Source organism: Copadichromis virginalis, linkage group LG18 (assembly GCF_057382275.1).
Source record: "Copadichromis virginalis isolate Kocher_CV1m ecotype Utaka linkage group LG18, C_Virginalis_male_GT1.1, whole genome shotgun sequence".
NCBI lineage: Eukaryota > Metazoa > Chordata > Actinopteri > Cichliformes > Cichlidae > Copadichromis > Copadichromis virginalis.
In genome coordinates, this window is record NC_140635.1 from 17,642,131 (window position 1) to 17,901,138 (window position 259,008).

At 40.8% G+C, this 259,008-nt stretch overlaps 9 protein-coding genes and 1 long non-coding RNA gene across 24 annotated transcripts in view; 5 read left to right on the forward strand and 5 right to left on the reverse strand.

Moving 5' to 3' along the window:
• The first annotated feature begins 3,133 nt into the window (after positions 1–3,133).
• On the forward strand, positions 3,134–5,357 carry snai2 (snail family zinc finger 2). The gene is made up of 3 exons (XM_085438695.1): positions 3,134–3,352; positions 3,591–4,112; positions 4,404–5,357. Exons 1-3 carry the CDS (start codon positions 3,274–3,276, stop codon positions 4,583–4,585), a joined length of 783 nt encoding a protein of 260 aa, XP_085294821.1. The 5' UTR covers positions 3,134–3,273; the 3' UTR covers positions 4,586–5,357.
• An 83,424-nt stretch (positions 5,358–88,781) lies between these two features.
• ube2v2 (ubiquitin-conjugating enzyme E2 variant 2) lies at positions 88,782–94,826 on the reverse strand. Its single transcript, XM_085439214.1, has 4 exons — positions 94,744–94,826; positions 89,575–89,723; positions 89,360–89,485; positions 88,782–89,171 (listed from the first exon to the last, which is right to left on the reverse strand). Exons 1-4 carry the CDS (start codon positions 94,757–94,759, stop codon positions 89,025–89,027), a joined length of 438 nt encoding a protein of 145 aa, XP_085295340.1. The 5' UTR covers positions 94,760–94,826; the 3' UTR covers positions 88,782–89,024.
• Positions 94,827–97,520: 2,694 nt separating this feature from the next.
• mcm4 (minichromosome maintenance complex component 4) lies at positions 97,521–104,667 on the reverse strand. 2 transcript variants are annotated; one of them, XM_085439518.1, is made up of 17 exons: positions 104,588–104,667; positions 103,763–103,831; positions 103,509–103,667; positions 103,261–103,424; positions 103,076–103,177; positions 102,888–102,983; positions 102,621–102,716; positions 101,983–102,121; positions 101,671–101,891; positions 101,432–101,552; positions 100,908–101,167; positions 100,306–100,671; positions 100,085–100,212; positions 99,785–99,992; positions 99,457–99,685; positions 99,069–99,202; positions 97,521–98,796 (listed from the first exon to the last, which is right to left on the reverse strand). In XM_085439518.1, exons 2-17 carry the CDS (start codon positions 103,824–103,826, stop codon positions 98,701–98,703), a joined length of 2,583 nt encoding a protein of 860 aa, XP_085295644.1. In that variant the 5' UTR covers positions 103,827–103,831; positions 104,588–104,667; the 3' UTR covers positions 97,521–98,700. The 2 variants fall into 2 exon arrangements, with proteins under 2 accessions (XP_085295644.1, XP_085295643.1); XM_085439517.1 differs by having other exon boundaries at positions 103,763–103,828; positions 104,588–104,643.
• A 5,782-nt stretch (positions 104,668–110,449) lies between these two features.
• Positions 110,450–111,914, forward strand: cebpd (CCAAT enhancer binding protein delta). Its single transcript, XM_085438717.1, has one exon. The coding sequence runs from the start codon at positions 110,697–110,699 to the stop codon at positions 111,576–111,578; it is 882 nt and encodes a 293-aa protein (XP_085294843.1). The 5' UTR covers positions 110,450–110,696; the 3' UTR covers positions 111,579–111,914.
• On the reverse strand, positions 111,725–154,815 carry spidr (scaffold protein involved in DNA repair). 3 transcript variants are annotated; one of them, XM_085438711.1, is made up of 20 exons: positions 154,647–154,809; positions 154,160–154,321; positions 154,000–154,063; positions 152,718–152,924; positions 150,518–150,657; positions 146,613–146,848; positions 145,863–145,972; positions 143,330–143,549; positions 137,274–137,478; positions 135,410–135,639; positions 125,390–125,548; positions 122,185–122,272; positions 120,847–120,987; positions 120,695–120,754; positions 119,954–120,152; positions 117,432–117,617; positions 116,233–116,326; positions 116,036–116,150; positions 112,969–113,025; positions 111,725–112,501 (listed from the first exon to the last, which is right to left on the reverse strand). In XM_085438711.1, the coding sequence occupies exons 1-20, from the start codon at positions 154,659–154,661 to the stop codon at positions 112,382–112,384; spliced, it is 2,808 nt and encodes a 935-aa protein (XP_085294837.1). In that variant the 5' UTR covers positions 154,662–154,809; the 3' UTR covers positions 111,725–112,381. The 3 variants fall into 3 exon arrangements, with proteins under 3 accessions (XP_085294837.1, XP_085294838.1, XP_085294839.1); XM_085438712.1 differs by lacking the exons at positions 116,036–116,150; positions 116,233–116,326 and having other exon boundaries at positions 112,462–112,501; positions 154,647–154,813; XM_085438713.1 differs by lacking the exons at positions 111,725–112,501; positions 112,969–113,025; positions 116,036–116,150; positions 116,233–116,326; positions 117,432–117,617 and adding an exon at positions 117,711–117,781 and having other exon boundaries at positions 154,647–154,815.
• LOC146687624 (uncharacterized) lies at positions 125,564–137,016 on the forward strand. Its single transcript, XR_014916340.1, has 2 exons — positions 125,564–129,577; positions 135,432–137,016. It is a non-coding gene; the product is annotated as an uncharacterized LOC146687624 (long non-coding RNA).
• A 4,594-nt stretch (positions 154,816–159,409) lies between the features above and the next one.
• mapre2 (microtubule-associated protein, RP/EB family, member 2) lies at positions 159,410–181,405 on the reverse strand. 3 transcript variants are annotated; one of them, XM_085438716.1, is made up of 8 exons: positions 181,322–181,383; positions 177,361–177,388; positions 166,100–166,227; positions 164,630–164,775; positions 164,297–164,513; positions 163,913–164,058; positions 160,969–161,127; positions 159,410–160,838 (listed from the first exon to the last, which is right to left on the reverse strand). In XM_085438716.1, exons 3-8 carry the CDS (start codon positions 166,218–166,220, stop codon positions 160,740–160,742), a joined length of 888 nt encoding a protein of 295 aa, XP_085294842.1. In that variant the 5' UTR covers positions 166,221–166,227; positions 177,361–177,388; positions 181,322–181,383; the 3' UTR covers positions 159,410–160,739. The 3 variants fall into 3 exon arrangements, with proteins under 3 accessions (XP_085294842.1, XP_085294841.1, XP_085294840.1); XM_085438715.1 differs by lacking the exon at positions 177,361–177,388 and having other exon boundaries at positions 181,322–181,405; XM_085438714.1 differs by lacking the exons at positions 177,361–177,388; positions 181,322–181,383 and adding an exon at positions 170,489–170,791.
• Positions 181,406–184,250: 2,845 nt separating this feature from the next.
• Positions 184,251–209,812, reverse strand: dtna (dystrobrevin, alpha). 8 transcript variants are annotated; one of them, XM_085438224.1, is made up of 23 exons: positions 207,960–208,129; positions 205,558–205,625; positions 203,518–203,598; positions 203,216–203,429; positions 202,828–202,913; positions 202,207–202,361; positions 201,996–202,101; positions 201,409–201,575; positions 201,067–201,191; positions 199,189–199,272; positions 198,905–198,973; positions 196,673–196,768; positions 195,679–195,760; positions 194,202–194,296; positions 193,002–193,115; positions 192,710–192,806; positions 191,547–191,570; positions 190,477–190,636; positions 190,291–190,380; positions 190,108–190,204; positions 187,816–187,933; positions 187,650–187,688; positions 184,251–185,507 (listed from the first exon to the last, which is right to left on the reverse strand). In XM_085438224.1, exons 1-22 carry the CDS (start codon positions 207,974–207,976, stop codon positions 187,671–187,673), a joined length of 2,163 nt encoding a protein of 720 aa, XP_085294350.1. In that variant the 5' UTR covers positions 207,977–208,129; the 3' UTR covers positions 184,251–185,507; positions 187,650–187,670. The 8 variants fall into 8 exon arrangements, with proteins under 8 accessions (XP_085294350.1, XP_085294349.1, XP_085294351.1 ...); XM_085438223.1 differs by having other exon boundaries at positions 191,547–191,573; positions 207,960–208,128; XM_085438225.1 differs by lacking the exons at positions 187,650–187,688; positions 207,960–208,129 and adding an exon at positions 209,543–209,812 and having other exon boundaries at positions 191,547–191,573.
• A 1,231-nt stretch (positions 209,813–211,043) lies between these two features.
• Positions 211,044–231,813, forward strand: ccdc178 (coiled-coil domain containing 178). Its single transcript, XM_085440474.1, is given in 21 exon segments — positions 211,044–211,211; positions 211,524–211,648; positions 214,815–214,951; positions 215,061–215,104; positions 215,194–215,273; positions 215,369–215,572; positions 215,702–215,922; positions 218,427–218,569; positions 219,076–219,229; positions 219,326–219,421; positions 220,111–220,247; positions 220,355–220,538; positions 220,628–220,690; positions 220,826–220,954; positions 221,038–221,151; positions 221,313–221,458; positions 221,638–221,797; positions 224,167–224,316; positions 228,688–228,822; positions 231,141–231,221; positions 231,224–231,813. Coding segments are annotated over 20 exon segments (2,484 nt in total). The 5' UTR covers positions 211,044–211,211; positions 211,524–211,590; the 3' UTR covers positions 231,272–231,813.
• A 3,493-nt stretch (positions 231,814–235,306) lies between these two features.
• Positions 235,307–259,008, forward strand: part of klhl14 (kelch-like family member 14) — a 27,347-nt gene continuing 3,645 nt past the window's right edge. The window contains exons 1-9 of one of the 3 annotated variants that reach the window (XM_085440476.1): positions 235,439–235,494; positions 240,469–240,890; positions 240,975–241,369; positions 243,306–243,427; positions 248,097–248,186; positions 248,938–249,016; positions 249,711–249,901; positions 250,689–250,847; positions 253,743–253,900. In XM_085440476.1, coding sequence (XP_085296602.1) covers positions 240,492–240,890; positions 240,975–241,369; positions 243,306–243,427; positions 248,097–248,186; positions 248,938–249,016; positions 249,711–249,901; positions 250,689–250,847; positions 253,743–253,900 — 1,593 coding nt within the window. In that variant the 5' untranslated portion in view covers positions 235,439–235,494; positions 240,469–240,491. Of the gene's footprint in view, positions 235,495–239,553; positions 239,598–240,468; positions 241,370–243,305; positions 243,428–248,096; positions 248,187–248,937; positions 249,017–249,710; positions 249,902–250,688; positions 250,848–253,742; positions 253,901–259,008 lie in introns of those variants that run through there. The other 2 variants (XM_085440477.1, XM_085440475.1) reach the window with 2 other exon arrangements.

Below are 259,008 nucleotides of genomic sequence, written 5' to 3' on the forward strand. Positions count from 1 at the left end.
TACCAAGCTATGCCCTGGTGCAGATGACCAAAAGAAAAACATAATTTCATGTCTGCTTACATGTTTAGACCATTCTTAAAAATGATTGGCGCACGTGAGTTACAATGCTCTGAGCTGAATGGTTTATAAAAGGGAAAAAAGGCATGGGTGGATTTTCTCAGTCTTGCACAGTCAGACACTGACTCAGTTTTTGCTGTCAGTGAGCACATGCACATACACACGCACTGTATATGCATTCAGTCACTTGGTAGTATTTGGATTCTCTCCCTCAGGCCCTCTCGTGAGCAGCTGCGCAGGCTGACCAGGTGCTCCTTATTTTCCATGCTGTCATCATGCCAGCTGAAAGATCCCGCTGTTTCCCCACATGAAGCAAGTTGACTCCTCTGACGTTTCAAGCTGCCTTCTCGGGCAGCACTTACTCATAAACTGTGCAGCACTTGTACCACATTCCAGTCTGAAGTCCACATATACCGGATTTCCAGCCTGTTAATTAAGGCTTGTTAATTAAGGGTCAAAACCTGCTGCACTGGACGGCACAGTACTGCTGCAGCAACCTGCAGCTGCTCTCTTGGTTCTCTATGCCAAGGGGAGACGTGTGATTGGGAGATAATAAATGGAAGTGCTCACTGACTTCACACTTCACTATACAACAGCAGCCTCTATAGGTGTCTTCAGCAGTAAGGCTGTCCTCCTCAAAAGCTCAACTGTGATCCATTATCACCAAAGCTAATTCACACCTTTACTAATGTTGTTATATATTCCTCAGGTAGGTCCCAACAGAAGCCTTGGAGATATTTTGACCTCATTACAACTTTAATCTATTTGACTTACAGTTTCTTTGGCTATGTCATTAAAAATTCAGACTTTCCACCATCACTTGCAGTAATTCTGTCATAACTATTATGGCAGCTGACTCAGCTTTACTGCTTTAGCAGGCAGGCCATACAAGTTATTTCAATGTATGCCACTCCCTAAAGACTTTAAAATCAAGAAAAATTGGCCGCTGTGTCAGATTAATCTGCATTTTAGGTACACCATCAAAAACTGGACTGTAAAAAAACAACAACAACAACAAAGGTGGAGCAATGGATCTATACCCATTTTCTTAATCAGCTTCTTACTATGAGCGATGAGGGTCTGCACGAACAGACAGTTATGTGCCAAAACGAGGACAGCTGCAGTTATTTCACATGAGAGGTTTCTGTGCGTGCGTACGTGTTCTCGTCTGTGCTCTCCTCATTGGTCCAAAGTGGGAAAGGCTCATTAGGAAAATGGTGATAACATATTCATGCATTGGTTGGAAATTGAATTTGAATTCAAATGTGATGAGAGTCATTGATCGTTTCCTATTTGCTGGGGAAAATTCTTTGGTTGTGATATGAAAACGTGACACTGGGAAAACAGTTTGAACCTGCACTGTCCTGATGGATCGCACTCAACTGCAATGAAAAACATGACTGTGTGGCAGAAAACACCTGTGCTTGACCACACGGTCCTGTTCACATTTTAACCGAGCACATTTAATTATTTATTTATTTTGCTGGCGTTACACTGTCCTGATTTGACATAATGTAGGGCCAAGGATTCAAGGCTTCCTCTCCGTTAATTAATTTTAGAGCTCATGAAGTACAGCCTCTGCTTTTCAGAATTAGCGATATGATTTCAGTTGAGCCCCGAGCTTCTGCCCACCCTCCTTCATTACTGTCAGTAGAACAGCATCCTCATGCTCTGAATGCAGAGAACATAACTGAAGCATGAAAACTGCAAGGAGACATTTTTCACCTAAGCATGCACGCAGTGCTTCACTTGCTTGCTGGGTAATATTGATTTCAAAGCATTACCTTCTACAGTGCACAATGTTTTCTGCTGGATCACCACCAAACACCACCATTTCTCACCCATCCTACGTGCCTACAGAGTGCTGAATGTGTGACAGTAGCCGGGAGTTATTATGCACAGATAACCTTCCCTTCCCTTTATAATCCAAGCAGGCACAAAGGGAAACTATTCATGATCTGCAATTATGTTTTCTAGATAAGATAAGCAGTTCACAATTAACTTAAGGCTTGCCCCAGACATAAGGAGCTTTTCATATCTGCTGACCCAGCCAATCAAAGTGCTCCAGGAGCTGCTTTTCAATATCACCATAGCTAAGCCTTTGCCTTTGTGGCTTTCTTTTTTTTCCTGCCCTGTTAGTTTAGATGTAAGACTCACACCCTGTCTCTTAGAACTGACTCCAACACAAGGGGGCGTACACTGCTAAGTTTGCCTCTCCCTCTCCAGTTCAGCAGCAGCAGGGATAAATTTGATTATGGTATGATGCTGACCTTGAGAGGGAACTACACTTAAATTTACATTTAAAGGATGAATGCCTTATTGCATTATTGGCAAGGAAATGTGTGGCTTTCCCCGCAGAAAACTGCATTAGAAAGGGACCACTCTTTGCCTTAGCCAGTGAATGAGAATGTGGATGGCAGCATGCAGTTTTGCCATTCGATGGTTTGCACTCTCCTGGAGTCACTTGCCTGGTTAATAAACATGTATATATAAATATGTGTGTGCACTATAAACCTCCCCTTTCCCTTCAAGCCATTTATTATCATCATCAACATTATTATGCATGCTGGTGTTGGTGGGAGCTTCCCCCAATTCAAGCATGCCACCCATAAAGGATAATCAAGTCCCCAGAGGTTTATAACACAACAATCATCAGTGACACTGTGCACACTCCGTGCAGTGATTGCATTAGCGATGGCATTTTAAGTAGCTAATCTATGTCACCCTGAAGTCCTAATTCCTTTTCTTTCGTTACTTCGATATTTAAAAAAAAATACTCTGCTCCTTTTCCTCATCTCACTGCACTTAACTAACCCACTTGCACGCTTGAATCACAACCAAGTTTTTGCACATCTATGCACAAAGCACCTGTCTTACTGGAATAAATGGCACTAGCCCAGCCCCTTAGGGGTGTGCAAGCACTACCATAGGCTACACGCGCATTTTGCAGTTCAGCGGTACACACGAAATGTAATTGGTTTGAGCTTCCAGTTTATGTAAATAGCAGTCGGTGGCTCCTCCCATGCACCTGATAGGCAGTATTTACAGCTCTTTACAGCTACACTGTTTCCAAGTGCGCAGCGACGCAGGATGACACTCCACTGGACTTAAGCAATAAGGATTTCCGTCTTCGCGCAGCAAACTGACACTCATCTCCTTTTTACTAAGAACTAAAAAAAAAAAAGTTTGCCAAAAGTTGACTTCTTGTTTTCCAAGATGCCACGCTCCTTTCTGGTCAAGAAACACATAAACTCCGCAAAGAAGCCAAATTATAGTGAGTTGGAAAGCCCAGCAGGTAAAGTTTCGTTTGATGTTTTTTTGTTTTTAGAAATAAAGCAGCAGTGTTCACTTTCTAAAAAGTTTAAAAAGTTGTGTTTCCCACAGGCAGACGCGTTTCATGTTTTTTTTGTTTTTTTTTTAACTTTGCAGAAGTTAGTTTCGTTTCAAACTCACTGGACTACCTGCTTTGAAATCTGTGCTTTTCACTGAAGTCATGACAGTCTCATAACCCTTGCTGTCTTTTTTTTTTCCAGTGTTCATCACACCGCACATCTACAAGGCTCTTCCCCTGTCAGTCATCCCCCAGCCAGAGATCCTGAGCCCGGCGGCGTACAGCCCCATCACAGTGTGGACTACCAGCAACTTGCCGCTATCTCCGCTCCCCAGTGACCTCTCTCCCATCTCTGGATACCCCTCATCGCTCTCCGACACCTCCTCTAAAGACCACAGCGGCTCCGAGAGCCCGAGGAGCGATGAAGACGAGCAGATGCTGCCCAAGCTAACAGACCCTCACGGAGTTGAGGCAGAGAAATTCCAGTGCAGTTTGTGTAGTAAATCCTACTCCACGTACTCTGGACTGCTCAAGCACAAGCAGCTGCACTGCGACGCCCAAACGAGGAAATCCTTTAGCTGTAAATACTGCGAGAAGGAGTACGTTAGCCTGGGGGCTCTCAAAATGCACATCAGGACTCACACCTTGCCTTGTGTTTGCAAAATATGCGGGAAAGCTTTCTCCAGACCGTGGCTGCTCCAGGGACACATCAGGACGCACACTGGTGAGTTGACTTGGTGATAAGAGTGGGGCCTGCTGTGTGAAGAAGCAGCTTTAGATTCATCAGGATCAACATGCTGATATATGATGTAGTGGTTCTAACAGCTCCCCACTGTGTTGTAGTGAGACTGAACTCTCAGACTGATATTCTTTTTTATTTTCTTTTTCTCCTTTTGAGTCATCAGCAGTGCTTGCCTTCTAAACTGTGTTGCAACCATTACAAAAATATATAGTCCACAATGTCTCTGTGTGTGCAATCACTGACAAACTTCTTCCCTCATTTCTACTCCAACAGGAGAGAAGCCCTTCTCCTGCCCTCACTGCAACAGGGCGTTTGCGGACAGGTCCAATCTCAGGGCTCACCTACAGACCCATTCGGATGTGAAAAAATACCAATGCAAGAACTGCTCCAAAACCTTCTCCAGGATGTCTCTTCTGCACAAACATGAGGAATCTGGTTGTTGTGTAGCACACTGAACTGGGATACCTTTTCCACCACCACCAAAAAAACAAACGAAAGAGAAAAAACACCCTCCTCTCTTTCTTCTTTATTGTTTTTTTTGCCCAAACCCAGGAGAACTGTCAGGGAATCACACCAAAGTGGGTTTGTTCACAAATTTACAGACTTTTTTTTTTTTCTTCTACTACCGGCCGATTTCATTTCAGAGTGCGAAATAGCTCAGTGCTCGCAAGCCTCTCGTTTCAAGCAGTGTTTCTGTGATTGCAATCAGTGTCGAGCTTTGTCAAACCATGTACTCACCTACCTGTGCTATTCATGCACTTTTCTGCATGTCTAGAAGTTTTATATGCCTTCACAATGTTATCTACAGTGTTTGTACCAATGTCTCTCTCAATGGCTGTTAAGCAGTTTATTATTGTTTTTTTTTAATACAAGCAATACCAAAAGGTGCATTTGGAATGAATGGCAGTATAACCAGAGGAATATGGAAGCCATTGCTAGATAGGGAACAAGTGCAAACTTAGACTTAGGGTGAATTTATTATAACTTTTGCACAGTCTTTAGAAACAGTTCGCCAGCACTCAGAAAGCAATAGAAGTGCCTCAGATTTACTCAGCAATAATATGCATTTTCCAGCGACAGGTTCCTTTTTCTATTTTTATATATTGAATGTAAGTGTGACTGAGATGATTGTATATTAACAGTGAAAACTGTGATGCTAAATGATTTTTGATATTTTCATATTATCATGACACTTTTGAAAATAAAGTTTCATGACATTTTGTATAATTCCTTTGGCATCGTGCATGAGTTGCTTTTTCCTCTGTCAAGCCTTCTTTGATTTACGAGCAGCTCCTTAGACTGATCGTCGCACGCTTCAAATGGAATAACGTCCACAAAAGTAAATGATATATAATCCGGCTTGCGCCATCCCGTGCTATGAAGATGTACAAAAAGGGAAAAAATGAGGAGAGAGGTGACTCAGCTCTGAATCAGGCCTGAACCTGTTTCCTGTGAACCTGTCCAGGCATCAAACAATCTTGAAATTTAACACATACTGGCTATATTGATCTGCACTCACTTGTTATACCCTCCGAGGGCCCGCGACACCCTCTTTGCCCGAGTTTGTGTAAGCTGTAACTGTGAGGGGAGTTGTTCTTATAGAAAGCCGTCCTCGCTTTTGAAACCCGTGCCATCAAAGTAGATAAACCAAAGCAAAGTTGTCTTTCTTTTATGTTCCTGCTCAATCACAACAATCACTGCAGGGTGCCAGGGCATACCGATCTCCAGGTTCTAATATGTTTTTGCAGAAAGATCAAATTTGCATCTGCTTTGACGACCTCCTTGAATTCTGGGATGCTTGCCATAAAGGATTAAATAGACTTCCCCGGGCTACGTTTTGTTGTCTTTTACCATATGCCGTCTTGAAGCAGATAGAGATTAGAGCCCGAAAAAAGAAAGTGCAATGCCTTCAGGTATACAGTCAAAGCTGAACTCTTTCTAACAAACCCCAGAGTGTGCTCCCATTTGCCCTAATGCCCCAAACTTGCGGACCAGAAAGATGTGATCTGACAAACAGACACTTGTTTTTCTAGCTGCGAGTGGCTGAACTCCCCTGTAGGTAGATTCTCCTCGCTCTGAGTCATCGTCAAGCTATTCCAGGTGCTCGCTGCAGCTCTTTGGACTGGGCCAGGTGGCTCCAGGGCTCTTCAACCTCGCTGAAAAGCAGGTGCAGCTAGAAGGACATTAAACTGCAGTCACCACAGGTCTGCTGATACTGTAGAAACCACAGCCATGACCTAATGTGCAAACGTTACAAGCGGCGGGCCCTGTTATTCAGATCATTTGCCTCATAAAAGGAAAGTGCCATCAAGAGGGCACTCTAAACTATCACAAACACCGCCTGTCCTCGCTTTTCTTTGGAGAACCTAATATCTTCTTTCCATAGGCAACACTTTATCATTCTGGTGTCAGCTAGGAGAGGGGAGGGGGGAAAAAAACGATGCTTGCATAATGACTATTAGCTTCATAATCTTGCAAGATTTTCCTTTTACAACAACAATTAACTGCATGACTGATTTCTCAGATAACAACAACGTGTTAAGCGCTTTCCCCTCCAACACGAATATTTGATTCAGCTGCTGTGATAGTAGTGGGTGGAGATGGGGAGGAGAACGAGCAGGAACTCATTTGTTCCAAAGCATATGGCTATTAGAAGATGTGCTAAAGGATGTGATATCAAGTATTTGTTAGGTGTGGAGACCGTTACTAGGCGCGCTAGTCTGTTTTAAGCTGCAAATCTACTGAGGATAAATGCAGGTAGATACCCTGTGGGTGTTTTTGCGGGTAGATTCAAAGGGAAATGAAAAAAATGTAATGTTTTGAAGGATAAACTAGAATAGTCATTTCTTCCCGGTCTGTTCTTCTTTAGCTTTCACTCAGTTTGGCCGTGTACTGCTTTCATTTGTTTCCCCAAAAAATCGAATAAAATGAAGAATTTAATTAGGCAATTTAGCACATTTAAAGCAACCTATTAGCCCCATTTAGTACAAATCAAGGCTGCAACTGGCAATTGCATCATGTTTTATTAATTAATCTGTTGCGTCTTTTATTAATGGATTTTTTTTTTTTTCAAAAAACCTAAAACTAAATAATTTTCCTTTAGCCCAAGGTGATGTATTCAAATGGTTTGCTTTCATGGACCAAAGCCTCAAATCAAAACGTATTTAATTACTTTGATAAAGGACAAAGAAAAGCATAAAATCCACATATTTGAGAAGCTGTCACCAGAAAATCTTTTTTCCTTGAGAAATGACTAAAATGATTAACTGGATATCAAAACATCTGTAGTAATGGATTCATCGGCTAATCCTAAAATAAGATTTTGCCACTCCTTTTCTTCAGATGTTATTTAATTATCACTTCCCGTCGTTTTCATCATTGACCACCTTTAAAGCCTGCATTCATAAGGCTGTTTATTTCATCGCAGGCATTAAATCACACATAAAATAAATGTCCTCACTCTGTGGATTTACGCACCCACAGCGACATATTAAAGAAGCCTCAGAGAACAGTTGTGCTGAATGCAAAGCGGGGCATGACTCCCCCCCCAAAAAAAAGTCTGCTGACTTTATGGTGAATCGGGGAGTGTGATTCCTTTATGACAATCAAGTGAGGGCGTCCTCTGAGCTCCAACTGCGTTGGCCGGAAAGTGATCCCCAGCCCTCCTCTCTAACCCCAGCACATCAGAAAGGAGATGATTGTGTATTCCCCTTCGCTCCGACTGCCTCAAGGAAGGTTTGCCTGCTTATTGAGCTCCCGCGTCTTGTTAAAGACTATTCTCTTTTATTTCCGTTGCCTCCTCAAGTGACTGGGTAGCTATTTAGAATGATTCTGCTTTCTTTTAGCGCATTCTCCAGATAATACCGTTTTCCTCTAATTGTATATTGTCCTTTGTGTTTGTTGATAAATTAGATTCATGTGGATCAAGCCAGCGTGATTTAATCAGCAGGGAAGATGAATTCTTTTGAATTTCTTTTTCGCTTTCTTTCAGTTTTATGTCTTTATCTCGTTAAAGTAAAATAATTAATTCAAACAGTTGTTTAAAGACTGAAGAAATTGGATTATAGTTCGATGGAATAAGGATCAGACTGCCTGTTTGATGTGCGCCAGGCTTGAGTCTTGCACCGAGGGATGGCAGCTGACCCTCCATGTAGGTCATAAATGATTTTTTTTCTTCGGTACGTCATTACGAGCAGTGAAGTGTAGAGTCCAGCAGAGACAAACGGCGCTCTGTTGTCTTAATCAATAGCTCTGTGGCCTCTTTTTGTTGCCTTCTTCTCGAGCAGAGGTCAGCTGTCAGAGAATCCTGTGATCATATTTACTTGATTGTGTTTCCTCCTTAATGTTTAGCACTAAACCCCATGACCACAGCTGTAAAAGAACATCACTGTAAACAACACGGCCCTTTGTGACCACAAAATGATCTGAAAGGCTTCAGGGTGCCCTTTTTTTCACTCTCTAACAGTTTTCGCAACTCACATGTTAAACTCTCAGATTCTCAGTTTCTTGCAGCATTTAAGCGGTAAACAAACCAGCAATAAATGATTTAAAAACACAGACGCATTGTAAGGCAGAGATAAGAGTTTATTCTTTGATCCATTAGAGACGATCCACAAAGTAGGGGAGCTCACTGTTTCGGTCCCTGCTTCACAGATTAATCTATTCTCTAAGTATTTTTAAGTAAACACATCTGGAGGGTAAATAAATCACAATAGACTGCAGCCTTGTTGTTGGAAAAGAAAACCAGCATCACCCATGACTCAAGAAGATGTCTTACCACCAGCTTATCGTGTCACTTAAGACCGTTACTGACGAAGTATTTCTGCATGTGATGTTTGCACTTTAACTGCAGCATAGAATTATTTTTCGAGTTAATTTTAAACAGATGGGTTTATAATTCTGTTATAAATCAGCATGCATGTTAGAACAACCATCAAAATCATGGTGTAAAGAATTCAAGTGTGCTAGAGCAAGTTAAGATTACTAGTTGTAAAATTATCATAGTATAAAGCCTGACAGTTAGCATTTTAGACTGGTATTAATACACTTTATACACTTACAGGCCTATACTTTCTGAGGAATGTAATTCCAGCAGTGATGGAGCCAGACAGTTTTATTGGAGTGGACAGGTTGAAGCCATTACTTACACTGGGGTGGCACGGGGAAAATTGGGACAGGTAAATGGCTCTGTAAAAGGTTCTGCTATAAAAATAGCAGTTATTGCATAAAACTTCTGTTTTAAGTTGGTGCACACCCTCCGAGCTCCTCCCCTAATGGGCTTTACTATTGGTCACCTGTGGTGGAGCATGACTAGCCTCTGACCACCTGTTTGCTTGACCCCTGAATACCAGCAAGGCTGTTTTTGTTCTGATTCTCGTGGCTTCTGGATGAACAAGATACAGTTTAATGCATTTCAAAATTAGATTCACTGTAGAGATTCACAGCAAAGTGCATAATTTTTACTAGAGTCAAAAACCGAGGGTAGTTATAAAGCTACATTGTGCTGAATTTAGCTGTGGCTTTGATCATGTTGTTGACTGTCTTGATGCTAGTGGAGAACCAAACAAAAATCATTAAAAATTATATTTTTTATTCATCAATAGAATATGGTTTAGAATTAAGCATTAGCTATCTGAGTAGCTCTGTTCTTTTAATGCCATGGGGGTTTTTCAAGCTCACAAGCTGAACAACTGCATCGCACGATCATACCTCAGCTCTGGGAAACTACCCTGACCGGCCACTTCACTAGTTACAAGTCGAGTACACTAGGTTGGAAACAAACATCCCTCATAGACTTTGTTCCATACTGACATGGCATCATCAGACATTGCTGCAGATTTGTTGGCTGCATGTCTGTGATATGAAGCTCTCCTTCCAGTACATCTCAAAGGTAATGCATTGGATTGATATGATTGTGGAGGCCATTTGACTGCAGTGAACTCACCATAATGTTCAAGAAACCAGTTTGAGATGATTTGTGCTTTGTGATCTGGTGCGTTATCCTGCAGAAGATACACTGTGGTCATAATGGGATGGACATGGTCAGCAGTGATACTCAGGTAGGCTGTGGTGTTTAAATGATCCTTGGCCTGAGCTCAGAGACTAAAAGTGTGCTAAGAAATATATCCCCCATACCATTACAGCATCAGCATTCTGAACCATTCATATAAAGCTAAATGAAATAAATGAGCTAAAATTGATCCATTATTTTATACATCAAATATTCTATTCAGTTTGTTGAATCCATCTGAATTATAGCCTCAGTTTCCTGCTCTTATCCGACAGGAGTGACACCCAGTATGGCCTTTTGCTTTAAAGTTTAATGTGCTGTCTGTTCAGAGATGCTCTTCTGCATACCTTGGTTATAAAAAGTGGTTATTTGAGTTACTGTTGCCTGACTATCAGCTCCAAGCAGACTGGTGGTTCTTCTCTGACCTTTGACCTCCCCCAGAGAACTGAGCCTGGTTCTCCTGGAGGTTTCTTCCTATTAAAAGGGAGCTTTTCCTTACCGCTGATGGGGTTTTCTCTGTATTATTGTAGGGTCTTTACCTTACAAAATAAAGTGCCTTCAAGTGCTATATAAATAAAATTCAATTGAATTGACCAAAACTCAAGTATTCATACCACCCTGCCTGTCACCAACAACCATGCCACTTTCAGCAGGTCATCTTGACCATGTCTACATGTCTAAATACACTGAGTTGCTGCCCTGTGTTTGGCTGTTTCAGAACTGGGTGTAGCTTTTTAGTTTAAGACACTGAGTAGGTTTGTTTATGAGTGTAGATGAATATCATTCAAGATTATTCTATTTTAACAGTGTAACAAATGAAACTGCTGGGTTAACAGTTAAGGATGTTTCAGAGGCTGCTAATGTAATTGATAAATAAACCCATGATCACAAATGCCTCTTTATCTCTGCAAAACTACATTACAGTGTGTTAATAACAACTGATTGAGTTTGCACACTTGTTAGCTTGAAAATAATGCTCTGCTGCAGTATTTTGTATGGCATCACTCCATTGTGAAGTCACTCTGAGAAACTACTTTTCTGTCATCTGTCGCTGCACCGACTCGACTTGTTAAACCTACAAAGAGCTTAAAAGCTTGTAGTGTTTTGGTGGCTAAATTACAGCCCTATACCTTTTAAATTCGGCAAGTTTTCAATACAGTTGTGCGAAATTCTCCACGACAACCTGTTCTTCATGCAGCTCAGTCCACTTCCTTTCCATCCTACAGGAATAGAGACCATCTAGGAGTCTCCTCTACTGAGTTTTAGGACGAAGTAATACTGGATGTCCGTCAGATGGAGAAAATTATAAACCCACAGATCCTCCTTGAATGGTTGTCAGTTTCACAATGTGGTGCAGGAGACTGGTGGTTTGACGTAAATCTGCTGTCACACTAAGTGGGGTGAGCCTGCTTTTAATTTGAATAATGATGATGACATTTTTTGAAAAGCGGATGCAGCAAATTGCTCATTTTTAATCCTTTTAGTACTCAGAGCTGCCTTTGACACCGTTGATCATCCAATTTAAATTTGAATGCCGTAAGCACTGGGTGGTATCACCTGTCCTGTGCTTGACTGATTCATCTCCCTATATAACAGAAACTTTTATATTACATATGGGAACTCGTCTTTCTCTTCAGTGAACATGATATTTGGAGTTCCTCGGGGCCTGTGCTCGGGCCAGCCCTCCTTTCATTCATGCTTTATTCAATTTGCAAACACAATGTTTGATTTTGTTTTCCACATGTTCTTTTAAAGCCTCCTAATCCAAATATTGGTGACATTTAAGTCCCATAACTGCATCTGGCAGCAGATCTGTGCAGATGTTTTAGCACCTCTGAGCTTCGAGGTCAGCAGAAGCCGAATTTTGCTTACTTTGTTGATCCATTAAATTTTTCCTCTAGCGCTACCATGAAGTTCATGTGAGATTAAGAGTGAAATGACTTGATAGCCTTTGGATGGATTCAATGGAATTTGCTTCAGAGATTGGTGCTCCCATCAGAGTGAATAATAAAAACTTGATTTCAGTTTTAAAAGTGTATAAAGATGGTGTCCTGAAGGCCAAAAGACCTGCTCTTGTAATTTGTCCAATACTACTTACACGTCACTTATAAGCAAAAACCTGCACAGCTCATGCCTTTTGGATCAGCCCCAATAGTTTGTGATTGATGCCAAATGAAAAAAATCTGTAAGCTAACTTATTAAAGTTTCATTAAACTCATTAAAGCAGTTTTTAACTGACATGCCATCCATCTGTATTTAAGGAGATTTTAAGCATGCTAGTATGCTAAAAAATATCACAGAACCATATATGTGGCCAGAGTCATTGTAAAACAAATATTAGACCTCATTCACAGAAGCCGTAAGACTGGTCGGCAACCATCCAGCACTCACTGGTCATGACAGAAAATCTGTATTCGCTGACTGGTTGGCGAGCGGTTGCTGAGGTGAAATCATCCACAAAGAAGACACTGCACAAAAATATTCCTTGTGATTGCTGTGGTTGCTCACAGTTTACATAAGAGACACCAACTTGACTGCAAGTTGCTAACTACTGGGTTAGTGGTAGTAAAACTTGAAAAATCATTCAGAAAAAGTTGTGTCTCACTGCTACAGCCGACACATTGCAACAAGTTTTCCATCTTTGATTTGCATCATATTTTTCATAGGTGGTTACCACTCAGAGCAACTGTAGGAATCTGCTAGTGACCAAAGCAATCACAAGGAAGTTTTTTGTCCAGCACTGTATACCTCTTTGCAACTGGTTTCAACTTGTGAGTGCCAGCAACCTCCAGCAACCACTGGTTTTCAGTGGGTTGCTGATCAGTCTATAGGCCTGTATGGCTGGGGCGTAATGGCTTAGTCACATTAGAATAAAAATAGGATGACAAGCCATTTGCAACTAGGAAAAGTTGGTGATTGTCCAAACTGAAGCTTTTCGTATTAGGCGAATGACTGAAAATAAGTTGCAGTGACCAACTTCGGCACAGGTCACCCATCGGGGGGCAATGCATATCCAACCAATCGCAGACAGATTCATAAACACAGAGAGATTACAAACACATTTCAATCAGTCTCAGCCAGTCTGTTGCGATGAGCATCACGTGTCTCTTTGCAGTAGGGGATCTGACTTAACTGGTTGCCAACTGCTTGTATTCCTGTTATATTCTATGTAAAACCAAGGTTGCTGATTTGCAGTTAAATCGCCAGCCTGCAACACTTACATAACTAAATTTATGTTTCAAATTTATGAGGTTCTGGCTGGACTCTAAATAAGCTTTCAAACAACCATTCAAAGGCAACAGAACATAAGTTTATTGCGCATGCTCGCAATATATTTGGTCATGCTGTGGTCTCCAACCACTGTTTTCTCCAGTGTAACTGCAGCATAATCAGGGCATAAAACAGACTGAAGGTTTGAGGAAGAAAACAATCACAAGCTGCATCATCAGTTTAATTGTATTGCATAGCATTTCATTTATCTTTTCTTGTTCGGCTGAGACCGGGATATTTATTGCTGACCTTTGAAACAAACGTTGACAAAAAGATCTCACCACAAGTTTCATGTAGCTGTTCGGGACCTTTTTGATTATCACTTCTCCTGTGAATGGAGCTGAATTTAGATTTAAAATAAATTGAAAAGTTCCTCTCATCTGCAGAAACAAAACAGTGCTGATTAAATGTCTTTTTAAAAAGCTGCGTAACTATAAAAGAGTTCACGTGATTGAGCCATCGGGAAAAAGGGATACACCAGAAGTTTTCTTTGCAAGGTGTATTTTTTAAAAAGTCTGGTTAATTCTCTCTGTTTACCATTTTTTAACTAAGATTTTCCCAGTCTATATATATTGTCACTATCTGTATGCCACTTGTTTCATTTCAACACTATAAATAGATCATGTGGAGGTGTTTTGCTTCGCATTCAAATCAAATCAAATCAAATCAAATCACTTTTTATTGTCACATCACATGTGCAGGCACACTGGCACAGCACATGCGAGTAGAGATGTGCAAACACAACAACACAAACGAGCAAAATACAAGAATGGCCAACCTGAAACTAATAAATATATGTACAATATATAATAGTGTATGCATTTCTGGATGTGTATACTAAATATTTTCCTACGTGTGTGTGTGTGTGTGTGTGTGTGTGTGTATACACATTTTTACAAATTAAATAGTAAAAAAATAAAATAAAATAATAATAATAATAATAATAATAATAAAATATATAAAATATACAGAGTTGAATATGTGCAAAACAAGTGGCATTTATATACAGTGTGGAGTGCATAATGTTGAAGTTCCAGTAGTGAAGCTGAGGTGTCTATGACGTGTTCAGCAGTCTGATGGCCTGATGGAAAAAGCTGTCTCTCAGTCTGCTGGTACGGGACCGGATGCTGCAGAACCTCCTTCCTGATGGAAGCAGTCTGAACAGTTTATGGCTGGGGTGACTGGAGTCCTTGATGATCCTCCCCGCTTTCCTCAGGCAGCGCTTCCTGTAGATGTCTTGGAGGGAGGGAAGCTCACCTCCAATTATCCGTTCAGAGCACCGCACTACTCGCTGGAGAGCTTTGCAGTTGTAGGCGGTGCTGTTGCCATACCAGGTGGTGATGCATCCAGTGAGGATGCTCTCAATGGCACAGTGATAGAAGGTCCTGAGGATGCGGGGGCTCATGCCGAATCTTTTCATCTTTTCATTCGCATCTCAAAGAAGGTTTTGATCGTTATTTTCAGCAACAGAATTCTCAAAAACATGAAATATTAATATTTTCTTCATTTACTAAGCCAAAGCAAAACTTGGCATGCCTCTTCCAGAGGATGTTTTGACAGCGATCGGAAGCTACAAGTAAAGTGATCCCACTGGAGCTTCACATACAGTCTGTTCACACAGAATGGTAGGTTCACAGTAATTGGTTATCACAATAAATTTCAAGCGCTGGCTGTTTTGTCTTCCACCAAACTCAAAAAAGCTTAAACACTAAAAGGTAGGAGACAGGTAATAACGAAGGTAGTTCAACGGTTAAATGACAAATCAGGAGAACAATAGCGTGGGTTTTATGAAAGAAAGAAAAAAGCTTCAGCTGTAAATAAGCTGGTAAATGTTTATTGTGAAAGCACATGTGGGTGTTTGCCCTTTGGGATCTTAACTCAATCCAGCTAGAAGAACCAAATCTTGGCTCTCCACTTTCAGACGTGATTATACAATTTTACAATCAACTCTGCTCTGAGCAACAAATTAACGGTGGGAAGGTCCGAGCCAGTTGCATATTTACCAGCTGTTTGTGTCCAATAGCAACTGGGGCTGCATTCATTCGCATCCAGATAAGGAGGAAAAATGAGAGAATAGAAACAGACGGACTTTAGAAGACAAATGGAAACAGGATGTCCTCTCTAATTGTACAGCTGTGTCCCGAGTCACTTATTGAAATTACTGTCCTCGCTGTTGTGGGCCACATGTTGCATGCCAGTGCGTTTATTTTTCAATCTATCTGTGAATAGATAGATAGAAAATCTCACAGGGCGCTTCTCATAAAATCCACTGATGAGGAGACACATAGTAAAAGCTATTATCCTACATTGATTCCAATCTCCAAATCCATAATAATCACACCGGAGAAGACTGAAACGCGGAGGACGAGATGGCGTCATAAGACAACAGTGGCACTAAATAGAGGGTTGCAGGTAAGAGGAAGATTACTGCGCATTCATTGTGTCTTATTTTTATCACTGATTATTTCTGAGCGCTGTAGACGGGGCACAGCGGTGTATGTGAGGGTATGAACGCGAGATGATCCCTGAGAGGCCAACAGACAGAGCCAGTGACCTAATTATGATGAATCAGGGCTGGGAGAAGCTGTCTAGCCACCAGCCGTGTCTAAGTGGTTGCGCACGCGACACCAAAGGGATGCACGGCCTCCACACACCAGCAAAACACAACAGAGATGTACTCAGCACCACAGAGGTGATCAGGGAAGTTTCATGACACTTACTGTTATTATTGAGCACAGGAAATGCAATGAAGGAGACGTGAGGTGATATTTTGGTGACACTTTTTTATAAGAGTAAGCGAGAAACAGAATTCCAATTTTGTGCAAATATGAAACAAGCAGTGGCTCATTTGCTTACTATAAAGCCTGGAAACAATTGCAAACAGCTAGCCAGACTGTGTGACAAAATCCACTTAGCAGCACCTGTAAAGTGCACCAAAGGCCCATGTTCAAGACTCCCTCTTGGCTGGGTGCAGTGATGTTCTCTGTTGTAGCCTGCAGTGGTCATCTGGCAAATTCATAGCAAGAACAAGACTCCAGAAAGCCACCGATCCCATTGGAAGATAGACATTGTTACCATGATGTCACCCACTGGTCTGTGAAGCTTCAGCAGTCTTAGGATTTTGGTCACTTCTATGTTTGTTTGTGTTTTTTAACAACAGAGTGGACCACATCTGGAGAGGGTGGAATGAGTGAAGTTTTCAGCTAATCCTAGAAAGCTTGTGTTTTGACTTTCAAACCTGTCGTGTCTGCAGTTTTTGTAATCAGAATCATGATCTAAATGCTGTTGTGCCAGAAGTATTCGCTTTGTCAAGACAAGCTCTCTAAACTCTTAATAGGCTCGTGTTATTAGTGTTTATCTTTTCTGTATTTATCTATTCATTTTTATTATTATTCATACGAGTAAACAGTCGACCCCGCCTATTCACGGTTCGGTATATATAGCATATCTAAAATATTCACTAATTGCTTCCAATAGGATGACAGTTTAAGGTATATTTAGTGTTTGAACTATTAAAATATGCAGCTATATCCGTTTTTAGAGAGAGTCTCAAGTATTTGTGGATATCAGCTAATCGCAGGCTGTTGTCATCACTAACCTCGACTGTATAGCAATGTCTAATATAGCAATGCCAGAGCAGCATTGCATGGGTGCAAAACAAAGCAAAATTATTATTTCACCCACCAAAACTGGAGCACACACTATGTGGACAGGCTGTAAGTATAGTTAAACATAATGCCATGTTACTTTGTAGTAATAAAGATGGCATCAACACCACAACAAGGCTGAAGCGGTCTAATTAAGTGAGTTGAGGTTAGCATCAAACTGTCATATAAAATGTATGTAGCTACCTTGACCGTTTAAAACAGTTTAAAACAAAATCCTTAGTGATTATTCTGAACTATTTCATATTTGCTTTGTAAAGCAAATATTTGCGTTTAGCCTTCTCATTTTGGAAAGGTGCAATACAAATATAAAATAACATAAAATGTTTGTATTATTGTATTCTTGTTTTATAATCATTGTCGTCTTATTTTTTAAATTGATTAATTCATTATTTTTATTTATTTGGTTTTGAGTCACCAGGATAAGCAACAGGGCTCATACCATGCCGTAAGCATGCCCAGCTAAAGAAGTGACTATCCTCTTATTTATTTAACTTTCAACTAAAAAGTAAAAAGTAAAGTTAAACTTTTCACTTTTACTCTTTATTTTTAACTATAAATGGTTGGACTTTACAAAATATAATTTAGTTTTAAATAAATCTCAAAAGTAGCAACTGAGACATTAAACTTCCCCCTGCTGGCCATTAAAAATAATGCAGTCTTACCCTTTACTCTACGTCCATCTTCCATATACAGTTAATGTCCTGACATGTGAACTTTTTAGACGTTTGCCTCTCTTTTCTGTCTTTTTGCTAACCTAAACAAACTGTAACTTCAAATTTAAGAAATACCTGAGTTGATCTTGTCATCAGACTTTTGACAACATGATAAATAAATGCATTTACAAAAACATCAAACTATTCCTTAAAGACAAAGAAAAGATCATATTGGTCCAAATACTGTGAGCTTGTGACTGGAATATACCTATGCCCATTGAGTCCTCGGTAGCAACATCAAAGAGCAGCTGTTCAGGGACACACACATTACCGCATGACCTCTCTTAACTTAGAAGTAAATAGTGAAACTGAATCTTCTTGGGGTCTTGAGAAAGGCCCTCTCTGTAGTTTGGCATGACATTGGGCCCCTGAGAGGTATTAAGAAAAAATCCACATGATATTTAGGCCTTGAAAGTGTTCTTTTGGATTTCTTAGCTGGATCTTTTAGCCCTAAAGCACGATGCAGTATGAAATCATACTATAATATCCACTATGACACATTCTGCAAAGAGCCAGTGGCAGCTAAGGCTTCTCTGGAGATGGTTTGGATTTTTTTTCCACTCTCCTTTTACTCGTTATCTGATCATCTGTGGAGGGAAAAGGTGAGTATGGAGTGTGAACAAAAGGTGCTTGAATAAACTAGCTCCCGGCCACATTATTCAGACTCCGGGTATTGTACTCGGCTGACAAGCCTCAACAAGACACGAACCTAAAGAGAAGCTTCTCTAGGGATGAGTGCGACTCCTTTGCTTGGAGATCTCAGTGGATTAAGAGGGAAAAAAGTGTGTAGATGATCTGTATCTTTAGTTCCACATAATCACAACTGTTGTAGTACATTAAAAAAAAATACCTCGAGGATGTTATACAACTTCACACAGCAGCCTTGAAGTAAATACTTTCCATTAAGCTGTTACTAACAAAGCTGCTGTGCGTTGACTTAGCGGTGTGTCAGTTTGGACGGTTGCCTTCGATTATGTATAGGTGTTACGCTTTAAACTACAACAATGTAATCAAAACAGATATAACTAATCTAGACATTTAAATGGGCCAGTAGCGCTTTGCAACCTTTTTGGTTGGAGTTAAAAGGAAGCCAACAGGTAAAATCAGCCAGGAAAGCACAGGTGAGTGTAAAACTGTAAGCAACTTTGTTCTGTGTCTGTGTTTTTCCTCTTTTTCTATCACCTTGTTATTCCTCAGATTTACTTTGCAACCCACTAATTGCAGCGACCCCTTGACCTTTCCTCATGCCTAGCTTCACATTTACACAAGCCAACGCCTCAAACGCACTGTAACACTTTCAGTTCCCAGCCAGGAAATTAATTTGGTGTTTGATGTCTGTTATTAGAGCGTTAATGAGTCGATGAGGCCTTTAATAGTCTGAACCTTGTTATCGCTTACAGAAAAGAGCCTCGTTGTTTTCAGTCTTCCTTTTTACTTCCTTTTGGTGTGTTTTTATGTACACGGCTGCGTGGAGCAGAATTTGCCCCTTTCTGATTTCTTTGTTTTTTGTCCCAATAACACGTTTGTGATCATCAAACAAATTTGAAACAATCTAAAACCTTCATTTTGTTCTTTTGAGCCATTCAGAGGTAGATCGCTGTGGTGCGGCACAACCCATGTTTTTAGTTTCTTTAGCTCGTGGCTCGATATGTTGAGATCTTTTAACTTGCTTCACTTTGTCAGACAGGTTCTGTTTAAGTGATTTCTTGATTCCACAGGTCTGGTAATAATCAGACCTGGATGTGGTTGGTGAAAGTGAACTCAGCTTTCCAAGAAGCGTGGTTAATCACAGTTAATTCATGATTTAAAAGGGGCAGCTTTTTTCCCTTAACAATGGCATTTTTTATTTACTCAGTTTGTATTTGTCTACTAGTGAAATTGGTTTGATGATCTGAAACAAGTGTGACAAATGTGTGAAAAATGTAATTAAAATAAATAGGAAATCAGGGAGGAGGCAAATGCTTTTTCACAGCGCTGTACAGATCATATTTTATTTTTTAAAGATTTATGGACTGAGCGCTTGTACTTCTCTGCCACGTTTAACAAAACTGTTGGTTACATAATCACAAAAAGACAACTTCAGTATGTGTTTTTTTTTCTTTTTAACACAGATCTCTCTGTGATCACTGGAACAGAATAGACATAACAATGTTTACAGCCGCATCCAATAAAACTGCCCACGGTGAACTGTAAACTCCTCAGGGACTGCCGGTTTTTATTTATGCTGAACAAAACTTGCTTTTGTTATTTTCCTCTTTTTTCAAGAGGGATCGGAAATATTTCAGCAGTCTAAGATTTCAAACACAACCCAGCAAGCAGCTGAATATTTGTATGGAGCGATGTTTTGCAATTATGAGTCTTATAAACACTGCATCAATATTACAATCCCCCTCCGAGAAACAGATTGTTTGTCTTTCCAAGCTAGTAGTCACAGCCTTCCCTGCCATAAATATCTTCTGTCTTTGGTGCATTCCTCTGCTCTCACCGCAGCCTTTGAGTATTTTCGGAGATTGTCTGGTCTGCACCAATGCTCTCATTCCAGTGGACTGATCACAAGAGACCAGATCCAGCTGTGTCATGAGCCGCAAAGAAAACCACAGCTGATAAGAGACAGAGAAGACGCGGAGTGATGTGGGATAAGGCGTGCCTTTAAAGGCAACGAGCATTTGGATTGCATTAGGAGATAGGGCTAATGACGTTCAGATTAAAACAAATTTAGGCCGGTGTGATTGAAGTAACACTAAATCAACCAATGGCTGGAGATCACTGATGATAGCGTCGACATGAGACATGCCGCTGAGCACAGGAATGGATATGGATCGAGGGCCTGCAGGGGCAGAAACGTCATCGTTGAACAACAGCAGCGCTGGTTGCCACAGACAGCTGGAATGTTCCACCGGGATGACAGAAGGTGTGTCCAATCACAAAAACATCCCCCCCAATCTCTCTCAACACCACCCTTTCCCATCAACATGCCTCCTGGTTGACCCACACCCCCAGGCTCTAATCCCTCAGTCTGAGGTAACTGGTCAGTCGAGACAAATGGCAAGAAGCTGCCTAGTAGTGAAGACGCAGCAGGTGCTGCGCTGTCAAAAAGCCACTTCACACTTCTTCTCTCTCTCTCTCACATCTTCACCACTATCAGCCCTCTGCAAGCCCTGGCCACCCTCACCACAGGAGGGAAGAGCAGGGCTCTCCAGGGTTTAGTTTGTTATCAGCGTACTCCAGCTTTGAAGTGAGCTGGGACAAAATCTGGACTGTGTTTACTTGAAGCCATCTCCCTTGTTGTGTGTGTCAGCCCGAGGTAATTACAGCTCAGCGAGTTGCCCTGACCGTGATGACACGGTGTGGTAGGTGTGGAGAAGTAGGCAGGGCTCAGTGTACATCAGCGTCTGGAGCTGCTCTTACTCACTAGGATGTGGTTTAGACAAGAAAGCTTCCAGAGGGGGGTGGACGATTTGTTAAAAAAGACGACCATGGCCAATATTGTCCTATAATTGTATTGTTATCATCGAGTGCAGGCCTGCTGTGATTTTTTTTTGACTCTGTAGGGTGTCACATCAAAGCAGTAAACTGGAAAGTGCCATTTTTGTTGCATAATTTAAAGGGGCACAGTGTTAAAGTGGTTGTTTTGGCATACTGATGTTTGGTAAAGCACTTTTAACTCATTCTATTTCACTGTTGGACTCTTACATTTTGAAATCTTATTAAGCTTCTTACTTGACTTCATACCAAGAGTAAGTTTGTCATGCAAAATACAAAACTGATGGGAAACAGACAGGTTTTGTGTACGCTGCGCGCTGTTTATGTGCAGTTTATGCATCCGAAACTTTTAAATAAACTACATTTTTCTAACAAACACTGAAATATCGGAAAGTCCAGTTGTTCTTGATTGCATCACTGCTTAGTTGTTCATGTGCGCAGCTGGGAGTCTCCGTCTGTGTCTTTTTGTGTGCTGAGTCACATATATGCTGAATATATTTTACATGTGTCTAATACTTGCTGATCTTTCAGCTCCAGGTCTAGAAAACACAGAAGCTTTAAAAGAGAGTCATAAAAATAGACAAGTGACACATTAAATAAAAATCCTGCATCTTTGACCTCTACAATGAGGTCACCATCTAGGGTTTGTCCTGGTTTGCGTGCACTTATTTCCCTTTGAGAGTGGAGGATCATTGCAAACAGCCATCGTGTTATGATGAAACACATTTCTATCCTGATAGGCGGGGTCTCGGCTAACATCCACGGAGCACAAAGGGTCACTGAGCGGTCTGAGTGTGAAAAATGGTCAAATCTCAACCCAACTTAACAGCCGTGTCAGATTTTGGACTGATAACTACGACTGTGCTCTACCAAACAAAAAAAAGCAAATCTAAACACGTTTAACATAATGAAAGAGCAGGTTTTAGAGTTTTTCTGACAGTAATTTAGGAGAAATACGTGGCAGTATAAGGGCTTCTAATTACGCAGGCAAAACTTGCTGGTTTTGCTCAATTAATAGGATTGTTGCAAAAAATACACCCGTTACTATTCTTCACTTGGAGCTTCAGCTGCATCACAAGCGTCCTGTGAGATTATTTTTGCATTTCAGCAGCTCTATTTCTAATAAAGGACTCAAAAAGACAAGCCAGATCTATCAGCGTTATTCCAAATACACTGGGCACACACTGCTCAGGCTCTCTAGTGAGTGTTATATGATAATGAGGTTTTCCTCCCTTCAGCCTGTTTAGTAGCCAAGACATGATCTTGGTAGCTCTCAGAATACCAATTAACTGCAGAAGCCTTCAGAGCTGTTGGGGGGCAAAAAAAAAGGAGAAAAAAGAAGAAGTGAATATGTATATTAGAGTAGTCAGGTTTAAATGTCACAGCATGCGCTACGATACAGGTTTTTATCATCGATTGTGCTGTACAATCTTGTTTCCCCGACTCCAAACATGCTGATGATGTCACTGTTAGCATGAAGTCAAAGGTCAGATTCCACATAATGCTGCTGAAGCCTCGCAGAAGGGCGGACTCGCAGACCCAGGCGCACGGACTCTGTAATCTGGAACTAAAGTGCTGCTGGAGCTTGGTGCATTGCAAAAGGCCAGATATCCCCCTGCAGTCCTAATGCAGTTGTCAGAGAAGATGTGTAAGCGCTCCATCACAGTAATACCACAGAAAATAAGTCTTGCATCATCTGTAATATCCTGTGAGGTAGATTCTTCTAACCTTGTGCATCATTTGAGCATATTACAGGGTGATATGTTATGAAATCCTGTCCTCTTTGTGCTGGCTGAAGATTTCACTTTATTTTGCTGGTGCACGTATAAAAAAGAAAAGAAAAATCTGAGCACAGTTAGGATATTTATCTTGTCACTCTCTTTCTTTTTTATCTTGCTACAATAAATTTTGATTGTTATCCCGATTTAATAGATTGTTCTCACATCTGAAAGACTAATCGTCCTTCTGCTCTGAACAGCGCTGCAGCACACGGCTAATTTGAAGAAAAACGTAAATGAAAATCTCTTTACCGAATAAAAGCTTTCATTTTAACGACGTGCGTGCACACAGGTGACGAATCGCACATGGCAGGTGATTTAATGTGACAGTGAAAGCTTTTCTCTTTTTTTTTTACTTTCAAAGTGAGTACACACACAGATTAGGGAGGATCTACAAAGTGTATCGCAATCTGATAAGACTTGTGGTGTTTTCATTGGTGAGTGTCCCTGCTTTTATCTCCCACAACTGCCGAGTTTCTCTTATCATGTGCAGCACAGTCTGGAATTCCAGCCTCTGATAATTGTCTTGTAATCTTTGGTCAGCCGAGCAGAGAGTTAAACTATTGAGGACTGTAAAACACTTCAAAAAAACAGATCAGTGAGTCACTAAATTTACCACGAGGGATCTCTCACTAATACAATCTTTGCATTTTGTTGTTTTCCCCAGACCCCTCAGCTAGATCTTCTGGTTATGATCAGCTGAGGAATGCAATTGAGTTTGGCTGTAAAGGAGCAGCAGAAGATAAAGATGCTGCAGAGGGAGGCTCTGCGTACGTACAGCCTGAGCTTTAAGGCTTGTTTCGGTTCGACGTGCTTCGCTGACTGCTTTTCTCTAAAGTGAAAGAACATTTTAGGGATAAACATCATTACATCTATTATAATAATCACAAGATCATAAGTAAATCCTTTCTGTGCTGGAAGAGGTGGCCAATCATATGCTGCGCCTTTTGAAGTCTGTTCATTGCTAGCAATTTTGATAATCAATTCTTTGAACTAAATTTATCAAATAAGAATATCAAACAGTTGCTATTTTCCAGTTTCCCTCACAAAAGGATTGATGCCACTCACGTACGCAGCTTAGTTTCCGATTAGCGCAGACTATGATAACTAATCTGCCTTCCAGCACCTCTAAAGCCTCCTAATGAACATGCTGCATGTATTTCATGGATTTATTTGATCCATATACAAAACTAAAATGTGAAGACAACATGTTCCGCTTCAGCTAACTCACCTGCTGCAGGCTCTAGCTACACAGAAAATACAGATATAAGAGAGCTATTGGTCTTCTCATCTAAGTGAATAACCTTGACCATGTCATTACAATGTTCTGCTAGGAAATCTTGGGTCTTGTCATTTCTGTGGATGTTACTTGACACATAACATCCACCTGAACATTATTGTAGACCAAGCACCCCCCCCCCCCCCCCCCCAACCCCACCCCACCCCTCCCAGTGGCAAAGGCACTCACCCGACAGAGGCTCTGTACCGCAGCAGGACAGTGTCCCCATCCACATCGCAAAAACTGATCAGAAACGACTCGAGGAACACGACAGAGCGCCCGAGGTGTTTGCTTAGTCTCCAAACTCCCCGGATCCCAATCCGATCAAGTGTCCCATGGATGCTTTCTGAAACAGCCAGAGCCACATGTGGCCCAAAGTCAAACACTACAGGAAGGCTCCAGTGGTCCCTGTCAGGTCAGAGCATACACAGTACCAGGCAGGTGGTTTTAATGTTGTGGCTGATCTACAGTGATTAAAGACTACAGTGATTTCATATGTTGTACTCCTTGTGATCTTTGAACCTGCTGCCAGTGTATTGTTATGTTTTGCCAATAAAAAAAAAGTCTCTAATAAGAGTTGGAAAATATGTATTTCATAAAGTGTTTTTTGCAACATGTTTTTAAGGCTGGTTAGATTTTCAATCTCCCGCTGCAAAATAAACCCGCTAACAAGAAGCCCGGAGGAATACAGCTTGAGCGTGAGGTAAAGCTCCTCTGCCTTGATGCCAAGAGAAAGCCGAGGCAATGGCTGACCTTGTCCTTCTTTGCTGTTGGTCTGTGGGTTTGGGCCAGGGACAGGAACTCCCTGTACAGACACTGTGTCTGCGATTGCTAAAACTACTCCACAGTAGAACGCTTTGTTCACTGCCACCAAGGAAAACCTAGACAACAAAAACACACACACTCTGGAAAAATGAGCACTTGAGAGGGGCCGTTTTCTCCCCAAAATGTCTTGCTTGGGTTTCAGTGGTCAATAGTATTCCCTTCAGAAGGGGAAAATTCATGCAGCTTTTTCTTTCTTTTTTTAAAGGAATACCTCAAGATAATGCATATAAGACCTGTTGTTATCAAACCATTAATCCATCTTTACAAGTGTTGAAGGGCTGTGATTGCATGTGTTAAAAAAGAGCGCATAACCGCACAAGACTCAAGTTGTTTAACTGCGGGGGGAGTGTGACTTGAGGGGAAACTTATAACTGATACGGTTTGGGGGTCATGTGGTTATTTGTATCACTTATCTTAGCGATCTTAGCGTGAGCCAGCCAAAGGAAATAACAGCATAGCAGTAGAGTTTATTAGATAATTAGATTGTATGCACAAATATAATCTAATACTGGCTCGGCAACTCTTGTGACAGTATATTTAAACACCAGATATTTGGCAACCGCACGCTAAAATAAATATTAATGTTACAGCAACAGTTGGTGCTGTGCGGGCATTCAGCATTTGTCATTCACTTCCAATCCAGCTGACCAAATATCGCTGGCAAATAGTGTCATTTCAATCACAGTGCCCTCAAAGCTGATAGGTTATCCAATTATGTGTGTTGATGCATTTCCTGTGAAGCTAGGACATTGCTCATGACCTTTTCTTGATAGAAATGAAATTTTCTCCCCCTCAGGCTAAGCAAAATCTCACAGCACTCCACCCTTTGAGTGAGTCATGCTGGGATAGTCAAACAAGCCTACACGATGATGAATCTGCAGACGTTACTCCTGGAGAAGAGCTGTTTAGAAATCAGCCACCGTGCTCTTCGATGTGTCGCATGGCTCTCTTTCCGCACTGGCGTGTCTCGGGGCGTTAGAGAGTTGTCGACTTTGGGGGGGTGGCGGCGGCAGCGAAGGTGGTGGTGGCGGAAAGTCCTTGCCACTCTTTGCTCAGCGTCTTAGAGCAGGTTATCTCTCCCTGCAGCAAGCCGCCACGCGCCTGTTGCACCTGATTGTCTCATCGGCACATTCCAGGTGAGGAGGCCTGACAAGCCAGGACAGAGCACCCAGACAGTGATACACTTGTTCAGCAGCCGCAGGTGTAGCTGTCCTCTTTTTCTCAGCTCTCCCAGAGGTGTTTGGCGTCGCGGAGGAGTGAGAGTAATTTGAAGCCAAGACAGGGAAAAACCAGTGACAAATTACTTTTTTTCTATGAAGCACAGTAAGAAAAGAGCAGCCATTTTTTATGTGGTCATCTTATTGACCCACATGCCCATCCATCACTCAAAGTAGAGTCTGGAGTAAAAAAAAATAGTAATAAAAAATACAATAATTGACTGAGTTCAGAAAACATCCGCTGCGAGAGGGAAATTTTCAATGTGCACATTCATTCTGCAACTGGGTCGAGCATTATGACATTGTTCAGTCAAGAATTTGAGTGCAGCAGACTATAGGGGCAAAATAATAGGAACACCTTATAACACGGTAAAATCCAAGCGGGAGTTAGCTTGAGCTCGCTGTTCTATATTTTTTTAGTCAAATTAATAAAATAGCTGTAATTTTCATGCACAAAAGCAGCCACCTCGGCTTACGAGACTTATTCAGATAATATAAGTGGGAACAAGAATTTGTGTCAACCACATCTACAAAAAAGAAAACCAATAAAATACCAGAAATCAACTCAGGATGGCCCTTTAACAGCACGCCAGTCCCCTTGTTCTGATGTTCTAAACCGTGACCGCTCAGTGATCACCAGTACTTCATGACATCAGCAGTCGTGAGTCAAACCACACATGTATTCACACTCAGCGTTCATCTGCAGCTCAGCTAACGACCTGTTTTGTGTCTGTGTCCTGCACATCTTTGACGCTGTGTTGTTTAAAATCTGTCGTAGACAAACACCTGCCAAGGTACTAAAAACCACCTTTTGTGGTTGTTCCCACTACAAAACATCATCATGACACACACACACACACATATATATTCACAAGCTGGAAACAATACCAGCCACGTTGCCATGGCTGCTAATTATTCAGGCCTCCCTGTTGACAGAAAACAACCGTAAATTATACATCGTATAATTGTATCATTAAAAACATCATAAGAAAAACTAATAACGAGCCCATCTTCTTTTACAGGTTTGTGAGAGAACAAAAAAGTAGGTTTCGATATTTACACTAGAATATTTCAGAGGTTTTGTAATTATTTTTTTATTTTTCCATACTTAGTGTGGCCTTTATATCATATATCTGTCTGCAGTGGAAGCTCTGTTTAATCTTCTTGTGGTTTGTTGTTTTTGTATTCTTCCAAAGTTGTGTTAAAACAATTACTTGTGACGTCAATAAGTAGGAAAAGCACCAGCAATTTTCATCGTGATTTCATTACCTTATTTATCAAGTAAAAATGTCCAACATTTGCTGTCTGCTTTAAAATTAATAGATCGAGTTATAATATTCATATCTGTAGGGTGTTGCATATTAAAGGTGATAGGTTTGTAATAAGCTAAAAAAGATTTATTAATGAAATCTGTGAACTTAATTCTCTAACAAAGCATCAACAAAAACATGAGCATATTATACACCCCTATTATCTTTTATATAACGGTAAGGTGTTCCTGTGGTACCACTCCTCTACTCCTGCACCTAAAATAGTTTCTGATTAGAAATTTTATTCCACCCCTCCGAAACCAAATAACGATCCTACGCTGTGTCCTCCCCCCCAACATTAATAACGTCTGTTCATCCCCACTGGTACGTGCACCTTCTAAATTTAGGACTTCATGGGTCTGTTCGGCCGTCGCTGAGGGGCGATCAGCCATTCAGGAGGAGGGAGGAAACAGGAACTGAAGCATTCTGATGATGTAATTGGCAGCAGATGTGGGGGAAGACAGAGATAAAGGAGAAGGAATTCAAAATAATATCTGTTTGGGCATGCATGAGGGAGTTATCATGAGCGCAGTGGGATCGTGTTTTGACTTTTGTTTCACTGATTCAGTGTTGCCCAAGTGCTTTCATTTTACAGTGGTCTGAGCTGTGGAAATTTGACATTTCAGTCCAGAAACAGCAGTGGAAAGATACCGAAAGAGCCCTTAATGAAAACATAGCTATACTTCACTGATCAGCGCGCACAGAGGGCCTGGAAGAAATAAAGTGTATATACTAATACTTGTTTTGAGCTGTCGGGGAGCTATAACATCAACTGAAAGGAGGATTTTAAAACCTGGCTTCCTAATGCAGGAAACAAGCAAAAAATAAGCTCGCATGTGAAAGTCACGGCAAAGACAGCGACTGAAGAGGGTCAAGTAGCCACTTTTTTCTGCCTTCCTTGTGGTCTGACAATGAGGCGGTGAGAACAACAAGACAGGACTGAGTAAGAGGATGCAGAGGGGGGCGGATGCAGGCTGGGACCTGCTTCGGCATTAAGTTATGCCTTTGTAAGGCAGAAGCACTTGCCTGTGGCAGGTGCAGGTAGCAGACGTGACGCTGCTGAGGTGTTTCTATTGAGAAGTACCCAACCTGCTGAGTTGTCGGGACAAGTTAGAGGACTCAGTCACCACCCTGCTAGAAAAAACTAACCAGATCCGCACACTATGACTTGCACTTCTAAAGATGCGACGGAGGAACTGGAAAATCCCAGGGCTTGAACGTTAAATTATAGGATTGTTGCGACGCTTGTCATGGAAGCTAATGTGGAAGATAATACATCATAACAGCAATTACAATCTCAGGGATTGTCTCTTTTATGTACCACCCAAAAAAAGCACTAAAGGCAGATTTAAATAAAGGCATATATCATCCACGAAGTGCACAGCAGTTATATTTAAAATTCGAAATGTTAGCTTTTATGGGAGTGGACTAATCCTAAAGCTTGGGTTTAGAGGGATACATAATAACCAGGGCACTTCTGAAGCTTTCCAGGAGAGGATTCACATTTTCCACTGAAGTCCCAGTCAGAAATGTTTCTTAATAAAAACCCATCCTTCCTGTTTATCGGGGCCCTCGCGGTTATTCGTCCTTCTGGCTCTGTGTGCGAGGATGATTAAAACTCAGCCTCCCCTGTATTCAAGCCACAGAGAGGCACCTGTAGCTGCCGTCATACACTGCAGCGGATCGCCAACAAATGGAAGCTTGCAAGCCTAGCCATGTCAGGTGGGATTCCTGTCATCGCGGCGCAACAGTAATCATCATCACAGAGGAGTCTGAGTGAGGGAAAAAACAGGAATGAAAAGGTTCAGTGTGTTAAAAAAATGCAAAGAAGAAGCTTCTGAAGAAGACGTGACTCACCATGTGCAGCACTTGCTCAAAACATTTTCTTGTTGTAGGAGTGGCAATGAAAAGCCCGACGCAATCGTTTCTCATCAAAGATGCTGCTTGCAAACTTGTTTCTGACATACTGCAGAGAGAGAGAGAGTGGGGGGGAGGGTTTCCTTGATGTGATGGTGTTTAGCTATAACTTATCAAAATTCCATATCAGGATGTTTGCAGTTGAATCTGAGCTCTGATATTTAAGATTCAGAGCCTGTTTCAGCCTGTGTTGAAAAAAAGAGAGAGAAATCCCCCCAGAGAGATGATGTGAAAGATTTTTAGCCCTCATGCTGGTTTAGAGAATCAAAGATCACGTCAATGCCCACCAACACAGAGTCACAGGAATTTAAATTTACCTCTTTAAGCCCTCTTTAAGCCCCACAGCCTTGAGCATTTTATCAGCAGGGAAGTTCAGTCTGGACTTAACACAATATGCTGGTATTTAAAAATTGTCTTAGTCCCTAGAACTAATGGGGCAAATGCGATGATATCCATCTAAAAGCACAAAGTTTAGGGGCAATTACTGTGGACACCTGAAGGAGTGGAGGGTTTTAACAATGAGAGCAAAGTAAGCAAAAGGATCCGCCTTTCCCTCCCCTGTTTGCTTTGCCTGAATGAATAGCAGATCCACCAGCATGGCAGTGTCAGAATAGATTAGCGCCATGGTCCATCTCCCTGCCTTCACAAAATAAAATCCTCTTAAAAGCAGAGGATGTCACTCAATCTCCCGAGACGCATTTGCTTGGTGGACTCGGAAGCTCTCGCTTCTGGGAAATATACCTGCACAAATAGAGGAAGTTTAAACTGAAAATGAGCTGCCAAAGAGGAATTTGCCAAAGTATAAATCTCCCACACTGACTGTATTTCCTCAGACAGGAATACACGCGCTATTAAAGTTACTAATTTTTAAGGCAGCCGTGTATACTCATGCATTATGGAAGTGCAAACAGTCATTAACTTCAACAAATGATGCCCACTTAATCTTTCGTTTTAAAGAGAATACATTTAGGTGGCCATCTTTAAAGGATCTATACGCTGCCTGCAGCTATCTTTTATTTTATAAACATAGCCCAGGGCTGCGAGTAAAAGGAGGATTTTCCAAACCGTTCTGTGTTTTCAGTGCGTGTAACTAAGAAAACAACAGGAAGTTCCTCTATGAGAGCCCAAAGGCAGAGGTTAAGAGTTCAGCACTCGCAAACCACTCTGCTGCTTTCCTTACAAAATAAAAGCCTTTATTTATTCAAAATAAGAAACTTGCAGGATAATGAATTTACAAAAAGCGAAGCATGAAGATGAAAAAAAAAACCACTTAACTAATAAAACACACAAGGTGATATAAAGAAAAAGTGCAATTCTAAATATGCCCACATTGTGAATTACGCAGAGTATAAGATGGAAAAATCTTAGGCTTAGGGTGATGGCATGCTTCTCCATAGTGATTTGCACAGTCTGAGACTAGGAGGAGGCACAAAGTCCTTGGGGCTTGCATTATGAAGGGCATCTAAAAGAAACAAATTTGTGGAGCTACCTTCTGTGGTGACCTCTTGTAAATAAGGGAGCAGCTGAAAGTGGCACACAGTCTGTTCATTCAGGAAATTTTTTACATTTTCCCTACAAGGGCACCTAAAAGCAGAATAGTACTATTGGCATGGTCCCGGCAGGCCTGCTCCTTTTGCTTCCCCTTGTCTCTCCCTCTCTCTGCTCTCAGGTGGAGTTGGGCAGGCCTTGGTGCCTTGCCCCCTTGGGTGGAGCATTTCTGCCTTTAGTCCAGCCAGCACACCTTTCTTCCATTAACTCATTATCTCCTGGGAATAAAAGGCTAACTGAAACCACGCTTTGCCCGATTGTCATCACCTTTATGGTGGTAATCAGCCTATAGGTGGGTTTAGGGGTTTTTTTTGTTTATACCTGACCCTGTTCTCTAGTCTTTAATCCTAGTTTCCTCCCTGTGTGTGTCTTGACTGGACTCAAGTAACTTGCAATCTGAAAGTCTCACTTACTGTTCACCCAAAAAGCAAGGATATACCTGCAAACCCAAAGCTAGCCACCTCTCATTATGACTTACCTAGAAACTTCACGTGCCTCCCCCACCTGTACATCCCAAAGGGAAAAAAAAGTCAAAGTTTCACTGGTTGTGGCAGCTTCAACACCAACCTGCCAACTCCTCTCTGGCACTTCCTTCTGCCCCCTTCCCCTGAGTTGGTGCACGCTCAGAAAGACCACTTACCTGAGATTAACTTACCAATGCCCTTGCTTTTAAATCCTGTTGACATAAAAACATTTAAAGCTTGCATTGATCTCAGTTGTTCTGCTTTTAAGTCAGTTTGTTCCTGTAACTGTGAAAAATATAATTTTAATCAAATTAAAACCAGTTTTAAAGTCATATTAGTCACAGTGTTAATTGATACTGTGCTTGTTCGTTTTTAAGGTTATGGTTCATGCAGTTTGAATGTATTATATTAACAAATGCATTTAAAATTAAATTAGGAATTGGCTTTTATAAAAAAAAGGGGGGGGGGGGGGGGGAAATATTCCACATATTACATATACACTCAACAAAAATATAAACGCAACACCTTTGTTACTGCTCCCATTCCCCATGGGATGGACGTAGAGACCTAAAATTCATTCCAGATACACAATATAACCATCCCTCCCAAACAGTGGTCACAAATCAGTCCAAATGTGTGGTAGTGGGCACATCTGCTATATTGAGATAATCCATCCCACCTCACAGGTGTGCCACATCAGGATGCTGATCTGACATCATGAGTAGTGCACAGGTGTACCTCAGACTGCCCACAACAAAAGGCCACCCTGGAATGTGCAGTTTTTTGCGCTATTGGGGGTCTGGGGACCCAGAACCGGTCAGTATCTGGTGTGACCACCATTTGCCTGATGCAGTGCAACACATCGTCGCATGGAGTCTATCAGATTGTCAATTGTGGCCTGTGGAATGTTGGTCCACTCCACTTCAATGGCTGTGCGAGGTTGTTGGATATTCGTGGGAACTGGTACACGCTGTCGTATAAGCCGGTCAAGCACATCCCGAACATGCTCAATGGGTGACATGTCCGGTGAGTATGCTGGCCATGCAAGAACTGGGACATTCTCAGCTGCCATCTGCCCTGAACAATGTGAACCATGATTCATCCGTGAACCGCACACCTCTCCAACGTGCCAGACGCCATCGAATGTGAGCATTTGCCCACACAAGTCTGTTACGGCGACGAGCTGGAGTCAGGTCAAGACCCCGATGAGGACGACGGGCATGCAGTTGAGCGTCCCTGAGACGGTTTCTGACAGTTTGTGCAGAAATTGTTTGGTTGTGCAAACCAATTGTTCCAGCAGCTGTCTGGGTGGCTGGTCTCAGACGATCTTGGAGGTGAACCTGCTGGATGTGGAGGTCCTGGGCTGGTGTGGTTACACGAGGTCTGCGGTTGTGAGGCCGGTTGGATGTGCTGCCATATTCTCTGAAACGCCTGTGGAGACGGCTTATGGTTGAGAAATGAACATTCAATGCACGGGCGACAGATCTGGTTGACATTCCTGCTGTCAGCATGCCAATTGCACGCTCCCTCATTGCTTGTGGCATCTGTGGCATTTTGCTGTGAGACAAAACTGCACATTCCAGGGTGGCCTTTTGTTGTGGGCAGTCTGAGGTACACCTGTGCACTACTCATGATGTCAGATCAGCATCCTGATGTGGCACACCTGTGAGGTGGGATGGATTATCTCAATATAGCAGATGTGCCCACTACCACACATTTGGACTGATTTGTGACCACTGTTTGGGAGGGATGGTTATATTGTGTATCTGGAATGAATTCTAGGTCTCTACGTCCATCCCATGGGGAATGGGAGCAGTAACAAAGGTGTTGCGTTTATATTTTTGTTGAGTGTATGTACATACTAAGCAATAAATAGGCCCAACACATGTTAGCTAAGAGCATCTAAAAAAAGAGTCGATGAAGGACTAATTAAGTTGGTGGGTGATATTTCCTTGATATTTCATATTTTTTAAATAATGTGAAAACTTTAAATAGACTGTGGGATAGACTGATAAATATGCAGAAACATACAGGGCTGAACACACTGATTCCACCACCTGTCGTAAAAACAAGAAAACACAAATATTTTCGCAATCTGTCAAAAACTTGTTTAAATTTGAGGCACACTGGACTTCAAAGAGAGTCCGAAATTAATCAGCTATAACATGCAAACACTCTTCAGCAAAGCAAGTAAATATGTTTAGCATCTTACAGAATGAAAAAATAATAATCTGCTTTTTTCAGCTTTTTTGTAAAACTGGATAACATTAATAACAACAATAATTCTGTTTTAGCATTAAAAATATTTTAAATAAGTTAAAGCACTTGCACATACTGTAGTGGTGGACTAACCAGGTGGTGGTCTATATGTTGAACTGCACATTATGTATTATTTATACTGTACTCAGACATAGTCCCGGTATAAGTATCTGATGTAATAGTTGCTATGCCACACAATTTTGAAATAACTCCTGTGTTTTGTGTTTTTGTTACCTACCCCAAAATTACAAAAAATCCAAAACAATAAAACAAACTTTTGTAAAATGTAGAACAAATATGAAATTAGTGCTGACTTTATCTTGGCTACAAACACTATGAATCCTGGGTAATATTTAACATTAATCTCCACTAGAAAATATTTATAAATAAAAGAGTTGTTCAGCTGTTATAAAGATTTAGATTTATATGTTTATTTTGAGTTTTTAGCCCCATGCCTGCTTCTTGCTTTGAACCCCACAGACCTGAAAGATTCATGCACTCCATACTTTCTATTCATCTTCATCTTCCAAGGCTTTTCTCTCCTGTAAAATACTTTCTAAGGTCCTCTGGCCAGAATTTTTTTTTTATCAAACAGATGATTGGGATAAGATACATGCACTCGAAGCTCTTTATTTGTTATCGTCATAATTTGACAGCACAGTGTGAGGAAATGATGATTCAGATGTTTTGACTACATGCACACACAAAAAACCCATCCTGCAATCCATTTTATACAAGTCACACACAGACACTATAAAGGGGAAGGTGTGCAGGAAAATGCAACAGCCGACTGGTTTTCTGTGCTTGATATGTACGATGTTACAACCTTTACTGTGTGTGTGTGTGTGTGTGTGTGTGTGTGTGTGTGTGTGTGTGTGTGTGTGTGTGTGTGTGTGTGTGTGTGTGTAGTTTAACACACTACAGAGTGTAAGGTGTGCAGGAATAGCAGGCAGGTTCTCAGTGCAATGTTATGTCGAGTGTCAGCCTGAAATGTTTTTTTCATTACAGTCAGCATCACTTTCAAACTAATGCACTGCAATTGGAAGAATGTTTTCTGCCTGCGCGATGTATGTTTTTGAAACTTCCCTGAGGGGGACGCGTCACACTGGCAACCAAGAAAAGGCAGCTTTAAGTTTTTTAAAGATTCCTGCAGTTTGATCACAACTATTACCAAATAGCTGAAGGCCTGTAATTAACCAAGCAGGTTTGATGCCTAAATCTCACCGATTGTTGCCCCTAAACTCAACCAAACAGCACGTGGAAACAAAAGTAAGCAACAAATGAAATGTAATCCAAGAGAAACTGTTAATAAATAAAAGCCTGCAGACTGTGGTGTGAGCGGGAATTCATTAAAAGGTAGAAACAATATCAGTACACAAAGGTTGGTGTTCATGTATACATGAACTGCCATGAGCATCTGTGTGTACGTGGTGCACAGAGGAGCTGGGAGGACTATTTTATTTTTGCCACATTTTATTGTTTTCATGTACAATCATTTCCACACTTATTTCTTATTATTGCATTTTACTCTCAGGTCCAGTGAACCTGACTGTGTAGGGAATATACAATCAGTTTCTTTCAGTGTTCTCAGTAAATATATTGGTGGTTTTTTTTACAAGTAAATTTATTAATTTTTCTTTTAATAAAGACTGAGAACACCACACAGGGTTGAATGGCTAATCTGCTGTATGAATCATTTTCTAACCAGATAATTCAATCAAACTACAGCGAGCTGGATCAAAATTAAAAGGAAAAAAACAAGCTTAATGAATTCGAAGAAATTCAGTGAGTCAATACTCTTCCTCTCAGTCTGCTGCTGTGCTGCTGTCAGAAATGTTGATCTGCTGTGTTGCACACTGCAAAAACATATTTATTTATTTATTTATTTATTTTATTTTATTTTTTGTGTCCCGTTTGGATCTTTAGCCATCAGAATTGTTGTCTTAAGGCCAAGAAAGATGCCAAGCGGATTTATTTTACCAAGTGGATCATCATGGCCTTGCCATATTGGTCCATTTGATTGACCTTTATTATAATTATATATTTATTTTATTTTCAGTTGCTACAAACGGGACAGACATGACACACCACATCTAACAATAGCCTTCACTGACTTCCTAGCTCACGTTACAGGATGTGATACAATGGTTAAGCTAGAAATCAGTTTTAAAATATACGTTCTGCACACAAGGCTGAGTAAAAATGTATTATTGTTGTTCTGGTAGAGACATGGCATTTCATTCAGTATATATTTCGCCATGTATTTCTGTGTAATGTTTGTTTAGATTTTATCAAACACAAACGTGTCTGCCAAGCACGATAGCAGCAAGTACAGAAAAATGTCTGCAGTGTAACTCTCAAGGAGCAAATTAAGCTAAAGCAGCAGCAAAAAGTGCAGTTCCTCTGGTGGCCACTTGAGGCTGGCTCCAAAAAAGAAAATTTGTCTCAATACAATCCGATGTTAAAATGCCTGAAGTTACTGCATTAAAAAAAGCGTGCTTAAGGCTACAGCTGTGTAACATCATATCCACAATAATACCTGTATACATTTTTAAGTATCATTATCATTGCTGTAATAACATCATGTGTTTCTGTTCCCTAGTACAAGAAAAAAATGAAACAAGTCTGGGCAACTCAGGGAGTGAAAGCAGCACATCAGCCTAAGATGACAATTTAGCACCTTAAAAGGTGCAACTTCCACAACCTCCAATAAGATACGACAGTACTTTGCTACAAGAAAACTCTTCCTGTCGAAGGCTACGATGGAGGAGATATTAGCAACTGGTGATGTGTGACCCAAATGTCAACAAATGACTCTACCAAGCCTTGCTGGAGCACTCCCTAGCTGCACTCCATATGACAGGAAGAGCAAACAGTGGATGGAAATTACTGATGTTGTTCCACAGTGGAAAAACAAGACTTTAAGCAGCTGGTTAAAAATCCAAACCCAAGTTATAACATCCCAAGTAGAAACTATTTTTCTGTCTTGTTATGCAACAGCATTGTGCATCTCCTGGCGAGTTACACGGTTACGTTACTTTACTTAAACTAAAGTGTTCCAGGGGAAACACTAGCTAGATAGGCTACTTTGGTGCTTACATTTAAATGACACTGCGTCACTACAACTGTGCTGCTGGTACACCTGTAAATAATGCTTCCTGCAAGCATCAATAAAACATTGTTCATTCTGTATTTTTGAAGCTATATAACCCACACCCCACTTTTAGCCTGTTGCAAAATATAATTTTTACCTCTGTGGAGAGTTAACCTGCATGGGCAGAATCTTTTGATTGGTGTCTGCTAGTCCTTATCCCCAACTTTGAGTCAATATACTGGACCTCTTCATTGTCTGCTGATATATCTGGTGCCTTCCTGTGAAGTAGACGCATGTGCTTCAGTTTTGGTGGAGCAAGGCAGAGCCAATGTTAATAACCATTATTTGGTGCTTAGCTTAGCCAGGTCAGTGCTCTGTTTATGACTTATTTACTTACTATGACATAGTCAGAAATATCAAACCATGGTTAAGCAGTTTTACTCATGTTCGCTGCTGCCATCCCAGTTGGCGAATCAGAGTTGGTGGAGCTCCAACTTTCTGGGTTGGAGATTAAACTTGAGAGCGGCTTTCTGTCTGAGAATTCCTGATTTCCAACTTTCCACTTCAAATGGGACACAGCATAAAGAGCTGATATGTCTGTATTTGCGTTGCATAGAGTTTGAGACAGATTGCCAACCAAACTAGCATTAGCTGGTTAATTAGCATTCCACCTTTTCATCCTAATACCATGTTGATTTTTGGGGGCTTCTGTCTCAAAAAAACACAACATGGTGGGCAAGACACTAATGCTGAAGCTTAAATGAAGATTCCAAAACGAGTAAGGAGCATCGCTACCATTTTTTTAACCGTCTCTGTCTCAGTATAGTGATTGAAATACCAAGTTAACATAAATCTATGCACAAACCTAGCTGATCTACTCCACTAAGTTAAATATACTACTAATAGTCATACCTTACTGTTTGTACAAAGCTGTTTTGTTAGCATTGTAGCTCTGTATACAAACTTGTTTAAGCACTAGCCTAGATCAGTTGACGACCATTTGGCAACCAACATTCACACAGGGTAAATATGTATATTCCACGAGTGGTAGGTTGCAGGCCATCAATGTGAAAATGACTGCAAACATCCCAGTCACGCAAGGGCTGGGGCATAATTAATATAACAGTTAGCATTATGAGCTTTATTTTAAAAAGACCATTTGAAACTCTGTTTGGTTATTTTTCGGCAATGAGGTTATTCACACGTAATTATGATTAATATAAATGGCCTGTATTTGTATAGCACTTTACTTAGTCCCTATGGACCCCAAAGGGCTTTACACTACATTCAGTCATCCACCCATTGGTGATGGCAAGCTACATTGTGGCCACAGCTGCCATGGGGGGCACTGACAGAGGTGAGGCTGTCCGACACTGGTGCCACTGGGCCCTCTGACCACCACCAGTAGGCAACGGGTGAAGTGCCTTGCCCAAGGACACAACGACCGAGACTGTCGGAGCCAGGGCTCGAACCGGCAACCTTCTGACTAGAAGACGAACTGCCAACTCTTGAGCCACGATTGCCCCACAATATAATAGAACAGATTTATTTTATAAGCTGTTGAAACTGTTATTAATGCAATACTGAATAAGGTAAGAAAAATGCTAGTTCTCTCACCTCATGATGCCACAGACTGCCCCCTGAGATATCCGGGGACAGTGACCTGTAAGGTGGATTATCTGCCTGGGAAGGAGACACACTGCTGGCCTGTCAACCTGATGCCTACAGCAACATCCAGAGTCTGTCAAAATGATCAAGTCACTGCAAACCCAGGCTCACAAATTATGTAGAAGCACACATCAGATCTACACACTCACAGTGTAAACATTTCATCACCGTCCACGGTTTTTGTTTGATGTGTGGAAAACGGTTTTGGTCTGCGGTTTAGCTCCTTCTCATGAGCTACGGAGAAGTCAGATTTATTTTTCCTTTTTTCTGAGCTTCTAAGTAGGATCAGCTGTCATTTGAGGCAAGGACGTAATAGTCTACATTTTCAGCAGAGCAGCGTTTCTCTCTTCAAATTGATTGGAATCACTTTCTGTACCGCAACAAGAATCCTCTCCCGTTCTCCTCCTTTTCATCTCTTAGTCTCACTGATCATTGGTGCTACTGAGATACAGAGTACAGGTGTGATCATCATCCTAATGCATCTTTGAGCATGCGTGCGTGTGTGTACGTGTGTGTGTGTGTGTTGCACAGATAACATTTCAATAGTGCGATCTGAAACTACAATAAATGAATGTTGACACAGCATCCGTAGTCATCCATAATTTATATCAGCTCAAAAAACTTTGCAGAGCTTTTTGAATGTTGATTTCCATCATCCCATTGAATATAATGTTGTAACAATTTGGTGCTCAAAAATAGGCTGAATCGTGCTGGAGGAAGTGGACAGCGCAGTACGTACACGTGTTTATGTGCTCCTGTGCCTGCATGCATATGTGTGTGTGTGTGTGTTTCAAACCTGGCATAATGATAGACTGACGCTGAGACCGACAGCACCACCCCAAGCAAGTAGAAAAGCCCTGCATTCCTGGGCTGCGAGCTGTGAAGCACATATTGCAAGTTAAAACATGCAGCCCGGAGCCACCTATGTTTTAGTAAATAGTTTTAGAGGTAGAGCTTAGAAATCATAGCTTCAGGTCAAGGCTGAGATTGATTGAATGTTTTGTGGTTGTCCACTTTTATGGAGAAGTGTAAAATAAAGGGCTGGATATTCAATGTTTTCTGATGCTTTGAAGTTGTACTGAATGTAGTTGTGTCAGGAAAAAAGGCACTTTCCTTTTTATACAGCAATCGGAAGATAAAATTTTTGTGATTTTCATGTGTGCGCTGTATGATGCTACACACAGCACCCTATTAGCGTGGTTTAGCAATAGAAACTGAAAGCAAGGAGAAACAGCCAACTTACTTCTGTCCAAACATGATCTGGCCTCCTCCTGAAGCTTCTTATTAAACTGGACGTGAATGTGACATCAACGCGCTCATCGAATTCTTCACTAAAATAAACATTTCAGAAAGTGGTGAAATACGCCGTGCTAAAATAAAGTGTAAAAGCAAGTTTGTCCTTTTTTAAAACATGTCTTTAACTCATACATGTGTGCAAGTGGCTTAGAAACTGGATGGGTGGAGTTTCATTGATAAGTGCTTTAAAGTGGCTCTGTTTGTATTCCAGCATGCTGTAATAAGAAATCCTGTTTTCATGGAGTGGCTCACTCTAGTCGCATTCATCTGCATAGATCACCACCTGTCACTCAAATCTGAAACACCTGTATTCTCCCAGCATCCACAACAGTTGGCTCTCTGCAGAAAAACCCTAAAATAGCCATAAAAAAATGACTGACTGAGCCCAGAAACAGAGCCTGATCATTTAAGCTCATAAATGTAGATAAGACTATCTCACAGCTCTTGCTTATCCCCCAATTTTCTAATATTTATTCCCTCTCTATGTGCTGTTTGTTCTTCTTTCATTCCAGCAGCCCGGGGGGTGCTTGAGCTATGAGAAGAACTTTCTGAGTTCCCTTCCAACATAATCAAATAGAAGACAGTCACAATAATAATACCCACTCATGGCATCTACTCCCTAACCTTTTCCCCTTTGTCTTTAATTGACACATTAATCAAACAGACACGTTAGTTAGATTGTGCCGCGTTCGATATTGCCAGACTATAACGAGGAGGAATGGTGATTGCACATCAGCGTGCTTTACAGTTAGGTGGCGGGAAGCTGATCAAGCTTCACGCTTGGAGGCCACATATAGGAAGGAGGATCCACTCCACCTGCAGGATTTCACTGGACACAACAGAGTTTATTTCCCTTCAGCTGTATTGGCTCATCCCAGCATGCTCTGCTGATTCCTTTCGACTTGACTTGATAACGAGTGTATTTGGCCTCCTGGTTCGTGTGTCTGCCTCGCTGATTTTCTCATTGTAATTCACTGCCGTTCTGCAGAATTCTGACCCGCTCTGTTGCATATGATTGTGTCTGATCCGTGGGGCTCCTTTGAACGCTTTTCACATCTTCGGGCCTCTTCCTTGACAATTTTCGAAGCTTCTTATCACCTAGTTTTCATTCTTTTGTCTGATCTCTGGTGGAAAAAGCAATGAGATACTTTCGTTCAGGAAAGAGAGCAAAAATTCAGTGCAGAAGTATTCTATTACTAGAAAAATGACAGTTATAAATACATTTAGTTATAATTAATAGAGGCTCAGGAGAGCTGATATCTTTAGTATGAATTGTGAGTATTAAAAGCAAATTTAATTAATATTATATTCAGTATAAATGTCACTCAGGCACAGTTTGCTGTTTTGTCTCTTTTCAAAAAAGATAAATATAGAAATACTCCAGCTTATAACATGTAAAGATGGACTACTACTGATCCAAAAGAAAAACACTTTGAAAATGTCCTTTATTGCTGTGAAAAAACTGTGAATGTCATCTCTAAATACTTTCAGTTAGAAAAAACTTTTACATTTTCATTTACTCCTTAGACTGATAAACTGCTTGTTAACCCAAATATTTAATCAGCCAGTCACATGAATCACATGACAAATAAATAAATATCTAGTAAAGAGCAGTTGAGACAACTCAAATAACCACAAGGCATGCAGAAAAGCATCTCTGCGTGCCCTATATTGACACTATATTGACACTATATTGACACTCACACTATACTGAACCTTGAATCAGTTGAGCTACAGCCACAGAAGACCACACCAGATGCCACTAATGTCAGCTGAGAACATTAAACTGAGGCTACAGTTCAACAAAATTAGACAATAGAAGTATATAAAAATGCTGCTTGGTCTGATGAGTCTTGATTTCTTCTGCGACATTCGGATGATAGGATCAGAATTTGGTGTAAACAACATGACAGCATGGATCCATCCTGCCTTGTGTTAACAGTTCATGCTGCTGTCATGATGTAATGGTGTAGGGGATATTTTCATGACTCACTTTAGGCCCCTTATGAGCATCATTTAAACTTTCTTGCTTGCTGCCAACCACGTCCATCCCTTAAAGACCACAGTAGTTCAGTGAACTCAAATGGCCTCCACAGTCACCAAATCTCAGTCCAACAGAAAACCTTTGGGATGCAATGAAATGGGAAAATTACATCATGGATGTGCAACTGAGGAGTCTGCTGTAACTCTGTGATGCTATCATGTCTATATGGACCAAACTTTCTGGCGAATCTTTCCAGCACTTTGTTGAATCTGTGATGGCAGGAAGGTGTTTAACGTGACACTAGTATGGTGTACCTAATGAAGAGGCTCTGTGTGTGTGTGCATGTGTGGTTGAGAAGATTTATTCATAATAAGAGAGAAATATATATTGTATATAAATACACCTTCCTACTTTACATTGTGTAAGACACACATTATATATAGTGAAAACAGGTTTATAGGATGCTATATGTGGCGTTTTGCTTTTTTATTGTTAGAGCGACTGTTATTTAATGAAAGAATTGATGGAATAAATCCCTCCAGCTTGAACAGTCAAAATCCTGCTTGCTGTTTGTCAGACAAAGCTGCTTCAGCTTGTCCAATTTGAATGACGCAAGCAGAGTGGAGGATTTCCAGAACCTGCTTCAAACTTGAACTCACTGGATGTTTTTCAGCCATTGTTTATAGATAGATGTCAATTTAGTCCAAGTCAAGTAGTGATGCATTCAGTCCTCAAAATTGCTGGTTAGAAACGGCTATTTTGTTGGGGGGAAAGGCAGTAAGTTTAACAGTTTAATGAAAAACAATGTCAGCATTAGCATTAATTTATCCCAATGTGAGCAGAATTGCTGTAATGAGGCTATTTAGCTCACCAAATGGAGGTTAAACAAATTAATTTAACTGATTATAGTATTTTTGTTCTCTTGGTAACTTTTTTCTATTTTTTAACTAAATGAGAAACACTTTGAGGCTATTAAAAAACACAAAGGGACATTTAACATTTAAATCGCTAAAGGTAGACTTATTGAGTTGGGATCGTGTGCTGTAGAGTAAAAAGAAATCCTCCCATTTTAACTGCAGTGTGTAGGAGTGTAAAGTGTTTGTTGTACCCGATGAAGTGAGGGCCTGTTGCCACCAGCTGGAGCAGAGCTGCAGTGCAGCATCACCTGCAGGGAACACCTGGATCCAAACAGACAGGTGTGTTCAGTCATCCTAATAAGCATGTGTTGTTTATACACACATAAGCATTTGTTTGGTCAGAGTGCCATGTTGATGAGAAAAGGTGAAATTAATGTGGGAAATTTGTCTGAATTCTAGAGAGGCTGCTTATTATAGGCAAAAAACAAGCTTTTTAATTAACAGCAATCTCCACACAACCGCGGCTGTGATGTGTTTAGCGCTCTGTGTGAAACTGATGAGCATGGCAGCTTACTGATAACATTTCACATGAAACCTGGCACACATTATTGCATGTCACTGAAAAATAGTTGAAAAGGTAGGGAGCAAGGCCTGCTGAGTGCCGTGAGCAATGATTCGCATGGTTTTTAGTGATGAAAAGGAGGAGGATTCGTTAGAAGTAGTGGTGGAAGAAGTATCCAGAATCTTTGCTTAAATGGAAGTGGCAATTATTTAGCATGCAAACGCTCAATTACAACTAAAAACTAATTCAAAGTATTCCCATAATTAGGTAAAGCATGTAAATGTTATCATAGAATGCTGATGCTTAAAGTGATGTATCAGCAATATCTTCAAACTGATATTTTTAATGGTACATCGATTATTGATACTGCGTGGGATTGTACAAAATATTTAAAAGAAGTCAGAAATATTCACGATGATCACAAACAATATCCGACATATGAGCAATACATTAGCGATGAGACCTACTGTCACTCCCAGCATGCCACAGAGTGATGCCTGGTTGGGATATTTGGAATCGCTGTAGTGTAATTTTTAACACACGGGCAGTTCCTTGGACTTTAAGGGTGTTTCTGTCACAGGCTGACATTTAAACCATAGTGTGAGCTCTTATTAGTTCTGAAGCCAAAAACGTACCGAACAATAACAGAAAAAGGAAAAGTCAAAAAAAGGAAGTGTAAAAATAGCATTCCTAGCAGCGAGCTGAACTCCTTTTTTCTAGGAAGAAACTGTGAGGTGTGATTATCCCACCGGCAGCCCACCAGCCACTCTATTCAGTTCAGTTCAGCTTTATTTATATAGCACCAAATCACAGCAGCAGTCATCTCAAGGCTCTTTATTTAGCAAGGTGGAATATTTGAGAGAAAACCAAATCAATGAGGGTATCCCCTACGAGCAAGCTCTTGGCAACAGTGGAAAGGAAGAACTCCAGTTTAATAAGAAAAGACCTCTGGCAGAATCAGGCTCAGGGAGGGGCCCCCAGACATGGGGTGATGGGGAAAAGAAGAGAAAGAGAGTGCACACAGAGACAAAGACAACAAACAAACCCTTGGAGGAAAGAGAAAACAAACGTTAATGACACACAGTAGCAGCATGTACAGTAAACGCATCAGGGGTCAAAAGAGGGGAGTGGAGAAGACAAGCTCAGTGCACCATGGGAAGTCTATTCCAGCATGGTTCAGGGTGACCTTATCCAACACCCAACTTTATAAGCTTTACAAAAAGAAACATTTTAAGCCTATTCATAAAAATAGAGAGGATGTCTGTCTCCCGAATCCAAACTGGGAGCTGGTTCCACAGGAGAGGACCTGATAGCTGAAGGTTCTGCCTCCCATTCTACCTTTAGAAACTCTGGGAACCACAAGCAAGCCTTCAGTCTGAGAAGCAATTGCTCTGCTGGGCTCTGTTGGCATTTTCCCCCATTCAGCAAAGTGTTATTCTGCAGCAGTTCCCTGCATGCTGTAAAATTACTCTAAAAGGGTACCTGGAGTGTTAAAATGGGACGAGAAGGGGTTGTGACCAAGCATCAGTACATTATTGACTTAGGAGTAGGAATGTGTTGATCAAACACACTTCATCTCCATTTCCTGACACTGTGCATCAGTCAGGCATGGATAAAGGTAAGCCCTGAGATGCAGTGAAACAGTAAATGCATGATTAAATTTCTCTTTCATTCAGGGTTCAGTGGAAATAAAGAAGAGTGAATATTTGCAGAAAGGAAGTGTGCATCCTAAGTACATCCATAAATGGGGTTTTACTTACTGATTAGATCTCTCCTTGGGAAAGCAAAGACATGTGCAAACTGCTCTTGACTGACATTACTTTTACCCTGTGATTGGTTTTGTTCTATCTGTTCTACACTGTCAAACTTACACCGGACAGTTTTAAAGATGTAATAAAAATCAATTCAGCAGAAGCGGACATATAAATCCCTAATCAAAATCTGGCTTCTGCATTACCCACAATAAAACTCAGCCTGTTATGATACCAACAGCTAATGGAGCCTTAAGACATGAGGAGCACATTTGAGTTAGGTCACCTCTTTCTACGATGATTTTTAAACCATTTACAAGCAGGTAATCTTTACAAAGTCCTCAATAGCTGTCAGCAGACGTGGCAATTTCAGCCACTCCCTTATTTACCAAAGGGTCGCCACAGCAGATAGATCCCCCTTATTTGATTTGACACATTTGCCTTTGCTGACACAACCTTCCCATTTACCCAGGTTTGGGACCCTCACAAGGAGTAATAATAACAATAATAATGGTAATAAAAACCTTTATTCATGTAGCACTTTTCTTTTCACCTTTTTGTCAAACTACTGTTAGCAGTGCTCTACGTAAACTACGCCTGACAACAACAGTAGATGTAAACATTAAAAAAAGTATTCAGTAACTATATCCTTCCAATAAATATATGTTTGTCTTTTACATGTAGATATATTTGCACACCTCCAAATAATGAATTAATGTCTTTGCCCATAAGTACAGTGTTGAGCAACTGCACTTGTTACTTCACGCCACTGGTGAGGAGGGCTGGACTGTCAATGGGAGCAAATCTCCAAAGATCAATGGCCAGTGAAACAATGGCATTGGGAGTGAATGCAGCAAGTGGCTCTGAATCAAATTCCCGTTTGCACAGGAAGCTGTAGAAAACCAGGAAAGACACTGCCCTCGCTCTTCCTTTGGTACGTCAAAAATACTCCAGCTCACGGCACCAGACGCTGCCCGATCAGGATCCTGTTTTCACTCTTTCGTTTTTGTTTTTTTTTTTCTTCTGTTCAGCATTTCTAGCTTCCAAACAGGAGAAGGGTCAAGATATCATTAGCTCTGTGCCATACATGTGACTCCTACTATAAGGGAAGTTATAATATCCTAGCAAGGCATCTAATTTTAGTGGATACATATGACCGAGTTGGCTGATATCTAACTGTACTGTAGTCTAAAGACATTGAAAGATTTGAAGAGTTTGTTCGGTTTGAGGAAGTGATTACTGCAGCACTGCAATGATTCACTGAGCTATTTCTAACTCATGAATACTAGTCACATTATTAAAGTGACAGTGATTCATAAGTCACTTGACATTATTAAAAACTGCTCGTGAAAACTCGAGCTTTTCTCTCTGACCTTTAAGATGTCAGATGTCCAGTGTTGGAGTTGTTGCTTATTTTCTCTCCAAAGAGGGTAACCTGGTAATAAGCACGACACATTACACAACATGGTCTAAGATGTTTGCAACACAACATAAATGGCTAGACTGCACTTCATTAGATATACTTTTCTAGTACCACGCCTTCAACAAGGTGCAGTTAGTCCAGATTTTATAATTGCACCACATCCCAAAAATACTCTATTGCCTGGAGACCTGCTGACTCTGGAGGCCATTTGAATACAGTGAGCTCATTGTCGTGTTCAAGAAACCAGTTTGAGATCAGTTGAGCTTTCAGACATGGTGTGTTATCTTGCTGAAAGCAGCCATCTGAAGATAGGTTCACTCTGCTCATAAACAGATGGTCAGCAACAATACTCCGGTAGGGTGTTGTGTTTAAATAATGTTTAGTCGGTACTAAGGAGCTCAAAGTGTGCCAAGCCTGAACTGTTGATGCAAGGTAGGATGGATCCATGCTTCCAGGTTGTTTACACCAAAGAAATCAAGAATAATAATCTTCTGTTTGGTAAGCCTGGTTGAATTGTAGAGTTTTCTGTTGTTAGCTGACAGAAGTAGCACCTGGTGGGGGCTTCTGCAAGATTTGACATGTTTTGCTTTTAAAGATGCTCTTCTGAATACCTCTACCTGTTGTGTCCGGTGGTTATTTGACTTACTGTTGCCTTCCTTGAAACAGACTGACCAGTCTCCAGTCACCCATCGACTCAGTGCTTCTGTCTGTCACACACACACTGAAATGAGGACTGAAGGAACTGGAACTGCACCACTAAGCTGCCTGCTAGCATACAGCACAAATCCTTACCTTTACAAGGATATACACAAGATGCTAAATCTCACACTCTAGTCGTTTCACACAGCAAATTAGAAGTACTGTGAACGCCAGAATTTAAATACGCTTGACACAAGATCTCGTAATTATGAGGTGCATATGTGCTCCTTGGTAAATCCTGTGCACTTTTGCATTGCTAAGCATTAGTGTTTTGTTTTTGCTTGTAGCTTCCTAAAGAAAGCTCTATACTGTAGTCTTACATCTCAGGAGTGTCAGAGTCACCAAAGACTTAAAATTTTTAAAAAAGCACCAAGTACAGTTTATTTTTTTAATGCTTTGAATGGGTCTGACCCTTCAAAGCATAAACAAGCTTCATCCATCGGTATTAAAAGTTATTTTCAGCAATAGTTTAGCATTTGATGCTTTGAGCACTTGTTATTGACAAATGTGCTACTTGCAATGAAATATTTCTACGTCTGAGTACCTTCTGCACCGCTGGAAGCACAGCAGCAGCTTGGCATACAACACAAGTAATGAAACAGAAATGGGAAAGTACCATGTAATGTAGTATCTGCATTCAATCTCCATCTCCTTCCTTGTTAAACTATAGCTGTGCTGCACTCCTGCTAAGCACAGAGGCTGAACTTCCAGCTGGAAATGTTCTATTGGGCTTTGGGCCCATTTCCTATAATCTTTGCTTATTAAAAGCAGCCCCTCCTGCTTTATTCACATGCTCTGTGCGACAGAATACTATAAATCCTTGTAAAAGACTGAATGTATGAGAGAGACCAAAAGACAGAGAGAGAAGGAGGGAGAACAAGAGAGTGAAAATGAAAGAGAAAGAGGAATGGGCAGAGCAATTATTCACCATCATTATTACCATCTTGATCCATTATCCTACTAATTACTGGCTCTCCAAAGCAGGACAGGGGACAATACTTTAGAGTGAACTCAGCATGCATGATTCTTCATTTGTTCCACTTCTTTTAATGACAGAATGTATTACCTTATGAATAATTTGCAAACTGCTGGACAAACACTACGACAAAAAGGTGATTCGTGCAAGTTTTTATTACCTGATGTATGGTTTTGATATTTGCCAGTGATGAATGCGAACAGGACATCTATAATCAGATCTCTGCATAATCAGGTTTTTGGGGCTTTTATGTTGGACTGAATGGAAAATGACAAATTAATAAGACCTTTCTAATAGGAAAAATATGCAGTTTTAATTAATCGTTTGGGGTATATTATTGATACCGATCATGCTTCACTGCACAGACATCAATTTGCAACACACTGAGGAAAACTTTTTTTCTTCTTCTTCTTCTTTTTGGAAAATTAGTTTCAGACTTTTAGTTTGTTTTAGGGTGCATAAATTTCGTTGCAAATCAATGCTAATAAAGTGAATCCATTTAATTAGAATTTAATCAAATGTTTGCATAAACTCCAGGGCTTGTTTTTCAAATTACCAGGCGCAATATCACATGTCAGGACAATCTTCTTACAGCGAGCTGGGAGGATCCAAGTGATACACATGTTCAGCCACGATCCGAAGGGACCTCCACGTCATTCCCAGCTCCTAAAATTAAAATCAAGATTCCTTTGAACTTCCAGGCTTCTCGAGCAGTTAGAGATTTTTTTTTAAAAGGTTATTTCTGGCGAAGAAGAAAACAAAGATTATCGAGCAAAAGATTTTTTTGATCTTTTCCTCTTATTGTTTTTTTTTAAAGGCATTTTCTAAATTTAGATTTTTTTTTTTTCATATGTTTCAGCTTCATGGGCATGAGTCAACATGCGGACAGGGGCTGTGGCAGCATGCTTCCTTAAAATAAAAACAGGGGTGCAAGTCACTCCATGAACAACACAAAGAGATCAATAAATTGCGTTTGTTTGTGCGTGTGGGTGGTTTTGTGTGTCCCTCTGTGTGTCGTGGGTGGGGAAAAGTCATAAATGCACACACACAAAAAAGAGACTGCGGATGAAAAGCTACATAATCCTGAAAGTGTAAGCGCACGCGTGTGTGTGGCGTTTTGTGTAGTACTGAGTTTGCATTTTCTCTAACAAGGGTCTGGCGTCCCCACAGCCGTCAGTGGGATCCACGCTGGGCCCTTTCGCAGTAATCAGCCAGACTGTCTTGCTCTAATTGTTTCCAGATTTGTGTGGGAGGTCAGAGCCCCAGAGTGCTGATCCTTGCCAAGTTTATAAACAGAGCAGTGTTTCCAGATGGCCACTGGCTCCAGACTGGCTAGCAGGTTGATTGGGACCAGAATAATAACAGGTGGAGAACAGACAATGAATTCCTTGACACTTTTTACCTCGCGCACACACACACAAACGCAGACACGCTCGCAGACGCACCGACACTGTCTCAAACGCACAGTAACACGCTTTCAGTACGGTGAGCAGGAGACGCTGCCTTTGTGGTTCGACCTCAGCCGAAAGAAGGTCTGAGAGAAATCCACAGCAGCCTATTTGAATATTTTATACACAAGAAAACGAAGAAAAACGAATGATTTTAACATTTTTAGCTCTGAATTTGAAGATTTAGTCCGTTTTAATCTTGCGCTGTTACAAGAAATGACTTCTTGAACTACATTCAAAAAATAAACCAGTTGCAGATTTGACTTCTCTTTTGTGTTGAGCGATGTGTGACGTGGTTTTTGTTTTTTTATTTCTTACAGTGTCATTTTCCGGACTTGGCCTTGTCTCAGCTTTATGAAACCTTTCCTTTTTGTGAGGAACAATGTCAGCCGTGAATTGCAAAAGACGAGATTACAAAATATCAGGTTCCTCCAGGAAACCATCTGCTTTCCTATGTTGTTACTGGATACCATGTCAGTTTGTGAAATGATTTCAAACCTGCAAAGCTTCCAGTCATTCATGTTTTTACATTGCAATCATATATATTTAAATATATTTATACACACACACACATACTGTAAAATCTATGTATAATTCAAATCTCTCCCTCAGTATTTTTCCCTTTATAGTTGCCACTTTTCAAAGTCTTCATGTTGCAAACTTTGTCAAAGCTGAAGGTTCACTGTGTTCATACACACACACACACACACACACGCAGTCACACTTTCAAAGTGGAGACTTCAGCAGATCACATCATTAGCTCCAGCATGTCTCTTAATGCTTCTCTCAAGTTTTTGTTTACAAAATCCAGTCCTTCCAAGGTCTTTATAATAGCTTGAGAGATCTGCACTCTGAAGAGAAGGGGGGGGTTGAGGATGTGTGTCTGTGTGTGCGGAGGGGCTGCCTTTCATCGGCTTTGCTCGGCTACACTTGTTTGGGCCAAGGTTGGCCCCTGTTTTTCAGTAAGCGTACTCCACTCCAGATGTGCGGCGGCTCCAGAGTGGCTGCCATGTACAGTAAATCGGCATCTGAGGGCTCGTCAATCTGTGGGGTAGAGCGCTGCGGTGTCGTCAGCCCCAGCCACTGGTATAAACGGAAATTTGTACTGCTGAGCTCCCACGAGGCCCCGGGGGAGGTGGAGGTGGTGGTGTTGCAGGGGAAAAGGAGAAAAGGGGGGTATTTGGAAGTGAGAAGACCAAACTGCAACTGATGAGTAGCGAGGGACGGGGATTGTTAACATGCACAAAAGATGCAGCAAATGTCTGAATATTCTCATCCAAAAGGGATAATGAGCTCAGCTGGCTCAGCCGCGGGTCGCTAAATGAGCAGAAGAGGATGACGTCGATGGGAGACTAAATGATGACTTTTGCAGAGAACTTTATCCACCGCTGAAATAGGAGACATGAGTGTGGAAGCAGGTCACAGTCGGGGTATTTCAGGGCGCTTTCAATCAAATCTTCCAGCTCCAAGTAGATAAAATGATACAAGTTCATAAAGCGAGGAAACAAGAGCGTTCAGCAAGCAAAACCAAATAAAACCTGATTGTGCAGGAGGATTTTACAGAGCTGCACTGTAGCTGTTCTTGTGAGTGGAAGTGTCTGAGCCAAGCGATAAATACAGAAAAATGGAGGTTATTAAACAATACAATATGACTGAGTTAATGTAAATACACAAGGCTTGAGTCATAGTCAGACTTGAGTGAGGACACAGAGCAGACTCTGGAGTGTCATCAGGGTAGACAGCATTTCCCCCGCACATTCCTCTCTTTACATTTTCCCATGCTCTGAGCTCAGGCCCTGAGTCAGCGCCATTATCGCTGAGACCAAGTCATCGGAAAGCTGCTGATGACTTGCAGAGTGAAGCCCTCATGTCCAGACTAATGTTTTAGCTCCACGTTCGATGTGGTTTCCTCCCGCCTGATGTTACTGATGTTAGTGAAGGTCAGCCGCGCTGCAGTGTGAGGCATGAGAACGCTACAGCTATGAAAGGAATTAAGTGGATAAGCCACTGATTGTGTCTGGACTATTACCTGAGTAAAAGCTTTATTAGAACAATCAGCGTGTTTGTGTACACTCAGATGACTGGGTTATGGCTTTTGTATGCTGTGTAATTTTGGGCTGACGGCAAATTTAACACCAAACTTTTCACTGTGAAATTTAGAACAAAGATCAGTGCGCTCCAAGTTTTGCCAGACAGTAAGTGGTCAGCTCCACATCTTTAATGATATGAACAGATGCAATCTAATGAATAATTTTTAAAGATATTTAATATCATTCTTGATGCAGAACTTCAGTCAAATTTCTCATAAGCAAGATATATACAATTAGTAGGAATGCAATCTTGTTATTGTTGAAATTGCTTAAATATGTTACAAAATATTTTGTTTTTGATCACCTAATTAAATATCTGTGGCAAAACTTAAAATCCCAGTGCTGCTGCTCCCCTTGTAGAATTAGTTTTTTTCTCTAGCTTATGGATCGTTTTCTCTACTTACTGTTTCATCAAGCATCCAGATAGATAGATAGATAGATAGATAGATAGATAGATAGATAGATAGATAGATAGATAGATAGATAGATAGATAGATAGATAGATAGATAGATAGATAGATAGATAGATAGATAGAGAGAGAGAGAGAGAGAGAGAGAAGTGCCCAAAAGGCAGACTTTCTGAATAAATGATATATGAATTATGAATTAATGATTTGAATTAATGGATGATATAAATTTATAATAACGATTTCTTTAATAGGATCTATGGGCTTAGGTGACTAGAGAAATGTCCTTTCAGCAGCTAGATTGAATAACCACGTAACCATGTTTCTAATCTCGTTCTAACATCTACATGTACAAGACCAAACGTGGGTGACTGCAAAGTAATGGATCGTCAAAGCTGCTGGATACCGAGTGCATATCTTAATTGTTGCTCAGTTGTTATCGTTGTGTAGGAATGCCCACATCATGACCTTTTCCTCTTTGAAAGACAGACTCACTGCCCAAAGTCTGTCCCAGCTTTCCTCTGGGATCCCCCACACTCAACTTTGGGTTCCCTCCCCTCCCTGCCCGGTAACGAGGCAAGGCGTCAGAGGCCTGATTATTTGCACTGACCCGGGTCTGTCTCCTCAGGGCGGCTGCCTCGGCACAGTTGCACTGGATCCCATTGACACGGTGAGAGGGAGAAGACGGGGGGAAGAAAACAGGACCTGGCTCCAGTCAGTCGGCCCTCCTCGGCAGGTTGATGAATGTCCAGGACTTCACGAACTTTGCCACCCAAGCCAGTGGAGTCAGGCTACAATGAGTTACAGTCTCTAGGTTAGAAAACCCTCCTGCCTGCCACCAACACCACCACTAACCCCCACTGCCCCACCCCCGTCAGCCAACCCACGAGCCCCACAGTCCCCCCAGAACCCGAGCTGGCTGGCCTCCCTCCCTGCACAAACACTGGAGGTCTATCCTTGACTGCACCGCGCCGCACTCCTGCCACCACCTCCCTCGTCCTTTGCGCGTTTCTATCGGGTAGCACGCACACACTCGCAGGTACAACCACACAAGTTTGCCCCAGCGTGCCACTTGGAGCTGCTTATGGCTGCATTCATGAATCTGACACCTGACTGTGACTGAAAACATACCTTCAAGTTAATTGTAGTTTTCCCATGACGGAAACTGCAAAAAGAACATTTTGTCCCCCTGAGGGTGACACACATCGCCACCAGCTGAAATATACTAAATAATAAATGAGATACATATTTTTTAAACCCTCCGCCTTTCTTTGCTCCTTACATCACAATGCGTCTACCTAGTAAATGCAAAACAGAGGCAAAAACGTGTGCCTGGGATGGCCATAAAACTAAAACCGCAATGGCAAGAGGAAAACAACAGCATTGTTAAGATCAGCCCCCTGCTGCTACAGCTAATTGTGTTTCAGTCACAGGCTATTCAGAGTCACAGCTACAGTAGCTGGAGGCACGAATCAACTGACTAAGAAATTCTCGCTCAAGTGTTTCTTCCATCATTTGCGCTTTAATAATGAAGAATGGGCTGATGATAGTGGCTCTGCAGAAGGATGAATGTAATCACAGCCTCATACAACTGCTGTAATGTTTCGTGACACTCGCTGTCTCGTGTGAATGCAGTCTCCGAACATGTTTGTGTCAGTAGGCTGAAACTTTGCTGATAAGCTGAAATCATTGGAATGAAAGGGGGGGGAAAAACAGCGGGTGGTATGATGCAACACCACAGAGCTGAAGGCAAATATGCCATGCTATTAGAATTGCAATTATTCATTATTACAGCAAAGCACACTCATTATGTTACCCTACAATTGAGACTGGCAACATTCGCGGTAATTTGATGACGCATAAGTCCTGATGCTTTTGGCTGAAGCGAGTCTGAGTCTGAGTGTTTAACGCCATTTTTCCATCTTTAGCCAGAAATCCAGACTGACCTCTTTTAATCACCGCAGATTTTTCCCTCTTTCTGACTCGTTGGCCTACTGGGGATTTGTTTAATGTGAAAACATTAGAATAATTCCACCAAGTTCTGACAACGTTGTTTCTCTGAGAACTTTATTCATTTGTTAACTCAAACCCTATGAGACATTGTTGGGGGAGCACTGAGTCAGCACTTGACTTGAATCTAGAAGCAGGTTAAAGTTTGTCTTGTATGAATACGTGTTGTGCACGCAGACATTTGTATATATGCCTCTCGTCTAAATCAATGCATGCATGTACCCTCATATCAGGGTTAAATGAACCTGTATATGTCACGAAACCATTCATTTATGAAGATTTGGGGTAGATTGATATATCAATCATGACTCTTTGAGGATGGAAAGTTTTAACCCTTTAAACTCTAAACCATGAAAAAAAATCACTAGCAAAATTTTTGAAAATGGATTGTTTATAGAAACTTCTGACAAATTAATTTAAAAAAGAAATTGAATATTCATTTGCTTTTATGGATTTTAATTTGGACCAAATTTTCTACATCCGGCATTTTTTTATTTTTATTTATTTATTTGCAATTTAATGTTTAAAAAAGTATCATGGAATTTATTTAGGCTTTTTGGGGGTAAATGATGTAGAGGATTTAAAAAACTCACAAACACGTGCACGTCAAATATGGTGTTAAAGGGTTCATTTTTTTAAGTTTCACTGACCTGAATACAGTTTGCGTTATTCAAACCACTCTGAATTCCCTAAAAGTTCAATTAGATAATTTCAGGTTTGTCTTGTCTTCCAATTTACACGCAGTACAAAAACTTCAGCAAACGTTTGAGCTGTCACTCGAGAAAGGATCGTGCCAAAAACAACAGAAATCAGTTTTGACTTGAGAAAAAGAATAATTGAAGAATAATTGCTCACAAAGCAGGAGATGGATATACAGCATATATCACAGCGTTTCCAAGTGTCAAGAACTGTAGTGAGAAGTGTCATCAAGAAATTCAAAAAGAGCGACACAGTACAGAACAAGCCTGGCAGAGGTACGAAGCAAAAAATGTCAAAGTCTTTGGAAAGAAAACTAATGAGAGATGTATCTAAAGACCCAAGAACAATTGGCAAGACAAAAATGAATGACTTAGCCAAGTCACCAATTGTAGTCTCAAGAACATAATCACTAGAAGACAGCACAGGAATGAACTGCAAGGTTGCAGACCAAGAAAAAACCCAAAGAACAGCATCCCCAGTGAAACACAGTGGTGGTAGTATTATGCTGCGGGGATGCTTCGGGGCATCTGGAATTGGGAATGTTATCAAGGTGGAAGGACTCATAAAGAAAGAAGAATAAGTGAAGATTTTAAGAGAAAACCTCAAACAGTCAGCAGCAAAACTGGGTCTGGATCATTGCTTTGTCTTCCAACAAGACAATGATCCAAAACATACATGAAGGACTGGCCTGCAGAAAACCCCGTCTTGAATCTCTCTGAAATCCAGTGAGGTGAACTGAAGATCAAGGTCCATGCCACAAGACTATGAAAGGACTATGAGGAGCTTAAGAGCTTGAGAAGAAGAATGGGCTGGGATTGGTTAGGAGACATGTGTGAGACTTGTTGCAAACTACAACAAACAACTGCAGCCTGTTACCCAGCAAAAAGAATACGCAATTGTCTATTAGCATCAAGGGTCGTAATAATTTTCGCCCTGGTAGTTTTTGGTTTTTGTGAAAAGTTTCAAGTACAAAATAAAATAATGTAAGCAAACTAGGCTGTTTCCTCCCTTGAGATACTCTGCCAGGCTTTTTCTTTTAGTTGCTGCTTTAGCTGCTCCCTGCCTTCAGTCTGGTATTTAATAACTGAAGAGCATGCTCAGTTGGGTTGAGATTAGGTGACTGACTTCACCACTGAAAAATATCCAATTTCTTTGCATTGAGAAACTCTTGGGTTGCTTTCGGGTCATTATCCATTTGTTCCGTGAAGCTCTGTTCAATCAGTTTTTGGTCTTTCATGCCTTTTGGTGTTGCTGAGCTGGCCGGTGCATTCATTCTTTTTAAAATTGGCCCAAAATTGTTGATTTGGCCACTTGTAGCGTTTTTTGTATCTCTCTGAAAGGTTTATTTTGGCTTTTGAGTCTAATGATTGTCTCCTTCACTTGGATCAACATCTCTTTGAACCTCATGTTGAGAGTTTCGATAAACAACTACAAAATGTTACTTCAGCACTTGATTTTCAACTTGATTTGTCATGAAATAACAAGAGAACGGGCCTCGTTTGGCCATGAAGCTGCTTTTCAGTCAATTGACTAATTAATTTTGAGCCTCTGAAAAAATCCTACAATCACATGTGGACTCTTTGATTTAAAATCTACTGTTGTTGAGTATAGAGGCAAAGTTATGAAAAACAACAACATCCTTAACATTCCTCAAAATATAGTGATGTAGAGGAGTTCTCCAGAAGGAAGTAGTAATGGAGAAATTATTAGAAGTTATTAGTTTTGGTCCTTAACTGGATTGGAGGACTAAACAGGCAGACAATGTCAATATAACACTGCGGTGTCTGTGAGGCTGAAGTGTTTCTTCACATCAGAGAAAACAGCCAAAGGACTTGTAATCAGCTGACAAAGTCTCTGTCAAAGGACTCTTTGAATGGCTGTTCAAAGGAAACACTGTCCGCACACGGTTCATCCGTCTGTTCCCTTTAAACCATGTAACTTCCGCTCAGCTGCCCCCCCTCTGGTGCAGGAGACATTCCTCACAAGACGGTTGAATGGCAGTCCTGTTGCAGGTCAGCCTAGGCGGCAACAACAGGCGATTTACAGGGTCCCTGCTGTGCAGAGCTGTGACCCGGCCTCAGAGCAGTGCTCCCAGGTGACAAATAAAACACTGGCCCTCACAGTGGCTGACTTCAGGCTCCACAATGCTAATACAACATAATGTGTCTAATTGTAGCCTATTCCAGAGTGGCTAGCAAGATCCTATGCCAGCCATTCAGAGGATTACTGCTAATTGGGAAATAAATGTGTAGTAAAAGAGTCCGGGAAGAGGTAGTTTATGTGGAGCCATCTTAATGGACACTTAGAGCTTATTAGGTTCATTCACAGAAAGTATTGTTTGATCAGAAAGGCACAATTATTTTCTCTTCATGGGTTCCTTGAGATTTGGGATGCAAATTGTTTTGGTAGGCGCCACCAAAAGGCAGCAGCAAAGATGTTAAGTACGGTAATGTTGCTGCTAAATATCAGTTCAGGTATCTAGTCAATTTCATGCCATGCATTAAAGCATAAGAAGTCATGAAAAAGTGTATTTTAGTAACAGACATGAGCTGCTATAGATACGGACTGGTTATTAACCAATCCAGAGACCAGACGGCTGCAGCTTATCGTTGATGGCTTTATTTGATATTTTGTGGAGCAGCTAATGTGAGAGCAGAAACTATGGACTCTACCAGTCCTTTAAGCGTATGCCAGCATTTGCACAACATGATCTAGAAATCAGTAGGTAGGCAAGCCTCTTTTAAAGGGGTGGCTGTAGCTCAGATGGTAGAGTAGTTCCCCTACTAGTTGGGAGGTTGGTGGTTCGGTCCCCGTCTGCTCTAGTCTGCATGCTGCTAACCCCAATTTACATCATGGAACCATGCTCTTAAAAACTGGCATAGATGTAGTGCTTTGAGAACATGTGCAGGGACTCACCCTACGCAGCTGAGATGGGTTCTGGCTCCTTTGTAACCCTGAACTAGATAGGTGGAAAAAGATGGATTTTCCCACATAGGTTCAAGAAAACATTCAAACTTTAGGTGATGCTCTGTTAGGATTCTCCTTAATGTTTGTTAATGCTGCACTGAAAGCACTTGCATGAGTTAATTGATGGCTGAGAGCTGCTTTGCCGTCTCAGGTAGGTGTTTTTATTTTTGTGGCTGATCAGTGTAAATCTGTAACTGTGATAAATCTCAAAGTGATTTAGCTCATATAAAATTACACAGTCTTAAAATTGCTGTTATTTCTTTCTATATATCAACAGGTGAAAAAAGCTTGAGATCTATGATCTTATTTCTGTGTTCTGTGTTTTGACTTCAAATGATTTATTGCTTCAAATTTATGTATTTTTTAAAATAGACAGTTTCCAGTCTGACCCAGAAGGTGTTTTGACCTAGAAATAGCTGCCCTATATGTTGGTAATATAAAATTGCTATCATTTCGGAGGCAGTGCTTTAAAATAACACCTATCTGCTGTGCCCTCAATTTCAAGTTTGGAACATCAAATTGAGGGCTTAGGTAGTTTGGGTCATCAATAAGACATATGGTCTATAAAGCGAGACTCACTCTGAAACATTGCTGCATCCCATTTGTTTCAGCCAACAGCACAATGTTGTTTCCTTCTCAATTAAGGGCATGAAGATGGCCCTGAAAGCAAATTGAAACTGAGTGTTAACTGTGTAGGGATTAAGCTGAAAGTCTGTGGGGTAAGAAAATACCAGAACTGGGCCCTGACCAGATATGCTGTTGTTTCAGTGGCTGATGAGGCTCTTATTTATTTGTTTCCATTCACTTGTTGCATCAGTAGCTTCAATTATTCAGTGGACCTCAGCAGACTGCAGGATAATATTTTGGTAATTACCTGCGTGACAAGAAGAAATCCACAAATATGAACCCAATATGTTTAAAACATGTTCAGCACATGGCACAGGAAGCCTGTTGTCTCCATGCAGGAGACTGTTCATGTAACACCTACATCTTGTAACTTTCACTGACCTTTTGCATTTTTAATAAACTGCGTCTCTGGTTTACTCAAAAGGTCACGCTGGTGCTTTTGCATAATTTCGCCAATTCAGTAGAAGTCACATATACTTTGCATTTCGCTGACCAATTTCCTAAAGCAAACTAGAGCTTTTAATACATTTATCATTTTAAAACAGCTGCAGTCAACTGCTAAACAGCAAACGTTGTGATTAGAGTAGTTTCCAAATTCAATTACTGTCAAATGAGGCTTTTCATAAGAACCACATTTGGCTTTTGTTTGTGGAAAGAATTTAGAAAAATAAAACTTATTTTCATTCAAAATGTCTGCACTGCATTATGTCATAAAAGCAACGTCACAATGATAAATGCACTCGCCAGTCACGTTATCAGGTGCATCGGTTCAGCTGCTCATTAACAAATATCTAATCAGCCAATCACAACTCAGTGCATTTAGGCATGTAGAATGGGGAAGGAAGGTGATTTAAATTACTTTGAACATGGTGTGGTTGTTGGTCCGAGTGTTTCAGAAACTGCCTGTCTGCTGAGATTTTCCCACACAAGCATCTCTAGGATTTGCACAGAATAGTCAGAAAAATGGAAGTCGTCTAGTGAAAACGTCTCAGACTGCACTGAGCTAAACACTGTTTAAACACCACCGCCTGCTTGAGTATTGTTGCTAATCATATCAAACCCCTATGACCACAGTGTGCCCATCTCATGATGGCTACCTCCAGCATATCACAAAACTCAGATTATCTTAAACTGGTTTCTCAGTACTCAAATGGCTTTCCAACTTCAACAGATCACAGTCCAGTAGAGCATCTTTGAGATCTGATGGTACAGTAGATTCTCATAGATGTGCAGCCATCATGCCATTTGCATCAACTTTGTGATGCTTTCACGTTAATAACATTTTCCAAGGAATGTTTCAAACACTTTATTATAAGGTAAAAGGGTTTCCAACCAGGTACTAAAAGGTGTACCCAATAAATAAGTGTAAATGAAACATGTTGCTTATTCTTGTATTCAGTTGATTTTAATTCTCTTTTATATCAGTTATACACTATATACCTGTCATAAAACAGTAAGTATTACACCATTACATCGAGTCTTTTGTCATCATGAAGTCATGTGACCATGTGTCAGGTTTTATAAGCATCAAGTAATAAAGGGTTTATTAATGATTAATCAAGAATTTTATATAGCTCTCACAAGCTCTTAATGTCATCTCCTGGCTCATTTCTGGGTTGCACAACATTCCTTTGTGTTTGGTTTTATTGCTTTTCAAACAAGGACCCTTACCAAATGTACGATTATGGACTGGATTTTTTAAAAACATAAAAAAATATTTTTTTCTGATGACCTATAAAAACTCATGTGCATTTATTAATAAATTACCAACAATTATTCTTGAAATATTGTCATATTTTGAAGCTAGATAGGTTTTTATTAATAATATAACATGAATGTATAATAAATAACAATTATTATATGCCCAAGAGAAACAAACTTTAGCACTAATAGCTATTTCTGTCTTCCTTGAACCATTTTTTTCAGTAAATTGACCTGCACTTGCCTCTAGTGTGAAGAAACTGAATCTTGAGGATTGTAAATCTCATTTTGATATGCAGAAGATATCCAAGAAAGCCTCCCACAGAGCAGCCTGCATTAAAAAGAAATAAAATCCTCTTTTGGTATATAGGACAATGAGTCTGTGACCTAAAATTGCTAGTTTACATATCAAACTTGTTCCTGACTTTTGAATTAAACTTGACTTTTAAATGTGTCCTTTATGTGTCAGGTTTTTTTTTTTTAATATAGACACATAAAGACACATGTTTTTATTGTTGGTTAAACACACTTTAGTTTAAAGGTTGGATATTAGTGTGGATTTGTATGAAAGAAGACCAAACATGTGCATACTTATCTATAGGATTATAAATGAACTTTCTGATATAATCAAGTGGAAGACGCTGGTTGTAAAACAGTCCCAAGCAGGCTGTTTCTGGGATCAAATGGGCAGGTTCTCAGCATGCTATCAGCACTGTTAACATTGGCTGTAAACCAAACCTCCCTGAAGGTCAAAGGTCGAAATGTTTGGGCTTCAGAGAGACGCCACAGCTTGAGCATGGCCAGGATTTAATATGAAGTATGACACACAGTTACTGCCTGTGAATAAGTGACCCTCACATTCACTCTCATATATGGAGCAAGACAGTGAGGAAGTCCAGATGTACATCATTCAGGCATTATATGTGTTATATAAACATATAAAACATATAAACATATAATATGCATTGTGATATATAATTATACATACTTCTTCACAATATTGTTTGTTTTTTAGCAACGTGGCAACACTCTGTGGATCATGTTGTTGCTGTATAACAACTGAGGTTATTATAGTTACTACAGCTAAACTAAAAACTAAAAGTAGATGTCAGAAGTAAATGTCAGAAAAATGTGTTTTTTCTTTGTGTGCTTACAAAACTAAGTGAAGTATAATAAAAATGTGATCCCTTCTGTTTTAGTGTTTGTGCATGCGGTTGAAAACAACAAGTGTTTGTGGGGCAATACCCACTCTGAACTTCACCTAACACAACAACTAATAAAACTTCTAAAATAAAGAAACATGTTTCAAATAATAAAAAACAAGAGAACTCACTGGAAATTGACTGAAATTAAATTTGAAAATGAAAAGTCAAAATCAAATAAAATTTCAAACTAAAAATTTAACCTATTGAAAAAACTGTAACTGTAACCACTGTAACATCTCGGTGGGTTCCTGAAGGAAATAAGTGTGTAAAAGTTCTTAATAAATATTGAATTGATCATCATTAGGTTTAATGCGTTTGTCCATCTTCCCCAGTGGGAAAAACTGTAACACTCCTTTTCCCTGTTTAGGGCCAGTTAGCAAATGTTAGCATGTTAACATAATAAACAAAGAAAATAAATATGGTAAATTCTTCACCTGCCACGTTAGCATTGTTATTATTGGTATATTAGCATGCTAACATTAGCATTTAGCTTTAAGTTGTTACTGTGGCTAAGATCAGGTGTTAAAGTTGGCCAGAACAATCCGGAATGGCCTATTCTCGTTTAATAAACAATTACATCTGATAGGAAGGTTAACACTTAATTCTGTCAAATACGTTAATCATCAAGTGCTTCCACTTACACACACAATACATACTTTTGTCTTCTCACCCCTCACAGTAATAAAATAAAATCCATAAAAATATGTTACAGTTTACTATTTTAAAATGAAAGAATTTTCTTTAACAATTTTTTAAGAATTTTTAACCACATATTGACATTTACCACTTACAGAAACTTCAGAGGAAAAAATGATAATGTACTGACAGAAAGTTACCATTACATTTTGTTTGTTTGTTTGTTCTTTTACTTGACCCCCACTAAGTAGGATGTTGTAAGAAAGAGATGACAGTAGAGGAATTATTTCAAAGGTAAGGATTGCTCAACAAGTGAAATTTCATAAAGGGCAAATTTTAAGTTCCTAAATAATTTAGAGCTTTTTAATCACATGATGTGCATGATGCGTGGCTGAAATAGTTTTTCCATGTTGTGAAATGTCTTTTAAAGCAAACTGAAGCATACTAATTTTGTGTTATTCAAAGGCCCCGTGAGGCAGTTGAGTTGAGGATAAACTGGTTAGTTTGCAATACTGAGGTGAAGTCTATAGTAATGCATTATGTCAGACTGGTGCAGAGCAGGCTATGGTGTTCATGGTCAGTGAAAGGTTACATTGAGGATAGTGGACAGTAATTCAAATTTGAGGTGATGATGCTGATTAGATTCACTCACCTTCATACTAGATGTAGTTTACCCTATGTGGGTTGAAAATCTATGGAAGCTTGTTTCCACCACTGAAAAAGAAAAGGTTAATTCAAAATTTCAAGTTATTATCTAAAGAATTTGACTTACCTGAGTAGTATGAATTTCAAGTACCTAACTCAAAAGTTTGAGTTATTAAACCAAAATTTCAACGTATGAACCTAAACTTTTGACTTTTGAAATCAGCTATGGCCGCTGATTTAACATCTGCTTTTGTCTTGTTCAGTTCAGCTGTTTAAATACACAAAAATGTACTGGAACTCAGATTTCAAATTATCATACAACTTATTTCTTTCCAATTTCCAATCTTAGGATTCCCTCACCTGCTAAATCCTACTTTAGCACCTGGCTATGATTGTTTTTCGTCATATTAACAACTATATTTCCATCCACCAACTTAAGTTTGTTATCATTGTTCTATATATTTTGTGTTTCAGGGGGTGGATCAGTTGTCTTCTGGTATAATTTATTAATCACATGTTAAGCTTCTTCTCCAAATAACCCCTGTTCATACTATTTAATTAATAATAATCCATTACAGAGAATAGGCTAATGTAGAAAAGTCAAAAATATACAAGTACACAAAGAGAATAAAAAACAAATGATTAGCAAACAAAACCTATGCTGTTGTAATTATAATCATGGGGAATTTACACCTCTTTCCCTTGACACAACAGGAGAGAAATTAATAATAGTGTACCTCATAGTTGCTGGACCTCGTAAAACACGATGATACATTCAGTCTGGTGAGTGTGCAGCACTCAGTGGTGGTGCTGGATGATTAAACATGATACCACATCAGGAATCTGGAAACTTGTGTGTGGTGTGCATTTAGATTAACCCCGTTCACGTAGACTGGAGCAAGTGTGTCATGACGAGCTGTCCCGTGACACATTCAGGTGAATTTTCTTGTGGTTCTTTTGATTTCATTGTCACCTAAAAGAGAATTTCTTTCGAGTGGTTTTAAACTTGGGTTTTTGTTTTCTGATATTATCTGTAAATTTCCATCACAGCTGTTTCTGGTTACAACTAAAAGGCTAAAAGTTGCTTCCATTGTGAGAATAGACAGAAGCAGCAGTGTAAATACTTATGCAACAGACATAAACAAGGTGGGGGAGTTGTTTCATAAATACCAAGTGACAACATGGACAGTGAAAAAGATAAGCAGTAAGCCCCCAAGCTTGTAATTCATTTTCATAGGTTCAAAGGCTCCATTAAGTTAAACAGGAACTTCACCAGATAGAAAAGCAGTTTGTTGAGAGGACGAGGTTAATTTAAACACAATAGTTTTTTCCCCCTCTCTGAGATGCTTATACGATAAGGCAGATAGTGAAAGTGCTTCGACAACACGGCCAAAAAAGCTACACTTCTACGTGCACTGCCTAATTGAAGGTTGCTTCAAATGAATTATTTCTTTAAAGAAATTTCAGTAACATCCCAGATAAGAGACTTAGAGCACTCTTGCCTGCTTCCCATGCTTGCTCTTAATTTGGAACGCATTTTGGCAGCCACCTCAATGCACTGCGCTCCAGGCTGGTGCAGATGATAAAGGGAGAGGAAGAGGGGGGCAGGGAGAAGGACACCCTCACGATGGGGAGAAGAGAAGGAAGGGAAAGTGGTCTGTTATCAGCAGCTGGGAGCAGGAGCTTTTACCTGAGACGTGCACCTGCTGGTTCAGCGGGTGTACTTGCAGAGGACAAACCTCCCACCGTGCTACATCTGGACACACTTGGAACGTGGAGCCTAATTACCAAGAGTATTAAAGCGTCCTGTGACTGGTATCACAGAGATTTGTACGCACAGCACTCTGCAATGGCACAAAGCCTAATTTTCACACATTTGGAGGTCAACCAAACTGAGCACAAGACATCCAACTACATGCGCACAAACCATGGAGACATGATAAATGAGAATAAAGTACTACAATAGTTTGGTGGAGTACGTGTTTTCAAGAGGAAAACTTACAGCACTCTTATATCTGAAAAGAGCTAGGAGCTCATTTTTTATCAAACTAAAGGTTGTATCTAGTTTGGTCTTTGGGCCATGTTTGTTTGTATTTTGATGTGAGAGTGCTAGGTTAACAACTAACCCTTACTAGCCTTGTTTGCAAGCGGGGTTAACCACACTTACCTGCTAATTAGTGCATATGTGCACTCATCAGCAACTTCCTTAGGTACACCTGTTCATCTGGTCATTAAGTCAATCACATGGCAGCAGTTGAATGCATTTAAGCATGTAGACATGGTTAATACGGTCTACTGTTTCAAACCGAGTATCAGAATGGGGAACGAGGGGGATTTTAGTGACTCTGGCATGGTTGTTGGTGCCAGTGTTGGTGGTCTGATTTTCCCACACTAGAAAATGTCTTGTTTATGCTAGAGGTCAGAGGAGAGTGGCTGGATTGTTTTGAGCTGATAGGAAGGCAACAGTAACTCAAATAACCACTTATTACAGCCAAAGTGTGTAGAAGAGCATCTGAGAATTCACCACTTGTGAAACCTTGAATCAGATGGGCTACAGAAGGCCACTCCTGTCCAGTGTTGGTCAAGTTACTTGAAAAAAGTAATCAGATTACAGTAACGCGTTACTGCCCATCTCTGCTCCTGTCAGCTAAGAACAGGCTCAAAAAACAGGCTTTGCCTGGTCTGTAGAGTCTTGATTTCTGCTACAACCTCTTTATGACCACACTGTACCCATCTTCTGATGGATGCCTCCACCATGATAACTGATTTTTTGAACATGACCATGAGTTCTATGTACTTAAATGACATCCAAAGTCAGCATAACTCAGTCCAATGGAGTACCTTTGGGATGTGCAGCCAACAATTCTGCAGTAACTACTCGATACTATCATGACAACATGGACCAAAACCTCTGAGTAATGTTTCCAAGACCTTGTTGAATCTTTGCCATGAAGATGTACAAGCCTCAGTGGCTTTTGGCTTCATTTTCCCACCTTGGAGGGAGATTCCACCTTGGCCTGACTCTAGATGAAGGCAACACAATCCATCTATCATAAAGCTTATTTATGGAATGGATATCACATTAATATATATAAAACCCAAAGCGTAACAATCACACCATTGTATAAGATTAACACCATCTTGTGGCTTGATTTTTAAATCAAGCCACAGCTAGCAGTTGGTCCAGCTAGCAGCTGGTTAGCTTAACTAAGCAGGAAGTCTGGAAAGTAAACAGGGTGGAGATCTAGCCTGGCTCAGGATCAAAACTTATTTTTATATCAGCATGCTTAAAGCTCAGTAATTAACATCTCGTATCTCAATTGTTTGATCATTTTCCAGCTCGATTTTTTAATATGGATTTAACAAACATGATATAGTGGGTTAACTGGTGAGCTTTAGAGGTGCTCATACATGGATTATGTTATCTTTGGACAGAGCTCGGCGAGCCATTTCCTCCTGTTTCCATGCCAGGCTAAGTTAGCCAGCTGATTGCTGCAGCTACATATTTATTTTTAATGGTATCACACTTCTTTGGCAAGAAGCTAACTATTTGTATTGTGTTATCTTGTTGTCAGCTTTACTCATAAAAGCTAATCAGTTGTTTCTTCATTTGTGTCTTTGTGAGGGGCTGATTACCCTCCTGTCCCTCCTGTGTGACTGAGCCCAAGATGAGAGCTATTGTAGGGCGCGCTAATACAAACCAGATGTTAAACTTGTGTCCTCAAAATGAATGGGTCTATTGGGAAACCAAAGCGAGTCTCGGGGGACATTCCACTGGAGGCTAAGCTGATTGGTTCATATTGAAACAACATGGCCAAGATAAACTGGGATTTCAAGAACGGGGGTCTCTGGACGCTGGAGTCTAAAATAAATCGTTAGGGCTAAAGGAGGAGCTTAGCTCATCCTCTAAGGAAAACAGTGAGTTTTGCAAGTGACTGACACACATGATGACTGTGGCGCCAGGCAACCTCAGTCTACAGCCCAGTTGTGGGCTGCATGGGAAGTGGAGAGCATCAGGGGCCATGCTTCTTTTGTGCTGATGTCACAAAGCTGTGGGGTATTACTTTTTCCAAATTGTTGTATTTATTTTCCCCTCATGACTTGACTGTTTTTGGCAAGAAGAAAACTATGGCTCAAGTGGTCTTGTAAAGACAAAGATTGCCCTTTTAATCATAAATTTAAACACTGCTCATTTGTTTAATCTTGCATAAAGACATCAAAGGTATCATGTGTGACTTCATAACTTTGGAGACAGAGCTCTGTCTTAATCTGCTCACTTTAACACAGTTACTTAATTCATAAAACGGATATAATGAAGAGCAGAAAACCATTTAGCGGTCTATTTTACCTCTCCAGTTGATTATCATTTCAAATCCTTTGCTTTTCATGTCTTCATCATTTAAAGATTTGGCTGACACACAGCCATACAGAGTACAGTGTTCACTGATATATGTGTGAAAGACTGAGACCTACATACAAAGACAAAAAAAGAACATTTTAGAAGTAGAAATTTAGCAAAACTTTAAAAAATATGTTATCATAGATGCGTAACTGCTGCTGGCTCCAGTCTTGTTTTCGTGTCAGGAGGTCATTTGCCGAAACATTAAAACCATTTAAAACACATTTTATGATTTAGGGTTTAACCCTTTTGCAGATTGCATCGAAGGTAAGTAAGTGTGCACTGCATACTTTTATTGGTAAGTGGGAGCGCTATATTTAAGTGCCACCATGTGTAATGGTCTGCTTTTCTTGCGTGGACTGATGTTGTCTCTTGTTTGTAATCCGGCTATCTTCATATTCTTGACTTACTAGACTGCATTTTTTTTCTCCAGGAGTTTTCCTACTAATTAATCTATAAGATCACCAGATACTTTTCTTTTCTCGGCTTCTTCTTCAGTGAGCGTTTCGGTTCCACATTCGGTGCAATTAAGCTTTTTCTTTGACGTTGCCTCATTTGCCCTGCGTGAAAACTTGAGGTGCAATCAGCAGTTTCTTATGCAAATGATAAAAAGGGGAGTTTCTGCATCAGGTGAAAACAAGCTCGTGCGTATCCCTAAAAATTTCAGGTTGATTGAGATTTATGAAAGAGGACTGCATGCGTGCACAGCTTGATAAGCGTGAAGAAAAGAATGCATATGCACTCCTCAGTTTTAGTCATGAAATGAGCTGCATGCATCTGGGCCCTGGACTGTTATGACCCTTCGTTGGCATTTCCTGTTCTTCTTCTTCTGTCTGCTGCTCCCTTTGGGGGTCGCAGCAGCAGATCATCTGGCTTCCTCTTACCCTATCCCTACCATCCTCCTCTGTCACACCAACCCTTTGCGTGTTCTCCTTCACTACCTCCATGAACCATCTCTGTTTGTAAACCATATTTTCTATTTTAATCATTCCACATAAAAAAACCTAAAAAAAACCTCTACAAATGTGAATATTTTCGTCAAAACTGAATAACACCTCAGGGTGCTTTTTCCTAATTAAAACATAGAGTTTGGGCGGCTTATCAAGGAAGCATGTGCACAGGAGTGTTAACAGCAATTAAGCTGATGATGTAATAGCGTCATTGTGCCCCCTGCTACATATATCCACCATAGAGCTTCATACATTAAAAAAATGTAAAAGAAATCACACAGATACCAATTATAAGAGGTATTTTATGCCAGTGAGTTTGTGGATTCTCATTATAGCATTTCAGCATCAGTGGTGCGAGCAGTTTTGTAGCCATGTGGTCGTCACAGTGCTACCACAGCTTGCTTCCTTTAGACTTTTTTTTTAACCTTTATTTAACAAAAATTGAAAATACAAAGAATAAAAGACCAACGTATCTTCCAGGTCTGAAAAGTGAAGTCCTTGAAACCTGTATTCTGTTTAATGGCCACCAGGAGCAACTATTCCTCTGGTTTCCCAAAAGGCACTTGGTCTTATTGAGGTTTTGTAGACACAGGACCACTAACCAACGGACGTTAACTTGCCCACCGTTTTGGACGTGTCACAATCACGGTGACGGTGTAGGATCAAGTGAACAAGGCCGCAGTCACGCAGGCTTAGAGAGCCTGACACCCAGCGGTCAATAAGGATACATTTGTATTCCCCATCTGGTTGTGAATGGTAGCTTTGAAAATTATTTCTAGCCCCAGTCACACAGACTCATCATTGGCCCCCTGACAACCACCTGTCACGGGAGAAAAGTATGCATTTCCCAACCAACCTGTTGGCAAAAACCTCCTTGTGACTGATTTGGCTGTTAGCATGTTGTTGTGGTCGTAGTTTGAATGGAAGTGACACATTTGTCTGAGCAGTATTTGAACTTTGAAAAGTGCAACGCAAACTGGAAAAGTTTTACCGTCAAAGTAAAGAAGTTGCACCTTCTGAAGAAGGATGGCTGCAGCTTTGAAGCACAACTTGTACTTTAAAGTCGAACCTTCTCCAATTCTAGTTTGTGTCTCTCTCTTTCAAATTGTATTGCTGCTGAGCTAGTAGTTAGCAAGTGCTTATAGACAAACAACAAAAACTACATGCAACAATGGCAATCTGCTAGCAACCAAAGCAATCACTAGGAGGTTTTTGGTGCAGCGGTGCAGAAACTTCTTTGCAACTAATGTCCCCCATTGACAGCCAGCAACCTCCAGGAACCACTGACAACCACTCGGAGAATACATGGTTTTCCCTAGCAACCAGAGGTTGTATCACGTCCAATATGGCAGATGCCCATGATGTCACGTGACAAACCTCAGTGGAAGTCGGTGAGAAAAAAGCCCTCACCAAAGTGGATATTATACATAGTTATGCTCAGGATATGTTGGCCAATTTCCACTGGAAATGCCTGTTGGTTAAACAGCAAGGAATTTGCATTTGCACTGTTAAATTTTTATGTAGCTTTAATGCACATAAAAACAGCTGCTTGTTTAAGTGAAAATACACTCAGTGGGGTTTTTTGCACTAATAAAGTTGTGGAGTTGTAAAGTATTTTGTCTCGCTTCAATTATATCATCAGTTATATCATTCTTGCAAATTTTCAAATATATATCGTGATAAATATTTTGGGCCATATTGCCCTGCCCCACCATGAACTCATCAGGTAAATCTTTACTGAGGTCATGGACTTTGGTACTAGTTTTGAGTTCATTTTGTAAACTTTGGTTATTCTAATGGCCGAAAGCAGGATTATACAGGGAGGGTGTGCTGACTGGGTAATAATTTGTGACTGACAAGTGTTTAGCCAACGAGTGTGCAGTTAGATCCACCTTTTGCTTATCACGTCCGCTTTCAAAACATCAAGGCCGTGACGGCAAAAACATTCAGCTCGAGGGTTGGAAAAAAGACTTTGTCAACCAATGTGTTACATCACAGTGGCAACGTCAATATTTTATACTCTCTCTGAGAGTAAAACCATTGAGATAAATAATCTCTTTTCTCCTGAGCTATTAAAGCTATCAGGTTATCCTGGCAGGTTTTTGGCGGTGGGAGGAAACTTGTGCAAGTACGGAGAAAACTTGCAACAGCTCACCGGAGCTTGGGACACTCTTACTGTAAGGCAACAATGCTAACCAGTGAGTCACCGTATTCCTGTGTGCTGCCCAGAAAGGTTGCGATATAAAAATAATAATAAAATTCTCAAGATCACAACAGTGGCATTTAATTACCATCAGTCAGTCATGGAGGTAATTGCTGGTGCCATGTCCTCCAGTACTCTGAGATGTCAGACTTCACAAAGAAAGATCTAAAAAGAGAAGCACGCTTCCACACAATAGCTGGAAAGCGGGAGTGCGGCGGTGCTTTCCTCTGTCAGTGAGCCGGCTGGCCTGTTTTGTAAGCACTTCCATCCTGTGAAAGCCCCCTGGTAGACCTCCACCTGCTAGCTCGCCACTAGTCTGCTGCGACTTCTCAGAGAGAACTGAGCCAGCCTCTCCCCCTCATTTCACTGGCGCCAGTGCTCAATGGGCCCTGCACTTTGATTATTTGTGTTAACAGTTAATTTAGCACCACAGACACATGTGCCAAAGCTGGCTTCACTTCCTCATGCATCACCAACAAATGTGACTTTTATGAGTTCCTTTTCACAGGGCCACCCCCCTCGGCTAAGTTCTCGCTTCTCGGCTCAGTCTCCCCCCACCCACCTCTCACCCTGCGCACACATACGTACGTTCACCCGTGCAGACACCATCTCCTCACCTCCTCCTCCATCTCATTTTCCAACCTCCTGCCTCCACTCACTTATTTCTTTGGTTCAGTCTTAATCTCTTCCACATCTTGCCTGGAAGAGTTATTTCTGGCTCCCCGGTTCCCGATGTTTGCATTATCAGGAATACATTTCATGTCAATTTATTCATTGGTTAAATACCACAAGAGAGTGGCTCTCTGGGAGATTTGAACTGCAGTCGAGAAGAATGATTATTCCCCCAAAAGAGGGTCCTCTAAACATTTTGTGACTGCTCTTTCCACTTGGATCAGATCTTGCAAAAATAACTACTCGGGAGGAATGAAAGAAAAAACAATTTTGTACAGTAAGCTCACTTAAAAAGACATCGCAAACCACAAAGCATGCACGCTTTATTCCGATTGATGATAAATGTGGCTGTCCTCCAGAACACTGGCTGAGAATAGCCACTATTGAGCAAAGTGTACCAGATATTAAGTAAAACCTGAGAAGTTGACCTGCACTTTTCACTATTAGGTAACGCAACGATATAATCTGCCTTTATGAAGACCTCTAGCCTCAATACCAAGTGGAGCCACAGTCTGGAGGGGAGTGGGAAAGGGAGCACAGAGGACTTTGTCAATGCCTAGTTAGCACTGACATTGATACTTACAGACTGGGAAAGAACTGTGCTGAGGGAGCACAAACTAGCCGCACACCGATGAGCTCATGCCAGGACTATGCAAGCAGAAGGCCACAGGAGCCATGGAAATATTTGGACATCTTTTTTGCTCCCCCGCTTGTCTGTAGTGCAACCCAGTGCATCATCTTTTGTGGTCGAGAGACACGTTTTCAAGTGGCCAGAGGCAGAACCTTAAAAGGTCGGGCTTGCATTTTTTTTATTATTTTTTTTTTTTATTGTGCGACTGCATTTCAGCCACTCAGCAGGAGCAATTTGCAACCACATCACGACACCAGATTCTTCTTCATTAATTCCCCATCCGTGCCATGTAGTCTATCACTGCTTGAGCGCTGATTCATGCCCAGTGATCTGTAATAGCTTAGCTCGGCCACTGTAACGCCCTGTTTTCAGTCAGACGAACACGGTCGCTGCTTGTATCCTGAAGCGGTGTTATATGTGACGAAACAGGTTGTGGAAACACGAGAAACTCACACGTAATCGCTGCTGCTTTAACATGTTCACAAAGGGTCACTGACATAAATTAAGCTACATTTCAGTATGGATTCAAATGTCATTCGAATTTCCCGTATCGAGAGGAACAAAAAAAGTCTTGACTTCAACTATCAGCATTCATTCAACCAACATATTTATTTTTATGATTATTTTATGCAAATATTTACTACATGGGCATACGGTGTTGTATTAGCAAGTATTTCTAGCTGTGGCTAGCTTGGTTAGCAAGATGCATTCATAATTGTCTGTTACATCATAAGGAATCCTGGTTTAGAGTTGTGAAAAACAGGATTTAAACAAAATGCACTTACTCTAGAAACAGCTGACTGCTCAGAGTAAAGGCAGATTATGCACTTTTCTCCCAGAGCTGTTCACAAATTCACCTCACATACAGTCAGGTGAAAAAGCAAGCTTTCACTTTGACAAAAAGAAAGTTATTCAGGCCTGTGAAAAACTAAGTACACGCTGTAACAGCAGTCTGGCGAGGAAGGAGCGGCTAGCCGGTCCAGCAGGCATGTGGTGTGGAGGTTAGCCGGATAACACGGAACCAGTCGGTTAAATCCAATAACAGACCTTTATTCGCCGTCAGCAACATTACACTTTATAAGCCAGGTCTCCTCGGCTGTACTCGTCCGAACCTACATGCGCGGGGATTGGTACCACCAGCGCCAGCTTGTCACAACAGTAAGTAAGGTGCTTTCTTGGAGCATGGAACATGAGCAGCATGAAATGGCTGCCGCTAACAACTCACACACCCACTAGGAGACCCCCACAGCTACTACAATAGTTGGGCAACCCCCCCTAGTGGTGCTATAACCCAAAAGGTTTGTTACATCACCCCCCCGGCAATTCGCAGGCTGTCCTCAGCCGGACCCAGGTGACCCTCCTCCCGCTACCCTTCTTCACTATACATAGTTACATTAGGTACTAAGCAGGTTGTGGAGGAATTGTTAGACACCCTTACCTTATAGCATTGGTACAGTCAATAAACAAAATTAGTGCTTGAAGCAAACAATATAGAACATGCAGTATTACTGCCAATCCATCTTCCAGAGATGGTCATAGACAAGGGAAACAGTCAGACATACAACACAACCGGTCACTCAAATCAGTATAACAGAAAACCAAACAAAGGCTCTCACGGGCCACGATTACCAGGGCTCAGTGGAACAGAACAAGTAATCACCCCTTATGAACAGAACAATTACAGCATGTACATGTATGAAACCAACCCTCAGTCAACATTGAGTCTGTCCGTATGATGACGGTTAGTCCACCTGGTAGCAGTCCAACCCTCAGTGATTCTGGGGCACCGGCGGGGTCTCAAATGATATTGTTCCCCCTTGGCCGGTGGCGACTCAGAGGCGCCCTCAGCGGGGTGCCCGCCTGCTCCGATATCCCCTGAACTCGGGAATGAGGGCTGTTCCCCCGTTTCAGTCTCATCCAGGCTCTCCTGGGACGAAGTCCGGTGCCCTGAAGGAGATGTGGAGTCCCAGGAGTAAAATGGCTGAACGTTCACGACGTGGAAGACTCCTGCGTCTTCACCAGTGTCAATCTTGGCTAATCTGTAGTTGACCTCCCCAAGCTTCTGAGTAACCCGGAGGGGCCCTGTAAACAAGGGTGCCAGCTTGGCCGTGAAGCAAGATTGAGCGTCCGATCGATGATGAGCTTTGACTTTCACCAAGTCTCCGACTGCATAGGTCATCGGCCGGCGTCTCAGGTCGTAGTAGCGTTTCTGCCTAGCATGGCTGCGAGCCAGTGTCTCCCTGGCTCGATCGTGGGCCTCCTGAAGCGACGCTTTAAGGGTCTCCGGATAGGGCATGGATGACTCCTCGCTCTCTCCAGACGGCTTAGTAAGCAAGTCAAGGGGTGTCTCCAGCTCCCTACCATACAACATCATAGCAGGGCTGAGTCCTGTACTCTCATGGGGGGCTGAGCGCAGCGCGAAACAGATTTGGGACATGAACTTATCCCACGACGCGTGCTTATCGCCCACGTATGCACGGATGGCCGTTTTGAGAGTTCTGTTCACTCTTTCGGTCGCATTAGTTTGCGGATGATACGCCGTCGTGAGGCGGTGGGTGGACCCAAGAGTGGAGAGAACAGAATCAAACAGCTCACTGACAAAAGGTGAGCCCCTGTCCGAAATAAGGTACCTAGGGGCCCCATGCCTAGCAAATACCTCGTTAATGAACTTACTGGCTGCCACTCGAGCCGTCGCATCCCGAACCGCACACACTTCGATCCACTTCGAGAAATAGTCTACGAAGACCAGTATGTACGAGTTCCCCGAAGCGGTGCGAGGTAGTGGTCCGACAAAATCGACCCCTGCGTATTCCCAGGGTCGCTGGGGCGAAATGGGGACCATGAAGCCCGCTGGCTTTCTTTGACTGGGTTTTGTGAGTTGACATACTGGGCACGACAAGACGTAGCGTTTAACTTCCGATGCCATCTTGGGCCAGTAAAACCTAGACTGCATTCTCGCTAGTGTCTTAGCAATCCCCAGGTGACCTGCTGTAGGGTGGTCATGATAATAACCGCACAGGGTACCCCGGAGAGCCGTAGGAGCATACAGCTTCAGCTCCTCCTGGGGCCGAAGACTGCGCTTATGTTTCGGGCCTCGGTAATAGAGTAGGCCGTCATTGACCACCAAGGACGGTGAAGGACTGGCGTCCGAACCCAGATTGGGGGAACACTCCAGGTCTCGGAGCCTTGGACCTGCACCTGGGTCATCTAACTGCAGCTGCCTTAGTTGTGTTCGGTCCTCTAACAAAAGGGGAGGCTGGGCACGAAGATCCATGCCCCACATGACAGCATGCTCCGGCAAGATTTCAATAGGAGGACCCTCTGGTGCAGGCAGTGGGTTGCGAGACAGAGCGTCTGGCACCCTGTTGTGTACCCCCGCCTTGTGTACGATGGTAAAGTCAAAGTCCTGCAAGCGCAGGGACCACCGCGCCAACCGGCCAGTAGGGTTTGGGCGTGACATCAGCCACTTAAGGCTGTTGTGGTCAGTCAAGACCGTCACATGAAGCCCTTCCACATAGGGACGAAAGTGTTCTAAAGCCCAAATCACAGCCAGACACTCCTTTTCTGGCGTAGAGTATGGTTTCTCTGCCTTGTGAAGAGCTCGACTTGCGTAAGCGACCGCTACTTCCCTACCCTCTGCATCCTTCTGCATTAAGGCCGCCCCCAAGCCAAGGTCACATGCATCCGTATGGATGAAGAAAGGCCGGGAAAAGTCAGGGAGTGACAGGACAGGCGCTGTCGCAATGCTCTGTTTCAGGAAGTCCATGGACTCCTGACACCTGTCATCCCACTGAAAGGTAACATCCTTCCTTGTCAGGGCGTGCAGAGGTTCTGCATGGCGAGCATATTCCTTTACGAATCTGCGGTAGTATCCCGTCAGACCGAGAAACTGCCGCACCTGTTTCATTGAGGACGGAGTTCTGAACTGCATCACAGCCTTGATTTTGTCATCGTCCGGTTTAATGCCATCCGGGGTAACCCGGTAGCCCAGGAAGGTGAGCTCCTTCAGGCAGAACTGGCATTTCTTAAGCTTCAATGAGAGACCCGCAGACCTAAGTCTCTCAAGGACCTCCCGCAGGTCCAACAAATGCTGTTCGAAGGTAGGGGACACAACCACAATGTCGTCCAGATATACAGCACATGTCTTGTAAACAAGGCCGCTGAGGACGTTGTGCATCAGCCTCTGAAAGGTGGCTGGTGCGTTGCAGAGGCCGAAAGGGAGCACGCGAAACTGAAACAGCCCACAATGGGAAACAAAGGCTGTTTTAGGACGTGAGTCCCCTGAGACCGGCACCTGCCAGTAACCCCTCGCCAGGTCCAATGTTGAAATGAATCGACCTCTCGCTAGGAAGTCGAGAGACTCATCGACCCGCGGTAAGGGGTATGAGTCCTTCCGAGTCACCTGGTTCAGCCCCCTAAAGTCCACACAGAACCGTGGGTCAGCGCCCAACCTGTTAACGATCACGACAGGTGCGGCCCAGGGGCTCATGGACGGTTCAATTATGCCATCTTCCAGCATTTTCTGGACCTGCTCTTCAATGAGTTGTTTCTTTGCAGGGGAGGTGCGGTATGGGGGGAGGTTAATAGGCCTCGCATCTCCCGTGTCGATCACATGTTCAGTTAAAGACGTGCGGCCCAAATGACCATCAAACATACAGCTAAATTGTTCAAGGAGGACAACTAATAGTTCTCTCTGACTATCTGTTAGGTTTGCCTCCAGAGCTTTGGTCTCCAGCGAGGGCTCTACCATGTCAAGCGTCATAATGACATTATCATCGCTCAACAGATCAACTGAGCAACCCTCCTCTTCATCCGCGCCTGGGCATGGACTGTCGTCCATAACTACGGTTCTCGAGGGGATGTGGATTGTCAAAGAGGCCCTGCTCATAAAGTCCATCCCTAAGACAAAGGGGGACGACAAGTTGCGGATGACAGCAAACCGGTGATAAAACCTTTTGTTCAAGAACCCTATGGGCAGCCATGTAACACCCTCCGGGAGACAGCGAGCACCGTCTACTAGGCTCACCGGTGGACCCATCCACTGGTGGGTCCTGCTGGGAGACAAGTTGTTCTCCAAAATGAGTTCAGCCCGCACAGCAGACAGGGATGCCCCTGTATCTAGCGTAGCGTTCACTGCCACTGAGTTGAAGTTCATTTTGGCTTTCAGTGGGGTGTTCCAGTGTGCTCCAGACGCTACATCTTCCATGTGCCCCACAATGCCTTGCACAATCTGGTGGGCATCATGCGGGCGAGGCATACTTTGTGAATGGGGGGAGGGCTGCCTCATTAAAATGTCCCCCCCCCCCCGGGGGTTTCCCGACTGCTGACTGGCCGCACGAGCTGCCGGCAGTGAATCCAGCCCCTCAGCATCGGCCAGTTCCAGGCCCGGTGGTGGTCCTGGAAGAGGTCGGTGGGAGGTTGCCCTGGGTCTGGCAGCACCTCGTTCTTTTGGGGCAACCCAGGTGCAACTTGGGCACGTGCGTGTGGTAAACCCTGGGCGGGAGCATTTAAAACAATGTGGTTCTCTCGCGCTTGCAACACTAGGAGATGAAGTAGGGGTTGAGCGGCCAACTGGACCTAAGGCTGTGTGGAGCTCGTGCGCGCGAAGCAGTAGGTCCATAACCGACGGGACCGGCGTACCGTACAACGCAACCCAATATTTCTCCAATGAATGTTTACATATGAGCTCGATCTGTTCATGCTCCGGCGGCGGGCACCTTAGCTTATTAAACTCACCGAGCATGTGAGCTACAAACGTTGGGAGGGGCTCCTCTAGTGATTGGACGCGATCGAGGATGCCCCGCCAAACGTGCTCTTGGTTATCAGCTGACACAAACACGGATTCAAAAAGTTGGTAAAAATGTGCCCATGTAGTAATGTGAGAGCTGAGGGCCCTAAACCATTTACTGGGCTCTCCCTTGAGGAAGTGAGGGAGCTCACTCAGAACCTGTGAGTCGGTTAGGCGCAGCGACGATCTGTAGCTATCCACTGATTGGAGCCACTCCTCCGGTGACACTCCGCCGTCACCAGCGAACACTGGGGGCTCCAGCTTGGCCTGGTGCAGCGCTGCGGCGATCATCCTCGATGTATTGCAGAGTTCCGCCGACTGACGCTGGAGAAGCGGAGGGGGCTCTGTGTTAATCCCTTTCTGCGTGAATGGCGTGGAAAAAGCCACTGGGTTGGGGGTTCTCTGAGGAGGTGTTTGCTCCCCCGGTTCCCCTCTCGCGCCACCATCCAAGTGCTTCAGAAGGCTCTTTTGTAGCTCCAGCGAATCGTGCAAGCAGACTCGCAGTTTCTCCACCTCTTCTTGCAAGCTTTCCACCTTAAGATTGAGGTCATGAGGGGTAGAGCGAGGGATGATGTACTTAGTCAGGCTGGGAGCTTCAGCATCTGAGTCGCAGCCGTCTCCCTCGCTGCCTGTGTCTGGGTGGGACGCCATTTCAAAAGTATGGCCGAAACCACTCTCTCTCTCACAAAAGTTATGGCAAAGTGAAAGAGCGTTCCCACAGAGTACCTAAGCGTTAATATCCATCAGACAGAGAGCGTCCGTGCACACTCTGATGCTTCACACAAAACAAAACGTCCCTCTGGATGAACACTGAGTCAAAGTCACTGTAGCGTTAGCCTTAGCTTTAGCACCGCCGATGTCGTAACGGTCCAATAGCACTGAGTTAGCGGTCCGACGGACCGTACAGTTACTCACGGAGTACTCCCCCTCGCAGGCGAGCGTGTCAAGCGATGGGTCGGCGCTCTTCCATGCCTGCAAATGTCGTTGAAATCCCGGGGGGTCGGCTCCTTCACGGGGTCCTATCGGCCCGGCCAATACAGCCAGACGAAGAGAAAAAAAAACACGCCACCTCAGCCGAAGTGTCGATCGTTGAAAAACACGGGAAAAACATCCGAGCCCACCGTCTGTCGGTCCGGATGACGATGAAGATCCAGAGAACAATGTTCGGGCGCCACTTTGTAACAGCAGTCTGGCGAGGAAGGAGCGGCTAGCCGGTCCAGCGGGCATGTGGTGTGGAGGTTAGCCGGATAACACGGAACCAGTCGGTTAAATCCAATAACAGACCTTTATTCGCCGTCAGCAACATTACACTTTATAAGCCAGGTCTCCTCGGCTGTACTCGTCCGAACCTACATGCGCGGGGATTGGTACCACCAGCGCCAGCTTGTCACAACAGTAAGTAAGGTGCTTTCTTGGAGCATGGAACATGAGCAGCATGAAATGGCTGCCGCTAACAACTCACACACCCACTAGGAGACCCCCACAGCTACTACAATAGTTGGGCAACCCCCCCTAGTGGTGCTATAACCCAAAAGGTTTGTTACAACGCCATGATTAAAGAGCTTACAGAGCCAGTCGCTCAGGTGGTTTTGGAGGAACTTTGGCCCACTCTTCTTTACAACACTGCTTCAGTTCAGTGATATCCTTGGTCATTTGTTTATTCTGTCTTAAGGTCCCCCCACAGCATTTCAGTGAGATGCCTGAAGGTGCCTGAATCATCGCCCCTCCACCACTGAGGTGTTTGTGCTGATATGCAGTGTTAATGTTTCTCCAAACATGGTACTTTGCATTATAGTCAAACATTTCCGGTTTGGTCTCATCTTTCCAAATGTATTTCGTCACCCTGTATTCATGCATGTGTAATGACAATAAAGTTGAATCCTAATCCAAAGGACACTGTTACAGAAATATTGTGGTTTGTTCAAATGCACCTTTGCAAACCTGTGAGTCCCATAAAATCTTTCCGATTCCACAACTATGAAATGTCAGGAATTGTGAAATTAGCTAACAAAAGTGGCTTTCATTTCTGCTGGGAGTCTATGGGGATGGACTTACTTTTGGAGTCAGCCTCAAGTGGTCATTTGAGAAACTGCACCTCTATGTTGGCTTCGTATTTTAGCACCAGAGGTTTCTGCTGGTTTTAAGTCTAAAAAACATATAAAGTACCATTTCTACATTGCTCCCTCTGCTGATGTAAGTAAACTTGAAAGGGAGTTTTTCAAAAATTATTATCATAAATGAACCTGGATGCTACAAATATCTAATTTTAAACACATTAAACTTAAAGTTTTGGGCCAAATCATGAAGCCAGCATGGGCCTACCTCTATTAATAACAAAACCATGAATTGTACAAGTGTAGGAAGTGTGAGTCAATATGTCCATTGTCCTCGGTCTACATTAGTGTCATAAACCACTTGTTAAGAGGTTCAATGTTGCGTATAAATGCTAAATACGGGCATTTAAATAAAGCTTCTGAAGCCAACCAAGTGATGGGAACACCTAAATTAAAAATGAATAATACCGCAAAGTAGCTGGACAAGAAGCAATCTGTAGTCTCGTTCCTTGGCCATGCAAAATGCAGAGGATGACAAAGTCTATCCTCCGGGGAAGTGGGGTTGGAGGGTGTCACAGGGGAGTGCTCTCACAGACACCCGGCTGACCGGGCTTCTGCACACAGCTCCGGGATTCCCTCCTCTTCCTTCCCAGTATTGTCTCACATCCTGCAGGGCCACATCTCCTCTCCTCTGTGGCCAGCGCTGCCACAATAGCATCAGCGGGCACCGGGCATTGAGGGGTGACCAGAGGGACACCAGCAGTCAGCCTGACAGGATGTGACACACTTCTCTCAACAATTAATGAGTACAAAAGGAGCAGCTGACACGACATGACAGCTTAGCGTGGCACTTCAGGCCCTAATGGCTCTCTGAGTGGCAACTTCACACGCGGCCATCGCGCTCCGAAACAGAAATGGCCAGCGATGGAAAAAAACACGATAAAATGTTAAACTCGACAGGAGGTCGTGCTCTTGTAAGGGAGAAAAAAAATGACACAGCATTAGGAAATCGGTGACAAAGCTCATGCTCACTGGTAAAAAACAAGTGCACTTGTGGATAATTGTATGTAGACATTATGATTTAGAGCCAGAAATGTCTTAATAAACTGCACCGGGTTGCTTAAAACACAGAATACTGCATGCATAGTGATGCCCTGGCAATAATAACCCAATTTTATAACACTTACAGCCAGCTGCCTAATGAATATTTAGACTTTTAATACTTAAAGTACAACTTGCTGCTCAATCTGCACTTTTATTTCCTGCAACAAAGCTCTTTCCTAGCAACAGCTTTAAGTAAAATCACTTCACCTTCTCCAAAGCCATTAAATAGTAAAGAACAAAACCTTGGCCCTCACCGAACTTAAAGCAAAGACAGTTATTTGTTGTTATATCTGTCAGGAAGAAGCCTGAAAAGGCGCCAAGATAAAAACCTTCAGCAAACTAGCATTGATATCTTCTTTCCCCAGTGACTTCTCTGGCCTCCGTAAATGAGCATCAGAGCTGAATTACTGCCTCCTTTTGGCATCTGCTGCCTGTGAACAGCAGCTTTCTCAATATTAATAATAATATTACCGATGGCAGCGCTGAAATAAAAAATAAAAAAAAAGAGGGATTAGCGCTCATACTGCTGGATGAGAAGTCACTGCCTGGCTGGTATACGTGTGGGGATTTGATTTGACTTTTCTTTAAACACAGCGAACGGGAAGCCAAAAATCTTTTTCATTTAAGAGCAATTAAGTGGATCCCAGAATCACTGGCTCCAGCACGCCGCCGAGGCCTTTTTTTTCCCCCTGGTTTTATTACCCATTTCCTCTCCCTTGCGCCAGCAGAAGGAATGCTCACTTTTCTCTCACAAAGCCACATTTCCAGCGTCAGAATCACACAGGGACCACCATGATTAAGTGCAAACCAGTGCTTCCCTAAACATGTGAGACATTACGCCCCCCCGCCTCCCCCCTCCTCCTCAAAACACTGGAGAAGTGTTGTGTTCCAACATTTATGTGAAGTAATTAAAAACATCCACCAGTAATTTAATAGTTCTCACCAAGCAGAGACATGAAGTCTACACAGTTTTTTTCTTTTTTTCACTCTGTATAAATAACCTGGAATGCAGTGAGTACACAGACAGACGATTTGGTCATTTTCTCCCCCCACCCCTCCCTCCTTCCTGCTTTTTGCAACATTTTGTAAGAAGCCCTGTTCTGTGTCACTTTGACCCGCGATGAGGTTGTTCACTTACAAGCAACACGCTCGGCTTGACTTTTAAATTCATGTTCCCGATAGCGTACGTCCATACATCATACGCTGACGGCAGATTCAAATCAAAGCTTCCCTATAAACTGCAGGCTGTCACTCTGCGAGTCTCTCTCGACATCAGCGAGCATAGAAATGACCTCGAGCTCTCGGCGTTGCATCCGAATGTGGACGGCTGTGTGAAGTGCATGTCAATAGCCCAGGGAGCAGTGCAACAACACATGTGGTTCCAATCTGTCTCCTTTCTCACAGCAAGAGTGGGAGCGTTCATTTATCTCACTGTAAGTACAGCACTTAAACACTTATGCACACACGTTTCCAAGCCCCCAAATACTGTCTGTGTGTGTTTGATTAGCTTATGCGAGCAATGTCACTGTGTTTTTTACCCCATTCTTTGCCACCATTTAAATGTATTATTTGAATCTGTTTAATGTTTGGATGCAAAACTCTGTTCCACATTAAATCCTCTGTTTGTTAGATGGGGTGAGGTAACTGTGGCCCAGGAGGAGGTGAACAACCGGACTCCTCCTTCCCGCCTGTTACGACCCGGTTATATTTTCTTATCAATTAAGAAAATATAACTTAATTGATAAAGGAAGTTGAATTTTCTCGTTTAGGGTTGCTGCGACTATCCACCTGTTTGTGATTAAAAGGTGCAAGAGAAGAAGAAAAAAGCCTGATTAAGCTGGCTGTTTTGTTTTCATGGCACATGTGTTTGCTTTAGCCACAGCAGGGCAAAAAGTTTGGATAAAAGTCGATATGGGACCCGATCAGTACTGCTGATCCCAGTGGAAGGTCTGGCAGCTTTGCAGTGTCATATTTCCAAGAAGCAACCTGAGGAGCTTAAAGTGCAAGAACCTGCATTTCCTCTAGTGGCCACTTGAGGCTGACTTCAAAAGTGAGTCAACCTCTATAAAGTGCCATGTTTAAACATCCACTATACAGAAGTCACAGCTGGGTGTCACATCTCTCCAGTTAACCTTGTTCCAGTAGCTTTTATCGCTATTTCATGTCTATTGTGTGTGTTGTGTATAGATACACCTGTAATTTTTACACCTGCCCGGTATTTTCTAGAATTGCTTTAAGCTTTCCACAGAGATTAGTATTACAGAAGATATTCTAAGCACTTCCCTTAGTCACCATGCATATATAGAGAGGGCCATCTCTCTGGAACAGTTTACCTAAATCATTAACAGTAGCTACATTATCGCTGTTTGAGAAACATCCAAAAATGTTTACAATTAAACACTTTTTAAATCATATTTTATATGTTTGTCAACATATCTCTTATCTAAATGTAATTTTGTTGGTTCTTTTAATTTAAAAGCTCTCTTCCACAGTGTGTCTTTTGTCCCGTCTCCCTCATCTCACTCCCAACCAGTCGCTACAGACAGCGTCCCTGCCTGATCCTGATTCTGCCAAAAGCTTCTTCAAGTTAAAAGGGAGTTTTTCCTTCCCATTATCGGCAAGCGCTTTCTCACAGGGGGTCGTCTCGTTGCTTTCTATTATTGTAGGGTCTTTACCTTACAATATAAAGTCTCTTGAGCTGATTGTTGTCATGTGGTGTTATATAAACAAAATTGAATTGAACTGAATAAACTCTTACTGTTGCCTGTGTTGATATTTAGAAGGGTGGTGTCGTAGTGCGTCTCTTTTGTCTTCTAACCTTCGTCCTATTTTATTTTACTTTTACAATGAGTTTATTTCTTTTTATATAATGCACAGATAAACTACAGTAGTAGTTGGGAAAATGCCCTTTGTTCTCCTCCAAGCAAGGCAGAGTCACTCAGCTATCAGCAGCAATACAACAAACACAAAGCAATGCCAGTGTTTTTACACCTAAAAGTGCTGCAGCAGCACGTTTGCAGATAGAGCCTGGCTCTTTCTGTGTGTGACTTGTTTACTGAGTCACAAACACAATACAGTGGTAGTACAGATTACAAGTTTTGCAGTTTTACTGCTCATGCTCACTGGTGCCATCTTGGATTGCAAAGTTGGGGTTGGCGTGGCTTCTTCAACTTCTTGAGTGAGAAAGCTGCCTTGTGGGCCCTTTCCAGATAAAAATTTCCACCATCCCACTTTAAATGGAACGCAGGATAAAAAGCATGGACTCTGTGGATAGTTTACACTATCAAAACAACTCTAGGTGAGGTACAGCTTTTATAGCTCATTCATCTAGATACAGGAGCAAGAGCTTTAAATGATAGGGGTGCCTGTGAACAGGCAACTGGTGGCTGAGGTGACCTCACATTTGCTTCACTGAACTGTGCTGTTGGTGCCTTTTTTCAGTGGACTTTATGTTTTGTGCAGTCCATCCAAGGAATCAGTGCTTCAGTTTTTGTGAGTAAGATTTTAGTCTTTTCTTAGTCTGTTACTGTTTGTGGAGTCAGTAAGCATTAGCTGATATCTTAGCACTCCGCCCTTTTGTCCAGATAACTTAAGCTAACATGAGACTGGAAATTATAGAGTCTATATAGGATTCCCTCAGCACCAGGTGGCGACCAAAATAGAGAAAAATCAGAATCACATACAGGATCTAGATTCAGGGTGCTACAAATTACAATAAAACTTAACTAAAGCAGGTTAGCTTGGAATAAGTAAGTCAACATGTTGCTAAATGGGTCAAGGATGCAGTTTTCTACAATTTTACAAAGTGCTGTTCTTCATATTCACAGGTGATCCTCTGGTTCTCATCATGCAGGATCTATGATATTCTGCACGTTCAAAGGAGCCAGTTAAGGTGGGTCGGGCATCTGGGTAGGAGGTTTTCTGGGCCAAATGATCTATCTTGTCTGGCCTGGGATCACCTTGGAATGTTCCAGGGAGGAACTGGAACGTGTGGCTGGGAAGTAGGATGTCTGGAATACCCTGCTTAGGCTGCTGCCACCAAGACCCCACTTTGGATAAGCGGGAGACGATGGATGGATGGTACAACACATGTTCAAAGAACCTCAGTGCAAAATCTAAAATGTGTCTGACGCCAATATCAATATTTTAGAGAAATCTGACATTCTGCATTAGTGAAACACATGAATAATTTCTACACATGGGTACATTTTTTTCATATTTATATCCTGTTCATAGCCTGTACATACTTATAGTTATAGCATATTCATAACATACTTCATACCGTGTACATTATAACATACCATAATAGACCCATTTCTGTAATATACTTACATATCTATATTATTGCTAATATATATTGTAATACATCTATATCACTAAAGCACTTCTGGATGGATGCAAAGTGCATTTCGTTGCCCTGTACCTGTGACATGTGCAATGACAATAAAGTTGAATTCTATTCTATTCTATGTGCAAAAAGCCAGTATCTGTTAGCTGCAGATACTATAGATATTTATGACTTAATTACAGGGGACTGTTGGGAGTATGAGGTTACCCTGAATAATGGAGATTAGAAAGGCGCTCTTCGCTTTAAGACTCAAAATGTAAGTGCATGGGGAACAAGTAGGGTTTCCCAGGAAGAAGGACAGTCTCTTTTTAGTGGACATAAAGAAGACAAAGCTTTTTACAGTATCAACAGACACAAGACGCGCCCTTTTGGCCCCTCGGGGCAAAAGGTGAGAGCTCTGGGAGCAGAGGCCTGGTTCCAGCAGTCTGCCGGCAGACGAGACGTATGTCCTCCTCACCGCATTCCTTCCCATCTTAGATCACTGAACAGCTCTCTCCGGCTTTGTGCCTCGAGTCCCCTCCAACCCAGAGCAATATAACTCTTTATTTTTGCCGGGTTGGCACCTTAAAAAGAAACTAAAATAGCACAGTTGGTACAAGTGTAATAAGCTCAGTTGGCTTCCAGTGCTGCTTCAGATGGTGCTTTTGTGCAGGTGCCTGAGTCTAAAATTCAGATTAGTCTGTTGGGACTGGAGGTTAAATAGTCAAGCAAGGATTTCCTACCTCCATTCAAATGAGATTCCCCCCCAAAAAAGAAAAAAGTGGTTCAGAGAAGTCTACTCTAAAAATTCATGTGGTGAATAAAGGACTAAGCCTGTGTAACCTGGGGCTCTGCCTTTTATATATATGGGATGGCTGAGCCGCTGAGTGAACTGGCTGCAACACAAGCCACTTCTGATTTCATATTCATGACTTCCAAGGGGACAAGAGGGAGGAAAACAAACAAACAACAAGCAGGGAGAGTATAGCTGATGGAGGCTAGGCCCATACACTAACTGTCACATCCAGAAAGTCAAATCCCGTCTTGCACAGACTGAGGATGAGCGAGGTCATCCTCCGCAGCAAACACTGACTCATCTCACACCCACATGCATGCACACCAAGTCGAAACAGGAACATTTGCCAGCTTTCAGATATCCATTGGCTTTATAGTAGAAATGCTAGTTAAATGTGCACAACCTCAGCTACTTTTATAAAGACACATGGGGACACCAGCTAGGAGCCTCTGCACAGCAGCGGGGCTTCAGCTCCCTGAGCAAAGTAAAACACATCATGTTTCTAAAAAGTAATGACAGCATGCACAAATGGAGCCTGGAAGCATCGCTGCCTTTTCAGACAAGCCATGTCCTCTAAACACAAGTCCCTTCTCAGGGCACTGCTAGGGACATACGTGAGTTTGGAGCGCCCTCTAGGGGACAGAGCTCTGATTTGAGAGGACACAGTGTGGCCAAGCACACAGACACACACAGACACACATAAAAGCTTATTCTTTGCAAACAAATTAGGAAACAAGTTACTCAATCATGTCTTGTTTTTCTATAAATGACGCTTTCTCAATTATGCAAATGTGTAATTTCCTGCCATGTAATTAAAAGATTCCTTTGTAATTCTATTCACATTCAGTTCACCTGTTTTTTAAGTAGCGTATTTATTTAACATGTGACTTAAGTCAAAAGGCAGGGTTTTACCAGCTATTTAACAAGCTGCAGACATGGCAGACAGGTGTGCATTCATCTCAGCCCCGAGACGAGACAAGCTGCCCACAGGCCACAGCGAAGGAGATATACAGCTGGGAGGTCACACAGGTTGATCTAGGACCACTGCTCATCATTTTTAGAGGTCACACGCTCACTTGGGGCCTGATTAATAAAGAGCTATGGTAATTTAGAAAAGTGGCCTTGCACTTTTTAAAATTCAGCATTCATCGTTGCAGCCCAGTGTCTCACCTCCACATAAAGGAAGAGTTATGAAGACATTAAATGTCATTTTCACTGGGATGTAACTTTGTGTGAATGGGCCAATATTAATCCTTTCAAAACACGTTCAGCCTGCTTCTTGTTGATTGTGGGAATTTAATTCAGCAGAAATAATGCAAACTGCAGTGTTAACCCTTCTTTCACAACCCAACACCCTCAGAGGAATAAAGGCTGCAGTCTTATTCAATCTTCCTGGTAATTAAAGTTTCAATATTAAGATTCAGACACCTCACTGCACAGTTTGACAGATAAACTTAATCTGCTACATATACACTCACTGGCCACTTCAGTAGTCCTACATTGTTAGTACCAGGTCAGGCCAACTTTCACCTTCATAGGTGCCTTAATTCTTTGTGGCATAGATTCAACAAGGTGCTGAAACTTTCCTCAGAGATTTTGGTTCATATTAGCATGAAACGTTGCACAGTTGCAGCAGATTTACATCCCAAAGATGCTCTATTGGGTTGAGATCTGGTGACGGTGAAGGTCATTCGTCGTCATGTTCAAGAAACCAGTGAGATAATCTGAGCTTGACATGGTCCTGCTGGAAGCAACCATCAGAAGATGTGTACACTGTGGTCACACAGATGGGCGCAGTCAGCAGCAATAACGAGGTGGGCTGTGGCGTTTAAAAGATGCACAGTTGGTACTGTGGAGCCAAAAGTGCACCAAGATAATATCCCTCACACCATTACACCACTATCAGCCTGAGTCATTGCTACAGGGCAGGATGGATCCATGCTTTCATGTTGTTTCTGACACCATCATCTGATTATTGAAGCAGCAGTTGAAACTCATTAGACCAGGCATTTCCAGCTGTCCAGTTTTGGTGAGTCTGCTTCACGAGTCCATCTGCTACAAGGTTTGACATGTTGTGCTTTCAAAGACCCTCTTCTGCATACCTCGTTTCTACTGAGTAATTGCTGCCTTCCCATCAGCTCAAAACAGCCTGGCCCTTCTCATCTGACATCAACAAGTCGTTTTCACCCAGAGAACAGCAGCTCACTGGAAATTTCCTTCTTCAGACCATTCTCTGTAAACCCTACAGATGATTTTGCAGGAAACTGCCAGTAGCTCAGCCGTTTCTGAACTACCAATCACCATGTCACATCTAAACTGAAATTACTTTTCCTCCCGATTGTGATGCTGTTTGAAACTTCAGGTCCTCTTGACCTCATCTCCTTCTAATAGCACCAAGCTGCTGATTAAATATTTGAATTAACAAGCAGCCTAATAAAGAGGCCTGTGCGCGTAGATGATCACAGCATCTTCTTTAAACACTCCGATATGCTCATTTGGTTTATTAAACTTTACGGCTAATCCCACAGCTGCACAGAGGAAACCTTGCTTCTGCTTCTCAGAACAGATAAAAAGCTTTTTATTATTCTAACTGGCACAAGTGACTGCAGCGTGGTTTGAACCGGCTTTCCCACGGCATAATCCACGAACTGTGTATGTATCCGGCTGTTTAGAGGAAGCCTATTTGTCTGGCAGGGCCCTCTGGTGGAAAAAATAAAAAACACTAGGTGTGGGAGTCAAATACACGAGCCTTTTTTTGCAGACAGTGATTTAATTTGAGAAAAATCACAAATTCATACACCTGCCATTTCCACTAGAAGTTAAATGCAAGGGTTTCAGAACCGAACAGGCTTCAACGTCTGTTACATGTCAAAGAGCCGCAGAACAGAAACATATTGGTATCGTGTCAAATACAGATATATATATATATTTATATATATTTATAAAAAAAAAATCTTTCTTACCTTGTGACACTACTTTTAGACTACAGCCACAGTATTCAATATTCAGCGATCTGCATGATATTTCAAAGAACCTGCTAAATTTTACTAACATCTCAAAAATGTGGCTTCTCTTTGACTAGGTATTAGTTACAGAACATGCCTTCATACCCTTCCCCCCAATCTTGCCTTTTACTTCAAGCCATTTAAACAAAAGTACTGGGACTCTGGTACAGCCTCAATGTGGCATCATGCTTCCCTCTTCAAGCCTACTCAAGCTGGAACCGGTCAAAACACAAAAGTCATTGTCAAAGAAACTTTATTATAGGCAGATAAGTGTGGTCTTGTAGTCTTTTTACTATCTATTCAGTGCTTAACTGCAGGGACTTTTTTTCCATTTTTTTGAATGAGCTATGTAATAAGAAAGTCCAATCTTGCTCTTGCAGACGATACTGTTGATGTGCGAAGTGAGCCTCATGATGATTTTACACAATATTTCTAAGAGAGTAAGGTTTAAGACAGAGGGTCGAAACAATCCATTACGATTAAGTGCTGTAGGTCTGTCCTTCTGGTGGTTGTGGAAGCTTCATATTTTCTTTGGACATCATTAGACGCCTTAACTCTTGAAGAACAATTTTAATGGTATAAGAATTCTGCCATTTTGCTAATATTGGTATGCTACGTGAATCCACCTGCGAGACAAAAGGGGAGAAACAAAAAAAACCAAACAAACAGAATCAGTCATTGTGACAAAACTGCTGACAGTGAGTTATTGCACGGCTCGCATCACAAAGCTGCGAAACAATTTCACAACTCCCGAAATGATAGAGAAGATAGCGAAAGCCATACATAACCTTGACAGATCTGTGATGACACTCACCGTCCCGTTGGAATTATTTATCCCATTCATGCTAATTTTTGTTACAAATCTAACGGTCGGCGCTGTCTCTGGGTATCTAGGTCCACATTCCACTTTCAGACTGTATATCCTGTTCTCGTAATTGGTCTGAGGAAGAAAAGAACAGAATGGCTTTGGTTACGGTGTCTAATATGAATAGCGGGCAGTGTGTTCATTCACGAGATTCCCGTGCTTACTCTCGCTGGTCCGATGATCATGCCTGTCCATCGTGTGAGAGTCATGTCTTCGTCATCCTCCAGGCCCCAGCTGACTGTGCCGTCGCCTTCGCCCTTCTGGCCCTCTTCAAGCTCTTCCAACAAGCGAAAATTGCGTGGGACTTTAACTCCTAAAATAACAGAGGAACGAAGAGAATATGAGGATCGATTTAAAGGTGTTTGCATGGCCAAAAAAGACAAAAACTAGCCATTCTTTAATGGGTTGAAGAGATTATGAAACTCTCGGCTGATAACAGGACTTAAAATAATTTGTCTATTGGTCGATGGCATTCGTTTTCTTGGGCTATTTTACTTAGACAAACACAAAATCCCCATTGAATCTTTCAGCTCTTCATCGTGCCATCTGTGAACAGCAAAAACACATCAGCCAACGCAATAAAGTTGCGTCAAAAGAAGCAACCATGTGGCAACCAGAGGCCACATGAAGTCAATGACATTCAGCAACGTCAGCCAATGACAGGCAAAATAACTGCTGGCAAAGTGAAATGTACATTCCCGAGTTACATCAGCAACTTTTTTTTTTTTTTTAATAAACACTGTCTACCAGCGAGGACGAATGATACTACTCACTGACGTATGACAGTGTGTCAAATAACGTGGAGGGTTACCCAGGCAACTACTGCCTAGAACAAGCCCTAGCAACAGCTACAAAACCACTACAGTGAGACGTCAAGGGACACATTTTTATAACTCATCCAGCTGGATACTATTTAAAAAAATAAATAAATAGTCGCGCATAAGACAAAATTTAAGGTCATTGCCTAAAAAATGTCCTCAGATTTTGAGTCAAAAAGGCAAGAATTTTGAGATATGCGACTCAAAATTTGGAGTTGGATGTCCCCGTTTGTCCTCGCTTTTTCAGTAATGCATTAACTCAGGAGTGACATTATTCCCAAGTCGAACATCAGAGTTCCGAGGTATCCTGAACAATAACCTGAGCGATAGCGGCGTGGCTGCTCTAAATGACACATGTCCAGAGCCAATCAGCGTCGCCAGGCCTCATCCACTACTTCAGAGTCATTAAACTAAAACTCTCCACAGCATTGGTGCCTTTTGCAGTAACGTATTATCTGACTAATATTAAGGCTTGCTGCATGCATAACTGGATCGTTTATCACACATATCCTCAGGAGGCAGTGATCTTAGGACTAGAAATCGCTAACAGGAGAGCAAACAGTAGTGAGGCTCAATGAAGTCATTGTTTTCTATAAGTTTAGCTTTCACGAGATTTGTTACTAAAGAAAAAACTAAAATATTCATAAAGTATAAACAGATGTGTCCATAACAGCTGGTTTAGAGCTGTAATGATCACCTGGTTTTATGGGAAAGCTGCATTTTGTTATGTAACATTTGTCACCTACTGAAAATCCTACCAGTCTGAATTTGCCTTTTGCTGCTTGGATGCAAATCACTTTTGTTGACAAAACAGTTTTAAAATGCCGATCTGAAAACGATTTTCACTGTATGACAATCTACAGGTCAAAAGATCAATTGCCTGACTGAATATATGGCAAATTAATTGGTACAGCGCACGAAGCTGAAACAATTAGCTGACCGGCAGGAAAATATTCAGCAGCCACCACTCTGATAATCTGCGGTCTGCTTTTTTCCGTTGCTAGTGTTTCATGAAAATATGACTTCACACTTCGGATCAAAACATGCAATCCATGTACAAGAGTGAAGCAGTTAAATGTGCGTAAAACAGGACAAGCTGATACAAAAAAAATAGCTCGGCAGACCGCGGCTCACAGTATGTTACGTTCACCTTCTGTGCCTCGAATTTGATACCTTGATCAGAAGTCACTCGCTGAAGACATGCGATGCCGCGTTAACACTGAAGCTTGAAATATATCGGCGCTTTGACAGCTGTTTGGAAATGGTCACGAGAGCTGAAGCACATGGGCCTATACTGCTGATTTTTAACACCTGATTCAGAGTAAAATCCATCTTATGACCAGCGTCTTAATATCTGGGCCGATGAGAAGATCGCTCAAAACTCTTCAACCCAATGTTTGGCTGCTCGGAGAGGAGGGTATTCGTAGGGGGGCTGATAAGTTGGCATAAAACACATAGCCTGACAGGCACTCAGCAGACTGTAAATGATGAACTTCTTAGAGGAGCGGTGGCTGCGCATACGTGAAACTACTGGTATTCATAAGTATGATCCTAAAGACAAACCAGCAGAAAGGGAAGTGAAGGGAGTTATTTTCTTCAAAAAAGAAAAAAAAGAAAAAAAAGACCACATGCCTGGAGCGGAAGGCGAAGAAATGTAATCTTTCATTTCACCTCATGGTCAGACTTCAGAGATAAGTTTTAAAGAAAAAAAAAATATCAGCCCTTCATCTGAGACTGCAATGGCTGACTCTTAAAATGTCTCTGCTCCCTAGAAACTGTTGAAAGATTTCAGTCATTGCAGAGACACCGATGTCAACAGGACTGTCTGTAATAGGGCTGTGCGATATGACCAAAATCTCATATCCTGATATAAGACATCTATCATCCCGATAACAATATAAATCACACAAATCTAACATTTTCTGTAAATTCTGTGAATCTCAGGCAGCTCGACTTGCGTGAAGTGTTTCCAGCTGGGCGTCGCGTACCTGGAGTCGAATGTTTTAACCGATGCATGATACTATACATTTTTAGACATAAGTTGTAACGGCCGCCGTTTTCTTTGTGAGTATTTATTACACGGCGTGCTGCGGGGAAAAGCCTGTTCTAACGTCTGAGTCTAAGGTTTATTTTTTAGCACCCGATGGCTCTTTTTCGCTTCTCATCCATAAATACTCTGCATACTCTTTCACGTGATTCAGTTTATTTTGAAAAGTCTCAACAGGATCTTGAGCTTTATTGTGAAAGGTTTATGTGGAAAATAAGTAAGCCACACGCAGGGATTTTACCGTCGTTGTTGCTAAAGACAACGCATAAAAACAGGCGCTTGTCCATCTGTAGTGTGGTTATATTAAATATAAGAGAAAGAAAGAACTTTAAGAAATTAATATAGCCACTACAGTGACCATCAAAACGATGAAAAAATATTGCCGTAAACAGTTTATTTTGCGACACCACGAAACAAACGATAGCATAAAATGAAACGATAGACGTTTTTATATCGTCATCCGATATATATTGTTATATCAAACATCCCTAGTCTGTAATAGCAACATTATAACTGATTGAGAAAATAAATGACAAGTTAATTGACTAATAACGGAGTTGAAGATCGTCAAAAGATGCTCAGAAATTCTAATGTAAGACGAGGAAAAAAGCAAGACTTTACATTACATTTATATTCACTGTGAATGGCTTTTTTTGTGCAATTTGTTTTATTAAACAAAAATTATTTATACCTTTCTGTAAATACTTAGCTAATTACAAAGTTTTAGCTCTGGGAAAGAAATTAAATTCCCAATGGGAAATTTGTTGTTTGCGTTTTCTGGTAATGGTCTGTTTTTCAAATGGAAGATGAGCCACTAAGTGCAAGGTTTTGGTCATAAAACATACTTTGTTTGTTTGCAAAAATTCAGCAATTAAAAATGTAAAATACTGATTTATCAGTCAATATTATCTACATATACACACACCAGGGTAAAGTTTAAGTGAAAGAAAGATTAAGTAATAGAGCACAGGAGCGATCTTGAAATGTCAGCTGTGCTAAAAACAGTCAAGAGGAGCAAAAGAAGAGGCTCTAAACCAGTTACCAGCATTTTTGTCTGTATTGCTAATTAAAGATTATTCATTAACACATAGATACGGACACAAATGCGACTGGTTAATATCAGCAGACTGATTCATCAGCTGGTCTCCACAACAGCACGAGCCGAGTTGGTGACTGTTGGTCTATCATGTCAGGTTGGTGCAAAGGCCACAGAATAAAGGATCGGCTTAGTAATGAGTGTGTTCGCCACATCCATCACTGTCCAAACTGAATGCTAGTTTTGTTGCCCTCACCTGTCTGACAAGTATTATCAGTTGCAGTCACGGTTAAAGGTAGTGCTGCAATTCAAATTAAGAACTCGACTGGAAGACATCTAAACAGCTCCCCACGTCCCCACATGTGTGTCGTTAATGGGGCAACTTAAATCTTTCTCTACTTCGCTCCCTTTTGCCGTTTCGTCTCCGTTATGGTTGCTTAAGATCTGCACAAAAATAAAAGCCGTTTGCTGCGACTTGCTATTATTCATTTGTTTTGTCGTTCAGGGCGTTTATTTTGCAAGTTTGAAAAGCCACGCTTCCTGTTGGAGCGCTGAAGGCAAGCACGGGCCCCGACTACTTGCTGAAACAAAGCGTGCCCACTACAGCGGTTGTAGTTAATCGATCTGGTGCTCGACTATCTTCCCCGCCCTACACCTGCAAATACCCACCTCGTGTAAATACAATACATTTTTTACCTAATGGAAAACGGGTTAAACAAAGGCGTTAAGCGTGCCACAACAATAGCGAGCAGCGTGCTAATGAAAGCAGAGGCGGAACTGCTCCCCACATTAAAACATTTCCGATACCATTATGTGTACTGCCGTGTGTGATGCTTCATGAAGAAGCTATACAAAATTTCTCATAAAGCATGTTTAACTGTTCGGTTATTGTGCTTTTGTTGCTATTTAATCACAAAATACGCGTTTACGACATTCATATGCGATAAGAATATTCCGATCAAGCTAGCTGGACAAAATGGGAGTGAGTGCCGCGCGGTGCTGGAATATTCTAGTCGCTAAGTTAGCTTCACTAGCTAATGCCATCTATGGTTGTTTGCGAAACACATTAACAGAAACCTACAAACCAAATCAAAATTTTATACTGGATTTTTATAGCTAACGTTTGTTTCACATGCACGGTGTCCGTATGGGCCACAGCGAAGACCACCTTAAGCTATTTCAGCTAACTCACGGGGCCAGCTAGTCACTCCTTCGCTATATAGCTAGGGTTAGCCAACACACCAGTTCCGTGACATAGATGGCTCCCGTGAGGCTCACTGCTTCATCGACTGCAGTAAATTACAAATCAAAGCGATTTCATAAACCTCTCTCCTAAGTAAAAAGTCTCAGTGTCGTGACTGAAATAACATCGAGGCCTCGACTTGTGCTGCACATTGCGTCGCTGTATATGTTAGTTTGAAGACACACAAACCTGAGGAGGCCGCCATCTTCTTCAGCCGAGTCCAGAAGCACACAGATGTGTGACATCACGGCGGTTAAAAATCGGGCGAGCAGCATCACACCGGCGGAGAGCGGCATTGCACGCTGCTGACAGGCTGTTCGCACCTGTCCACTCTCACTCTCGTTCCATTCTTTCATGTTTCATATCGTCAAACTAATTTCAGTGTTAGACAAAGGTAAACACAGCAAATAAAAAGTAGTTTTTAAATGATGATTCCATTCATTAAGGTTACAAAGTTACTCAAACCTGCCTGGACTTAATCCTGATTACTGGTTGTGGCACCCTTGGCAGTAAGAACTGCAACCAAGCATTTGTAGATACTGGTAATGAGTCTTTGACATTGCTATGGAGGAATTTTGGCCCACTATTCTTTGCAGAATTGTTTTAATTTAGCCATACTGTAACCTTTTCATGTATAAACAGCCTGTTTAACATCATGCCAAATCTGGACTTGGTCACTCCAAAACCTTCATTCAGATCTTCATCCTGCTGCATAATCCAAGTACACTTGAGCTCCGGGAGACAAACAGATGACTGAACAGTCTCCTCCAGGCTTTTTTAGTAGCGTTGTTTCTGAAGTACCATAGTAGCCCCAGACCATCACACTACCACCACCATGTTTGACTGTTAGTGTGATGTTATTTTCTTTGTTAGTTTGTAACAAAGAAAATGTAACAAAAGCTTCCCAGAAGTTCAGCTTTTGTCTCATCAGTCCGCATAACATTTCCTCAAAGGTCTTGGGAATAGTCACCATGTTTTTTTGGCAAATGTGAGACGAGCCTTTGTGTTCTGTCAGTTATTTGATTGTATCGTCAGAAGACGGCTGCATTTATTTGTTAACTTGCTTCGTGTGGTTCAGATTCTGTGCTCTTACAGTAGGCCTTTAACTTGCTTGGTACCATCCTTGGCCAACTGGGGCTGAGGGGCATTAACGAGTGGAAGTGTTTTTACATTCAGCATATAAAAGAGGGGCACAGCTGGAGTTTGCAAACCAAAGCAGTGGCAGGACTTGATTTAGAGTCATGAGTTAACCTAACTGGTCACAGTCCAAACTCCATGTGTTTGGACTGTGAGAGGAAGCCATGCAGGGATGGGGATCATGGAAACTCCACACAAAGCGGCCCCAGCCAGCCAATGCATTCAAACCCAGGACCCCTTTGTTGTGAGGCAGCAGTGCTAACCACTGCGTCACCATGCTGAAATTAAAGTTAAGACTAAGTCAGTGCAGCTTCTTTTTGATTAGGATTAGAGCCTTAACAACTTCACTAACAGATTTAATATAAATATGTGCAGGCTGTATTAGTTTTCTATCATACCCCCATACTTTGGACATTATGACCGACAAAAACTATCATCTTTTTCTGGTAAATTTCAGCCTGGTTTCAGCTGACAGCTCGGCAGGTTAGGATTTTGCACACGTGACACATCACCGTTCAAAATTAAGCGAGCATCTCCCAAATTGTCGGGCTTTTGACCTTCTTAGACAAAACCTCGTCTGCTGATTTGTAGAGTTCAGTTACATTTAAAACAGGATGAGAAGGGTCGGATATTTCACAAAACAAAAGATTTATTTTATTTTTGAAACTTTAAACACACTTTTGTGGATAATACAGGTGTCCATTCCAGGTCCAGAATTTATGCAGGTTGCACTGTTAGAAGGAAAGAAACAGTTAAGCTATCAAGAGCAGAGATCTGAGAGATTCGAGACACATCTGGCTTAACTGCATCTTTTCAGTGGTCAGGTTATTGGATAATTTAAGCTTACAGATCTGGATTAAAGGTTTTTCTCCCTCCAATATCTTATCCATTTATTTGGCTAATGTCAGACCTGATCAAATTGGACTACAATAAAAATACAATAGCAAAAAACATACTTTTTACATTTATAATCAGGCCAGAGATTAACTGCTAGAGGATGTGCAGCAGATTTGGGAAGCAGATGAAGTGTGGTCACAGATAAGACAAAATGGTGGCTGTAGCTGGTCAAGTCACCCACTCTCATCGCTGACTCGGATTGCTGCCATGTAGCTGTAGTTGCTATAGCAACACATCATTCTGGCTCCAGCTGCAGGTGTACAAACTCCGGGGTCTCCGCCATAATCTGAGATAAAGCCACAAAAAAGAGCCGCTTGGCACGTCCGTTTAAGCATGATTTTATACGACAGCAGGCTCTCGCGCTCATGTTTTACCACTTCAAACCCCCCCCCCCCCCTCCTGCTGAGTAGGTCAAACTAACTTTTTTTAAATTCATGGCTCCGATTGCTTCACAGATATTGAGCTAAGCCAGTGTGAGTGAAGGACTGCACCAAAGTGCCAGGGAGCACAAAAGCAACAGTACACTGAACACTGGGACAGAGAGTCTGACTACATTTATTCTAGTTTGGGTCAAGATAAATGAAAAATGGTTGGTTGGTTCTAGTTTTGATGATATGGCACAATGCTACCAAGACCAACTCTCCTGAATAATCAAAGTATGAAAGTCAAATTAAAATGAAATTATGATTTTGACCCTTTGACCTCAATTCTGACCTTGGACCTTGACCTTCTGGGAAATGTCTGGGAAACTCAGAAATGCTTGGAGAGTATATTTTTGAAGTCGTTTTAAACCATACTCAATTATTCATGCACCAGTGAAATGCTTTCAACATTTGCATTTCCTCTGCTCGAGCCCTACATTGTTAAATGATAAAACGGGTTTGGTAGTGGAGACCATCATAGACAAGTAGACACATGACGAGACCAGCATGTCTACATGTCATTATTTAATGGTTCACAATAAGTCTCTGTATACTTTTATCACTTGTTACATAATGGAGGAAAACTGCATTACTGTGTAGAGTGGCCACACACTGATCATCAGAACAAGGAAGAGAGATGCCTCAAGTGACTTGTAATGTGGTGTGGTTGTTAATACCGTTTCAAAAACTGCTGGTTACGAGGATTTTCCCACACAGCCATCTGTAGAGTGTACAGAGAACGGTCCAGAAGAGAAAACATGCAGTTCTCTGGGTAAAAATACCTTGTTGATACCAGAGGAGACAGCTTTGAACTAATAGGAAGGCAACAATAACTTACATGATCACTCCTTACAACTGAGGTATGCAGAAGAGCATCTCCAGACCCATGGGCTATAGCAGAAGACCACATCAGGTACAATAAGAAAGAAATTAAATTGGAAAAACATGTAATAAGTCAGTTTCTGACATGTGACTTGGATGATGGGGTCAGTATCAGTGTAAACACGAAAGCTTGGATCCACCCTGCCTTGTTTCAATCATTAATCACTGGCTCACCTGCACATCAGAAGCATATTTGGCCAGGATACTGGAAACTGGAACAAATCTCAGTCCATTTACTACCAAGATTTACCCAGTAAAGTCAGCAGTAGGCTCTTCCGCATAGATGATACAGCTAGCAAACAACTTAACATAGAGAAACTGGTGAAATATGCAGGTCAGAAGTAAGAAACCTTTAGTGAACATCATTTTATTTATTCTCTATAAACAAATAGTCAACATGAGCTACTCAATCCAAAAGAAAAAACACAAAATAAGTTCAAGCTTGCTTTAACAGTTGCTTGAAGACAAAGTCTGCGATTATAATGTACAAGTTATCCAAAGAGCTTTTTAATCACAGCACAAAACAAGTTAACAAAGAAAATAAGTACTTTCAAATATGAGCTCTTTAAGTCAACACTGGATGCAGTTTTTACACATTCCTATAAAAACTGCAACAGGAAACCAGCGTTTAATGAGTCATTGGGTCCTTCTGAATCACCAATCTGGGGTGCTATAAACATCTAATACACCCAGATATTCAGCACATGCTGGTTCGGTTAAACAAATACGTTTTTTTACAGCACGAGTAAAGAAGTCGACATGGGATAGGATTTAAAATTAAGGACTGTACATAATTGCAGGGTGTGCCTCAAGCAAGGAGACGAACAGTCTTTCCAGTGACTGTCAAGTAATCCTCGTCAGCCAGAGCTCGCAACGCCTCGTCGAACAGCTCCTTAGTAATCGCCTGCAAACGGGGCAAGACAGGAGGAAGCCATTAGAGAGGAAGTGATGCAAAATACTCAGAGAGTGCAAACGTGTCGACGGCTACTCTGGCTGAATTTTGTGATATTTCAGAGGATACGGAGAAATGTTAGAGCTTAGCTTTTGTTCAGTCTAATGAGGAACGAGTGCCATGCTACAGCCATAGCGATCGCCATCTGAAGAGCTGAAATCAAACTGATATTTGAGCTTTGACTTCATGCTGGCTTAATAAAAATAAAGATTTAAAAGACTCACAGTTTCAGACTGTCCTCTGAGGTCATCGAGCAGCTGCTGGTATTTCATGGCTGGCGTCTTCCCTTTGGCCTGGATCAGCTTCTTCAGGGCCTGGGCTACCTCCTCCTTGCGCTTGCGTGCTGTGGCGCTCATGCCTGTAATCAAGCAAAGAACAATGCATTGAAATGCAACTGCAGGACTGAACCTAGAGGTTATTTGCATAATTAATCTGGGGTTAAAAAGTTGTCCTATAAAGAGGCCGGAAAAGCCCAAGTGGCACCTTCACAATGGAGAAAATGGAACTAGTATTTCAAAGCAAGGCCATTGTAAAATGAGCCTGACCCTCATAAAGTGCATCTTTAATTTCTCATGTCAGCACCTTTAGAAATACATTCACTGTCTTCCGTACCTGTTGTCAGAATAGAGATGTCTACAAATCCTGTTCTAGGATCTGTGGCCGACTGTTTCAAGGCCTCTCGGTGCAGCCGCTTGGCCTCCTCCACGTCAATGGTCTCCACTTTCTCGGAGAAGCGTACCTTGGCGTGGGCCTCTGCCAAGCGGATCAGGGACTCCAGCTGTCTGGGGTAGGCGGACACCATCCCACGGCCGCTGCCTATCTTTCTCATGTCAACATAGGCCTGCGGATGAACGTAAACAAGGTCAGCTACATAGAACTCTAAGAATCGACTAAAATGTTTGCTAAAAGGGTTAAATTAAGCCACAGAGTTTCCACAGACCTCAATGAGGGCCTGGCTGGCTTCTTCGCTCAGTCTTGGGTTGATGTACGTTCGCGCGTACGCGATGTAGTCCTTCAGCACGGCCATGTCCAGGAACTCTTCCTCCATCTGCTCCTCGGTCTGGTAGTAGAGAGACACCAGGTGGTGAGCCAGCCTGCGGTCGTAAGCCTCATCCTGGGGATCCAGCATCAGGAAAATGAGGTCGAATCTGACGGCGCAACAAACACAAAGTTACGTTTAGTTTGCAACACAGCAACATGTGGATCGGTGCATCGGGAGTTTCAATGCAGTGATGTTCACCTGGACAGGAGAGTGTGAGGCAGCTGGATGTTCTCGATTGTGGTCTTTTTGGGGTTCCACTGGGATTCCACTGGGTTGGCAGCAGCCAGCACGGCGGTGCGGGCGTTCAGCTGGCAGATGATTCCAGCCTGAGGGCACGAAAACACAAACGCCGTGAGACCGAAAGCTCCTTCCGTTTGCGTACTTCCAAACGATTACGTATTAAATGTGGTGACATATACCTTTGCAATGGAGAGGGTCTGCTGCTCCATGACCTCGTGCAGCACGGAGCGCGTGTTGTCGCTCATCTTGTCGAACTCGTCGATGCAGCAGATGCCGTTGTCGCTCAGGACCAGCGCGCCGGTCTGCAGCACCAGCTGCCTGGTCTCTGGGTCCTTCATCACATAGGCGGTCAGACCCACAGCGCTGGAGCCCTTTCCTGACGTGTACTGGCCGCGGGGCACCAGGTTGTAGACGTACTGCAGCAGCTGGGACTTGCTGGTGCCGGGGTCTCCGCAAAGCAGGATGTTCACCTCGGCACGGAAGTTCCCGCGGCCGGTCTGACTGAAGTCCTTTCGAGTGCCCCCAAACAGCTGGAGCAAGATGCCCTGGTACCAGGAGACGGAGAAAGAGACACAATCGAATCACAACTTTAATCTAAATTCATCTTCAACCAAAACTTTTATTAGGGCATTTCTGCATTTCACCTCTGCTTAAAATGTTCTTTTTTTAAAAGCTGCAGCAGAGTGACCGATATGCAGGAAAGAGGGCGTGGCTGTTGTGGGCCTTTTTGGCTATGTGATAGCCAAGTGTTTCCACCTTAACAAGTAGCCTTTGGTCTTACCTTTTTGATGTCTTCATGTTCGTAGATGCTCGGTGCAAGGGCAGAGGAGAGGCGTTCGTAGACGTCCGGCTTGGCTGCGAGCTCCTTCAGGGTCTGCACGCGGTCTTCGGTGAAGAGCTTCTGCTCGGCCTCTTCGTCCAAACCGTGCAGGCGCTTTTCGTCTGTCTTGCGGAAGTGGATGGCATCTATGTGAGTCTTGTAAACCGACTTCACGTTGCTCTGGCGTGGGTTAACGCGCATTGGGACGGCTCTGTAGATACCTGCACAGATGACAAAGGCTGTTAGTGATCCGACCACAACGTGACCTTCAACGACCACCTTGCAAATTTTTTTTTTTAAAAATGCTTTAATTTCATGCCAAACACTTTAAATCCACCTGATGACTTTCTGCAGCCAGGAGCTGCCCCCTGCTGGTCATTAGAAATATTGCAGCTCAGCTCTTGCTTCCATTTTCAGCCCCATCTTTTACTCTTCATACAGGTCATCATGAAATTAATATTATCAAGATATTAAAGAAATCTCACCAGTGATGTTCACCCTGTCTCCTGGCTGCACTTTGTCAACTAGATCGTTGTGAGCGTAAACGATAGTCGTGTGAGGCGTCTGACCGGCCGGCATGTCTTCGGGAGATTCCTGAATTTTTATCTGTTGCGAAAGGAAGAACGGTAAACAAACAGTCGCCATGACCTCCGCAGCAACACATCGGCGATTACCATCCGTGTATTCTGAGATAAGGTGTCGCTGACTATGAGCAAACTCTCACCATCTGTTTGTCTGAGAAGACAGAGCGATTGTGAATCAACGCCAGGCTGTGGGTGGTGTTGCAGTGGCGACACACAGCCGGCTCGGCGATGCGCCCGCGATCCACCTCCACGCGGGTGCTGTAGGCGCACACCTGGCACTGGAAGAACGCCTCCTGCATCTCAGGGATGAGCTGCGAGGTGCGGATCACCATGCCGCTGATGGTGATCAGCTGATCGATGTCTGTGGAAGAAACACAGAAGTTGACACCTCACTGTTTACAAAAAACAGAAGACAACATGGGTCCCGTAACACGTGTGACGTCAGTTCAAACCTTCTGGGTTCAGGCTCCTCATGCTTTTGGTTTTCACGGCGTTGTAGGGGCGTACTTGGATCTGATACTCAAGGAAAGAGTCGGGGAAACGCTCGAAGAAAAGCTCGTTGACCGCCATGTCAAAAGTTGGGATGACTTCCTGAAAACGACATAGTTAACTCCATTAATACGCAGCCAAATTCCACAGAATTTCTTCCACGGAAACAGGGAACGATTTAATCTTTAACAGAGTGCAGATGCCAGTGGTCCTGTGGATAAAGTGACTAATAATATTATAGATGGATATAACAATAAAAATGTAAATAAACCCCTCATAGAACAAAAAGTAAAATTTGCTTCTGTATTTGTCTTTGGATTCATTCACCTATCCATTTGTTTTCTATATAACCTTGTTTGCGTCACATTACACATCACTTCTCCCTTTGCATTTGCATCCACTTATTTTAGTTTTATTTATTCAAGACATCACCGTATGGCATTACTTCATTATAAAAATCAGAAGGCCGCCATTTCACTCATCAGGGGCTCAAGGTTTCATCCTCTGTTTAATCCGTACTCACGAATACACCTAATGACGTAATAAAAACAACAGCAATGAAAAAAAATAAACAAATGATGGCAGATGAAGCGAGCTTTACCTGTGGGTAGCAGGTGAGCTGTCTGTAAAGTTCTGCATCAAAGGACTGCACGTGGCGGCAGTTCACGTTCATCACAGGATCGCCGACGACGCTGATCTGTGGGACGAGAGGAGAAACATTGATATTACGTCTTTGAATGCAATCCCGCGCAACCGCCTCCTCCTGTATTGTCTCATTTCTTGGCTGTTGTTCATCATTCAGAAACACCATCGTGCAGTGCGAGTCTGACTTAAAAACGTTTGGAGCAGCAAACAATAAAAATTGCACCTCCTCCAGCTTCTGCATGTATAACGGCTCGTTCAGGTCCAGACCAGCGTTCTCATCTTCAGTGGAGGTCGGGTCAACAAACCTCTGGAGAAACCTCTGGAAGCAGCGAAACGCAAAGCATGCCGATGTTAACTCATGGACTCCCTACAGGACATTTATTATGGGATCTAGCTGACTCGGCTTCATACCTGAAACTTTTCCTTGCAGGTGCCGACATTCACATCAGTCCCCCAGATCACCAGCCTCTGCCCGGCGTTCGACTCGCTGGCCACGGCGCCATCTGCGCTCGGCTGAGAGAAGATAGCGAATAGTTAACTTCTGAGGGTTCAGGCTTCATGTGAGCTCAATACATGACAAACACAAGGTTACTGACCGGCTCAGAGTGAAGATCAACTTGGGGAGCCTTCCTGACTGATCCCAGATCAGGACGCTGCCTGGCTGGTGTGCCCCGCACTCCGCTCCGTGGGGTTCCCTCAATCCTGGAGCTGGGAGTCCCGTACATCAAGGGGGAGCTCATGTCCACCTCGTTAGGAGGCACTGTTAAAAGGAGGCAGATTTATAAAACAATTTAAGAATCCAAACTTGAGTCCACAAGACCACAACAACTCAAACATGTCATACCTGAAGGTCGGGGGCTGGAGAGCAGAGACGTGTCCTGGGGTGCTGCAGGACTGAGAATGTCCGTGGCTGGGGAGGTGGGCATCGGCATCAGGTCCCCGGTGGAGGAGTCCTGACCTCTGCGCCGCTGAGAGGGAGGCGAGGTGGGGTCCTCACTGCTGGCTAAAATCGCACAGACACGAAGAAAAGTAGGCAACGGTCATCATACAATCACAGGAGGTCCATATGCAAAAGGATGGAGCAGGTGGGGAACTTACGTGTAGGTGGATTGGTGTTCCTTCCACGCTTACGGCCACCAGGGGTTGAAGCTGGAGAAGACATTGCTGCTGGGAAATCAACAAAAGGTGACACTCAGTAACGGAAATGTAATAACACTTACATACTGTCGCTCTGGCTGTAGGACATCACTGATGGCTTCAAGTTTGACTGAGCATTTAGAAAACTGACATTCACATATGTGGCTGGCTGAAAAACTTTAACTATTTCCTTTTTGTTTTATTAGATCTTTTTTCAGTTTTGTGGAGAAAATGACATGAGATGGATATAAACTGAGCAGCCTGCCTTTCGCTGCCTCGTTAACAGCCCGATTACATTTACATGCAATGAGGTAATATTTGATGTAGCACAAATAACCTTGTGTAACAATTAGTCCAAGGTTGGGGCATGAAACAAACCAACTGTTTTTCCTTACATTTGGTACTTGGATCTATGTTATGAATGCGTGCTTGAATCGCTTCCAGATATCAGTCAAACAGCACGAAAAGTTCACTTAACTATACAAACAACACTTCCGGCGCGCTGATGTGCTACACTGCGTGTCTTTTTTAGATGTTTTGAAGTGTCTTATTTTCACTAAAGCACTAACTGCATTAAACCCTCGACCTCCATTTGACATGTGGCTGCAGAGCACACAATAAGCTGATCCTCGACTGCGACGATTTAACATTAAACGTCAGCGTAAAACAACAAAACACCTTCGTGCACGTTTAAGTCAACCTGATTAACGTGTCACGCTTTCACGAAACCACCAAAACTACAGATGTAATAAGCTAAAAAATATCATTATATACGTCTCTTCTTACCTCTTCTTGTGTATACGTCCGAGCGGAGAAGATGTGGCGCGAAACTGCGGGTGACGTTATTTTCGCGGGGAACTTTGGGCCAATGAGAGGCTGGGATTGACTTTCTTTTCTTTCCGGTCGATCCCTTCACCGAAAAAGGGGGGTTCTTGTTCAGCGTTTACTTATCCGGCTTCAGTTTAGCATCTTGTAGACTCAATAAACAAACAGATTAAATAGGAAATAAATAAATAAATTTACTTTTAATTTTTGATATGTCAAATACGATCTGCGTTTCCTGTGCGCTCATGTGCTCCATCAAACCCTCAATCGATTTGGTTTGGCCCAGCAGTAAGAGACTTTTTTTTTTGCCCCTGCCCTAATCTTTATTGTAACGATGCAAACGACACGCAAGTGTGAAACCGCCTCCCAAATACTAAATGACAGCAAATCCGTGACAGGCTACGGATGTAAAGATGTAACATTTGAATTAATACAACAGCAGAAGCTAACCGGGAAGTACTATTCACCCTCTTTTCCTACTCTACATGTAGGATGTATGTTCACCCGGTTATGTTACAGCGGTGGTTGTAGTGGTTTCACTACAGGTAGAGGTACTCATGTATGCCAGTGGGTGAGAAGAAACAGCTCTCAGTATGATGAGGTCCAGCGCATCCCATATTTCTGTGTTCACAGTAATGCACAGAAGTTTGTGTACACTCATTGTGGCCATGACTGTCATGATGATTTGGGGGTTTTATTGATTTCTTTAACTGATTTTTTTCCCCGTGTGTTGAATGATTGTACAGCACAACTCTTTAATGGCTCCACATGCAGTCACTTAAATCTTTTTATAACTGGTGCTGAAGGTTCTGCAGTGTCTTTTGACTCAACAAGGAAAGGGCGTATTAATTTCCCATTGTCGATTATGATCGACTATAAGTAGTTCATCTCTCCCAGCATTAAATTGATTTATTTAACAGCACTCATTGGATTGACCAATACTCAGAACAATAGGAAAGTCCAAGGAACTCAGTGAAAATCCAAGAATGAGATTTGCAGATTTCCACAAGTTGTGAAGGCTTATTGGAGCCATTTCCAAACAACTGCAGATTCCAGGGTCATCAGTTCAAACTATTGTAAATAAGTATGTGTTATTCAGATGTGTCAGTTCACCAAGGTCTAGAAGAAAACCCTTAATTGTCACCCCCAGATTACAGGAAATTGGTTAAGATTTTCAGGAACAACCCAGAAACCACTAAACGTCAAGCCTGCCAGCATTACTGCCCACAGTGAAGAGATTTTTACATCAGCATCAGAGACAATGCTGACCAACAGAGAATCATTGATGGCTACCAAAAGCATCTGGGTGAGATGCAACTTGACATTTGACCAAATATTAGTAGGGCTGTATAGTATATCTGAGTCTGTATATATACATTGGACCCTGGAAAATGAACAACTCAGAAATCATTAAAAAACTCAAATTCACCATGACATCAATGCCCATGATGAGCATGTGCAAACTTCTGACCACAGTTGAGACTCGTGGATGTAGAGAAGGAGGAAATGCAGAGGTTCGGCGTGACAGAGGAAGATGCTAGGGACAGGGGGAGATGGAGGCTGATGATTCACCGTGGTGACCCCTAAAGGGAGCAGCAAAAAAAAGAGAAGCCTAAAAATAATTTGAATAATTTTACATGAGTTTAATACATTAAGTCATGTCATATAAAACCAACGACTACAAAGCATCTGCACTTTTTGAGCTGGTTAAGCAAGTTTATGGCTTTGATCATATTAGCACTCTCACCTGTATCCTCTCCATGAAGCACAGATTCAGATGCATTCACGTAGCTTTGATCTGCTTCACCCACAGTGAAACAGGTGGTGTACTCTGCACTGAATCAGCTCCACCCTGACCAAGGAGAGGCAGAACTCCATTCTTCAGAGACATGCCCCACCCTCTGGTTTGCACAACATGCAGCAAAATAACGACCCCAGAAACACCTCAAACTCTACGAGAAGTACTTGCACACTAAAGTGTAAAGTTGAGGATTTTGCTCCACAATCACCTGAACAAAACAAAGTTTCACTCACAATTTCAGAGCTTTGAACCCCACTCTTCCCCCTTTCAAAAGAATCCTGAACAGAGATATTTGAAAAGTAAGAGGACCAAATGTTTGTCCAACTTCAAGAATGACTTTGCCACCTACAACACTATGTAAACCTCTCAAGTCATCTCTTTTTTTCCCCTCCAAGGATCCAAACATGTGGTCTGGAGCAGCATTTCTCCAGGCTTTCTGGAAGTCAGCGAAGGTTTTTCTTTGTATTTGGGCTACTTTTTCACTTATTCTCAGTAATCCCGGGTTTGAGGTTCACCTCATTTTGAGTCAAGTTATCGTACATCATGACCACAGTTTGCTCATTGGAGATGCCATTCCTGTGGACAGTCTGGTAGGGATGGTAAGCACTGGTCGGCGCCTGTAGTTGTACCAGCTGTTTGAGTTGGCCACTGCTTTGCGGTGCCTTCCTCCTGGGTGGGAAACCCATTAACAAGCCCAAAAGTAAGACAGAGCAGAATAGGACAGACCAACACATCTCCTTGCCTTCTGTGGTATTCGTTTTCTAAAACAACACAGGTGGCTCTGGCTCAGGTGGTAGAATGGGTCATTTACCTCTCGGAAGGCTGGTAAATCAATCCCTGCCTTCTCCATCCTGCAGATACTGAACCTCAAGCTGCCCCCAACAACATTCACATTTTCCAACATTCACAAACACACTCACACTGGGTGTGTTTGTGAATGTTGGAAAGTGCTCATGTATAGATAAAAGGGCTGTATGAATGTGGGTGTGGTTGGGTGAATGCGAGTTGCAATTGAAAATGTTTTGATCGCTCAACTGAGTAGGAAGGTGCTATAAAACTACCACCCCATTTATCATTTAAGTCCAGTCTTTGTACCTGAACATTTTCAGAGGAATGCTTTTTGTTTGTTTGTCTGTTAAGCGTCTTCACACTGATCTATGAATCATTCATACGTGGAAAAAAAACCCTAATTCAAGAGATGAATGAGTGTCGTGCCTACATATAACAGACAACTTAGTAAAGATTAAATTTTCATTTGTATCTTTAAGCACTTTGTTAAAAGTAGCTTGTCTAATTTCTTCCCATTTGTTTGAATTAATCTATGAAAAATAACATAGCTTGACAATGTGATTCATAAAGAACTATAAGCTGAAAGCCCTGCGGTGTGCAATGCGTCCTTCAAAAAATCTGAGGAAACTGGATGAGTGGAGGACAAAAGAAGAAATGGAAGGCCTAAGGAATATCTATATCAGGTGAAGAGTTTCTCAAAGTTAAGTCCTGAAATAGAGAAAAAGACCTAACACAGGACCTGAGAGATCCAGCTCTTCAGTTGATCCATCTACTGTTCACTGATGGCTCGTCAGAAGCTTTCTCAGAAGCCATTCTTGAGGAAGGGAAACGGGGAGAAAAGGCTGAGGTATGCCAAAATACACAAGAACTGGACTGAAAATCAGAGGCGACGGGTTGTTCAAGTAGATGCAGCAAATATTAGCAAATAGTAAAGATTTGTTTCAAATCATCAGTAGAGGTCAGCAGAGAGCTACAAGACTGAGTCTCTGCAGTTATCTGTAAAACACAGTGGAGGCTCTTTCAGTCAGTGGTGTTGGAAATCTTGTGAAAAGTGACAGAATTATCAACGTAGAAAATTTCTGTCAGATTTTGATCCACCATACAACAACATCTGGCAAGCACCTGATTAGCAACGGCTTGATTTTCATCATTACCCTAATGATCCCAAACACACTCCCAATGCAGTAAAAACATAGCTCACAGACAAACACACAAGGAAACACTATCAGTCATGGACTGGCCTTCCCAGAACCTGGACCTCAACATCATTGAAGCAGTGTGGGATCATCTCAACAGAGGACAGAACAGAAGTCAGCCAACATCCAAAGAAGAGCTTTGAATGTCCTCCAGGAAGCCTGGAGAACTATACCCGAAAGCCAACCAAGAGAGTTCAGCTGTGTTGAGGAATAAAGGTGGTGATACTAAATGTCGACTTTCAAGCCTGTTAGAATTGTACAAACTTTGTTTTTTCTTATATGCTGTATTCCATTTATGCTTGCACGTTTCTGTAAAGTACCACAAGTGTGATTTCCCATTTTCCTAGCAAACTATGAAGAAGTGAGGAGAGACTCAATACTTTTTCACAATTCCTGTTAAATCCAGAATCTAATTTAAAATCCCTCTCCTCACATACATCCTCTTTAAGAATCAGAGCCCATCTTATCTTAGATATCTCATGGTACTGAATCACCAATAGAGCTCTTTGTTCTCACGCTGCTGGCTCACTTGTTTCTAGGATATTCAAAAGTAGAATGGGAGGCAGAGCCTTCCGGTTTCAGGCCCCTCTTCTATGGAAGAGGGGCCAAAATCCCAGTTTGGATTTGGCCTCTCTGCTTTTAAGATTAGGCTTACAAATTTTCTTTGATAAAGCATATAGTTAGGGCTGGATCAAGTGATCCTGAATCCTCCCTTAGTTATGTTGTAATGGGTTTAGACCACTGGGAGCTTCCCATAATGCACTGAATATTCCTTCGTCACTCACCTTTTTCACTCACTATGTGTTTACACACTACTCTGCATTTACTCATTAGTTATTATCAATCTCTGTCACTCTTCTACAGCATATCTTTTATCCTGTCTCCCTGCCGTTAAAAGGGAGTTTTTCCTTCCCACTGTTGCCAAGTGCTTGCTCATCAGATTACTTGTGTATTATTATGGGTTCTTTATCTTACAATATAAAGCACCATGAAAGCACTGTTTCTGGGACTAATAAGAGTGTGTGAGGGTGACAATAAGTGTTACTTAAAATATCTGCAGGTGCAAACGGTGACCAGCGTGTGGCACTGTTTCCATTTCAGAAAGGCCAATGAAAGAGGACAAATACTGCAAACTTCCGAAGCGAAAAACATTGGAACAATTCCCAGAAGTATCGCAGTAGATATTTGATTTATGGATAATATTCAAAATATATCTATATATGTAGAGACAGTTGAAAAAAAAAAAGCTTTAAAAGTTTCGGCACATCTAATTCGAGGCTTTCTCGTTCACTATAAGAGCTGAATGAGTGCTTTACAATGTAAAACTATTTGAAGCATGTTTAGCTCCAAACCAGCGCTGACTCTGAGAGCTGCTGGGAACTGGTTTGTGTCAGAAAGTTGACTCAACTTTTGAAAAGTGATTAGAGACGTGTGCTCCCCCTTGTAGTTTCAAATAATTGTTACATGAGTTGCCACACATCTTTATGATGTAACAGCATATAACTACTGCCACTGCAGATTGTGAATGAATGTCTGTAGGATAAATGGGTGTAAGGAAGGCAGCCCGTGGCCTTCGGTTTCTGCTGGTTTCCCCTCCTCTATAACACCTTTTGTTAACTTGATCCCAGAATCGAAACTTAATCGCAAATTAGAAATGACGTGATATAAAAACTGAACTATGAATCTGAACTATTATGAAAGTCTATTTAAAGCTAACTAGAGAAAAATAGGACTGTAAGATTGTTTGTTTCAGTGAAATTTCTCCCACTTTTACACTGTTATTACCTATTATTAAACTACCCAACATTATAAATAGTAGCTAAACTGAGCTTTACTATAAAAATAAAGCATGTAAACAACTCTGCACCATTCATACATCATAGTAAGAAGTGGGTGGCACGAGCAGCACGCCCCTCGCTCCTCAAATGGGAAGTTACGGTGCACCACGTGACAGCCTTCTGGACTTGACTGGCTCGTGAAAGGGCGGCGTGTGTGACGTCAACTGGTGCAGACGATACAAAACACTGCGCGAAAGTAGAGCCGCTTCAGAGAAGTGACAAGAGGTGTGTTAGGGTTGAAAGGGACGGGAGCCTGACAGTCAGCACCCAGGGATAAAAAGACAAAAAGTTTTTTAATATCGCAAAAAGGGAGAAAAGCGCCTGCGCAGAAAGAGAAGCCGCAGCAGGATTATCGCGCTGCAGAGCTGTCACACCTGAGGGGTATCTCTATAAGAAAAAAGTTTATTTTCTCTCTAAAACCCACGTGGGACAAGTCAGCAGGGTTCATGTGTGACATATACAGCCTGGACTCGCACTGCGTGTCTCCACAATGCAACATGAGCTGGTCCATGGAGCCTGCTAACTTCTACGACAGCACCAAGCTGGGGGGTCCGCAGCAGGGGGTCTGCAAGCCGGGCAACAGGAGTGACGGCCCGGCGGAGGACGGCACCATGGTGGAGCTGAGCACCACCCCCGCCATGTACGACGACGAAAGCGCCATCGACTTCAGCCAGTACATCGAGTCCATGACAACCGTGCCAAACTTGGAGCTGTGCAACGATGAGCTCTTCCTCGACCTGTTCAACACCGTCAAGCAGGAGAAGGCGGATTTCCACAACATGCAAAGCTCCGGTCTGCCCGGTGGCATGCAGCAGCTGTCAAACGCCTACACAGCAGAGAGGAAGACGGACGGCGCGCTGGGGAAGAGCGCCTTCAGCGCACCCATCAAGCAAGAGTCCGATTGGAGTGACAGCGACATGTCTTCATCCCTGCCTTCCCAGATCGAGACCTGCGCGCAGACCTCCGTCAGCCTCCCCACGGGGCAACCGACCCCGCCGACCACCCCGGAGCCAGTCTCCGCCGTCAGCTCGGCCAAATCCTCGCCGCGTAAGCTGGGCAGGGAAAGGGGGAAGAAGGCGGTGGACAGGTTCAGCTTGGAGTACCGACAGAGGCGAGAGAGGAATAACATTGCAGTGAGGAAAAGCAGGGACAAAGCCAAAAGGCGCAACATGGAGATGCAGCAGAAGCTGATTGAACTGAGCGCCGAGAACGACAGGCTTCACAAAACCATCGAGCAGCTAACTAGAGAACTCACCGGCCTCAGAGAGTTCTTCAAGCAGATGCCCAGCTCCAGCTTTGCGGGCTCCACGAGTGCAGAGAGCCGGTGACAAATTCTCGAACTGCTTTGAACTGAACTTTCAAGAGACATACCTCAACAGACACTTGTTTTTTGTTTTTCTTACCATCTGTACCAGATGTATTAAGCTTACCATAATGGCACTGGAAAATATGATGCTGCCATATTTTTGTGGGATTTTTCCCCTGTATTAAATTATTTTACCACTGCATTTATGTGTTGTTATACCTGATATGGTACCTTTTTTTTTTATAATTCCAAACTTTCTATAAGAGCCAGAGCATGATCTTTTATATAGTTTGTATGAAACCTTGAAAAGTTTGTTTTTGTTATCTGTAATAAAAACATTGCTGGAAAAATTGCAGAACTGCCTGGTCTGTGGGTAATCTTTGTGTGTCATGATTTATGCTTGAGGAAACTGACACAAGAAGTGCAACAGGAAACAGAAAGTAAGGTCAGCAAAAATGAGCCTTTTATTGACACAAAGCGAGTTAATCTTAAACACAGAAAGGATGAAAAAGTTTTAAAAAAGACAACATTTAAACCCAGAAATCTGAAGTTAATGAACCCACGTGGGCTCCTTTTGACAGCCTGCATGCCACTGCTCTACCCTTGGGCTGTCAACCCCTGGCTGGTTAGATCACATATCATTAACACAAACAGGACCTTGTCTCTTCACAGCCTGTTCCCTTCAGCAGAGCCTCAAGCTGTCAGGGGGAGGCCTTCAGAGGGAGGGAGGAGGATAAACTGGCTCGGACCGAGGCCCAGCGTGCAGATCCTTGGAGCCAGCTGAAGCCTGAGGATTGATCTCATTAGTTCCTTGCCCTGACAGCCTCAGAGGCAGATTTCTTCCAGGCCCATCCACAGGGCAGGCTTCCTAGTGATGACTCGGACATAAACGGGGATGGGGCCCACCTCTTTTCCCAACACGGCCTCCACATCGTATCCTGGGAACTGAAACAGCGAGGTTAAATCACTTGGCAGTGTTAGAGCGTTCAGAAAGCAATCAACACTTAAAATAGCTCCCTCCTATATCTCCCATACATAAAAAAAAAAAAGTTTGACAGTAATATGCAAGCATCCTTAAGCCCCCTGACCTCTGCACTCTGGCTCAGCAGTAATTCTAGTGATCTAAGTCTGAAAGCGCACATTGCATTTGTATGTTAAAAATAGCTCCAACAGCACCAGTGGGTTCTTGAGGTTAGTAAAAGCCAAAAAATGATAATCAGGCCGGGAAAAAGAGTGTGTCAATATTTTGGAAACCAATTCCTTCAAACATATCAATGAACAGCACGTTTTTTGTTTTGTTTTTTTCACCTCAGCAGAGAAAACTTAATGCTGACTCATGACATATTGACAAAAGATCAATGCGCTCTTCAGATGAGCTCAGAGTTATGTAACAGCTTGATAAGCACACCTACCTCACCCCCTTCCACCTCTGCGGCATTCAGGATGGTCATGATCGTCCTCTGCTGCAGCTGATTTTTAAAAAAAAAAAAGAAGACGTGGACACAGTAATGACTTTTTAATCATCACCTCAGTGCAGTAAATCCAAAACCAATGCTGCACCAGGGAACTGTGCCCTCCGCTTAGTGACAGCTCTCAAGGGTTAATGTATCAGCCGTTCGATAAGAACAACTCTGATAACTTTATCAGTTTGGCTTGCTTAGCTTTCTGATTGCAAAGTCACACACCAGCCTTTCCACAATAAAATATCTTTATGCAGATGTGCTCAGCCTTTAACTGTGCAGAATGTGGTTTTTATCTTTATGAGTCTTGCTGTAAAAGAAGACCAAGGCAGCGCGGGATGATCCACTGTCCTCAAGGATGGACACCTGATCTATTTTAAATTCTGTTATTTAATTTTTTTTTTTTTAAAGTGTTGCTTAAATCAACAGCTCAGCACCTAAAACATCCATTCATTTATCTTCTTATCGCTGTCACACCTGTGTAGTCAATATGAGGCTAGGCTAGATTAACTTTTCACTTGTTTGTGCAGTGCAAATAGCTACCTGTCTCTGTCCAAAGGACCTTTCTGATTATATTTTGTGCACGTGTAGCTCAGTTTTTCTGTACTTTGAAGGTCCAGCTAAAGTTGGGCATTGCAAAGTAGCTTGGGCTACAAATGCTGCGGTTTGTGGCATGGTTCAGGAGACTAATTAAGACTTTATATCTGATGATCTGCTGTTCAGAGAATAAGAGAAGTCACTACGTGTGTCATTACGCAGACTTGGACAAAAAGTGACACCAATTTTCACATTAAAAAAAGTGTTTCTGCGATAAGTGGTCATAAATGTTTCTAATTTCTAATCTGGCAATCGGATGAGGAAGTGCTTTCAGTATCAGATTTAATATGACTGCTGTTGTAGCTCTGTTGCTTTCATAGCATTAAAGAACATAACAGACAAAAAGTTGAGGAAGTGGCCGTCTTATGGTGGGCAACAACAACTGCTGACTGCTACAGAGGGACTTTTCTGTTGGGGGACTGAATTTCTCCTTTTTGAAAGACCTCATATTACAGATATTGACCAGAAAGTTACTGTCCCAACCCAGAAGAACCGTAGCACATCATTCCCTGTAAAATACTGAACTGTCTTTTCAAATCTCAGGTTTGTGTGGACTGAACAGACCAGATAATCTGTCTAAATCAGTGGCCTGGTAGGTGGATTCACTTACGACTCAACCTCCTTGCAACTAGTTAAAACTCATAGTTGCCTGGCGACTGCATTACATTTTTTTTCCTGTTGGAGACCGATTTCAAGTGGTGCAGCCAACTACTCCTTGGCCATTGCATGCAATTCATTTGTGGTAATACGATCATTAACTGTGATAAACAACTGAAAGATGCAAATCCGTTGATGTCTACGTACACAGAAATTCACATAACTACTTAAAACTAATACAAAATATTTACAAATAACTGACTGTAAAATGACATGAGTGCTTGTTAACCTGCTATAAAATAAGACAACCAGAGTACAACCAGTTGGCAGCCAGCTGAGTCAAGTCCCCAACTGCAAAGAAGATGAGTTGCAGACAAACTGTGTTCATTGATGTGCACCAACTCAAATTTATTGCAACATGCTGGCAGTCAGTGTTTATAAATTAGCAATTATTAGCAAACCTTCGCCAATCTGTGTAGGAGTGACTGCAGTCAGTGCGAGTCAAAATTGTGATTGTTTTGAGACAGGTTGCCTCCCACCAGGCGATCTGTGCAATCGCCTTGCAGTCGAAAGGTTGCTGGTATTGCAATATGCATTGGTGAGCTTAACTGGTTGTATTCTCGTTATATCTTTTTATGGCAGGGTTACCACGCACCTTTATTATTTTGCAGTTGGTTATGAGCTTCTGGCTGAAATCTGAATCGAAGCATTTGAGGTTAATCACCATATTACCACAAAGAAAGTGCACGCAGTGGCCAACTTGATCATATTCAGTTGCAAACTCACATCAGACTGAATTGGTCTTATTGTTGCTTTATCACCATCTTGAAGAACAAAAGCTGCTTTGAAGAAGAAGGCAACTGACTGTGAGTGCTTGCACACCTATCACTCTTTTCCCTTGTGTGACTGTAGCATTAGTTCAGAGCCAGGCTGATGCTAAGCTAACTGTCTTCAGGTTGTTCTGTCATGCACGAGTGGTAGTGATCTTCTTATCGAACGGGGCAAAGAAGTACAGTGCTTAACAAATTCATTAGACCACCTGTCACAAAAACAAGAAAACGCCAATGTTTTTAGAAATGTTACGGCCCTAGCAGGGCCTCTCTCTCTCCTGAGGGTGCCTGTGTGGGCGTGTCCCACTACCTCCTGCCTGAGGTGCCACCTTTCCCTCCTGTACAGCTGACTCCCATCAGCAATTAAGGGTATTTAAGCCCAGAGCAGGGTGAGCTCTGGGCCAGAGTGCCATTTTGTGTGGGTACAGCTAGTGAGCTGAGTGTTTGCGGTAGTTTCCAGCTAGTGAGCTGTGTAGTGTGTTGTCCAGCTAGTGAGCTGTGTAGTGTGTTGTCCAGCTAGTGAGCTGTGTAGTGTGTTGTCCAGCTAGTGAGCTGTGTAGTGTGGTTTCCAGCTAGTGAGCTGCGCTTTCCTTTTGACTTTTTGCTTTATTTGACCAACGCCTGTGTTTTGTTGGTGTTTTATGGTGATAACGGCTTGTCCGTCTCTTTTAGTTGACTTACTTCAATAAAACTGTTTTATTTAAACTGTTTCGCCTCCTTGACTCCTTTTTCTGACCCGGTCACTTTTGTTACTTCCCCCTCACCGCCTAGACCCCCCCCAGGGGAACGTAACAAGAAATCTGTCAGAAACTCTGAGCCGGCACAGTGGACTTCTCTGAGAAGTCGAAAAATTCATCAGGGTGTGTTGATTAACCATCACAGAAACATAAAATGTGAAGAAGTAATAAACAATATATTTTTTAAATATTACACTATTCTTTTAAGTACAGCCCTGAAACACTTGGATTTCTTAAAGCCTGCGATGCTGTTCTCACCTTCACCTTCATGGTGCAGTTACTTAATAAAGAAGAAGTCAGGAAGACTTCCAGCTGAGTCTTTGTGTGCGGCTTATCCACGGCAGACTTACAAGAAACACAGTGGAACTTCTGACTGCAGAAGAACACAAATATGATGTGATACATCTGCCAGGATGACAAACATGAAGCTAATTTGCTTAATTGTGAGGACCTACGGCCTTTCAGCTGAAAGCTCTAAGTTGTCACTTCCACAAAGATTACAGGCAGGCCACGAGTACGCCGTGCTCTCATCCACACCGACAACCACGCCTGCAGACAGAAACAAAACCATTAGAAATGACAGGGGGGGACATTCATGCATGCTGCACAGCTCTGCAAGACTTTAGTTTCTGTTTTTAACCGGTTCTTTTTCATTTCTTGATATTTTTAGCCAAAGGAACAGTGATAAATGTTCGACGCACAAGTTTGAAAATGTGTGCATGCTGGTGACAGGGTGTAAGCGATAAACACATCCCTTTCAATTTTTATCTGAGATTGTCATGATAAATGCAGCAAAGACGCACTCCCTGCCTAAACATCATCACACTTGACAACCACAGTTGCAGCCCCACGACTTTGTATCCTTACACAGGATACTAAATTCAAACCTGATAATAACTTCTTGTACTTTCCATTTTGGGCCTTTTTTTTTCCACTGGTGATTTCCAGAAGGTGTGAGTGCAAGACACAAGCTTGTTTTATTTTCATTCAGCCATCTGACCAAACATGTAGAGCAACAGAGGCCAGAACACAGTGTGATTTTCGCCCTCCATGCTGACATGAAATCAGCAGATGTAGATTATTATCTGCTTGAAGCAGCTCTATAATACACCACATTTACATAATTGGAGAAAAACAAACCAAGAAAGCTTCAAAGCAAGGATGTTTAACCAAAGTAAGTGAGGTTGGTGGCAATAAATTTAATTAGTTGATATATACTTTAATTAGAACTCATACGAGTAGTTTATCATTTATGTTTCAGATGTGGCAGCTGGTGGCGATCATAACTGGTGTTAGCAAACATTATAAATCCCTAAAAGCAGCAAGACTGCTTGTGTGCACAAAAAACAATTGAGGGAAAATACCAACGTTCCCTCAAACTGTAACTCATTGTCACCAGAAGTTTAAAGCTTCGGGGGAGGCAGGCGGTTTAGTGAAAAAATGTAACAGGAATGGACAAGAATCCAGTCATTTTTCATGTTTTTGTTTGCAAAAAAATCCTTTACAATTCAACCTGAGGACAGTGACTAACAGAGTGCAAACTCCTGCATCCACACCAAAGCCTCTTCTTGCGCTGTAAGCACACACTTGCCATGTTCTCCAGGAATTGAGCTAAATGGAAAAGCACGGGATCGAGTGAAAGGCAGAAGCAGACCTGTGAGAGTGCAGAGGGAGTTGGGTGTGGTCTCCAGACTCAGTGGATCCAGTCTCGCAGGCTGGGGCAGGGTCTTCGCCTGGGGCTCAGGCAGCGACTGCAAAAGTAATTCTGGCCTGTTTGTGGACTCGAGGCAACCGTCGGAGCATACCTGAATAACTGACTGCTCTGCACAGAGAAGGACACCTGGAGGTGCAAATGCCAAAAATGAAATATCACATTGAAAGAACAAGTTCTAGTCTTAAAACTGCTACTGTGGTAAAGATGTAGAAACTACCAAGTAGAAACTGCCAAGGGAAAACAGGAAGCACCGCATGCTTCTGATGGCTGATTTTACAGGTGGGCTTCAGCTGGCCATGCAGAAGTACAAAAAACAAAATATAATGTAGTGCAAGTACGGTTAGGTTCATAAGTTTCTGGGCAATGACGCGTTTTAAACTTTTCCCCTGTTCACCACCACAAAGGCTTTTAAATAAAATGCAATGTGATGTAAATAAAGCGCAGCTTTTCAGTTTTAATATGAGCGGTTAACCAAATGTATTGGAATAACTGGTCAGGAATTGCAGCCAATTTTATACTTTGTCCCCCTTAAAGGCTCAAAATTAATTCGACTCTTGGTTGACAAGCAGTTTTGTGACATTTTCGACATTAGGCGAGTCCCATTTTCTAATTTTTCCACAACAAATACAAGCAGATAAAAAAGTTTTGATGATGTGACTGATAATAGAAGTAACAGGATGAACTCTGATGTTTACATATCTATACTCTCTGCTCAGATTCACAGAAAGATAATGACCCAGAGCAAACTGTAAAAGCAACCCTAAGCGTTTCTCAAGCCATCACCTGATCTCAACCCAATGAAATATGCTGTTCAGTTATAAAACTGAACGCAGAGAGACCCACAAACGAGCAGCAACTGAAGGCGGCTGCATTAAACCCCTAATAGAGCAAATGAGGAAACACAAAACTCAAAGGTCTATGGATCCATGGTTTCTATACTTCAGGAAGACACTACAAAGGATTCTCAACAAAGTATTAAAACAACCCTGATATTTAAAATTATGCTAGTTTGTAACAATTGACTTTGAGGCTATGAACATGGGTTACTATGAATAAAAAAATGACTGCAATTTTGAAACAGTAATGGAAATCCCCTCAAATTAAAGCTGAATGTTTGCACTTTGATCACATCTTGATTAGGTGAAATAAAAAAAATAAAATAAAAAAATGTGTCACAGTCTGAAACTTATGGACATAACTGTATAAATACTGAAAACTAGTGACTAACTTCTGTAAAAAAAAACCACTTTTTTTTTTAGTATAATTCTTGCAGCTCAAACCCTGGCAGCCTCATCTCGTCACATTTCCCATACCAGCTGTGAATCATGCTGACTTTGGCTAAATTTCTGGAAACGAGGACTCCTTCTGGGAGCAACTGCACTGAGCTCTCCGGAGCTTTCCAACAAATGTGACTTTTACAATAATAAAATGTATTTTTTAATGTCTGATTAAGTAATAAGTACAGAGCTACAACAACCACAGTGATGGGAACTGTGCCTGATTGAAATTTAAAACAAAATCCTTAAACTACAATTTTGAGGTACTTACACTTTCCTAGTTAAAGCTTCAAATGTCTGTGTCCTGTTATCAGTTTCACCAGAAACATTTCACCTCTAAACTTCTCACCTGCTTTAACCTTTCTACCACTGCTTTATTCACAGCGCTCAGGTCCTCAGACCAAACTCATGTTTGCAGTCGTTAGGCCTGATGGCTGTGCCCTGCAGTAGGCACCTACTGCCTTCCTGGCACCTCCATCCTCAACATCCTTTATCCAATATATCCATCTGTACAAAGCTGTCCAAACCATCTCAGCCCTGCTTCTCTAACTCTTCTCCAACAAACTTTTTTCTCAAGCTGAGTTGTCATTTTTATTCCCATGCATCCTGGTCACTCCAAATCAAAATCTTAGTATATTAAGCCCCGCCTCCTGCCATTTTTCTCAGACCTCAGGGATTAATAACTATGAACATACTTCTTCCTCTTCTATTTCAAACTTGATGATTGGTTATTTAGATTTTGTTTGAGCACATATGTGTAAACATCCGTATGCGTACTTGTATAAACAGGCATCTGTCTAGATGTGTATATGTATAAATTGTTGTTTTATGTCTGAAATGAAAGGTTATCAACATCATCTGCCCTAAAAAAGGTATTTGTATAGCAGCTGCTTTGATGTATGACCTTTGTTGGGGTCCATCCATGTGGTTGGGAACTACTGAATACCACCTCAAACAGTCATACAGCAGTTTAACAGTGTAACAAATCATAAAATTTGTAACCATAGATGCTTTATTTTATACCTACCAGTGCTACAACACTAAGTTTATGAAGCTGATGATCCCAGTTTTGATTTCGTCATGAACACAATTTTAAATGCAGCTCTTTTGCTTTCCCTCCCTGAGAGTGACTTTTGCACACATGAGGCCACTGTTAATGCTCGAATGGTTTACATAAAGCTCTACCGTGTTCTTTGATGGCATCGCTGAACGACAGGCGACAGACAGCGGGAGAGTTTAGTGTTTTGAGAACGGAGGAAGTGAGCACACAGGAAGTGTTCACACACAGAGGCACAGTGCGCCTGCACGGCCTCTCTGACTGCTCCTCCTGTAGACTCGGGTCGGTGAGCACCAACCAAACCTCACCCTGGCCTACATCAGTGTTCTGCAGAACAAAAAAAGAGACAAAGACAATAAAGAACACAGGCAGGGAATTACGTGGAAACCCAAATGACCTAGAAAGAGGCCAATTAAAGGAAACATGACACAACATAGCTTACAAAGCAGAAATCAGATGGTATTTATCACTTCTGTAGAAGAATTGCTTGAAAAGAGCTACGAAAAGAGGAATCAATCAACAAACAATGCTGCTGAAGGAGTGCAAGAACACTAAAAAGTTAAATAACTGTGTTTCAGTGCGGTGAGTGCATGGCAAAGTCCACCACTTTGATCTGAGCTGTTATCTCATCTTGGTCAAAGTTTAAAGGTTTCACCAATCAATGGTGAAGAACAGCGAGGCCTCGCACAGGCTGTCATAGACCGGGCGATATGAACTCTGCAGTCTACGTCAGAGCTTATCAGCACGTTAGTTCAAATGATCTCAACAGGAAGACTGCGGCGCTCCAGAGGGCAGAGTGTTTGCTCTGTTCTTTAACAGAGGTTCAATTAAATTGCTCTTTTTGTGGCGTGACAATAAAGATACAATACCTGCATTCTCTTGTATAAAACAGTGGCAATAAAAGTGCAGCGGCAGGTTTTCGTCTCGCTCTGAAAAAGAAAAGGTTTGAATCAATCTGCTGAAGATAACTTATCTCAATCTGCTGAAGATTTCTGTGTGCGTGCTCTGAGAAACTGTTCACCTGCAGTATGTCTCGTAAGGTACGTTGTGCAGGGTGAAGGTAAAGCAGGGAAGCAGTCTGATCCTCGGTGGGCTCCACTGAGCTCTCCTGGCCTGACAGCAGGTAGCAGAAACTCGGAGATGGAGCCAAAGATCGGCTTTCCTGTGGACACAGGACACGGCTAAGTCACAGAGCGTTCTCAGCAGTCTACTGCCTTCACACGGCCCTGAGAGCTCTACACACTGAGACCAAAGGAGATGAATGAAAACACATTTTGGAAATTGGCAGTGTGGATTTCTCTTTTTGACGTTTTCATGGTTTCATCTAATTTAATTAAGCTGCTCTATGCTGACTTCCCCTTTGTTAAAATGATCCGTTTGACTCTTCAGCAATGCTACATTCCTGTTTTATTGCAAGAAAAAGCTGGAAATAAGAGACAACTACAAACTCAAAGTGGTTCCAGAGCTCTGTGAACCACCGCCCACATCTCAAATTTGATATGTGATTCAGGCAGGTTGGGTGGTGTGTTCAATAATGACCAAGCAGAGTTTAGTCAGTGGGTGGGGTTAAGAAGGGTGATTTTATCTGTGCTAAAAGTGCTGTGAGCAAGGATGAAACAAATGCAGTTAAACTGTGACTCTGAAATGTCTTTCTCCTATTTTCTTTTGTTTTGTTGGGACAGACTTTTCACCGAAATCTCTACCGCAGGTTTCACGTATGCTGGAAGAAAACATCAGCTGGTTGCTGCCAACTTATAGATCGCATCTCTGAATGAGCGAGCATGAGGAGGAAAGAAGTTCAAAGTTCAATTTGGTTATCAGGATGTCAACTAAATTCACAGTTTATATAAAAGCAGTTTCATTCCTGTTGCGTTTCAGTTGTCACAGTTTTCGGGGATTTCTTTCTGTGTTGTATAACAATGCAAACTGAACATATGTGTAATTAATTAGGGCTGCAACAGTAGCTGAATTCATTCATTATTAGTTTGTGGTTTTACTTGACTCGCAACGTAAGCATGGTCAGTCCACGTCCTCTTGTTCCTGCTTTATTGGAGAGAAATATTTAATCTAATTTCTGATCACCGATTTAAAAAAAAAAAAGGATTGTACTTGGAAATAAAGCATTGCAAAATAAACAAAAATTGGTTTAGAAATTATTTTACTACAGTGCTAATGATTTTGTTTGGGATCTGAATTAAAAAAAAAAATAGACATTTCAATCACAAGTTTTAAATGCTACCTTGGGCCATTTTAAAGGCTTAACAACTGATCAGCTGAATACAAAACTATCAGCAGGTTAAATCTGGTTTCAGCTCCTGTTATAGGGCTCAGCTGAATTATCTCTACAGTGAGGACTTACACTTGGCATACTAAGTGAGTCTCCATGATCCTTGAGAGGCATCGCTGGGGGCCACAGGCTGTCTATCAAGCTGAAAAGCCTGGAGCTCCTGGGAGTGAGACAAAAGAGAGAGAGAGAGAGAGAGAAAATACCTTGATGTATGCTCAATCATTCAGGTAATCAACAAAAAGTTGCTTCTGTTATGTGGATGTTGTGTTTTCAGTGGGAGAAACGTTTTATCACTCATCCAAGTGACTTCTCTGGTCTCAGCTGAATGCAGGTTTCTTTAGGGTTTATAAGGTTGCTGAAAATACTAAGACCAGATGAACTGAATCAACTTTTTGGGAGAGAGAAAATGTGAAAAGAGGGGCACGGGGGTGGGGGGATGGGGAGGTGAAACTAGTGAATAAGTGAGATGGGGAGCTTTCACAGCCAGTTTCACTTCCAGTGAAACAATTTTCTGCTAAAACAGAGCTTGTCCTAACAGCACCTAGAATTAACAGTGAGCATGCTCGGGCTGGCAGAGAGGAGAACCACGCTGAAACTGCTTCTTACCGGCAGGTTAAAGGCTGGGAAACATTCACACCCTGTGCAAATTATGATATTATTGTGGCACAAAAATAACAAGGTTTGGAAAACCAATTACAAGTGACATGAATTGTCCGTGACTTTAAGCCCTGATGACTGACATTTGCCATTTCTCACCGCAGTCTTAATCACCGGAATGACAGACTGGAGCAGGATCAAACTGGATGTGCTTTTATGATGTTTAAGTGACGTCAAACTCCAAGTAAGGACTCAATAATTACAAACGGGGGAATAACAGCAAGTCGCAACTCCAGCATATCACGTCAGTCTCCCGCTCTTTTGTCTATTTTCTAAGAAGCCCCTTCTGAGTTCTGCTTAGGTGAGAGCTGCCAACTTGTGCATGTGTGAGCTGTCATATCACCCAGTGGTTAACAACCTGTTAGTCAGCCTCTAATCACAGAGTTTCTTTGTGTGGAACTGGTTCTGCAGGCCAGTTGAGTCCAGTGAGGACTGCTCAAGGATGAGTAATGACAAGCTAACAGGTCTCATTCAGGACGCAGTGATTTTAATGCTGCCTTTGAATACTTAGTTTAACAAAAGTTAAGCACACGCATCTGAATGCAACAAGTGGTAATGGCCACCACAGTCTGTTGTTAGTGATACTTAAATCTCTTTTGTTAGTGGGTGATGACTGATCATTACACATTTTCTATTTGATTTTGTTGGCAAATCTCCAAAAAAAAACAAAAAACAAAACCCACGATCAATCAATCAATCGTTTCCTTAATGACAACCCATACAGCTCACATGCCAGGCTGATACAGTAACAGAATAGTTCAACCATTGTTCGGTGACAAGGGCTTATTGACACTCACATATCTGTCTCTAAAATAACATCAAGTTAGCTCGGGATACGATAAAGACCTGAGGAAATCTGATAGCCTAAAACAACTAAAAGATACCTAAAACAAGTGTCGTTATGTTGACATACAGCCCTGCTACATGTAGCCTGATATTTAATGTACAGACACGAGAGTTGTGTTAAACTTCTCATGTAACAACTGGCAAGACAGCAATATGTTTGCTAGCTGAAACGCGTGCAGCAGATTTAACTGATCTCCATCAATTTCAGATATTTCTGGTTTGGCCAAAAAAAGATCAAACCAAGATCTGCCATATAACTGGTGTATGACACTATGAAGTAACTATAACCAAGTGAGCATGAGTTGAGGTTCAAAAACAAATACAAAAAAATTGTTCTCTATTTATCAGCAGCAGTGACTTCTTGCAGTCTTGTTATCTCAGAGGTGTTAATTAGTTTGCTTTAATGTGGATTTATGGTCTGTCTGAATGTTAGGTTTTTGGTTCTGGGTGTACAAATCTATCCCACTTCAACGTTTCACATCTTTAAGACACACTATGAACAGACATGGGTGGAGAGCACGTCTTGTTGTGAGAGACTGTAAATTTCTTTTTAGGGAATATAAAGACTAAGAGTATCACTCCATGCAGTATCAAACATGCCGTTTTAGTTCCCTTCCCTCCGTTTTTAAGCTACCTGCTTAAGCCTGTTCCTCGCAAACAGAAGGTTTGAACAGCAGGTGGGTGGGGCTGCAGAGCTGTGTTCCTGAGAAGACCATATTAGGCATATCCACCCTTACTGACATCACACAGAGCAAAGAGTTAAACAAACTGTCTGAAGCTGAGTCTGATCCACCTCATTTACTCGTACATACTCTGACCACGATTAATATGAGCAGCCACCATTGCAACAAATGACAAAAATAATAAGGGAACACATAATAGGTCCACATTACGGTATGATTTCTAGGATATGCTTAGAAGTCCAGTAGTCACAATTTCTCAGAAACACATGCCTGATTTAACTCAATCTCACGTGTTTTGCCACTTGAGCTAATAAGATGGTCAATGTGCACCTCTGAAGATAGCCCATCCATCAGAGTCTCACCACAGACACCCTCTGGGGAAATTATAGGCTGCGATGGCACTGAAAATACCAAGGATGTAAACATACCTTCAGTCGGTGTCTAAATGTACCCATGTCAGTTCTTCTAACTGCTACTAATCTGGGATCTTGACTATGGAAACTCACGAGGAAAAGCGAGTATGCACCTCAGTATCATTTTACATGTAAACACAGTCACACTGCTGGCAGAACAAAATAATCTTGTTCAAAGCCACAGCACTGCCAGTTCTCACTGTATTGTAAATGTGGTTGTTAATGCTTTAAAAAAATCAGGACATCCAAAGATAAGCATACTGGAGAGTCACTGAGCACAGCGCATATGGTCCCCAGGCTACTTTACAAACACTTCTTAAAAGGACTTGTCTATGACAAGCATCCACCCAGGGCAGTTTGTCCCTGATGGCTAAAGACTGACAAGATAACCTGTGAAGCAAGATTGGTATCAGTCATAGCACGAACTTCCCTCAATTTCTGGGAACTGAAATGTAGATAAAAAGGCAAAGAGGACTTTGTGTGTGCGTGTGTTTGTGCTCTTTTTTAATGCGCTATTATTGTGTATCCTGTTAAAACCAAATGACAGCACAGGTGGTGAGGGCGAAGAAAGGGGAAGGGGGACTATGGGTTACATAGTTCTTAATGCAGGGTGATTATGCGATTAGAACTGTATAATATTACAATATTACAAAGAGAAGTGGAAGATATGGGTCTCACCTTTCTCGTGTGACCCGCTGTACCACTTTAATGCCTCTCAGCATGCAGGTCTTCCCCTGCCACATCTGGCAGTACCTGCTGAGGTCATCCTCACAAGGCAGGAGTTGCAGCTGGATCACACTGAACATCCCGTAGCTGTCCTGGACGAGCACACACAACCTGGGAAAAGTTAAGTGATTAACTATTAACATATTAAGTAAATCACTTTTTTTTTTTTTTTTTAAGTTGTGAATCTCCTTCTATAACCTTGAAGATACGTATTTAATAGACATGCCTAATGCATTTCCTTCCTCGTAAGTGCTATGCTTATTTCAGACTCCTTCTTTGACTGAATAGAGTAAAAAGAAATCTAAGGTTCATTTTCTATCTTAAACAAGCCGTTCTTGCTTCTCTCCCCTTAAGCCTGCTTTCTTCTGATTGGTTGACCACCACAGACAGAAGGTTTGAACTGTAGGGGAGTGGTAACAGAGTTGTGTCCCTGAGGTGAACATTCAGGTGATGTCTGATCTAGGTGACTTGGCCAAGAGGAGAAAAAACAGAGCAGTCTGGAGCCTAAGCTTTAGGGCTTACAGGGCTTATTTCTTAAATGTTGACCTCACTTTTTCATTTGAAACTGGATACGTATTGTAATAGATACATAAACAATGTGGTATAAGGAGGATAAGTGCATTTGACTCTTGTCAGTGGTCAGAGATTTATAGAAAACTATAAATATTTGTCATAACACCCTCTGAGAGGATGAAGTGAAGTACACCTGACAGCTTGAATCAAATGACGGTATTTTTTCAGGACCTCCTAAGAAGTCACTTTTCTTTCAGGACTCTCTGCATTAACGTAAGGTTCAGTCGTTCACCTCTAGCTGGCCACAGATGCCTACATTAGGTTTGTCCTCCATTTCTAATTGTTGTTGATATCAAGAGAATCACTGACAGGCCTTCGGGACCAGCATGAAGCAAATTTTTCTGCCTAGTTGACAAATTTTATCACACATAACTGGCATGAATTTGCGTCTCTGCAGACTTTTAAATGTAACCATAGTTTAGTTCATTTGCATTTAGCGTGAACAGACCGAAATATTTATAGACAGACTATATGGCCATGATATATATGCTAGAAGCAGTTTATTTAAACTGCTTTCCACAGCATGTTGGTGTGTTTTTTTGGGACACCATTCACCACCTTCCAAACTCCAGATATATTTAAGACGCGTCTTTGAAAAGGTGAACAGTACACACAAAACCAGAACCCACTTAAACAGCGTTGCTATTTTGTACCTCAAAACTTCACGCAATATCCTTTGAATGTATGTTTACACGTTATATAGATGGATTTTTCAAAAGAAGCAGATAATTACAAGCATTTTCCACCAAATACTTGTCAGGGTTTGTTATTCTGTAACAACAGGATTACTTTAATCAAACTCAGCAGCAACTACTGGCTTGTTACATGGGTTGATTGTAAATGCAAATTAACTGATCAATAAATAATGTCGAAATAAATGGTTTAGCACAAGTGTTTGTGTTGAAAATATTAGTGTAACATATTTTCTTATTCCCCTTTAAATGAAATAAAATTTTTATTTACACCCATGTAGTTCAGGATTAGTCCTGAGATTTATGACTGTTAATGCTGGTGGCTGGTTTGACAGGTTGCCGCTGACACAGAAGACCTTTGGCATACAAAGTTATGAGGCAGTGAACTGCTGTGTATGCCTGCACTCTGCTGCTCCCATTGAGCGAAGAGCTTGAACTGCTACAGGCTCCACTATCTCTCCCAGTCAAGCCCAGACACAGCCCTGTACAAGCCCTGAGAGTAAACAGCAGAGTTTATATCCCCTGGTTAGACAAGCAACGGCCAGAGAAGTAGAAGAGAAGGAGGAGGAGGAGGAAGAAAAACAAGGGAAAAGGGAGGACTGTCCATAATGCATGTGGATGCATGTGCATACAACAGACAGAGGAAAGTTTTGAGACTGTTTTTAACCGACTGATTGGGCCTACGAATGTTTTCTGTTGCTATACTTGGGTTCTGTCTGTATTTGTTTTGAAGGACCTGGAAATAGATATCTAAATATCATTCCAGACATGACTCTCGGTGGTATAAGCCAAAGATTTAACCAAGATTATTTTCAGTTGTTTGCTTAATCTAAAATCCCAAATCAGACATATACAACACGTTGTTAAATTAACAAGTTATTTTTGACACACCAGACCGAGACAAATGCTGCCCTCTCTGGGGTTTTTTTTCCCGCTTACAAAGCTGTAAACATGAGTGCAGAAGTTCAGCCTGTATAGCACAGTAAATGAACCCCTGCTCATTTTATACATGATGTTTATCAGAGAAAGGAACAGCCAGCAAGTCAAAGACAAAACTTTAAAATTCTTCCAAAACACAGTAATGTTTAAAAACACATTTATATCTATATCTATATTGACTACAGCTGGAGGAAGCATGGACTCCTACTAACACTATAACTTGATTAACCAGTTCTTTTGGAGGTTTTTAATATATAGCCACACCTCGTCTGAACCTTGTTTTCAGTCCTATTGCCACCGGTGTATCAAATCCAGCTCGTAGCCATGCAGTCTGCCTTTACAAACATTTGTAGAAAAATTGATAGTTTTAAAGAGCTCTCTAAATTTGAGTGTAGTTCTGCAATAGGATGCTGCCATTGCAGCAAGTCTGTTTGTGATATTTCTTCCCTCCAAGATACTCCACCCTCAGCTAGAACTGATATTACTGTAAAGTGCAACCATTTGCACCTTTTTCAAATTCTGAAGTGGAAGCATTTAGGCAAGTCAGCCACAAAGTGTTACACCACAGAAAGTCACAGAGCAAAGTTACAAAGTGCATAAAATAGAACAGACTCCCACATGAATCCCCACTATAGCGAAGCATTTTATGTGCCCTAGTAATCCTATGAGGTATGTTGCTGGGGTCAACCTGGTAGGATCTCCAAATGCCTATTTGTTTTAAGTTAATAGGCGGGCAAGGTGATTTTTATGGAGTTAAAAGAAATAAAACAATGGATCGTGGTACCTTGCCCAATCCAGGAGCCAGGCCCAGGACAGAGGCGTGCACGAGAGTGTCTGGTGGTCGGGTCACAGGGGCCACCCGTTCTGTAGACCTATACCTTCCCAATCTCCGGTCACTCCATTGTCCTACTGAGCAACTTCACCTCTGACATGCGCAATGATACTATGACCCTTTGGGGTGTAGTTGGATGTGACACTGCAAGATCTGAGGGTAGCATGTTTAAAACTGAACTTCCAGATCTTACACCAGTCTTCGGGTGTTTTCACACCTCTGGTGTTCAGTCAGTTTAAATCATACCCTTGATGCACTTTGTTTGTGCAGATTGAACACAGTGCAGTAATTGTACTCTGGTACAGACCAAAACAACTGCACCGAAACAACTTTGGAGGAAGTGGTCTTGATGTGGTTCCAAATGAACTCCGGAGTGATTCGATTATGATGTGAACAGGACCCGACCTCTATCCAAATCAACTACCAATTGGTTGCAAGTTTGACCGAATAACCTTCCCGTAGACAACTATGCTTTATATTCCAGGATGCGGCAAGGTACTATAAATGTGGCAAGGTCTGTACGGGCAAGCAGCTAGCAGTAAAATAAAGGTAAATTCTCCAGTAGCCCAGAACACAGCACCTTCTTGCTGTATTTACTTTTGATGCTCCCACCCCAGACACATCTGGCCAATAAGTGGACTGAACATTCTCATGTAGTTTGTAGAAACACATTTTGGTTCGCTTGGATTTTTCTCTGTGTGAAAACAAACCAAACCACGGGGAAAAAAGAACTAACCAAAGAAAATGAACTATAGGTTAGAAAACACCATCAGAGAGGAAAAGGGGCTATGCTTCTTACTGCTAATGGGAAAAAAACTGTTACTTTGTTGGTTTTGGACTTCATTGTTCAGAATCTGGTCCCAGAGGGCGACGGGAAGAATAGGTGATGTCTTTAGTGGGTGTGATCCATTAGGATACAAATGGCTTTCCCTCGCAGTGGCCTAGTGTGACTATTACCAAAGGAGTGTAGAGTTCCACTGATAACACTTTCTGCCTTCCTCACCACCTGTTGCAGGTCCTCTCGATGAACCACACCATACAGCAGTAGGGCAGAAGGCTCTCCAGTGCTGACTAACAGAAGTCGGTCAACATGTGATAAAGGAGGTAAAAGTTATTGCTGACTCAATAACATCAGCATAAACTTCGCACTAGGGGTTTTGTGGCATGGATTTCCATGGCAAAGCAGCTCCTGTAGGTGTAATGTGTAGGTGGCCTCGTATGCCCCTAACATATTGTGTATTTTGATCAACTAATAACTAAACCTCGAATCAGAGTCATAGAAAACAGAGCAAAGCAGCAAACTTCTCACTCAAGTATGTGAAACCACAAACTGCGAGGTATTTTAGATAAATGGACGACTTATCAGTCATTTGCTTAAATACAGGATGAAGTATTTTTTATGACAAAACAAAAACTTGACTGTTAAACATATCATTAGCACTTGGGAATTCGCTCTCTAATAACTATTAAATGGTTTGCTTGATTGTATCATTTAGATATGTTAGTAATACAACTGGCTCAACTTTAAACGTTTTTAATATCTCGAGAAAACAGGCTGGCTGTATTTTTTGCATGTTTGTTTGTTGGTTGGTTGACAAATCCCATGAACAAGTGCAAAAGTAACAATGCTTTTCTGTTTGTCCACACCTGACCAAGCCTGGTGTTTCCTGCTGGAGGTGTTCATATTTCACTGATCCAAACAATTATTTTCTTAAAGGACATAAATTGCAGTTTTTCTAAACCAGGAGTAAATAAAGTTCACATTGAAAATCTTTTAGTTCATTAATACACATTTCTAATGTTCTATTGAGTATTTATTACAGCATATTTGCTACTGATAAACACTCAATAGAACATTAGACATTAGAAATGCTAATCACAGCTTGTTGTGATTCTTATGCACTCACTAATAGTTTTGGAGGTCTATAGCACAAAGTTTTTAGTATTTTCATTTAAAAAAAAGAAAGAAATTAATCATTTAAAACCACAGTTACCAACAGCATTGTCAACAGACATTGTCAACAAATCAACATCTGACCTTTCCTAAAATATAAATACAGCTGGTAGAGTCTTGCTTGGTGTAAATACACTTTTACTTTTCGTAGAGCATGTTCAGTCCTGAAGCATGAAACTTGATAGGACACCTGACAGACTGGAGAGAAAAGGGTGACGGGACTTGTTGTGGTGCTGGCTTGTCATAAACAACTACCTCCCCCCTCTGTCAGCCCTTTTAGCTGTTCAAAGACCTACTTCCTCACTCCCACAAAAAAAAAAAGAAGAAGAAAAAATATCCTCAGTGACTGGCCAGTTTTAGTTACAGGCCATTTTCAGGAATTTGTTTTTGTGAGCGATCACAGAATTCTCAGCAACTCAGGTTTTCTTCCAGGAAGTGCGATCCACTGGGTCTGTGCTTACACACATATGAACTCTTTCAGGCACACTGCGAATGCATGGAAGCCAGCGCACATTCACATTACTTGGAAAAACACCAAGTTAAAGTCCCACACATTAAGAATACAGCAGAGAGGCCTCATTGGCGGGGGGCGGACAGGCGGGATTCCTTCCTATGTGCTGTCCACCAATCACTGCAGGCAGAGTGATAAACACGTTTGTAACAGGATCCCTGCAGCACATTGTGTTCCTGCTCAACGAAGAAAAAAAGAAGGAAAAAAAGAAAAAGAAAAAACAACCAGTCTCTCTCCACTTCCTGCAAACAGTTAATCTCCTTGTTTATTCCATCCCAAATTTACGGGAACTTAACATCTTCTTCAGGCATAAATATCAAACTGGCCCGTCTCCCTCGTGTTTTAACACAGTGGCTAAACAACAAAAGGATCAAATAAGAGCGCTGACCAGGCGAGTGAGTCATAGAGGCCAGGGACACAACATGAGAGGTACAAACTGTCCTCGTGTTTACACAGAATGAGCCCAGTGGGCTGCGAAGTAAACTACACCGCTCTCCGCAAAGCAGCCATGTATTCTGAAAAAAATAACACAAGCAACAGATTGTAGCACATGATGTTACTTCTGAGCAGCAATGCAAAGCAAAGCCTCTCATAAAAAGACATACAAGTGATCAAAGTGATGCAAAGCTTGCCCATGTTATCAAAAATAAATAAATAAATAAATAGTAAAAATTATAGTAATAATAACAATAAATTAAATTCAGGAACGGCTGGGAAACAAAATAAACTTTGTGTACCATCTTCACATCTGTCACAATAAAGGCGGCTGAGTCATCCTGATATTCTAAACTTGAACCCTCGTGATCGACTGCTAACCTCAGCCCCACCTTCATCCTTTCACTATAAACCCGAGGCTGCTGAATCTGGTCGAGCCAGAGAGAAACTGAGGAAAGGGTAAGAGTGTTTCCGGTCAGAGGGCAGCTCATTTGTTTACCAGCCACAGAAGCAGCATGGCAGGAGTGTCATGTTACAACCGCAGCTCATGTAGCCTGTCAGCTGACCGGGGGTCTCCTCCCCTTACCGTCGATGGTCCCTCGGGTCCCTCTGCTTGGAGAAACCGCTGCTTTTATTACTCAGCAAAAGGACAAAAACAACATGCCTGGGGAAGGCCAAGGAAACTGAAGGTCATACTTACTGGATTTGCTTCAAATGTAGCACTTACTGATTTGTTAACTACTACAAGACCACACGAACAAGTCATTTCAGTAAGACTGGAGGATTTTTGATAATTTAGCATGTATGAAACAACAAAAAACAGATTTTCTTGTATCTGCAGTGGAAACAAACCTGCATTTTATGTGTGGAAAATCCACAGATTCATTACTCATCCCTGGTAGTAAACCACAGCTCTACTGAGCATTCGAGCATGTTTCATTTCATTGCAACTTCACTGTTTTGGTTCAGTCTCGGCGCGCTCATCTGCGTCATTTGCTGCCGCACTCGTATGCAGCGCTACATACAAAGTAGGACATTTGGTAACTGAGGAGACAAATATTTACCTCAGGCATTGTTGGAAACAAAAACAAAGCTTGAAGGATTTTTTTTTAATTTTATGGGTGGCTTCAAACACATCTACAAAGAAACGCTAGTAGACGTGAGACTGAGCGGCTACCACTTGGTCATGGCTGAAGGAGAGACCTGTACCTCGCTCACATGACTTAATGGTGATGCTCAGCAAAGTGGAAGCGAACAATTTGGTGCATTACGGTAATCAGAATCAAACGGGAAAGAAAAGCTACTTTCCATCCTTAGTGGACAAGTATCCTGTTTACAGCAAATAAACTTTAATGAGCCAATGACTCAGTCTACGGAAACATGATCCATACTGTCAGAGGATCATAAACATGTAAAAAGCCTCAAGGCAGACGATGAAATACTTACAAAAAGTAATCAGATTTATGTTCCTGGAACTTGACTTCTTCCTTTCTTCATTTACTATTTTATTGTTGGTGTCATAGCTAATCATTCAGCTACACAAAGTGATGCTGTTCCAGGTCTAAAAGGACAAAATATGCCCATATTTTTGGAGCCTAGTCGGGGTGACGTAAGTAATTACTCCTCTCATACCAGAGACCGCAGCTCACTTCCCACACATCGTTTTTATACTTTCTTTGGAATTACTTTAACACTTCAGTTGCTTTTTTTTTTCTTCAAAATTCTTTCTTTGACTGAGTTTAGACAATCAAACTATTTGATTAGGGTTAGAAAAGGCTAATTATTACATTGAACACAAGAACACAAAGCTGGAACTTCATCAACAAGTGCCCTTGGTATATTACAGTTCAAACTCAATACAGCCTTTTCAAATTAAAAGCAGTCTAGTTAGGTGGCTTTTATTGTGAGATATTTGTAGTCAGATATTAAGAGTGTGAAAACCCCCCAAAACTGAGCGAGTCTCTGAATGTAAAAATCTGTTCGATTTTTTGCAAAGTGTAACTAACTGGTTATTAGCAGCAAAACAGTTGTCTACAATGTCATAGGTGGGTGACTCTGCAGAGCCCAGGAGGGCAAACCGCCTTTCAAATACACTTCACAGTAGAAGACCACACGGTTGTCAGTTTCCCATCGTTTTCACAGACCACATAACAACTCAGAAGTGGAAATACAAAGACATGTGAACAAACTAAGTTCTGGGCCCTTACGATCCACATACAGCCCTTCTGTAGTATTACAATGACTAAAAATAGCAAATATCTGCCAGAGAAACAGTTTCACAATGATTTAGAAATGAACTGTAAATGACATACCTACGAAAAAAAAAAAAAAAAAGTAAGGACAGCTATATGCATTTTCAGGTAGGATGGGAGTGAATTACAAGGGAGAAGAAATTCCTCACCTGAGCCAATTAGGTGCATTATTTATTTATTTATCTGTTCGTTTTAGGGCTCACAGTCTTATTTATCACTGAGGGCAGACAGGACCTGGAGCTTGGCAGCTGGATTACAGTTGTACTAGTCTGTCATTGTGATGAAAGAAAGTCTATCCAGAGGCTTACTCTTACCCACAGCCATGAGCTTGTGACTTAAGGGATCACATTCAGACTCAGGCCTGATTTAGACAGGGACGAATCGTTATAGAGCCTACGGCATAACACGCACAATTTGCCAACATCTTTGCCGGAATTGACGCTTGTGCATGTGCATGTGCATTATGGGTTATTTACTATGTGGTGGTGTACCGATGACTTAGAAACAAATAAAATGCTGGAACTTTTTGCATCCTGGGTACCAATTCTTTGTTGGGGTTATTTTTTTGTGGGGCGGAGCTTAAGTTTTTCTAGTGATTTGTAGATTGCCTCACGTCCAATGTGATATTTGGTCCAGGAATTTGCTGACATATGTGAGTCCTAAAATTGATGCTATAATTATGATCCCTTATTATTAAGGCCATGATTGTTATTCTGTCACTGATCAATTTAAAAACTGTGTTTAAAGAGGAGCCTGAAATATACAGGACAAGAGGAGTCAATGATACTAATGAGGCCCATCACAACAGTCGCGGGCAGCATCGACCAAATGTGTAATTACATTTCTTGGGTGCAGTGGTTCCAACATAATAGGACATAGATTTCCTGGTGAAAAATCCCCAGTCGGGAGAGGAATCCCTGCATCTTTCTGGTGAAAAAAAGCCAGAAAAAGTGGTGCAGGTATCTGATCAGGTTGTTGCTTGAACGCCTCCCAAGGGCGAAACATGGCAAACATAGTTATACTGTGCAACTCTTTTGGTCAATGAATGCTAGAGGATACTAGGCTATTTTACCGAAACAGCAGAGTCCATAAGGAGATTCTGAAGACTGCAGATAAATGACTGACAGGCGACACACGGTGTAACAGTTAATGTTTTGTCTTAAAAAAAACAAAACAAATGAATAAAAAGATTCTTAAATTATTTGCTGATTAAATGAAGGAAAAACAAATCTGCCTCATTTGTTTATGACCATACATTTTCTGCAGTACCAAGAGGAATTATGTTTTAACATGTGAAGGAAAAACACTTTGGTTTCCCCTTATTAAGGTAAGAAAAAAAAAACTGCTACAAAGCTGCTCCACCCAGAGGAGTGCGAACGGGCAACAATTCAACTCAGACTTGCTGGTGCACGAGATTCTGAAAACATCATGCTGTCTTTCCTGAGAATTGGCCAGAACCATTCACAGAGGGGCTGGATTCAATTAGAAATGTTTGTGTCCTTTGTCAAGCAATGCCATATGGCTGGAGACAGCGTGAGCACTTTGTGGGGCCTGCTGTGCTGTGAACAATAGCTCGACCGCTGAGACACATCGTGCCACCGAGGAGAAGCATGCAAAGCCCGAGAGCAAAGAAACTAGCATGAAATCTGAACAAAAAGATCTCAATTGGGGCAGAGCTCTCACAGCAGATAAAATACGATTAATTTTTCCCAGCTGTTTCTGGCTTCATGTGACAAACCAAAAGGCCTCCCTGGGATCCCAATTATGAGCTCGCCCAACAATACCTTGTTTTGCCTTTCTCTGCAGGAGGAGCTGTAGAGGACCTGAGGGGAAGTCTTGGTTTGAGGATGGACACAGGAGAGCAGTCAGCAATGGGGATGGAGTAAACTCTCTGCACAACCACCTCTACATCTTGCTCCACAGAGCCAGCCTGGCCGAGACCTTCGATAGCTTCCAGGAGAGAGACGCAGTATCTTGTCAAAACTCTAGAAGGCCCCAAACTGCACTGAGCAACCTGTAACAGAGAAACGCAAGAAAATAACATCACATCGCCCCAAAGTGTGACTTCTCAGAGCTGAATAGGTTATTTAATCAGTTAGCTGACTGGTAGAAGATTACGCTGATAAGTACTTTGATAAGTTTGTAGGCATAAACAGTCAACTGTCACTTGTCTCAACATCTCAGATATGAATGAATGAATGAACGAACATCTGGATTTCTTACTGAGCTTAAAATCAAAGTTAACTGGATAAAACAATACATGTATTGAATCTGGAAGTTAGTGATAAGCAAACAATTCATTCACTGATAAGATAATCAATAGATTATTTGATATTTAGAGATATTTTAACATTAACATTTTAACATTTAAAAAATGCAGGCATGTCTTATTATTAGAAAATGCCCTATATGACACTCACCAATACATTCAAGTATGAATATAAGACACATCTTTGTTGGAAGAGAGTGCAATAAGCTCCTAGACTTTAAGGTTGTTTGTGTTTTTAAATAATTAAGCCTTTTTTTTTTTTAGGATAAATGCATAAACAATACATAAATACACAGACGAACATGGCCAGTTTACACTGTTCTTAAAACACTCAGACAAAGAAATGAAAAAAAGACTATAAAAGCTATATGGGCAAAAGTACTGGGCCACCTACACATTTCACAGGCGGAGGTTGGCTAATGGAAATGCTGTGTGGCACACAGTTTTTTGTGCTGATGTTAATGTCAGAGGAGTCAAGCAGCTCTGCAGCTAGTGGGTCTTTTTTATTTATTTAATTTGTTTTAAACACACTATATGTCTCAGCACTCGGTAACCTCACTTTATAATGTTACGTGGTCTGGCACTTCTTGGCTGAGTTGCTGTGGTTTTTAAACACTTCCACTCTGTAACAATACCACTTACAGCTGATTGTGGAATATCTTTGAAATCTCACAAACTGACTCACTGTAACAAAGGCATCCTATTACAGTATCATCCTTGAATTCACTCAGCGTCAATGTTTGTAAAGGCAGACTGCATGGACTTTATACACCTGTGTTACTTTTGTCCATGTAGTGTATGATCCTTCACAAGTAAAAGAGAACTACAATTTCTGCCTTTCTTAGCTCCATAAAGGAGAAAACAGCTAAATGTTCTTTTTTTAGTTGATCAACTAAACTTCATGAAAGTACTGCTATTAAAACTCACTCAGTGAATCAAACATATACATATATCAATCACTTCTGATTGCTACAGCAGCAGAATAGAGTGATTCCGCATCCAACTGAGACCATTTATTGTTTATATCTGAGATCTGTATAAAGTGAGCATGATTAAACCTGGGGAAAAAAAACAACACTCTTTCAGTGTTGATTTCATAATTATAAAGTCATAAAAAACATTGATGCAAGCCTCAGAGTGTTTTGTGTTTATACATATTGACTAAACCTGAGCAGAAACCTTACAGCCAGTAGAAACCTACTGCACACATAATCATAAAGTGCAGTCATTTTCTTAAACCGATGACAGGAGTTTTAGAGGCATAATACGGTTTGTATAATCTCCTAAACGCCTTCCTCTTTATGTCAACAAGTACTTTACATTTTGAATTGAAATAAAATGTTACACACTTGACTGTAAAGGCGATAAAACACACACACCTGCTTCACATTGCTCTCCTCTGTGGTCCTGCATGCATCCAGCACTCCGAATGTTTTTCCCAAATAATATGGCATGCGCCTTTCTGCAAAGACTGGGCCTCTAGGAATAGACGCATTGGCCGATTTGGAAGCACAGAAGACCTTCTTGCTGAAGTGTGTGTTGAGAATAATAGGACAGCTGAAGCCCTCAACAGAAAGGCTCTGCCTGCAACAAGTAAAGTTCATCAAGTTTAGATTCAAGGCAAATCTGGTATAGCAGCTGTTTGAGCGTTTCTTATGCTGGTTCTTAATAAAAGTTACCACGGGGTTTGAGTATTTTAATATTGCATGAAATAAACATCTATAAAGTTGAAGGGCAAAGATAAACAGCTTTATGTTATGATTGTCTTGATAACACTTGAAAACAGTCAGATTGTGAATTAAATGGAAGAGGCTGTTGCATAAATGTAGAGGGGTGGGGGCTGCTAGCTCGAGAACCTTTTGAATGTCAAACTCAGATAAGGTACCAGCCACCTCCACAGGTCTGTTCGCTGCGTACCACCCAGCACAAAGTACAAGTTCAAATACGTTAACCTCCTCCAAGACGAGAGAAGAACGCAACGGATGCATGCGTCCTCTTTTACTTTACCTAGTGAAAGACAAAATTTCCAAGTAATTACATGTCGCAGTGCTCAATCTGGGGGATGCGGGTGAGAATACTTTCCAAATGTGATGTCATGTGTGGAAAAATACTTCAGTCGTCACAGTCAACAAGCCTGAGAGTGAACTGATGAAAAATCAAGCTCAAAGTGTGTGTATGTGTGACCTGACGTGCTGATCTTGCTTTAATTTTTTTACTGTTATCAGCTTAGATTTCACTCATCTGTAAGTGGCAGAGATGCTGAACCACTCCTTTAAAACCTAAAAAAACAAAAGCAAAAAAAAACACCTCAGGTCTGGTACTTTGGCTCATTGACATAAATACGGCCCATCTGAGTGGCACCAGCTTAAAAAAAAGAAAAAAAGTAGGATAACAGTAATTATATAGCACTGTGTTGTTGGTAAGTATAAATTACGACTTTTTCCACATGTAACATTGATAATACCGTGATGACGGCTTATCGCTGAGTCAGGGCCAAATGCACTCTGTGACTGGAACCTCTGTGCATGTCGCAGCTCGCCCAAGACGTGTGGTGATACTTAAACACGCAGATAAGTGTGGAGGGGGGGACTATTTGTTTAGACATATAATGAAAACACCGTGGGAAAGAATTTATGAGCCAAATTATTAGATTCACACGGTTTATGTGCACCCACATTTAATGAAAGGGAGTCTAATGTGACCTTAAAGAGTTCAGACTTCGAGAGTTCTGGATTTACAGGAATTACTTTATTTGCTGGTCAGTTTGGAGGCTTTATTTTTTTTATAGTCCTTACTGTATAGTACTGATGAGTGTTTCTAATATTTTACACTTGTCCACTTCCACATGTCTTTATTAAACAGACTGTAGCTGTAAAGTAGAGCCATGTTTGACAGCAAAAGAAGAAATAAAAAAAAGCTAAACCACACAAGTATGAGTTCCTGCCACAGTGTTGTCCCTGATTGCACTGGACTGTACATACTGTTACTGGCATTGTTTCCATCCCCTGGAGCATTTTTGTCATGCAAGACTACCAACTACACAATGACTATGGAGAAAATCCAGTAATGGGTTTTTACCAGTGCAGGTGGAGACATCTGTGATTCATCCACTGCAAAATAATCTACCCTCTTAATGGCAGGTATATATCAAGTACACATATATGAAAAGAAGTTTTTCCTTTCTTGGTGGCTCTATATCATAAAACAAAGGATAGTAGACTTTTTGGGGCCAGAGACCCTGCACAGGGGATATTTTCTACCACAGCCTCAACTTGTTCGGATTCAGTATCACTTGACAGTGCAGACTAGTATTTCCTCTGCTTTCCAGCCAAGCAGTGGGCTAATAAAGCAAGATGCTTATCAGCAGGGCAGTTTGTTGCACCTGAGAAGACAGAGGTGCTGTGTCACAAGCATATGAGTTCATAGTGGCATAAAATTATGACACAAGACACACTATGCTAGCTTTATGAACACAAATTGCCCCCAGTCTACAGCTTTTAATGCTAAATCAAAACTGTAGGATTAAGAGTAAGATATTGTGCAGAGTTCTGGTGGTCTCCACTTAAAATAACCACTACCATGAAATCTCTGTGATATTTTAAAGACCTTATATTGTAATTTTATCTTAACAGAGCATTTTACTCTCAGACTGTAGACTGACAGGTTCACGGAGTTCATAGCTATCAGGATCCTATCCTGTGGAACCAGCTCCCAGTTTGGATTCATGAAACATACACATGCTACTTTTAAGGTCAAGTTTAACCCTTTCCTTTGTGATAGTTAGAGTTGTATCTTGCAAACCTGAAGGACCCCTAGCTATGCTGCTACTGTTTTACTTCCTGTGACGCACAGTGTATCCCCTGCCTATTTTTTTTTAAATATATCACTACTGCATATCATGAAATTGTGTCTTCTCTTTTCAGTGGTTTGTGTTTTTTCTTCATCTCCCTATGGTCTCCTTTTTCCTCACTTCAACTAGTTGTAGAAGATTGCTGTGCCTCCCTGAGCTTGGTCGTGTCAGAGGTCTCTTCCTGTTAAAAGGGAGTTCTTCCTTCCCACCGTCACCAGTTGTTTGCTCACAGTGGAGTGAACAGCGCTTGAGTGTTGAAGTTGTATCTCTAAACCTGTAGGTTTTTCTCTTGCATTATAAAGCACCTTGAGGCAACTGTTTTTATGATTTGGCACCATATAAATAAAACTGAATTGACCTGAATTCATTTGAAATGTCAGTACATAGTACATGATGCAATGTTACCAAAAATAAAGGAGTTATATGATCTACACTATTAAAATAATACTTACATTTTAATGCATCAATACAATAGTATCGTTATCTGAATATCTGGTTTCTTCTTTTTGTCGTTCAGCAGCATTTAAACCAATTCCTGTGTGGTTTGAGTGAGTGTAAGTATTTCTGGTGTACTTTAAATAAATTTGCATGTTCTGAATACCTTAAATAATGTTTGCCAGTGCTTTTATACAAATAAAACTTCTGAATGCAGGACTTTCAACTTGAAGTGTGGTATTTTTAGAGCGACGGTACCTTGTTTACTCTGATGATGGGATTAGTTTTTTTTTTCCCCACCACAGCTGAATTTTGCCAACCTTAAAAAAAACTAAACTAAACTAAACAAGCGCAAGACAAGCAACGATTAAGCCTCAGCGATCGTTATCTGACAAGAGATCACAACAACAATCTGTAAAAGCCGTACTCTAATCTTAGCAGAGCAGAACGTGCTGTTCATATTCACATGAACAACACCCTTACAGGAAGCATGATCCATTGTGAACAGGTGAGTGGGCAGTTGTCATCATCAGACAGGTAGCCAGGTTAAGGAGCGGCACTGACTGCTTGCGTCACAGCTTGTAAGTGAATAATCCCTGCAGGTATTTCCGCTCGGGCCTTGGCCCACTTAAAACAAGGCGTGGGAGGTGGGAGGAGTCAAACTACTCGTTGCAGGAATTATGGGGGTGGTTAACCCCTCGAGTGTCGCACAGGAAACTGATAAGAGGAATTTTACCAGACAGGCTGCTCATCTAATTTCTGTGTTTTTTCCACTTTGGCCTGGCCTGTAGCTGTTAACATTAGACTCAGAGAACATCCACTTTTTCTTGCTGTTATGATGTGCTTTTATACAGGCAGAATACTGAATGATTTAAACTGTCAACCCCACACATAAACAGAAAAATTTTAAGATACACGCAAAAATAATGCTTTGAAGGAGTAAATGGTTGTGGCTGAAGAGAATAAAACAGGAAAGGAGAGGTGCTAAAGCCAGAGATCCTCTCAAACCACCATGTGTTTTCAATCTCAGGCCTCTGGCTCCCTCCACTCTCTACTCCCAAATGCTCCAGAAAATAATCCTACTGTGTTTTTTCCCCGGCTTGCTGGAAATGACCTAACTACTGCCAGGAAGAGGAATGCGAAGCATTCCCTGGAGCTGTTTGTGACGTCAGAGCGCTGAGGAGGCCCCTGCGCTTCCGCCAGCTTGGATATTCCAGATCAACCCAAACTCCCAACAGCTGGAGTCAACCGCTACCTCGCTCCAACTCCCAAACAATCCCAAAAACAATCCCCCCATGTGAGGCACTGTTCTTCACATCTGGCTCTCGAGTATTTACTATTGTAAAATGAGAACACCAAGTTTTAACACTTAAAAACACACAGTTGTACAACTTGAAAGATTTTCGACGTGTAACTTCCAGCAAACCTCCTATTCAGTGTCTTCTGAGCTCCTTGCCCTGCATGTACTGTGTCACTCGTGCATTGAGTAATTGCCCGCAACAGTGTATTTTGCTCTGTAGGTTTTGAGCGTCGGCCAAGAGATGATTTAGAAAGAAAAACCAAAGATGGGGGAAAAAATGGTTTCACTGACCGATATAACTCCCCAAATGTGTCACCCAGTCCCAGTGTTATTTTAGACATTAACAGAAAAAATGCTCTAATTCTTAAAATTTAATTATGTGCCTATTACAGCAGATATAATTCATCCATTATTCCATTAAAAAAAAATAAAACAGAGGTTTTTCTTCTGTCGTTTGACCATCTGCTTCTCAGTGTGAGGAATTTCTTCTTCTCTGCATTTTTTGACATTTACATGGGACCTCTAAATTTAACCAAGTACCCTCCAGCACCACATGCCCAGATTCAACCACATGTGCCTAATAATATAAGAGTTTAAAAAAATTAGGACATTAAACATTTAAAAAAACCATTCATTGTTATTTTAAATCATAAAATAACATAAGATTATGTACTTTTAAAAAAATCTTTCCTCAAAATTTGGTCCAGAGTTAATTCTCTTTACTGTATTTTTGACCTTTGCACATCATAACAATGGCTGCAAACTAGTTTTGACACAATAGGATCGTCTTGTATTCACAAGTGTACATGTCTTACATGTTTTCCCCCACACACCTTGCCTCTATCTGTACAAAGACACTAAGTAGCAGGGCTGGTCAAGGGCAACTGTACCAGTTTACTTCCTTGTCTTCACCAATGTAAACTATCTGCCAGTTTTAAGCTCTTAATACTTTGTCGGTTCTGTCTGAATATTTGTGGTCTGAAGTTTAGTTTCAGCTCGGTCTCCTTGTTTGTACCGTCACAAATCAGCCATATTTCACACTTCAGTGCTGTATTTTCAGGTGCATCAGAGAAGTCACAGCTGATGTAAACACTAAAAGCTTTCCACTGGTAAATGTGGTGCTTTTTTGTGGAGCAGTTAAAGTAACTATGATGTGTTAACCACAGACTGAGCACATCTTCACTATCAGTTTAAGTGGCGCAGTGGAAAAATAAAACGCTGCTTACAGCTGCTCACAGCACAGAACTATTAACACCAGAAAAAATATAAATAAACAAACTCTGCATTATTCACAGTTCAAATTAAACCTTATTCATCTTATACTGAACTCTGGTGTGTTAGTGGGCCTCAGCTTGTCTTCTTTTTAAAACAAGTTGTTTAGGCGGCCATATTTCTTAAGGTTGAAATGTAGCAGCTTGGGTTCGAGTCCAACCTGCAGCACTTTGCTGCGTATTTTCTTTTTTTGTCTACTTCTTCACTCCTGAACTGTCAAATAACCCAAAAATAAATATCTTAAAAAATAAAATGAACTGTTTAGTTCTGGGTAAGGCCCAGCTTTCTTCTGAATGGCTATCCCTCATGTTTGAACTGCAGCTAAGAGAGTTCTCTATGCTCGTTTTCTGACTGATACCACTATAGTAGGAATATCTGCTCTCAGTGACATCACAGAGAGCTAAAAGTAGAAAAAACTGGAGCCACCTGCAGTCCAAGGTTTTGGCTCACTGGAATTATTCTTATATACACTGACCTTTTGAAACTTAAGCCATGTTTAATATGTAACTATAACTTTGTAACAGAAAATAATGAAAGGGGTCAGCTTTAAAAGTGTGCCCCGTGCACCATCTGCTCACCATGGTGGATATATGTGGATGATGTCACTGGGTGCAGGAATCAGCTGTGCAGCTGTCTCTCTGTTGAATAACACCAACATACGAGCGCTCTCCTCAGAGACCGGGTTAATGTGTTGGTGGCCGTCTCCGGGGGGTTGGTGGTGCTCGCAGTGCGCCAACTGCATGCTGCACTCCTCATGAACCTCCAGTACCTCGAGCACCAGCACGCCAGCCTTGTCCACTGGAGATCAGAGCAACAACAACAACACAGATGTTTAATGCTTGTGTGTGTGTGTCTGTGTACACAGTGTACTCATGCTCTCTGTAGGACTCATTATTCATTATGAAATTTTTTTTTCGCATCAGAACAACTTGCATTGCATATCTGTAAAGCTGTTACTGACTCAGCCTGAGCTGGATACGAGACGCAGTAAATCCCAATGGATGACTGCACAAATATTTGGAATTTCACCACAACGCTGATTGCTTGGCGTGAACTATAAAGTCCACAGAGATACTTAAGAAGAGCAAATCACAACGATGCCCTGCAGCTGTAAACCAAAGCGAGATAGGAGGGAGACTTGGCATCATGAAAGCGAAGTGTGTAAACTTGATTGCATTGAATTGTTAAAATTGCAGAAGAGAAGGGGCAAAGTCAATGCAGCTCATTGTGTGTGTGTAGGTAAGTGGCCAGAGGGGGAATTTTAATATGATACGAATGAATCAGATCAAGGAGACTGTTGGAGAGGTATTAGGTTTTAACAAGCATTTGTCCAAACATGAATGCTAAGTGGTTCATTTGTGCTCTGTGCATTGAGATCCCAAATAACAAAATCATTACAATAACACCAGGCAGCACTCCAAAACCGAGAGAATACTCGAGTCCTCCTCTTGACCTGCAAATTCAATATTTTAGGAAACAACTCAACACCTGCATACTTGTTTTATTGTGGGGTATTTATCTTACAATATAAAGCGCCTTGAGGTGGCAAACCGGGAACAGACTGTTTGCCTTAAAAGTGAAAGTAGCACCTTTTAAAACGTGTTAGTTTCACGAACATTCTCCATTTCCAGTTTGCGTTGCACTTTTTCAGTTTTCACTATTGCTCAGCAGCTAGCTAGCACTGTCTGCAGAGAAATTCGATGTGCGTCATGCAAACCATGGGCAACAAAAGCAATCACAAGAAGGTTTTTTAATGCAGTACCATCTTCGTGACCAGGTTCACCTAGCAACAGACAGCAACCTCCAAGAAACACTCGCAATGAGTCGGGAATGCACATTTTTTTCCTTTTGACCAGAAGTTTCAAGGGCATCGCAGACAAGTGTCTAGGCCTATGTGACTGAGGCTTTAGCAACCTGCATCCATAACCTGCTAAATCTTGCTTAAAATGCCAGAATTTCACTCAACAAAACAGAAGCACAAACTCCTCGGCTGAACTCTACCACACAGCGTAGCATTTACCAGATAAATGCCATTAGAATGCTCCGAAAGGCACCAACTACACAAACGTGGTGGAGAGGTGCAAACCAGGTCCAAATTAGCAGAGAGGCCTAGGAGACAGAGATGCTCTGTACGTGTGTGTCTTCACACGTGTCAGTCAAATTGGCCATTCTGTGAACTCTGAGCCTTATTAACATCCAAATGTATGAGTCAGAAAGAAGTTCACTTATATATATATATATATATATATATATATATATATATATATATACACACATACATATATATATATTATAATGAAGGAAATTATTCAGAGAGGCCAAAACTGCCTTTGTATGAGGCTGAAAACATGACTTTTAATGCTACTTAATTGGTGATTTGAACCATTGATTCCATGGTGACTGTTTGGCCTGCAGTTTGCGGGTTGAGTGTAGCAGATTAAATTGTGAAAAATGTTCTGGAAAAAGAACATTTTGCACCAAAAGATATATATTTTTTTTATATTTAAAAAAAATCCTGATGTCAGCCATGTGACGTTAATGGGTTGAAAAGACTAAACAAACAAAAGTCTTTGTGCAAAAAAGACAAAAGAAAGATCAAATATTGATTAGACTTCGAAACCAGGTCAAGTCAAAATAAACTCCTACATTTCAACCCATCTTCGTAGCTCGTTACGCTAGTCAAACCATCGACTGACCACAAACTCTAAGTTAGATCAGGTAGGCGTTTTCATTTTCCACAATCAACTGTCACCTCTGAGTCAATGCTCATGTCCTATTACGAGGAGATACTTAACAACAAGACAATGCAAGTGGTTTGGTACGCCGCGGAAAGGAAAAAAGAAAAAAAAAAGGTAGGCAAGCAGCTTCCTGTCACCTACATGTCGAGTTCACAGTTCAGCCAGCATTTCCTCAGCGTGGCCCCTAAGTACAATCACATGTATGGTTAAAAAAAAAAAAAAAAAAAAAAAAAAAAAAAAATCACACCTTTCAGCCAGGCTTCATCCCACTCACAAATCAAAGTTCACTGTTAAACTTTAAGTGATGATTCACAGGTTTATGTGTGTATGATCCTGGTGTGATCTGGCAGAGGACTCGTGTGACGTGGATCACCTGTTGTGGTTGTTGCTGCCGAGGAACCAGAGATGGACTGGTGCTTCCAGAAGCTGATAGCTGACCTCTGCCTGCACTGAAGTCGATTCAGCCTTTCTGCCAGACCTCCACTGTGAAAAACACACACGCGCACGCCCCCCACCCCCACAGAGGTAGATGATGTAATGTGATAAACTCACAGAGCGCAAGCAGTCTAACCAACGCACAAGCAGAAATGTTTATTTCAAAGTGAAGTAAAAGATTTTCTGATGCACAGAACCAGCTGTCAAAGACTACAGAAAGCCATCTGTCAGATTTGGTGGGCTTAGAGATTGCAAACGACATTTAGCACCCACATTGTGCCACCAGGTGTCCCTTTCATCATCAGTTCTGCCGTGGAAACATTGTCACCAAAGTCTGTCTATCACCTGGCTGCAAGCAATACATCTTGCTTTGTTTGTTCGTATTGTGAAGCAATGCACTATCACACATATTATACGCTCAGGTGCAATTTTTATTAAAACTAACACCGTCCTGCAGAAACTCTAACTCCATGAAGGCTGCAAAGACCAGTGCGGTTTCTTGAGCGTCACTGACATAACTTTATGATAATTTTGAAGGCTCACCTGTGTGAGGTTAATGTTATGTAACTTGACTGATATCAAACTTCTATAAAACTAAATTCGGTGCAGTAATATGATACGCTCATATGCTGCGTATCAGCAGAGGTACTAGGCATTTAAAAACAGTGGACTGGAACAAAAGTCACACCTTTGAAACTTTCTTCTCTTTTTGGCAGAGTCTTCTGGAGTCTTGGGTTGTCTATTGACTGGTTTCTGGGGCGTTTGCAGCATCGCCTGAGCAGATCTCACCCAGTTGCTGATTGACTTTTTGCTGCCCTCACCAGTTTGGAAAGGAAAGATCTCAGAGTCCAGTCTGCTTGAAGTCATTGGGCTGCCAATATCCTCTCCATCAGACACATACCCTGAGATCTCAAGCTCTTTAACCTGGGAACAAAGTAAGCATTTGACGTGGAGAACAGTTGTAATTTTGTAGTTTGACATTCTTGAATGAAAATGTTAAAAATGCTCAACTGCAGTCAAATGCAACTGTATGTTATATGCTGACATCCAGCTCCACATTTCTCTTCTAGGACTCTAAACACACTCTGAATGATTTACATCTCAAAGTAACCCTTATTTGTCTTGGTGCAACCTCTCAAAAAACTTCATACTAGAAACTGCCAAGGGTTCATTTTGAGCCCTTTGGTATTTTAAAAATCCTGTAGGTTTGTTAAATTAAAATTCAATCATGTCATATTTTCTGCCATTTTCAAAAATTGGCTTATTCATCAAATACTCAATTTTGGGGTGTGGGCGATCAAAAGAATTAGGACAACTTTTACCAAAGCCGAAATGTTATGTAATGTAAAACCACTACTGCAGCACAGCATGTTGCTTAGAAACATGATTTCTTTACACACATTGTGAGGTAAAGCCTGTCACAAAACGAGTTACAGCTAGGTAGATGTGACTGATAAATACATATAGAGAGTGACTGTAGTTAGATAACACATGAATAATTATTGCTGGGCACATGATGAGTTGGAGCAGAGCGGGGAGTGTTTGACCGAACAGGGCAGGTTGCTGGCTGTGCAGAGCAAGTAAAGTAAATCCAGAGCACAGCTACCTGTGAGGTCAATTCAATCTCATTTACATTTATTCTAATGTATATTTTTTATTTCACATTCTGTAAGAAAATGCTGTAAATCATTAATAAAACTAATAAAACCCCTTAAAATGAATCTTAAATATGCATTTTGTCAAATCTTCCTTAATATTATAAAAATTTAGATGAAAATTAACAACCTAACTTCTTCAAGAAATGATACCTTTGCTATTACTGCTGTTGTTACTGCGGTCAAAATGACCCTCCTAGTGTTAAATTCCTTCCCCTTTCTTCTGATTGGCTGACCCTTGTAAACAGAAGGTGTCAGCAGGTGAGTGAGGTTGCTGCATTAATCACCAGGATATCCTCTCCCTGTACAGAGCTGAAATAGAAAAACTGTCTGAAACAGTGTTTAAAGCAATCAGAAGTCTAAGCTTATTGCTTGCACATACACACATTTCAACAATAGGAGCACCCATCCCTATAAAAGTGTAAGTGTGTATATTATATATAAAGGCAAAAAGTAACGCTTTTAAAAGGGTTCATCCACCTGTAACATATTCATGAGTAATTAATGATTAATAAAAACAATAAAATCAATATCAAAAATCAAGAGGATGATACACCGACATGCAGTCAGGCTGATTAATTGTCAAATTAGTGCACTAAACAATCTTTCTTGCTGTATCATTGCTGGCTACACCTGAAGGAATCTGTTCTCATGGAAAAATCCACGAGAAACCTGAGTTCCTGTCATGTGCAGACAAGACCAGCATACCAGGCCCTGTCAGCCAATATGCTCTCTTCTTTGAATCAACTTGACCCTGCTAGGCAGCGTGCCAGCAGACGTCACACTCCAACCAGCTACAGAGAAAAAGGAACACTATGTTCCTGGCCCCGGCTCAAAAATGTTTTCACCAGCACTGAAAGCATTATAAGTACACAGCTCTACGCAGCCTCTTCCACTCACTCAAGTTCTCCTGAACAAACAGTAGTAAAAAAGTTGTTTATAGCCCTTCTCGAGCTCTTATGTGGTGTGGGTGGTTGACCCTTTAAGCGCCGATGTCGGTGGGTGTCGGACCGAGCAACACACTTCATCTGGGAAGCAGCCATCCCCTTTGGCCTTGAAGCGCGGAGTCGCCTATACAGCTCCGCCTGTCCTCTCTTAGCGGCTAGTACAAAAACACAGAAATCTGGCAGGGGCACATTAAGTGACTCAGCCATGCGTTTATCTGGAGTAGTAAATTTTGCCTAGGATTAGGATCCTTCCCCCCTCCCCCTCCCGTATCCTGTTAGATCCGGTTTGATTTACAATTGGAAATGTGTAAGTGAGCTTTCCGGGCAGCAAATAAAAAGTCCAAATAGGCCAGAACATTCTGATATTCTAATTAAGTCAATATTTACTGTGCATATACTAAATTTAATCCCACTGATAATCGGATGCAAGAAAGCTACGTACTATTCCTTTCAAATATGTAACATTTGATCTGCCAAAACTACCCCGTGCACATATTTCAGTGCGACTACATTAAACTATAAAAGTAGGACTCTAAAGGCTTCTTTCTAGAGGCCCTCTGACCACAAGCCTCCTGTTTGTTGATCTTATATTTTTTTGACCCCAAAGAGCTGATAACAGCAAATTATAAGTGTGACAAGAGGAAGTAGCTGGGGTCTGCGGGACTGATGTTAATCTCTCGTCAGGCTTCCTCTCGATATATCAAGTTAGTGCTTTTTGCAGCCTCAATAAAAGGACTGTAAGCGACAGGCAGAGGCTATACCAGTACCGAGACAAATGATCACCGGCTTCAATCTGACCCATCCTCGTGTTCAACGGTGTTCTCACAAACTGCTATCTAGTCAACCGCATTCATTCAGTTTTGCCACAACCTGCTGATCTTTTTGTTTTTTAAATTGTAATATGTGCTCTAACAACTAAACTGCATGTGTGTGGTCTATGGTCCTTGTACATTCTCACCATGCCAGCCCTGCCTTCAACAAACAGTACCTCTGAATGGCTTGTGAGCGGGAGCAGTCGAGCCACTGTGGGGGGGGGGATCTTTCATTACACCGTTGAATCTGATGGTTCAGTTTGCATGAATTATGTTTTGTGTTTTGGCTTTAAGAAAAAAAAAAGAACAAACACTTCAAAAATATTTAATTTACTTTGACAAAGTACAAAAAAGGAGCGCAAATCTGCACATTTGTAAACCTGAAAGGTTCAAATATTACTCAATAATTTCCATTTTCTCTGTGTCGCAGCTCTACAGTGTTTTTATTTCTATAAATAACACGAGTGGAAACTATGCAATTCTTTACATATTGTACTTAAAGAGAGGCAAGTGCTTTTTTGTGAGTTTCACGTCACGCATAAATTAGCCCCAGTGTTCAGATCTACTTTGCCCTTCACATTAAACCTGTGTTTTACTGCTGGCTCAGCTTCTGAACTTTGACAGAACATAACCTGAATCTAGAAACTACTCTGGTTTGAGCCTATGGGGCCTTCTTAGGACATCAAAACATGGCTGAGACAACGCTCCACCTAGTGGTTTCAAGGCTAAACATTCAACTGCGACAAACTGAACAAAAAATTACTGAAAAAAACAAACAAAAAAAAAAACAACAACTTTGAGACAAACACTAAAATATAATATCTACATAGTATCTTGCAAGAACACAGGCTTTCATGCAGCATCTGCTACAGCTGCAAACAAAACCATCAGATTAGCAGCGAACAGTATTCTCCAGCAGGACGCCAGAAAAGTTGTTAAAACACACAGATGAGCACTTCTTAGACAAATGCATCAACTGGCAGTCAGCTGATAATTAGAAACACAGTTGGTAATATACTGGACTAAGGTATTAAGAGCTTAGGAAGGCATATAGCCCCACCTAGTGTCCCCTAACACAAACAGCACTGATCTACAGATCAGTGTGCCTCACTATGCAGGTGTTTTTAAAAAAAAAAAAAAAAACACTTTCACGGCACAGATAGTTTAAGGTTTACTTACATCTTCAGTTTTAGAAGGGAAGTCATTTGGCTTCTCTTCAGAGGAATCACAGTCTGAGATTTGTTGCCCACTGTGCTTTTCAACATCTTCCTGAGACTCATCACCCAGGTCGCTGTCTGTGTCAATAACGGGAAGGTCATCTAGGAATGAAAGAAAGAGCTGTGCTAGTGCTGTAAATTTTATCTTATGGCGTTTATCAGACTATAGAGATAACTGAGCTGTTAATATATAACAGAAGTTTATCACCTTAAGTCAATTGCTTTTACTAAGAAAAATCTGGAAATGGACCACAAAGTAGACTGAGTTAAAGGAACAGTTAAGCTTTCTAAGAAATTAGTTAATTTACTGTATTACCCAGCGTTACAGACAATAAGCATTTTTTTGTAAATTTGCATCTGTACACCAGCACAGTAGGTTAAATAATGAAAATCTGATTGAAGGCCACACTTTGAGATTTTGATTCAAGGGGTTTAACAAAAGCGGTGCATTAACTAGTCCCGAATTATAGCCAATACTACACTTAGTCCAACTAGCCCATTCTTGGAAAGCAGGAATGCACTGATCAGCTCAGCAACACCAACGGAGCTGGAAAACAACAGAAGACAACTTTCTCGAGGAGTTAAAGTTTACAATAAAGACATGCTTTCACTTTTTGCACAATACTCACTCTTTTGCACATTTCAATTGCACTGTTGTGTCTGTATTGTTCTGTTCTCTCTGGTGTTGCACTGTTTTTGTTGTGTTTTTTGACAATTTTTGCACATTGCACTTTATGTAGTCCTGTGTTGATTGTCTGTTATATGTCATATAGAGCACCATGGTCTTGGATGAACATTGTCTCGTTTCACTGTGTGCTGTACCACTGCACATGATTGGAATGACAATGAAGCCACCTGACTTGACTTGATAATGACCCAAAACATACTGCAATAGCAATCCAAGAGCAAAGAAACGGTTGTCACCTGATCTCGAGTGAATAAGGGACGCTTTTCAGTTATTAAATAAAAAAACTGAAGGCAGAGAAACCCACAAACGAGCAGCAACTGAAGGTGACTGCAGTAAAGGCCTACCAGAACATCTCAAGGGAGGAAACACAGCACATTTAATAATGATGGGTCGGTCGCGAATGAAATGGCTCTTAGAGCTGGCTCTTTGACGTGAACGACGCGAGCCGGCTTCTTATCGAGAGCCGTTTTTTTTTTTTTCTCTCACCCTCAAAACTCCAAAACACGTAAAAACTCCAAAACACGTAAAAACACGTACAAACTCCAAAACACATAAAAACTCAAAACACGTACAAAAGATAACAGAACTGCTCCAGGATGCTAGGGGCAGTGTTGAACTTTTGTTACCTAGTGGCTACACAAGCCAGCAAGTACCAACGACCGGATTTGGTGTGTGGTAGCAAAAGGTAAATGAACATTTTTTTTAAATTATTATTTGACTATATATGAATGCTTGTGTATAAATACACAAACAATACACATATGCTTTTAATTGTGTAATTTAAGTGATCTAGGTAGCTCTGTTTTGGAAGTTCAGTTCATACTAGAAATGTGTTTTGGAGTTTGTACGTGTTTTGTCTCTAGGGGCCACCGCATATATTTATATATAAACATATATAAATAAAACCACTTTTTTTTTTACATTAGTGATTCCTTTTGTGCATAATTTTATATTGTTGTTAATAATAAATTAATTAAAGCAACAAAACAACCTGAAGAGCCGGTTCGGAGCCGAAAGAGCCGGCTCTTTTTAGTGAGCCGAACCGAAAGAGCCGGTTCTCTAAAAAGAGCCAGAAATCCCATCACTAGCATTTAGTAAAGTCCATGGGTTCTAGTACTCAGTCACGGACTATAAAGGATTTTCAGCTAAATATTAAGAACTACTTTTACATTTAAATGTTATGTTGGTTTGTCCAATTCATTTTGAGCTTCTAAAAATGGCAAACTGTAAAAAAAGTAACTGTAAATGAAGAAGACTGATAGTACACCAACATATGTTTTTTTGTCATAAAGACTGAAACAAAGAATGCGCTAGTTTGACCATAAAAGCACCTCCAAAGGTCAGAAACTATTTGTTTTGTCGTTAAAAAATTGACAAAAAAAAAGAAGAAATTTTGAAGATAAAGGTGAACTTCAGTTAGAATAACCTGAAATGTAAAATTTCTCCCTCAGCAAGTCACAACTTAATTTTATACCTTTATCAGTGCTGAGCATGAGCAGTGCTCTGCTGTAAGACTGAGTGGAAGCTGTGGGTCTCCCTCGACTGTGACACTGCTGCTGCCTCTGTGCAGTAACTCTGGATGGATGCTGCTCCTGGGTCTCATCATCAGGCTGCTCAGAGTCACTGGAGCTCCATGCAATGTTCACTGGGTCCTCCTCACGGTGAGGGGAACTGCTCTGAACTGGGAAACACATACAGAAGGGGACAATGCAATGTTCGAATTGAATCACTATGAGGTGCTTGTTAAAACTGGAGACTTACTTCTGAAGACTATTGAAGAAATTACAAGAAAGCTTGCCTATAACAGTTGTGGCTGTGCTGAAAAATAAAGGTGGCTGTATAAATACTGACTTTCTAGCTTGTTAGAATTGTACAAACTCTGTTTTTGCCTCAGATACTATTTCCATTTAGGTTTGCACATGTTTTAATAATTACTATAAATCAAGCATGCCCCATGTTTTGTGTTATGTGCGCATATACTAGGTATCACGTTAAGAGAAACCCACTTAAAAGTGATCTTCAGGTGAAGGTGATTTCAAGATTGACCAGTACATTTAATCTGTCATTAATTATGTAATGATTCATTAAATAAGCAATGATACAGAAATCAATATGAAAAGTAAATTTCAAATGACAACTAAAAATATGCAAATATGACAAATATATTAATAACCCTTTTTAAACATTTCCATTTTAAAAAAACGTGTACAAGAAATTCACCGTTTCCACAGACTAATTTCAATTTAGATTAAGAGCACACACCCCTAAAGTGTTTTCCAGTCAATAACCAAAAAGTATGATTTTGTATTTCAAAGTAAAAGAAATGGCATATATGAGCTCTTTTTCATCTGGAAAGCTTCAGAAAGCTATGATAAGGAAACTTCCTGTTTCTACTTAGTAATTGCCCTGGAGTAATAGGATACACCCTCACAGTGTCACCCAGTCTAATTGTGCATTTCAAAGTAAAAGCCCTCTGAAACATCATACATTAGATATTTCTTTTCCTCTGGAAAGCTTCGGACAGCTATTATAAGGAAGCTACCTGTTGCCACAGACTAACTAATTTTATAACTGCTGTACATATTTCCCATTTTCCTAACAAATTTAAAAGAAATGAGTGGGCCCTGACTTGTGAACAGTACTGTACACTTAAGTATGAGGTACTTACAGAGTATTAAAAGTTGTGAGGTAAGATAGAAGATAGAAAAGTCTGAGATGGACCATAGCAAAAAAGGCCAGCAAACTGAGCAAGATACCTGCAGCAGACAACTGTTTCAGCTTCTTTAGAGTAGATAGTTTTCTTCCTGAAGACGGAATGATCTGCAACAAAAAATAGAAATCCACAGTATGAACACAGTTGGGAGTAGCAGGGTGATAATGCTAAGAGATGGACGGAAAGCTGTTGATCTTTATCACCTTTGTCACCGGACTATCCAAAAAACTGTCTCCACACTTCTCCCAGCTCTTAGCGGATGAAAGGGAAGAGAGCGAAGAGGGCTCCCTGCCCACTTTCGGGAGAGCATTTTGGATATCATCGGGAAAGAAAACGCACTTTATGTCCCTGGAGTACCTTTTACGCTGCAGAAAATTAATGAAGAAGTAAAAGGGGTTAGCTTAATAATAATAATTTTTTTAAAAGCCTTTAACGGTTTTTGCTAAGATAACCCTGCTGGAGGCTTTAATGATAATTTCACCTGTATTTACTCTGACAACTGAATTACAAATGACAGTGGCTATATTTGCTGTTATTAATAGTTAAAATATGATTCTAGCAACACATGCCTGGCTAGTAAACCCCTTTCCGCTGTGGGCGGGCAAAACCGGATAACATGGGCTGCTAAAGCTAACTAGCTATACTCCATTGAGTAGCATTAACTGGCTAGCTAGTTACCAGACTTCTTACCTTCCTGGAACTCATTGAGAAAAAAAAACAGTCAATGCAGAGTTACTGAAGTGGTCTGTGTGCGTGTCCCCAAAGCGTCATTAGAAATATAATATATCTCGAACCCATCTTTGTGAAGTTACCGGTGTTTCCTCCCTCACTAGTTTGCTAAGCGCAGGAACAAACTAGTGGCGCTTACCCAATCTGGAGGTGCGTTTCATAACTCACCAGCGTGGACCGGAGGCGGATATGGGTGAGATTCTCACACCAAATCACTCAGTTATGCCTGTAAAATTTAGATTGATTCACTTTTCTTGAAACTCTTAATACAGTTTTCTTCTTGAGTTTGCTTTTCTGCACTAGGCTGAACTGCACAAGTTTAAATACGTACCAAAGGGTATATTATTCTACTGATACAGGTAAAAGTCCAAAAATCATTACTACAGTAAATATACAGGCCAAGTTACTACTCTTTATAAAGAGTCATATCACACTGTCATTATTATTTTTATCATTATTATTATTATTAATTGGAATTGGAATCTATGGTGGAAGCCTCTTTAATGCATTTCTCATTTTTGCATGGAAGCAAAGGGACCTTCTCTTTAATAATAACAATAACTGTTTAAAAGTCTTTAAGCTTTTCAAGCTTTTCTTCCCTGCCCAAGCATTCAATGCCCTTTATGCCTCATTCTCCCATTCATACAAAGAATGTTAGAGTAGCCCAGACATACATACAAACACTTAAGCACTTCGACACATATTCACACTCTGATGGATGCATCGGAAAGTAACTTGGAATCAATATCTTGTCCAAGGGTATCTGGCGTGCAGAATAGAGCAACCAGCAAACCACCAACCTTCCAAGTAGTAGATGATCTGCTCTACCTTTCTGAGCTACAACCACTCCCATTTTGAATCCAATTATTGCACTTCTTACTCTTCTACTTCTTACTACTTTTTAAAATGCTTTAGTTATGTATTATTCCGAAAATTAAGTGGATTATTATAACTCAAGCTACTAAACAACATATAAATAGTTAAAATAATCAATAGCTGCGACATGAAAAAGACATAGACAGCAATAAATCAGTAACTGTTATCCAATGACATCATGTATATGATTCTAAAAACTGTCATTTTACTTCATATATATTACAATGTACAACCTCTGAACTATTAACCTACTTTAAGTAAAATATCTAAACACTTTTTTTCTGCAACTGAACTATCCATCACAAATTTTGGTTTAAATACTATGCCTTATTGTGTGAAAGGTTCTTTTTACACAATAAGAATGTGATAGGATCCAGGGCTCCATATGAGCTTGAAAATTATGACAGCAATGAAATGAGTCTTGGCTTGCTAAACTTTGCATGGCCACAATCTTGATTTTTGCATCACTGAAGTAAAAAATCTTGAGCAGGACTGTGCAGAGACCTCTACAACAGAGGGAGCTAATTCCTTGGGATGTTCGACTACATATCCACTTCCACTGCTTCTTAAATGTTGAGTTGACCAGACCTTTCTAACCTTGTGTCTTGCAAAATTAGTCTGTCACACTGCTAGCAAAACCTACACATCAGTTGCAAACATATTTTTTCATCAAATAGTGACTTATGTGAAGGAGAGGATTGTAGAAGAATTGAGTTACGGTACCAAATACTGTAAAAATAAAAAATTAGCACATCCGAATCTATAAAGAACTGTGTCACAAATTTGGATCGAAATATGTGCTTCAGACTGTGATGGAAAACAATGATGTGACTGTCGTTCCAGGCATTTTGGAGGCCTTAAAAGCACAGCTCAAAAAATCAACCCAAGAATCTTCTCTTCCATGTTTTGTGGTTTAAGGAAGACAGTCGCCTGCTGCATAACCACTGAATAACAGAGACAAGGAAATATTTATTTACATGCGAAGTTACAACCCTCTTTTCAAAATATAAGTACATAGGCTGCAGCAGATGACCACCCCTTACCACCTGGTTCTGCCAGGGGTTTCAGTCTGTAAAAGGGAGTTTTTCCTTCCCGCTTGGTGGTCCTTGGTGGTCCTAGGTGGTCCTAGGTGACACACTGGAAAGATTACATTTGTCTGATTGTCAATTTCCTCCCTAATACTGTGAGTAGAGCAGGGCGATATGGCCAAAAATATTTATCACGATATATATTTCAAAATTTGCGATAACGATATAACCGACGATATAATTGATGCGAGACAAAATACAACTCCACAACATTACTAGCGCAAAAAGACAACCTTCCATTTATTTTCACTTAAACAAGAAGCTGGTTTTTATGTACATTAAAGCTTTATAAAAATGTAACAGTGCAAATGCAAATTCCTTGCTGAAAGTTTAACCAAAAGGCATTTCCAGTAGAAATGGGCTGACATATCCTGAGCATAACCATGTATAATATCCACTGAAGTTAAAAAGAGGTGCTTTGCAACATTAAACTGCAGTGTGCAGTACGCATTTTTCGGACCATAAGGTGCACGGGATTATAAGGCACATTAAGCGAAACAAAGCAGTCAGATAAATCAAACTTTATTAAACTCATTCTTCTTGCTTCCTCCACTTCTGTACCATTGATTCATTAATGTTGAATTCTCTGGCAGCTGCTCTATTCCCATGTTGTTGCAGTATATTAATGACTAACCTCGTATTGTGGATGGATTATCTCAGTTGTTCTCCTGACTGAAGTTTGGTCCATTTACAGCATCCTGCCATGCGATTGCATTTGTCTCTAACCATGAAGAACCTTCACGTTAACTTTTATAAGTGGAAAAGTGTTAGTGTTCGTCCTCCAGCTTCACTGTTTATGTTATGCTAACATAGCTGTGTCGCTAGCGATCACGTAGCACATCATTATATACCAGCTAGCCCAACTTCAGTAACCCTACAAACGTCACTGCTGTTTAGTTTCCCGTCTTCATTTATGTTGGAAGTGATAGCAGAGCTGTACGTTTGATTTTTTTCAGAAATCTCTCAGTCAGAACATGCAATATCATGCTTAGGTAACTAGCGAAACTAGCGAGCTAACTTCCGCTAGCTTCCTGCTAACTTCTAACTCCGTTAAATGTAATAACTTTTGTTTTCATGGATGCCTGGAAGTTAAACTTCATAGTTACACCTGGTAAAGCAGCAATGCTGATCGTTTTATTAAAGATGAAAGAATTTAGACAGTTTTTAACTCTAAGTGATGCTGCAGTGTTGTTTGACCTGAAGCATACGGAGTTTAGGACCCAGATTACTCCCAGATTTAAGAGCATCTTAGTCCGACAAATATGACAATAACAACGGCCGCTTGCATGTTCTGCAAAAAATGTGCTTTGTTGTGTATCTGATGGACAAACACCAAACCAGTTCCACATCACGGAAGTTGCACCATTTTTACAAACCAATTCTGGTTCATCTGTTTCACTCAACAATCGGCCATGTGCGTATGAAAACAAAGGCACTGCGCACGCGCGTTTTACTCCCATTCTATCGCGATATTTCATTTTCCTATCGTTGCCTAACATTATACCGGTATTACCGTGAACGGTATAATATGGCCCAGCCCTAACTGTGAGGTCTTTACCTTGCACTTTTTGGACACTCTAAGTTGTTCACATAAATTGCCTCTTAATTGGAAAATAAAACTAAACAGAAAACGAAATAAATAGATGTTTGTGATTTTCTCAAGAACATTTGACTTGAAGGCAAAGGGGAAAAATGGTTTGTAGTAAATCTAATAAATGATAATATAGAAAGAGGTTTTTTTGGTTGCTGATTAAAACAAACTATAAATGCTGTACTAGATACACTATATTCAAATTCAAATTTTATTTGTCACACACACACAACCATACACAGTATGACATGGGGGTGAAATGCTTGTAGCTGTACAATGCCCGACCATTAAATGACAGAAGAAAAGTTCTACAATATTTACAATTTACTACAAAAATTTACAAATTAACTTAGGAATTTACAGTAAAGAATGTGCAAATAGCAGAAGAGATTATAAAGATAAGGATTATAAATTATAGGAATTATAGGATTATAGGAAATGTGTGGTGGTGCGTGTGGTGACGTGTGTGAGAGTCCAGTCTTATAGTGACGTGTTTGGGAGAGTCCAGTCCTACACCTGGTTCAGGCCCCGAATAGCCTGGATAGCCTGGATTGCCCAAAGTATTCACTCACTCACTGTGTTCCAATCACTTCCATAGACACAGGTGTGTAAAATCAAACACCTAGGCATGCAAATTGCTTCTGCAAACATTTGTGAAAGAATGAGTCGTTCTCAAGAGCTTAGTAAATTCCAGCATAGTACCATGATAGGATGCCACCTGTGAAACAAGTCCTGTTGTGTAAATCCCTCAGTACTAAATATTCCAGTCCACAGATGTAAAGAAGTCCTGTACCTTCTACCTGTCCCCTTAAAGCCCCCGATTAATTTGGAAAATGAAGATAAAATTTGATTTGTAATTCCTTTTGTCTGAAATCAGCTACAGAATAAATTAAATCTCAGGTCATGCTAAATGAATTCAGGATCATTCTGTGATGATACTGGATATGACTGGGTCTTTTTAAAGCTTTTTAATTTTTTTGTCATTCATAGATCTTTATATATTCTTGAGTATACTGGCATCTTTAGTTCTTGTTGTAGTTAAGTGTTCACTTAAGCTTTAGTTATGTTCTCACTTCCTGTTTCATAGTTTCGCCTCTAGTGTGCTTAGACGGCGGCCCTGCGACCCGGCCCCGAGTAAGTGGAAGAAAATGGATTGACGGACAACAACCTCCCGTGGACTCAAAAGGTGATTTTTATTACAGCAAATCCATTCGAATCTCAACATCTTTCAAAGAGCAGGTTAAACATACAAAAGCTCACTTAACATGTTTTTTTTTGTTTTGTTTTTTATTAAATATGTAAAAAGCAGGTCAAGTTATTCACAAATAAAATGCAAACATGCAACACGATTTTTTGTCGGGGAATGCATAATGAGTGGGACATAAAAAAAGAAAACAAAACATTTACCATTCATTAATTATTGACAGTACATGTTTACATTCTTTTTCATTTACACAATAATATATGACTAAAGCATCATGGTGCACTGCCCAGTTCAATATTAGTAAATGCAATATTAAGAAAGGGTATACAATGTACTTACTGGAATATAGTGTAACAAATTGCTCAGTGAACTGACATCTCCCTAAGACCTGTGATAAAAAAAAAAAAATAATAAAAAATATCCCAACAGTTCCAGCGGAGGTTTACAACTTAAAACTGCTGTTTCATCATAAGACTACTCCACAATGTTTCTTCCTTCCCTATGTTTACGGTTTAAATCTCTATCACTAAAGCCACCTTGTGTGGTGGGAACAAACGCTAAGCCGAGCACACTGATTATCTGAAATCTTGTAATTTGTAATGACAGCTGTGACACAGTCATACAGTTGGGATTTAACTACATTTTATTATCCTCCTTCACGAGGATGCAATTCAGATCCTTGCACTATTCCTAAGTCTTAATAACAACAACAATAATAAATAGGGTGAGGGTCTATGGACAGATTGTCCAATACGAAGTCAAATGTCAGTGCAACATATGGAAGGAGGTTAAATAAGAGCTACTACGAGCCCTTCCAGGGCTTTGCTTATTGCATTCTTATGATTAATATTGTTGATATGAAAAAAAAAAAGAAAGAAATAAAAATAGCAGGGAGTCTAACACTTGCACTGACAGGTAGTGGTTACCTGTCTAAACTTCAGCATTTCATCACATCAACTGCAGGATTTGAATTGACTTTGCGCCCACACAGTCCTCTGATGGTCTGAGCTTGTCCGCTGGTGGAGCTCATTGCCACAAACCCGCCACAGCAGTTCACCAAAAGTCACAAGAAACATTGAACAGTGAGCAGAGGGGTACAAAAAAAACCCAAACAAAAACCTGTGATGGTGCTTCTTTCAGGAGGCTTCTTCATGTGCTCAGTTTCGGAGAGGATGAAAAATAAAAATGAGGACAAATGAAAATCCTTTAACAGTTCTCACATAGTCAAAAAAATTAAATTAAAAAAATAAAATAAAGAGAGAGTGGGGTGTAACTGCGGTGAAGGATGATGGCAGTCAGTATTCATCCTGCTCCTCCTGCTGATCGTCTGGCACCTCCTCGTGGGCTTGCTGGTCCACTTCCTGTCCGTCGCCCTCAGCTAGCTCCCCTCGTTCCTAAAAAAGAAAAGAGAGAGTTGAGGCAAGCGCATGTGACTGCACACAAACACTGAATTAAATCCACATGATTTCCTCAACAAAGAATGAGCACGATCCTGCTTGGATCAATCTAAAGGCCTGGACTGACCTGCTCATCGGAGGCGTACAGGATCTCCATTAGCCGATCGACAAACGGGGCGTTTTCCTCCCCCTGTTCCTGACAGAGCAGCTCCACCTCTCGCAGCTTGCTGAAGTAGTAGTCTCGCTCCTTCTCCACTCCTTCCAGTGCCAACTTTAGTGTGTTCACCTGCAAAAATAAATGTTCAAGCATTTCAAAACACACAAACTCTGAACAGACTCACAACGTTAAAAGATAAGCAGAGAAGAAACACAAAGCTGATTAAAACTGATCCGAATGATTCTTTCTAAGAAAACGACTCAAGATAAACTGTTTAACTGATACAAGTTGTCTTCAGTTACATGTGATTTGAGCACTAGAGCAGCTCTGAATGATTGAATGCAATCATTATATCAGTAAAGGATCTACCGATCAGTTAAGTCTTTGTCTTCTATTCACCAGTTTCTGCTTAACAAATGTACATAAAAAAAATCAAATAAAAAAATCAAATGCTGCCTGGCAGCATTTTCTGGCTTGTGGTCACTGCACAAGAGCTCCAAGCCCGCTTCTTCTTAGTTTAATCCTTGGCTTGAATCTGACATGTACTGTACCAAATTTAATGCAGCCAGCAACATTTTGGATCTCAGAGTGGAACAACTACACAATATCCACACAGCATTTAGCAGCTTTGTATGCACAGGGGTTTTTTTTTGTTTTTGTTTTTTTAAACCAACCACATACAGTGCCTTTAAAAGGCCTCAGTGCTATTTTTAATATTTGGAAACAAGTTGAATGTCTGCTAAGATTTTAAATCTCTAGTACTTTGAATCTCCAAATATGACGCGTCAGGTGTAACATTAGTCACAGCCTATTTCTATACCAGCTTTCTAAGGAACCATTAGTCTATCCACAGAGTGAGAAGTGGATTTAGGTCTGACTCCTAATTTGACACAGACTGTATATAAAAGATAGATGTAGCTCCAGATCTGAAAAGTGAAATGTACAAGTGCCTTAAATCTGCACCCTTTCTTAGCCAGCAGGGGGCGACTTTGGCCATGTTCCACAAAGCAGGTTTAACAAACTCAGTTTGAGTTTTGAGTGCCACAGAAGTTGATCACAGCTATTAGTTATTATTGAATCATTTCTGAGTATGTTCTCTCTCAGTCAAGCGTATGTGTAGCAGAAGAAAAGCCATCATCAATGGAGCTCCAATACCAGGATTCACCATGGCAACGAGTAAATGAAGAGACGACCCTCCATTTTAATCCAGTAGACGGAGGAACACGAATCAGTGTCAGTGAGGACCATGCCAGGAAGGTAGAAAACAGCAATTTTATTCTGTCATTCGCCCACACTGATTACCAACCTGATTCAGTGAAGGCCAACCAACCAATTTTACATTGGACCACAACCACGACCAAACAGTTAAAGCCTGGAGGGACAACATGCAGACAACTGAAGATAAAACTATATCTTATCAAAGAGAAAAGACAGTTTACTTACAGACCTGTAATATTAGACCCAGTAATACAAATGTGGGCAATTTGGAGTGAAAAATGTGTCAAAACTCCTGCACTTAACGACTGTACTTCAACATGAAATGACTCGTCTTTCAAATTTAGTTCCATTCAAAAATATATACATAGTAAATTCAGACTCAGTTTCACATCAACTCCAACACGATGCCAACTGTGACGGGCAGTTTTCCATTAGTGCAACTGATTATGACACATCAAATATAATTCACATTGATTAGTGGTTGTGTGTCTCTGCAGCTTCATGCAGGCTGATTTACACAGTGATCACACCACAGTAACATATGGGAGATTCAATGCAGGGGAGCTGGCTGACAGCCTGACAGAGACAGAGTCTTCAACCCTATTTATGCTCGCCGCATTGGTCACTTCTCACACCGATGTGCTGATATTGCACAGCTACGTCTGTTTCTACTCGTCACTGTGGCGCTTTTGTCTCTTTGCGATCTTCTTCAGCTGCTGTAGAAATCTTTCTCCATGAGTTCTGTACCATATGGGAATCCCTGCATACATGTGTCATATATATGCCCATATAGACAGCCTTGCCTCAAGCCTGTCAATTTTTTTAAATAGCTGAGGCTGCAATAGCTCCAAAGCTACGTAAACTGAAAAGGTGCACAGCTGGCCGAAAAAAATGCCAAAACATGCCATGCCTTACTGCAAGTGACATCACTTCTGTCATTTGGTGAGAGCAGTGAGCATAAACTGGCCCTTAGATAAACATACAATAAATTCTACAGTCTATCATTCTATGATGTTAATAAATTAGGATCCAGTTATTTGAGTCACAATAACATTGAGTAACAATTTTAAAAATGCTAGGTGACTTCCTACTTAGTTATTGCATTCAAAAGATTTTCAGAAAACTTGACCTCTGACCTTGAGGTCACTGAGATTCAAACTCATCCAAGATTTTAAATAGATACACCTGTGTTATCACTTTCAAAATCCTACATTTCCTCATTTTCAAGTTATCACATTCACAAATGGATGTCCATGCCGCCACCCGTTACGGTATTGTTATTGCCCTACCAGCCGTTTACAGCTGAAAGGTTTATAAAAGGGCGATCGTGGCTCAAGAGTTGGGCGTTCGCCTTGTAATCGGAAGGTTGCCGGTTCGAGGCCAGGCTTGGACAGTCTCGGTCGTTGTGTCCTTGGGCAAGACACTTCACCCGTTGCCTACTGGTGGTGGTCAGAGGGCCCGGTGGCGCCAGTGTCCGGCAGCCTCGCCTCAGTCAGTGCGCCCCAGGGTGGCTGTGGCTACAATGTAGCTTACCATCACCAGTGTGTGAATGTGTGTGTGAATGGGTGGATGACTGGATATGTAAAGCGCTTTGGGGTCCTTAGGGACTAGTAAAGCGCTATATAAATACAGGCCATTTACCATAAAAAATTAACATTTTTAAAAAAGCTCACAATTGAGCTGTACACAGACATACCTGCTCAGTAAGATGCGTGACTTGTGCTTCCAGTTCTTTCTCTCCTTTGGCAGGAGTTGACACGGATGTGGGGATCTTTTTGGCGGAAGAGGGTCTGGATGTTGGCGTTGAAGACTTAGGAGTAGTAGAGCTCGACCTGGATGCTCCTGCAGCGAAGAAATATTTATGAATAAAGGGTCGCTTGTCACTATATCTGAGTGTAAACTTGACAAATCAGACCCAATAATCACAGGAGCTGATATATGAGCAGGAAAAGTAACAGTCTAGCCATTTGATACCCTATACATCCAGTGCAAAGGTGTCAAAAAAAATGTGCAGATAACAGTAAGCATACATGCATGATTTATAACCTTCGTTTTGTTTTATTCATCAGTTGAATCTTACCTGCGGTAGGAGAACTGGCTGCATGGTGAGACTTCTTTGGCAGGTTGAAGATTTGCTCACCGGGATCAGGCGGGGGGATGGCATCCTGACCCTGCCTGGCTGCAACTGGGTCGTAATCTTTGCCGTCGTAATTGGCGTCAAAGAACTTCTTAAACCACTGGATGAAATCGAGATTGTCCTGAAATCTGCCTTTGACCAGTTTCTCCACAGGAATAATCTGAACAAAAAAAAAAAAAAAAAAAAAGACTGTTAAAACCCCCGAACAGTAAAGCGAGGTGAAAAAAAAAAAAAGAAAAAAGAAAAAAAAAAGTAAAAGATATTCAGGACACTCACCTTGTCCACGTTCATCCTTTTGAAGGATGCCTGCAGCAGTTTGAAATTGTGAATGTACTCGTGTTCTAGTTTAGCTTGAAACTTGACCTTCTTAAGACTGATGCAGCCAGGGAAGAGCAGATCCATGAACTGGCAATAAGCAGCTCCTAAAGAATTATTAATAATAAAAATAGTTAAGCACCACAAGAATAATTATGTATGTGGGGGGTGGGGGGGTGGGGGGGGGTGGAGAGCAGAACACTGAAAAACATGCCGTGAATAATCCTGACCACACTCTGCACCACTTAATCTCTAACAGACTGATTGTGCTACCACAGTTACAGGAAATCTTTTCTACTCGTGCAATAACTCTTTAAAATACACACGTCTGTCGGGCAGGGAATCATCTGTTCTCCCGTGTTAACAGCTTAAATAAACTCTGCAGTCAGAACACTTAAAACTGTGTACAATAAGCAACTTTATTGCACTGCACTGTTATACGGAGTCACTTGAATGTGATTTGATATTTACTGTGTTGTTACTACGTTTAGCCAGCTTTTTTTTTCTTTTCTTGGTTAAATTTGAGATATTTTACTTTGTTATAATATATTATTACCTATTATTTCATCTTTCCAGCCTGTCCTGGGTCTGTCCTGCTAGCAAGATATGTACAAAACACTTCACCTAGGAGTCATCCTAGGTGAACCACCTCAACTTGGTCAGAGGAGTAGCGGCTGTACTCAGATTTCCTCCTGAATGACCGGTTTTGTCACAGCGCATTTTATCTTATTGATCTATATACTATAAACCCATTTTCTTAAAGGCAGTGTTTAATCTTAAATTTTAGCTGCTGTAACATAAGCATTCACAAAGTTTGGAGATAAATAAAGTACATCTTATGTTATTGCACACAGTCTACGATTCTTTTTTTTTTTTATGCCTGCCTTTGTACATGTGAGGCTTTTCATGTCCAGATCCTTGACCTCATTTCTTTAAAAAGACAAATATTAATGAGCTTTCACGTTAACATGGCTCACATAACCTGAAGCTTAGTGATCCATTTGAAAAGAGGACACCAGCTCAACCTTAGGTAAAGCTCATATGAACCCAACCAGGGAGCTCATGAGAAAACCATCTAAACCAAACCACACCCTGAGAAAAAGGGGATGGGTGTGCATGTGTTTGTGTAGGCAGAGGGTGATTGAAATTGGATTACTTGGTCACAGCAGGAGAGCACACGGCAGAGTTTATTTATAGACAACTCTCTTCCAGGGAGAGGTGAACATGTTTCCACAGGTTGCTTTAACCGCCAGCTTACACCGAAAGCTATTCAGGCGAAGACCAACCACTAAAAACACCCCCCCCCCCCCCCCCCCCCCCCCATTTCAGACAGCGAGTCGGGCACAGGAGGAGGAAGGAAGAGGATGAGCTGAAGCGAGAGAGAAGAACAAGTTTTTTTTCCTTTCTTTTTAAAGGTCCGTCTGTTCTCACCTGAGGAGAGCTGCTCCACTTTCGTGTAGTTTAGGCAGAGGATATCGTTAACCCAGGCAGTAATGTCATGCCTGCTCATAGTCTCCTGGGTTATTGAGGTAGAGTATACGTTGACCGCCATCCCCCAACTGCAATAGAAAGGAAACAACACTGAAAAACAAAAGCTAGGTTGCTGTGATAGATGTCCTATTTCTTTCTGTCTCAAGTCAGTTTGTTGGTCTTCAAAAATGGGACAACTTCTTAAATAGGTTAAGATTTTAAGACATGGTGACAAGGGGCTGCTATTTACTGTGAGACGATGTATTTTTTTTTTTTTAAGTCTCCTCAGAGACTCAGCTATCTGCAGTCCCTGGGAAAGTGAAATAAGAATTGGTAATACACAAAAAACATCAATAAACAGTTTATACTAATGCAAATTCAGTTGACTATTCAATATACAATAAAACAGCCCAGCTTAAATTATTTCAAAGCACAAAGACGAGATCTAAAAATCAAATCAAATTTTAAAAAGGCCACAAAAAAAGAGCTGCTGGACAGTTAATGTTGGTTAATTAGAACAACTACTGGCCAAACAAATCCTAACTGCTTTGCTCATGTTTAGCCCAATCAGTTAAACTATACAGAATTGTATAATCTCTTAAATAAAATCTTCAGCCTGGAAAGTAAACAGTGAGACTGCATCTAGACATAGCACACGAGTTGATCTTTAGCATTTCTCCACATGCCCAGACTGACCCGCAAAGAAGCCCAGCAGCATAAAACATACTCTGAACCCCCCAATGCCACCCGACCCCTGGCTGCTACATGTCAACAATACTAATGTCCACATTATCATCCTCAGGTGTGACACACAGAGTCCAAAGCCCTCCCTAACAGTCTGTCATAGACTGTTAGGCAAACTATAACACAAAGCAGTAGAGGTGCAGATAAGATCACAGTTTGATACTGGAAATACAAGTTTGGGCTTGGAGATTGAAATCTGGCATGAATCAATGTTATCTTGGGCAAAATGATCTCTGCATGCAAGACTATCTGCTTAACAAGATAAGTCACATTAAAATAACCACACAGCAGTGGAACACGGGACAAAAGCACAGCAATAAATTCAAGAAATTACCCTGGGTTTGTGGGGGTAACTTTGTCTGCAAACTCAAAGCAGATTCAATTATCTCAGCATAAACAGTTCTTTGCTATACACTTTAAGAAACAGTCATATCTGAGCAGGGACTCTCCGCCTTTTGGTTTTAGAACTGAAAAGGCTTCTCGGATGAGAGGTGAAATGTCTTTAAGAAGTCCAGTCCCTTTATTTCCAAGCTCCTTAAAATATCTGAGCAGTTTTTTGTTTTTTTTAACCAAATCAATGACTGAGTGAGGTGATGATCTACTGTAGATACTTATAATTAGAGCTGGGCGATAGAACGATAACGATATGTATCGCGATATAACTTTTACTCGATAGAGAAATTAAGCTATCGCGATAGACTTCGCCGCTCTTGTCCTCTTAAAATAAAAAACATTTTTAAAAAAAGGTCAGCCAATCCAAACTAAGTAGCGCAGAGCCGAACCAATCACAGCCGCAGCGTCACGTCGCGTGACTTGTTACATACAGCACAAGTGCCAAGCCGCACGTGTGTTTGTTTGGGAAGCAGGCAGTGGGTAATGGAGCCAGCGCGTAATGGAGGAAATGAGTGTGCCGACTAGAAAAATCAACCGAGCGTGACCGAAGAGAAAACAGATGACGGTTCCAATGCCGGAGAGATTGTCGAACGGAAGAGCCATAGAAGTTCCGTAGTGTGAAGGTATTTCGGCTATTTCAAGTCTGACAAAAAACCGAGTAGCGTGCACTGTAAATTGCACGCTACTCGGCACGAAAGCAAGTCTGGAAATACAATAAACTGGTGCATGCGTCACACTGTGCGCCACGTTATTGTTTCGGTGAAATGAATTTCTACAATACTGTTAATTCTACTCTGCAGTGTTTAAATGCTTACATATACACACAGTTACTGTCCGTCCACACATACGACTCGGGTCTGCTTCTATGCCCCAGCTTTGTTTACTTTTTCCCACCGAGGCTTCTAGACTTCTGATTGGCCAACATTTCTGCACGGTTAGGAGTCTAGCGCCACCTGCTGCTTTGGCATGTTCATAGCAGCGTTTTCCTTCATTTCTGCCTTTGTGTGTGGACGGGATTATTTTTTAAAACGAAAACGGAAAATCTCCGTTTTCAAAAATACCCGTGTACGTGTGGACGTAGCCTCAGTCTCTGACTGGAAGCGCTAATTCGTCATTCGGCTTTTGTCAGACTAAAGTAACTGTTAAAACTGTTTGAAAAGCTCAGCTATACAACAAGGAGAGATTGAGAATTTCCTTTTAGTTCTCAGTTTATTTGATATTGACAAAAGTTTGTTTTACAGAAGAACAGACAAAACTAACTAAGATTTATTTTTAGAATTAATATTTTGTTTCTAAGTGGAATTGACAATTTAGTCTGTTTCGTTTGTTCTATTTTGAAACTTAAATGCTTTAGCGGCTGCCTTTTGTGTAGTTTGCAATATTTGCCTTTATTTATCTGAAAAAGTCTCATGTTCCTTAAGTACATCTACCCTGTTGAACTTATTATGGGAAATAAATATTTAAATCAAAACAAGCTGCTGATTATTTCACATTTTACTTGTGAGCAACGGCACATTTAAATCTTACAAATATAGTTATTTGGCTTATATCGTGATAGATATCGTTATCGCCTGAAATGAAAAAAACATATCGTGATATGAAAAAATCTCATATCGCCCAGCTCTACTTATAATACATTGCAGGATGAAAAAGGGATCTTTTGATTTGACTTTTCCTGCACAGCGGAGCAGACAGAAGCTGTTGCAAAGGCTGATTAGATTTGATCGAATTGCAAAACTGTGACTTTGGAGGCCTCAGGGCACCTGCTCTACTTGCAGTATGCATACTGAAAGCATGCAATGTGCCAAAGATACATCAGTAAACTCAAACTTTGACCCTTAAGCTACACATTTAAAAGAAGTCAACAAAACAGTTATTTCTTCCTAATTCATTTGTTAACTCTTAGCGTGAGATATTGTGGAAGGAAAGTCTGCACATGAGTGGACATCCCACCTGAGAATATCTGAAATATGAAAAAATATTCAGAGAATTGCAACAGAGCATCATAATAATGGAAATGAGCTCTTTAAAACACAATCAGTAATATATAAAACATGCAAATATGTCATTGCACATATTACTGCAGCTTTATAATGTTCCTGTGCAAGGAGCAAAGCTGTGCAATGAATTAAAAAAAAGAAAAACTAAATTCAACTACAATATTGACTTCCAACAGCAAGGAAAGCAAGATAAAGCATTTATTTTCTCACTGACTGCTGTTTTTGCCTTGAGGCCTTCTCTAAAACCCACAATCTCACTTCTCCAAAGGCTGTTCGCAGGTCTACAATCCTCAATGCAAGAAGTCGAGCTGATCTCAATACTGATTCTAATTTTTACAACATTTCACAGACAAGAACAGCTGCATTAAAAGAAACACCCATCTGGTGGTTTTATAACCGCGATAATATGGTGCCAAAGCATCCCCCTCAAACAGACACCAGGATATGCAGCATAATAATAACCCCAACCATTCAGCGTTAAAGTTGGGTTATCAGACCACTGCAGCAGCAGCAGAGCCTCGGCTCTAGGAAGGAAACTGGGCCAGCCCCTCTCCATGTCAACAAAGCGGATGTATGCGCCGCTTAGCATGCTTTGTTAGCCTTGCAGGGATAGCCTGCCGACACCAGGGCTGGGCATGATGCTTCAATTCAATAAGAAGAAACCGGGCTTGTGCGGCAAGTCTTAGTAGAGGGTCTCCCCCTTACAGACACCCACAGTACAACATCACCCAGACACATATTAATGGCGACAGTGGGGGGGATTCAGTAGCTGCGGAGTGTCAAGTCACGATGGGAATATTCTAGCAGCAGCAGCAGGAGGAGGAACAGGAGGAGCTGTCTGTGTAGTCCTGTCATCTGACAAGCTGGACCCACTCCTCCAAAAAACGTGCCTGTACCATTGCGCACCACCAAATACAATAAAACAGTTGACAGCGTTACATGCTAGTCCCAGCAGTGGTTTCGGGTGCTACTGGAGAAGCAGGGGGAGGGTTTAAGCTAACTTAAGAGCGATTTACGACACAGTGTCGGGTACAGAGGGCTAACATGACAGGGGAGTGTGATTGGTGAGTGGGGGGAAAAAGCGGATGGGTGCAGGGAGGAAAACGCCGAAGAAGAGGAGGAGGCCGGATTGCGGGTTTTTTTTGGGGGGGTCTGCAGCGGTGTGATTTTCTTTTCCTGACATTAAACCAAATGCGACATTTCACTGGTTTACCTGTAGGCGCGCTCTCCTCGCACTGTATTTTTCCTGTAAGGAATGATGTTGGTTCCGTTGTCCTGGACGATGTCGTTGTTATTCTCTCCATTTGGGGAAAGGGCTTGGGTGGGACCGGGCATTTGGGTCTCTAAAATGTTGAACAGAAACTCTGTTCTCTCTCTGGCCGAGGGGGGACGAGGGAAAAAAAGCAAGAGGAACGATGCAAAATGCTAAGAAAGTGCCGCACCTCCGGGGCTCTCTCTCCTTCTGTCTGCTTATTCCTCACAAATCTCTGCCCTAATGACGTTGCTGCTCCCTGTACCACGTGACTCGCGGGGTTGGCTGCCTGTTTTCCCTATGGTGGGCTATTTCAGTACACCAAAATTTCATTGATTACTTGAGTGCTGAAAAGTATCGCCGGGGAGGTCAGATCGATGTGTGATGCTCGTCGCTTTTTGAGGTGCGGCGAGGGGATTTATTAAAAGAAGGGAAAAAAACAACAACAAAAAAAACTCAGAGGCGACAACCAATCAGCTAAAAAGAAGGGATGGGAATAAAGGGAAGACGCAGCACATCCACTTCACCTTAATTAGATCATCAGATAGCTGATTGGTATTAAAGCAGATGTAGGCAAACGATACCCAGTAGTGTTGGTGATGAAATCATGTCCATTCATGGTGTGTGATAAAATGCTGTTTTGATTACTAACTGAATTTCAGTCAGAAGTTTACACACGCTCATCATGGGCATGAATATCAGGTTAACTTTTAATGATTTCTTTGAGTTGTTCTTTTTCCAGGGTGGAAATACTGTACAGCATACATTTTTAAAAAATATGGTAGTGGTAGCATTATGTTCTGGGGCATCATGTCTAGTGGTACTGGTATTAGGGGTGGGGGGGAAAAATCGATACTGTGTAGTATCGTGATATTTTGTTTGCTAATAATGTATCGATACAGGGACAGCAGAAATTGATATTTTGTTACAAAAATGGTTTTTGTGCTCAGAGCATGTTGACCCTTTTTCTGAGCAAGAATCCTGACATTCCTTCACTGTCCAAATGTGTTTAACTTTTTTTTTGCCAGCAATAAACATGACAGTTTACTTATTTTAATTTAAGATATGTTTTATCTTAATTAAGTTTAAAACTTTTTTTTATTTAATGTAAATTTATATTTTGTTTTAATTTACTTTCAAATTCTTCAGTTGCTGAATGGGCTGCATAGTTTTCATAAATTGCATAGTTTAGAATAGCTATAATTGTACCAGATGGTTGCATTCAGTTAAGTTGGACTAGACTGTAATACAAACCGTTCACTTTGTCAACAATAAAACTGACTGAAATGAGAGAAAGACTGAGTGCCAGACTTTGATATTAGATAAAATGAATATTGATAAAGTTTAACTTTATGTACAGAATCTGAATATTGCAAAATTTTTTTTTTTTTTAAAAATCGCAATAATATCGTATCGTGCGTTAAGTATTGTGATAATATCGTATCATGGGATGTATGGTGATTCCCACCTCTAACTGGTATATTGCACAAAGTGGACAGAATAATGAAGGAAGACTATCTCCAAATTGTACAACTTCACCTAAAATAGACTCGAATAGACTTCCAAAACCCAAACCTCAATGCCATTGAAAATTTATGGACTACGCTTAAAGCTAGGTCTGTGCCACGAAACCAACAACTCTACCGATTCTCGTAAGAAGTGTTCAAATATCCAGCCAGAGTTATGTCAGAAGTTTGTTGATGACTACCAAAAGAGTCTGGTTGAAGAGCAACTTGCTAAGAGACATATAACCAAATTTTAGTGGGGGTGCATGAATATTTTTGAGGGTCTGCGGATTAGAGTAAATCCAAAATAAGTTCAAACCAGTTCACAAAATTTAGTTTTTTAAAAGTCATTTAAGATTAATGGTTTACAACAATTCCACCCTGGAAAAAGAACAGCTCAAATGAATCTTTAAAAGCTACAAATTAGCATAACCCTCATGACCATGATGCATGTATGCAAACTATCGATCTAATCAACATCAATTACTCGGCATCATCACCAGTAAATCAACCGAGAACAAGAATCCATTTTATTTTACTTTTTAAATGATCCGAGGAATCTACTTATAATCACAAAATGTCCAATCAGTAAAATAAAATAAAAAATATCACCATTATTTGGGATGTACCAATTGTGAAGCTAATGTGAAAATCAAAATTATGTCATTGACGATAGTCATTTCACCTTTGTTCCAGAGAAACAAAGCAATCCATCCATGTTCTAAACCGCTAACCTAATTTGGGGTCACAGGGGGGCTGGAGTCCAACGTAGTGGTCATACAGTGAAAGCCAGGGTATTTTATTATTTTAAATGTAATTTTAATTATCATCTTGTTTTTTAATTTTTATCTTTATTTTATTTTATTTTTTACTTATTCAATGTATCATTTCTGGCATGTCAAGTGTACACCACTTCGTGTTCAGCTGGGAGTTGTTCTGAAAGTGCTATATAAATAAATTGCTTCCTTGCTTATACTTTTCTAGCTCTTTAGTACATTTTTTTAAATCATTTAGCCATCAAAAACTGATATGACACAAAATATAAACACACCACTTCAATCACTGATACAAGCCACAAGGACAAATACTGGCCTTTATATATCAGTGCATTATAACCATTACCCAAAATGCAAGTGGTGTCTTCAAATGTCATGAAATCTAATGTAAATGTAAATGTAAAGCCTTTAAAACTGTTATTTCATATTATTTTTGATTTGATTGCCTGACACAAAAGGGGAAATGAATAACAAACAAGACTATATGAACAAATATGATAAATCAGCATCAACCATAATTTGAGAATAGGTCCATTCCCAATTTCAACATTTACAGATTAATTTTCTGTTCAACAGCAAACCAATTAATCAGTCTATAATTCAGCTGTAACATACGTTAAAATGTATAAAATGTGTGTAATAAATGTAATTATAAACCACATGAACATCATAAATCAGTATGCACGGGTCTGTGGTTTAAGCGCAAACAACAGTCCTGTGGTTGCTAAGCTCTCTTCTGTTTGTGTTACCAATGTGTTGGTGTTAAACTGCTTTGTTTTGTGTTGCTTTTATCACTGCTGGGCAACCACAGTGAAATGGGACACAGAAATAAGGTCTAAAAAGTGAGCTCTATATATTTTAAACACAAGTGTGAGTCACTCTCTATTGGTTTTAGTTGTTGTACAACGCTTTGTAACTTTTATGTCTGTAAAAGGCATTACATAAATAAATGTAACTAATACAAATATCTCATTTGTATTGATTTTAAAAATGAATTTCTTTTTCACACTATAAGAATAATGATTTGTGCAAATAGCCCAGCATTAAACTGATAATATCAAAATAGAATCAGTCCAGCCTGTTATGGTTAGTAATCAAGAATGCAATAGTACACATGACGGTATTTAACAGGGATGATGAAAAGCTTTATAATAGCAGGGGACTACGCTACCTGCTGAAAACAGTTAAGCAAAGATGCAGGGATTTTATGCACAAACTATGTTCAAAGGACAAAGATGAAGCATTTCTGCTCTTCTGTTCTATTGCCTTGATTTCTTTCCTACTGTTTCTTATATTTTCTCTGCCACTCCTTTATTTAGAAGACCCAATTGCTATTTGAGTCTGAGGACAGGCCTTTACAGTTTACATATAAACTTAAACGGTGATGGTGCAAGAAATACAGGTACAGATTTTGAGGTCTATCCTACAATCTATTCACCACCATCATTGGTCCAAAGGTAAACTCACACCTGAGGTGACTGGACTTTTTCATGTCAGCATGTTTTTGGCCTGCAATGTAAGGGAGCAACTTCCGTTAAACATTAGCAGGGCTTATTTACTGGAATTTGATCCTCAAGTCAACACTCACTCTGATGCAGGGGCCAACAATTTTCTGTCAAAATCAACAATACTGCTTCTAATGTCAAATACTCACAATTCAGAGTCAACAGTCTTTGTGCTCAGCTGAAACTCTTAAATAGAACTCTGGTGCCACCATCAGGCCAAAGCTGAGGTCACAGTTATAAATCAATAAATTTAACTCTAGATGAATGTTTTAAAAATGGAAAACGATATATATAGTCCAGTTTTATTCACTTCTTGTCTTTTGATAATACAATTTTCAGTATAAATATAAGGACTTTCTTTTTTAATTGCCCCATATGTACACTCACAGGCCACTACATTAGGTACACCTACTACTCATTAACATAAATTTCTAATCAGATCATTACACAGCAGCAGCTCGATGCATTTAGGCATGCAGACAGGGTCATGGCGACCTGCTGAATTTCAAAAAGTTGAGAATGGGAAGGAAAGGCAGTGTAATCAACTTTGAATTTAATATGGTTGCTCGTACCAGACAGGCAGGTCGGAGTATTTCAGAAACTGCTGATCTACTGGGATCCCAACATAACAGTCTCTAGAGTTTATAGACTAAATAAATGGTCAGAAAAAGAAAAGCTCATTGTCTGAAAATGCCTCAGTGATGCCAGAGATCACAGGAGAATGGTCAGACTCAAAAAGGCAAACTGAGGTTACAATTCAGTCACCAAAATGGGACAACAGAAGATTGGAAAAATGTTGCCTAGTCTGATGAGTTTCAATTTCTGTTGCTACATTTAGATGGTAGGGTCAGACCATAGAGCCATCCAGCATTGCATCAGTGGTTTAACCCGTTTTTGGGATATTGTCGTGGCACACTTTGGGCTCCTGAGTACCAACTGAGGATTGTTTAAATCCCACAGCCTGCTTCAGTACTGCTGCTGACCCCGTCCATCCCTGTATGACCACAGTGTACCAATCTTCTAATGGCTGCTTCCAACAGATAACATACTATGTCACAAAGCTCAAACCCATTAGTTTTGAAAGCAAAAGGAGATCCAATCCTGTACTAGCATGGTGCAAGTGGCCAGTGAATATACAGAGTTTTATTAACTTAGTTATGAAATGATATAGGACAACAGCTTTTAACATTTTTTGTATCCAAGACATACCAAAGGGCAAGTCAAAGTTTAAAAAGAACACTTGTGCTTACATGTGCAGAAAATAGTCATCTGTTCTCTATCATCTGAAATTTCATTAGTTCTTTTTTTCATTATACTGCCAGGTGATGAAAGCACTTTTGAATATAACACCTATCTTTCTTGCTCCACTAGCAAACAGCTTTAATACAATCAAAACAACAACAACAACAACAACAACAACAACAACAATAAAACAAATCAGTTTTCTGTTTCTGGTTCAATTTTTTTTCTTTTATGTCATCTGCTGAAGGCTGTGGACATCAGCTTTTCCAGTTTGTATTTTACAGACATACACAGCCAATACAGTTGTTTATATGTAAAAAAAAATCCATCTCTGTTGGAGAAGCAGCTGAGGCATTGAAGGCTGTACTACCCAGGGGGTGCAGTCAGTTTGTTAGCTTGGAAAGCACCCGCTAACTCTTCCCAAACAAATGACAGAAATGTCACTTGCTGAAGGATGTGTACATTTCTGGTCCAGAACACAGGACAGGTAGGTCTTACAGCAGTTTCTCCTGACAGTTTTATTGCTTTAGGTGTATGTTGTTTTCTCCTTCTGTGATCAGTTTTTACCCCCCTACAAATGTCCACATCAGTATAAATCAGGGCCTTCAACATGTCAAAATTCCATGCATTACTTTTTGTACACTCACAACAGTAATTATACGGCTTCAACATTTGGACAACAATGCAAAAGAGCTTTAATCTGAAGCTGCAGATTCCTATATGATTTAACTGTGAAGTTGCTCCCATAATTTACACTATGAGTCTTATTTTTTTCCATTTGAATCACTCAGATGGAGGTAACAGAAATAAATCAAGGCAGTGAACAGTATGCATAATATTAATCTCTAATTTAACTTGGGAATCTTGTGCGGTCACCCTGAAAGACATTCCCTCTTCTTCTTCTGTAAGGGTGTCAAACATCCAGCACAAGGAACACCCAAGGGTCCAAATTGTGAAATAAATGTAAAGAAGTCATCGATACTTCCAATTAGTCATTAAAGAGTACAAAACAGTTCATGACTATGTCATGGCAGTAAACTAAGTGTGGAAAGCTGAGTTTGCTCTTATTTTTCATAAAGACTGAGGCTGCACTTCATTATTTGTTAATTTACTGAATATATTTGGTGTGAGGTTTTTTGTTTTTTTTTTTAAATGAGATATTAAGAACTAAGCCCACATTGCTAGTAGTTGGTTTTACTGGGCTCAGCTCATTTGAGAGCAAACTCAAATGCAAGCAGCCCGCAAAACTGAAATGAATTTGACACCACTGCTCTGCTGGGTCAAAAGTAGTCTTTGTGTAGTAGTCTACACAAATTCCTGCAGAGCTGAACACAAGGCATAACCAAGACTAATCTCATTAATGACTGAATTGCAGACACTTCCACTGACAGCCACAGGCATGCAATGCTACTTTTCCACTATGGTAATGCTAGAAGCCCTTTCAGACTGACAAGTGACAGCCATACCGTAGCACGCTGGGCACAACACAAGCACAGAGGTCTGCTTTGTGTCTGGCAGCAGCACACAGTGAAAGCATGTCATGGTCAAACTTCAGGGAAGGCATGAAAACAGGAAAGTGTGCTCGTCCCAGTGGCCAGAAACTGTACCCCCACCATACCGTGTCACTGCAAGGTGGGTGGGTTAATGTCAACTCTAGGCTGTCACAGGAATAAACTTATCACTTCCCAATCTGAAGGGCTTGAAGAGGTGGAGCATGCATAGCTTTTTCTAAATATATGGTCAGGTTGTAAAGCCCTAAGAATGAAATATAAACACACACATCCTCTGGGTCTATTACTGCTTACTTCAACTGCAGAGGGATGTTCCTCCGTGCTGCACTTGACAAAAAGAAATTGAAATAAAGAACAGAAATTTTCTTAAATGTGTACAGTATCATCGCAATCTGAGGCAGGTAGCTGATGCTTACCACTACATTACAAAACAACAAAAAAACAACACACTTATAGTTATTGACTGAAATAAAAAGTAGAGTAGATCCATTAACATGAACGCCTATTAGATGCTAAAACACTGTATGGTAGGTTATAAAAACAAAAAAGGAGCAGGAACAGGGAAGCGTAAAGTGCACATCTTTTCTAATTCACACAGGATCAAAGTATATATACAGGCTCACAAATATTCACTCACTCAAATCTTTTCATAAGTGGTACTGAAGGTTGTTGATGGCTACCAAAAGCATCTGGTTTAGATGCTTTTGCTAAGAGACATTTAAACAAATCATTAGTGTGGGTGTACATATATATGTTTGAGGCTGATTGCCATGATATTCCTGCCCATGATGAGTGTATGTAAACTTCTGACCAAAACTGTGGATAAGTAACAGCGACATTGCTTGATTAAGTCATGGCAGTGGGACAGTAGAAATAAAAGGTTTGTGAGCTTTGCTAGATTGTTTTGGCTCAATTTTAAAGGACCCAATCATGAGGTGAACACAGTCATCCCTTTACAAAAAGCATCAGCATGTTTGGACTAAAATATCCAATGCTGGAGTTTTCCAACTAAAAGTGTGTCAGAAGCTTTTTTCAAAACGGTCTCTTTAAGCTGTGTGGATGCGAGACAGATTAGGAAAAATTACATGTTTTGAAAACTAAAGCATAGTTTTTAGTATGGATGTACCCTAACACTAAAATGAAAATATATACATCAATCAAATGATGTGTCACATAATGTAATCTTGAGAAACAGCAATCTTATATAATCCCTTGAAATAGTTTTAAATGGGGTAAGATAGAGCTGGGCGATAGAACGATAACGATATGTATCGCGATATAACTTTTAGTCGATAGAGAAATTAAGCTTTCGCGATAGACCTCGCCGCTCTTGTCCTCAAAAAAAAAAAAAAAAAAAAAAGGTCAGCCAATCCAAATTAAGTAGCGCGGAGCCGAACCAATCACAGCCGCAGCGTCACGTCGCGTGACTTGTTACCGTATAGCACAAGTGCCAAGCCGCACGTGTGTTTGTTTGGGAAGCAGCCAGCGGGTAATGGAGGAAATGAGTGTGCCGACTAGAAAAATCAACCGAGCCTGACCGAAGAGAAAACAGATGATGGTTCCAATGCCGGAGAGATTGTCGAACGGAAGAGCCAAAGAAGTTCCGTAGTGTGAAGGTATTTCGGCTATTTCAAGTCTGACAAAAAAACAGAGTAGCGTGCACTGTAAATTGTGCCGAAAGCAAGTCTGGAAATACAATGAACTGGTGCATGCGTCACACTGTGCGCCACGTTATTGTTTCGGTGAAATGAATTTCTACAATACTGTTAATTCTACTCTGCAGTGTTTAAATGCTTACATATACACACAGTTACTGTCCGTCCACACACACGACTCGGTTCTGCTTCTATGCCCCAGCTTTGTTTACTTTTTCCCACCGAGGCTTCTAGACTTCTGATTGGCCAACATTTCTGCACGGTTAGGAGTCTAGCGCCACCTGCTGCTTTGGCATGTTCATAGCAGCGTTTTCCTTCATTTCTGCCTTTACGAGTGAACGGGATTATTTTTTAAAACGAAAACGGAAAATCTCCGTTTTCAAAAATACCCGTGTACGTGTGGACGTAGCCTCAGTCTCTGACTGGAAGCGCTAATTCGTCATTCGGCTTTTGTCAGACTAAAGTAACTGTTAAAACTGTTTGAAAAGCTAAGCTATACAACAAGGAGAGATTGAGAATTTCCTTTTAGTTCTCAGTTTATTTGATATTGACAAAAGTTAGTCAGTTTTGTCTGTTATTCTGTAAAACAAACTAAGATTTATTTTTAGAATTAATATTTTGTTTCTAAGTGGAATTGACAATTTAGTAGTCTGTTACGTTTGTTCTATTTTGAAACTTAAACGCTTTAGCGGCTGCCTTTTGTGTAGTTTGCAATATTTGCCTTTATCTATCTGAAAAAGTCTCATGTTCCTTAAGTACATCTACCCTGTTGAACTTATTATGGGAAATAAATATTTAAATAAAAACAAGCTGCTGATTATTTCACATTTTACTTGTGAGCAACGGCATATTTAAATCTTACAAATATAGTTATTTGGCTTATATCGTGATAGATATCGTTATCGCCTGAAATGAAAAAAACATATCGTGATATGAAAAAATCTCATATCGCCCAGCTCTAGGGTAAGACAAGGAATACTGAGAATGGAAATATGGTGACCATTTAACATTCATTCATGGAATTTTAGGAGTACAACTATAAGTTAACTCATAAGTTTTACTAACCTAATAATATGTTAGTTGAGTCAGACTTGAGTAAGACTATGAGTAAAAATGCATTTAGGCTGCAAATTCTTTATCTTTATTCAGTTTATTTATATGACAAGAAATTAATGAGAAATCCAAAAGGGTATAGGTTAAAGGTGAGACTTTTGGAACACCTAAAATCAGCAAAAAAGGAACATTTTAAAAAGAATCGCAACTAAATAAGAAAAAGAAATAAATCGCTCATGTCAAATCCAGCTACAGATGAACTCTCAGTACTTAAAGCATCTTCACACTAAACTGGATAATCATCATCATACATCGTCATTTGTGTTTGTTATCCCTCATTTTAAACAGCTTCTGGATATTAAGTGGTAATTGTGGATTGCATGCTTTGTACATCATTTAAACTATGTTATAGTCTACTAAATCTTTGAATTTCTGTGTATTTAATTGAATAAATAATGGATTTACTGACTAGTCATAGAGTTTGTTATCATTCATATGGCTTTTTTTAGTAGTAAAAAGACTGCTCGCCTTGTGTTTCCCCACATTCCTACACAGTACGTCATATATAGAGCAATAAGTGAATCTTTTTTTTTTTTTAAACATAAGTCTTTAAGTGTAAGGGAGCAGCCAGACAGCCGAGAGCTTTTTTTGTCTTGTGAATGCTGCTTGCTGAGGGTTTTGTAAGGGTGGGGTAGCATGTCAGCCCACATCTGGAAGATGATGCTCTTACAGTAAGTGTTGCTATACGTTAGCCTGCAATGAGTCAACACTGGGCTGTGAAGCATCAGGCAGAGTTGTGCTTGCCCTTTTCCCACTAAGAGCTAACCAACCTTTGGTAGAGGATCCCAAATGCACCTCTGTTAATCCGAGCTGCAGGTTGTAGAGGTTATGATCTCCAGAAAAACGGGTTAGGATGATATTAAGGGAGAAAAACCCTGTTAGACTGCGAGGAGTCTTTTCCTAAGACCTGAGAGATTGTTAACCCGCTACTTTAGAAAGAAAGTTTTCCTTTGGCATTTAGAAAGGGCATTATCTGCACCCAAGACAAAAGGCGACACTCGTCTATGGTGACCCCTTCTTCATTTCTTCTGTCCCTTCTTTTAGCTGTGGTTGCTGAAGAGGGAAAACACCAAACAGTGCCCCTCTTTTCTGAGATTTTTTAAGCGCCTCCACCGCCACCGAGCAGCTAGCTGCTGCACCAAGTCTCGTAAATGAAGCTAACTCAACTTTGTATTAGAAATGACAGACTGCCTGGAAAAGCAAGCTAATGCTATCAAACAGACTTTTACGAAGGTAGACGTGACTTATAAATACAGTATTACATCTTCTCCGGCTAACCGTCAAGTTACAGTTGGCTAATATTTTCTCCTGCCATTACTTTGACAGTGCTGTGACAGCCGACGTATGTCCTGAACCCGGGCAACATCACGGTACAAAACAGCGACCGCCGCTTAAATACGTTCATATTTCTGCATTGATTTTCGCCGTTGCACGTTTCAATTCAAATTCCACAGTGAAAATTTTCAGTAAAAGCAAATCTCACTCACCAGTGAACTCCGATCCGCAGGTTACAAGGTGTTAAAAAAAAGGCTGTTTTCCGGCTGAGTCACCCCACCCTCAAACGCCCATTCTCGTAAGACGGTGAACTGCGAGCGGAGAGCTGAATGGACAGCGTCTCATCGCTCTTTCTGCTGATTGGTGCGTCGCCGACCTCTGTCATGATATTGACCAATCGAGTTGTGATGCGTTGATCGTTCACAACAATCAGACAGCTTTCTGTCCTGTCGCCTCGTGTCACTTCACTTTTACTCCAGGAAAATGCAAATCGTCCATCTGAAGATGCACGCAGCTGAACACCACCGTTTATAAAATAAATATGTAAAATAATACGAATGAAAGACCTCAATGCACTCTATGTACATACATTTCGGTGTTTGTTTGTTTTGTTGTTGTTTTACAGTGTATAATGACCATTTGTATATAACATAGTGTTTTGGCATCTATGTACACTATTCTTGTTATTTATTTTTCGATTTTTATTTTTCTAATATAACTAATTCATTTTTCTTCCTGACCCTTGTAATAAATTAATGTTCCCAGTGTGGGATTAATAAAGTCTATGTTTATGTCTAAATCCTGGAAAACATGTGTATATAGTCAGGCATACTGAGTGATACAATGATGGGTTTTTTTTCTCTTTTCTTTTTTTTTTGCACTGAAGAAAATGGTATTGCTGCTGATATGAGACAGTGGATGCATTTGGCTGATTAATTAATTTCCAAATAATAACTACAGGGGTTTAATCAAGCAAAATTTCCATATATTGTCTGTTTTCAGCACTTGAAATGTAAGACTGGCTGAATTATTTAAACTGAGTATCTGCATATTCTGAGCTGTTGTTCCCTCTTGTACACGCTAGTGTATTGAAAAACCCAGAATGTGATTAAAGTGTAGACTTTCAGCTGTAATTCGAGGTACTTAACAAACATTTTGCATTTACTGTTTATGCTTTTTCAGTGGCTCATAAATAATTGGGCAACTGACTAGCAAGCAGTTTCATGACCAGGTGGGGCCTTATGTATATCTGTGTGAAAAATTCAAATAAACCTTTCACACAGTTGGCAAAAACTGTAGCAATGGCTAAATTTGATACATGTCTAAAAACAAGGAATGCACTGACTGACTGTCAGTAACACCAAAATGTCCCCCACAAAACACAAAGACAACCAAAAGGGATGATGGCAGAATTATTTCCATGAAAAACAGCTTCACAACACCTAAACAAGACAAGAACGCACTCTGTGGAGGCAGGTGTATTGTCCACGACCACAATGAATGGATGCATTCAAGAATGGAAATGCAAATGATTTACAGCAATGTGCAAACTACTGGTTACACTCACTTATCATAGAACATCCAAAAGAGCCTAAAGCTGAAAATCAGTTCATTATCTTGAGCATACCACATCATATATCAAATATGGTGGAGGAAGTGTTATGGTATGGGCATGTATAGCTGCCAGTGGAACAGGGTCACCAGCATTTATTGATGATAGAAGAAGTAGGATGAATTGTAAGGTTAACAGGGCTGTACTCCCTGGTCCGATTCAATCAAATGCTGCAAAACCAATTACACTGAGCTTAACAGCACAGATGGATAATGGCCCAGAGCATACTATAAAAGCAACCCAAGAGTAAAGGTAAATAAAAGGCATAGTCTTCAATGGACAAGTCAGTCACCTGAACTCCACCCAGCAGAGCACGCTTTTCACTTACTGAATGCAGAAAAGCAAATGAAAAGCAACTGAAGGCGGCTGCAGTCCTAGCAGAGCATCTCACAGCATTTGGCGATGCCCATGGGTTCTAATCTTTAGGCAGTCACTGACTGCAAAGGATTTGCATCCTGGTGTTAAAAACAATCCTGATATTTAAAATTGTCATACATTTTCCCATTACTTCTGAAAATGTATGAATCTGTATAAAAACATCTGTAATTCCTTAACAGTTCATGCGAAACTGTTGCACTTCAATGTTTTCCTCCCCCAACCCGGATGACCAACCCTCCCCAAGCCTGGTTCTGCCAGAGGCTTCTTCCTGTTGAAAGGGAGATTTTCCTTCCCGCTGTCACCAGGTGCCTGCTCATAGGGGGTTGTCTGTTTGTTGGAGTTTTCTCTGTATAAAACACTTCGAGGCGACTGCTGTTGTCAGGTTCTTCTATAAATAAAATCTTTGTTGATTGAATTAAAATCCACTGTGGTGGTGTAAAGAAGCAAAAATACAAAAAATAAAAACGTGTCATTGTCCAAAAACCTATGGACCATAATACATCTTTAGTTTTTCAGAGACACAAAAAGTGAATGTTTCTGATTTATCGTTGAAGCTGCACTTCTCCGCGTTTACCACCAGGGTGCAGTGATGCACTTTTGAGACAGGACAAAAGTGCCTTGGACTATATTCTTTGTTGTATTGTTAGTTTTTGTTACATATTTTACCTGAGTACACACAACATGGAGCAGATGAAGGCAGAATATATTCTTTATATTGTGCTGTCATAAAGTGGTTAGTAGTCTGTAAAGAGTTGGAGATGAATGTTCAGTGTGTATCTATTTAAGCGGTCTTCAAACGATCAAATGATTGGCCTTCGTTTGTGTGTTTTTAAAAAAACAACAAACAAACCTCGAACCCATATAACAATAATAAAGCCTAAAAATCAGTTAATTCATATGCTTTTGATGGCGCCTGAGCCAAGAGCAAAAATCTCCCTCCTAATATGCACATGACTATGAGATTCAGTGCCGGATGGCTGCTTTTATGTTACCTCAGATGGTGGGTCTCTGTGATGAATTATAGACAATAGGTTGAGGGCAGTCAACAGTGCATTTATGACAGATAATAAATGTGCACTGCCAAACCAAGCCAATTGAAGTGTGCCGTTCTGGAATGGAAAAAGAAAGAGAAAGGAGTTCATAGGCGAAAATTTTGATATTGTGTCAACACTTTATTATGCACCACCACCATGCAAAATCACTGCTATGAACTTGCTCAAAAATCAAACTAGATATTTCACACATTTATGATTTTAGATTGGCTCGCCACTTTTCCTAAAGTGACTGGGTAAAGTTTGGTGCACACTCAGAAAATACATCGAGTGTGTGTGTGTATATGTGTGTTTGTGTGCAAGTCACAAAGATTTGAGTGACTAGCAAAGGGAACAATGGCAGATTACCTATGATTTAACCTTAATTCATAAACCACTGATAGTAAATGCAGTTTCTTCGATGCCCTCATGGTTGTAAATCTTTAAGTTTGAGTGATTTGGATCCATTTGTGTCATCTCTTCTTCCACTTTAAACAAACATTCCAGACATCAGAACCAGTCATCTATATCTTATATTTAATTGACATTTAATAGACAGCATACATGATTGCAGACCAGTTCCCTCTGCAGACAAACAAACCCTACTAGTATCAGTATTATCATCTCCAGTGAAGACTTCCAGCATCGCTGCAGGTTTTGTTGAAAGCTACATGCTGCACTGACAGGTTGAGCAAACTCCATTGAGAGGTCATCCAATCAGCTAAGGCAGTGTGAGTTATTATTAACACTAATGTATCAAATAAAACAAACGCATCTGATTGGCCAGCTCAAAAAAAAAAAAAAAAAAAATGCCAAAGCAACTCAACAGCAGCTGTAAGAAATATACTAACATTTGTTCATGGTAACCTGGCCAGGGCAACACGTTTACAAAAGATTTCAGCTTTGATCATTTACATCATCATCATCAGCTCCAACGTAATCCCAGGCTCATTATCACAAATTATAAAGAAGATGACAACAATTTGACTTCAAAGAATCACGGTGTCCACCCTGTGCTAACAGTGCAGTTGTACATTTGCTAAACAACTGATATATAGAAAAAACAAACAAAAAAAAAAAAAAAAACCCCGATAAAAATTAAGAAATAATTTCCCAAAATTGTGTTCTTTCCTTTTTCTGTTTTCTTCCTTATGGCACCTGTGGTATAAGAGACAGCTCAGGAATTAATCTCTTTACATAAGCTCACAGAATTACCTTAAATATGTGCTTGGTTAAAAATATATATCTTTACATAAATGTATTTTATGGTTGGATTTAGCATAACTTAAATTCTTCATGTCCGCAGTGCTCTATACTGTCGGCCAAACGTCGTCTCGTCCAGTGTCTTCAGCTGTTTTTGCTTTTCATATTGCTCGCCTGTGAAGAATAAGGACAACGTTAGAAGGCGTGTGAGTGCGTTATTCAGACAAATCCCAGCTCTGACAAGTGTGCTGGATAAGCGGTAAACAAATTGGATTGATGGAAGGATGACTGTACTCCCATAGTAACATCAGTACTGTAGCTCGTTTGTGCTTCATCCGTCTGCCATGTGGGCAAACGATTCATACATTTCATGTAGAGATCAACTTAAACGTCTTAAAATAAGCCTGATACATCATCTGCTCTTCACTACATGACTGGTGAAAAGAATATATAGCAACATCTGTAGAAAAGTAGAAAGAAAAAAAGAACTTCAGACCAGCTCTTTATTGAAGGGACAAAGTTTTGCTCCCTAAATCATGCACACAGTTTTCAAACTAAGGTGCATTTATTTAAATTTTACTGGAGTATCATCGTAATCTGCTGCTTTAAGAACTTTACATAGATGGAGAGAGGTTTGGGCCCCAAGTCTACATTTGAGACTCTCACAGTGTGTGAATGCGAGATTGAATGAATAGTGGAATTGTAAAGCGCTTTAAGGGTCTTGAAAAGCGCTATATAAATGCAATCCATTATAACTTAAATAATAATAATAATAATAATAATAATAATAATAATAATAATAATAATAATAATAATGCTTATTTAACAGCTTGCTATGAAGCTGAAACGGTTCTTCAAACAATTAGATGTCCATCTAAATCCAACTTGGCTAAACAGGAAAATGCAGTTCTTATTTTTGAGATACAAATTACTGAGGTTTTGACACTTCATATCGATTTTAACTATTTCCCACCAAAATTGTTTTAAAGCATTTATTCTGAAAACTGGGAGACAAAACCAGAGATGCACATTTTTGCCAGTTTAGCTTAAAATACAACAAAGTCAGCGTGCTCAGAAGAGTTTGAGGCAATTGTTGAAATTGAGCATGTTACCGCATGTTATTCACAAGCTCAGCATGATTCTCTGCTCTGCGATTGCCAAAACCCCCCAAAAAACTCCTGGACAACCTGCTTCATGGATTTCAGGATTGACAGAAACACCTTTTTAAATTTTGCCTTCACTTTTCTGTAGATCAAACTTATTTCTTAAATGCTGAAACTCACGTCCAGTTAGTCTAGCTGTCCAGTTCTTGGACGATAATAAATTAAAAAGGAAACAAAGAAACAAGGGAAAAAAAACAACAGAAAAAGTAAAATGGTAAGATTGTAACTAAAAGATATCATAAAACATCCAAGTCCAGGCACTTAAGGTCAGCTTGGAAAAGTAATAAAATGTCTTTATTTTACTGGTAGATATTTTCAGATAAATTTTTTTTACCAGTGTATACTGGCTTGTGCCTTTTTTAGGGCTTAGAGATACAAAGATATCAACAGAGCAAGCCTCAGACACCACAGCTGTGCAGCAAGTACTTGCATCATTTTCTTTTGCCTCTAGGGGCAATGGTAAGCCCTTAAGGACATCACCTGACAGTTGTTGAATTATCCTTTGGCCAAGCACTGCACTGAAGAACATCATGGAAGTAATTCAACCCTGAGAGTGTCAGGTATTCAAACTGTTACTCTTGATTGGGTGAGGATAAAATCAAAGGTCTCAAAGAGAGGCAGTTAATTTCCCCCAGAGGCCAGATGAGAAACTGAGACTGTTGTGGAGGGCCACACCAACAATACAGAGACAGCATTAATATTGAACAGAACTGACTTCAGCCTATTGGGGTGAACCTGCACAACAGTCTCAGTTTCTCATGTGGCCCCTGGGGGAAATTACCTGTCCACTGCTGCCCTACGCCCATCAGTTACCCTAGTCTCACTTAGACTTCTCATATTTTTATAGGCAATATCATGGTTATAAATTATGGTTACTGTTTTCGCAATTGACCAGAATTAACCCGGGTTAATTGTTGTTGATCACCAACGACACTGTAAATTTCCTTTTGCGGTGGCTTCAGTGTATTTTTTCCCTTTTGTTGCATATTTTATTATGAATTTTAATTTATTGTACCCATAACATCTTTGGTTAGCCTATCACAGAGCCTTGTGTACCCTTACATTGGTATGATGCACTAGAAACTAGAGATCAAAAAAAAAAAAAAAAAAAAAAAAAAAAAAGATCTACAGCTGACAGGTAGAAATAACTTACCAGTCACCCGGACCTACGTGGTCACTGCTGCAGAGTCACCTGCGCCACATAATTAAAACCAGCACAGCAGGTCAGAGCAGGTACTGACAAGGGGCAATTTAATAATTCAGAACACACAATATGCCACCTTCTCCTGCTATTTCAGTCTTGGAAAGCTATAACTCACCATGCACGTTTTGTCCGTTTCCTGCCTGTGCTTTTTCAGTTCATCCAACTGGAGCTCATCCTCCAGCTGCCGCTCCAGATCCTTCTCAAAGCACTCCTCATCGGCAGCGCTTGCAGGCCTGTCATGAAAAAACAAAGCAGTTTAAAACTGGGAAAAAAAAGGGATGGATGCGACTGAATAGTTCTCTATAAAAGTCTAATATATGACCTACGTATAAAGTGCTTGGTGTACTCAAAACGGTGAACTGCCTGAATGCTTTATGAAATACAACTAAAGTTCTTGAATTTGCACCCACTCCACTGACATTTTAGCCAAATCAAAGAGAAAATCAGCAGCATTCATAACAAAATTCCACATTTTTATAACCCGTACTCAAGCATAATACTGTTCAAGATGATCACAAATAAGAAGAAGGTGCATGGACTTCCTCTCAGTAAGTAAAACAATCTCACTGCCCTAACTGTTCTCAGTCCCACAGACAGCTGAGCGAAGCAAAGGGCGTGCACGCCCAGAGCCCTGGAGCCAGTGCTATCACTTGGTCTTCAGCTTTTTTTCCCCAATCCATGCATCATTATTATGAAAACTGCAGTAATGGGATTTTAAAAACATACAGTAGTATAGTATGAAAGGGTTTGAAAGGTTAATATATGATCAGATTAAATCATGTCATAATAGTGTAGGTTGTAGCTGTGGGTTAAATGTCAACTATCCATTAACGTGAGGAAAGCATAAACAGTTTATGGGAGAAAGGCGCACTCAGCAGGTCAGCAAAGCATAAACTGTCAGCAACAGCTGTGGGAGTGCTTCAGTTCTGCCTCCTGTGCGGGGGGGGGGGAGGTCACGTGACGCTGCTAGCTGAAGCTCACAGGAGAACTGCAGCTTTGACATTGGATGATAGTGTTGGAGCAGGAGTGTCGGCGCTACCAGAGTAGGCTCAGACACATATTAGCTGCACCCTCTGACGTCTCCTGTGGGGGATAAGGGAGCTTGTTGTGGATTTCAATCATCATTTACCCACAGCTAAGGCTATCTGACGTTTCCTGTCGGCGCCTGCTGAGGTGAAAGGCTCTTTTTGCAAAGGACTGTTTAGGATTAGGATAACGTAAAGATGCCTGAAGAGGCCGTCACTTATCGCTGTTCAATCAAAGCTGTCAGGAACAACTTGAGCAATGACTCCCCCCCCACCCACCCCAAACAGACAGAAGAAAATCTGTTTTCGGTGGGATAATCCACCAAAGTTTAAGTCCCTCACAAGTATATACTGCTTTTGCATGGGTACATATTATAAATGTAAATAATGTCCAAAGTAGTAATTTAACATGGCAAAACAGAAAAGTTCAAAGCACTACACGGTGCATTTATAAGCAGCCTTTGCTATTGTGTGATCAAACTCGACTCTTTGCATGAGTGGGTTAAGTCGGCTCGTGACAGGTTTGTGACCACGGCACAAAAAAAACCAAAAACCAAAAAAACAAAACAACCCGGTTGTGATAAACCGTCCACTGTGCCCCGATGCACACGGTCGCAGCCCAGAGGCGGCAGAAGCCAGAAGACACCTCTGTGTGAGTTCTTTAAAATTCTTAGATACTTTAATCTGAAGGGCTTGAAGCCCCCCAAAAATGTTCAGAAATAAACTAATATAAGAAAGAAGATTGAAAAAAATCTTTCTCGTTTATCTTTTGAACTGAGCTAAAATTTCAAACTGTTTGTACGGGCCTAAAATTAACCAGACTTTAACCCTCCACCTCTTCAGACTCTTCTCCACCTGCTCCATACTCTCGCTACAGATCACAATGTTGTCTGTAACATCATAACGCACAGAGACTCATGTCTGATCTCATCTGTCAGCGAATCCATCACCATGACAAACAGGAAGGCGCTCAGAGCCGATTCCTGATGTAGTCCCACCCTCACCTGAACCCATCTGTCACTCCAGGTGCACATCCCGCCTCTATCTCACTGCCCTGCGTGTCCTGCACCACCTTTACATACTTTCACTCGTGAATTCCTCATGCAGTACCACAGTTCCTCTCTCACCACCCTATCATATGTGTTCTCTAGATCCACAAAAACACAGTGAAGCTTCTTCTGACCTTCTCGATACTTCTCCATCGACACTCTTAAAACAAACCTCACATCTGTGGTGCTCAGCATGACTCCTGCTCAGTGCTCGTCACCTCTCTTATTAACCTAGCGTCAACATCTCTTTCTTATATCTTCATGGTATGGCTTGACAAAAAAAGACTGTGTACTTTTAATAACATGGCTGCTTTTGCAGTATCTTAAAAGTACCTTGGTTTGTAAGCGTAGAAAGGATCTGAGGAGTTTGTGGCCAGTAGTTCACGTCCAAAATCTGAATCCACAGTGCTCTCCGTTTCACTTCCACCCTCTGTTTATTAAAAAAAAAGATAATAAAAACAGTTAATGTATAATAAGTCTGAATGTGACTACTGTTTTCCCTCCATTCATCTTTACCTGAATTGAGCTCCTTAACCAGTGATGACATTGTATTAGTGATGGAGTCAGCAGCAATGAGCAGGTCATTTCTCAGATTTCTCCTTGGACCTTTTGCGGTCAAACAAACAAACAAAAACAGTTTAAAGTGGGATCCTGTGCAGCTTCCAATAACAAGGACAGACCGCTGTAGTGTCGCTGTGTTACCCTGAGCGAAGGCCTCCTGAACGTCCCCGCCCACGCCCATGAGTGAGTCCTGAGGTGTGTGAGTCGGGGTCGTGCCGGCAGAATCCGAGTGGATTGGTGTGGGAATTGGCCGGTTGATGGTGTGGCTGGGTGAAGAGCGCGGCGAGCCGGGACCCTGAGTCTAAAGGATGTACACATTTAGTTTTTTGTGTAAGAAGAAAGCCTGAACGACTCCCATGCAGTATAAGGTAACATGCTGCTACAAACAGAATCACATTCTTAAAAACCACTTCAAGTATTTGCAGAGAACAAACCACAAGATGCTGAATTAATATTTATCAAAGTTTCAACTAATCCGGAACATCATTTGGCATGTAAAGAAATGGAAAATGTCCATTAGTAAACAATTAGGTTTCATATATGGTGACCAATGACACATTATATTGCCAGAAGTATTCTCTCACCCATCCAAATCATTGACTTCAGGTGTTCCAATCACTTCCATGACCAAAGATGTATAAAATCAAGCACCTAGGCATGCGGACTGCTTCAACAAACATTTAAGAAAGAATGGGTCGCTCCCAGGAGTTCAGTGAATTCCTGACAACCTGACAGAACACCTTTGGGATGAATCTGAGTGGAGACCGTGAGCTGGGCCTTCTCATCCAACAATAATGTCCGACCTCAAAAATAGTCAAAATTTCCCATAAACACTCCTAAATGGCATCGGAAGGTCTTCAAAGAAGAGTTCAAGCTATTATAGCTGCAAAGGGTGGGCTGACATCATATTAAACCCTATGCATTAAGAATGGGATGTCACTCAAGTTCATATGCCTGTGAAGGCAGATGAGAAAATACTTTTGGCAGTATAGTGTCTGCATCTGATACTGTGGTCACATTATTGTGAGTATAAGACATGTTGTTCTAAAGATATACACACAATACATTTACAACAAAAACACTTTTCCAAAAGGGACATCTCACTGGTATTGTATGTACGGTATTTATTTCTTGCAGATGCCACACACCCACACCAAAGGTTTCATTTCGAACATGCATCCTGGTCTCTTTTTCCTCTCTTTCACACTTACAGCTTGATTCCGCTCCTCCTCCTCCTGCTAAAAAAAAAAAGAAAAAAGAAAAAAAGGAAAAAAGAAAGAATGTCTGACGGCTCATGAAACAGCAGCCATGTCTGTAAAATCGAATCGCACTTCCGCAGAGACCTGGTCAGCACGCGGCTTCCTCGTGCAAGTTTAGTGGATTAACATTGATCCTATTGGGCTAATTAGATTAATATCTTCCCCACTTAAGGCAGTACTGCAGGCAGGCTGTGCAGGCTTTGGGAAACTTGCATTATGTCGACTATAGATCAAGCTCACCCCCCATAGTAGAGGGTGGCAGACATGTCTTCTAAAGCATCCTCTGAATTAAGATCCCATTTAAGTCTGCAATCCGGCACCACTGAATGGCATTGGAAAATATGAAGGAGGGCACAAGTTTTGAATTTTAAACTGTATTTTCACAAGTTTTACAGCTTTTCCTAGTGATAAAGACCCACCTTTATCACTGTTCTCTTTTACAGCAGTTGAATTCACTTTTATTTATAAAGCGCCAAAAATCACAAAAACAGTCATCTAAGGTGCTTTATATTGTAGGACCCTAGAGTAATAAAGAGAAAACCCCAACAATCAAACAACTCCCTTTGAGCTAAAAACTGGCAACTGGGGGAAGGAAAAACTCCCATTTAACAGGAAGAAACCTTCTGCAGTCCAGGCTCAGGGAAGGTAGGCCATCTGCCATGACTGGTTGTGGGTGAAGGGAGGGAGACAGAATAAAAGACACACTGTGGGAAAGAGCCAGTTTGACATTCCCGAGCTATGATGAGTCCTCACAGCTAAGAGAAATAGTAATACAAGGAAAAATCCCTTATCGGAGCATATTGGTCACCACCTGCTGTAAAAAAAAAAATAATAATAATAAAAAAAAAAAATAATAATAATAATAATAATTATTATTATTATTATTATTATTATTATTATTATTATTATTATTATTATTATGTATATATAAGCTCACTATAGCCCACATGTCCATGTTTTCTATGTAAACAGTCTGCGATGGATATGATTCAGTCCAAGAAACTCTGGAAAAAGGAAAAATAGCGTCTGCTCCTTCAGTGATCAGAAGGAATAAAACTAAACTGTTCACTATCTGACTGCACTGCGCTCAGAGATAAAAGGCACATCTGTAGTACCTTGAGAAGCATCATTAGTTGCTCCAGCTGCACCATGAGTTCCCTGCGACTCTCCTGCAGAGTAGACATTCTTTGTTCAAGCTCATCTTTGCGTTGCCTAACAGAAGAAACAAGTTGTACAGCATAATGAAGCCACAATGTCACGTCAGTGGCTCAAACAACCCCCCCAAAACATAATGAACATCTGCAGACTGAAAAACATAATATTCATTACGCATGTTCTTTAGCACCCTAAGCAAAGCTGTCTGTCATAACCCATTTGCATTTGGTAACGCGACGTAGGCGGAGCTACCTGAGGAGTCGTAGCTCAGCGAGCAGGGTGGGGTTTTGCTGGCCCCTGTCTGGTGGCGGCTGGGAAGCTTCCTCATGCTGAAGGCGCAGTCGCTGGATTTCCTGGAGGATTTCTCTGCGATGAGTACAAACATGTGCAAGTGCCACGTCAAACCGCATTTCTGACAGGAAGTCAACAAGATGATCTAAACCTGCAGTAACTGGTATTTCTGTCCACTATGAGGCAGCAGAAACAAGCTGCTCATCAGCTCAGTTATTTATAGCATCCAGCAGACACAGAACAATATAATTTTGTGACTATATCAGTTCAACTATCACCTTCTCTCAGCTGTTTGGTTTCAACTTCTGTAGGAAACACCTCAGCAGCTAAATGCTCCAATACGAAACCCCTCTACCTTTTGAATACTGGTATACTGATACACCATTGTAGTGTCCACAGGCCAGTATCTGGTTAATAGTACACAAATATTTATTAGGCAAAATGAATAAACAGTTTGACTTATGGATGGCAAAATGTAATTTTTTTTTTTCCCAGTGGTGGAAACAAGAAAAGAAGTCATAGATCAAAAATACTGATTAGAGCTTCCTAGTTTTGTTACTTTTTACTCAATTAACTGATCCTAATCATATAAATACAATAAAAATATAATATTACTACACAGGTTGAAATAAAATTTAAATCTCTAACTTCAAACAAGCTTCCATAGGAGGAAGATAAATAGAGTCATTAATATTTTTTTAAGCTGATAAGTCCAAATGTCTTTGGTGCAGACACATCAGCTCAGGGAAAAAGGATATGATCCAAGGTCTAGCTAAAATGAATGATTACAGCCTTCTGGTTCACATGTTTTACTCACCTTTGCCTCCACCTCAATATAAATTTCCCTAATTTCATTAAACATAAATTTTTTCACAGCTACTTCTTTTATATTTCTTAATAGTCTTTGTAGAATCATATTTTATGTCTTTTTATTAGCAATTTTAAACCACTTCAAAAAATTATTCAAGAATAATATAACTGAAATGAAATAGGTTTTATTTCCTTAAATAATGACTTTCAGCTGCAGTGTTTAAGTTAGTATTTAATGGCAGCCTGGAGTAGTGAATGCTTTTTGAGGTCTGATCAGAGATGCCTTCATTCTGAGAGGTAAATTTCAAAAGAAAGGAGGCGAGCAGTTTCTCGGACGCAGCCATGCCTAACCTGTTTTTGCTCTCGAGCTCGGCAATGAGCTGTCTCTGCTGTTTGTTGGCATCCAGAGAGCAGGGGAGGTCTGTGGGGACCCTCTGCTGTTGAGCCTGTTGGTGAAACCAAGCGAGAGACATCACGTGAACTGGCTTCACCTCTAGGTGATGTCATCCACCAGCTTATCACATATCTCACAGGAGGGAACAAAGCAGTTAAGTCACCAGCCATCCATCAAGACCTCCGATAAGAGCATGAGCAGGCACACGGCTCTGGTTAGCACAGGTGGCTAATGTCTCTTTAGCAGAAATACAGATTTAAAAAAAAGAAAAAAAAAAGAAAAAAAAAAGGTGTTTAAAAATACTCTAGTAAAAGCTGAAATACTGATTTGACTAATTTACTCAAGTATAGTGAAAAAGTACAGGGTGTGAAATGTAGTCATAGTATAGTAAGTGGCTCTTTGGAGGACATTTCGATCAACTATGTGTGTGCAAAAAAAAAAAAGTTATTATAGTTGAAAAAACCAAAACCAGATGTTAAAAACCATTGTTGTTAAGTCAGATAAAATCATTTCCATTGTAATAGCTGTACTGATCTTCCCAACTCTTGCTAATGACTTACATACAATAATATTTAAAAAGTCTAAAGTCTAAATTAAATAAAACATTTTCCCACAACAAAACTGAATTTAAAAACTAAAATGTCAAAATTAAATAAAAACAAAAGCTAATCATAAAATACAATAATAACTGGTGCAAAACTAACTGATACTTGTCATGTTAATACAATGATAAAATAGTATTAGCACATGAGAAATCAAACTAACTTCTAATTCTAATAAAAGTTTTCAGCTTGAACGTCTGTTGCCCACGCTGTGGATGGGTCACTCTGCCTCCACATCTAAACCGGAAAATGAGCCCAGTCGGGGGTTACGGTGGGATTTGGCTGCTGTGGGAACAGATCAGTTGTAGTGGTGGCGTGTAGAGAAGAGAATCACTTAGAAATTAGTAACAATAATTTCTACTGTGAGCTCCAGTAGATTTTGTGTGCATGCTGCGAACACCTGACCTGTGAGTACTCTGCTGTGGCAAAGTTTAGAGTAATGAACTGTGTTGGACTATTGAGGAGTAGCTGTGGCGTTCATGGTCAGTGTACCAGGGCAACAAACAATTTGAGTTTGAGCCAATGATGCTAATTAGATTCACTCACTGAATTCCACCTTTACACTGTCTAAGGGTTAGAAATCAGCTGTTATAGTTCATGTAGCATGAACTATCCAGAGTATAAATTTCTAGTAGTAATATTTCCCTCCTGTATTGGTTAAGAATGATAACAGAATGATCACCTTCTTGACTGTAAAAAACAAAAAAACAAATGAAAGCCTCTAACGTAGAGTAGCAGTAAATGTCAACTCGAGTTTATGTTGTTGTTTTTTTTTTTTTTAACTGGACAGTGATGAAAGATGTTTGTGTGAAATGGATATCTTTTATCTCACCGCAGCATCAGCAGCCAGTCTAGCAGCATAGCGAGCAATGAGACTGTGCTCGTCATCTTGATGGTTACTGCTCTCCAGCAAACTGATCAAGAGGAAAACAGAGACGGGAGAAAAAATACACAGCACAATTAATTTAAAAAAAAAAAAAAAAGTGTATGTGGACGCAACATGAGCACTCGAAATTTTAAAAAAGCAAATAACTTTTACTTTTCTGAGTCAGATTCGGCATGAAAGCTTCGACAGGAAGTAACACTAAGCTAGTCGCGTGAAACGCAAAACAATAAATTAAGAGGGGTTAAGTAAAAAAGTGGAGATACAAAGCAATCGATCGCTTTGTATTTGAAAGCTTATCTAATTACAAATACAGTAAAAACAACAAAAACAAAAAGCAAAGAAACCATACAGCCCTGTATTTACACATTTATGCACACACATGCGTACAGTAGGGTCAAAAGCTGCTACAATAACACAACATGTTATCTGGAAGTCATTCACCAATAAAACACACATATAGGCATTTTATCATAGGCCACACAACAATAACAGAAAATATGTCAAATCACCTGCAGTAAATTAAAATGATTAAAAGTCACAGGATTTACAGGATCAAACAAACAAAAGACTAATAATTTGATACCAGTTAACTAAACTAATCTGTATTGGAAGTTACACAAAATTAAAAAGCTGCCACTTTTAACTTGATAAATTTCACTCAAAGACAACACATGTACACTGCATGGAGTTATAGAGTCATAATGTTGGAAGAAATAGACCCTGTTACCCACTTTGGATACAAATCAGTCAGAAACACTGCCGGGGAATGCAGAAAGGGTCAAAGGTCAAAGCAACCAGCCTCTAAAACAATCTGACAGCATGCATCGTTAGGACTGTAACACACTCGGATTAGGTTAGGGGGAAAGGGGGAAAGGCGGCAGTTCAGCGGAGCACATAGTTTCCACTAGTGTTTGGCAAACACAGCGGCACACCCACTAACCATGTTTTGGGGTTGTTTTGGAGTAGGTTCACATAGAGGCCAATGAGTACATGTTCGTCAGCAAGTCTATCGGCAACATCGAGGTTGTAGTTCAACCTGGAACAGTGCAGGGTTTCACAAAACACAAGACATTACGTTACACAGGTGACAACGGGGTTGAGTGGGGACGGGAAAGAGTGAGGGAGGCAGGGAGAGGACACGACAAAAGAAAAGAGGAGGAGAACAGCTGAAAAGCAGCCATTCATGGGTGACCAGAGCGAAACAAGGCCATATTATGTTTGGGAGAGACACTGCCGATGAAGGCTAAGAGTAGACTGAGGGCATGCCAAGCAAAAAACAAAAACAAAAAACAATTAGATAAATACTCTACAGGTACTTAGTCATCTATTAGTAAAACTATCAAAAGTCTATTTATTGCTTAAACATTCACGTTAAGTCAGGTGTGCATGGCCCCTTTATAGAGGCCACCCACCAGGATTGCACACATCTCTAATGTAGTGACCATGCGGTTTAAACAATATTTTCAATAGCAGCTTCTTTTATTAGCATTTACAAGTACATGTATGTTATAATGTCAGAAGAAAGCAGTGATTACAAGGGCAGCATCGTATGCAGGAATGCCCAGCCCTGTCCTTCAGCTCATCCCAAACCAGCAGAGAGATGTAAACTCTCACGTGGGTCTATCCTGGAGCCTCCCCCTCTATGGACACGTCCCATCTAGGAGGCACCCAGAAGGCATCTTATTTATATGCCCAAACCTCCACAGCCGTCTCCTTTCAATGTGGAGTAACATGGACTCTACTGTGAGTCCCTCCTGAATGATTGAGCCTTTCACCCCATCGCTAAAAGAGAGCCCAGACACCCTTGAAATGGAAAAAAAAAAAACCCCCAAAAACCCCAAAAACAACCCCAAACCCAAAGGCTACCACATAATTATCATGGATGTTCACTAGCCAGTACAGCATACTGACCAGACCTAGCTCGGACGTACGATATACTGTATGTGATGGAAATCAGCTGTTAATGTTTAGGACAGCTGACGTGATCTAAATGAAACACCATTCATTTATTGTTAAAAATAAAATCCTTTTATTTTTTAAATTACCTTTATTGGGCAATTTATAGTTAATTAGTGAAGTATTAAAAGAAAGAAAACCATGAGATAAAACAACGCTCCGAGTGAAGTTCCAGATATATGCATGGATATATTAAGAATTTATTAGCACAACCCTCGATGGCAATTGTTCCCAGTGGCCATGCATGGTACTGCAACAACACCACCACCACCACCTTTTTTGGAGATCAGAAATGAGACACCTCATACACTACCCTCCTTGCTCTTTAACATGCCATAACAACACACCTCCCTGAACTACAGGTATATTGTTCTCATTGTTGTGCCCCCACCCTGCCTCCCCCCTTTCTCATTTCTCACGTCTCTCATTAACACATGGGGGTCTGCCCGACGCTGCCAGTCCTCAACCGCAGCCTCAGATCTGTTCTTCTCCCAGGATGTGGCCCCTGCTAGTGAATTATTTATTATGACATTTCACCGTATACTGTCCATGCTTCTAAACCTGTAAAGTCATACATTTATTAACAATAATCCTTGCTGTCTTTAGTTGTAGTCAGCTACCAAACTTCTAAACAGGCCCTGTAGCATATGGGATTATCAGCCTGTTCAACGGCGACTTCAGTGTCAGTTATGAAAGCGGGCAGTGTGCCCAAGAGGAATGCTTTCATCTCTCAAGTGCAGGTACAGAAGTGCACAAATTCCTCTCACTTGAAAAATCAACTAAACTACATCTCCTAAAACAACATTATTACCGACCGAGGAAGCGCCTTAATCCCACTTTGTCTAAAACGAATATACCTACTCACATACACCGTAAACAATGAACCTGGGAATATATAGCATAGCATATGAGCTGACTGATGGTAACATTCAAAGAAAATGGCAGTTAGTGTTTCCCATATTTGTGTGAATGAAGAGATTATAATAGGCACTCTAAACGAAGCGCCAATGATCTTCATGATGCATGCTTCATCTAGCGTCTTTGAAACAGCCCCTAGAGAATAACAGTGTACAGCCTTCTATAAGAAACCCGGCTTGCTAATAGTTTCCTCAGGATGATAAGCACTCTAGTTAATGCGTATGATTATTATCTATATTAGTTTGCGCATGCATTCGCGCTACAAAGGCATTCTCATATGCACACCTATGCCACTTACCCTCTCCCTTTCAGCAGATGTGGAGCAGCCCCAGTCAGGGGCTTTCTCTGCCCAACAACATTATTCTTGCTGTAAGGCAAGCCATTTACATTCAGCTCGAGAAAACACATTAAATGGTGATGCACAAATCTTCACACATGCACCCACACCATCAAAGACTTCAGGAAAATAAAGACCGCGTGGGTCATGGAGTTCACGGGGCGCAGGGTCTTTAGGGAGCACGACAGATTGAAAAGATCTGTTGTGAAACCCAGGGCACCCGTTGTCAGCTGGGATGTACTCACTTTTTGGTGGAGTAAGGGTTCCCTGATGTAGGCATGGAGTGGGAGAATGAGTAGTCATTGGTGATGTTCACTGGTCTTGGTGGCCTGGACAGTAAACACGTGTTAGATTTTAATTTGATCTGACAGAAAAGCTAAAGAGACAGAAAACACCAGTTAGTCTTTCATTCTTGAGGATTTTGCTCAACTGCATAATCTCTGAATTTCCACTTGAGTGGTTTATACAGTATGATATCATGTAGGAGAACATGCAAGAATGAATGAATGAATGAATGAATGAATGAATCTGGGAATTAACAAACAAAACAGTGTTTGGGACACGTCACAAGTGGGGAATGTGAGTGGATGAGTCTGACTGTACACGATTAGCACAATACAAAGGAATCAATCTACAGTAACAATCAAGTATGATTCATATTAATCAAAGCAAACTCACCACGTATCTCTATTGAGGAATGTAAAGAACAAAGAAAGGGATAAATACTTGATTACATTACAGCAGCACAGGAAGAGACTATAATACATCAAAAACAATGAAAAAAATAAGAATGAAAACTAAATTGGGCATCCACAGAAGACAGTGCCCCAAATCTACTGAGTTTATAGCATAATTCAGTGCAGTGAAGAAAGTGAAGAAAAAGTAAGTTTTTAAATAACTGAAAGTAGCGATGCCAAAGTACAGTGTACATATAAACCTGCTGGTTTGTAGATTAGATTACAGGTCAGGCTCATAAAATTGCATCCATGTACAGAATCCCATTTTGTTTCATGCATGCATGAAAATTTGCACACTTCCGGTCACCTCTACAAATTAAAAAACAAAAACAAAAACCCTCACACCTTATGTTAACGTCATTATTAGTGTTGTAAAATCTTTTTGATTTTACTTTTCTTTCTTCTTTTTCTGAGCCTGAATTAAAACTATACTCCGTTATTAATTATTGTCTCTTTAGACATGATGTGACTTATGTGCACCATTAAAACGACGGTAATGAACTTTTTTTGGTTGACATTTATTACCAAATTACAGTTTGTCTGATAAGTTAAAAGCAATTTTCTATTTACCTAGTTTGCTATATTAGATATTCATAAGTAAAACTATTAAAAAACTGTTTTTTCTAAAGAAAAACATGATCTTTCATTTAATATCGAGCAAAATCAAAGATCAAATTATATTTTAATCCTAGAATCTGTTTCTTAAACACCTTATGGCAGTCACACTGTATATGTTGAAGGCTTTTACTGTGAAAGGAAGGGACAGGAAGAATTTATTTCTTCAATTCTAAAATATATTAATAATCAAACTTTCGGATCTCATGTTATCTTTACCTCTTAAACTAGCATTGAAATCTATTACCCATCTGATTTTCTGTAAATATGTTGGCGGCATCATTCTGAAAATTTTGGGTCATTTGCAGGCTATAAAACTGGGACAATTAACATAACAATTAACTTTAATTGCAGGAATCATAAAAATGGAATAATCAGTGTGTTGTTTAGCTCTCAGCACCAGAAGTGACTTTATGTCTGTAAGATGGGCTTTAATAGGCAGCAGCAAAGTGCTTAAAAGTCTATGCTTTCATGCCTGATATTTGTTTCATTATTTATACGACGACACTAAACATCAAGGAAAAAGTAGCAGCAGCGCTGCAGATTACAAACAATCCCAAGGCTGTAATTAAGCCTGATTGATCAGTTGACCTAAGAGATTGACTGGAATCACTTCAGACCAAGGAAGCAGCTACAGGATCATTACCAGCTGAGGGATCAATTTAAAACATTTCAAGGTTTCAAACTGGCACTGAATGCTCTGAATGCACATTCCTCAGTTTCAGTGTTATAAAGGAAAAAAAAAAAGGGAGCGAGAGCAGATGAACTTACACAATATGAGCTAGGTTGAGAGGTTTATCTGGCATTTCAGGAAACAAGGGGTGAAGAGGCTCTCTGCTGGATGCACAGCTCAATGACTTACTGAGGGCGTGGGATAACTTCTTAGCGGGGGATTTCTGGGTGATACACAGAAGCAAGGTGACGGTTGTGAGGATGAGAGGATGCTCATTTCTTTTTCAAAGCACACGGTAAATCACCACGGTAACACTGTCACCTGGACTGAATCTTCAGATTCCTCATGTTGTAGCGAAGCAGAACAAAAATAGCCACAATGACTGGTCCAGTGCAGACACACCTCCCCTAGCCTCCTCCCCCCTTTCCTCCCTTCCTTACCCATGACGTATACTCCTTCATTTGGTGCTGGTTGCTATGGGAACCGCTGGCATGCCCCCTCCAGAAGCAGTCCTGACAGAGCTGGTAATTATGACATTGCTGGCAGCGGTAGCGGAAGCCCATCATACTCTCAGTATGGCAGTAGGAGCACTCGACCGGGTGAAACACTGCAGGGAGGAGAGGAGGAGCCAGACACAGACACACACACACGAAGGCAGATGCATAAGCGCACACACACACACCAGATGTGACTGTAAACCCAGATATTTTGCACATTGCAGAGAGCTGATAATAAATTTTCATTAATTTAAGGACATGTGCTGGGATATCTTGCACCCCCCCCCATTTTGAGCAAATAAACACAAAGCAGCACAGCATTGAGCTCTATATGTGCACATACACTAGTGTTTCTTCTGCTCGTGATGATGAGTGCATCACAGATATACACACTCATACACAGGGTGTAAGGTCCCAGTGGGTCATCTTTACTGGAGGTGTGTCTGTGATGGCGGTGACTGAAAGACCATGATGCAAAGCCGAACTTCCCCCGCTTGCGCTCCAGCTAAATATTCTTCAGCGCGCCTTACCGTTCTCCACGTTGGCGAGGCGGTGCATTAGCGGCAGCCACACCAGACACTGAGGGGGCGGGTCTGACATCAACGTATCGAGGAATGTGTTGAGGGAGACCTTTTTCTATTGACGTGCAGCGCAGAGAAGAGTGAGATTCACCCACACCGTCAATGCTAAAGCAATCACACACTTACTGACATCAAAATGCTGCGGGCGCCAAACCCTCACCTGCTGCGCAAAGCACGTTCTCGCAGCTTGCTCGGTGTAACCAAACGAGGGTCCCTCGAAAACCGCCATGGGCAATTTAAGAGCCTCCCTCAGAAACTGGTCAAATTGCGAGTGCACCATTATTCCAGCAGAATCTGATATGAGTGAAAAAATATCTGGAAACAACGCAGAGGCATTACACAAATTAATCAAACTAATTGTTGGCTGCCACCACAGTCGGCTAATTATAGCATTACACAATACAATTATCCCACTTATTTGTGAAAACAAATCAAAGTGCAGCAGTTATACAGATCCATTCTAACTATACACCAACCCTCCTTTTTTTTTTTTTTTTTTTTTACAAGCTGCTGCCCCCAGAGATTTGTACATTGTGTAATAAACCCTATCCTTCACATACAGTAATGAATAATGACTGCTCCCGGCCATGAAGAGCCAGGGCAGTGCTAGTGCTGCTGCTACTTGTTTTAAAACCAGAGCAGACAGAAAAAAAAACAGGTCCTAATAATTTTACATTACTTAGAATAGGAGGAATTCGCTGATTTATTACTGGCAACATAGGAAATTATAATTTCATTTTTCACGATTAAAAGTAAGATAAAGATTTGTTGTGTTTCTTACATCTTAATTTATCCAGAATTTTCCCACCACAGATGGTTGCGAGGGCCATTTTCACAACAAAGATAGATGTCTTGCCGTGGCCCTCCCTAAAAGACAAAAGAAAAAAACGAAAACATTAAGCTCATGTATTCTTTTAAAAGGAGCTGTGAAGATGTAGGCTGCGTAGTGTTCCTGCTATAATCGCATGAAATCAGCTGTGTTTGTAAAAAGCATGTGCATGAGTCAGCCTACAAACTTATCCGCTCTACATCCGCGTGTTGTGACATTAGAAGGGGAAAAGAGTCTGGATTTTCACGGTCACATTTCAAGCCGCATCAACTCACGTCAAAACCTCCGAGGTGAAAGTACACAACCAGCAGCCGGCTCGTCACGTGACGCGTTTACTCACGGGTCATAGGCTGCCAGCAGGAAGTTGAGCAGCAGGCTGATGGACTGTTCCACGTTTATCTGATGCGTGGTGGGCATGCGCTTGTTCAGCTGGTAGAAGATAGTGGACAGCACAACTTCTAGACGAGCCACGGAAAGCTCAGCGTTGAGGTCTATGGCGTTGAGGCCGTTCTCCCGGAAAGCCTCGATGACGTTCCAAATGTCGACCAAATGCACTGAAAACAGGAAGACGTCAACGTAAGCCTTTTTGGCTCGGCCACGTGCAACATCTCAAAAAATCAATACATAAAAATTCATACGCACAGTTGCATTTCTTCTGCACAAATCTGAGTTTGCAGGCTGTTCTGTACGTCGACAGTCGTATAGAATCCAAATCCTGAGCCCCTGTAGGAACATCACTCTTTAGTCCTCAAATGACCAAATATGTGCCACTCATACAAGTGATAGTGATTTTTATTTTATTTTTTACTAAATTACAGTTTTAGGCTTTATTGTAATTTCCCACTTCTTATCACTGCATTTTAAAGTTCTGCAGTGAACCGTAGCTTAGATACTTAGTGCCTAAAATGACTATGAAAACAGCTCAAGTTATAGAGATGAGTCGGGGTAACTCCTTTTTACATGAAAATGACTGAACACCATAATTACCTTTGAACATTTTGTCAATAAAAGAAAGAGCACATGCATGATAGACACAAATGGAGCCATTAAAAAAAAAAGTATTCCTGTACAAATTATAACAGGGGGGAAAAGGAACAGGAAAACTTGTTCAGTCATTTCAGTTGTTAAAACAGGTTGGTCACTTGAGAGTTAATACTGAAAATGGAATACAAACTGTTAAATATTATATATTTAAATATGCCATTGAGAAAACAAGATATGACTAAAAAGAAAGTACTCTCTGTCAACCAGGCTATCATAAAATTGATCTAGTCCTTAAAAGCTTAATTTTTAGTATAAACGAACCACCTCTAGCAGCAACAACATGAAGCAGTCATTTTCTGCATGGCTTTATCAGTCTCTCACATCGCTATGAAGAGATTTTGATGTCTGGGCAAAGACAGATGCCTTACATTTGACTCTTTACACAGAGGATTTCATGGTCGACTCAATGACTACAAGGTGTCCCGGTCCTGTGGGTGTAAAACAAGCCCAAATCGTCACCCCTGCAACACCGTGCCTGACAGCAGGTATGAGGCGTTTGTGCTGACATGCTGTGTTTGGTTTCTACCAAATATGATTCTGTACATTCTGGCCACACATTGCCACTTTGCTAATTGCATTTAACATGCTAACTGAGGCCTGCAGAGTTGAGATGTAGCCCTTGGGTTCTTTGGATTCTCTTATCATTGCAGTCTTACCTTGGGGGTGAATTTGTTAGGCTGTCCACTGTCTTGAATATTTTCCACTTCTGAATAATATTTCAAAATGTGGAAAGATGATTTGAAAGCTGGTTGGAAAAAGCCTTATAACCCTTCCCTGAATGATGGGCACCAACATTTGCTTGTATATCATCATCGCTGATGTCTTCCCTCCTTGCCATTGTGTAACACACACCTGAACGCTCCAGCGCAACAAGCTGCCAAAACTTATGATTAATAGAGGTGCTCACATTTGCTGATGATCAATTAATCAGATGCATTTGATTAGCAGCACCTGGCTCCTACTTAATTCTACAATCCTCTTAATTCCTATGAAAGCAGTAAAGATGTATTTAGGTTTTCTGCTTCTGCATTTTGGCTTTTTTTTTTGCTAAATAAATAATGACACAGTGTAATATATCATGTTTTGTAGTTTATCTCACGTTGCATTTACCTAGTTTCAAGACCTAAGAGCCAGATTATTTTTTATTATGTCCGGTGTGTCTCACAGTGAGAAAGTTCTGGGTTTAAACTGCAACTCTAAACTGGTTTGAGCTGCGAATGTGGATATTTTCACTTTTAAGGACAAGATAAACCCCACCATTCATCCAATGTCCACAAAGCAGCTCTAAACACGATGAATGGGAATACTTACCGGATGAAAGGATGGAACTAATCAAAAACTTGAACAATAAATGTTTTTTGTGAAAATATTTTATATGAAACAGTGTTATATTAATGAGCTGTATTTCAATAAATTCAAATTAGCGCCTTCACACTGTGTGAACAGACAGCATGAGGTCATATTGCAGGCCTGTGTGTATAAAAATCAATGTGGTTGACACTTGATCTTTATGATATTTGCTGTACATGAAACTTACAGAGAGACAGGGAGAGAGAGAGAAAGAAATTGCCAGTTTTACGGTCATTGAGTTAAACAGTCCAGCAAAGATCACAGTGAGCTGCGGCCCTGAGCACTTACTCATCTCCACCAACAGTTGCCTTCTATCTGCCATGGTGTCAACGCTCTGCCCGCAGTCTTCAATCATTCTGATCAAGAGGAGAGAAAACAACGTCAGAACCCGAGTGCCTCAGCATTAGCAGTCGCAACCTCAGGGTGCTCTTCCTTAAGCTTAACATCAACATTAGACACACATCGTTATGACTCAGCGATAATGGCAGTAGATTAAACTCTTGACTTTTAAAGCAATGACTCCTAACCTTGATACAAACGCAGCTTCTCTGTTCTGGTTATCCAAAGTTTAATCAGTTGTGGATATCCTGATAATTCAGCTAAAAGTTGGCTAAGTCTTTCCCCTGACTTTTTCCAAACAAGGGGACAGATTTACTAAATGAGCACATGAGCACAATTCTTTGCAAGGAATCGCTTGATATCATTAATTTTGATAACAAGCATGTCTTATTTCTTGCACTTTTTTCAGCATTAAATATCGATGCAATTAGCAGAAAACTGCATATCCCAAATATTAATAAATGTTTGCACACCCAGTTTTAATATTCTCCTCCCAGAAATGCATATGCACCAAGGTCAGTAGCAAAAATCCCACCTCTTTCAACTTAAAATATCCAAAAAAGTCTGCTTTAGATTGCAGGAAGGATGACAGAGATGCAACAAAATTAAACTTTCACCCGTGACATGAAGGTTTTGGCGCTTTCTCAAGGTTAAGCACATGTTATAATTCTTGAGTTTGCTAGCTTACTACGACAGCAGAAGATTTCTCGTGCACTTCACCATAAAACTGCTAAGCATTGCTTCCAATTTACCAGAGATAATAACAGCATTAAGACGGCTACTTTATTTTGGTATATTAAGGACAGACAGCAACTGACAGGAGCTCATCAACCTGTTGATGACATCCAAATTTGGTACAGGACATTAATATTATTAATATTTAGTCTGGTGAAGTTTTAACGTGGTTAGCCAGTTATTCACTTCAGATATGCCAACAGCAACACAGATCAACAGTGTTTAGTGTATTTATCACAGTTCCCTCATTTTTTGTGTTTGGAAAGGCTAGTAAAAGGTCACTGCTCTTTAATTTCCCTACATAAAGAGAAATTAACAGATAAAAATGATGCCATGCAAAACTCACAAGAGCTGTCGGTGTGTAAACTTCTTAAAAAACAAAACAAAACAAAACATCAAAGGGAGCCAAAAGGGGCCCACGGCTTATTGTGCCCCATCATCCCACTGCAGGACAATCCGGCCGTGATAACATCATACTATGCTCCAAATTTGAGAGTATTCATATTTGGTAAACTGCAACCTGAATGCAGCGCAGTGCGGTGGTTATCAAAATATTTTTAAGTTGGACAAGGAGAGGAGTTTGAAAGGGGCAGAGCTGCAGAGAGAGAATGCTCACAGCATGCCTCGCTGCACACTGTCCGAGGCAATCTAATACACCTAGTCATGTGGTTTTGTTGCTATGGCAGCAAAGATCCTAGCCGCTTCACTCGTTAAAACACACACTCATACACACACACACACACGCACATATAACACCTCCCACTGCAGACGAGCAAAGTTTGTAGAGAAAAGTTTTTCACCAGTAAATATCTTTTATGAGATAACGGTCGGCGGGCTGATACTTGAGCGCACAGTGACACTTCTTGGGCGAGTGGCTTGAAGACGCTTTTTCTGTGAGACAGTCATTCAGGCATGCTTTTTCAAATTACTCTGACAGTAATTGGTAGACCCAAATATTATGCTGCAGATATGCGTGGTGCAGAAATTAGAATTCACCTAGTGTTAAAAAGCAGACAACACCACAGTTTTCTGGCCCCCCACCTCCTGCTTGCCTTCCTCCGATTCTTGCCAGTGCAGTCAGTCAGTTATGGAGCACTAGGAATGTTTGAAATCCATCCATTCAAGAGGGGAGAGATTAAGCTAATAAGTTAACTTGGAATTATAGGATAAAGTGCAGTATTTCAGTAAATTACTTCACAATAGAGCACAGATCAAAACGGCCACAGAGGAATTTCAACGCTGCCCTCTAATAAGACAAATAATAAATCTCATCAGTTTAAAGAGAATGATGAATACAACCACAGCGCTTTTAGATGCAATTTAATGTCAGGCCACTGCCAGCAGCCACAAGTCCAATGTCATCATGAAAGCAATGGATATTGAATCCCATTTATCACTTCCAGACTAAGCAAATATAAAAGTGTACAAATATACAGCATTGTCTAGATTAAAACTGATACCCTTTGCCACATCACATTCAAACACATCCAGAGTGCCAGCTACGTGACCTTCTGCGGTCTGTTTTCATCCTTGGAAATAACTGAGATTGATACAATCTATTGCCAGAGCTGATATTAAACCAGTGCAGGGGAAGGGAATGACATGATCAACCTTACCTTTCATAAAGCACCATGTTCGTATCCCTTTCCCCCCCCTTTCCTGAGCAGAGTTATTACAAAGCCAGGTCGCCCTTTCTCCTAAAACAACAGTCCATGACACAAACTCCTTTCAGACAAAATGGGCCCATACGGGCGGGCCTATCCGAACACATCTGAAACTAGAAACTGTGACTCCGAATAGAGCATTTGCTGTCACTATCTTTAACTACAAATGAGAAGGTGCAACATTCTTCTACAGCTTTGCCGGCTCTCTAGTTGCAGACCCCCACAAAACATGGTGCCCGACATCTGGCCCTGGCAAACATTACTCACTCTCTGTGGCACTGCCACACTGGAAGTATTAGAAAATAACTGCCCTTAAAAGAGCAAATCATCTTTTACCACTAACAGTCCAGAGTTAGCGTGACTCATTCCTGCAAGACTCTTGGCCGCGTTTAGCCCTGCCACTCTCTATCCCCCACCCCCTTCCTTTTTTACACTGCACAGCATTTCTGCTGGACAAATATCAGACCAAAACAAGCCTTATTAGTAAGTTATTTACATTTTTGATTCTATTTCTGCAGCAGCTCGATTAAGAAAAAAACCCAAAAAAAAACCTGAGGAGAGTGCTGTTAATTTATGTCCTCCGTGTACTTGGACCAGGCTGACAAGCAACAATTCCAAACACAAGCACTTACTAGAGTTACAGTCCAATCTGTGTCGCTGGCTCGGGACAGTACATCGCAGCTGTTACCACTGATTGGCCAGAGTTATTTTTATATCACGAGACTGAACTACATTGGCATCCAAATCCCATCTCCAGACAGGAATTAAAAAATAAAACAAGAGGGAAAAGCTGCACTGCTGACTAAAGGTAATCAGCTGTTCTGCTCTGGTGTAGTAAAGGTAGTGAGACGAGTTCTCCTCATGCCTGGTACCAGCTGGTGATGTCTGCCGGTAGGGCTCTCTGTCACCTGCTGATGATCACCATGGTTTCAGCTGTAAAAAGGGGAAGAACTTTGCTACCCCGACGTTAAAAGAGTGCAGACACTGATTTATGGGTAGCAAGTGTCCCAGTGAGTTCTTTGCATGAATTAAGAAGCTTGAATTCTGTAATGTCACAAGAAAACAAACAAGTGGAATAAGTTTGCATGGTTGCCTGTCTAACTATGCAATGTGAAAGCCAACATGGAAACACAAATTTGCACCGAGGAGAAATGCACCTCTGGGTATGGACTCAGTGCCCTGTGGAAGTTAGGGCAGCATTACTAAAATCCTACAAAAGGTAGCAGGACATTGGGGGGTGGGGTGGCAACAGGCACCCTGTGGTACACGCTCAGCCCTCATGCATCACCTGTCATACTCGAAACACCTGTGTGGACATGAGACAAAAGGTCTCACTATTGTAGGAACATCTACCCCCACCCCTTCCTTCCCATTATCCGCGTTTCACTACCTGCACATCTCCCGTTTTAAATCACCAAAAACTTGCCAAACTAATTTCACCCGGTGGGGCAAAGTGGGTTAAGCTCGCTCCTCTCGTTGCCCGTCAGCCTCCCTCCTCCAGCGACTGCAGCAGCAGCACTTTGCACAACACTTACCAGAATTTATTTCGAGGCATGCCATGCAACATCACTGTTTTTCCATCCGCGAATCCGTCGTCGTGTCCCGGGGCGCGATCACGGTTTCTTTGGTGTAGGCTGGTGCATCGCTGCACGTAAGCGGCCGTGCTCGAGCCGCTCTCCTGCACCTCCGAAAAAAAGCTTGTGTTGTGGAAGAAAATGTTTTTCAGGCAGCGCACACTGGCTGATCGGAACAAGGCAGCTTCTGCCTCCAATATGTGGCCTCCGCGATGACGTAATGCGGAATCTCTTCACTTGCGTCAGCGTGGCAGCAAAAATGTTAAAGTTTGATACAACAAAATGTTTTAAAAAGATGCTAAAAACAAAAAGGAGCAGCTTATGGTGCATATTAACGTGGTGTTATATACACGCATACATTAAGTCGTTTGCAAGTTGCGGCATCATGTGGCTTAAAGAAGATGACGTCATGCAGATGAAACAAGTGCAAAGCTAATAAAACCAAGAGTGGACAAATAGTTGCGTTAATGGTGACCGAAGTGCAATAATATATCTATAGGTAGAACACCTTTGACTATTATTTTTAATCTGTTTTTGTAACATGCCTTCTTTTCATCATTTGTTTGTTGTTTACTTTAGCGTTTATCTTTTCAGTTGTTCTGATTGTACTGATTGTGTCGCACTCTAGTTTTTAATGTTTATATGCGCTTTCATGTTAAATTTCTTTAAATGTAAATGGAAGAAGATTGTGAGCTATTCAGGGCAGAGATTATGTGAATCATAACGAAAACCTCATTATAAAATATTAACAAAAGGAAAACCTAAATAAAGACACTACCCTGCCATTACCACACACACACACACACACACACACACACAATAAAAAAACGATTAAAAAAACAACAATAAAATATTACACTGTTAAAGATTACATTTTTGAACATAAGTGTAGAGTTTTAGAAAGTCCTAAAATGTTTATTCATCGTTAAAACAACCGAACACATTTTAAGAGAGACATGATATGGTAACAGCATAGCAGCAGTGATGCTAATTCAGTGCGTTTCAGTTTTACTTTTATATAGTACAATATTACATACATGGCTTCACAGGCATAACAAACGTTATCAGATTTGATATCATCTTTGAACAGTTTCTTTTAAAACAGATTTGCCTGTTAGTTTATAAATTCAGTGGCTTATGTTTTAATGGTCACATATTTTATATGAAATTTCAAAATAACTCTCCAAAGTGCGTTCCAAGATGGCTGCTGAGTGGTGTTTAAAAGTATCGCTTTCGGTGGGATTCTTGGAAAATAGGTTACTGAAGTAGGGTTGCTGTGTCTATAACCGCCTAAAAACATAAAAAATACAATTTGAATTTTAAATTAATCCCACCTTTGAGAAAAATAATGTGTTTTAAAAAAATAAAAAAGTACCTAATTTCACATGCAGCTAAACAGCTGCTGCTCTTGAATGTAACTCGCCCTTCCCGAGCGTACAGGCCCCCTTGTTGCTAAGCAACCTTCGAAGAAGATTGACAGCAACTTTAGTTGATTCATTCGAAGAAAACTTTAAAGAAGGGTCAAGTTGTATTTGTTGCTGGTCAGCTGCGAGGTGTTTAATTCAGAAGAGCAGTATCACAGTTTAAGACAGTTCTCTGATGGCTGCCAGCCAGAAGCGTATTAATACAAGTAAGTTGATAGCCATTCATTTTTCCGCTTTCACTTTGTGCCATGACAACGACCTCCCCTAGCTCATTAATTTGTCATTAGCTCAGTTAATTAAACGTTAACTTAACGTTAGCTAAAAGAGCGGCATCCGGAGATGAGTGAAGGTATCAACTTGCAGTTAGCGCAACTTTGACCCAAAGTTCAACGACAGGAATTAAATCTATTATAACAGAAATATTTAGCTACCAATTATATTTTTTTGTTTTTTGGAGCTAAAGATCCAGGTTTAGATTAGACAATGAAGGTTAACTGATGTCTCTCCCGCTTTTACAGTGCGCTGAAAAGTTGCTTTAGAGTCAGCGATGTGTTCTTTTTAATACATTTTGGGGAAGTTGCAGCAATGCCGGACGTGGAACCCCTCAGATTCCCATCCAGGGAAGGACGACCAAGTCAACAAGGTGAGAAGAGAAGCGATGCACCTGCAAATAAATCCACTTTAACTCTACACATTCTCTGTTACAACAAGCAGTCTAAATTAATAACGTTGTGGATGTGTTTTTTTTTTTAGGCTAACACCTTGTTTAAATGTAGAGGCTTGTTATGTGTTAGGCAGTCTTCCAGGCAGTGCTTAAGCATCTGCACCACTCAGAGCTATTTAAATGCTGAGTAAATGTAATGATATTTAATGATGTTGAAGAAATGTCACTATCTAACATCATTGGCAAAAATGGCACTGCAAGTGAGGCTCACATGGGCCTCCTCTATGGCTATAATACACCCTGCCAGTATGATTTAGAGCTAATTCAGCCCACCACTGACATATTGCCTTAGCACCTTCCTACCCAACTTCAGAGTGTATTATTCATCTCAGCTGTTCAGCAGCAGATGGTCTTCTTTTTTAGTTTTTCCCTTTTTTCCCCCAGTCTCTTTACTTAGTCTGAGCTACTTCACTCAGAAGCTGTTCTGGAAGCATCATGATAAGATAACTGGTCTCAGTCACGTGGAAAAGGTTGCAGATGTCACTGTCTCAGTCTTTTTGTTGTTGAGACGAGTTTGCAAACCCCTCGAGGGCATACACTTTCTCCTGTGAAGCATAGGTAAGGTTGGTCAGTGTCCGTGTTACCTTACTTAATAGACGTCTTTGGATTTTCTTGCTGTTTTTGGCTTTTAATAACAAAAATGTATTTTATGCTTGACTAAATTAAACCCCAATTAAAAAAATATTTCCTCTGGTGGACGGCTAATACTGTCAGGGTTTGGCTTTGTTGTGCTTTGGATTCTTGTTTAGTATTTATTGAGATTTTGGTTCTTGTTTTGATTAGACCCTTGTTTTTGTAATATGTTTATTCGCTCTCTGTGTTCTGTTGTTTTTCCTCTCACTCCTCATTGTTATTATTATCATTATCATTATTTTTGATTACTATTGAAGGTTTGCCTTTTCACTGGGTCTTACATCATGCTTTTGGGTCTTCTCTACACCATACAACCTGACTGAAGCCAATTTTCTCTTTATACATAGGAAAAACCCTGGGGGCATTTGTTGTTGCATATGGGCTTCACCTGTTTATCACATCTAAAGGACTGGAACCACAATCCAGCTATGACTTTCAGCCTACATTGGTGCTTGTGTACCCCGAAGGTTAACAAGAAAAGGTCTGCTATAGCTCACCTGTTTGACTGGGTGACCCACGTGCTAAAAGCCTGCAGGGGCCTGGGTTTAAGTCTGCCCTGCACCACTCCCCCTTGCTCTCAACCTTACTTTCCTGTTTGAGCTTTACTAACATTAAAAAAAATTAAAGGATAAGAAGAAAAGATCTAACAGGTTCTCTCAGATCAAGGAGAGCTCAGAAGATGTCTTGGTCTGCTCAGACTTGACCTAAGTGATACAAACTAATGGATGAGACCAACCAGTGGAGATTTTAACTCCTCCCCCAAAAGTGGGACCCTGTGAGTTTTTGTCCATGGCATCACTGTACTCCCCTTTTCCCCCTCTTCTCTTTCCACTCTTTACTCACTGACTGGTCACAGCATCTTCCTAAGAATGGTTATCCTTGGAATCTCATCCCGTTAAAAGCGAGTTCTTACTCCCCCCTGTCACCAAGTGCTTGCTGATAGGGGATCATCTGATCACTCTAATTGGCTCTAAAGCCATTTTACACAACCGTTGCTATGAACTGGCGCTATATAAATAAAGTTGGACTGAATAACATGTGCTCATTGTTGCATAATTACAGAGTCAAAGAGCCTTGGGCAGTAAACCAGTTGTTGTGGTCATGAAAAATGTTTTGTGCTGAGAAAATGCTTTAGGTTTTAAAAGTAAAGAGAGCGTGCTTTCAAAAAAGGCTAACGAATACTTTTCACTTCAAAGTGCAGTAAATGGGATGACTGCCTTTAATACAACACACAGGTTGCACACAGTTGGCCTTTACTGAGATCAAGATTATTTAATACAAATACTCACAGACTCTGAAAGAATAGTGTATTCAATAGGCTTAAAAAAGAAAAGAAACTTTCACTTTTATTTAAGCAGATTTGTTTGAAATGTTTTTCAGATTAAAAATAAGTAAATAATTGTGAACTAAACTGGGACAGTCTGGAATTGGAAGTGAATTTGGACTTCTGTGGAGATGTAAAGGAAAAGTAAAGGGAAAAGGCTGTGCAGAAAACCAAAGCAGCAGACATCACAGTCACTGTTTTATTTCAGTTATATTGTTTTAAAAATGGGATGAACTGGTGCCACAGTTCTTTGAATTAAGGGCATCTTGTTGTCTATTGTCTCTTCATATAATCCTAGACTAACTTGATAATGTTAAAGTTTGGTATCTTACTGACTCTTTGGTCTTCTAATGCCTTCTGCTGATGCACTGAACTCAGCCAGGAGAAAATAAGATATAAATAAGAATATAAACATTTACAACTCAATGCACGGTATACCAAAAATGAATGAATTTTCCTAGAAAGTGTAACTCGTTTTTTTTCTGTGACTGCTAATTAATCACTGATTAAAACTAAGTCCCAGCGTCACAGAAACATTCGAGCCTACACTGTACTGTTGTAATAGACACCAGGATACATTTTTACATATAGTGTAGTCAAGTGAATTTACTGTATGTTTGGAATGAATTTGTAGTAACGCTGTATGTTAAGAGGCAGTGTGCAGGCTAATTTTTTAAAAACAGCATCACTTTAGTCTTTATTCATCTGAACTAGCTTATCAAAAGACTTTCTTTAATACTTGTGCAGGTTCGTAAACTGCACCGCTTTGTGACAGCCAGATGGCGTCCTTTCACCACCAAGATTTGCACCCTTTGGTTTGTGTTGAGACACTGAAAGGACTTCTCTGTTCTCTCACTGATGCTCCCAGTATTTTGCAGTCTGTAAAACCAGAATCAAAGTGCAAGTAAAGAAGCACACAACAGCTTTCACAGCCAAATAAATTTTATTAATTACTTTTCCAAAATTAATTCATTCATTTGAGCGAGTGTTTGCTTCAAATAAACAGAGTCTATTCATAAAGAAAAAGAGATAAACTGTGTTGTAGCTATTTAATATTTAATATATAGTGTATGGATTGTAGATGTGGTTGGCCTTTTACTGACCGTATGCTGTTTTATCTGTCTCAAGATCAAGTAGATCTTCAAGCTGTTTGCTCTGGTAGACGTCGCACCTGTGCTTTGCTCAACAGTCCTTCACCATGGGTCAACAGCATTATCTACCATATCCAAGAGATTAAGATGACAGTGGAAAACAGGTGTCAGCAGGTAAAATAATGGCATTGAGTGGTCCAACAGGTGGGAGATTGTAACACAAATATCCTGATAGGTGTTAAAAGAAACTGAAAGACGCATTTTCCCTTTTAATTTGTGGCAGTCTGGAAGATATCAATCACAAGCTAAATACAGCAAAACTTTAAGGTGAAGTATTTCATTATTTTTTAATATGAAATGAAATATGAAATGAAATGAAGTATGAAATGTGACATGAGGTTAACTTGTTTTGTCAGATTTCAATCCAGAGACTCAGATTCTGACTCTGTGATGTCTACAGATTTGTATGTTGAAGGCTTTGCAATTTGTGCAAGAGGTAAACGTGTAGATTAGATAGCTTTGGGAATCTGACTTTACAAATTTATTGTTGTATTGTTTGTGTAGTTGAAATATAAGTTTCCTATCCCATAGAAAGTTGTCCATTATCTCCACTACTGAAGAAAATAAATGATGTCCTCAGCGAGGTTGTGTATCTGATTGAGCGGCTGGAGGCTGATCGGCAGCATGCAGAGGAAGCCCTGCTTAAAGAGAAAAAAAGGAAGAGGTTTTTGGAGAGCAAAGTGGACAGTATTTCACTGTGGAGGCAAAAAGAGCATGCTTATGTTGTGCAGAAAGGTCAGTGACCATGAGGTGTCACATCCTCATCGAACTGCTTGCTGCTTCTTGTGATGTAGCCAATTTTTTTTTTCTTCTTAAACTCACTGAGTAAGCTTTTTAATTAATTTTTGACTATTACACTTTTAGAACATGAGGCTTGCATTAGAGATATCACTGAATTAAAGTGGCAGCTGAAAGTGGAAAGAGAGGAACTTGACCAAGCCCGAGAGAAACTGTCACACACCGAGGGGTTGAATCAGCGCCTACACAAGGACATCAGTTTTGCCAAAAAACAAGTTCCAATTGTGAAGGAAAAAATCGACCTCCAGAAAGACCTCGTAAATGAGATTGACGCTAAACAAGCGGAGGTAGGCTGTAATAGGATTTATTTGTAATTTCAAACAAACATCTGCACATTTTCAATATGCAATATTGGTAGAAGATTAAGATTCGTGGAGTTATTTCCCAAGAATTCTACAAACGTGTTGTTAACACAGCACAAATATGTGAAAGTACAAAATCCAAGCAAGATTAATGTGCTTTTATGTTACACTTCAGAATGAAAAATAACAACTGAGTTGCATTTTGGGTGATTTTATTGATCGTGTTTAGTCACTGGAACTTGGGTTTGCAACTGTAGTTTACAGGTGTGGAAGGGTAAAGTTTTTTTCATTCATTTTGACTACTACAGTATAAGAGCACTTGTCATATTCTGGGTGTTCATGTAAAATCTAAAAAGTTGCACCATGATTCTAGTTTTTGTAGCTCACTTTCAGTAGCCTGTGAGTTCTTCTGTATTTCTATTTGTGATTCACAAATAGGGAAACGCTCTGGGTTGCATGCTTGTTGATGTATTTATCCACTTTCTATATAAAATGAAATTTTAATTTGTTAGTGATATTCATGATCCTCAAAGAGTGAATCGTGTTCATTTACAGTGGGGCAAAAAAGTATTTAGTCAGCCACTGATTGTGCAAGTTCCCCCACTTAAAATGATGACAGAGGTCAGTAATTTGCACCAGAGGTACACTTCAACTGTGAGAGACAGAATGTGAAAAAAAAAATCCATGAATTCACATGGTAGGATTTGTAAAGAATTTATTCGTAAATCAGGGTGGAAAATAAGTATTTGGTCAATAACAAAAATACAACTCAATACTTTGTAACATAACCTTTGTTGGCAATAACAGAGGTCAAACGTTTACTATAGGTCTTTACCAGGTTTGCACACACAGTAGCTGGTATTTTGGCCCATTCCTCCATGCAGATCTTCTCGAGAGCAGTGATGTTTTGGGGCTGTCGCCGAGCAACACGGACTTTCAACTCCCGCCACAGATTTTCTATGGGGTTGAGGTCTGGAGACTGGCTAGGCCACTCCAGGACTTTCAAATGCTTCTTACGGAGCCACTCCTTTGTTGCCCGGGCGGTGTGTTTTGAATCATTGTCATGTTGGAAGACCCAGCCTCGTTTCATCTTCAAAGTTCTCACTGATGGAAGGAGGTTTTGGCTCGAAATCTCACGATACATGGCCCCATTCATTCTGTCCTTAACACGGATCAGTCGTCCTGTCCCCTTGGCAGAAAAACAGCCCCATAGCATGATGTTTCCACCCCCATGCTTCACAGTAGGTATGGTGTTCTTGGGATGCAACTCAGTATTCTTCTTCCTCCAAACACGACGAGTTGAGTTTATACCAAAAAGTTCTACTTTGGTTTCATCTGACCACATGACATTCTCCCAATCCTCTGCTGTATCATCCATGTGCTCTCTGGCAAACTTCAGACGGGCCTGGACATGCACTGGCTTCAGCAGCGGAACACGTCTGGCACTGCGGGATTTGATTCCCTGCCGTTGTAGTGTGTTACTGATGGTGACCTTTGTTACTTTGGTCCCAGCTCTCTGCAGGTCATTCACCAGGTCCCCCCGTGTGGTTCTGGGATCTTTGCTCACCGTTCTCATGATCATTTTGACCCCACGGGATGAGATCTTGCGTGGAGCCCCAGATCGAGGGAGATTATCAGTGGTCTTGTATGTCTTCCATTTTCTGATGATTGCTCCCACAGTTGATTTTTTCACACCAAGCTGCTTGCGTATTGTAGATTCACTCTTCCCAGTCTGGTGCAGGTCTACAATACTTTTCCTGGTGTCCTTCGAAAGCTCTTTGGTCTTGGCCATGGCGGAGTTTGGAGTCTGACTGTTTGAGGCTGTGGACAGGTGTCTTTTATACAGATGATGAGTTCAAACAGGTGCCATTCATACAGGTAACGAGTGGGGGACAGAAAAGCTTCTTACAGAAGACGTTACAGGTCTGTGAGAGCCAGAGATTTTCCTTGTTTGAGGTGACCAAATACTTATTTTCCACCCTGATTTACGAATAAATTCTTTACAAATCCTACCATGTGAATTCATGGATTTTTTTTTCACATTCTGTCTCTCACAGTTGAAGTGTACCTCTGGTGCAAATTACTGACCTCTGTCATCATTTTAAGTGGGGGAACTTGCACAATCGGTGGCTGACTAAATACTTTTTTGCCCCACTGTACATTTTCCACTTGCCACTTTCTATAGTTTATGATTGAATTAAACAGTGCGACCAAATTCAACCTAATCTGTGCTTAAAGCCTAGTGCTTATGTGCAGATGTGCTTTTACTTTGTGCAGAAAGGAAATGATTGGATGACAAAAAGTTTCAATATGTAAACGCCCTTCTAAGCGTGCAGTCAGGCTTTTAGCAGTGGATCCTGTTGGTAAAAGACTCACAGTATGATTTCATAACAGTTTCATGTTTTCTTTTATTGTATATAAATGTGTGAAATTCGTCATGAAACATATTTCTGAAAAATACTAATCCCATGACTCACGCTCTTCTTTAGGCTAATGACGTTCGCTCAAAAATACAGCATGATCTCCTGTTAGCCCAGAATAGGTTTAAAAACATGGAGCTGGCTGCTAAAAAAGAGAAGATATCAGCAGACCAAGAGCTACTGGCACTGAAGAATACTCTGGCAAAAAAACTGTGAGTATCCACTGAAACACACTAGAAACACATTAGAATAGATCTTCAATTAAGTCTTCATTTCAAAGTCACTTTTATTCTTGTAGTTTTAACCTTTTTCATAGAATGTAATTATCTTTCTATGATTTTATTATTATTTTTTTAATGTTTATTATGGGCGTCTGTCTGAGAAGTTGAGAATACTTTATGGGATACCCCAGGGTTCTGTTTGGTCCTAAATGTTTTCTCCCAGGGCTATTTGCTGATGATACCAAACTTTCCAGCTAAATATTTAAATGACTATAAATAATATATAAATATTTAAAAAATATCTTCGATTTGAGGCTAAAAGATCTTCATCTTTGTTTTGTACATACATAAATTCTTTTCATGGGAAAATAATATTGATGTCCTGATACACTAAAATAATTATATAATACTTATACACATATATAGAATCATATATAACTGATTTCTTTGAATGAGGGCATATTCCTAGACAAAATAGTGTTTTATTTTTTTTCCAGGGAAAGTTTAAATCAGTTGAAGATGATGGATGATGGTCTACATGATGAAATAAAGGATGCTGAAAAGACCATTGCTCTTGCAGAAGAGAAGTGTGCACTTATAACTCAGTGTATCCCTGAGATGATGGAGCTAGAGAAAACTGAAACCGACACAGTAAGTCACACAGTCCATATTTATACTAATTATTAGCACTTAGGAGTAATGATATTAATGTTTTTCCCCCTGTTCTTTGTTGAACCTTTTTTATAGATTGCACAGTTAAATGTTCAAATTGAGGGTGAAATACATACGAATAAGAAGTTACAAGAAAAACTAATTTCCCTGCAAGAAGATATTGCGAAAACTGTAAGTAGAACCACAAAAATGTTACAAAGTCACGAATACTCTGCAGATCTCCTCATCATTTAAGAGGCCCTATTGCTACCTATGTTTGTCACAATGGCTCACTTGGTAAGACTGTATGCAGTGTTAGCCACAGAATTATCTGCGTTGTCCCCAAACCCTAGCATAAAAAATGAATCTAAAAACTGAAATCAGTGAAAGTGGAAGAAAATGGACAGTGCAAAGTTTATAGTCTAAGAAGTTTGAAATCGGTTAAAATTCTGAGTTCCCCAAGCTTTTGAGGCTCTACCAGTAAGGAAGGTGCATGATTTTCCTTTTTACAGTATAAGCTAATATCACCAAACCTAAAAAAAGCCACCAGCTCCTTTATAGCCATTCCTATAGAAGTTATGTGCATGTTTTTCCATAAATGTAATTATCCTTCAGAGTCAATGAGCAATGACTGTTACAGAGTGATACGTCTTATATATTCCCAGTAGAAAAGCAGGAAAAGCAGTTTCCTTTAACACATTCAGACAAACTCTTCCAGAATCTTTGTCGCTTTGTACTCTGCCATTAAAAATGAGTAGTGTGCTCCTTTTTTTCTCTGCAATTGAAACAAATATCAAGAACATTTCACTTAAAACCATGAGTATAAAATAAGTTTGCGTTAACACTGGTCCATGAAGTTCGTCTTTCCATGTTATCCACAGAAACTGAATGGGGAAGCAGAAGTCTCCCGCATAGAAGAACAACTTGAATCAAAACGCAAAACTTTTGCAGCTCTCCGTAAAGAAAACATGCAGTATGAACAGAGTGTGGAAAACTACAAGACAAAAATTTTGGAGAGGTACCATGGAAAAGCCAGAACATGCATCACCTTTTCATAAATATCATTACTGTGTACAGTAGTCCTTGTGTGTGTATGACGTTACTTCACTGGGTGATTTTTGTTAGCGAGAAAGCAGTGAAGCAGATGTGTGAGGAGAGGAAACAGATGCTCCAGAAAATCAGTGACAATGACGAGAAGTGGGAAAGGGCCGAGGAAGAAGTGACCCAAGTTGTATCCCGGCACAGTGTCATTCAGGCTGAGCTCGAAGAACAAGAGCAGCTAACCTTCGCAGAGAAAGAGAGGGCCAGGGTCAGTGGCAACATATGTATAATGCTCATGGGTTACAGTGTAAAATGTGAGACCACATCCTCTTTGTATGCTCTTTCTGTGCTCTACAGACAGAGATTGAAAACCTGAGGAAAGACCTGACAGGTCAGAGGACTACCCTGGAACAACTTAAGGTATATTTATGAGGTGTTTCAGAAGTAAAGTTTAGTCAGTTTGATCGACTTTGTGCATTCCCATTTCCTGGTGTTGTTTACACCTGTTGAGGTCAGTGTGATGACATTCTGGCTTTCATGTTTCTATTCCATCAGACTCAGTGTGCAGATCTCGATGAGCAACTTAAACAACAGCAAAGGAAATCAATGCTGACGAATCAGCAACTTCAGAAAGAATTTGAAGATGCATCCTCAGTGACAAAAGCCCTGGAGACAAAAATGGAGGTAGCAGAATAACTTTATAATAGTTGAGGAACATTTCAAAAGTTTAAGCAGGTACATTTGTAACTATTCTTTTTTTAAAATAGGAAATTAAAAAAATGATAGACAATTTGGAAAGGATTTCATGTGAACACAGGAAGACATTAATCAACCTTAAGAATGAGAAAGACCTCCAATGCGATCATCTGAAAGCTGCTCAGGTAAGAAGGACAAAGGTGCATGATGCAGGTTGCTAAGTCAGGTTTACTCTGTAAAGCTCATTGAGGCCAAAGCTAGTCATGGCTATGTATCAAAACAATCTCTTTCTTTCAACAAAATAGGGTTTAGACTTTTGTAAATTCATGCACCTCTTTGTTTACAGGATTTACACAGCGCTGCTATACAGAAATATGATGACACTGTGGGAAGGATCAGTAACCTTATGAATAAAAGTGAGGAATACCGGGATGCTTCAGATAAAATGGAAAAAATAGCTGAAAACATCCCAGAAGTCATAGCAGAACTTCAGTAAGTTGTGCTAGGTGTAATAGCTTAGAGTGAGGAAAGGAAGAAAAAAGGCTAATATACAACCTCCTTAGTACTTTGACTTAAATGCTCAAAAATTGTGCCACCTTTAAAAAAAAACAACATAATTATTGCAATTATTTAGCTTTATGTGATTTGATGTGTTTGATTTCTCCTTCCAGGAGTGTTTTTGATGTGCTGGAGTTCAGAAACAAATCAGCTGCTCTCATTATGAGCACCTTGCAGTTTGATATTAATAACTGCCAACAACGAACACAGCGATCCATGCAGACACACACCGCTCATGTTACAGCAAGAAAAAAGCAAATGGAAGACACCAAGGTAAAAAAAAAAAGAAAAAAGAAAAATGTTTTTCTCAATAACTCTCTGTTAATACATGACTTTTGTGTCAAATACTGTGAAATCAGAGACAAGCTGTAGAAAACATCTCATTGCTTATTTGTTTATGGATTAGTGTCAGCACATTGCTTGTCACAATACTTCCCTTAAGATACAGAGAAAAGAGCTGTGTGCAATTAAAATTACAAGCCACGGTCAATCTCGTTTAAGTGCTTTTTCCGCAAATGACAACTCACTGTTGTTATAGTCTTTTGTCTGGACGAATTTGATGATGCATGTCGTGGTGAGATGCGGTGTTCTTTTTTTGTTACCTGTAGGCCAACATTTTCAAGAGCAGTTTGAATGTAAGCCCGCAGTTCACTACATCAAATAAGCATATAATCTGGACCTTGCTATATTTATGTCTGAAAATAAAATGTGACTCTGCTGTGCACAAAATGGCAAGCATTTGAACACTCCTTTGTAAGAGAAACCCCTATTTATTGTAAGGTTTTCATCTGCAGGATTATCAGCCCCAGCCAGAGCCTCTTTGCTGATGGGGGTTTCACATGGCTTATCTAATGTGAAATCGCCATGTGGTATATAGTTTCATTAAACGGTGATCAAGAATGCATTAGTTCAAAACAAGAAAAGGCAATGGAGCTTAAGCCGCCATGCATCCAAGTGCAGCAACTTTAAAGAAGTTGTTGGCGTGAGACAATTTAAGAATTAGAAGTCTTCCTCATAGACACAACTCCCATTAGCCAGATAAAAGTTAGTCATGCAAAAAAGGGTTTAGTCTTTTTCACTTGACAAAATAAGATGATATAACAACAATACTTCTCACTAAATAAAAAGATCAGAGACAAGACTGAGGTTCTAAGGAAATTGGTCACTAATCATTGGGACCAATATGAAACATGCATAATGTGTACAGTGGCAAAACATCACGGGGCGCGTGTGCATTCAGAAATCACAGTGCATGAAGCAGAATGATAGAAACCTTTATAAATGAGATTTTATTTAAAAATATGTGACCCCATCCCCCCCTGTTCTTCAGAAACCGATGCAGGTTAGTATAACTAAAAGCTGCTGGAAGCATATGTGGTTGTTTTTCAGTATGTGGTTGTTGCACACGCAGGGTACATCAAGCTGAAATAGGTTAACTGGTTAGAAATCTGTGGTGATCTCTATTCAAAGCACACTGCACACACGGAAGGCACCTATTTTTTTGATTTGATCAGGGCTTGTCGTCTGTCGAGGACAAAGTAAACAATGCAAACTGCCGACGCTATCAGTTTCTTATGGGCAATGAAGTGTAATTTGTTCCATTTACACTTCACAACAGCATCAGATGGGCTTTGTCAGTGCTGCATGGAGTAATTAAACCTGAAATCAATAGCAGGCATTTGTCATGTTTACAGCCCCTCTTTCTGCTGGGTTAAACTCATCACTTTAGTGCTGTTCTGTTTTACTGCAGAGACACACTTCATTATGTCTGCAGGTAGAGTTGAGATATTCACACCCTTATCCAGTACTCAGGAAACATTGTTCAAATGAAAAAGGGACATGCAGAGAGACGCATCCTCACTGTGATTTATTTGCTTGATTTCCCAGAAAAGCGTACGGCGCTGTATGGCCACTGTTTATGTCGCCTTATTTAACAACACAATTACAAACTGCCTATCGTACTATATACACACACACACGAAGCAGGTCAGTGGTGCAGCTTCTAAATGGTCAGCAGGGGCTTACTGTACAGCACTCAAAGTGCTCTATATTATATCTTGCTTCACTATATTTATATATAATCTTTTTTTCTGTAGATCTGTGAGAGTCTCTTAAACAAGAATCAGTGTAATTATTCAGTATCTATTTTGTATATGTAATGATGCTGCCAGTTCTCCTACAAGCAATCTGATGAACTAGCCCTACCGATACTTTGCATTTTTGTAAATTACTGTCAACAGTTGGAGGTGAAACACCATATTGGTGTCGGTGTTGATACCACCCTTATGAGTCAGTATAAGTATCACCCACTATGTAACTGCTAAAGTTTTATTGGTTAGTTTCACTATAATCTGTGGTTAAGTTGTTACATCAAAATAATTCCTGACTCCCACTGGAGTAAGGTATGCAGACTTAAGAAAACAAACAAACAAAGAAACTAGTATTGGGCAAGTATCCAATACTGACACACTTAATCTGAATCAATGTTTTAGATGGCAAAATGTTGACGATGTAGTGCAGGTATGTCACAGTAGTTATAATACTGGTCTGCAGTATACTGTATGCTAATTTTGGGTGATTTTACATAGTTACTGTAAACACTTAATATTTGATCCTAAACTTATTTGCTCATGCTCTTTCAGGAAGCACTTAAAATTGCGCTAAAGGAAAACAAACAGCTGGCAAGCCGGTATGAAGACCTTAGGAAGATTCTCATGGAGGCCAAACAGGAGTCTGTGTCTGCACTGAGTGAGAAAAACAGCGCACATAAATCTTTTCATTACTCCACACAGGTACATTTTATATAACCTTGCTATCTGTTCCCCTCCTTCTTCTGTTATTGTTGTTTCATGACCTAAGACCTTTGCCTTATGTTCCTTCATGTTTTATTTGGTGGTATTCTACTTTGCACCAGACACCACTTCTTTGCATATAGGCAGTCATTTTAAGGTTTTAGTTTGGCAACCAGTAAGGAGGTTACTGCAGCAGTCTAATAATGAGATAACTCGAGTGGAGGAGGATGATGGATGTGACATAATGTAATGATAGTTTTTCCAGCAAGGGGAGTAAAGCAAGAGGTTGATGGTACATGTAAATACTATAACTTCAACATTTCCCTGATTATAGTTTTGTAAGGTGGCCAGAGGTGAAAAATCTTATCATCGTCGTGTTACAAATTTGCCCTGCTCACCGCAGTAATTGGTGAAGGATCAGCAGCAAACACGGGTCAGGATCAGACAGTGCTAAAATAGCACTGGAGGTCTGACTAGTTGAGGGAGACAACTCAGCAGCATTTTACTGTTTAATCTTTATAGATTTTGACACTATTTAACTAGAATAGAATTACACATGACAAGCATAACACCAGGGAGAAGCCACACTGTTCCTGCAATGAAAAATACATATTATTTGTTCCAAAAATGACTAATACCTTTACTTGAGCAATTCCTCATCTAACTGCATGAATGTTATCAAGTGAAAAATGCATGCAAAAATAAAATCCTGTGGACAGGATTTTCCACGCTCATGATCAAAGCCTGATTTTCTTTTACTCCGGATTCAGCCTTCACCATTTTTGTTTGTTTCAACTCCACACTTGTACAACAGCAGCCTCTCGGCTAGTGTTTTATGGCTAAATTTAGTTGTTTTTCTTTGTTATTATTTTGGTATAACAAGCTCATAATCAGCAATGTTTCTGAAATGTAGATGTCGGCCTAACACATTTAATCATTTAATCTGATTTATACAGACACATTCAAATGCATTTCCTTCCTGTTTTAAATTTCCAATTATCTGTATAATGCTTGCATATTGTGTCCCAGTTAGTACATATGTTACACAATGTGAGTGCTCTTAATTGATTCGTTTATAACTGGAGGCAACAAGGTAAATGCATTTAACATTGTCAGGATCATTTGAGAGATCAGTACATTAGTGCAAGTGAGTGAGATGCCAGTCATTTGTGTTTTTCAGAGTCCATAATCTCTTTTATTAAATTTAACTGAGGGGCACAATGAAACTCATCTCTAAGGTATCACTGAAATATAGTTAGGTATGGAAACTGTGGGCAGTGACACGGTTTTCATCATTTTCAAACCCTAACCCTAAGCATAAATACTACTTTAACTGTCATGGAGGAATTTATATACAAAGTTTCACCTTTCAGTACTTTTAAAGTAATTGAATAGATGTGCAATATTCTTTGGTTATTTCTTCACAAATTAAGCAGATAAAGGTTTTGGGTAGCCTGTGAAGCAACAATATGTAGTCAAAGGTCTCTTTGTCTCTGAGTACAAGTAAAACAGCCCACTCTTAGGTTGCAAAATAAATTGATCACAGTGTTACTGAGAACACTGAGATTGGCCAGATAAACTGGTTTGGTAAATTCTGAGGAAAAGAAAATACCGTTTAGGAAAAAACGAACGAAGAAAAACAACAGAAGAACATTCATCAGGAGGTAGTTATATAGTTTTCCAAGTCTACCATAAAGAGAAGGGCAAGGGCAAATAAAGACTGTTCACCACAAGGTGAAAGCTATTAATCAGCCTCAAGAATACAAAAGGCTATATTATACTTAGCCAAAATAAATAAATAAAAGCCAGAGCAGTTCTGCAGCAACATTCACTGGACAGATGAAACCAAGATTAACCTGTACCAGAATATTGTAATGGAACGCTTGGGATAGTTTGTGATCCAGTCATAAAATATCACCTGTAAAAACACACTGGAGGCAGTGTGACATATGTGCATGCACGATTTCCAGTAGCACTGGGTCACCAGTGTTTGCTGATGACGTCACTGAAACTAAAAGTATCTGGATTCATTCTAAAGTGGACAGAGCTAAATCCCCCTCAGATTTAGCCAAGTACTGCAGAGCTGGCTTTACAGTGCTTCACAGTAGAGACAGACAGTGATCCAAAGTATACTAAGAAAGCAGCCCAGCAGCTTCTGAAGGTAACTCACTTGACCTCTACTTTGTGGAGCTGCATGTTACTCCCTGAAAACAAAGTAAAAATTTGAAGCCTGGCAAAAAAAAAAAAAAAAGAAAGAAAAGAAAAAAGTCAGAGTTCAGGCAGTTAATTCATACCAAAGGAGATAAATGTTATTAACAATTATTGAAACCAAAATGTATTTATGTTGATTTGTTAAATTGCAATTAGCCCTTAAAATATGGGACTATATATATATATATATATATATATATAAAAGGACATTTCTCAGCCTTTAAGGTAGAACTTGAACCTTGAAGTAAAGCTTAGAGTCTGTGTTTTATTGAGTCATTTTTAGTCTACTGCGGTGGTGTATTTGGGCAAAATAGTGAAAATTGTGCCACTATCCAAACATTTTGGGATCTAGCAGTATAATGCTGACAGCAGGCATCACTTGAAGTAGTTCAAGTGGCAAACCTAAAACAATCTTCACTTGGTGTTCAGGACAGCTGCTACATAGCAGAACATGTCTTAATATGCTGAGATATGCGGACAAATATAAAAGATTACCGCTAATATGAAGTTATTCCCCACGACATTGTCCATCCAAAGCCATACATGTAAAAACAGCTAAAACAAAGAAAGTTAAAGTGCAAAATATTGTAATTTTTCACTTTCCCCCCTCCGCAGTCACATGGTAAAATGCAGGTTTATAATCATTATTAAGCTCATAAGCTACTTTTTACTATATTTCATTGGACAAAGCACTTAGTGTTAATCTTATTTCTGTATATAGAGTGAATTGGTAACAACTACCTGCCTTTAATAGTAGTCAGCAGTGGAATATAAGTTACTATTCCATTTTATTTTACTTATATATATATATATATATATACACCTAATAATTTATAGTCGTTTAATACTACAGGGCCATTACCTAGATGAGCACTTTGTCCTAAGAGTTAGACCTGGCCTTTGTTTGTAATGAATTATGGATTGAATTTGTTTTCCTTAACTAAATGATCACCGTTCTTTTAGCGTAATGTTGATTCTTTCTTTTTTTATTATTGAATTAATAATATAACAATAATAAAAGAGTCTGTATTCATTAAATTTATTGCCATTGTCAATCAAGACAGGTTAAAGCCTAAATTGGAGAAATTATTAGGCATATAAACGTGTAACTTTCTGAGCTAAATAATCATATTGCTTTAACACCAGTACAGATGCAAAAATATTCTAGATTTTAACTATTACAGTCAGTCTCACAACACAAAATAAAGCACATATGTGGTATGAAAAGTGAATTATATTTATTAACTGACTAATGAAGACTCATTTAATTAATCTAATATTAGAGTTGGTAGTTTTTCTTTTAAAGACAGAAATTTCGTCATGTCAAATGTATTTACATCAGAATGCTCATGAAAAAGTGTAAAGACATTCAAGTATTCCTAATTTGCAGTTGTATATTAAAAGATACATGATTAATTAACATCTTATAGCATGTCCCAGCATCTCTGTTATCAATATCCTTTTGAATCTACTGTACAAGTAAGCACAGCGTTGTTTATGTAGAGGCTTTCAGCTCCTGGGTTTTAACAGGGTACACCATAAAGAGCATTCTTGTTATTGTCTTTTCTTCAGGAGCTGATGACTGAGCTAATTCGCTTTAGTTTTCAATGCACTGGGGAACACATTGCCAAGCAATGATAAGCTTTGTAGGAAGAGTAGAGAGATGGAGGGGGAAGAAAAGCAATGGCATCTATCAGAATTTAAACCTCTTTGCTTGAAACTGTGTTCAAATAATAAAGCAAGCAGCATGTCTTTCCAAGAGACTAGGAATAATTTCTGGTTTCAGTGGGGGGTTCATGACTCTGTGTGTATGTGTAAAATATGTCTTGAGGGGATTGGTATAAAGTTAAACTGGGTGAAGTAGAAATATTTTACTCATCAGCTTTGCAGTCACAGAGTTTGCCTCGGCTAGAACAAAACTGCTGAAGCATTTAGAGAAAATTAACCCCCCATCCTGGCAGCCAGATGTGACTGGATTCTGATGAGTGCACACGAGTGGGCAGAGAAACCAAGAGACTGTGAAATTCCTGTCAGGCCCGTGTACTGCAGAATGGGCTATTGACTGCTTTCTCTATTCCCCTCCATCATTCTTCTTGAACACTGCCATTAATTTCCTCTCCTGCCTTACCAATTCCTTTTCTCTGCCTTCTCTCCCCCTAGCTCTCTTTGTTGCAGAAGAGGATGCACAAAGCTTTGGTGAAATACTTCAAACAACGCAGCCTCTACAGCCAGGCTGAACTGGACCAGTGCCAGGCTCTTTCTCAAGAGACCGACTGGAAAATAAAAACAGCCCAGGTATTTGTACATATACATGTAAAACAGGCTGGAAAACTGCACCGACTGTCACCATTCATTTAAATGGCAAATCCTTTTATTCAACTTTCATCCCGGTCTAGGTATTCTACCGGATGGCAGCATATTCTTTTGCATACTACAGTAACTCCATGTTATGCTTGGCATTGTTTGAGCCTCATCCGGCTAGTCAGTTGCCTTGTGTCTTCTTTGACAAGCAAGAGCAGCCAGGCAAACATCCACCAAGGCTTTGTGCGTCACTGCTATGGCGGAGTTTAAGACACCACTCTTACAATGCAGTCTGTACATTTACTTATCAGATCACAGACTGATGTGATGGATGATGTGCGTGTGCTACGGTGCCTTCTGGGTGACCCTGTGTCTAAGGCTAGCTCTGCCTCTCTTTTTTGTCTGTATACATGTGTTGTCACATTGCATTAAGATTCGAGCCCGTTTTTGTTTTTTCTTTCTTTTTCTTTTTTTACACTTTGCATCTAATTCAGAGTTCATTACAACACATGGAAGATGTCCATGCCTTACAGCTTTTTTGTGAATAGTATAACCTTCTGTCTGTCTCGCCGAAGAGTTGGAGCATATTCTGCAAGGTTGAAAAGTAAGGATCTTCAATTAGAGGATAATCGGTGTCTAATCTGTGCTGTGATGTGCGATGAGGTCAAAGCGGACAGAGGGACAGTGATGAATCTTTATGAAATGTCCTGTCCAGTATTACTGCAGAGCCAGGTGGCATGCAACCATAGTATGAACTACTTCCACTTTTTCACTTCCTTTTTACTTAGGCAGTAGGATATCCTAAATCCCTCGACAGCCATATTTGGCAATTGCAAGCTGTTGTTTTTGTGTAAAATTCTTATTTTGTTTTTGTCACTTAATTTGATCCAACAACAAATTTAGCAGATACGCTGCAGGCAAAATACGCTCTGATTTTGATTGGAGGCTTTCCAGGAGGATACCTAGTAAAGTGCTATCAGGTGGTTTCCTTCTCAGTTTCTCCTCCTCTGACTGCTTGGCATATATTTTTTTTCTTCTTTTCGATGGGTTCTGGTCCAGACATTACTGGAAGCAGCCATGTCTCAGCGGCCCAGCCTCAAAAGGCCCCAGCAGATCACAGCTCAAGGCAGGGAGGAATGGGGCACAGGGGGAGGAGCTATCAGAGAGCTGCAGAGTGTGAAGGACAAAAGAGCTGGTGTATTCAAGCGCACCACACCGTCACCCGTCACAGCTCAGCACAGGGTCCATCAGAGCAGGCAGCACTCACTTTAAACAGGCTCCTGATGAAGAGTCCAGATCAGGCTCTATCCTCCAAAAAGTACACATGGAACAAAAAAACAAAATAAAGCCCTTTTGAGCTCAACTTTAAATGCCTTATGAGATTACGAGCAGGCATAATCACTTCACCTATCCAAATATTAAAACCTTCACAATTCCTATAACACAATTAGTATTTCTGACAGGGTCAAAGTTTATCAATATCAACTGGCAGTTTAATAGAAATAAAGGAATCAATAAAACTGACATTGGTTGTAACTGCAGTGAAACCAGGCTGAATCCTGATGAGGCCTGTGCTAATCCATCATGTCCACTTAACCCCACGAGCAGAACATAAGAGAGGTCAGGTTAACGCTTTCACAGTTATAGTGCTGGAATAAGAAGCCAAATGGCAGTTTGTTCAAAAGTAGCTTGAGGGAAGGGAGGCCAAGGAACCCTAGGGTGGGTGTGTAGGAGTGGGTGGGGGAGGGGGGTGTTGTAGGAGTAGGGAGGGTGGGGTGGCGGGCTGTCATCCTGTTACACTCCTGCCAGAACTGGCAGTTCAGCTTTGTGTTCTGCGAGTTTACACTGGGGATGGCATAATTGACAATGGCTAACAGCGGAGAGCAGTGCAGAGCCTTGTTGAATGGCCAGTAATGATTGGAGCAGACGCCCACTGCCCCAGTCCCAGGGGACAGTAATCCAAGATCCTGTTTCTGATATAATTGTTAGTCAGAGAATTTCTGCATGGCTAGGCTGGTTCAGATTCCCAAGCTGGTTGACAGTGCCAGGCAGTTTAATAGAAAAACTGGATGCTGAGGTTTTTAAAACAGAAGAGCACTGAACCTGGACGCGGTTCACCAGGAGCCTCTTGTTCTCCTTCCTGACGAAAAATAAGAACAAGACGGTAACTTTACTCTCGCAGCTGCAGACACGTCAACTGTGTGCGCAGGAGACACATGAAACGAAGATGCTTTATTGGTGCCTTTCTACAAAAGCAGCATTTTCCTAATTAGCCTGTTTTCATTTATTCTGTTTGTGCCTTATTTCAACAGGAGGAGATGTCAGAGGAAAGCGAACTTATCTCAGCCTTCCTACAATCCTTGACAGATGACTCTACTACTGCTGATGATGCTACGGGGTGAACAAACAAGCCAATCCAGATGCCGCTGGATCCAATGAGTAGATGCCTTCAGTTCAAATAGCAGTGTAATTGGACATTCACCTGTACCAGACAACTTACTTACCCTAGCACGCTTCACTATTCCCCCCTCTTTACTTGCAGCAAATCCATAACAATGAAACAGGTGACTTTCATGCTGCTGTCAGGACTGATCTAATTTTAGCTGGGTGAATGATTGCAATTGGCTTTGCCTCATCAGATAATTAATCTATGTCACCATTAATTGGAAAAGAGAATAATTACAGGCAGTGTTGACAGAAATTCTACGCTTCTCCAGATCCCAAGATCTAATTACAACTAGTGAAACCCCATGACCTTAACTAGCACTTAGTACACCTTGGCCACCTTGACCATGCCCATGCGAAGCCCGTCGTCTCTCCAAAGAATCTATTTTTTGTTATTGCAGCCCACACTCTTCTGCTCTCTTCACTCACTGAAAGCTGTCTCCCTCAATCACTTTTCAATATTCAATCTTAATTTTGTGGAAGTTTAGCATTTTCAATGAGCTGGAGATGAATGATTAATGAATAAATTTAAATGCTTCATTTTGTCCATGGATCATTAGTTAAGTCCTTTGTGGGAAGGACCTGAGAAAGGAGTGAAAATTATTGAGACATTAGCCTGGAGCAATCCAGGGGTAAATAGTGTGCACAAAAGGATGTTGTGTGTGCACTATCCACTGGCTTTCTAAAGAACCCTGGGGAAACACTGTTTTCAATTTGGAATCTTAACTGAATCACATTTAGTACTTGTAGAAAATTGATTTTTCTTTCATCATGTTTAAACAATGTCATACTAGTGGTAAACAACACAAAGTCTGCTCTGTATAAATGCTAAAGTGCGAAATCCCTAGATATTTATCATTTCCACAAGAATGAAAAGAAGTTAAAAAACAAACAATGTTTATATATTAATCTAAATTGTACAAATTATGCTTATGCTCATTAGAATTTTAGTAGCGTCAAGGTTAATGCTGTTAGACTACTCCTTGGAAAATATGTTACCCTTTCCTTCTGAGTTGATAGAGATGCTGTTGTTTTGTTGATAACAACAGATGCCTTCCATACTAGAGGAGACAGAAGGGGGCAGTATGGACACAACAACCTTAGCAAATAACTGACTGAAACATGTCTCAGTATCATGTTATAACACTAAGCATAACATCTCAAACTAAGACGGCTTGAAAAAAACAAAATAAAACAAGTAAAAATATATATATTTAAATCAAACTGACACATTATCTCTCATGTGGGGAAAAAAGAAGATTTTTTCAGATATTTGGTAAAGTTTCTTTACATAGGTTTTTGGGCCAACTGTATACTATAGAACAAACATTCAGCATGACACTAACTTGGTCGACTGCTCGCAAAGCCACGACGCCACTAGCTCCCTAAAAGCATCTTGAGGAGAAAAATGTTCAGTCCGTCTCATATTCTGTACTGACTATATGGCAATTTCTCAAATGAAGGTGCCTCTCCAGCACATTTATCTGCTCTCCTTGCATCTAATCAATCCCTTAAATAAATGAAAGTGAGCCACAACTAGATGTCATCACATCTATCTGCGGGCGTGCCTCAAAGTGCACACACCTTAATGCTGCTACTCTAAAGAGGATGGACTGTGGAAATACTAATGGGGGGGTGTACTTGACAGCTGAGGGGCATTACATGCTTGTTTCAGTATGATGAGGATAAAACATACAGCACATGCCTCACTGTGCTGTTGCATACTCTGATACCTCAAAGCTGGTTTGGAATATTTTTTTGTACTTTTGTATCAAGGCATATTTTGCAAGAGGCATGTTGAGAAAATCTGATTTACAGGCAGCATGATTCTCAATTTCTGCCTGGCGCCACCGTGCAGACGATGGGCCCGTTTCATTTGGATTCACTTCAGTAATCACTTCTGATCACTGGAGTGAAGCCGAGTGAATCAGAGCAATGTTCTGTCTTCTTAAGCTAACCAAAATTCTGCTCTGAGATCTTTTTAAAACCAGGAAAACTGAGGCGTCCTCTCAAACCGTCCTCTCTTTGTTCATGAGAAAGTGGAGAGTTGAGCCATGGAGCCGATGGAGTCGAGGAAAGAATGTGAGTTGAGAAAGGTGCTACTGTGTCTAAAATATCAATGAGGGAGATGCTGCCAAGTTTTGGAGCACACGAGAGGAAATAGGTTTTCGGTAGTATAACATGAAGTGCACCCTGGTACACCCTATTTGGTCAGTGCTGATAACACTGTAATCTGGGAAGATTTTCTTTTATATTACTATATAATCGTCTGATTTTTATTCATCTGACTTGAGTGTGTGTTCCTTTAAAGTTTAGGTAACTACAGCATCTGTCATTCAGTCATACAGTACCGCTTAACAATACACTGGAACAGTGTGATTGCCCAGGTGAGTCTTTAATGTGGAGCTCAGCAGAAAAACATGACAAACAAATTCATCAGTATAACAATACATGTTCCTCGCGTTTCCACACTCATTTGATTTCAAAGATATTTATCTTAAGAGGATAATAATTTGTGAAAGTCTCTGACATTTGTGGCTAGCTAGCATGATAATAAATCCATGGCTTGGAACATTTTTTAGTTAATTAGAGTCAATCAATCCAAACTTTGCTCACTTACCGGTGTGAAACCGGAGTATAATGAGCAGAAATCAGCATGGTGATTGGAAAACACAAATTACAGCTGTTAAAGAGAAACTCATCCACTTTTCTTCTGTTGATGCAAATGCCTGCTGCGAGGATTTAAAATTAGCACGGCATTCCTTTAATGGATGTTGAGGCAAAGTGCTCCTCTATAATTAAAAAACCTGTTAATATCCTCGTAGGCTAAAATAAGAGGGGTTAGTATGATTGTGTGACACCTCTTTAAAAGGACACATTGGTCAGTTGGCTATTACACAAAACAAAACTGTATCTGCTTTTATTTAGTTTTATTTAAATCATGGAACCAGTTTGCCTAACACTACTTAGATTCACTGTATGCTGTGTATATATTAAGGTGCTTTTTCCTCCCATGTTTATCCGCATTATGAGCAAATGAAGTAACCCTACATAATGGTGTGTGACCATACCAGTGAGATGGTCAGCACTGCTGCCTCAGTAAGATCATGTAGCATGTTAATGAACTTCGCTGACATATGGGACAGTCTTTGCTATTAAAGGCTGTGTATATCTCTATGTTCAGGGCTACATTCATATATTCCTGACATATTCCACGCACCTTTCATTCATGGTGTAATGATGTGAATAATGACCTGCTGATATTAACAGTACCATCTGATCTAGGGTTCCAGACAGTAACATGACATAACCTCCCGGCTGCTTGTGTCCACGATATATATATATGACCTCACCGCTGGATGTAATTTCTTTTCAAGAGCTCTTGGAAAGGGAGAGCTTATGTTGTTGAGCTCATGTCGTCAAGGCTGGTAACAGCAGCTTGCCATTGTATTAATTATTGTCAGGGAATCCAAGGGGTGTAGATAATACAGAATGCACTGGTTGGTCCCATTTGTTTCACTTGTCAGTGGAGTGAATAATTGGGAGTGCTGACCATATTAGACACAGAGAATTTCTAAAAGATACGACTCAAACTGTTGCAACACAAAAGTACTGCTTGGAAATTAAAAAGCTTAATGTGTGAGAATTTCAAATCAGTATGGAATAATTTACCAGCTTCTCATTGCCAAAGGAATTTACTGAAGTTTAACTCTGACAGCAGTCATTCTGATACACAATGAAACGGCTCCGATTGTGAGAGAAACTGTTTACTCCGTCCTACTTTTTTTTTTGTTTTGTTTGTCCAAGAATTAAGTTTCTTTTGGTGAACGGCAAAAAACGTTAAGTGTCAGATATTTTGCACCCTGACTTCATTCTTCAAAGGTTTGAGAACATTGATACAATTCTAGTAGAAGAGGGGTTGCTAATACAATGGGGCTCATCTTGCAATTCTCCCAAGGAATAACTATCAGTCCTGCTACAGCAGCTTCAGCGTCCCTAGGTGACCGCGCCACTGAGCCCGTGTTCGCTCCATCGCACCCCACTCCACGCCTGCTGCCACCCTGAAGGTAGATGCATCACGCTGGGGAGACTGCACAACAGCAGCCCCCTCTCCTCCAGCCCCCAAACCTTCTCCACGGCACAGTGGCCTCCTGCGGCCCCTATACACAACTTTGGGTCTCCATTACAGCCCCGGTCCCAGCAGCCCAGACTCTCCCTCAGGTGAGTCTCCATACCACCTCCGTGTGTCGTCCCACCTGAACTGCACAACTGGTATCCTTTTGTCATTTGAGAATGCCACAACACACACACATATTGTGCACACGCACACACACACACACACACACACACACACTCTCCTGTGCTCACTCTGGAGGGGACACCGCCTGTTCCTTTCTGCTCACCTCCCGGCTGCCGACTGACTCTCTGAGCCGTGTCTGTGGTGGCTACGCCATGTGTGGGGATCTAGGGGTTTAAAACAGCAGGCCTCCCAATACTCCCTGAATGGCAAATATAAGTGCTTCCAATTTATTACACAGTGGACGTTTTATGAATCATCTCTGACTAACTTTGATCTGAAATGACAAGCATGTGCTAATCAGTCCTGATATCCAAAAAAAGTGCTAAAAAAAACAGGAAACAGAAAACTGGATGGGTTGAGATTTTACAATTAATCGAAATAAACTGAACCTGCTAGTACAAATATTGCACTTTTGATGACCCTTTCTTCAATTTGTACAATTATAACAACTACCTCTGATTAAGCAGCCTGTTCCTTTAATGCCAATGCTACATTTTTTTTTAGAACTAATCTCTCTATAGTATAGTATACGGTTTGGTTTCCAAATCCAAAAATGGTGCAAAATAATTCCACACAACTGTAAACTCTTCCAAGATTGGAGAGGGAGGCATAAAGAGAGCCCTGCTTGTGTTCATACATACAGTTAACTGGAACTAAGGGGGGATCTTTAAATGTAACTTCTAAGAGCCTTGTAATGAGTATTTACTGTAACATGCAGTTTGCATTAATTTTGTCTCACCAAAGTGTTTCTGAAGAGGCTCCCCGCAGCATTTTCAGCTTTCCTCCTTTTAATATATTTTTTATCATTAAAAAGGGGCTTTAAACTGCAGCACTTTTGCTAAAACACAAATTACAACTTTCACTTTATAGGTTGCCATACCACACCACACTTAGTTAACAAAATATTTTACAAACAAGATGATATCACCCTCTCCATGATATTAATATGATATGTTCTCTGATCTGTAAACAGCTGGTTATCTTGCTTTTCCACGATAAGAGAAAGTGCTGAGGATTTACGCTTGGTGAGCACATTTGGGCTGAATCTTTCACACGTCACAAATTGCAGATGGGAAGCAGTGATCTTGAACAGCCGATCACATTTCCGTGACCATCTGACACCTTCCATTTAGGAAAATAATACTTTCTATCTTAGCATACCCCTCTGCAACAGCCAGCAAAAGGAATTATGCCTGGTAGACTTTGCTATTCACAACTTTGGAGCTTCTCCTGTTGTTTTGTTTCATTGCACTGATTAGATTAAATGTTCGCTCTTTAATCAGTTACCCAAGGCCACGATAATGCTGACAGTTTGTGTTTTGCTTCATTTTTATGTGTTGTAATGGGCACAAAATTATGCTGAAGAAAACAATAAGGAAGCATGATATAATGCAAGCATTACATATGAAGATGCGTAGTATCTGGGGGTAAAATCAGGGGCTTATTCACCGAACAGAGTAGATGGTCAGTGGCTGGGAGCTTTGTCTGCTCTTAAAAGCTTATATTATGAGTATACTGCAGTATTTAAATCTGATCTAACTGCGGTTATTTACACTAACACCCCTCCTTTTTTCATAACATTGAAGACAAAAAAAAAAAAGACTTTTTACCCATAGAGGTAGATATGCTATCTGAGTAATATGACAGAAAGAAATGAGTCGGGTTAACTGGTACAGAGAGTTGTAAATCACTGTAGTGTGATTCTTTGTCTCAAAGGGTTTAATTAGTCTAGAAATTCTTCTCTTATCTGATGACCCCCCCCCCCCTCCTTCTGCACACTGCAACAACTTACAACCATAAACGCCCTGCAATCTGAAGACCAGTGGCCTCAGGAGACTGAGTTGCTACAAAGAGCTGAAAGAGTTGGAAATGGTCATTTTATTGCGTTAGAATAGCTCGCTCGAGACTTGGGTAATGTAGTGCTGTGTGCTGGTAAAGATGACAATATGTGACTCCAAAGTGAAATACAGTGAATTACTGTAGTGCTGTGCAGTGTCAAGACCTCTGGAAATGAGGTAACGAAATAATCGTGGTAAACAGTAAAACAAAGTGCTTTCATAGTGGTTTCAAACCGCTAATTAATATTAGAGTAGTATAGTTTTCCTTCGGTGACGATGATTATTTGAGATGCAGCGCACAATCTAATCAGTCATCACCGCAGAGTTCATGTAGAATGAATTTCCTCGGCATAACTACAAGTTGGGGATTAGCAGGCTGTGTGCTTGTCAAACACTTGAACATCAAAACAGCATTGTGGTGCCTTCTTATTATAAATGCTACCAATGTATGGTCCGCTATTGCTTGACGGTAGCATGGCGGTGCTCTCTTTCATAGTATATGAACAAAGCCATTTATCCCTATCTGTCATTTCTTAAGTTGTGAAGTACCTGTCACTTCTGGTCCCATGGGAGTCCTACATGTAAGTGTATTTACTCTAATTGAGCTCTTTATGTAATTGACAGTTTATTCTGGCCTAATAAATCCTTTCTAACGGTTTCTGATTAGCTGTGTGAGCATTTTGTTTGCTTTTTGAGGTGATTATATCACCTTATATTCATGTGATGGGGGTAAATGAAGGAATCCTAATTTTGAGATGAGATGTTTCTGAGTTTTTGAAAGCTCTCGTTGTTGTTGAACTGTATGCAGCTATACCAAAGTGATTTGACAGATTAATAATTTAGCAATGGAACTACTTAGTGCCTCACAGCTGTTAGTTTGTTGTGGTGGTGACAGAGTGTTTGGTGCAATCCATAAGTTCATATGAGCATTCCCAACCAGGAGTTTTACTATGTGATTCATCAAGCCACTTCCTTTAGTGGATTCACTTTGATCTTATACTCTTGGAGGATCTCTGGGGGCAAAAATGCAGGTGTATGGATATAAATACTCCAGCAGAACTACTGTGCACTAATGGACACTGTATTAGGTTACAGCCCTTTGTGTTTTCAAGCCTTATGTTTTTAACAATGAACTGATCAGACATGGTAATAATGAATGAAAACAATATATATGTTCTTTATTTGTGCTTGTTGTTTTTTTTTTTAACTTTATGTCCCTTCTGTACATGTGTGGCATTTCATAATGCTGCTTCAGTGTCACACTAAAATGTAGAAAAAAGGAGGGTATTATCTGCTTTTAATTAAACATGATAAAAGTCTGCACAGTTGTCTGTACATTGAGGTGGGTGCTGTTTATTATACAGATGTATAACTTCAGTTTGTGTAGAGCACCTTCTTTTGAAGGACTAGTAGGAGCAGAATGAGATGAGGGGTTATTTTGGCGATGGAGATTAAGGCAGGGGCTTTTTGTCATTTGTGCGAGACAAGCCATTCATCCATCCAGTTCACAGCCAAAAAAAGGCTGGTCCCAGAAATTAGCAGTTTCAGCTCAGCAGCAAAGTCGTCGGGCTGTGAAGGCAGAGAGAAATTGACTAATTAGCAATGCGCACTAAAACTTGACGGTTCTCTCTATAACAGCGAGGGAAAGACTCGGGTTTTCTCCCCCTTTCTCTTTTCTTTCTTCCATAGATGTTTGAAATCGCAGTCATTTACGCTCGACAGTTTTTACAATAGCCTTGAGCCATAATTTTGCGAGTCTCTCCAGCATCCATACCCCTGCATGGTCTCTCTCCACCGGCCATGCACGACCGTTTCTCTCCCCAACCGTGGATTTCCTATTACTCTCGTTACGACTCACTGAGCCCCAGGCCCAAGGATAATGATGTGTTGTTTCTTGGTAGCATAATTTGTCACACGTATATTTCTTCTTCTTCTTCTCTTGCAGAAAGCACAGCTCCCTCTCACACACTCACACACTTCTTGTTAATTCAGAAGAACAAATGATCAACGTCAACAAATAACCCGAAATAGTGACTTTATGAGTTGGAATCAATGGTTATTTTGAGACGCCATAGACTTTAAAGGAAAAAGGACATTTCTTAAAAGGAGAACAAAGGAAAATTCAAGTGAGATTATTGGGAACCCGAAGCTTACTTTCCTTTTTTTTGGTCAAGAGCTGAAGTCAGGTAAGTTTGGCTCCTTCTCAGGCAAGCTGCTCACATCATTTAGTTGTGACAGGCGCTTTTAGAGAATCTGGCGACAACGGTTACGGCACGCTTGTGTCAAGTTTACACACATTACGCACATGGAAATAGCTTTTGTAACAGTCTAAGTATGAAAAAGATATGCACATCCCATTTAACTTTAGCGAAAGCTGCATTTCAGTGAATATTTTGTCGATACTCACGTCCGCTTAACTCAGGTAGGCTAAAAAAGCAAAACGCACCCGTACCGCTGCTGACGGCTCGGAGACAAACTAATTGCTTTTGTATGACTCCGTAAATCTGTGCGATGTGTAATGTCCTCATTGTGGGGGTGTGCAGCAAGGCAGGAGAAGGGATAAGTGTTGGCTGAATGCTGCATGTTATCCGTCCACCGTAGCGGCTGCCTCTTTTTTCCTTATCCGACAACTTCAGCCGCGTTACCGAGGGGGGAAAGCGCCGCAGCATCTCCGTATCCTCCGATTTTTTTTCTTTTCTTTTTTTTTTTTTGTTTTGACAGCGCCCTTCAAACATCAGCCTCCATTTAAAACCATCCGCTTCTTGAGTTAAGAATGAATAAGAGTGGCACGCTATGGGAACTACTACGTTTTTGTTTGTTGCTTTACGACCAGAGCTCAAAGTTGAAGGCGAATGAAGCCGTGCTGGATGTAGATTGTCGCCGGCTGGCGTGGCATGACGGCTCTTCCCCGCTGGATGGACGGGCGATCTGTTCAATAACTTATTCGAGAAATCGTTTTCTGCTGTAATAGTTGACTGATAGCGATGTATAGGCAACGTGTGTTGTGGAAATAAATGACCTGAGGTAAATGGCTTGCATGGTTTATTTGTTGCCTAGGTGGCGTTCACATTCAGGAAGTCATGTCCAGATCGGGTGATAGAACATCCACCTTTGACCCAACACACAGTGACACCCTGCTGCATGGGCTCAATCTCTTGTGGCGAAAGCAGCTTTTCTGTGATGTGACTCTGACAGCCCAGGGACAGCAGTTCCACTGCCACAAAGCTGTGTTGGCATCTTGCTCCCAGTATTTCAGATCCCTCTTTTCCTCCCATAATGTAATCAACAATGAAGGAAGCAAAGGGGACCAGGGCAGCAGTGGGACCCCTTCATCCTCTCCTGATGACAAGCTGGTGACCACCAGCACCAGGCCCATAAATAACCTAGTGCTCCAGGGCTGCTCCTCCATTGGACTACGATTAGTGCTGGAGTACCTGTATACTGCCAATGTTACTCTTTCCCTGGACACAGTGGAAGAGGTGCTGTCAGTCAGCAAGATCCTCAATATCCCCCAGATTACCAAGCTTAGTGTGCAGTTCCTTAATGACCAGATCTCTGTGCAGAACTACAAGCAGATCTGCAAGATTGCTGCACTCCATGGACTGGATGAGACCAAGAAGCTGGCCAACAAGTACCTGGTGGAGGATGTGCTGCTGTTGAACTTTGAGGAGATGTGTGCCATGCTAGATGCTCTGCCACCCCCAGTGGAGTCAGAGCTGGCTCTCTTCCAGATGTCAGTCCTCTGGCTGGAGCATGACCGGGAGACTCGCATGCACTATGCGCCGGACCTTATGAAGAGGCTACGCTTTGCCCTTATACCTGCCCCAGAGTTGGTGGAGAGAGTTCAGTCTGTTGACTTCATGAGGAGTGACCCTGTGTGCCAGAAACTACTCCTGGATGCCATGAACTACCACCTGATGCCCTTCAGGCAGCACTGCAGGCAGACCATGGCCAGCAGGTGAGAACGAGACAGATAAACACTCAGACATAAATTCACACAATCACACCACAGAGCTGTTTGAGACTGGGCAGTGGGTAATTAAATGCCTCCCACTTGTTAAATTTGAACAAATTACAGACACAAGCATTATGCACTTGCTCATGTATTGATCCCACCGCCTGTTTAATGTAGAGCATGTAGGTGGTCGGTGTAGACCATGTAGGCAGTGTGGCATTTCAGGACTAGTTCATGAGGATTTTGGTGCTCCTGTAACATAATACCTGCTGCCAGAGGTCGTGATGCACTCTGTGCTCCACTGTATCCATCATTACAATGTTCCCTCCTGTTTTACAAAAGAAAACATGTCTTTATTTCCTCACACATCTGTGCAATTACTCTCTAATCAGTGTAGACAAGATTGCTACAATCTAGATAAAGGTTATGCATTTGATTTGTAGCAACTCTCTTGAATACAATTTGAAATGCTGTAATTGAATTGTGACCAGAATTAAATGGTAATTGCGAGATGCTTATGATCCAAGTACAGAGATGCCCTGTTACTGATATTAAAATGAAGACAAATATAATACATTCAAAATGTTTTGTTTTTTTTTAATTTGATTTGATGTTTAGAATTCCTTTTCATGAATTGGACAATGCTGCTTACATTCGTGTTGCATGCACGTGTCTCACTCACACAAAAACATGGCTTACATGTTTGTCCTGATCTGCACTTTTAGGGCTGGTTAGTACATGGCTATTGTCTCTTATGGTGACAACTGATCACAGTCAGACAGCTGAGACTTTTTTTTTTTTTAATCGATAGTATCAATATTCAGTTGTTGTTGTTGTTGTTTTTTTATCACTACAGTTGTGAGCCTTGGGGAAAAACAACTAAAAAAAATTGTGACACAAGAGAATCTAAACTTTATGAAAACATTTGGAAATTACTGAAATAATCAGGACATAAAACCATTCTACAAGTACCTACTTGTACATTATCCCAATAATATATCTGATCCCACATATGGACCTAAACGAGCAAAGATTCAGGAATCCTCATAATTAGTTTCACATGCCACTGTTTCTCTCCCCTCAATTAATCACCATTATCTATGTCCAGGGGCTCATTTGCATATGAATAACCCTAAAACACTTCCGATTGGGCCAGCATGAGGGAGAATACACCGAGGCGACGGTGACTTACCCAAGCATAAAAAAGTAAAATATGGAAAAGGGAAAAAGGTGAATGTGTCTGAATCTAAAGGCCAGCTACTCTTAATGTTTTAGTGCATATTGTGATAAATTGGTAGATTTGTGTTGAAATCCATTAGGAGCCAGATAATGGTCATTGATGTGCAGTAAAGTGCACGGCTTTGAGGTTATATATCATATACAAACAGCAGGAAATTTCCAACAATTGGCTAAGGCATGTCACATGAATCACTGTAGCCAATGAAATGGAGACATTGTATAGGCAGGTTTATGTTCTCAATTGTGCTTTTAGCCTCCAGCATGGCACCCTACAGGACTGTCCTCGCTTCACAGCTAATTGAAAAGATATCTTTAGAGTGCAATAACGATCCAATAACACATCAAAACGATTGAGCAATTTTTATTAATCACAATAAATGTGGTCGCATATTTCCTGATTAGCAATCTTGAGTTTAGTAGAAGTACTTGGATAAGAAGCAGTTATTCATCTAGCTGTGCATTTATTCTTTATTTTATTCACAGATTAATTCATTCATACAATCAGCATCAGCAAAGTGAAAAATAAAAATACTCCAGGGAAGCTCTGTTAATATCGTCGTAGTAAATCAAGGAATTAAAGGTGTCAGGTTGAAGCTGTGCTTGTGTTTTTGTGTTTGCATGTTTTATTCCAGGCCTTAATATGTCTTTTATTGCATGTTATTGAACACTTGTCCGCACACCCACACTTTTGACATTGCAGAATCCGTTCCAATAAGAGGATGCTGTTACTGGTGGGTGGTTTGCCTCCTGGACCTGATCGTCTCCCCAGTAATTTGGTCCAGTACTATGACGATGAGAAAAAGACATGGAAGATCCTCACAAGTGAGTAGAAAGGCTGCGATTTAAAAAAATTTATATATTTTTTTACATTTATTTATTTATTTATTACCTGAGGCATCCCGTGTTACTGGCTTTTATGATGAGAAATAGTTGTTCCTTTGGATGACTTTAACACTGGTTAATTTTCACCAAAAATGAGGGACAAGAGTTCCCTAAATCCTTCAGGTAATAATGTGTCACTATCACTTTTAATATAAGTTTTTAATCAGAGCGTGACTTCACAGCACTGTGGAGCGTCATGCATGCTTTCCCTTGTTTTTTTGCTGATATGTGCTGGCAGGATGCACGATGAGATTTACTCGAATCTAATGATCTATTGTGGCTGAGACAGAACGTTAAGGAGTGACATCTTTTCCCAATTACTTTTAAATGCAGCGTGATTACTCGTTCATATTGATCAACTCATAACACTGAATTAACCCACACATGGTAATACACGACGTGGCAGTTTAGCCTGTTGACCTGGTGTCGCTGTTGATATTGGGTTTACTTAAGGTGAATAAATAGCACAGAGGGGTTAGTGGAACACTGCAGCTTAAATGTTGATGTCAACCATTCTTAGGTAACAGGGACAACAATGGAAACAAAAGCAAAAATTGATTTTATCTCATTTTATCTTATTTTTTAATATTATAATGAAGGCAAATTGTGATAATTTCCTAGAAAACCTTTGTGAGATTTCAAACACATCCCTGCTGCACTCTCCGCTGTAGAGTGCACTATGCTCTTCTCTCTCTCTCTCTCTGTCTTCCCTGACCTTTTTAAGGCTCACTACTATATTGTTGCCATATTGCAAAGGTCAAAAAAAGAGCTAATGAGAGACCGCGTTTCTCCTTTGCCCCATCATTGCTGGACATATTGAGTTTTTGTCCTGTGTTTTGGTTGCAGTCATATCTCAGGATCACCTATCCATTCATATATATTAGCTATAGGTCTGCTTTCTGTCAGCTCGGCCCTGTGCAGTTTATGTTCTCCCTTTATGGTTCAAATTTGAATAAATCTGGTTTTATGCTTTTGCTGTCGGGTCTTAAAATCACCAGCAGTCTCCGACATGGTTTCTTCCTCTGCTCAATTCATAACATTTCCTGGCAGCAGTGTGATGTTTTAGCTCATGTTTGTCCAAACCTATTAGAGCTTTTTTTTTTTTTTTTTTTTTTTTTTTTACTGAAGGAGCCTTGCATACACAACAGCCTGAAGCTCGCTGTTTATGTTGTTGTTGTTGTTGTTTTTGTCATTAAACTCTCACTCACTGGTACAAACTGCACCAGGCAAAAGGTCAATAGGGATTTCCATCACTCAGAACTAAAAAAGTTAACACTCAAATGGTCCGTGGCCAAGTGGAAGGACAAAACTGCAAAATCATCCCCTTAACACATCAGTGACCACCTGATGTAGCCTCCTCACAATGGATGTGGAATAGAAGATTATTAACATTCAATCATAACTTTTCAATGAGCCGAAACCTGAGAGGGACAGCCTTTGATTAAGACATTCATCAACACAATTTGGGAAGAATCTGATCTCTTTCAGTGTATCTGATGTACACACTGCTCGGTGATTCCAGTGTAAAGTTTGCCATCTAGTGTACCCACAGCAGCGTGGACCAATGCAAGACAAAGGCAGGCACAGATTCAGCCACAATGCTAGGTTGTTCTTTTCTTCTTCTTTAAACCAACCTAATATTAAAATCTGGATCTCCATGCTGCATGTATGGTGTCCATGCAGCATGGCCTAGAACAAAGGAATTCAGCTCAGTGGGATGCAATTGTAGCGGTGTTAAAGGCACATCAGAGATGGAGCAGCAGTGGTGCATTAGCTGTGGAGTCATTCAACCGACCCTGACTGTGCCTCTATGCAGAGGTTTCTGACTCCCTCTAGTGAGCCCTAGAGCTCACTGTAGACCGGAGTGATGGCGTCCATCTCATAGAGGACGTGCTCATCCTGCCCTCCTATGGCTTTTCACACTCTTGGGTTAGTGGACAATTTGGGTTAAAAGGGCACAAATAGGTTAATCGGATTCACTTTCTCAGGTATAAATACTTTAGAAGGAAAAATAATTAATGCATTTATTTTTCAGTGCACAAGATTAGCATAGTAATTCCAGTTATTATACCCTGCTACTGTAATTATCTCACCGTTCACCTACAGTATATCCCAAATGTCCCAAAACCCACCGCAGTACTCTAGATACTGTGGTCTGTGACATATTGTAAAGCAATAATCTTCTTCTCACATGGGTACGAGATGATTTTTAGTATGAGTACAAGTCACTAGACATCAAATAAAAAGCCGCCCATCCATGTCCTATATACTGCTGACTGAATGATAATGTAAATAGCATGTAAGGGAATTTGGCAGTCGTATGGCACTCGTCTTTGAGGTGCACTGGAGGCAGGCAACCTAATCCCCTCGTTTGAGATAAAGCTGTGTTTAGTGTATGTAGTATTAGTTCCTATCTGAGACTTCCCTCCCATAGAGGACCGGCACATGTCAGCCAGCTAGAGTGAGATTGCAGAGAGAGGCCAATTGGAAAGAAATGAGATTCAAGGCTGTCTAATTTTGCAGCAACTGTGATCCATCAGACGGTGGGGAGGTGACAGTGGAAATGACTGATGGAGACAGACAGGTGGGCTTTAACATTTCACTGATTTGTGCTCAAAAAGCACCGGGCCTGAGATTTATTGAGTGAACATGATCATGTTCATTATGACTGTCACCTAAGACCATTTCTCTACATCTCAATGGGGTCACTTTAGCAAAAGAAGATGAAGGAGAGAAAGGGAGCACGAAAACATACACAAAAGAAAATCCTCCATGAGGGGTCCTGCTTCAGCTCTGGGATGTTTATGCTATACTGCGCTAACACACGACAAGGGGTATCATCCACCCAACATTTTACTTATTGGACAGTGTTGCTAAGCTAGTTTCTAAGAGTCGAATTCCCAAAATAGAAATTGGTGACCTATCCAGTTAAATAAATGCAAGGTTACAAGTAATAATTATCTGATTATTAAGCAATCTGTCAATTACTTTCTCAATCAACTAAATAATTATTTTATCTACAGAATGTTAAAAAATGTCCATCACATTTCCAAACCAATGATATTCAGTTTACTACCACTAAATACTTTTTTTCCTGTCCTTTAAAGTGCTGGAGGTTTTTATGGCATCGTTATTCGAAATAGCTGAAGTCACATTCCTGTGACTGGATGGTCCAGAGAATACAAAACAAAAAGAGCAGAAAAACCTCCGATTATTTATATATATATATATGAGTTTTATGATATAATTTAACATTTTGCCTCATGTGAAGAGAAAATAGCAAGAGCACATTCTCCGTCACAACCGGTGCATTATACTGCAACTGAAGCCTGACTGATTTATGAGCAGGTCAGTATTATCCACCAGTATTAACTATTGGCAGTTCTCCTAATAGTTGCATTTATAATGGCCAATAAATGGAAATTATAGAAAAAGGTAAAGAAGAGAAGGGAGAAACATCCTGTGGGCAACACCTGTTTGGAAAGTGAGAAACACAACAACTAGCTGATCTGAAGACAGCTGGGCAAAGCATGATAGAGTAAATAAAGACCCACACTAAAAAATATGTTAGGGAAATCTGTTTAGGTTTCATATGTCTGAAAAAAAATGCCGGTCAATATATCAGTATATTGGATTTTTAAAATCACTAAATATCAGTATTGGTGTCAATCGTAAAATCATATATTAGTCTGTCTGTAATCGCAAGTTTATAGAAAGTAATCCAGTGCAACTTTCTTTGCTCACCAGCTCTCCATCCAGACTTTTTTTTAAACTTCTGTTTGTGTTTTTTGTATCTTGCTCCAAACAAAGAACAAACAGTCTGTGTGAAATTTACTCTGACCACTCCTGTCAAATTACAGAACATTTAGCACTTTCATTATTTCCTATTCAAAAGTTAATATAATACTTCTTAGATGTTCAATAAACCTCTTTGGTCAGTGTCTCGGACAGTAATTGGTAGTAAGGCTTGACCTGTGGGTGTGGTGGAAACATTTAAGAATTAATTGAATTTATTTAAGGAGAGTGTAGATGCCATTTACTTTCCCCCTTTGAGTATAAGAGCGCAAACAGAGTTACACCAGATGTGTTGATCAAATTGAGGGTTGTGTTTGGGCTGGAGCCTATCCCAGCTGTTCCTGTTCAAGAAGCGGTGTACAGCTTGAACAGGTCGCCAGTCAATTGATGGCTGTGTTGATTCTGATTAAAAAACAAAAGTTGCACGTCAATCTATTTTCTATATGATTTTGAGACAAAAGAGGTTAAAAAGTTATCCAGATGCTACAAAGAGTGGCTTTTTTTGTTCGTGGTTCAATGGCATAACTTTTACTGTTACATGGTTCTTATTTTAAATGACCTGACAGTTTTATTAAATGTGAGACTTATGGTAGTGCTTTCTAGACTGCAATGTGTCCTGAACAGAAAAGTATTGGCCTGTTTTTAATTCTCATATTTAATGATACAAAGTAATTGCTAACCACAGTGGATTTTTGAAACCACCAGCACAGTACACCTATAACAGCCAGGGCACACTCACAGGGTACTGTTTATATACAAATTTCTCTCCACATGTTTTTAAAACTGACTTTTTGACTTTTTGTCTGTCACCTAGTAATGCCTTACAACAGCGCACATCACTGCGTGGTGGAGGTGGAGAACTTCCTGCTGCTGCTAGGCGGAGAGGACCAGTGGAACCCCAATGGTACAGTCGCTGCTTTCCACTGATTTCACGCAGCAAATTTTTCATGTTCACTTAAACTGGAGTTTATGTAAGTTCAAGCCCATCAAGTTAATGTAACACTTTCAGATGGTTTGAAACACTCATCCTGCAGCCAGATCAGCTCTGAGTGGACAAACAACACTCCAATCAACACTTGTCAATAATTGGCACAGAAAAATTACTGTTGTTTATGATGAAATATTTGCAATGTAGAAGTGTTAAGAGGGCTTTTTGCAAAAAGGTGGCAACACAGTGCCATAGTAAGAAACAAAGACTGTAAATGATCAAAGATTCTTACTCTGCCTTTTTGTTCTTTCACCAGCTATCACAGTAATACAACAGCCAGGCAGATGTACACTGCACTTAGTGAAATTAGTTGTTTATTCAGTTTTGAGAGTAGGAATCAGCTTACTACAAATGCACATCATGAGAGATGATTTGCAGTCTTTTGAATACAACATTACCAAGAGGTGATCTCTCTGTGCTTAGAAAACATGACTTCAGTCAGCTCTTGTTAGCTCAAACAGCAGCAAAAAGGCAAATCATCACGTGTGGGCGGTGATTAATGAAGACTGGGGAGAGTTGCATTTGTGAATTTTATTGGTACACAACAAACAACATTAGAAAAGATGTGGCCAATAAGAACTGATCATTACATTAGCATGTCTAAACTGTACAAAAAGAAGCTTTATTTTGAGCTAAGTTATTTGTATTCTACTGTTCTGTTTTGCAGGAAAGCACAGCACTAATTTTGTCAGCCGCTACGATCCCAGATTCAACAGTTGGATACAGTTGCCTCCAATGCAGGAGAGGTGAGCCTTTTTTTGTCCTCAGAAATGTTGACATCAGTACTAGCTTCTGTTTACTCAGCTTCAGTAACCCATTTTCTCTCATCCATCTCTCATTACCGTGTTTTGTATATTTCTCAGAATCTCACCACTCATTGCATCACCTAATAAGAAACGGAAACCTTTATGACCTTAGTGAAGTTCACAAGTTTTGGCATTCATGAAGATGCTACTTGGATTCTAGTTGTAATTTGTGAGATCCAACAACTTCACAAGTCTTCTGTTCAGCTGTGATAGCAGATGTGTAGTTCTCTTGGGAAATGGTGTTTAGAAAACCTAAAAATATAAACATCCACATAAGATTAAAAAAAAATGCTACTACTCTTACCTAGGTGTACAAAACCAGCCAACAGAAGAATAAAGTAATGCTCATTGGGCTGTAAACAGACCTATGTGCTGTTTTTTTTTTGGTTCAAAATCCTTTTACAAGGTATTACATCATGCAGAAGTAAGCAAGCCCATTACACAGGCATGAAAACAGATGCTCACAGCCTAGAAGCTTGTACATGCTTAACTTATCTCTCGTCTTATGATGTTTTTTTTTGTTTTTTTAAGAATGATTTGCACCTTAGACAGAAGCTGGAAAAAACTAAAAAACAACAGTAGTGATTCTCATCATAGGTTTAATGATGTTGTCTGGTTAATGCGTCCTCCTCAGGAGAGCCAGCTTCTTTGCCTGTCGCCTGGATAAGCACCTGTACGTGATTGGTGGCAGGAACGAGGCGGGCTACCTCTCCAGCGTGGAATCCTACAACCTGGAGACAAATGAGTGGAACTACGTGTCGTCTCTGCCACAGCCTCTGGCTGCCCATGCAGGAGCGGTGCACAATGGCAAGATCTACATATCAGGTCAGTTACAGGAGCTGTACACGAGTCGCATGTATTATTATTATTACGCCTTATTATTATGCAAAAAGGGGCGCTACATGGAGGGAACTGTACAAAAAGACACATTGTGTTTATGGCACATAGAGGTAAACACATCCATTTAATTACACCACAAAGAAAAACCAACTCCACTCCACAAAAATGATTAAAATCAATGCATCAGGACTGATTGTTCAGTTGGAGCTTGAGGTGAGCTTATAGAGACTAAAGTAGGCTTGAGTTTTAAAAAAAAGAGAGAGAAAGAGAGAGTGAACCTCTTCTTAGTAACAGCACAGCCCCAGATTACCATCCAATATTACCTCAGACTCCCTCAAGAGATATGTTCATGTAAGTAGCAGAGTTTCTGAAGCCCTGTAAAGAGGCTTGAATGTATACATCAGTTCTTCTTCAAAGAAATGGCCACAGAAATAGTTCAAATTTGTAATGCTTTTTATTAGATATATTTCAATATAACTTTGGTTTGTATAATTCTTCTACTTGCTGACACCAGAAAGTCATATATTAGATTTTAGTGATACGTCAGTGAACCACTCATCACCTCCCTGCAGGAAAATCCGGAAGTGAAACCCTCCTCTTTTACAAACTGACTCTAACCAAAGTTTTCTTGAAGAGCCAAAAACGTTTTTCTTTTCCAGTTATTTACTGTATATCTGGGGATAGTACTACATTTGGATCCAGTATGTCCACGTGCCGCGTGCTGTAGCTCCACAGAGTATTAATGACACACTGCTGTGTTTACCTGCTGCAGGAGGCGTGCACAATGGCGAGTATGTCTCCTGGCTTTACTGCTACGACCCTATAATGGATGTGTGGGCGAGGAAACAAGATATGAACACAAAGCGTGCCATTCATGCTCTGGCTGGGATGAATGACCGCCTGTATGCTATTGGTGGAAACCATTTGAAAGGTAAGCACTCGAGCTTTTCAGACAACGAACAGAAAGCAGGTCAAGATTGATACTTTTTTGAAAAGTACGTGTGAAAATCATGTTGCCATTGTGAGCAGGCAGTGACCTTAATTACCCTGTGCAACACTGTAGCCTCCATTTCTCGCACTCTTTAGTATTCATAGTACAAAATGTGAAAAAGAACAAAAACGTGTGCTGTTCATTTGCATTTTTTCAGGAAAACTGAATGTGGTCATGGGAATTATGACAAGCTCAGCTTGTCTCTCTTTGAATCCTCTCTTTAGCTACGCTCTTTCGTTAAAACACTGTTAAACAGATGTGTTCAGTTGGCTCTTCATTGCTGCAAATTCAGCTCATAAAAAACCTGCACGTGCCTCTGAGTATGACTGTGTCCATATCCAAACTCGTGTTTCCTCACGCTCACCGTAGGAGCGAATCTGTGCACATCGATGGCTGTCTTGCTGGTTTGTGTCTGTGAGTTGGTGGTGAAGGAAGAAACCTTGAGATGTAGTGAAACTGTGAGGGAGGTGGAACCGAATGCGGCAGATGGAGGAACAACAAAAATTTGTCTCTATCAGCAAATAGACAAAAAAAAAAGTAACATGTCTGCAAAAGTTTAACTAAAGGGGAAACCCATCAACTGGACACAAGGAACATACTGGACACACTGGCGAGAACAGAATAAAGATTCAAACCATGAGAAGCAAAATAAAGCCTAACGCCTAAAGCATTATGTTGAGAAAGAGAACGGCTGTGGTCAAATATCAAATTGCGCAAATTCTTTAAATACTAAATATAAATGCTTCAAAGCTTCCTTTATTACCTCCTTTAGCACAGGATAAACTGAACCATCCTTTAGTAAAGGAAAGAACGTAATGCCATATAGTGCCACATAGTGAAGGACTGTAATAAAATTTGCTTTTTGTCAAGGCGTCGCTTTAAATCAAAACTTTAACTATATTAACGTTTTTTTTTTAAAGATTATTATAGTTCTGTTTGCCTTAGTTATGCTCACTGTTGTATTGACAGGCTTTAGGAGTCATTCTTTTTTTTTTTGGGTCAGCTGGGATAGGCTAAGTGAAGGATAGAATGAATTGACTGAATGAATAGTTTCAAGAAAAAGGAGGAAAGGAGTTACACTGGACCATCTCCCCAGCAGGAAAAAATAAGAAAAGATTTCTCTCATTTCGTAGGATATAGAGCGTGCTCTTTTTTTCTTTAAAATTCATATCTTTTTAGTGAAATAATATTTTTTCAGCGGTGATTCCTGTAAGAGCACAATGGGGTCGTTTCAATATGGCACACATCTGCCGTCATGTTGTTAACCAGCCTTGTGTCAGTGCATTCACGTGGTGGTTTGTGTGGATTTCATTTACAGTGGTACTGTAGCGCAAGCACATGAAACCAAAACTGTCTGAAACCTGATTGGTCCACAGGAATGTTTGACTTTAGTGTTTTCGGTCTAGTTTTCTTTTTGTGATGTGATGGTGAGTTCAGGTTTTATGCTATTGTTAAGGGTACTGAGTTTTTTTAGTTCATTTAATAAAAAAATAATGGTATACTCATAAATTAGATTATGAGTACAACATTATTATTACACACCAATTAGATAGATTAGTAATTAATTAATACAACAAACTCATGCATTTTAAGAAACTTAGAAAATAATCTCTTAGAAGTACACAGGAGCCAGCACCAGTTTGTGGAATCCGCCATGTTGCTTCGCCATCTTGAATGCATTTATTCCTGATATTGTCGCAATTATTTACTGCCTACAGATTAGACATGCGATTCTAAAACTTAAAATTCAGTTTAATTCAACTGAATCCGCTAAGTGAGCAATGTTACACAAATTTCAAAGACAATTTCACTTGACAGCTGCTAACAGTGGGTAACAGAGGCTAATGGCAGCTAATAGCGGCAAAAAACAGAACTTACTGACAAGAGCAGTCCAGGATATCCTCAGGAGCTCACCTCACAATCACTGTCTTCGGTCAAAAGTGAGCTTCACTGACTCATCGGCTTGTATCGGACTCCTTTCACAAAGCTTTACAGTCAAGGTTAATATCAGACTGATAGCCTACCCAGATAGCTAAAAGAATTACTTTGCTAGCTGGGTGAATGGTAACTAAAATATCCCAAAACATTTAATGTAAGTATTGATATTATTAAAATATATTAAAATATAGTGTGTGCAAAACTGGTAATACAAACATGGTGGCCAGCCACAGCTGTTATGGGGTATAGTCCAAATTTAATGTTTTTGATCTCTCCTGTCTAAAACATGTTTGTCCTAAAGCGGCCACCGTAGCTGCCTGTCTTTGCTTCCTGCTGTCTTGTGTTGAGTGCCTTCTGTGTTCCTCTGCCTCTGTTATCACATTCAGTGTGAGTCTTCTTGTGTTGGCGTTAGTTATTTGTCTTTTGGGTTATTTCCTGTATTTCTTTGATATATTGTTTTCTTTCTTTGTTGGATTGCTAGTTGGATCGGGGTGATTGTGGCTCAGGAGGTGGAGTGGGTTGTCTTTTAATCAAATGGTTGGTTGTTTAATCTCCGGCTCCTGCAGTCTGCGTGCCAGAGTGTCTTTGGGCAAGACACTTGCACCTGATGAATCCATTGGATTGTGATTCTGTGTGATAGATAGAAAGTCCTTAAGGGCGTGGAATAAGTTATGCTCCCATGTTCACCACGTGTCCTGCCCTCTGTGTCACTGTGGATTTGTGCTTTTCTTTGGGTTTCTGTTCCTTTTAGATTTTGTTTAACTTTTGGGAAAAATAAACACTTGCCTTTTATTTCTAACATCTGCACACCTTTTTCACCCTACCTCTACTGTAACCTAAACCTACGATGACAGGGTATCTTATCTTATCTTATCTTATCTTATCTCTGTCATGTAGGTTTCTCCCATCTAGATGTAATGTTGGTTGAGTGTTATGACCCAAAAGCTGACCAGTGGAATATCCTCCAGACACCCATCCTGGAGGGTCGCAGCGGTCCAGGCTGTGCCGTTTTGGATGACAGCATTTATCTTGTGGGAGGCTACAGCTGGAGCATGGTATTTAATGTAGTACATATATGTCTTTATCTATCTATCTATCTATCTATCTATCTATCTATCTATCTATATATATATATATATTAGGGGTGCAACGATACTCGTATCGATATTGAACCGTTCGATACAGTGCTTTCGGTTCGGTACGCATATGTATGAACAATACAAAATTTTTAATTTATTTTATCAACTTTCCTTCTGACGATGCTGTCTGTGTTGAGCGCTCAATGAATCTGTGCTCGACAGTGCAGCCTAGGCGGAGTAGTCGAACGCAGATTCACTGAGCGCAGGGCAAGCTAGCGAGACAGAAGTTAAGCTCTCCTTGCAACATGGCAAATTGAACCTCCCCCACCCTCATTGAGATCTGGCGTTTGGAACTATTTTGGTTTTTATGTGAAGTATGACCCTGAAGGTAAGCGCGTCATGGACAAAAGTAAAACAGTATGTCGGATGTGCCACGCAATGCTCAATTTGTGGGAACTAGTGCGTTAGCACAGTTAGCTTGTTAAGGTGTTGACGCTGTCAAGCCCCATGCACGGGGCAATCCGTGGTAACTCGTTAACGGAGATTTGCCCCGTTATGGCGTTAATGTCATTTTAACAAGATTAACGCTGACAGCACTAGTGGGAACACAACAAATATGACTGCACATTTACGCGGACATCATCCTGGTGCAAAGACAAGTGGAAGCAGGCAAAAACAACAAGCACGCATGCTACAAACTTTACCCGAGTCATTTAGACAGCCGTTAGCACATGATTCTCCTTATGGGACCTGATATGTTTAATATGCTGCTGAGAAAATACCCCAGAAGAAGCGTATAGTATAGCTTTTATTTTGGAAAGAGCCATTTCTCTGTAATAAAGTCTCTTTTCCAAAGATGAGTGATTTCTCTATCAGATAGATTTTTTTTTATCATTATTTTGTTGTTTCAGCGACATTAAGTTTAAAAACTGCACTTTTGAGTTAAAAAAAAAAAAAAAAAAATATATATATATATATATATATATATATATATATATATATATATATATATATATATATATATATATATATATATAAAATAAATGACAAATTAAAAAGGTATGAAATTTTTTTTTGTATCGAAAAAAATATCGAACCGTGACACCAAAGTATCGTTGCACCCCTAATAAATATATATATATGTATATATGTATGTGTGTGTGTGTGTGTGTGTGTGTGTGTGTGTGTGTGTGTATGTGTATGTGTATATATTAGGGGTGCAACGATACACAAAATTCACGGTTCGGTTCGGTTCGATACTTTGGTGTCACGGTTCGATATTTTTTCGATACAAAAAAAATGTTCATGCCTTTTTAATTTGTCATTTATTAAAATTATAAACATATATTTTAACTCAAAAGTACAGTTTTTAAATTTAACCCTAACCCTTGTGCGTGTTTTTTATTTTGACAGCGAATGCGCACCTGCGGACCACTTATGTGCAGCCCTGGTTATTTAGCTCGTCATATTGGAGCCACAGAAATTCTTTTGTCCATGAAACCATAAAGCTGCACTTTCTTTTTGCCTTATAGTCTGATTTGTCATAACTTCTCCGTTTTGTGGTAAGCTTTTCTTTGGCTGTCACTTCTTCACCCTGACCTGTCTTATTTGGCTCAGCAGAACTAAAATATATATATCCTGCTGCTTTTACACACGCACTCACATAAGCTCAGCGATTCTCTGTGCGATCAACCTCTCACATGTTTAAGCTGCGGGAGATTTCACTTGTCATGTTTGCATAGTAAGCTAACGATTAATAAGACGATGTCAGAGGAATTGGTGCACAAATTATCATCACTCACAGATCAGTGCTGTCGCTCTCTATACACAGTTCGCACGATTGCAAAGTGAAAGCAAAAAAACAAGCGCAAATTCAAACGCGATTTCAATATGTCACATATTGACAGTGGCTCACTGATGCCAATGACATAATTACCCAGCTACATTTCTGAAAGAATGCAAAAGCATTGACATATATTTTTCCTTCCTACAATAGCCCGACGGGCAGGGCAGAGATAGATTTTGGTAGCCCGACTGAAAAAAATCGCTAGCTCCAGGACGTCGGGCTAGCGATATTGCGAGCCCTGTATCTGATTGAGGAATCACTCATCTTTGGAAAAGAGAGTTTATTACAGAGAAATGTCTCTTTCCAAAATAAAAGCTATACTATCCGCTTCAACGAGCTATATTCGGGCTATATTCTCAGCAGCATAAGGAGAATCATGTGCTAACAGCTGTCTAAATGACTCGGCTAAAGTTAGTAGCATGCTTGTTGTTTTGGTCTTTGCACTAGGATGATGTCGGCGTAAATGTGCAGTCATATTCGTTGTGTTCCCACTAGTGCTTTCAGGTTAATCTCGTTGAAATGACCTTAACGCCACAACACGGCAAATCTCCGTTAACGAGCTACCGCCGATCGCCCCGTGTGTGGGGCTAGACGGCCAACACGTTAACGAGCTAACTGCGCTAACACACTAGTTCCCACCCATGTAATTGAGCATTGCATGGCACATCCAACATACTGTTTTACTTTAGTCCATGACTCGCTTACCTTCAGGGTCATACGTCACATGAAAACCAAAATAATTCCAAACGCCAGATCTGAATGAGGGTGGGGGAGGTCCATGTGTCTCGCTAGCTTGCCCTGCGCTCTTCCTTCTGACTATGCTGTCTGTGTTGAGCGCTCAGTGGATCTGCGCTCGACAGTTCAGCCTAGGCGGAGTAGTCGAACGCAGATTCACTGAGCGCTCAACACAGACAGCATCGTCGGAAGGAAAGTTGATAAAATAAATTACAAATGTTGTATTGTTCGATACATATGCGTACCGAACCGAAAGCACTGTATCGAACGGTTCAATATCGATACGAATATCGTTGCACCCCTAATATAGATGTATGTGTATGTATGTATGTGTATGTATATATGTCTATGTGTATATATATATATGTGTGTGTGTGTATGTATGTGTGTGTGTGTATATATATATATACACACACACACCCAGCACGCCCCTGCGGGCGGTTTATCCTTCAAGCTCGGGTCCTCTACCAGAGGCCTGGGAGCTTGAGGGTCCTGCGCAGTATCTTAGCTGTTCCCAGGACTGCGCTCTTCTGGACAGAGATCTCCGATGTTTTTCCCGGGATCTGCTGGAGCCACTCGCCTAGCTTGGGAGTCACCGCACCTAGTGCTCCGATTACCACGGGGACCACCGTTACCTTCACCCTCCACATCCTCTCGAGCTCTTCTCTGAGCCCTTGGTATTTCTCCAGCTTCTCGTGTTCCTTCTTCCTGATATTGCTGTCATTCGGAACCGCTACATCGATCACTACGGCCGTCTTCTTCTGTTTGTCTACCACCACTATGTCCGGTTGGTTAGCCACCACCATTTTGTCCGTCTGTATCTGGAAGTCCCACAGGATCTTAGCTCGGTCATTCTCCACCACCCTTGGGGGCATCTCCCATTTTGACCTCGGGACTTCTAGGTTATACTCGGCACAGATGTTCCTGTACACTATGCCGGCCACTTGGTTATGGCGTTCCATGTATGCCTTGCCTGCTAGCATCTTGCACCCTGCTGTTATGTGCTGGATTGTCTCTGGGGCATCTTTACACAGCCTGCACCTGGGGTCTTGCCTGGTGTGATAGACCCCAGCCTCTATGGATCTTGTACTCAGAGCTTGTTCTTGTGCTGCCATGATTAGTGCCTCTGTGCTGTCTTTCAGTCCAGCTTTGTCCAGCCACTGGTAGGATTTCTGGATATCAGCCACCTCCTCTATCTGCCGGTGGTACATACCGTGCAGGGGCCTGTCCTTCCATGATGGTTCCTCGTCTCCCTCCTCTTTCTTGGGTTTCTGCTGCCTGAGGTATTCACTGAGCACTCGGTCAGTTGGGGCCATCTTCCCAATGTATTCTTGGATGTTCGTTGTCTCATCCTGGACTGTGGTGCTGACACTCACCAGTCCCCGGCCCCCTTCCTTCCGCTTAGCGTACAGCCTCAGGGTGCTGGACTTGGGGTGAAACCCTCCATGCATGGTAAGGAGCTTTCTTGTCTTTATGTCAGTGGCTTCTATCTCCTCCTTTGGCCAGCTTATTACCCCAGCAGGGTACCTGATCACGGGCAGGGCGTATGTGTTGATGGCCCGAATCTTGTTCTTACCATTCAGCTGACTCCTCAGGACTTGCCTGACCCTCTGCAGGTACTTGGTGGTTGCAGCCTTTCTAGCGGCCTCTTCATGGTTCCCATTTGCCTGCGGGATCCCCAGGTACTTGTAACTGTCCTCTATGTCTGCAATGTTGCCTTCTGGTAGTTCAATCCCCTCAGTTCTGACTACCTTCCCTCTCTTTGTTACCATCCGACTACACTTCTCCAGTCCGAACGACATTCCAATGTCATTGCTGTATAGCCTGGTAGTGTGGATCAGTGAATCGATGTCTCGTTCACTCTTGGCATACAGCTTGATGTCATCCATGTACAGGAGGTGGCTGACAACTGCTCCGTTCCGTAGTCGGTATCCGTAGCCAGTCTTGTTAATGATCTCACTGAGGGGGTTCAGGCCTATGCAGAACAGCAGTGGGGACAGAGCATCTCCTTGGTAGATCCCGCACTTGATGGTAACTTGTGCTATGGGCTTGGAGTTGGCCTCTAGTGTTGTACGCCACATCCCCATTGAGTTCCTGATGAAGGCTCTTAGGGTCCCATTGATCTTGTACAATTCTAGGCATTCCAGTATCCAGCTGTGGGGCATTGAGTCATAGGCCTTCTTGTAATCAATCCAGGCAGTGCACAGGTTGGTCAGTCTGGTCTTGCAGTCTCGGCTGATTGTTCTGTCTACCAGTAGCTGGTGTTTTGCACCTCTGGTATTCTTGCCAATTCCTTTCTGTGTCCCGCTCATGTATTGACCCATGTGCCTGTTCATCTTAGCCGATATGATGCCTGACAGGAGCTTCCATGTAGTACTGAGGCAGGTTATTGGTCGGTAGTTGGAGGGGACCGGTCCCTTCTTGGGGTCCTTGGGGATCAGGACCGTCCGGCCTTCAGTTAGCCATTCCGGGTGTCTTTCGTTAACTAGTAGCTGGTTCATTT

Coding starts and splice junctions, on each gene's coding strand:
- snai2 (XM_085438695.1), top strand. CDS start 3,274: ATGCCACGCTCCTTTCTGGTCAAGAAACACATAAACTCCGCAAAGAAG. Junction 3,353..3,590: donor TGAGTTGGAAAGCCCAGCAG/GTAAAGTTTCGT, acceptor TTTTTTTTCCAG/TGTTCATCACACCGCACATC. Junction 4,113..4,403: donor ACACATCAGGACGCACACTG/GTGAGTTGACTT, acceptor CTACTCCAACAG/GAGAGAAGCCCTTCTCCTGC.
- ube2v2 (XM_085439214.1), bottom strand. Junction 89,486..89,574: donor TGATCATCGGACCAGCGAGA/GTAAGCACGGGA, acceptor TTTCTTCCTCAG/ACCAATTACGAGAACAGGAT. Junction 89,172..89,359: donor TAAATAATTCCAACGGGACG/GTGAGTGTCATC, acceptor TTTGTCTCGCAG/GTGGATTCACGTAGCATACC.
- mcm4 (XM_085439518.1), bottom strand. CDS start 103,826: ATGTCTTCTCCAGCTTCAACCCCTGGTGGCCGTAAGCGTGGAAGGAAC. Junction 101,892..101,982: donor GAGGAGCCTGAACCCAGAAG/GTTTGAACTGAC, acceptor TTTCTTCCACAG/ACATCGATCAGCTGATCACC. Junction 99,686..99,784: donor CCAGCCAGGCCCTCATTGAG/GTCTGTGGAAAC, acceptor GTTCATCCGCAG/GCCTATGTTGACATGAGAAA.
- cebpd (XM_085438717.1), top strand. CDS start 110,697: ATGTGTGACATATACAGCCTGGACTCGCACTGCGTGTCTCCACAATGC.
- spidr (XM_085438711.1), bottom strand. Junction 135,640..137,273: donor AGGAGAGCAATGTGAAGCAG/GTGTGTGTGTTT, acceptor TCTCTGTTACAG/GTTGCTCAGTGCAGTTTGGG. Junction 120,153..120,694: donor TTTTATACAAGAGAATGCAG/GTATTGTATCTT, acceptor TTTGTTCTGCAG/AACACTGATGTAGGCCAGGG.
- mapre2 (XM_085438714.1), bottom strand. CDS start 170,610: ATGCCCGGTCCCACCCAAGCCCTTTCCCCAAATGGAGAGAATAACAAC. Junction 164,776..166,099: donor AGTGGAGCAGCTCTCCTCAG/GTGAGAACAGAC, acceptor ATAATTCTTTAG/GAGCTGCTTATTGCCAGTTC. Junction 164,514..164,629: donor AAAGGATGAACGTGGACAAG/GTGAGTGTCCTG, acceptor TTTTTTGTTCAG/ATTATTCCTGTGGAGAAACT.
- dtna (XM_085438221.1), bottom strand. Junction 190,205..190,290: donor GGTTAAGGAGCTCAATTCAG/GTAAAGATGAAT, acceptor TTTAATAAACAG/AGGGTGGAAGTGAAACGGAG. Junction 187,934..190,107: donor TTCTACGCTTACAAACCAAG/GTACTTTTAAGA, acceptor TTTTCATGACAG/GCCTGCAAGCGCTGCCGATG.